This window comes from Pelodiscus sinensis, unplaced genomic scaffold (genome assembly GCF_049634645.1).
Source record: "Pelodiscus sinensis isolate JC-2024 unplaced genomic scaffold, ASM4963464v1 ctg116, whole genome shotgun sequence".
NCBI classification, from domain to species: domain Eukaryota; kingdom Metazoa; phylum Chordata; order Testudines; family Trionychidae; genus Pelodiscus; species Pelodiscus sinensis.
The window spans coordinates 1,761-276,167 of record NW_027465819.1 but is presented as its reverse complement, the minus strand read 5'-3'; the positions used below and the strand labels follow the sequence as shown (position 1 = coordinate 276,167).

At 59.6% G+C, this 274,407-nt stretch overlaps 3 protein-coding genes and 7 long non-coding RNA genes across 28 annotated transcripts in view; 9 read left to right on the top strand and 1 right to left on the bottom strand.

The window, feature by feature from the left end:
• Positions 1 to 30,733, top strand: part of SH2B1 (SH2B adaptor protein 1) — a 65,129-nt gene extending 34,396 nt beyond the window's left edge. The window contains 5 exon segments of the mRNA XM_075914534.1: positions 18,258 to 18,464; positions 19,601 to 19,818; positions 19,906 to 20,077; positions 30,359 to 30,455; positions 30,573 to 30,733. Coding sequence (XP_075770649.1) covers positions 18,258 to 18,464; positions 19,601 to 19,818; positions 19,906 to 20,077; positions 30,359 to 30,455; positions 30,573 to 30,591 — 713 coding nt within the window. The 3' untranslated portion in view covers positions 30,592 to 30,733.
• Positions 30,734 to 47,358: 16,625 nt separating this feature from the next.
• ATP2A1 (ATPase sarcoplasmic/endoplasmic reticulum Ca2+ transporting 1) lies at positions 47,359 to 173,662 on the top strand. 2 transcript variants are annotated; one of them, XM_075914533.1, is made up of 23 exons: positions 47,359 to 47,659; positions 51,634 to 51,651; positions 55,551 to 55,633; positions 102,672 to 102,776; positions 107,719 to 107,857; positions 108,923 to 109,003; positions 109,298 to 109,383; positions 115,775 to 116,072; positions 116,275 to 116,441; positions 116,512 to 116,600; positions 127,263 to 127,365; positions 135,387 to 135,518; positions 135,850 to 135,975; positions 146,364 to 146,582; positions 155,537 to 155,872; positions 156,077 to 156,297; positions 160,602 to 160,804; positions 160,881 to 160,966; positions 164,358 to 164,491; positions 164,572 to 164,689; positions 171,579 to 171,696; positions 172,486 to 172,527; positions 173,182 to 173,662. In XM_075914533.1, the coding sequence occupies exons 1-22, from the start codon at positions 47,542 to 47,544 to the stop codon at positions 172,488 to 172,490; spliced, it is 2,985 nt and encodes a 994-aa protein (XP_075770648.1). In that variant the 5' UTR covers positions 47,359 to 47,541; the 3' UTR covers positions 172,491 to 172,527; positions 173,182 to 173,662. The 2 variants fall into 2 exon arrangements, with proteins under 2 accessions (XP_075770648.1, XP_075770647.1); XM_075914532.1 differs by lacking the exon at positions 172,486 to 172,527.
• On the bottom strand, positions 165,235 to 170,560 carry LOC142823498 (uncharacterized). Its single transcript, XR_012898709.1, has 2 exons — positions 170,382 to 170,560; positions 165,235 to 166,720 (listed from the first exon to the last, which is right to left on the bottom strand). It is a non-coding gene; the product is annotated as an uncharacterized LOC142823498 (long non-coding RNA).
• Positions 173,663 to 176,990: 3,328 nt separating the features above from the next.
• Positions 176,991 to 195,879, top strand: LOC142823499 (uncharacterized). Its single transcript, XR_012898710.1, has 3 exons — positions 176,991 to 179,892; positions 194,730 to 194,848; positions 195,160 to 195,879. It is a non-coding gene; the product is annotated as an uncharacterized LOC142823499 (long non-coding RNA).
• A 23-nt stretch (positions 195,880 to 195,902) lies between these two features.
• LOC142823497 (uncharacterized) lies at positions 195,903 to 209,815 on the top strand. Of its 2 annotated transcripts, none has more exons than XR_012898708.1 (13): positions 195,903 to 196,010; positions 196,318 to 197,149; positions 197,461 to 198,307; positions 198,616 to 199,447; positions 199,759 to 200,605; positions 200,917 to 201,748; positions 202,060 to 202,910; positions 203,218 to 204,049; positions 204,361 to 205,211; positions 205,519 to 206,350; positions 206,662 to 207,505; positions 207,817 to 208,648; positions 208,960 to 209,815. It is a non-coding gene; the product is annotated as an uncharacterized LOC142823497 (long non-coding RNA). The 2 variants fall into 2 exon arrangements; XR_012898707.1 differs by having other exon boundaries at positions 199,759 to 200,609.
• A 372-nt stretch (positions 209,816 to 210,187) lies between these two features.
• LOC142823495 (uncharacterized) lies at positions 210,188 to 214,813 on the top strand. The gene is made up of 5 exons (XR_012898705.1): positions 210,188 to 210,946; positions 211,258 to 212,108; positions 212,416 to 213,247; positions 213,559 to 214,405; positions 214,717 to 214,813. It is a non-coding gene; the product is annotated as an uncharacterized LOC142823495 (long non-coding RNA).
• Positions 214,812 to 219,049, top strand: LOC142823496 (uncharacterized). The gene is made up of 4 exons (XR_012898706.1): positions 214,812 to 215,548; positions 215,860 to 216,703; positions 217,015 to 217,846; positions 218,158 to 219,049. It is a non-coding gene; the product is annotated as an uncharacterized LOC142823496 (long non-coding RNA).
• Positions 219,050 to 219,200: 151 nt separating this feature from the next.
• LOC142823492 (uncharacterized) lies at positions 219,201 to 230,039 on the top strand. Of its 4 annotated transcripts, none has more exons than XM_075914530.1 (4): positions 219,202 to 220,133; positions 222,757 to 223,588; positions 223,900 to 225,184; positions 225,653 to 230,039. In XM_075914530.1, the coding sequence occupies exon 4, from the start codon at positions 227,152 to 227,154 to the stop codon at positions 229,675 to 229,677; it is 2,526 nt and encodes an 841-aa protein (XP_075770645.1). In that variant the 5' UTR covers positions 219,202 to 220,133; positions 222,757 to 223,588; positions 223,900 to 225,184; positions 225,653 to 227,151; the 3' UTR covers positions 229,678 to 230,039. The 4 variants fall into 4 exon arrangements, 3 of the variants coding, with proteins under 3 accessions (XP_075770646.1, XP_075770645.1, XP_075770642.1); XR_012898689.1 differs by having other exon boundaries at positions 219,205 to 220,133; positions 229,530 to 229,665; XM_075914527.1 differs by having other exon boundaries at positions 223,900 to 230,039.
• Positions 230,040 to 231,139: 1,100 nt separating this feature from the next.
• LOC142823493 (uncharacterized) lies at positions 231,140 to 240,574 on the top strand. Its single transcript, XR_012898690.1, has 4 exons — positions 231,140 to 234,562; positions 237,599 to 237,859; positions 238,261 to 239,156; positions 239,682 to 240,574. It is a non-coding gene; the product is annotated as an uncharacterized LOC142823493 (long non-coding RNA).
• Positions 240,575 to 250,379: 9,805 nt separating this feature from the next.
• Positions 250,380 to 256,405, top strand: LOC142823494 (uncharacterized). 14 transcript variants are annotated; one of them, XR_012898693.1, is made up of 8 exons: positions 250,380 to 250,500; positions 250,615 to 250,809; positions 251,607 to 251,723; positions 251,877 to 252,021; positions 252,243 to 253,933; positions 254,025 to 254,128; positions 254,299 to 255,300; positions 255,490 to 256,405. It is a non-coding gene; the product is annotated as an uncharacterized LOC142823494 (long non-coding RNA). The 14 variants fall into 14 exon arrangements; XR_012898698.1 differs by lacking the exons at positions 250,380 to 250,500; positions 250,615 to 250,809; positions 251,607 to 251,723 and having other exon boundaries at positions 251,747 to 252,021; positions 254,299 to 254,831; positions 254,921 to 255,019; positions 255,191 to 255,300; XR_012898692.1 differs by lacking the exons at positions 250,380 to 250,500; positions 250,615 to 250,809 and having other exon boundaries at positions 250,970 to 251,723.
• The last annotated feature ends 18,002 nt before the right edge of the window (positions 256,406 to 274,407 follow it).

Genomic DNA, 274,407 nt, shown 5'->3' with positions numbered 1-274,407 from the left:
GACTGCTACCCCATAGCTGGTCCCCCCCAGCCCTGTCCATTTCCACCCTGCTAGGACTGCTACCCCATAGCTGATCCCCCCCTGCCCTGTCCATTTCCACCCTGCTAGGACTGCTACCCCATAGCTGGCCCCCCCCTGCCCTTTCCATTTCCACCCTGCTAGGACTGCTACCCCATAGCTGGTCCTTCCCTGCCCTTTCCATTTCCACCCTGCTAGGACTGCTACCCCATAGCTGGTCCCCCCCTGCCCTGTCCATTTCCACCCAGCTAGGACTGCTACCCCATAGCTGGTCCCCCCCTGCCCTGTCCATTTCCACCCTGCTAGGACTGCTACCCCATAGCTGGCCCCCCTGCCCTGTCCATTTCCACCCTGCTAGGACTGCTACCCCATAGCTGGTCCCCCCCTGCCCTGTCCATTTCCACCCTGCTAGGACTGCTACCCCATAGCTGGCCCCCCTGCCCTGTCCATTTCCACCCTGCTAGGACTGCTACCCCATAGCTGGTCCCCCCCTGCCCTGTCCATTTCCACCCTGCTAGGACTGCTACCCCATAGCTGGTCCGCCCCAGCCCTGTCCATTTCCACCCTGCTAGGACTGCTACCCCATAGCTGGTCCACCCCAGCCCTGTCCATTTCCACCCTGCTAGGACTGCTACCCCATAGCTGGTCCCCCCCTGCCCTGTCCATTTCCACCCTGCTAGGACTGCTACCCCATAGCTGGCCCCCCCCTGCCCTTTCCATTTCCACCCTGCTAGGACTGCTACCCCATAGCTGGTCCGCCCCAGCCCTGTCCATTTCCACCCTGCTAGGACTGCTACCCCATAGCTGGTCCTCCCCTGCCCTGTCCATTTCCACCCTGCTAGGACTGCTACCCCATAGCTGGCCCCCCTGCCCTGTCCATTTCCACCCTGCTAGGACTGCTACCCCATAGCTGGTCCCCCCAGCCCTGTCCATTTCCACCCTGCTAGGACTGCTACCCCATAGCTGGTCCCCCCCTGCCCTGTCCATTTCCACCCTGCTAGGACTGCTACCCCATAGCTGGTCCCCCCCTGCCCTGTCCATTTCCACCCTGCTAGGACTGCTACCCCATAGCTGGTCCCCCCCAGCCCTGTCCATTTCCACCCTGCTAGGACTGCTACCCCAAAGCTGGTCCTCCCCTGCCCTGTCCATTTCCACCCTGCTAGGACTGCTACCCCATAGCTGGCCCCCCTGCCCTGTCCATTTCCACCCTGCTAGGACTGCTACCCCATAGCTGGTCCCCCCAGCCCTGTCCATTTCCACCCTGCTAGGACTGCTACCCCATAGCTGGCCCCCCTGCCCTGTCCATTTCCACCCTGCTAGGACTGCTACCCCATAGCTGGTCCCCCCCTGCCCTGTCCATTTACACCCTGCTAGGACTGCTACCCCATAGCTGGTCCCCCCCAGCCCTGTCCATTTCCACCCTGCTAGGACTGCTACCCCATAGCTGGTCCCCCCCTGCCCTGTCCATTTCCACCCTGCTAGGACTGCTACCCCATAGCTGGCCCCCCTGCCCTGTCCATTTCCACCCTGCTAGGACTGCTACCCCATAGCTGGCCCCCCTGCCCTGTCCATTTCCACCCTGCTAGGACTGCTACCCCATAGCTGGTCCCCCCCTGCCCTGTCCATTTCCACCCTGCTAGGACTGCTACCCCATAGCTGGTCCCCCCAGCCCTGTCCATTTCCACCGTGCTAGGACTGCTACCCCATAGCTGGTCCCCCCCTGCCCTGTCCATTTCCACCCTGCTAGGACTGCTACCCCATAGCTGGTCCCCCCAGCCCTGTCCATTTCCACCGTGCTAGGACTGCTACCCCATAGCTGGTCCCCCCCTGCCCTGTCCATTTCCACCCTGCTAGGACTGCTACCCCATAGCTGGTCCCCCCCAGCCCTGTCCATTTACACCCTGCTAGGACTGCTACCCCATAGCTGGTCCCCCCCTGCCCTGTCCATTTCCACCCTGCTAGGACTGCTACCCCATAGCTGGTCCCCCCCTGCCCTGTCCATTTACACCCTGCTAGGACTGCTACCCCATAGCTGGTCCCCCCCAGCCCTGTCCATTTCCACCCTGCTAGGACTGCTACCCCATAGCTGGTCCTCCCCAGCCCTGTCCATTTCCACCCTGCTAGGACTGCTACCCCATAGCTGGTCCTCCCCTGCCCTGTCCATTTCCACCCTGCTAGGACTGCTACCCCATAGCTGGTCCCCCCAGCCCTGTCCATTTCCACCCTGCTAGGACTGCTACCCCATAGCTGGTCCCCCCAGCCCTGTCCATTTCCATCCTGCTAGGACTGCTACCCCATAGCTGGCCCCCCTGCCCTGTCCATTTCCACCCTGCTAGGACTGCTACCCCATAGCTGGTCCCCCCCAGCCCTGTCCATTTCCACCCTGCTAGGACTGCTACCCCATAGCTGGTCCCCCCCAGCCCTGTCCATTTCCACCCTGCTAGGACTGCTACCCCATAGCTGGTCCCCCCCAGCCCTGTCCATTTCCACCCTGCTAGGACTGCTACCCCATAGCTGGTCCCCCTGCCCTGTCCATTTCCACCCTGCTAGGACTGCTACCCCATAGCTGGTCCTCCCCTGCCCTGTCCATTTCCATCCTGCTAGGACTGCTACCCCATAGCTGGTCCCCCCCTGCCCTGTCCATTTCCACCCAGCTAGGACTGCTACCCCATAGCTGGTCCCCCTGCCCTGTCCATTTCCATCCTGCTAGGACTGCTACCCCATAGCTGGTCCCCCCCTGCCCTGTCCATTTCCACCCAGCTAGGACTGCTACCCCATAGCTGGTCCCCCTGCCCTGTCCATTTCCATCCTGCTAGGACTGCTACCCCATAGCTGGTCCTCCCCTGCCCTGTCCATTTCCATCCTGCTAGGACTGCTACCCCATAGCTGGTCCCCCCCTGCCCTGTCCATTTCCACCCTGCTAGGACTGCTACCCCATAGCTGGTCCCCCTGCCCTGTCCATTTCCACCCTGCTAGGACTGCTACCCCATAGCTGATCCCCCTGCCCTGTCCATTTCCACCCTGCTAGGACTGCTACCCCATAGCTGGTCCTCCCCTGCCCTGTCCATTTCCACCCTGCTAGGACTGCTACCCCATAGCTGGTCCCCCCCAGCCCTGTCCATTTCCACCCTGCTAGGACTGCTACCCCATAGCTGGTCCCCCCCTGCCCTGTCCATTTCCACCCTGCTAGGACTGCTACCCCATAGCTGGTCCCCCCCAGCCCTGTCCATTTCCACCCTGCTAGGACTGCTTCCCCATAGCTGGTCCCCCCCTGCCCTGTCCATTTCCACCCTGCTAGGACTGCTACCCCATAGCTGGTCCTCCCCTGCCCTTTCCATTTCCACCCTGCTAGGACTGCTACCCCATAGCTGGTCCCCCCTGCCCTGTCCATTTCCACCCTGCTAGGACTGCTACCCCATAGCTGGTCCTCCCCTGCCCTGTCCATTTCCACCCTGCTAGGACTGCTACCCCATAGCTGGTCCCCCCCAGCCCTGTCCATTTCCACCCTGCTAGGACTGCTACCCCATAGCTGGTCCCCCCCAGCCCTGTCCATTTCCACCCTGCTAGGACTGCTACCCCATAGCTGGCCCCCCTGCCCTGTCCATTTCCACCCTGCTAGGACTGCTACCCCATAGCTGGTCCCCCCCAGCCCTGTCCATTTCCACCCTGCTAGGACTGCTACCCCATAGCTGGTCCCCCCCTGCCCTGTCCATTTCCACCCTGCTAGGACTGCTACCCCATAGCTGGTCCCCCCCTGCCCTGTCCATTTCCACCCTGCTAGGACTGCTACCCCATAGCTGGTCCCCCCAGCCCTGTCCATTTCCACCGTGCTAGGACTGCTACTCCATAGCTGGTCCCCCCCTGCCCTGTCCATTTCCACCCTGCTAGGACTGCTACCCCATAGCTGGTCCCCCCCTGCCCTGTCCATTTACACCCTGCTAGGACTGCTACCCCATAGCTGGTCCTCCCCAGCCCTGTCCATTTCCACCCTGCTAGGACTGCTACCCCATAGCTGGTCCCCCCCAGCCCTGTCCATTTCCACCCTGCTAGGACTGCTACCCCATAGCTGGTCCTCCCCAGCCCTGTCCATTTCCACCCTGCTAGGACTGCTACCCCATAGCTGGTCCTCCCCTGCCCTGTCCATTTCCACCCTGCTAGGACTGCTACCCCATAGCTGGTCCCCCCAGCCCTGTCCATTTCCACCCTGCTAGGACTGCTACCCCATAGCTGGTCCCCCCAGCCCTGTCCATTTCCATCCTGCTAGGACTGCTACCCCATAGCTGGCCCCCCTGCCCTGTCCATTTCCACCCTGCTAGGACTGCTACCCCATAGCTGGTCCCCCCCAGCCCTGTCCATTTCCACCCTGCTAGGACTGCTACCCCATAGCTGGTCCCCCCCAGCCCTGTCCATTTCCACCCTGCTAGGACTGCTACCCCATAGCTGGTCCCCCCCAGCCCTGTCCATTTCCACCCTGCTAGGACTGCTACCCCATAGCTGGTCCCCCTGCCCTGTCCATTTCCACCCTGCTAGGACTGCTACCCCATAGCTGGTCCTCCCCTGCCCTGTCCATTTCCATCCTGCTAGGACTGCTACCCCATAGCTGGTCCCCCCCTGCCCTGTCCATTTCCACCCTGCTAGGACTGCTACCCCATAGCTGGTCCCCCTGCCCTGTCCATTTCCACCCTGCTAGGACTGCTACCCCATAGCTGATCCCCCTGCCCTGTCCATTTCCACCCTGCTAGGACTGCTACCCCATAGCTGGCCCCCCTGCCCTGTCCATTTCCACCCTGCTAGGACTGCTACCCCATAGCTGGTCCCCCCCAGCCCTGTCCATTTCCACCCTGCTAGGACTGCTACCCCATAGCTGGTCCTCCCCTGCCCTGTCCATTTCCACCCTGCTAGGACTGCTACCCCATAGCTGGTCCCCCCCAGCCCTGTCCATTTCCACCCTGCTAGGACTGCTACCCCATAGCTGGTCCCCCCCAGCCCTGTCCATTTCCATCCTGCTAGGACTGCTACCCCATAGCTGGTCCTCCCCTGCCCTGTCCATTTCCACCCTGCTAGGACTGCTACCCCATAGCTGGTCCCCCCCTGCCCTGTCCATTTCCACCCAGCTAGGACTGCTACCCCATAGCTGGTCCCCCCCAGCCCTGTCCATTTCCACCCTGCTAGGACTGCTTCCCCATAGCTGGTCCCCCCCTGCCCTGTCCATTTCCACCCTGCTAGGACTGCTACCCCATAGCTGGTCCTCCCCTGCCCTTTCCATTTCCACCCTGCTAGGACTGCTACCCCATAGCTGGTCCCCCCTGCCCTGTCCATTTCCACCCTGCTAGGACTGCTACCCCATAGCTGGTCCTCCCCTGCCCTGTCCATTTCCACCCTGCTAGGACTGCTACCCCATAGCTGGTCCTCCCCTGCCCTGTCCATTTCCACCCTGCTAGGACTGCTACCCCATAGCTGGTCCCCCCCAGCCCTGTCCATTTCCACCCTGCTAGGACTGCTACCCCATAGCTGGTCCCCCCCAGCCCTGTCCATTTCCACCCTGCTAGGACTGCTACCCCATAGCTGGCCCCCCTGCCCTGTCCATTTCCACCCTGCTAGGACTGCTACCCCATAGCTGGTCCCCCCCAGCCCTGTCCATTTCCACCCTGCTAGGACTGCTACCCCATAGCTGGTCCCCCCCTGCCCTGTCCATTTCCACCCTGCTAGGACTGCTACCCCATAGCTGGTCCTCCTGCCCTGTCCATTTCCACCCTGCTAGGACTGCTACCCCATAGCTGGTCCCCCCCTGCCCTGTCCATTTCCACCCTGCTAGGACTGCTACCCCATAGCTGGCCCCCCCCTGCCCTGTCCATTTCCACCCTGCTAGGACTGCTACCCCATAGCTGGTCCCCCCCTGCCCTGTCCATTTCCACCCTGCTAGGACTGCTACCCCATAGCTGGTCCCCCCCTGCCCTGTCCATTTCCACCCTGCTAGGACTGCTACCCCATAGCTGGTCCTCCTGCCCTGTCCATTTCCACCCTGCTAGGACTGCTACCCCATAGCTGGTCCCCCCCTGCCCTGTCCATTTCCACCCTGCTAGGACTGCTACCCCATAGCTGGTCCCCCTGCCCTGTCCATTTCCACCCTGCTAGGACTGCTACCCCATAGCTGGTCCACCCCTGCCCTGTCCATTTCCATCCTGCTAGGACTGCTACCCCATAGCTGGTCCCCCCCAGCCCTGTCCATTTCCACCCTGCTAGGACTGCTACCCCATAGCTGGTCCCCCCAGCCCTGTCCATTTCCATCCTGCTAGGACTGCTACCCCATAGCTGGTCCCCCCCAGCCCTGTCCATTTCCACCCTGCTAGGACTGCTACCCCATAGCTGGTCCTCCTGCCCTGTCCATTTCCACCCTGCTAGGACTGCTACCCCATAGCTGGTCCTCCTGCCCTGTCCATTTCCACCCTGCTAGGACTGCTACCCCATAGCTGGTCCTCCCCTGCCCTGTCCATTTCCACCCTGCTAGGACTGCTACCCCATAGCTGGTCCTCCCCAGCCCTGTCCATTTCCACCCTGCTAGGACTGCTACCCCATAGCTGGTCCTCCTGCCCTGTCCATTTCCATCCTGCTAGGACTGCTACCCCATAGCTGGTCCCCCCCAGCCCTGTCCATTTCCACCCTGCTAGGACTGCTACCCCATAGCTGGTCCCCCACTGCCCTGTCCATTTCCACCCTGCTAGGACTGCTACCCCATAGCTGGTCCTCCTGCCCTGTCCATTTCCACCCTGCTAGGAATGCTACCCCATAGCTGGTCCCCCCCTGCCCTGTCCATTTCCACCCTGCTAGGACTGCTACCCCATAGCTGGTCCCCCCCTGCCCTGTCCATTTCCACCCTGCTAGGACTGCTACCCCATAGCTGGTCCTCCTGCCCTGTCCATTTCCACCCTGCTAGGACTGCTACCCCATAGCTGGTCCTCCCCAGCCCTGTCCATTTCCACCCTGGTAGGACTGCTACCCCATAGCTGGTCCTCCTGCCCTGTCCATTTCCATCCTGCTAGGACTGCTACCCCATAGCTGGTCCCCCCCAGCCCTGTCCATTTCCACCCTGCTAGGACTGCTACCCCATAGCTGGTCCCCCCCTGCCCTGTCCATTTCCACCCTGCTAGGACTGCTACCCCATAGCTGGTCCTCCTGCCCTGTCCATTTCCATCCTGCTAGGACTGCTACCCCATAGCTGGTCCACCCCTGCCCTGTCCATTTCCATCCTGCTAGGACTGCTACCCCATAGCTGGTCCCCCCCAGCCCTGTCCATTTCCACCCTGCTAGGACTGCTACCCCATAACTGGTCCCCCCAGCCCTGTCCATTTCCATCCTGCTAGGACTGCTACCCCATAGCTGGTCCCCCCCAGCCCTGTCCATTTCCACCCTGCTAGGACTGCTACCCCATAGCTGGTCCTCCTGCCCTGTCCATTTCCACCCTGCTAGGACTGCTACCCCATAGCTGGTCCTCCTGCCCTGTCCATTTCCACCCTGCTAGGACTGCTACCCCATAGCTGGTCCTCCCCTGCCCTGTCCATTTCCACCCTGCTAGGACTGCTACCCCATAGCTGGTCCCCCCCTGCCCTGTCCATTTCCACCCTGCTAGGACTGCTACCCCATAGCTGGTCCCCCCCTGCCCTGTCCATTTCCACCCTGCTAGGACTGCTACCCCATAGCTGGTCCCCCCCTGCCCTGTCCATTTCCACCCTGCTAGGACTGCTACCCCATAGCTGGTCCTCCCCTGCCCTGTCCATTTCCACCCTGCTAGGACTGCTACCCCATAGCTGGTCCCCCCCAGCCCTTTCCATTTCCACCCTGCTAGGACTGCTACCCCATAGCTGGTCCCCCCCTGCCCTGTCCATTTCCACCCAGCTAGGACTGCTACCCCATAGCTGGTCCCCCCCAGCCCTTTCCATTTCCACCCTGCTAGGACTGCTACCCCATAGCTGGTCCCCCCCTGCCCTGTCCATTTCCACCCTGCTAGGACTGCTACCCCATAGCTGGTCCCCCCCAGCCCTGTCCATTTCCACCCTGCTAGGACTGCTACCCCATAGCTGGTCCCCCCAGCCCTGTCCATTTCCACCCTGCTAGGACTGCTACCCCATAGCTGGTCCTCCCCTGCCCTGTCCATTTCCACCCAGCTAGGACTGCTACTCCGTAGCTGGCCCCCCCCAGCCCTGTCCATTTCCATCCTGCTAGGACTGCTACCCCATAGCTGGCCCCCCTGCCCTGTCCATTTCCACCCTGCTAGGACTGCTACCCCATAGCTGGTCCCCCCCAGCCCTGTCCATTTCCACCCTGCTAGGACTGCTACCCCATAGCTGGTCCTCCCCAGCCCTGTCCATTTCCACCCTGCTAGGACTGCTACCCCATAGCTGGTCCACCCCAGCCCTGTCCATTTCCACCCTGCTAGGACTGCTACCCCATAGCTGGTCCACCCCAGCCCTGTCCATTTCCACCCTGCTAGGACTGCTACCCCATAGCTGGTCCTCCCCTGCCCTGTCCATTTCCACCCTGCTAGGACTGCTACCCCATAGCTGGTCCTCCCCTGCCCTGTCCATTTCCACCCAGCTAGGACTGCTACCCCATAGCTGGTCCCCCCCAGCCCTGTCCATTTCCACCCTGCTAGGACTGCTACCCCATAGCTGGTCCTCCCCTGCCCTGTCCATTTCCACCCTGCTAGGACTGCTACCCCATAGCTGGTCCTCCTGCCCTGTCCATTTCCACCCTGCTAGGACTGCTACTCCATAGCTGGCCCCCCTGCCCTGTCCATTTCCACCCTGCTAGGACTGCTACCCCATAGCTGGTCCCCCCCTGCCCTTTCCATTTCCACTCTGCTAGGACTGCTACCCCATAGCTGGTCCTCCCCAGCCCTGTCCATTTCCACCCAGCTAGGACTGCTACCCCATAGCTGGTCCTCCCCTGCCCTGTCCATTTCCACCCTGCTAGGACTGCTACCCCATAGCTGGTCCCCCCCAGCCCTGTCCATTTCCACCCTGCTAGGACTGCTACCCCATAGCTGGTCCCCCCCAGCCCTGTCCATTTCCACCCTGCTAGGACTGCTACCCCATAGCTGGTCCACCCCAGCCCTGTCCATTTCCACCCTGCTAGGACTGCTACCCCATAGCTGGTCCTCCCCTGCCCTGTCCATTTCCACCCAGCTAGGACTGCTACCCCATAGCTGGTCCCCCCCAGCCCTGTCCATTTCCACCCTGCTAGGACTGCTACCCCATAGCTGGTCCTCCCCTGCCCTGTCCATTTCCACCCTGCTAGGACTGCTACCCCATAGCTGGTCCTCCTGCCCTGTCCATTTCCACCCTGCTAGGACTGCTACTCCATAGCTGGCCCCCCTGCCCTGTCCATTTCCACCCTGCTAGGACTGCTACCCCATAGCTGGTCCCCCCCTGCCCTTTCCATTTCCACTCTGCTAGGACTGCTACCCCATAGCTGGTCCTCCCCAGCCCTGTCCATTTCCACCCAGCTAGGACTGCTACCCCATAGCTGGTCCTCCCCTGCCCTGTCCATTTCCACCCTGCTAGGACTGCTACCCCATAGCTGGTCCACCCCAGCCCTGTCCATTTACACCCTGCTAGGACTGCTACCCCATAGCTGGTCCTCCCCTGCCCTGTCCATTTCCACCCTGCTAGGACTGCTACCCCATAGCTGGTCCTCCCCTGCCCTGTCCATTTCCACCCTGCTAGGACTGCTACCCCATAGCTGGTCCTCCCCTGCCCTGTCCATTTCCACCCAGCTAGGACTGCTACCCCATAGCTGGTCCCCCCCAGCCCTGTCCATTTCCACCCTGCTAGGACTGCTACCCCATAGCTGGTCCTCCCCTGCCCTGTCCATTTCCACCCAGCTAGGACTGCTACCCCATAGCTGGTCCCCCCCTGCCCTGTCCATTTCCACCCTGCTAGGACTGCTACCCCATAGCTGGTCTTCCCCTGCCCTGTCCATTTCCACCCAGCTAGGACTGCTACCCCATAGCTGGTCCCCCCCTGCCCTGTCCATTTCCACCCTGCTAGGACTGCTACCCCATAGCTGGTCTTCCCCTGCCCTGTCCATTTCCACCCTGCTAGGACTGCTACCCCATAGCTGGTCCCCCCCTGCCCTGTCCATTTCCACCCTGCTAGGACTGCTACCCCATAGCTGGACCCCCCTGCCCTGTCCATTTCCACCCTGCTAGGACTGCTACCCCATAGCTGGTCCTCCCCTGCCCTGTCCATTTCCACCCTGCTAGGACTGCTACCCCATAGCTGGTCCTCCTGCCCTGTCCATTTCCACCCTGCTAGGACTGCTACCCCATAGCTGGTCCCCCTGCCCTGTCCATTTCCACCCTGCTAGGACTGCTACCCCATAGCTGGTCCTCCCCTGCCCTGTCCATTTCCACCCTGCTAGGACTGCTACCCCATAGCTGGTCCTCCTGCCCTGTCCATTTCCACCCTGCTAGGACTGCTACCCCATAGCTGGTCCTCCTGCCCTGTCCATTTCCACCCTGCTAGGACTGCTACCCCATAGCTGGTCCTCCTGCCCTGTCCATTTCTACCCTGCTAGGACTGCTACCCCATAGCTGGTCCTCCTGCCCTGTCCATTTCCACCCAGCTAGGACTGCTACCCCATAGCTGGTCCCCCCCTGCCCTGTCCATTTCCACCCTGCTAGGACTGCTACCCCATAGCTGGTCCCCCCCTGCCCTGTCCATTTCCACCCTGCTAGGACTGCTACCCCATAGCTGGTCCCCCCAGCCCTGTCCATTTCCACCGTGCTAGGACTGCTACTCCATAGCTGGTCCCCCCCTGCCCTGTCCATTTCCACCCTGCTAGGACTGCTACCCCATAGCTGGTCCCCCCCTGCCCTGTCCATTTACACCCTGCTAGGACTGCTACCCCATAGCTGGTCCCCCCCAGCCCTGTCCATTTCCACCCTGCTAGGACTGCTACCCCATAGCTGGTCCTCCCCAGCCCTGTCCATTTCCACCCTGCTAGGACTGCTACCCCATAGCTGGTCCTCCCCTGCCCTGTCCATTTCCACCCTGCTAGGACTGCTACCCCATAGCTGGTCCCCCCAGCCCTGTCCATTTCCACCCTGCTAGGACTGCTACCCCATAGCTGGTCCCCCCAGCCCTGTCCATTTCCATCCTGCTAGGACTGCTACCCCATAGCTGGCCCCCCTGCCCTGTCCATTTCCACCCTGCTAGGACTGCTACCCCATAGCTGGTCCCCCCCAGCCCTGTCCATTTCCACCCTGCTAGGACTGCTACCCCATAGCTGGTCCCCCCCAGCCCTGTCCATTTCCACCCTGCTAGGACTGCTACCCCATAGCTGGTCCCCCCCAGCCCTGTCCATTTCCACCCTGCTAGGACTGCTACCCCATAGCTGGTCCCCCTGCCCTGTCCATTTCCACCCTGCTAGGACTGCTACCCCATAGCTGGTCCTCCCCTGCCCTGTCCATTTCCATCCTGCTAGGACTGCTACCCCATAGCTGGTCCCCCCCTGCCCTGTCCATTTCCACCCTGCTAGGACTGCTACCCCATAGCTGGTCCCCCTGCCCTGTCCATTTCCACCCTGCTAGGACTGCTACCCCATAGCTGATCCCCCTGCCCTGTCCATTTCCACCCTGCTAGGACTGCTACCCCATAGCTGGCCCCCCTGCCCTGTCCATTTCCACCCTGCTAGGACTGCTACCCCATAGCTGGTCCCCCCCAGCCCTGTCCATTTCCACCCTGCTAGGACTGCTACCCCATAGCTGGTCCTCCCCTGCCCTGTCCATTTCCACCCTGCTAGGACTGCTACCCCATAGCTGGTCCCCCCCAGCCCTGTCCATTTCCACCCTGCTAGGACTGCTACCCCATAGCTGGTCCCCCCCTGCCCTGTCCATTTCCACCCAGCTAGGACTGCTACCCCATAGCTGGTCCCCCCCAGCCCTGTCCATTTCCACCCTGCTAGGACTGCTTCCCCATAGCTGGTCCCCCCCTGCCCTGTCCATTTCCACCCTGCTAGGACTGCTACCCCATAGCTGGTCCTCCCCTGCCCTTTCCATTTCCACCCTGCTAGGACTGCTACCCCATAGCTGGTCCCCCCTGCCCTGTCCATTTCCACCCTGCTAGGACTGCTACCCCATAGCTGGTCCTCCCCTGCCCTGTCCATTTCCACCCTGCTAGGACTGCTACCCCATAGCTGGTCCTCCCCTGCCCTGTCCATTTCCACCCTGCTAGGACTGCTACCCCATAGCTGGTCCCCCCCAGCCCTGTCCATTTCCACCCTGCTAGGACTGCTACCCCATAGCTGGTCCCCCCCAGCCCTGTCCATTTCCACCCTGCTAGGACTGCTACCCCATAGCTGGCCCCCCTGCCCTGTCCATTTCCACCCTGCTAGGACTGCTACCCCATAGCTGGTCCCCCCCAGCCCTGTCCATTTCCACCCTGCTAGGACTGCTACCCCATAGCTGGTCCCCCCCTGCCCTGTCCATTTCCACCCTGCTAGGACTGCTACCCCATAGCTGGTCCTCCTGCCCTGTCCATTTCCACCCTGCTAGGACTGCTACCCCATAGCTGGTCCCCCCCTGCCCTGTCCATTTCCACCCTGCTAGGACTGCTACCCCATAGCTGGCCCCCCCCTGCCCTGTCCATTTCCACCCTGCTAGGACTGCTACCCCATAGCTGGTCCCCCCCTGCCCTGTCCATTTCCACCCTGCTAGGACTGCTACCCCATAGCTGGTCCCCCCCTGCCCTGTCCATTTCCACCCTGCTAGGACTGCTACCCCATAGCTGGTCCTCCTGCCCTGTCCATTTCCACCCTGCTAGGACTGCTACCCCATAGCTGGTCCCCCCCTGCCCTGTCCATTTCCACCCTGCTAGGACTGCTACCCCATAGCTGGTCCCCCTGCCCTGTCCATTTCCACCCTGCTAGGACTGCTACCCCATAGCTGGTCCACCCCTGCCCTGTCCATTTCCATCCTGCTAGGACTGCTACCCCATAGCTGGTCCCCCCCAGCCCTGTCCATTTCCACCCTGCTAGGACTGCTACCCCATAGCTGGTCCCCCCAGCCCTGTCCATTTCCATCCTGCTAGGACTGCTACCCCATAGCTGGTCCCCCCCAGCCCTGTCCATTTCCACCCTGCTAGGACTGCTACCCCATAGCTGGTCCTCCTGCCCTGTCCATTTCCACCCTGCTAGGACTGCTACCCCATAGCTGGTCCTCCTGCCCTGTCCATTTCCACCCTGCTAGGACTGCTACCCCATAGCTGGTCCTCCCCTGCCCTGTCCATTTCCACCCTGCTAGGACTGCTACCCCATAGCTGGTCCTCCCCAGCCCTGTCCATTTCCACCCTGCTAGGACTGCTACCCCATAGCTGGTCCTCCTGCCCTGTCCATTTCCATCCTGCTAGGACTGCTACCCCATAGCTGGTCCCCCCCAGCCCTGTCCATTTCCACCCTGCTAGGACTGCTACCCCATAGCTGGTCCCCCACTGCCCTGTCCATTTCCACCCTGCTAGGACTGCTACCCCATAGCTGGTCCTCCTGCCCTGTCCATTTCCACCCTGCTAGGAATGCTACCCCATAGCTGGTCCCCCCCTGCCCTGTCCATTTCCACCCTGCTAGGACTGCTACCCCATAGCTGGTCCCCCCCTGCCCTGTCCATTTCCACCCTGCTAGGACTGCTACCCCATAGCTGGTCCTCCTGCCCTGTCCATTTCCACCCTGCTAGGACTGCTACCCCATAGCTGGTCCTCCCCAGCCCTGTCCATTTCCACCCTGGTAGGACTGCTACCCCATAGCTGGTCCTCCTGCCCTGTCCATTTCCATCCTGCTAGGACTGCTACCCCATAGCTGGTCCCCCCCAGCCCTGTCCATTTCCACCCTGCTAGGACTGCTACCCCATAGCTGGTCCCCCCCTGCCCTGTCCATTTCCACCCTGCTAGGACTGCTACCCCATAGCTGGTCCTCCTGCCCTGTCCATTTCCATCCTGCTAGGACTGCTACCCCATAGCTGGTCCACCCCTGCCCTGTCCATTTCCATCCTGCTAGGACTGCTACCCCATAGCTGGTCCCCCCCAGCCCTGTCCATTTCCACCCTGCTAGGACTGCTACCCCATAACTGGTCCCCCCAGCCCTGTCCATTTCCATCCTGCTAGGACTGCTACCCCATAGCTGGTCCCCCCCAGCCCTGTCCATTTCCACCCTGCTAGGACTGCTACCCCATAGCTGGTCCTCCTGCCCTGTCCATTTCCACCCTGCTAGGACTGCTACCCCATAGCTGGTCCTCCTGCCCTGTCCATTTCCACCCTGCTAGGACTGCTACCCTATAGCTGGTCCTCCCCTGCCCTGTCCATTTCCACCCTGCTAGGACTGCTACCCCATAGCTGGTCCCCCCCTGCCCTGTCCATTTCCACCCTGCTAGGACTGCTACCCCATAGCTGGTCCCCCCCTGCCCTGTCCATTTCCACCCTGCTAGGACTGCTACCCCATAGCTGGTCCCCCCCTGCCCTGTCCATTTCCACCCTGCTAGGACTGCTACCCCATAGCTGGTCCTCCCCTGCCCTGTCCATTTCCACCCTGCTAGGACTGCTACCCCATAGCTGGTCCCCCCCAGCCCTTTCCATTTCCACCCTGCTAGGACTGCTACCCCATAGCTGGTCCCCCCCTGCCCTGTCCATTTCCACCCAGCTAGGACTGCTACCCCATAGCTGGTCCCCCCCAGCCCTTTCCATTTCCACCCTGCTAGGACTGCTACCCCATAGCTGGTCCCCCCCTGCCCTGTCCATTTCCACCCTGCTAGGACTGCTACCCCATAGCTGGTCCCCCCCAGCCCTGTCCATTTCCACCCTGCTAGGACTGCTACCCCATAGCTGGTCCCCCCAGCCCTGTCCATTTCCACCCTGCTAGGACTGCTACCCCATAGCTGGTCCTCCCCTGCCCTGTCCATTTCCACCCAGCTAGGACTGCTACCCCATAGCTGGTCCTCCCCTGCCCTGTCCATTTCCACCCTGCTAGGACTGCTACCCCATAGCTGGTCCTCCCCTGCCCTGTCCATTTCCACCCAGCTAGGACTGCTACCCCATAGCTGGTCCTCCCCTGCCCTGTCCATTTCCACCCTGCTAGGACTGCTACCCCATAGCTGGTCCTCCTGCCCTGTCCATTTCCACCCTGCTAGGACTGCTACCCCATAGCTGGTCCCCCCCAGCCCTGTCCATTTCCACCCTGCTAGGACTGCTACCCCATAGCTGGTCCTCCCCAGCCCTGTCCATTTCCACCCTGCTAGGACTGCTACCCCATAGCTGGTCCACCCCAGCCCTGTCCATTTCCACCCTGCTAGGACTGCTACCCCATAGCTGGTCCACCCCAGCCCTGTCCATTTCCACCCTGCTAGGACTGCTACCCCATAGCTGGTCCTCCCCTGCCCTGTCCATTTCCACCCTGCTAGGACTGCTACCCCATAGCTGGTCCTCCCCTGCCCTGTCCATTTCCACCCAGCTAGGACTGCTACCCCATAGCTGGTCCCCCCCAGCCCTGTCCATTTCCACCCTGCTAGGACTGCTACCCCATAGCTGGTCCTCCCCTGCCCTGTCCATTTCCACCCTGCTAGGACTGCTACCCCATAGCTGGTCCTCCTGCCCTGTCCATTTCCACCCTGCTAGGACTGCTACTCCATAGCTGGCCCCCCTGCCCTGTCCATTTCCACCCTGCTAGGACTGCTACCCCATAGCTGGTCCCCCCCTGCCCTTTCCATTTCCACTCTGCTAGGACTGCTACCCCATAGCTGGTCCTCCCCAGCCCTGTCCATTTCCACCCAGCTAGGACTGCTACCCCATAGCTGGTCCTCCCCTGCCCTGTCCATTTCCACCCTGCTAGGACTGCTACCCCATAGCTGGTCCCCCCCAGCCCTGTCCATTTCCACCCTGCTAGGACTGCTACCCCATAGCTGGTCCCCCCCAGCCCTGTCCATTTCCACCCTGCTAGGACTGCTACCCCATAGCTGGTCCACCCCAGCCCTGTCCATTTCCACCCTGCTAGGACTGCTACCCCATAGCTGGTCCTCCCCTGCCCTGTCCATTTCCACCCAGCTAGGACTGCTACCCCATAGCTGGTCCCCCCCAGCCCTGTCCATTTCCACCCTGCTAGGACTGCTACCCCATAGCTGGTCCTCCCCTGCCCTGTCCATTTCCACCCTGCTAGGACTGCTACCCCATAGCTGGTCCTCCTGCCCTGTCCATTTCCACCCTGCTAGGACTGCTACTCCATAGCTGGCCCCCCTGCCCTGTCCATTTCCACCCTGCTAGGACTGCTACCCCATAGCTGGTCCCCCCCTGCCCTTTCCATTTCCACTCTGCTAGGACTGCTACCCCATAGCTGGTCCTCCCCAGCCCTGTCCATTTCCACCCAGCTAGGACTGCTACCCCATAGCTGGTCCTCCCCTGCCCTGTCCATTTCCACCCTGCTAGGACTGCTACCCCATAGCTGGTCCACCCCAGCCCTGTCCATTTACACCCTGCTAGGACTGCTACCCCATAGCTGGTCCTCCCCTGCCCTGTCCATTTCCACCCTGCTAGGACTGCTACCCCATAGCTGGTCCTCCCCTGCCCTGTCCATTTCCACCCTGCTAGGACTGCTACCCCATAGCTGGTCCTCCCCTGCCCTGTCCATTTCCACCCAGCTAGGACTGCTACCCCATAGCTGGTCCCCCCCAGCCCTGTCCATTTCCACCCTGCTAGGACTGCTACCCCATAGCTGGTCCTCCCCTGCCCTGTCCATTTCCACCCAGCTAGGACTGCTACCCCATAGCTGGTCCCCCCCTGCCCTGTCCATTTCCACCCTGCTAGGACTGCTACCCCATAGCTGGTCTTCCCCTGCCCTGTCCATTTCCACCCAGCTAGGACTGCTACCCCATAGCTGGTCCCCCCCTGCCCTGTCCATTTCCACCCTGCTAGGACTGCTACCCCATAGCTGGTCTTCCCCTGCCCTGTCCATTTCCACCCTGCTAGGACTGCTACCCCATAGCTGGTCCCCCCCTGCCCTGTCCATTTCCACCCTGCTAGGACTGCTACCCCATAGCTGGACCCCCCTGCCCTGTCCATTTCCACCCTGCTAGGACTGCTACCCCATAGCTGGTCCTCCCCTGCCCTGTCCATTTCCACCCTGCTAGGACTGCTACCCCATAGCTGGTCCTCCTGCCCTGTCCATTTCCACCCTGCTAGGACTGCTACCCCATAGCTGGTCCCCCTGCCCTGTCCATTTCCACCCTGCTAGGACTGCTACCCCATAGCTGGTCCTCCCCTGCCCTGTCCATTTCCACCCTGCTAGGACTGCTACCCCATAGCTGGTCCTCCTGCCCTGTCCATTTCCACCCTGCTAGGACTGCTACCCCATAGCTGGTCCTCCTGCCCTGTCCATTTCCACCCTGCTAGGACTGCTACCCCATAGCTGGTCCTCCTGCCCTGTCCATTTCTACCCTGCTAGGACTGCTACCCCATAGCTGGTCCTCCTGCCCTGTCCATTTCCACCCAGCTAGGACTGCTACCCCATAGCTGGTCCTCCTGCCCTGTCCATTTCCACCCTGCTAGGACTGCTACCCCATAGCTGGTCCCCCCCTGCCCTGTCCATTTCCACCCTGCTAGGACTGCTACCCCATAGCTGGTCCCCCCCTGCCCTGTCCATTTCCACCCTGCTAGGACTGCTACCCCATAGCTGGTCCTCCTGCCCTGTCCATTTCCACCCTGCTAGGACTGCTACCCCATAGCTGGTCTTCCCCTGCCCTGTCCATTTCCACCCAGCTAGGACTGCTACCCCATAGCTGGTCCACCCCAGCCCTGTTTCCCTTCGTCCCCATCAGAACCAACATTTGATAGTCAGATCTCTAACCCTTCTTCTACCCCGTACCGCATTCAAGCCCCACTGCTTCTGCCCCCTACCTCCCCAGCGTGGCTTGTTCCTCTTACCAGCACCCTAGGATCCCCCCATCCAGCCCAGGAGTAGGTCTTCTTCGGCAGACCCCCAACCCTTCCTTTGCCTTGCCTCTCAGCTCCCCACCCTACGCCCCCGTAGCAACAGCCTGGGCTACAGCGCTGGGGGCTCCCTTGGTTTGCTGCCCCACCCTGGGCTCTGTAGGGGTGCGCTGGAGGGAGTTGTGTAGCTCAGCGGAACAGCCTGCCACTGGATCCCGCTGCTCCCAGGAACAGGGGTTCGCCACGCGCTCTGAGATGGGTAACGTCCTGTGCCCCCAGGTGCGTATGGGGGTCTGTCCGAGCACCTCTCGGCCTCCATCTCCCCCAGCTCCGTCTGCATTGCTGCTTCCCACTTCAACTCCATGGAGCTGCTGCCCCCCGAACTGCCTCCCCGGGTCCCCATTGATGAGGCAGCGGAGCGGCTGCAGAGTCCCTACCCCCCCAGCCTGCTGCACACCCCCTTCCCTGACACTCCTGATGCCACAGGTATGGGCGAGGCTCGCAGCGGGCAGGTGGGGGAGGGGCCAGGCTCATGGAGGGTGGGTGGGAGGGGGGAGGCTGGCGGAGGGTGGGTGGGTGGAGGGAGGGGGGTGGGTGGGGTTTGGAGCGAAGCTCATGGAGGGCGGGTGGGGGGAGGGGAGAGGCTGGCATAGGATGGGTGGGGGAGGGGCGAGGCTCATGGAGGGCAGGTGGGAGGGGGAGGCGAGGCTGGCGGAGGGTGGATGGGGGAGGGGCGAGGCTCATGGAGGGTGGGCGGGAGGGGGGAGGCGAGGCTGGTGGAGGATGGGTGGGGGAGGCGAGGCTGGCGGAGGGCAGGCGGGAGGGGGGAGAGGGGAGGCTGGCGGAGGGTGGGCAGGTGGGGGGAGGGTGGGTGGCGGAGGGGCGAGGCTCATGGAGGGCGGGAGGGGGGAGGCTGGCAGAGGGTGGGTGGGGGAGGAGCGAAGCTCATGGAGGGCGGGTGGGAGGAGGGATGAGGCTGGCGGAGGGCGGGCGGGTGGGGGGAGGGACGAGGCTGGCGGAGGGCGAGCGGGAGGGGGGAGGCGAGGCTGGCGGAGGGCGGGTGAGGGGGGAGGCAAGGCACTGTGTAAGGTGAAATTGAGCAGGTGCTGTAGGTGGGAGTGGGGGGGCGGGAGGGTGGGAGTGTGTGGTTGGTGTGCCGGGGATACCAGGTTGTAGGGAAGTGCACTGGGTCGGAAGGGAGGGGTGGGGGCTGAGAGCGGAGCAGGTTGGGGGTACAGCTGGGGAGCTGGGGGAAGGGGTTGGGGGGCTGAGAGGGGAGCAGTTCGGGGGGAGGGGTTGGGGGCAGAGGGGAGAGGTTTAGGAGGCCGAGGTGGAAGGCGTTGGGGAGGCAGAAGGGATGGGTTGGGGGGCAGCACATGCTGGGGAGCTGGGGGAAGAGTGCAGAGGGAAGCGGTTTGGGGGGCAGGACACGCTGGGGGAAGAGGGTCAAGGAGGCAGAGGGGAGCAGGTGGGGGGGGGCAGGCCGGGCTGGGGGAAGGGGCCGAGAGGGGAGCAGGTGGGGGGGGCAGGCCGGGCTGGGGGAAGGGGCCGAGAGGGGAGCCAGGCGGCTTCCATGGCCAAGTCTGACCCCCGTGCTCTGCGTCACCCCCTTCTCCCCTCAGGCTCGTTCCTGTTCCAGGGGGAGCCAGACCCCGGGGGGGGGGACCCCGAGCACCCCCTCTCGGAGTATCCCTGGTTCCACGGCACCTTGTCCCGGCTCAAGGCTGCCCAGCTGGTCCTGGCCGGCGGCCCCAGCAGCCACGGTGTCTTCCTGGTGCGGCAGAGCGAGACGCGGCGCGGCGAGTACGTGCTGACCTTCAATTTCCAGGGCAAGGCCAAGGTAAGGTGCCAGCCTGCGGCCGCTCCCGCAACTGAGCCGGGTGCGAAGCCTGGACTCACCTGCCTGTCCTGTCCCCTCCCCTGCCAGCACCTCCGCCTCTCGCTGAACGAGGACGGGCAGTGCCGGGTGCAGCACCTCTGGTTCCAGACCATCTTCGACATGCTGGAGCACTTCCGCGTGCACCCCATCCCGCTGGAGTCGGGCGGCTCCAGCGACGTCACCCTGGTTAGCTACGTGGTGGCCTCGCAGCGGCTGCACGGTGAGAAGCGCCCGGCTCCGTCCCTCGCGCACAGCTCATCCATACCTGGCTGGAGGAGGCGTGGCTGGAGGCTGCGCGGCGGTTCGGGGGGGGCGGGGAGGCTGGCTGGCCCCTCTTTGTCTCTCTGTCTGTCTGCGTGGTGCCATCCAGCTGACCCACTGCCGGGGCCTGTTCTGGGAGCTGAGCACGGCGCCAGCGCACTGGGGGTGGGAGGGGCCTGTGCCGGGAGCTCAGCACGGCGCCAGCGCACTGGGGAGTGGGGGGGGCCTGTGCCGGGAGATCAGCACGGCGACAGCGCACTGGGTAGCCAGGGCCTGTGCCCGGAGCTGAGCACGGCGCCAGCGCACTGGGGGAGTGGCCAGGGCCAGTGCCAGTGCCGGGAGCTCAGCACGGCGCCAGCGCGCTGGGTGGGGAGGGCCAGTGCCGGGAGTTCAGCACGGAGCCAGCGCGCTGGGTGGGGAGGGCCAGTGCCGGGAGTTCAGCACGGTGCCAGCGCACTGGGGGAGTGGCCGTGGCCAGTTCCGGGAGCTCAGCACGGCGCCAGCGCACTGGGGGTGGGGGGGGCCAGTGCCGGGAGCTCAGCACGGCGCCAGCGCACTGGGGGAGTGGCCGTGGCCAGTTCCGGGAGCTCAGCACGGCGCCAGCGCACTGGGGGTGGGGGGGGCCAGTGCCGGGAGCTCAGCACGGCGCCAGCGCACTGGGGGAGTGGCCGTGGCCAGTTCCGGGAGCTCAGCACGGCGCCAGCGCACTGGGGGAGTGGCCGTGGCCAGTGCCGGGAGCTCAGCACGGCGCCAGCGCACTCGGGGAGTGGCCAGGGCCAGTGCCGGGAGCTCAGCACGACGCCAGCGCACTGGGGGGTGGGGGGGGGGCCAGTGCCGGGAGCTCAGCACGGTGCCAGCGCACTGGGGGGTGGGGGGGGGCCAGTGCCGGGAGCTCAGCACGGCGCCAGCGCGCTGGGTGGGGAGGGCCAGTGCCGGGAGCTCAGCACGGCGCCAGCGCACTGGGGGAGTGGCCGTGGCCAGTGCCGGGAGCTCAGCACGGCGCCAGCGCACTGGGGGAGTGGCCAGGGCCAGTGCCGGGAGCTCAGCACGGCGCCAGCGCACTGGGGGAGTGGCCGTGGCCAGTGCCGGGAGCTGAGCACGGCGCCAGCGCACTGGGGGGTGGGGGGGGCCTGTGCCGGGAGCTCAGCACGGCGCCAGCGCACTGGGGGAGTGGCCGTGGCCAGTGCCGGCAGCTGAGCACGGCGCCAGCGCACTGGGGGGTGGGGGAGGCCAGTGCCGGGAGCTCAGCACGGCGCCAGCGCACTGGGGGGTGGGGGGGACCCGTGCCAGGAGCTCAGCACGGCGACAGCGCACTGGGTGGGGAGGGCCTGTGCCGGCAGCTCAGCACGGCGCCAGCGCACTGGGGGGTGGCCGGGGCCAGTGCCGGGAGCTCAGCACGGTGCCAGCGCACTGGGGGAGTGGCCAGGGCCAGTGCCGGGAGCTCAGCACGGCGCCAGCGCACTGGGGGAGTGGCCGGGGCCAGTGCCGGGAGCTCAGCACGGCGCCAGCGCACTGGGGGAGTGGCCGGGGCCAGTGCCGGGAGCTCAGCACGGTGCCAGCGCACTGGGGGAGTGGCCGGGGCCAGTTCCGGGAGCTCAGCACGGTGCCAGCGCACTGGGGGAGTGGCCGGGGCCAGTGCCGGGAGCTCAGCACGGCGCCAGCGCACTGGGGGAGTGGCCGGGGCCAGTGCCGGGAGCTCAGCACGGTGCCAGCGCACTGGGGGAGTGGCCGGGGCCAGTGCCGGGAGCTCAGCACGGCGCCAGCGCACTGGGGGAGTGGCCGGGGCCAGTTCCGGGAGCTCAGCACGGCGCCAGCGCACTGGGGGAGTGGCCGGGGCCAGTGCCGGGAGCTCAGCACGGCGCCAGCGCACTGGGGGAGTGGCCGGGGCCAGTGCCGGGAGCTCAGCACGGCGCCAGCGCACTGGGGGAGTGGCCGGGGCCAGTGCCGGGAGCTCAGCACGGCGCCAGCGCACTGGGGGGTGGGGGGGGCCAGTGCCGGGAGCTCAGCACGGTGCCAGCGCACTGGGGGAGTGGCCGGGGCCAGTGCCGGGAGCTCAGCACGGTGCCAGCGCACTGGGTGGGGAGGGCCTGTGCCGGCAGCTCAGCACGGCGCCAGCGCACTGGGGGAGTGGCCGGGGCCAGTGCCGGGAGCTCAGCACGGCGCCAGCGCACTGGGGGAGTGGCCGGGGCCAGTGCCGGGAGCTCAGCACGACGCCAGCGCACTGGGGGAGTGGCCGGGGCCAGTGCCGGGAGCTCAGCACGGTGCCAGCGCACTGGGGGAGTGGCCGGGGCCAGTGCCGGGAGCTCAGCACGGCGCCAGCGCACTAGGGGTGGGGGGGGCCAGTGCCGGGAGCTCAGCACGGTGCCAGCGCACTGGGGGAGTGGCCGGGGCCAGTGCCGGGAGCTCAGCACGGTGCCAGCGCACTGGGGGACTGGCCGGGGCCTGTGCCGGGAGCTCAGCACGACGCCAGCGCACTGGGGGGTGGCCGTGGCCAGTGCCGGGAGCTCAGCACGGCGCCAGCGCACTGGGGGAGTGGCCGGGGCCAGTGCCGGGAGCTCAGCACGGTGCCAGCGCACTGGGGGAGTGGCCAGGGCCAGTGCCGGGAGCTCAGCACGACGCCAGCGCACTGGGGGAGTGGCCGGGGCCAGTGCCGGGAGCTCAGCACGGCGCCAGCGCACTGGGGAGTGGCCGGGGCCAGTGCCGGGAGCTCAGCACGGCGCCAGCGCACTGGGGGAGTGGCCAGGGCCAGTGCCGGGAGCTCAGCACGGCGCCAGCGCACTGGGGGAGTGGCCGGGGCCAGTGCCGGGAGCTCAGCACGACGCCAGCGCACTGGGGGAGTGGCCGGGGCCTGTGCCGGGAGCTCAGCACGGCGCCAGCGCACTGGGTGGCCAGGGGGTGGGGGGGAGAGAGGCAGGCGTGTCCAGTAGGATGGGGGGGAGAGAGGCAGGCGTGTCCAGTGGGATGGGGGGGAGAGAGGCAGGCGTGTCCAGTAGGATGGGGGGGAGAGAGGCAGGCGTGTCCAGTGGGATGGGGGGGAGAGAGGCAGGCGTGTCCAGTAGGATGGGGGGGAGAGAGGCAGGCGTGTCCAGTGGGATGGGGGGGAGAGAGGCAGGCGTGTCCAGTAGGATGGGGGGGAGAGAGGCAGGCGTGTCCAGTGGGATGGGGGGGAGAGAGGCAGGCGTGTCCAGTAGGATGGGGGGGAGAGAGGCAGGCATGTCCAGTGGGATGGGGGGGAGAGAGGCAGGCGTGTCCAGTGGGATGGGGGGGAGAGAGGCAGGCGTGTCCAGTGGGGTGGGGGGGAGAGAGGCAGGCGTGTCCAGTGGGATGGGGGGGAGAGAGGCAGGCGTGTCCAGTGGGATGGGGGGGAGAGAGGCAGGCGTGTCCAGTAGGATGGGGGGGAGAGAGGCAGGCGTGTCCAGTGGGATGGGGGGGGAGAGAGGCAGGCGTGTCCAGTGGGATGGGGGGGAGAGAGGCAGGCGTGTCCAGTGGGGCGTGTCTAGTGGGGTGGGGGAAGACGAGGCACAGGTCGGGGTAGGGGCATGGTGCATGCCTGGCTCAGCGGGGGCAGATGGGCGCAGTGTCTGTGGGGCTCAGCAGCAGCGGGGGGAGCGCAGTGTGTGTGGGGTGCAAGAGCAGCGGGGGGCACAGTGTCTGGGGTGCAGTGGCAGCGGGGGGCACAGTGTCTGGGGTGCAGTGGCAGCGGGGGGGGCGCAGTGTCTGTGGAGTCCAGGGGCAGTGAGGGGGTGCAGTGTCTGTGGGGCGCAGTGGCAGCGAGGGGGTGCAGTGTCTGTGGGGTGCAGGGGCGGCAGGGGGCGCAGTGTCTGTGGGGCGCAGTGCATGTCTGGCTCGGGCGGGGGGGCAGAGTGTCTGTGGGGCTCGGGCAGTGCGGGGGCGCAGTGTCTGTGGGGCGCAGTGCATGTCTGGCTAAGGAGGTGGGGGGGCTAAGTGGTGGCGGGGGGCAGAGTGTCTGTGGGGCTCAGGGGCAGTGCAGGGGCGCAGTGTCTGCGGGGCTCAGGGGCAGTGCGGGGGTGCAGTGTCTGCGGGGCGCAGTGCATGTCTGGCTAAGGAGGTGGGGGGGCTAAGTGGTGGCGAGGGGGCAGAGTGTCTGTGGGGCTCAGGGGCAGTGCGGGGGCGCAGTGTCTGCGGGGCGCAGTGCATGTCTGGCTAGGGGCGGTGGGGGGGGCTAAGTGGTGGCGGGGGGGCAGAGTGTCTGTGGGGCTCAGGGGCAGTGCGGGGGCGCAGTGTCTGTGGGGCTCAGGGGCAGTGCGGGGGCGCAGTGTCTGCGGGGCTCAGACGCAGTGCGGGGGCGTAGTGTCTGCGGGGCGCAGTGCATGTCTGGCTAGGGGCGGTGGGGGGCAGAGTGTCTGAGGGGCTCAGGGGCAGTGCGGGGGCGCAGTGTCTGTGGGGCTCAGGGGCAGTGCAGGAGCGCAGTGTCTGTGGGGCTTGGGCAGTGCAGGGGCGCAGTGTCTGCGGGGCTCAGGGGCAGTGCGGGGGCGTAGTGTCTGCGGGGCGCAGTGCATGTCTGGCTAGGGACGGTGGGGGGCAGAGTGTCTGTGGGGCTCAGGGGCAGTGTGGGGGCGCAATGTCTGCGGGGATCAGGGGCAGTGCGGGGGCACAGGGGCAGTGCGGGGGCCAGAGTGTCTGTGGGACTCAGGGGCAGTGTGGGGGCGCAGTGTCTGCGGGGCGCAGTGCATGTCTGGCTAGGAGTGGTGGGGGGGCAGAGTGTCTGTGGGGCTCGGGCAGTGCGGGGGCGCAGTGTCTGTGGGGAGCAGGGGCAGTGCGGGGGCTCAGTATCTGCGGGGCGCAGTGCATGTCTGGCTAGGGGCGGTGGGGGGGGATAAGTGGTGGCGGGGGGCAGAGTGTCTGTGGGGCTCAGGGGCAGTGCGGGGGCGCAGTGTCTGTGGAGCTCAGGGGCAGTGTGGGGACGCAGTGTCTGCGGGGCACAGTGCATGTCTGGCTAGGGGCGGTGGGGGGGGCTAAGTGGTGTCGGGGAGGCAGAGTGTCTGTGGGGAGCAGGGGCAGTGTGGGGGCGCAGTATGTGCGGGGCGCAGTGCTTGTCTGGCTAGGAGCGGTGGGGGGGCAGAGTGTCTGTGGGGCTCAGGGGCAGTGTGGGGGCGCAGTGTGTGCGGGGCGCAGTGCATGTCTGGCTAGGAGCGGTGTGGGGGCAGAGTGTCTGTGGGGCTCGGGCAGTACGGGGGCGCAGTGTCTGCGGGGCTCAGGGGCAGTGCGGGGGCGCAGTGTCTGCGGGGCTCAGGGGCAGTGCGGGGGCGCAGTGTCTGCGGGGCGCAGTGCATGTCTGGCTAGGGGCGGTGGGGGGGCTAAGTGGTGGGGGGGGCAGAGTGTCTGTGGGGAGCGGGGCAGTGCGGGGGCGCAGTGTCTGCGGGGCGCAGTGCATGTCTGGCATGGGGCGGTGGGGGGGGCTAAGTGGTGGCGGGGGGGCAGAGTATCTGTGGGGAGCAGAGGCAGTGTGGGGGCGCAGTGTGTGTAGGGCGCAGTGCATGTCTGGCTAGGGGCGGTGGGGGGGCAGAGTGTCTGTGGGGCTCAGGGGCAGTGCGGGGGCAGAGTGTCTGTGGGGCTCAGGGGCAGTGTGGGGGCGCAGTGTCTGCGGGGCTCAGGGGCAGTGCGGGGGGCAGAGTGTCTGTGGGGCTCAGGGGCAGTGCGGGGGGCAGAGTGTCTGCGGGGCTCAGGGGCAGTGCGGGGGGCAGAGTGTCTGTGGGGCTCAGGGGCAGTGCGGGGGGCAGAGTGTCTGTGGGGCTCAGGGGCAGTGCGGGGGCGCAGTATCTGCGGGGCTCAGGAGCAGTGCGGGGGCGCAGTGTCTGCCGGGCTCAGGGGCAGTGCGGGGGTGCAGTGTCTGTGGGGCTCAGGGGCAGTGAGGGGGCAGAGTGTCTGTGGGGCTCAGGGGCAGTGCGGGGGCGCAGTGTCTGCGGGGCTCAGGGGCAGTGCGGGGGCGCAGTGTCTGCGGGGCGCAGTGCATGTCTGGCTAAGGAGGTGGGGGGGCTAAGTGGTGGGGGGAGCAGAGTGTCTGTGAGGCTCAGTGGCAGTGCGGGGGCGCAGTGTCTGCGGGGCGCAGTGCATGTCTGGCTAGGGGCGGTGGGGGGGGCTAAGTGGTGGCGGGGGGGGCAGAGTGTCTGGGGCTCGGGCAGTGCGGGGGCGCAGTGTCTGTGGGGCTCAGGGGCAGTGCGGGGGCGCAGTGTCTGTGGGTCTCAGGGGCAGTGCGGGGGGGCGCAGTGTCTGTGGGGCTCAGGGGCAGTGCAGGGGGGCGCAGTGTCTGTGGGGTTCGGGGCAGTGCGGGGGCGCAGTGTCTGCGGGGCTCGGGCAGTGCGGAGGGCAGAGTGTCTGTGGGGCTCAGGGGCAGTGCGGGGGCGCAGTGTCTGCGGGGCTCAGGGGCAGTGCGGGGGGCAGAGTGTCTGTGGGGCTCAGGGGCAGTGCGGGGGCGCAGTATCTGCGGGGCTCAGGGGCAGTGCGGGGGCGCAGTGTCTGCGGGGCTCAGGGGCAGTGCGGGGGCGCAGTGTCTGCGGGGCTCAGGGGCAGTACGGGGGCGCAGTGTCTGCGGGGCTCAGGGGCAGTGCGGGGGGCAGAGTGTCTGTGGGGCTCAGGGGCAGTGCGGGGGCAGAGTGTCTGTGGGGCTCAGGGGCAGTGCGGGGGGCGCAGTGTCTGCGGGGCTCAGGGGCAGTGCGGGGGGCAGAGTGTCTGCGGGGCTCAGGGGCAGTGCGGGGGGCAGAGTGTCTGTGGGGCTCAGGGGCAGTGCGGGGGGCAGAGTGTCTGTGGGGCTCAGGGGCAGTGCGGGGGCGCAGTATCTGCGGGGCTCAGGAGCAGTGCGGGGGCGCAGTGTCTGCCGAGCTCAGGGGCAGTGCGGGGGTGCAGTGTCTGTGGGGCTCAGGGGCAGTGCGGGGGCGCAGTGTCTGCGGGGCGCAGTGCATGTCTGGCTAAGGAGGTGGGGGGGCTAAGTGGTGGGGGGGGCAGAGTGTCTGTGAGGCTCAGTGGCAGTGCGGGGGCGCAGTGTCTGCGGGGCGCAGTGCATGTCTGGCTAGGGGCGGTGGGGGGGGCTAAGTGGTGGCAGGGGGGCAGAGTGTCTGGGGCTCAGGGGCAGTGCGGGGGCGCAGTGTCTGTGGGGCTCAGGGGCAGTGCGGGGGGCGCAGTGTCTGTGGGTCTCAGGGGCAGTGCGGGGGGGGCGCAGTGTCTGTGGGGCTCAGGGGCAGTGCGGGGGGGCGCAGTGTCTGTGGGGCTCGGGGTAGTGCGGGGACGCAGTGTCTGCGGGGCTCAGGGGCAGTGCGGGGGGCAGAGTGTCTGTGGGGCTCAGGGGCAGTGCGGGGGCGCAGTGTCTGCGGGGCTCAGGGGCAGTGCGGGGGCGCAGTGTCTGCGGGGCTCAGGGGCAGTGCGGGGGCGCAGTGTCTGTGGAGCTCAGGGGCAGTGCGGGGGCGCAGTGTCTGCGGGGCGCAGTGCATGTCTGGCTAAGGAGGTGGGGGGGCTAAGTGGTGGGGGGGGCAGAGTGTCTGTGGGGCTCAGGGGCAGTGCGGGGGCGCAGTGTCTGTGGGGCTCAGGGGCAGTGCGGGGGCGCAGTGTCTGCGGCGCTCAGGGGCAGTGCGGGGGCGCAGTGTCTGCGGGGCTCAGGGGCAGTGCGGGGGGCAGAGTGTCTGTGGGGCTCAGGGGCAGTGCGGGGGGCAGAGTGTCTGTGGGGCTCAGGGGCAGTGCGGGGGCGCAGTATCTGCGGGGCTCAGGGGCAGTGCGGGGGCGCAGTGTCTGCGGGGCTCAGGGGCAGTGCGGGGGCGCAGTGTCTGTGGGGCTCAGGGGCAGTGCGGGGGCGCAGTGTCTGCGGGGCGCAGTGCATGTCTGGCTAAGGAGGTGGGGGGGCTAAGTGCTGGGGGGGGCAGAGTGTCTGTGGGGCTCGGGCAGTGCGGGGGCGCAGTGTCTGCGGGGCGCAGTGCATGTCTGGCTAGGGGCGGTGGGGGGGGCTAAGTGGTGGCGGGGGGCAGAGTGTCTGTGGGGCTCAGCGGCAGTGCGGGGGCGCAGTGTCTGTGGGGGTCAGGGGCAGTGCGGGGGGGCGCAGTGTCTGCGGGGCTCGGGGCAGTGCGGGGGCGCAGTGTCTGCGGGGCTCGGGGCAGTGCGGGGGCGCAGTGTCTGCGGGGCTCAGGGGCAGTGCGGGAGGGCGCAGTGTCTGCGGGGCTCAGGGGCAGTGCGGGAGGGCGCAGTGTCTCTGGGGTTCGGGGCAGTGTGGGGGCGCAGTGTCTGCGGGGCTCAGGGGCAGTGCGGGGGGCAGAGTGTCTGCGGGGCTCAGGGGCAGTGCGGGGGGCAGAGTGTCTGTGGGACTCAGGGGCAGTGCGGGGGGCGCAGTGTCTGCGGGGCTCAAGGGCAGTGCGGGGGGGCGCAGTGTCTGCGGGGCTCGGGGCAGTGCGGGGGCGCAGTGTCTGCGGGGCTCGGGGCAGTGCGGGGGCGCAGTGTCTGTGGGGGTCAGGGGCAGTGCGGGGGGCGCAGTGTCTGTGGGGCTCAGGGGCAGTGCGGGGGCGCAGTGTCTGCGGGGCTCAAGGGCAGTGCGGGGGGGCGCAGTGTCTGCGGGGCTCGGGGCAGTGCGGGGGCGCAGTGTCTGCGGGGCTCGGGGCAGTGCGGGGGCGCAGTGTCTGTGGGGCTCAGGGGCAGTGCGGGGGGGCGCAGTGTCTGTGGGGCTCGGGGCAGTGCGGGGGCGCAGTGTCTGCGGGGCTGAGGGGCAGTGCGGGGGGCAGAGTGTCTGTGGGGCTCAAGGGCAGTGCGGGGGGGCGCAGTGTCTGCGGGGCTCGGGGCAGTGCGGGGGCGCAGTGTCTGCGGGGCTCGGGGCAGTGCGGGGGCGCAGTGTCTGTGGGGCTCAGGGGCAGTGCGGGGGGCAGAGTGTCTGTGGGACTCAGGGGCAGTGCGGGGGCGCAGTGTCTGCGGGGCTCAGGGGCAGTGCGGGGGGCAGAGTGTCTGCGGGGCTTAGGGGCAGTGCGGGGGGCGCAGTGTCTGTGGGCGTCAGGGGCAGTGCGGGGGGCGCAGTGTCTGCGGGGCTCAGGGGCAGTGCGGGGGGCAGAGTGTCTGCGGGGCTTAGGGGCAGTGCGGGGGCGCAGTATCTGCGGGGCTCAGGGGCAGTGCAGGGGGGCGCAGTGTCTGTGGGGCTCGGGGCAGTGCGGGGGCGCAGTGTCTGCGGGGCTCAGGGGCAGTGCGGGGGGCAGAGTGTCTGTGGGGCTCAGGGGCAGTGCGGGGGGCAGAGTGTCTGTGGGGCTCAGGGGCAGTGCGGGGGGCGCAGTATCTGCGGGGCTCAGGGGCAGTGCGGGGGCGCAGTGTCTGCGGGGCTCAGGGGCAGTGCGGGGGCGCAGTGTCTGTGGGGCTCGGGGCAGTGCGGGGGCGCAGTGTCTGCGGGGCTCGGGGCAGTGCGGGGGGCGCAGTGTCTGGGGCTCAGGGGCAGTGCGGGGGGGCGCAGTGTCTGGGGCTCGGGGCAGTGCGGGGGCGCAGTGTCTGCGGGGCTCAGGGGCAGTGCGGGGGGCAGAGTGTCTGCGGGGCTCAGGGGCAGTGCGGGGGGCAGAGTGTCTGTGGGGCTCAGGGGCAGTGCGGGGGCGCAGTGTCTGCGGGGCTCAGGGGCAGTGCGGGGGGCAGAGTGTCTGCGGGGCTTAGGGGCAGTGCGGGGGGGCGCAGTGTCTGTGGGCGTCAGGGGCAGTGCGGGGGGCGCAGTGTCTGCGGGGCTCAGGGGCAGTGCGGGGGGCGCAGTGTCTGCGGGGCTTAGGGGCAGTGCGGGGGGGCGCAGTGTCTGTGGGGGTCAGGGGCAGTGCGGGGGGCGCAGTGTCTGCGGGGCTCAGGGGCAGTGCGGGGGGCAGAGTGTCTGCGGGGCTTAGGGGCAGTGCGGGGGGCGCAGTGTCTGTGGGGCTCGGGGCAGTGCGGGGGCACAGTGTCTGCGGGGCTCAGGGGCAGTGCGGGGGCGCAGCGTCTGCTGGTCGCAGTGCATGTCTGGCTAGGGGCGGTGGGGGGGGCTAAGAGGTGGGGGGGGGGCCCAATGTCTCTGGGGCTCAGCGCGGGTGGGGGGGGCGCCGTGTCTGGGGGGCTCAGCTGGGGCTGGAGGGGTTACATCAGTTGGGGGAGGTGGGCGTCCCAGCCCTCTCTGGCAGCCGTCCTGTCCCGTGTCTGTCCGTCCATGCTGTGTCTGTCCCCCAGGCCAGGCGGCTGTCCCGTCTGTCCCCCATCTCCGTCTGTCTGTCCCCGTATCTGACGGGCGTCTCTGTCTCCCCCGTCCCCCCTGCAGGCAGGGACAGGGCGGGCAGCCGAGCCGCCGCCTGTGAGCCGACCCAGCACCGCCCTGACTCGCCCGGCCTGGTCTCCATCGGCGCGAATGACTGTTTGTAAGTGGCTCCGGGGGAGTGAGTGTGTCTGCTCCGGGCCCATCTCGCCATCCATGGGGGGGCGGGGGCCGCCACGGCACCAGGTAACTCCGGACCCCTCTTCTCTTGTCTCCACAGAGCCGAGCACCTCCCGTAGCCTGCCCTCCCCACCCCCCTCCAGGCACGCAGCTCCGGAGGGGGGGGGCCCACAGCCCCCCTGGCTCGTGCCTGACGCTCCAGCCCCTGGCGGCCCCTCCCGGCCGGAGGAGGAGGAGGAAGAGGAGGACGGGGCGGGCAGCGCAGGGGATCCGGAAGACGGGCCCACGGGGAGGGGCCTGCAGCTCCAGGCTGAGGAGCTAGACAGGGGCACGGGACACGCCCGGGCAGTCAGCAACCAGTACTCCTTTGTCTGAGCCCCCTCGAGGGCAAACAGCCCCCCGAGCGCCCCAGGGCCCGCGGCACGGGATCCCCGCCCCCCAAGCGCCCCAGGGCCCGCGGCACGGGATCCCCAGCCCCCCGAGCGCCCCAGGGCCCGCAGCACGGAATCCCCAACCCCCGAGCGCCCCAGGGCCCGCGGCACGGGATCCCCCGCCCCCCGAACGCCCCAGGGCCCGCGGCACGGGATCCCCAGCCCCCCGAGCGCCCCAGGGCCCGCGGCACGGGATCCCCGCCCCCCAAGCGCCCCAGGGCCCGCGGCACGGGATCCCCAGCCCCCCGAGCGCCCCAGGGCCCGCGGCACGGGATCCCTGCCCCCCGAACGCCCCAGGGCCCGCGGCACGGGATCCCCAGCCCCCCGAGCGCCCCAGGGCCCGCGGCACGGGATCCCCAGCCCCCCGAACGCCCCAGGGCCCGCGGCACAGGATCCCCGCCCCCCGAACGCCCCAGGGCGCCCCAGGGCCCGCGGCACGGGATCCCCGCCCCCCGAACGCCCCAGGGCCCGCGGCACGGGATCCCCAGCCCCCCGAACGCCCCAGGGCCCGCGGCACGGGATCCCCAGCCCCCGAACGCCCCAGGGCCCGCGGCACGGGATCCCCAGCCCCCCGAACGCCCCAGGGCCCGCGGCACGGGATCCCCGCCCCCCGAACGCCCCAGGGCCCGCGGCACGGGATCCCCAGCCCCCCGAACGCCCCAGGGCCCGCGGCACGGGATCCCCAGCCCCCCGAACGCCCCAGGGCCCGCGGCACGGGATCCCCGCCCCCCGAGCGCCCCAGAGCCCGCGGCACGGGATCCCCGCCCCCCGAGCGCCCCAGGGCCCGCGGCACGGGATCCCCGCCCCCCGAGCGCCCCAGGGCCCGCGGCACGGGATCCCCGCCCCCCGAACGCCCCAGGGCCCGCGGCACGGGATCCCCGCCCCCCAAACGCCCCAGGGCCCGCGGCACGGGATCCCCGCCCCCCGAACGCCCCAGGGCCCGCGGCACGGGATCCCCAGCCCCCCGAACGCCCCAGGGCCCGCGGCACGGGATCCCCGCCCCCCGAACGCCCCAGGGCGCCCCAGGGCCCGCGGCACGGGATCCCTGCCCCCCGAACGCCCCAGGGCGCCCCAGGGCCCGCGGCACGGGATCCCCGCCCCCCGAACGCCCCAGGGCGCCCCAGGGCCCGCGGCACGGGATCCCCGCCCCCCGAACGCCCCAGGGCCCGCGGCACGGGATCCCCGCCCCCCGAACGCCCCAGGGCCCGCGGCACGGGATCCCCGCCCCCCGAACGCCCCAGGGCCCGCGGCACGGGATCCCCGCCCCCCGAACGCCCCAGGGCCCGCGGCACGGGATCCCTGCCCCCCGAACGCCCCAGGGCCCGCGGCACGGGATCCCCAGCCCCCCGAACGCCCCAGGGCCCGCGGCACGGGATCCCCGCCCCCCGAACGCCCCAGGGCGCCCCAGGGCCCGCGGCACGGGATCCCCGCCCCCCGAACGCCCCAGGGCGCCCCAGGGCCCGCGGCACGGGATCCCCGCCCCCCGAACGCCCCAGGGCCCGCGGCACGGGATCCCCGCCCCCCGAACGCCCCAGGGCCCGCGGCACGGGATCCCCGCCCCCCGAGCGCCCCAGGGCCCGCGGCACGGGATCCCCAGCCCCCCGAGCGCCCCAGGGACCGCGGCACGGGATCCCCGCCCCCCGAACGCCCCAGGGCCCGCGGCACGGGATCCCCGCCCCTCGAACGCCCCAGGGCCCGCGGCACGGGATCCCCAGCCCCCCCGAACGCCCCAGGGCCCGCGGCACGGGATCCCCAGCCCCCCGAACGCCCCAGGGCCCGCGGCACGGGATCCCCGCCCCCCGAACGCCCCAGGGCCCGCGGCACGGGATCCCCAGCCCCCCGAGCGCCCCAGGGCCCGCGGCACGGGATCCCCAGCCCCCCGAGCGCCCCAGGGCCCGCGGCACGGGATCCCCAGCCCCCCGAGCGCCCCAGGGCCCGCGGCACGGGATCCCCCGCCCCCCGAGCGCCCCAGGGGCCCGCGGCACGGGATCCCCAGCCCCCCGAACGCCCCAGGGCCCGCGGCACGGGATCCCCCGCCCCCCGAACGCCCCAGGGCCCGCGGCACGGGATCCCCCGCCCCCCGAACGCCCCAGGGCCCGCGGCACGGGATCCCCAGCCCCCCGAACGCCCCAGGGCCCGCGGCACGGGATCCCCAGCCTCCCGAACGCCCCAGGGCCCGCGGCACGGGATCCCCAGCCTCCCGAACGCCCCAGGGCCCGCGGCACGGGATCCCCAGCCCCCCGAACGCCCCAGGGCCCCGCGGCACGGGATCCCCCGCCCCCCGAACGCCCCAGGGCCCGCGGCACGGGATCCCCCGCCCCCCGAACGCCCCAGGGCCCGCGGCACGGGATCCCCCGCCCCCCGAACGCCCCAGGGCCCGCGGCACGGGATCCCCCGCCCCCCCGAACGCCCCAGGGCCCGCGGCACGGGATCCCCAGCTTCCCGAGCACCCCAGCATCCACGGCACGGGATCCCCAGCATCCACGGCACGGGATCCCCAGCCCCCCGAGCGCCCCAGGGCCTGCCCCACGGTATCCCACCTCCCTGAGCACCCCAGAGCCCACGGCACGGGATCCCCAGCCCCCCCACAGGATCCCCAGCCCTCCGAGCGCCCCCGGGCCCGCCCCACAGGATCCTCAGCCCCCCACACGGGATCCCTGGCCCCCGAGCGCTCCCGGGCCCACCCCACGGGATCTGTGGCCCCCCCATGGGATCCCCACCTCCCGGAGCACCCCAGGGCCCACCACACGGGATCCCCAGCGCCCCAGGGCCCATGGCACGGGATCCCCAGTCCTCTACACGGGATCCCCACCTCCCAGAGCGCCCCAGGGCCCACCACACGGGATCCCCAGCGCCCCAGGGCCCATGGCACGGGATCCCCAGTCCTCTACACGGGATCCCCACCTCCCAGAGCACCCCAGGGCCCACCACACGGGATCCCCAGTCCTCTACACGGGATCCCCACCTCCCGGAGCACCCCAGGGCCCACCACACGGGATCCCCAGCGCCCCAGGGCCCATGGCACGGGATCCCCAGTCCTCTACACGGGATCCCCACCTCCCAGAGCACCCCAGGGCCCACCACACGGGATCCCCAGCGCCCCAGGGCCCATGGCACGGGATCCCCAGTCCTCTACACGGGATCCCCACCTCCCAGAGCGCCCCAGGGCCCACCACACGGGATCCCCAGCGCCCCAGGGCCCGCGGCACGGGATCCCCAGTCCTCTACACGGGATCCCCACCTCCCAGAGCGCCCCAGGGCCCATGGCACGGGATCCCCAGTCCTCTACACGGGATCCCCACCTCCCAGAGCGCCCCAGGGCCCACCACACGGGATCCCCAGCGCCCAGGGCCCATGGCACGGATCCCCAGTCCTCTACACGGGATCCCCACCTCCGGAGCACCCCAGGGCCCACCACACGGGATCCCCAGCGCCCCAGGGCCCACGGCACGGGATCCCCACCTCCCAGAGCGCCCCAGGGCCCACCACACGGGATCCCCAGTCCTCTACACGGGATCCCCACCTCCCAGAGCGCCCCAGGGCCCATGGCACGGGATCCCCATCCCCCCCGAGTGCCCCAGAGCCCGGGACATGGGATCCCCAGGGCCCGCGGCAGGAGGCCAGCTCCCTTGCTCCCAGTTTTCCAGCCCCAACTTTGTGTGGTGATTGAGCCTCCTCCTGCCCCCAGCCTGGCCTTGGGGTTCAGAGCCCAGTAGGGCCTGAAGGGACGTTGCGCCCCTGGGAGAGGGGCTGGCACTGACACTACAGGGCAGGACTCCGGGGGCCCTCAGCGGCAAGGGGCTCGTCCCTGCCCCGTGGCTCCGCAGGCTGCCACTGAATGTATCCTCATGCGTCCCCCAGAGTGACCTCTGATCCCAGGGGGCTCAGCCCCTTCTGGCCCCTCTGCTCCCACCCCACAGCAGCATATTTATAGCCTCCCGGAGCCAGGCCCGGCCCCGCGTCTGACTGGCCGCACCTCACGGACCCCGTCGATTAAAGAGATGTTCTGTCTGTCTGTCCCTCTGTGCCCCGCCCCCCGCAGAGCCCTTCTGCCCATCTCTCTCTACGGGGCGCCCTGGCCCGCCGGCGGGGGAGCCTAAAGGGACACGCCAGGCACCCTCGTGACAGCAGGGCCCTGGGACCTACACACCTCCAGGGCAGAGGCCCCATCACCTCGCTGGTGGCGGCAGCACAGGCAAGGGGGAGCCCCCAGTCCCCTGGCCAGAGCTCTGCCCCCCCCCCCCCCCCCCCCCCCCCGCTTGGCCCCACAGCCTGGCTGGCAGCCGGATGACCCCTGCCTGGCCAGAGGGGGCTGATGGGTCCCCCCAGGAGCCTGCTCTGAGTCCAGTTTAAAAAGGGCCTGGCCTGCCTGGGAGCTGTCAGCCACCAGGGGGCGCTGCAGGTCTCTGCTTCCAGGGGGATCTCCCGGCCCAGCTGCTCCACCTCTCTGGAGGGGAGTTTGGGAGCCAGGAGCAGATGCACCAGCACCCTGGCAGACTGGAGACTGGGGGGGGGAGTGGGGGCACCAGCAGGGCGGGGCTGGGCGGCGGGGAGTGGGGGCACCAGCAGGGCGGGGCTGGGCGGCGGGAGTGGGGGCACCAGCAGGGCGGGGCGGGGGCGGAGTGGGGGCACCAGCAGGGCGGGGCTGGGCGGCGGGAGTGGGGGCACCAGCAGGGCGGGGGCTGGGCGGCGGGAGTGGGGGCACCAGCAGGGCGGGGCGGGGGCGGAGTGGGGGCACCAGCAGGGTGGGGCTGGGCGGCGGGAGTGGGGGCATCAGCAGGGCGGGGCGGGAGTGGGGGCACCAGCAGGGCGAGGCGGGAGTGGGGGCACCAGCAGGGCGGGGCTGGGCGGCGGGAGTGGGGGCACCAGCAGGGCGGGGTCTGGGCGGCGGGAGTGGGGGCACCAGCAGGGCGGGGCGGGGGCGGAGTGGGGGCACCAGCAGGGCGGGGCTGGGCGGCGGGAGTGGGGGCACCAGCAGGGCGGGGCTGGGCGGCGGGAGTGGGGGCACCAGCAGGGCGGGGGGGGGGGCGGAGTGGGGGCACCAGCAGGGCGGGGCTGGGCGGCGGGAGTGGGGGCACCAGCAGGGCGGGGCGGGGGCGGAGTGGGGGCACCAGCAGGGTGGGGCTGGGCGGCGGGAGTGGGGGCATCAGCAGGGCGAGGCGGGAGTGGGGGCACCAGCAGGGCGGGGCTGGGCGGCGGGAGTGGGGGGCACCAGCAGGGCGGGGCTGGGCGGCGGGAGTGGGGGCATCAGCAGGGCGGGGCGGGAGTGGGGGGCACCAGCAGGGCGGGGCGGGGGGAGGAGTGGGGGCACCAGCAGGGCAGGGCGGGAGGCGGGAGTGGGGGCACCAGCAGGGCGGGGCGGGAGGCGGGAGTGGGGGCACCAGCAGGGCAGGGCGGGAGTGGGGGGCACCAGCGGGGCGGGGCGGGGGGAGGAGTGGGGGCACCAGCAGGGCGGGGGGGAGTGGGGGGCACCAGCAGGGCAGGGCGGGAGTGGGGGGCACGGGCGGGGCGGGGGGAGGAGTGGGGGCACCAGCAGGGCGGGGGGGAGTGGGGGGCACCAGCAGGGCAGGGCGGGAGTGGGGGGCACCAGCGGGGGCGGGGCGGGGGGAGGAGTGGGGGCACCAGCAGGGCGGGGGGGGAGTGGGGGGCACCAGCAGGGCAGGGCGGGAGTGGGGGGCACGGGCGGGGCGGGGGGAGGAGTGGGGGCACCAGCAGGGCGGGGGGGAGTGGGGGGCACCAGCAGGGCAGGGCGGGGGGGGAGTGGGGGGCACCAGCAGGGCAGGGCGGGAGTGGGGGGCACCAGCGGGGCGGGGCGGGGGGGAGGAGTGGGGGCACCAGCAGGGCGAGGGGGAGTGGGGGGCACCAGCAGGGCAGGGCGGGGGGGAGTGGGGGGGCACCAGCAGGGCAGGGCTGGAAAGGGGGTCGAGGAGCATTAGCAGAGCTTGTGGAGCCCTTGCTAGGCTCCTGTACCGCAGGCACCAGCTGCCCTTGTTCTCTGGGCCTGTGGCTGGAGATGGGAGGCGGAGGCAGCTGGCGTTGTGGGGCTGGGCTGGATGTCCTGAGGGGCCCCTTTGCCTTGCTCGGGCCAGTGCCAGTAGGCTGGCCCAGAGCTCACGGGTCCTGGTCCCCTGGCCAGGTGCAGATTGCTGGGGCCCTGGGCTCCGTCCCCCCTCCCACCCATGGCTGCTGGAGAGCCTGAGCCAAAGCCACTGGGCCCTCTGTCAGGGTGTGTGGGGCAGCCAGCTCCCGCCCCTCCCCGGTGGGTGCGCGGCTGCACTGGCTTGTGCCGGCGGAGATGGACGGGGCCAGCTGGGCGGTGGCGGCAGCAGGGAGTCCTAGGACCGTGCTGGGGGGGGGGCTGGCCTGCCTCTGTGGCACTGGGGCCCCTGGCCTCGTGAGTGTCCCCAATGGCAGCAGCTGTGTGGCCCCCAGAGAGCCTCCGGCGGGGCTGAGCATTCAGCGTGAGCGATGCCCACTGATCCGCCTTGGCCCAGAGGGCGCGGGGCTGGCGCTCGAATGGTGTCCCCAGGAAAAGGGACCCTGGTGAAAATGGCCCTGCCCCACGGGTCAGTGGCACGGACCCAGAGCCCGCTCCACGTACTTGCCTTGCCGTAGGGCCTCAGGGCTGCGGGCCTAGGGCAGGAGCTGGGCACCAGGGGCTGGACAAATACAGCAGCTGCTTGGGGTGGCTTTGAAAGCAAAGAAACGTTTTGAGCAATGAGATGCGTTTCTGGCCTCCCCGAGAGCATAGGGCCCTGCCCGCTGCTGGGCCCGCGTGGCCTCAGAGCCTTCCTCTGGGCTGGAGCGAGGCAGCCGCTTGCAGGCCAGAGCCTTGGCAGTGGGCACAGTGCGCAGGCTGTAAAGGGTGGGGCTGTGCCCGAGAGGTGCCCCGGGGCATGGAGCCTGCGCACTGGGGTGGCGCCGAGGCCGCGGGCCCTATGACAGTTCCTGGACTCTTCACGGCAGGCAGAAGGGCACGGGGAAGGAGCTCCCCACCTTGGCACCTGCCCTTCCCTCAGTCAGGCTGAGGCTAGAAGGCTCCTGGGGTTTGCTTCTGCGGGAAGCCCTGGGCCTTGTGGGACCCGCTGGCTCGGCATGGCCTGGGCAGGAGCACTCTGCGGAGCCAGGCGGCACCAGGCTGCGGCTCACATGCGGCTCTGCTGGCACGTGCTGCCCCCAGCACCGCTGGGTAACTCATGCTCACGCCCGTAGTGTGGCGCTGCGGGGGCGGAGTGAGGGAACCGGGCCCATGACAGCTCTGGGGCTGCTGCGTGGCACAGGGGATGTGAAGGGGGGAGGTTGGTCCAGGGCTGGCGTAGCCCAGAGGACAGAACGTGAACAGCTGGCAGCCCAGTGATGCCAAGGAGGTGCCCAAGTATTACTGTGGGCTCAGCAGCCTGGTACCCTGAGAACCATCACAGGCCACGGGGTTCACAGGGGCTGGTGCCCCTACTCACAGGCCACAGGGCTCACAGGCCAGTGCCTCATTCAGAGGCCACGGGGCTCACAGGGGCCGGTGCCCCATACTCAGGCCACGGGGCTTACAGGGGCCGGTGCCCCATACTCAGGCCACGGGGCTCACAGGGGCCGGTGCCCCATACTCAGGCCACGGGGCTCACAGGGGCCGGTGCCCCTACTCACAGGCCACAGGGCTCACAGGCCAGTGCTTCATTCAGAGGCCACGGGGCTCACAGGGGCCGGTGCCCCATACTCAGGCCACGGGGCTCACAGGGGCCGGTGCCCCTACTCACAGGCCACAGGGCTAACAGGCCAGTGCTTCATTCAGAGGCCACGGGGCTCACAGGGGCCGGTGCCCCATACTCAGGCCACGGGGCTCACAGGGGCCGGTGCCCCATACTCAGGCCACGGGGCTCACAGGGGCCGGTGCCCCTACTCACAGGCCACAGGGCTCACAGGCCAGTGCTTCATTCAGAGGCCACGGGGCTCACAGGGGCCGGTGCCCCATACTCAGGCCACGGGGCTCACAGGGGCCGGTGCCCCTACTCACAGGCCACAGGGCTAACAGGCCAGTGCTTCATTCAGAGGCCACGGGGCTCACAGGGGCCGGTGCCCCATACTCAGGCCACGGGGCTCACAGGGGCCGGTGCCCCTACTCACAGGCCACAGGGCTCACAGGCCAGTGCCTCATTCGGAGGCCACAGGGCTCACAGGGGCCGGTGCTCCATACTCAGGCCACGGGGCTTACAGGGGCCGGTGCCCCATACTCAGGCCACGGGGCTCACAGGGGCCGGTGCCCCTACTCACAGGCCACAGGGCTCACAGGCCAGTGCCTCATTCAGAGGCCACAGGGCTCACAGGGGCCGGTGCCCCATACTCAGGCCACGGGGCTCACAGGGGCCGGTGCCCCTACTCACAGGCCACAGGGCTCACAGGCCAGTGCTTCATTCAGAGGCCACGGGGCTCACAGGGGCCGGTGCCCCATACTCAGGCCACGGGGCTCACAGGGGCCGGTGCCCCTACTCACAGGCCACAGGGCTCACAGGCCAGTGCCTCATTCAGAGGCCACAGGGCTCACAGGCCAGTGCCTCATTCAGAGGCCACAGGGCTCACAGGGGCCGGTGCCCCATACTCAGGCCACGGGGCTCACAGGCCAGTACCTCATTCAGAGGCCATGGGACTCACAGGGTCCGTGTCCTATAGGCAAGACATGGGCTGGACCTGGCTCTGTGGCTGAGGCTGACCATATGGGGTCCCAGCAGAGAGGCAGGGCTGGGCCCATGTGAAATGGGACGAGGGCGGGGTGATGCCCGGGGCCATTCCCAGGAACATGGGGAGGGGTTGGAGGTATCATGGCCTGGGGGGTCATCCCACAGGGGGCAGAACCAGGGGCTGCTCCCCAGGGCAGTACTGGTGGCTTCGGCGGCATCCTTAATCCAGGGGCAGCAGCTGCTCCCTCTCCCCGGGCTGGGCTGTTTATTTTCAGCGCACGGAGCCCGCGGGTCCCTTATAGGGTATCAGAGCAGCCGGCAGCTCCTTGAAGACGAATTGGGAGGGGAGGACCCAAGGTCCCTTAGCAGCCCCTGCTCTCACCCTTGTGCCAGGCACAGCACCAGTCATACTGACACACTGCTCACAGGCACCAGCCGTGCCAGCCTCACTGTGAGAACTCACTAGTGCCACCGACATGCTGCTCACAGGCACCAGCAGTGCCAGCCTCACCATGTGAACTCACCAGTGACACGGGCACACTGCTCACAGGCACCACCACTGCCAGCCCCACTGTGAGTGTGAACTCACCAGTGACACGGGCACACTGCTCACAGGCACCACCACTGCCAGCCCCACTGTGGGCGTGAATTCACTAGTGACATGGACATGCTCACGGACACCAGCCCCACCATGGGTGTGAACTCACCAGTGACACGGAGATGGCAGGGATGGGGGAACACAACGTAGCCTCCTTTGCACCCTGCCAGGCCTGTCCTCAGGCACAGACACAATGGGGGAAGCCCAACCCCCCCATACATCCAGCCGCCCATGCTCCCAGTCCCCCACACCCAGTGCCCAAAGTATCTGCCCTCCTATCCCCCTCCCCTATGCACCCAGCTCCCCCACCCTAGTACACTCAGCTCCCCCTCTCCCCCACAATCACACACCGGGACCAGCTCCCACTGCCTGCAGCAGGTGCTGGACCCTCACTCTGCTCCCTGGAGCCTGCTCCTCCAGTGCCCTTCCCCCTCAGGGAATCCCCTGCTGTCCTCCCCTGGGACTGCCTGGCCAGCAGCCTCCCATGGGGGGGAGGCAAGGGACAGAGCAGGGCAGCTGCCAGTGTAAGAGTGAGAGCAAGTGTGGGGGAGCCGCCGGATGCCAGGGTCCCAGGGCGGCTCTGGAAGGGACTGAGCCCTAGACCTCTGTGGTCAGCCCCTTGCCTCAGTTTCCTCCTCCTCAGCCCTGCCCCCCCAGCATTAGACACCCCACCCAGCTGTCTGCGCCTCTCTCCAGCACTTGGCTCCACAGCGGCGGAGGGGGGAGAGGCCCCTGGCATCCAGAGGGCTTAGAGTTCCGTGCCAGCATGTGAGAGACTCAGCTGCAGGGGGCTGCCCCCCAGTCCTGCAGAGCTGGGATCCTGACACCTCCCGCCCTTCCCTGGGGTGTCTGAACCCTGACACCCTGCACCATCCCCAGCTCCCCCCAGCCCTGCCCCTGGGGGCGCTGACGCGGCCAAACAGCAAAGGTTGTGTGGGTAACCAGAGCCGGGGCAAGCGGCAGCTGCTGCTCTTATGACACCCTGCGTCCAGCCCTGGGGAGGGGCGTGCAGGCCTGTGGCTCAGGCTCTCTGCAGACTCCGGCAGCAGCGTGGCCTGGCTCCCATTAACAGCAGCTCCCCAGGCTCTGTGCAATCGGCCCACGCAAGCTTGACTCTGGAGTCCGGCAGGGTGAGCCCAGCCGGCCCCCGCTTCCCAATGAGGCCAGCGCTGGGCACTGCTGTTTCTGGGCGTGCACAGGAGCCTCGCAGGGGCCCAGACGCGAGTGCCTCACGAGGGCGGCAGATTAAAGTTCCCATCAACTCCTCTGCGAGCTGGGGTGCCCGGGTTCTAGCTGGGCTCTGGGCAGGGAGTGGGGTCTAGTGGTTGGAGCGGGGGGGGGGGACACCCGGGTTCTAGCTGGGCTCTGGGCAGGGAGTGGGGTCTAGTGGTTGGAGTGGGGGGGGGACACCCGGGTTCTAGCTGGGCTCTGGGCAGGGAGTGGGGTCTAGTGGTTGGAGCGGGGGGGGGGGGACACCCGGGTTCTAGCTGGGCTCTGGGCAGGGAGTGGGGTCTAGTGGTTGGAGTGGGGGGGGGGACACCCGGGTTCTAGCTGGGCTCTGGGCAGGGAGTGGGGTCTAGTGGTTGGAGCGGGGGGGGGGACACCCGGGTTCTAGCTGGGCTCTGGGCAGGGAGTGGGGTCTAGTGGTTGGAGCGGGGGGGGGGACACCCGGGTTCTAGCTGGGCTCTGGGCAGGGAGTGGGGTCTAGTGGTTGGAGCGGGGGGGGGGACACCCGGGTTCTAGCTGGGCTCTGGGCAGGGAGTGGGGTCTAGTGGTTGGAGTGGGGGGGGGGGACACCCGGGTTCTAGCTGGGCTCTGGGCAGGGAGTGGGGTCTAGTGGTTGGAGCGGGGGGGGGGGACACCCGGGTTCTAGCTGGGCTCTGGGCAGGGAGTGGGGTCTAGTGGTTGGAGCGGGGGGGGCTGGGACACCCGGGTTCTAGCTGGGCTCTGGGCAGGGAGTGGGGTCTAGTGGTTGGAGAGGGGGGGGGGGACACCCGGGTTCTAGCTGGGCTCTGGGCAGGGAGTGGGGTCTAGTGGTTGGAGCGGGGGGGGCTGGGACACCCGGGTTCTAGCTGGGCTCTGGGCAGGGAGTGGGGTCTAGTGGTTGGAGCGGGGGGAGGGGGACACCCGGGTTCTAGCTGGGCTCTGGGCAGGGAGTGGGGTCTAGTGGTTGGAGCGGGGGGGGGGCTGAGACACCCGGGTTCTAGCTGGGCTCTGGGCAGGGAGTGGGGTCTAGTGGTTGGAGCGGGGGGGGGGCTGAGACACCCGGGTTCTAGCTGGGCTCTGGGCAGGGAGTGGGGTCTAGTGGTTGGAGCGGGGGGGGGACACCCGGGTTCTAGCTGGGCTCTGGGCAGGGAGTGGGGTCTAGTGGTTGGAGCGGGGGGGGGACACCCGGGTTCTAGCTGGGCTCTGGGCAGGGAGTGGGGTCTAGTGGTTGGAGCGGGGGGGGGGGACACCCGGGTTCTAGCTGGGCTCTGGGCAGGGAGTGGGGTCTAGTGGTTGGAGCGGGGGGGGGGACACCCGGGTTCTAGCTGGGCTCTGGGCAGGGAGTGGGGTCTAGTGGTTGGAGCAGGGGGGGCTGGGACACCCGGGTTCTAGCCGGGCAGGGGCTGAGGCCTGCAGCAGCTGTCCAGCTCCGCCGATGAGGACACAGGTCTCTGGCGGGAATCGGCCGCCCCAGCCCTCCTGCAGTAGAAGCTGTAAATTAACTTTCCTGCCAACACTCCATCAATCAGGCTCCATCATCGCTCCCTCCGCTGGGGCCAGGCAGAGCCTGGGCTGGGATTGCAGCTCGGCTTGGCTGGGGGCAATCAGGGCTGGGATCCGCAATGGTGGGGGAGCGGGGGCTCTAAGGGTCGTGCGGCTCACTGGCTGCCCAGGCATCAAGTTGCTGCTGGCAAAGGACCATGGGGGCCCCAGGAACATCCCTCAAAACCGCCCCCCAGGGGTTGAGAACAGCACCATTAACAACCAGGGGGCCCACGGATCAGACCCAGCTTGTGCCCTCGTTCCTGCTGCCAGGTCCCATCCCATGGCAGCTCCACGGGGGGGGGGGGGGGGGGCGCAGCTAGCTATGGATCATGTTTCTGCTGCCGGCTGCCCCCCACCAGCCTCCTCCACTCAGCCTCCAGCTCTTGCCCCCAGGCCCCTTCTCTCCACCCCATCCCCTCATGCCCTGCTGGGCCCCACCCTCTGCCATCTGCCCTGGTTCCCACCCCATCCACACCCTCTTCTGCCTCTCCACCGCCTGCTCCCGGCACCTCCAGTCCTGCCAGACCCTAACGGTGGAGGGGAGATGCAACGTGCCCCGAAGCCAGGGCCCCAGCCTGACCCAGCAGGACCAGAGCGCCTGGTCCCCAGCATGGCCTGAGTGGAAAGTCCCTGGCAAGATGGGCCAGAAATAGTGTTTGCCTGGGTCCAGCCATGGCCAGCTTGGTGCCACGCCCAGGAGGAGTGGGGAGAGCCACCGACAGACTGACAATCCCCCTGCTCAGGGATTCAGTCCCCAGTGACCATGCTCAGTCGGCCACAGGTACCCCCGGCTCACACCGCTCTCAGCCCTGCACGTGACAGCCCTTCCCTTGGATGGGTCCATCTAAACCGGTCACTGGCTGGTGCCGTGGGCCTGTCTCGTTGGGTGGGGGGAGGCGTGTGAGGGGATCCAGGCAGACAGTGGGGAGGGGGGTGGATCTAGCTAGGGGGCTGGCTGGTGCTGTGGGTGGGAGAGGCCTGTGCAGGGATCCAGGCAGACAGCGGGGGGTAGGAGGGTGGATCTAGTTGGGGAGCTGGCTGGTGCTGTGGGTAGGGGGGGCCTGTGCGGGGATCCAGGCAGACAGCTGGGGGGGGGATGGATCTAGCTGGGGGGCTGGCTGGTGCCGTGGGCCCGGCTCGCTGGGTGGGGGATCTAGGCAGACGGGGGGCTGGATGTAGCTGGGGGGCTGGCTGGTGCCGTGGGCCCGGCTCGCTGGGTGGGGGATCCAGGCAGACGGGGGGGGGGGTGGATTTAGCTGGGGGGCTGGCTGGTGCTGTGGGTGGGGGAGGCCTGTGCAGGGATCCAGGCAGACAGCGGGGGGGGGGGGGGGGTGGATCTAGTTGGGGGGCTGGCTGGTGCTGTGGGTGGGGGAGGCCTGTGCGGGGATCCAGGCAGACAGCTGCGGGGGGTGCAACTAGCTGGGGGGCTGGCTGGTGCTGTGGGTGGGGGAGGCCTGTGCAGGGATCCTGTCAGACGGGGGGGGGGGGATCTAGTTGGGGGGCTGGCTGGTGCTGTGGGTGGGGGAGGCCTGTGCAGGGATCCAGGCAGACATCTGGGGGGGTCTAGATGGGGAGCTGGCTGGTGCTGTGGGTGGGTGGGGGGCTGTGCAGGGATCCAGGCATACTGCTGGGGGGGGTGGATCTAGCTGGGGGGCTGGCTGGTGCTGTGGTTGGGGGGAGGCCTGTGCAGGGATCCAGGCAGACAGCGGGGGGTAGGAGGGTGGATCTAGCTGGGGGGCTGGCTGGTGCTGTGGTTGGGGGGAGGCCTGTGCAGGGATCCAGGCAGACAGCTGGGGGTAGGAGGGTGGATCTAGCTGGGGGGCTAGCTGGTGCTGTGGGTGGGGGAGGCCTGTGCAGGGATCCAGGCAGACAGCTGGGGGCGGCGGTGGATCTAGCTGGGGGGCTGGCTGGTGCCATTGGTCCGACTCACTGGGTGGCGGATTCAGGCAGTTGGGGGGGTGGATCTAGCTGGGGGGCTGGCTGGTGCCGTGGGCCCGGTTCGCTGGGCGAGGGATCCTGGCAGACGGGAGGGGGGGGGATCTAGCTGGGGGGCTGGCTGGTGCTGTGGTTGGGGGGAGGCCTGTGCAGGGATCCAGGCAGACAGCGGGGGGTAGGAGGGTGGATCTAGCTGGGGGGCTAGCTGGTGCTGTGGGTGGGGGAGGCCTGTGCAGGGATCCAGGCAGACAGCTGGGGGCGGCGGTGGATCTAGCTGGGGGGCTGGCTGGTGCCATTGGTCCGACTCACTGGGTGGCGGATTCAGGCAGTTGGGGGGGTGGATCTAGCTGGGGGGCTGGCTGGTGCCGTGGGCCCGGTTCGCTGGGCGAGGGATCCTGGCAGACGGGAGGGGGGGGGATCTAGCTGGGGGGCTGGCTGGTGCTGTGGGTGGGGGAGGCCTGTGCAGGGATCCAGGCAGACAGCGGGGGGTAGGAGGGTGGATCTAGTTGGGGAGCTGGCTGGTGCTGTGGGTAGGGGGGGCCTGTGCGGGGATCCAGGCAGACAGCTGGGGGGGCAGGGATCTAGCTGGGGGGCTGGCTGGTGCCGTGGGCCCGGCTCGCTGGGTGGGGGATCCAGGCAGAAACGGGGGGGGGGTTGGATCTAGCTGGGGGGCTGGCTGGTGCCATGGGCCCGGCTCGCTGAGTGGGGGATCCTGGCAGACGGGGGGGGTGGATGTAGCTGGGGGGCTGGCTGGTGCTGTGGGCCCGGCTCGCTGGGTGGGGGATCCAGGCAGACGGGGCGGGGCTGGATCTAGCTGGGGAGCTGGCTGGTGCTGTGGGCCCGGCTCGCTGGGTGGGGGATCCAGGCAGACAGGGGGGGCTGGATCTAGCTGGGGGGCTGGCTGGTGCTGTGGGTGGGAGAGGCCTGTGCAGGGATCCAGGCAGACAGCTGGGGGGGGGCGGTGGATTTAGTTGGGGGGCTGGCTGGTGCTGTGGGTAGGGGGAGGACTGTACAGGGATCCAGGCAGATACTGGGGAGGAGGGTGGATCTAATTGGGAGGCTGGCTGGTACTATGGGTGGGGGGAGGCCTGTGCAGGGATCCAGGCAGACAGCGGGGGGGGGGGGGGTTCTAGCTGGGGGGCTGGCTGGTGCTGTGGGCCCGGCTCACTGGGTGGGGGATCCTGGCAGACAGCTGGGGGGTAGATGTAGCTGGGGGGCTGGCTCTTGCCGTGGGCCCGGCTCGCTGGGTGGGGGATCCAGGCAGGGGGGGGGTGGATCTAGCTGGGGGGCTGGCCAGTGCCGTGGGCCCGGCTCGCTGGGTGGGGGATCCAGGCAGTTGGGGGGGGGGTGTGGATCTAGCTGGGGGGCTGGCCGGTGCCATGGGCCTGGCTCACTGGGGGGGGGATCCAGGCAGACAGCTGGGGGGTGGATCTAGCTGGGGGTCTGGCTGGTGCCGTGGGCCCGGCTTGCTGGGTGGGGGATCCAGGCGGGGGGGGGGTGGATCTAGCTGGGGGGCTAGCCAGTGTCATGGGCCCGGCTCGCTGGGTGGGGGATCCAGGCAGTTGGGGGGGGGTGTGGATCTAGCTGGGGGGCTGGCCGGTGCCGTGGGCCCGGCTCGCTGGGTGGGGGATCCAGGCAGACAGCTGGGGGGTGGATCTAGCCGGGGGGCTGGCCGGTGCCATGGGCCCAGCTCGCTGGGTGGGGGATCCAGGCAGTTGGGGGGGGTGTGGATCTAGCCGGGGGGCTGGCTGGTGCCGTGGGCCCGGCTTGCTGGGTGGGGGATCCAGGCAGTTGGGGGGGGGTGTGGATCTAGCCGGGGGGCTGGCCGGTGCCGTGGGCCCGGCTCGCTGGGTGGGGGATCCAGGCAGACAGCTGGGGGGTGGATCTAGCCGGGGGGCTGGCCGATGCCGTGGGCCCGGCTCGCTGGGTGGGGGATCCAGGCGTGGGGGGTGGATCTAGCTGGGGGGCTAGCCAGTGTCATGGGCCCGGCTCGCTGGGTGGGGGATCCAGGCAGACAGCTGGGGGGTGGATCTAGCCGGGGGGCTGGCCGGTGCCATGGGCCCGGCTCGCTGGGTGGGGGATCCTGGCAGACAGCCGGCGGGTTTAGCTAGGGCCGGGTCTCAGCTGGTGGGGGATGTGGGGGGACGGGTCCTGGGCGAGGCCCGGGGTGAACGTGAGTCCGAGGGGCACCGCGCTGCCCGTGTCCCTTATGGCCAAGCGACAGAAATAACCCCCCCGGAGCCGAGGGGCAGGCCGGGGGATGTTTCTTGCAAGGAGCTGGTGGCCGTTGAGTGACACCTCGGTGTGCAGCCGCCTGAGCTGCTCTCCGAAGTCACCTCGCAGCCTTCCTCCGGCTGCCTCAAGTCAGCAAAAATACCTCCCTGTGCAGAATGCCATATGTGTGCCGGCGCCTGCCGTGATGTCAGGGGAGCTGCCCAATGGGAGCACAGGGACGGGGCCCGGGAGTCTGCCCTGCGGGCGCCCTCATAAGGACCAGGGCCGGCCCCGGCCCCACCGAGGCAGTGTGTAGCGGGCCGGGTCGGGCGGGCTCCCTGTGGGATACAGGCGGCCAGGAGGGCCATGCGCTGCTGAGAGCCAGGGGCACGAGGCGGGAGGCGCTGAGACAGCGACTGAGCAGGGAGGCCGAGCCAGAGGGACGGGGCGCACAGCGCGGGTGGGGCAGCCATGGAGAACGCCCACGCAAAGACCGTGGAGGAGTGCCTGGCCTACTTCGGCGTGAGCGAGCACAGCGGCCTGACGCCTGAGCAAGTGAAGAAGAACCTGGACAAATACGGCCCCAATGGTACGTGCGGGCAGCACCCCAGCCGCGAGGGGAATGAGACGGGGCCGGTGGAGAGGGAGGCTGGGGAGCCAGAAAGAGGCAGGTGCAGGGCGGAACTGGCCCAGGTGTCCGCGGAGGCTGGACACACTGTGGCAGGATGGAATGGAAGACACAGAGAGGCTGGGGAGCCAGAAAGAGGCAGGTGCAGGGCGGAACTGGCCCAGGTGTCCGCGGAGGCTGGACACACTGTGGCAGGGATGGAATGGAAGACACAGAGAGGCTGGCAGAAGCCGCCGGGCCTTGGGAAGGACGGAGAGAGAGAGGAGAGCCAGGTGCCAGGCAGGACTCAGCAGGGCTCCTGGAGCTGTCTACTGCAGCCCGAGGAGCCATGTGTAGACTAGGAGAGCCGCACATGGATGAGTGAAGCTTCATATAGGCCCAGGTAGCTTTGTATGTACTGGGGGCCTGCATATAGGCCCAGAGAGCTGCGTATAGACCAGGGGACGCATATCCCCAGAGAGATGCATATAGACCAGGAGCTGTGTATAGACCAAAGGAGCCATGTATAGGATGGGGGAGCCGTGTATGGACCAAGAGAGCCACTTTTAGGCCTGGGTAACCACATATAGACCAGAGGAACAGCCTCTAGGCCAGGGAAGTTGCATGTATACCAGGGAGCTACATATCACAGCCCATGGAGCCTCTTCTGGACCAAGGGAGCGGCATGTAGACCAGGGGAGCAGCGTATATCAGCCTGGGTGCTGCTCATAGACCAGAGGAGCTGTGTGTAGGCCGGGAGTGGCGTATAGACCCGGGGAGCAGCGTATCTCAGCCTGGGTGCTGCATATAGACCAGTGGAGCGGCGTATAGACCCGGGGAGCGGTGTATCTCAGCCTGGGTGCTGCATATAGACCAGAAGATCCGTGTGTAGACCAGCAGAGCGGCATGTAGACCTGGGGAGCAACGTATCTCAGCCTGGGGTGTTGCATATAGACCAGTGGAGCGGCGTATAGACCCGTGGAGCGGCGTATCTCAGCCTGGGTGCTGCATATAGACCAGTGGAGCGGTGTATAGACCAGGGAAGCAGCGTATATCAGCCTGGGGTGCTGCATATAGACCAGTGGAGCGGCGTATAGACCCGGGGAGCGGCGTATCTCAGCCTGGGTGCTGCATATAGACCAGTGAGCGGCGTATAGACCAGGGGAGCGGCGTATCTCAGCCTGGGTGCTGCATATAGACCAGGGGAGTCGTGTGTAGGCCGGGGGAGCAGTGTATAGACCAGGGGAGCAGCGTATATCAGCCTGGGGTGCTGCATATAGACCAGTGGAGCGGTGTATAGACCCGGAGAGCGGTGTATCTCAGCCTGGGTGCTGCATATAGACCAGTGAGCGGCATATAGACCCGGGGAGCGGTGTATCTCAGCTGGGTGTTGCATATAGACATGGGGAGCGGCGTATAGACCCGGGGAGCAACGTGTAGACCAGGGGAGTGGCGTATATCAGCCTGGGTGCTGCATATAGACCAGAGGAGCCGCGTGTAGGCCGGGGAGCGGCGTATAGACCAGGGGAGCGGCGTATAGACCAGGGGAGTGGCATATCTCAGCCTGAGTGCTGCGTATAGACCAGAGGAGCCATGTGTAGACCAGCAGAGCGGCGTGTAGACCTGGGCAGCGGCGTATCTCAGCCTGGGGTGCTGCGTATAGACCAGGGGAGCGGCGTATCTCAGCCTGGTGTGCTGCGTATAGACCAGGGGAGCCGTGTGTAGGCCGGGGGAGCGGCGTATAGACCAGGGGAGTGGCATATCTCAGCCTGGGTGCTGCGTGTAGGCCAGGGGAGCAGTGTATAGACCAGGGGAGCGGCGTATCTCAGCCTGGGGTGCTGCGTATACACCAGAGGAGCGGCGTATAGACCCGGGGAGCGGCGTATCTCAGCCTGGGGTGCTGCGTATAGACTAGGGAGCCATGTGTAGGCCGGGGGAGCGGCGTATAGACCAGGGGAGCGGCGTATCTCAGCTGGGGTGCTGCGTATAGACCAGGGGAGCCATGTGTAGGCCGGGGGAGCAGCGTATAGACCAGGGAGCGGCGTATCTCAGCCTGGGGTGCTGCATATACACCAGAGGAGCGGCGTATAGACCCGGGAGCAGCGTATCTCAGCCTGGGTGCTGCGTATAGACCAGGGGAGCGGCGTATAGACCAGGGGAGCGGTGTATCTCAGCCTGGGGTGCTGCGTATAGACCAGGGGAGCCATGTGTAGGCCGGGGGAGCGGCGTAATAGACCAGGGGAGCGGCGTATCTCAGCCTGGGTGCTGCGTATAGACCAGGGGAGCCATGTGTAGGCTGGGGGAGCAGTGTATAGACCAGGGGAGCGGCGTATCTCAGCCTGGGGTGCTGCGTATAGACCAGGGGAGCCGTGTGTAGGCCGAGGGAGCAGCGTATAGACCCGGGGAGCAGAGTATCTCAGCCTGGGGTGCTGCGTATAGACCAGGGGAGCGGTGTATAGACCCGGGGAGAAGTGTATCTCAGCCTGGGGTGCTGTGTATAGACCAGGGGAGCGGCGTATAGACCAGGGGAGCCATGTGTAGGCCGAGGGAGCAGCGTATAGACCCGGGGAGCAGCGTATCTCAGCCTGGGGTGCTGCGTATAGACCAGGGGAGCGGCGTATAGACCAGGGGAGCCGTGTGTAGACCGGGGAGCGCGTACCGGAGTCAGGATGGGAACTTATCTCAGAGCGACCAAAGATGCAGACACAGGCAAGGCCCAGCCATCCTGGGGACGAGACAGCTGCCCTTGGCTAAGAATACCTGCCTGTAATTCCCTTGGGAACGGATTAGACACCAGAGCTGCTATGTGGGACGGGGGCATCCTTCCCTCTGCCGGCACAGGGTTAATGGGGAGCAGTTAATGCCGGCGGGCAGAATGGCCGGTACCGGGCCTGGATGTGTGGGAGGAAGTGACGGGTGGCACAAACCTACCCGCAGTGCAGGGTCCCTCCTAGCCCCCCCCACCCATCCTTCCCTTGCCTGCTGGGTTTGGTGCTTGGGCACGAGTACTGGAATGTGACTGGGTACATGTGAGCCAGGGCACAGACATGGTTGTCTCTGGGCATGTGCACGTATGTGTCAGGCATGTCAATGTGTGTGCAGGTGGGTTCACGTGTGTGCAGGTGTATTTGTATGTATGCGAAGGGGGTGTTTATGTGTGGGGTGTGAGTGTTCTTGTGTGTGCAGGTGTGTTTGTGTGTGGTTGTGGGGAAGTGTTTGTGTGTGTTCGTGTGTCTGCGTGTGGGGTTGTGTGTGTGTTTGTGTATTTGTGTGGGTATGTTCACATGTGTGCAGGTGTTTGTGTGTGGGGTGTTTGTGAGTATGTGCGGGTATGTTTGTGTTTTTGTGTGCGTGTGTTTGTGGGGGGGTGTCTGTGTGCGTGCGGCAGTGTGCATATGTGTGTGTGCATGTGCGGGTGTGTTTCTGTGCACGCAGGTGTGTTTGTATGTGTGTGCGGGTGTGTTTGTGCTTGTGGATGTGTGCTTGTGTGTGCGCGCGAGTGTGTGCTAAGGTATTTATGTGGGTGTGTTTGTGCATGTATGTGTGCGCGGGGGTGTGTTTGTGCGTGTAGGTGTGTGTGGGCGCGTTCACATGTGAGCAGGCGTGTCCATGGTGTGTGAGGGCATGTTTCCGTGTGAGGGCACACGTGCACCCCATTCTATGCGTGTCTGTGCAGCCCCAGTGCTCGGTACCGTGTCTCGGCAGCCCCGCGCCCCCCGGTCCACTCCAGATACCTGCTGGGAGCCCCACATTGCTCCCCGAGCCCCTTCCCCGGGTGTGCCCCCCGCAGGCTGTGCGCCCCACTCGGCCCTGGCCTGGGCGCTGCCCCCGGGAATGGCTGCAGCCAGTGCTCCCACTTGGGGTGGCATCTCCCCTTGGCCTGCCGGGGGTCTCCACTCGCGCCCGCTGCCGCACTAATCAGCCTCTTCTTTTCTTCCCTGCCGCCTCCACGACAGAGCTCCCGGCCGAGGAAGGTGAGTCTGAGCCGCAGAACCTCCCGCCTGCACTCCTGCAGCCAGCCCCAGCCCCTCCCTGACTCAGACCCCTTAGCCAGCCCCTTCTGCGCTAGCCCCTGCCCCCAGGCCCACGGCCCCTCCGCTAGCCCCCTGCCCCCAGGGCCCAGAGCCCCTCCGCTAGCCCCCTGCCCCCAGGCCCACGGCCCCTCTGCTACCCCCCTGTCCCCCGGCCCACGGCCCCTCCGCTACCCCCCTGTCCCCAGGGCCCAGAGCCCCTCCGCTAGCCCCCTGCCCCCAGGGCCCAGAGCCCCTCCGCTAGCCCCTGCCCCCAGGGCCCACGGCCCCTCCGCTAGCCCCCTGCCCCCAGGGCCCAGAGCCCCTCTGCTAGCCCCTGCCCCCAGGCCCACGGCCCCTCCGCTAGCCCCTGCCCCCAGGCCCACGGCCCCTCCGCTAGCCCCCTGTCCCCAGGGCCCAGAGCCCCTCTGCTAGCCCCCTGCCCCCCGGGCCCACGGCCCCTCCGCTACCCCCCTGTCCCCAGGGCCCAGAGCCCCTCCGCTAGCCCCCTGCCCCCAGGGCCCAGACCCCTCGGCTAGCCCCCTGCCCCCAGGCCCACGGCCCCTCCGCTAGCCCCCTGCCCCCAGGCCCACGGCCCCTCCGCTACCCCCCTGTCCCCAGGGCCCAGAGCCCCTCCGCTAGCCCCCTGCCCCCAGGGCCCAGAGCCCCTCCGCTAGCCCCCTGCCCCCAGGGCCCAGAGCCCCTCCGCTACCCCCCTGTCCCCAGGGCCCAGAGCCCCTCTGCTAGCCCCTGCCCCCAGGCCCACGGCCCCTCCGCTAGCCCCTACCCCCAGGCCCATGGCCCCTCCGCTAGCCCCTGCCCCCAGGGCCCAGAGCCCCTCCGCTAGCCCCTGCCCCCAGGGCCCCTTCTGCGCTAGCCCCTGCCCCCAGGCCCACGGCCCCTCCGCTAGCCCCTGCCCCCAGGGCCCCTTCTGCGCTAGCCCCTGCCCCCAGGCCCACGGCCCCTCCGCTAGCCCCCTGCCCCCAGGGCCCAGAGCCCCTCCGCAACCCCCCTGCCCCCAGGGCCCAGAGCCCCTCCGCTAGCCCCCTGCCCCCAGGCCCACGGCCCCTCCGCTACCCCCCTGTCCCCAGGGCCCAGAGCCCCTCTGCTAGCCCCTGCCCCCAGGCCCACGGCCCCTCCGCTAGCCCCTGCCCCCAGGGCCCAGAGCCCCTCCACTAGCCCCTGCCCCCAGGCCCACGGCCCCGTCCGCTAGCCCCTGCCCCCAGGCCCACGGCCCCTCCGCTAGCCCCAGCCCCCTCCCTGACTCAGACCCCTTAGCCAGCCCCTTCTGCGCTAGCCCCTACCCCCAGGCCCACGGCCCCTCCGCTAGCCCCTGCCCCCAGGGCCCAGAGCCCATCCGCTAGCCCCTGCCCCCAGGGCCCAGAGCCCCTCCGCTAGCCCCTGCCCCCAGGGCCCACGGCCCCTCCGCTAGCCCCCTGCCCCCAGGACCCACGGCCCCTCCGCTAGCCCCTGCCCCCAGGGCCCAGAGCCCCTCCACTAGCCCCCTGCCCCCAGGGCCCATGGCCCCTCTGCTAGCCCCTGCCCCCAGGGCCCACGGCCCCTCCGCTAGCCCCCTGTCCCCAGGGCCCACGGCCCCTCCGCTAGCCCCCTGCCCCCAGGGCCCACGGCCCCTCCGCTAGCCCCCTGTCCCCAGGGCCCACGGCCCCTCCGCTAGCCCCCTGCCCCCAGGGCCCACGGCCCCTCCGCTAGCCCCTGCCCCCAGGGCCCACGGCCCCTCCGCTAGCCCCCTGTCCCCAGGGCCCACGGCCCCTCTGCTAGCCCCCTGCCCCCAGGGCCCAGAGCCCCTCCGCTAGCCCCCTGCCCCCAGGGCCCAGAGCCCCTCGACTAGCCCCCTGCCCCCAGGGCCCACGGCCCCTCCGCTAGCCCCCTGCCCCCAGGGCCCAGAGCCCCTCCGCTAGTCCCCTGCCCCCAGGGCCCAGGGCCCCTCCGCTAGCCCGTGCCCCCAGGGCCCAGAGCCCCTCCGCTAGCCCCCTGCCCCCAGGGCCCAGAGCCCCTCCACTAGCCCCTGCTCCCAGGGCCCATGGCCCCTCCGCTAGCCCCCTGTCCCCAGGGCCCAGAGCCCCTCCACTAGCCCCTGCTCCAGGGCCCATGGCCCCTCCGCTAGCCCCCTGTCCCCAGGGCCCACGGCCCCTCCGCTAGCCCTGCCCCCAGGGCCCACGGCCCCTCCGCTAGCCCCCTGCCCCCAGGGCCCACGGCCCCTCCGCTAGCCCCCTGCCCCCAGGGCCTAGAGCCCCTCCGCTAGCCCCCTGCCCCCAGGGCCCAGAGCCCCTCCGCTAGTCCCCTGCCCCCAGGGCCCACGGCCCCTCCGCTAGCCCGTGCCCCCAGGGCCCAGAGCCCCTCCGCTAGCCCCTGCCCCCAGGGCCCAGAGCCCCTCCACTAGCCCCGTGCTCCCAGGGCCCAGAGCCCCTCCACTAGCCCCCTGCTCCCAGGGCCCATGGCCCCTCCGCTAGCCCCCTGTCCCCAGGGCCCACGGCCCCTCCGCTAGCCCCTGCCCCCAGGGCCCAGAGCCCCTCCGCTAGCCCCCTGCCCCCAGGGCCCAGAGCCCCTCCACTAGCCCCCTGCCCCCAGGCCCACGGCCCCTCCGCTAGCCCCCTGCCCCCAGGGCCCAGAGCCCCTCCGCTAGCCCCTGCCCCCAGGGCCCAGAGCCCCTCCGCTAGCCCCCTGCCCCCAGGGCCCACGGCCCCTCCGCTAGCCCCCTGTCCCCAGGGCCCACGGCCCCTCCGCTAGCCCCCTGTCCCCAGGGCCCAGAGCCCCTCCGCTAGCCCCCTGCTCCCAGGGCCCACGGCCCCTCCGCTAGCCCCCTGTCCCCAGGGCCCACGGCCCCTCCGCTAGCCCCTGCCCCCAGGGCCCAGAGCCCCTCCGCTAGCCCCCTGCCCCCAGGGCCCAGAGCCCCTCCACTAGCCCCTGCCCCCAGGGCCCAGAGCCCCTCCGCTAGCCCCCTGCCCCCAGGGCCCAGAGCCCCTCCACTAGCCCCTGCCCCCAGGGCCCAGAGCCCCTCCGCTAGCCCCCTGCTCCCAGGGCCCACGGCCCCTCCGCTAGCCCCCTGTCCCCAGGGCCCACGGCCCCTCCGCTAGCCCCTGCCCCCAGGGCCCACGGCCCCTCCGCTAGCCCCCTGCCCCCAGGGCCCAGAGCCCCTCCGCTAGCCCCTGCCCCCAGGGCCCACGGTCCCTCCGCTAGCCCCCTGCCCCCATGGCCCAGAGCCCCTCCGCTAGCCCCTGCCCCCAGGGCCCACGGCCCCTCCGCTTGCCCCCAGGGCCCACGGCCCCTCCGCTAGCCCCCTGTCCCCAGGGCCCAGAGCCCCTCCGCTAGCCCCTGCCCCCAGGGCCCACGGCCCCTCCGCTAGCCCCCTGCCCCCAGGGCCCACGGCCCCTCCGCTAGCCCCTGTCCCCAGGGCCCACGGCCCCTCCGCTAGCCCCCTGCCCCCAGGGCCCACGGCCCCTCCGCTAGCCCCTGCCCCCAGGGCCCAGAGCCCCTCCGCTAGCCCCTGCCCCCAGGGCCCACGGCCCCTCCGCTAGCCCCCTGCCCCCAGGGCCCACGGCCCCTCCGCTAGCCCCTGCCCCCAGGGCCCACGGCCCCTCCGCTAGCCCCCTGCCCCCAGGGCCCAGAGCCCCTCCGCTAGCCCCTGCCTCCGGGCCCACGGCCCCTCCATTAGGCCCCTGTCTCCAGGGATTCGGGGGCTATCATATCCTGACAGACCCTTCCATAGATGGGTGACTCCAGGACAGGCCCGGGGGGCCCGTGCCTCAGTTTCCCTGTCTCTGCCCCCCTATCCCCTGCCAAGGAAAGTAGGGGTGGGATGCGTGGGCTGAGCCTCCTGCCCCTGACTCTGCCCATCTCCCCAGGAAAGTCCCTTTGGGAGCTGGTCGTAGAACAGTTTGAGGACCTGCTGGTGCGAATCCTGCTGCTGGCGGCCTGCATCTCCTTCGTGAGTGATGGGGGGGCTGGGGGGCTGCATCTCCTTCGTGAGTGATGGGGGGGCTGGGGGGCTGCATCTCCTTCGTGAGTGATGGGGGGGGCTGGGGGGCTGCATCTCCTTCGTGAGTGATGGGGGGGCTGGGGGGCTGCATCTCCTTCGTGAGTGATGGGGGGGCTGGGGGGCTGCATCTCCTTCGTGAGTGATCGGGGGGCTGAGGGGGCTGCATCTCCTTCGTGAGTGATGGAGGGGCTGGGGGGCTGCATCTCCTTCGTGAGTGATGGGGGGGCTGGGGGGCTGCATCTCCTTCGTGAGTGATGGGGGGGCTGGGGGGCTGCATCTCCTTTGTGAGTGATGGGAGGGCTGGGGGGGCTGCATCTCCTTCGTGAGTGATGGGGGGGTTGGGGGGCTGCATCTCCTTCGTGAGTGATGGGGGGGCTGGGGGGCTGCATCTCCTTCGTGAGTGATGGGGGGCTGGGGGGCTGCATCTCCTTCGTGAGTGATGGGGGGGCTGGGGGGCTGCATCTCCTTCGTGAGTGATGGGGGGGCCTGGGGGGCTGCATCTCCTTCGTGAGTGATGGGAGGGGCTGGGGGGCTGCATCTCCTTCGTGAGTGATGGGGGGGCCTGGGGGGGCTGCATCTCCTTCGTGAGTGATGGGGGGGCTGGGGGGGCTGCATCTCCTTCGTGAGTGATGGGGGGGCTGCATCTCCTTCGTGAGTGATGGGGGGCAGGGGGGGCTGCATCTCCTTCGTGAGTGATGGGGGGGCTGGGGGGGCTGCATCTCCTTCGTGAGTGATGGGGGGCTGGGGGGCTGCATCTCCTTCGTGAGTGATGGGGGGGCTGGGGGGCTGCATCTCCTTCGTGAGTGATGGGGGGGCTGGGGGGCTGCATCTCCTTCGTGAGTGATGGGGGGCTGGGGGGGCTGCATCTCCTTCCTGAGTGATGGGGGAGGGGCTGGGGGGGCTGCATCTCCTTCGTGAGTGGTGGGGGGGCTGGGGGGGCTGCATCGCCTTTGTGAGTGATGGGGGGCTGGGGGGGCTGCATCTCCTTCCTGAGTGATGGGGGAGGGGCTGGGGGGGCTGCATCTCCTTCGTGAGTGGTGGGGGGACTGGGGGGGCTGCATCGCCTTTGTGAGTGATGGGGGGCTTGGGGGGCTGCATCTCCTTCGTGAGTGGGGGGGCTGGGGGGGCTGCATCGCCTTTGTGAGTGGGGGGGCTGGGGGGCTGCATCTCCTTTGTGAGTGGGGGGTCTGGGGGGCTGCATCTCTGTTGTGAGTCAGGGGCTGGGGGGCTGCATCTCCTTTGTGAGTGGGGGGTGCTGGGGGGCTGCATCTCCTTTGTGAGTGGGGGGTGCTGGGGGGCTGCATCTCCTTTGTGAGTGGGGGGTCTGGGGGGCTGCATCTCTGTTGTGAGTCAGGGGCTGGGGGGCTGCATCTCCTTTGTGAGTGGGGGGGGCTGGGGGGCTGCATTTCCTTCGTGAGTGATGGGGCTGGGGGGCTGCATCTCCTTCGTGAGTGGGGGGGCTGGGGGGGCTGCATCTCCTTTGTGAGTGGGGGGTCTGGGGGGCTGCATCTCCTTTGTGAGTGATGGGGCTGGAGGGCTGGATCTCCATTGTGAGTGGGGCGGCTGCATCTCCATCGTGGGTGACAGGGCTGGGGGACTGTGCCTCAGTTTCCCCCTGTGAGTGGGGATAGGTACCCAGGGCGGGGGGAGTATGGCTTACTCCTATGTACCAAGCACTGGGATGTGCCAGGGACAGGTGTCCCTGGGGGGTCAGGTCCCCGCCCGGCTCTGTGGGGGCCACATGCTGTGCCTCTTTGGCAGGCTGCGGGGGGCTCAGGGCCCTCAGGCCAGGAGGGCAGCAGGCTCTGGGAGTCGTCTTGTGTTGCCCTTCACCACGACCTTTCTGTGCAGAGCCCAGGCCCAGGCCCGCACGGAATTCAGTCTTGAAGGATTCGGTGTCGGCACCGAGGAGGCAGCGTTTCAAGTGTCAGCAGCTGGGCCAGGGCTGGGGCTGGGGCTGGGGCTGGGGCTGGGGAGAGGCGGCGGCCAGGGCCAGGGCTGGGGCTGGGGGTAGGAGGGAGCCAGGACTAGGACTGGGGGGGGGGGAGAGGAAGCTGGGAGGAGGGAGTCAGGGCGGGGGCTGGAGGGAGGAGGGAGCTGGGAGGAGGGAGCTGGGGCTGGGGGTGAGGAGGGAGCCGGGAGGAGGGAGCCAGGGCGGGTGGGGGGAGGAGGGAGCCGGGAGGAAGGAGCCAGGGCGGGTGGGGGGAGGAGGGAGCCGGGAGGAGGGAGCCAGGGCGCGTGGGGGGAGGAGGGAGCCGGGAGGAGGGAGCCAGGGCGGGTGAGGGGAGGAGGGAGCCGGGAGGAGGGAGCCAGGGCAGGTGGGGGGAGGAGGGAGCTGGGAGGAGGGAGCCAGGGCAGGTGGGGGGAGGAGGGAGCTGGGAGGAGGGAGGAAGAGGGAGCCGGGAGGAGGAGGGAGCTGGGAGGAGGGAGCCAGGGCGGGTGGGGGGAGGAGGGAGCTGGGAGGAGGGAGCCAGGGCAGGTGGGGGGAGGAGGGAGCTGGGAGGAGGGAGGAAGAGGGAGCCGGGAGGAGGAGGGAGCTGGGAGGAGGGAGCCAGGGCAGGTGGGGGGAGGAGGGAGCTGGGAGGAGGGAGCCAGGGCAGGTGGGGGGAGGAGGGAGCTGGGAGGAAGGAGGAAGAGGGAGCCGGGAGGAGGAGGGAGCTGGGAGGAGGGAGCCAGGGCGGGTGGGGTGAGGAGGGAGCCGGGAGGAGGGAGCCAGGGCGGGTGGGGGGAGGAGGGAGCCAGGAGGAGGGAGCCAGGGCGGGTGGGGGGAGGAGGAGGGAGCCGGGGGGAGGAGGGAGCCGGGAGGAAGGAGCCAGGGCGGGTGGGGGGAGGAGGGAGCCGGGAGGAGGGAGCCAGGGCGGGTGGGGGGAGGAGGGAGCCGGGAGGAGGGAGCCAGGGCGGGTGGGGGGAGGAGGGAGCCGGGAGGAGGGAGCCAGGGCGCGTGGGGGGAGGAGGGAGCCGGGAGGAGGGAGCCAGGGCGGGTGAGGGGAGGAGGGAGCCGGGAGGAGGGAGCCAGGGCAGGTGGGGGGAGGAGGGAGCTGGGAGGAGGGAGCCAGGGCAGGTGGGGGGAGGAGGGAGCTGGGAGGAGGGAGGAAGAGGGAGCCGGGAGGAGGAGGGAGCTGGGAGGAGGGAGCCAGGGCAGGTGGGGGGAGGATGGAGCTGGGAGGAGGGAGGAGGAGGGAGCCGGGAGGAGGAGGGAGCTGGGAGGAGGGAGCCAGGGCGGGTGGGGGGAGGAGGGAGCCGGGAGGAGGGAGCTGGGGCTGGGGGTGAGGAGGGAGCCGGGAGGAGGGAGCCAGGGTGGGTGGGGGGAGGAGGGAGCCAGGAGGAGGGAGGAGGAGGGAGCTGGGAGGAGGGAGCCAGGGCGGGTGGGGGGAGGAGGGAGCTGGGAGGAGGGAGCCAGGGCGGGTGGGGGGAGGAGGGAGCCGGGAGGAGGGAGCCAGGGTGGGTGGGGGGAGGAGGGAGCCGGGAGGAGTGAGCCAGGGCGGGTGGGGGGAGGAGGGAGCTGGGAGGAGGGAGCTGGGGCTGGGGGTGAGGAGGGAGCCGGGAGGAGGGAGCCAGGGCGGGTGGGGGGAGGAGGGAGCCAGGAGGAGGGAGCCAGGGCGGGTGGGGGGAGGAGGAGGGAGCCGGGGGGAGGAGGGAGCTGGGAGGAGGGAGCCAGGGCGGGTGGGGGGAGGAGGGAGCCGGGAGGAGGGAGCCAGGGTGGGTGGGGGGAGGAGGGAGCTGGGAGGAGGGAGCTGGGGCTGGGGGTGAGGAGGGAGCCGGGAGGAGGGAGCCAGGGTGGGTGGGGGGAGGAGGGAGCCAGGAGGAGGGAGCCAGGGCGGGTGGGGGGAGGAGGGAGCCGGGAGGAGGGAGCCAGGGCGGGTGGGGGGAGGAGGGAGCTGGGAGGAGGGAGCTGGGGCTGGTGGGGGGAGGAGGGAGCCGGGAGGAGGGAGCCAGGGTGGGTGGGGGGAGGAGGGAGCTGGGAGGAGGGAGCTGGGGCTGGGGGTGAGGAGGGAGCCGGGAGGAGGGAGCCAGGGCGGGTGGGGGGAGGAGGAGGGAGCTGGGAGGAGGGAGCCAGGGCGGGTGGGGGGAGGAGGGAGCCGGGAGGAGGGAGCCAGGGCGGGTGGGGGGAGGAGGGAGCCAGGAGGAGGGAGCCGGGAGGAGGGAGCCAGGGTGGGTGGGGGGAGGAGGGAGCTGGGAGGAGGGAGCTGGGGCTGGGGGTGAGGAGGGAGCCGGGAGGAGGGAGCCAGGAGGAGGGAGCCAGGGCGGGTGGGGGGAGGAGGAGGGAGCTGGGAGGAGGAGGGAGCCGGGAGGAGGGAGCCAGGGCGGGTGGGGGGAGGAGGAGGGAGCTGGGAGGAGGGAGCCAGGGCGGGTGGGGGGAGGAGGGAGCCGGGAGGAGGGAGCCAGGGCGGGTGGGGGGAGGAGGGAGCCGGGAGGAGGGAGCCAGGGTGGGTGGGGGGAGGAGGGAGCTGGGAGGAGGGAGCTGGGGCTGGGGGTGAGGAGGGAGCCGGGAGGAGGGAGCCAGGGCGGGTGGGGGGAGGAGGAGGGAGCCGGGGGGAGGAGGGAGCCGGGAGGAAGGAGCCAGGGCGGGTGGGGGGAGGAGGGAGCCGGGAGGAGGGAGCCAGGGCGGGTGGGGGGAGGAGGGAGCCGGGCTGGAGCTGGGGCTGGGGGGAGGACAGAGGTCCCGGAGGCGCTGTGTGGCAGGTGTTAAGGACAGGAGACCCTGCCTGGGCAGGCAGTGGAACGGGAGGAAACTCTCCCCCAGGTCACGTGGCTCCTCCGGCCTCCCCCCACCTCCGCTGGGCCTTGCCACGTGCAGGAGGGGAGACAGCTGGGCCTGGCCTTTGCGTGAGTGGGGCCTGCAAGCTGATCCGTATCTCACTGGGCCCTGAATGAAACCGGAGCCGGCCCCGTCCCTCTTGTGTAACTGGGGGCGGGTGTGCTGGGTGAGTGCAAGGCTGGCCCTGCCTCCGCATCGCCATGCGTTGTGCGGAGCGTGTCGGGCCGGGCGTGCTTTGCTGGGGGGAGGGGTGGGTGCGGCTGGCCGTGTGCATGCAGGGCTGAGGTCTGGCTGTCCCCGAGTCAGAGTGGCAGTAAAGCTGCAGCTGGCCACGCTGCTTGTGACAGGCAGGGGATTGGCCAGCAAGGACGCTCTTTGGGGTCAGAGGGACGGATGAGCATGTACAGGAGGGTAGGCATGTCGATACAAGGGGTGTGGCACCATTGTGCCAGCAGCAAGCCCCTCTAGGTGCGGTGCCACTCAGCACAACCCCGCATGAAGCCCACGCCCCGCTGGAGTGCACGGCTCTCCCAGAGCCGCTCCAGTCACACGGGAAGGCCCCAGCCAGTTCCCTGAGCTCCAAGCCTTGCACTGCAGGGACAGACCATTTCTTGGGCACTGCCACGTCGTTGCTTGGGTCCCCACGTTGTCAGTGGAGAGAGCACACAGCCTGAGATGTAGGTCCTGTCCCTTTGCTCACCCGCAAACACAAACACTAGAGTAGATAACATGGGTTGTACAGGATTAGAACTGGCGGGTGTAGCTCTGGAGAAAGGGAAGGAAGTCTCTAGCTCTCTGGCTCTGGCTGTGTGTAGCTATGGAAGAAGGGAAGGGGTGTGTGTGGCTCTCTGGCCATGATGGGGGAAGGTTGTAGCACTGTGGGTGTGTGCGTCTCTGGAGGAGGGAAATGGGGGCTGTAGTTCTCTGGCTGTAGGATGGGAAAGGTGTAGTCCTGTGGAGGAGTGGAAGGGGGCTGTGTGGCTCTCTGGCCAAGGGGTGGGAGGGGTGTAGCAGTGTGTCACAGAGCGTGGGGGAGTCCCCGGGCCCTGCCCCCCAACCCGCAGCCAGAGGGGACTCTCAGGCAGCAGGTAGAACTGAAGGTTTATTGGTTCCCAGGGACACAGTGTAGCCCAAACTTCTTGTTACAGGAGCCAGGAGTAGTCAGTACAGCCCAGCCTGAGGACAGGGGGGCCTCTGGGCCCCTGCTCCAGCCCCCCCAAGCCAGCTAGGCTCCCCCCTCCCCAAGACAGTCGAAAAACTAACTCACATAACCAGCAACTGCTCACAACTAGGGTTGCCAGGTGTCCGGTATTGACACGGACAGTCCAGTATTTTCACCTCCTGTCTGGTAAAAAAATTCAGAAAATACCCGACACCTGAAATGGCCGGTATTTTCTGATTTTTTTTTCCTGCCAAGAGGCAAAAATACCAGACACTTGGCAACCTGACCACACTCTGCAACGGGGCCCAGCCCTCGCCTCCCCCGTTACCTGGTTCCGCAGGGAAGCTGCTTTCTGGCTTTAATCAAGGAAACAAGATGGCTGCCAGCAAAAAGCCTAAAGACTTTTCTTAAAGGGGCCATGCTGTTGTAACACTGTTTTATTTTATTTTTTTTTTTTTTGCTTAACTCTCAGGTCCTTTTTTTTTTCTCAACAACTTTGGTCTCCCCCTTTTTTTTTCTCAACAGAATTTTTTCCCTGGTGTTTCTTTTTGGGGAGGGAGGGTGTTCGGTATTTTTGGTTAAACCATCCCTACTCACAGTCCCCCAGGCCGCCCCACCTCCTGCTTTGTCCTGCTCACAGGCCCAAGATGCTATCTGCTGTCCCCTGGCCCCCAGGCTGTGAGTGACTGGACATACTTCCCCAGGGAGTCCTGCCCAGTGCTGCAGGGCCGAGGGAAACAGGCACGCACACAGTCACTGCAGTGGAAGCACAGGGCAGTAGAATCACATACCACACCACAAACCAGAGTTAACAAAGGGACTACAAAAGTGAACACAGGCCCCACTGGATCACACACTGGGTGTGTGCAGCTCTGGAGGAGAGTATGGGGGCTGTGTCTCTCCGGCTGTGGGGTGCGAGGGGTGTAGCTTGGGAGGGTATAGCTGTGGAGGAGGGGGAGGGGGCTGTGGCTCTCTGGCCGTGGTGTGGGAGGGGTGTAGCTGTGAGGTGTGTGTAGCTCTGGAGGAAGGAAACGGGCTGTGGCTCTCTGGCTGTGGGGTGGGAGGGGTGTAGCTTGGGGGGGTAGCTGTGGAGGAGGGGGAGGGGGCTGTGGCTCTCTGGCTGTGGCGTGGGAGGGGTGTAGCTGTGGGGTGTGTGTAGCTCTGGAGAAGGGGAAGAAAGCTGTGGCTCTCTGGCTGTGGGGTGGGAGGGGTGTAGCTGTGGGGTGTGTGTAGCTCTGGAGGAGAGGAAGAGGGCTGCTCTCTGGCTGTGGGATTGGAGGAGTGTAGCTGTGGGGTGTGTGTAGCTGAGGAGGAGGGGAAGGGGGCTGTGGCTCTCTGGCTGTGGCGTGGGAGGGGTGTAGCTGTGGGGTGTGTGTAGCTCTGGAGGAGAGGAAGAGGGCTGCTCTCTGGCCGTGGGATTGGAGGAGTGTAGCTGTGGGGTGTGTGTAGCTGTGGAGGAGGGGAAGGGGGCTGTGGCTCTCTGGCTGTGGCGTGGGAGGGGTGTAGTTGTGGGGTGTGTGTAGCTCTGGAGGAAGGAAACGGGCTGTGGCTCTCTGGCTGTGGGGTGGGAGGGGTGTAGCTCTGGAGGTGGGGAAGAGGGCTGTGGGGTGTAGCTCTGAAATGTGTGTAGCTCTGGAGGAGGGGAAGAGGGCTGTGGCTCTCTGGCTGTGGCGTGGGAGGGGTGTAGCTGTGGGGTGTGTGTAGCTCTGGAGGAGAGGAAGAGGGCTGTGGCTCCTGGCCGTGGGATGGGAGGGGTGTAGCTGTGGGGTGTGTGTAGCTCTGGAGAAGGGGAAGAGGGCTGTGGCTCCCTGGCTGTGGGATTGAAGAGGTGTAGGTGTGGGGTGTGTGTAGCTCTGGAGGAGCGGAAGGGGGCTGTGGCTCTCTGGCTGTGGTGTGGGAGGGGTGTAGCTGTGGGGTGTGTGTAGCGCTGGAGGAGGGGAAGAGAGCTGTGGCTCTCTGGCTGTGGGGTGGGAGGGGTGTAGCTTGGGGGGGGTGTAGCTGTGGAGGAGTGGAAGGGGGCTGTGGCTCTCTGGCTGTGGGATGGGAGGGGTGTAGCTTGGGGCGAGGTGTAGCTGTGGAGGAGGGAAAGGGGGCTGTGGCTCTCTGGCTGTGGGATTGGAGGGGTGTAGCTGAGGCGTGTGTGTAGCTCTGGAGGAGGGGAAGGGGGCTGTGGCTCTCTGGCTGTGGGGTGGGAGTGGTGTAGCTGTGGGGTGTGTGTAGCTCTGGAGGAGGGGAAGAGGGCTGTGGCTCTCTGGCTGTGGGATTGGAGGGGTGTAGCTGAGGGGTGTGTGTAGCTCTGGAGGAGGGGAAGGGGGCTGTGGCTCTCTGGCTGTGGGATTGGAGGGGTGTAGCTGTGGGGTGTGTGTAGCTCTGGAGGAGGGGAAGGGGGCTGTGGCTCTCTGGCTGTGGGGTGTGAGGGGTGTAGCTGTGGGGTGTGTGTATCTGGAGGAGGGGAAGAGGGCTGTGGCTCTCTGGCTGTGGGATTGGAGGGGTGTAGCTGAGGGGTGTGTGTAGCTCTGGAGGAGGGGAAGGGGGCTGTGGCTCTCTGGCTGTGGGATTGGAGGGGTGTAGCTGTGGGGTGTGTGTAGCTCTGGAGGAGGGGAAGAGGGCTGTGGCTTTCTGGCTGTGGGATTGGAGGGGTGTAGCTGTGGGGTGTGTGTAGCTCTGGAGGAGGGGAAGGGGGCTGTGGCTCTCTGGCTGTGTCGTGGGAGGGGTGTAGCTGTGGGGTGTGTGTAGCTCTGGAGGAAGGAAAGGGGCTGTGGCTCTCTGGCTGTGGGATTGGAGGGGTGTAGCTGAGAGGTGTGTGTATCTGGAGGAGGGGAAGGGGGCTGTGGCTCTCTGGCTGTGTCGTGGGAGGGGTGTAGCTGTGGGGTGTGTGTAGCTCTGGAGGAAGGAAAGGGGCTGTGGCTCTCTGGCTGTGGGATTGGAGGGGTGTAGCTGAGGGGTGTGTGTATCTGGAGGAGGTGAAGGGGCTGTGGCTCTCTGGCTGTGGGATTGGAGGGGTGTAGCTGAGGGGTGTGTGTATCTGGAGGAGGGAAAGGGGGCTGTCCTCTCTGGCTGTGTCGTGGGAGGGGTGTAGCTGTGGGGTGTGTGTAGCTCGGGAGGAAGGAAAGGGGCTGTGGCTCTCTGGCTGTGGGATTGGAGGGGTGTAGCTGAGGGGTGTGTGTATCTGGAGGAGGGGAAGGGGGCTGTGGCTCTCTGGCTGTGTCGTGGGAGGGGTGTAGCTGTGGGGTGTGTGTAGCTCTGGAGGAAGGAAAGGGGGCTGTGGCTCTCTGGCTGTGGGATTGGAGGGGTGTAGCTGAGGGGTGTGTGTATCTGGAGGAGGGGAAGGGGGCTGTGGCTCTCTGGCTGTGGGATTGGAGGGGTGTAGCTGAGGGGTGTGTGTATCTGGAGGAGGGGAAGGGGGCTGTGGCTCTCTGGCTGTGGGATTGGAGGGTTGTAGCTGTGGGGTGTGTGTATCTGGAGGAGGGGAAGGGGGCTGTGGCTCTCTGGCTGTGGGATTGGAGGGGTGTAGCTGAGGGGTGTGTGTATCTGGAGGAGGGGAAGGGGTCTGTGGCTCTCTGGCTGTGGGATTGGAGGGGTGTAGCTGAGGGGTGTGTGTATCTGGAGGAGGGGAAGGGGCTGTGGCTCCCTGGCTGTGGGATTGGAGGGGTGTAGCTGAGGGGTGTGTGTATCTGGAGGAGGGGAAGGGGGCTGTGGCTCTCTGGCTGTGGGATTGGAGGGGTGTAGCTGAGGGGTGTGTGTATCTGGAGGAGGGGAAGGGGGCTGTGGCTCTCTGGCTGTGGGATTGGAGGGGTGTAGCTGAGGCGTGTGTGTAGCTCTGGAGGAGGGGAAGGGGGCTGTGGCTCTCTGGCTGTGGGATTGGAGGGGTGTAGCTGAGGGGTGTGTGTATCTGGAGGAGGGGAAGGGGGCTGTGGCTCTCTGGCTGTGGGATTGGAGGGGTGTAGCTGAGGGGTGTGTGTATCTGGAGGAGGGGAAGGGGACTGTGGCTCTCTGGCTGTGGGATTGGAGGGGTGTAGCTGAGGGGTGTGTGTATCTGGAGGAGGGGAAGGGGCTGTGGCTCTCTGGCTGTGGGATTGGAGGGGTGTAGCTGAGGGGTGTGTGTATCTGGAGGAGGGGAAGGGGCTGTGGCTCTCTGGCTGTGGGATTGGAGGGGTGTAGCTGAGGGGTGTGTGTATCTGGAGGAGGGGAAGGGGCTGTGGCTCTCTGGCTGTGGGATTGGAGGGGTGTAGCTGAGGGGTGTGTGTATCTGGAGGAGGGGAAGGGGCTGTGGCTCTCTGGCTGTGGGATTGGAGGAGTGTAGCTGGGACGTGTGTGTATCTGGAGGAGGGGAAGGGGCTGTGGCTCTCTGGCTGTGGGATTGGAGGGGTGTAGCTGTGGGGTGTGTGTAGCTCTGGAGGAAGGAAAGGGGCTGTGGCTCTCTGGCTGTGGGATTGGAGGGGTGTAGCTGTGGGGTGTGTGTAGCTCTGGAGGAGGGGAAGGGGGCTGTGGCTCTCTGGCTGTGGGATTGGAGGGGTGTAGCTGAGGGGTGTGTGTATCTGGAGGAGGGGAAGGGGCTGTGGCTCTCTGGCTGTGGGATTGGAGGGGTGTAGCTGAGGGGTGTGTGTATCTGGAGGAGGGGAAGGGGCTGTGGCTCTCTGGCTGTGGGATTGGAGGGGTGTAGCTGAGGGGTGTGTGTATCTGGAGGAGGGGAAGGGGCTGTGGCTCTCTGGCTGTGGGATTGGAGGGGTGTAGCTGAGGGGTGTGTGTATCTGGAGGAGGGGAAGGGGCTGTGGCTCTCTGGCTGTGGGATTGGAGGAGTGTAGCTGGGACGTGTGTGTATCTGGAGGAGGGGAAGGGGCTGTGGCTCTCTGGCTGTGGGATTGGAGGGGTGTAGCTGTGGGGTGTGTGTAGCTCTGGAGGAAGGAAAGGGGCTGTGGCTCTCTGGCTGTGGGATTGGAGGGGTGTAGCTGTGGGGTGTGTGTAGCTCTGGAGGAGGGGAAGGGGGCTGTGGCTCTCTGGCTGTGGGATTGGAGGGGTGTAGCTGAGGGGTGTGTGTATCTGGAGGAGGGGAAGGGGCTGTGGCTCTCTGGCTGTGGGATTGGAGGGGTGTAGCCGAGGGGTGTGTGTATCTGGAGGAGGGGAAGGGGCTGTGGCTCTCTGGCTGTGGGATTGGAGGGGTGTAGCTGAGGGGTGTGTGTATCTGGAGGAGGGGAAGGGGGCTGTGGCTCTCTGGCTGTGGGGATTGGAGGGGTGTAGCTGAGGGGTGTGTGTAGCTCTGGAGGAGGGGAAGGGGGCTGTGGCTCTCTGGCTGTGGGATTGGAGGGGTGTAGCTGTGGGGTGTGTGTATCTGGAGGAGGGGAAGGGGGCTGTGGCTCTCTGGCTGTGTCGTGGGAGGGGTGTAGCTGTGGGGTGTGTGTAGCTCTGGAGGAGGGGAAGAGGGCTGTGGCTCTCTGGCTGTGGGATTGGAGGGGTGTAGCTGAGGGGTGTGTGTAGCTCTGGAGGAGGGGAAGGGGGCCGTGGCTCTCTTGCTGTGGGATTGGAGGGGTGTAGCTGTGGGGTGTGTGTATCTGGAGGAGGGGAAGAGGGCTGTGGCTCTATGGCTGTGGGATTGGAGGGGTGTAGCTGTGGGGTGTGTGTAGCTCTGGAGGAGGGGAAGAGGGCTGTGGCTCTCTGGCTGTGGGATTGGAGGGGTGTAGCTGAGGCGTGTGTGTAGCTCTGGAGGAGGGGAAGGGGGCTGTGGCTCTCTGGCTGTGTCGTGGGAGGGGTGTAGCTGTGGGGTGTGTGTAGCTCTGGAGGAGGGGAAGAGGGCTGTGGCTCTCTGGCTGTGGGATTGGAGGGGTGTAGCTGAGGGGTGTGTGTAGCTCTGGAGGAGGGGAAGGGGGCTGTGGCTCTCTTGCTGTGGGATTGGAGGGGTGTAGCTGTGGGGTGTGTGTATCTGGAGGAGGGGAAGAGGGCTGTGGCTCTATGGCTGTGGGATTGGAGGGGTGTAGCTGTGGGGTGTGTGTAGCTCTGGAGGAGGGGAAGAGGGCTGTGGCTTTTTGGCTGTGGGATTGGAGGGGTGTAGCTGTGGGGTGTGTGTAGCTCTGGAGGAGGGGAAGGGGGCTGTGGCTCTCTGGCTGTGTCATGGGAGGGGTGTAGCTGTGGGGTGTGTGTAGCTCTGGAGGAAGGAAAGGGGCTGTGGCTCTCTGGCTGTGGGATTGGAGGGGTGTAGCTGAGGGGTGTGTGTATCTGGAGGAGGGGAAGGGGGCTGTGGCTCTCTGGCTGTGTCGTGGGAGGGGTGTAGCTGTGGGGTGTGTGTAGCTCTGGAGGAAGGAAAGGGGCTGTGGCTCTCTGGCTGTGGGATTGGAGGGGTGTAGTTGAGGGGTGTGTGTATCTGGAGGAGGGGAAGGGGGCTGTGGCTCTCTGGCTGTGGGATTGGAGGGGTGTAGCTGAGGGGTGTGTGTATCTGGAGGAGGTGAAGGGGCTGTGGCTCTCTGGCTGTGGGATTGGAGGGGTGTAGCTGAGGGGTGTGTGTATCTGGAGGAGGGAAAGGGGGCTGTCCTCTCTGGCTGTGTCGTGGGAGGGGTGTAGCTGTGGGGTGTGTGTAGCTCTGGAGGAAGGAAAGGGGCTGTGGCTCTCTGGCTGTGGGATTGGAGGGGTGTAGCTGAGGGGTGTGTGTATCTGGAGGAGGGGAAGGGGGCTGTGGCTCTCTGGCTGTGTCGTGGGAGGGGTGTAGCTGTGGGGTGTGTGTAGCTCTGGAGGAGGGGAAGGGGGCTGTGGCTCTCTGGCTGTGGGATTGGAGGGGTGTAGCTGAGGGGTGTGTGTATCTGGAGGAGGGGAAGAGGGCTGTGGCTCTCTGGCTGTGGGATTGGAGGGGTGTAGCTGAGGGGTGTGTGTATCTGGAGGAGGGGAAGGGGCTGTGGCTCCCTGGCTGTGGGATTGGAGGGGTGTAGCTGAGGGGTGTGTGTATCTGGAGGAGGGGAAGGGGCTGTGGCTCTCTGGCTGTGGGATTGGACGGGTGTAGCTGAGGGGTGTGTGTATCTGGAGGAGGGGAAGGGGGCTGTGGCTCGCTGGCTGTGGGATTGGAGGGGTGTAGCTGAGGGGTGTGTGTATCTGGAGGAGGGGAAGGGGTCTGTGGCTCTCTGGCTGTGGGATTGGAGGGGTGTAGCTGTGGGGTGTGTGTATCTGGAGGAGGGGAAGGGGGCTGTGGCTCTCTGGCTGTGGGATTGGAGGGGTGTAGCTGAGGGGTGTGTGTATCTGGAGAAGGGGAAGAGGGCTGTGGCTCTCTGGCTGTGGGATTGGAGGGGTGTAGCTGCGGGGTGTGTGTATCTGGAGGAGGGGAAGGGGGCTGTGCCTCTCTGGCTGTGGGATTGGAGGGGTGTAGCTGAGGGGTGTGTGTATCTGGAGGAGGGGAAGGGGGCTGTGGCTCTCTGGCTGTGTCGTCGGAGGGGTGTAGCTGTGGGGTGTGTGTAGCTCTGGAGGAGGGGAAGGGGGCTGTGGCTCTCTGGCTGTGGGATTGGAGGGGTGTAGCTGAGGGGTGTGTGTATCTGGAGGAGGGGAAGGGGGCTGTGGCTCTCTGGCTGTGGGATTGGAGGGGTGTAGCTGAGGGGTGTGTGTATCTGGAGGAGGGGAAGGGGGCTGTGGCTCTCTGGCTGTGGGATTGGAGGGGTGTAGCTGAGGGGTGTGTGTATCTGGAGGAGGGGAAGGGGCTGTGGCTCTCTTGCTGTGGGATTGGAGGGGTGTAGCTGAGAGGTGTGTGTATCTGGAGGAGGGGAAGGGGGCTGTGGCTCTCTGGCTGTGGGATTGGAGGGGTGTAGCTGAGGGGGGTGTGTATCTGGCGGAGGGGAAGGGGCTGTGGCTCTCTGGCTGTGGGATTGGAGGGGTGTAGCTGAGGGGTGTGTATATCTGGAGGAGGGGAAGGGGCTGTGGCTCTCTGGCTGTGGGATTGGAGGGGTGTAGCTGAGGGGTGTGTGTATCTGGAGGAGGGGAAGGGGGCTGTGGCTCTCTGGCTGTGGGATTGGAGGGGGTGTAGCTGTGGGGTGTGTGTATCTGGAGGAGGGGAAGGGGGCTGTGGCTCTCTGGCTGTGGGATTGGAGGGGTGTAGCTGAGGGGTGTGTGTATCTGGAGGAGGGGAAGGGGCTGTGGCTCGCTGGCTGTGGGATTGGAGGGGTGTAGCTGAGGGGTGTGTGTATCTGGAGGAGGGGAAGGGGCTGTGGCTCTCTGGCTGTGGGATTGGAGGGGTGTAGCTGAGGGGTGTGTGTATCTGGAGGAGGGGAAGGGGCTGTGGCTCTCTGGCTGTGGGATTGGAGGAGTGTAGCTGGGACGTGTGTGTATCTGGAGGAGGGGAAGGGGCTGTGGCTCTCTGGCTGTGGGATTGGAGGGGTGTAGCTGTGGGGTGTGTGTAGCTCTGGAGGAAGGAAAGGGGCTGTGGCTCTCTGGCTGTGGGATTGGAGGGGTGTAGCTGTGGGGTGTGTGTAGCTCTGGAGGAGGGGAAGGGGGCTGTGGCTCTCTGGCTGTGGGATTGGAGGGGTGTAGCTGAGGGGTGTGTGTATCTGGAGGAGGGGAAGGGGGCTCTGGCTCTCTGGCTGTGGGATTGGAGGGGTGTAGCTGAGGGGTGTATGTATCTGGAGGAGGGGAAGGGGGCTGTGGCTCTCTGGCTGTGGGATTGGAGGGGTGTAGCTGAGGGGTGTATGTATCTGGAGGTGGGGAAGGGGCTGTGGCTCTCTGGCTGTGGGATTGGAGGGGTGTAGCTGAGGGGTGTGTGTATCTGGAGGAGGGGAAGGGGCTGTGGCTCTCTGGCTGTGGGATTGGAGGGGTGTAGCTGAGGGGTGTGTGTATCTGGAGGAGGGGAAGGGGCTGAGGCTCTCTGGCTGTGGGATTGGAGGGGTGTAGCTGAGGGGTGTGTGTATCTGGAGGAGGGGAAGGGGGCTGTGGCTCTCTGGCTGTGGGATTGGAGGGGTGTAGCCGAGGGGTGTGTGTATCTGGAGGAGGGGAAGGGGCTGTGGCTCTCTGGCTGTGGGATTGGAGGGGTGTAGCTGAGGGGTGTGTGTATCTGGAGGAGGGGAAGGGGGCTGTGTCTCTCTGGCTGTGGGGATTGGAGGGGTGTAGCTGAGGGGTGTGTGTATCTGGAGGAGGGGAAGGGGGCTGTGGCTCTCTGGCTGTGGGATTGGAGGGGTGTAGCTGAGGGGTGTGTGTATCTGGAGGAGGGGAAGGGGCTGTGGCTCCCTGGCTGTGGGATTGGAGGGGTGTAGCTGAGGGGTGTGTGTATCTGGAGGAGGGGAAGGGGCTGTGGCTCTCTGGCTGTGGGATTGGAGGGGTGTAGCTGAGGGGTGTGTGTATCTGGAGGAGGGGAAGGGGGCTGTGGCTCGCTGGCTGTGGGATTGGAGGGGTGTAGCTGTGGGGTGTGTGTATCTGGAGGAGGGGAAGGGGGCTGTGGCTCTCTGGCTCTGGGATTGGAGGGGTGTAGCTGAGGGGTGTGTGTATCTGGAGGAGGGGAAGAGGGCTGTGGCTCTCTGGCTGTGGGATTGGAGGGGTGTAGCTGCGGGGTGTGTGTATCTGGAGGAGGGGAAGGGGGCTGTGCCTCTCTGGCTGTGGGATTGGAGGGGTGTAGCTGAGGGGTGTGTGTATCTGGAGGAGGGGAAGGGGGCTGTGGCTCTCTGGCTGTGGGATTGGAGGGGTGTAGCTGAGGGGTGTGTGTATCTGGAGGAGGGGAAGGGGGCTCATAGACTCATAGACTTTAAGGTCAGAAGGGACCATTATGATCATCTAGTCTGACCCCCTGCACAGTGCAGGCCACAGAATCTCGCCCACCCCTCTTAGAATAATCCTCTCACCTATGTCTCAGATATTGAAGCCTTCCAATACTTTGAAGGCCCCAACATGCAGAGAGTCCTTCAGCTGTGATCTGTGCCCAATGCTACAGAGGAAGGCGAAAAACCTCCAGGGCCTCTGCCAATCTACCCTGGAGGAAAATTCCTTCCTGACCCCAAATATGGCGATCAGCTAAACCCTGAGCATGTGGGCAAGACGCACCAGCCAGACACCCAGAAAGTTCCCTATAGCAACTCCTATCATCCCTCCATTGACCTATTTCCAACTGGAAATGAATGGTCAATTAGTTACCAAGATCATGTTATTTCATCCAACCATCCCCTTATCATAGAATCAGAACTGGAAGAGACCTCAGAAGGTCGTCAAGTCCAGCCCTCCGCTCTAGGCAGGACCAATCCCATCTAAATCAACCCGGCCAGGGCTTTGTCAAGCCGAGACTTAAACACCTCTAGGGATGGAGACTCCACTACTTCCCTAGGTAACCCATTCCAATGCTTCACTACCCTCCTAGTAAAATAGTTTTTCCTAATATCCAATCTGGACCTCTCCCACCACAACTTGAGACCATTGCTCCTTGTTCTGCCATCTGTCACTACTGAGAACAGCCTCTCTCCATCCTCTTTGGAACCTCCCTTCAGGAAGTTGAAGGCTGCTATCAAGTCCCCCCTCACTCTTCGCTTCTGCAGACTAAACAGACCCAAGTCCCTCAGCCTCTCCTCGTAGGTCATATGCTCCAGACCCCTAATCATTTTGGTTGCCCTCCGCTGGACCCTCTCCAATGCGTCCGCATCCTTTTTGTAGTGGGGGGCCCAGAACTGGACACAGTACTCCAGATGTGGCCTCACCAAAGCCGAATAAAGGGGAATAATGACATCTCTGGATCTGCTGGCAATGCTCCTCTTAATGCATCCTAATATGCCATTAGCTTTCTTGGCTACAAGGGCACACTGTTGACTCATATCTAGCTTCTCATCCACTGTAACCCCCAGGTCCTTTTCTGCAGAACTACTACTTAACTGGTTGGTCCCCAGCCTGTAACTATGCTTGGGATTCTTCCGTCCCAAGTGCAGGACTCTACACTTGTCTTTGTTGAATCTCATGAGATTTCTAGTGGCCCAATCCTCCAATTTGTCCAAGTCACTCTGGACCCTATCTCTGCCCTTAAGCGTATCTACCTCTCCCCCTAGCTTAGTGTCATCTGCAAACTTGCTGAGGGTGCAATCTATCCCCTCATCCAGGTCATTAATAAAGATATTGAACAAAACCGGTCCTAGAACCGAACCTTGGGGCACTCCACTAGAAACCGACCTCCATCCTGACATCGAACCGTTGATCACTACCCGCTGGGCCCGGCCTTCTAGCCATCTTTCTATCCATCTTACCGTCCATTTATCCAATCCGCATTCCCTTAACTTGCTGGCAAGAATATTGTGGGAGACCGTATCAAAAGCCTTGCTAAAGTCAAGGTATATAACATCCACTGACTTTCCCATGTCCACTGAGCCAGTTACCTCATCATAGAAGCTAATCAGATTGGTCAAGCACGACTTGCCCTTTGTGAATCCATGCTGACTATTCCTGATCACTTTCCTCTCATTCAAGTGTCTCAAAATGGACTCCTTTATGATCCCTTCCATGATTTTTCCAGGAACCGAGGTAAGACTGACCGGCCTATAGTTCCCTGGATCGTCCTTCTTCCCTTTTTTGAAGATGGGCACTACATTTGCCTTTTTCCAATCATCTGGGATTTCGCCCGATCTCCACGACTTTTCAAAGATAATGGCCAAAGGCTCCTCAATGACATTTGCCAACTCCTTCAGTACCCTTGGGTGCATTAAGTCTGGACCCATGGATTTGTGTACGTTTAGTTTTTCTAAATAGTTCCTAACCTGTTCTTTACCCACCAAGGGCTGTCCATCTTCTTCCCATCTTGCGTCGCTTAGCACAGAAGTCCAGGAGCCGACCTTGTCCGTGAATACAGAGGCAAAGAAAGCATTGAGTACTTCAGCTTTCCCCACATCCTCTGTCACTAGGTTACCTCCTTCATCCATTAGGGACTGCACACCCTCTCTGATCACCTTCTTCTTGTTGACATGCCTGTAGAAACCTTTCTTGTTATCCTTCACATCCTTAGCCAGTCGCAACTCCATTTGCGCTTTCGCCTTCCTGATAACCCCCCGGCATTCTCGAACTATACATTTAAGCTCCTCCCTAGTCATTTGTCCAAGTTTCCACTTTCTGTAAGCTTCCTTTTTGTGCTTAAGTACACCAAGGATTTCCCCTGTAAGCCAATCCGGTCTCCTACCAGGTTTGCCTCTCTTGCTACGTGTCGGGATGGTTTCTTTTTGTGCCTTCAATAAGGCTTCTTTAAAATACTGCCAGCTGTCCTGGACTCCTTTCCCCTTCATGTTAACATCCCAGGGGATTCTTTCCATCAGATCTCTGAGGGAGTCAAAATCTGCTTTTTTGAAGTCCAAGGTGTGTATTTTACTACTCTCTTTCCTTCCTTTGGTCAGGATCCTGAAATCTACCATCTCATGATCACTGCTTCCCAGGTTGTCACCCACCTCTACGTCCCCTATTAGTTCCTCCCTGTTTGTGAGGAGAAGGTCAAGCTGTGCACGGCCCCTGGTCGGATCCTTCAGCACTTGTACCAAGAAGTTATCCCCAACATTCTCCAAAAACTTCCTGGATTGCCTGTGTACTGCCGTATTGGTTTCCCAACAGATGTCAGGGTGATTAAAGTCCCCCATGAGAACCAGGGCCTGCGATCTGGAAGCTTCGCTCATTTGTTCGAAGAAAGCCTCATCTACCTGGCTCTCTGGCTGTGGGATTGGAGGGGTGTAGCTGAGGGGTGTATGTATCTGGAGGAGGGGAAGGGGGCTGTGGCTCTCTGGCTGTGGGATTGGAGGGGTGTAGCTGGGGGGTGTATGTATCTGGAGGTGGGGAAGGGGCTGTGGCTCTCTGGCTGTGGGATTGGAGGGGTGTAGCTGAGGGGTGTGTGTATCTGGAGGAGGGGAAGGGGCTGTGGCTCTCTGGCTGTGGGATTGGAGGGGTGTAGCTGAGGGGTGTGTGTATCTGGAGGAGGGGAAGGGGCTGAGGCTCTCTGGCTGTGGGATTGGAGGGGTGTAGCTGAGGGGTGTGTGTATCTGGAGGAGGGGAAGGGGGCTGTGGCTCTCTGGCTGTGGGATTGGAGGGGTGTAGCCGAGGGGTGTGTGTATCTGGAGGAGGGGAAGGGGCTGTGGCTCTCTGGCTGTGGGATTGGAGGGGTGTAGCTGAGGGGTGTGTGTATCTGGAGGAGGGGAAGGGGGCTGTGGCTCGCTGGCTGTGGGATTGGAGGGGTGTAGCTGTGGGGTGTGTGTATCTGGAGGAGGGGAAGGGGGCTGTGGCTCTCTGGCTGTGGGATTGGAGGGGTGTAGCTGAGGGGTGTGTGTATCTGGAGGAGGGGAAGAGGGCTGTGGCTCTCTGGCTGTGGGATTGGAGGGGTGTAGCTGCGGGGTGTGTGTATCTGGAGGAGGGGAAGGGGGCTGTGCCTCTCTGGCTGTGGGATTGGAGGGGTGTAGCTGAGGGGTGTGTGTATCTGGAGGAGGGGAAGGGGGCTGTGGCTCTCTGGCTGTGTCGTGGGAGGGGTGTAGCTGTGGGGTGTGTGTAGCTCTGGAGGAGAGGAAGGGGGCTGTGGCTCTCTGGGTGTGGGATTGGAGGGGTGTAGCTGAGGGGTGTGTGTATCTGGAGGAGGGGAAGGGGGCTGTGGCTCTCTGGCTGTGGGATTGGAGGGGTGTAGCTGAGGGGTGTGTGTATCTGGAGGAGGGGAAGGGGGCTGTGGCTCTCTGGCTGTGGGATTGGAGGGGTGTAGCTGAGGGGTGTGTGTATCTGGAGGAGGGGAAGGGGCTGTGGCTCTCTTGCTGTGGGATTGGAGGGGTGTAGCTGAGAGGTGTGTGTATCTGGAGGAGGGGAAGGGGGCTGTGGCTCTCTGGCTGTGGGATTGGAGGGGTGTAGCTGAGGGGTGTGTGTATCTGGCGGAGGGGAAGGGGCTGTGGCTCTCTGGCTGTGGGATTGGAGGGGTGTAGCTGAGGGGTGTGTATATCTGGAGGAGGGGAAGGGGCTGTGGCTCTCTGGCTGTGGGATTGGAGGGGTGTAGCTGAGGGGTGTGTGTATCTGGAGGTGGGGAAGGGGGCTGTGGCTCTCTGGCTGTGGGATTGGAGGGGGTGTAGCTGTGGGGTGTGTGTATCTGGAGGAGGGGAAGGGGGCTGTGGCTCTCTGGCTGTGGGATTGGAGGGGTGTAGCTGAGGGGTGTGTGTATCTGGAGGAGGGGAAGGGGCTGTGGCTCGCTGGCTGTGGGATTGGAGGGGTGTAGCTGAGGGGTGTGTGTATCTGGAGGAGGGGAAGGGGCTGTGGCTCTCTGGCTGTGGGATTGGAGGGGTGTAGCTGAGGGGTGTGTGTATCTGGAGGAGGGGAAGGGGCTGTGGCTCTCTGGCTGTGGGATTGGAGGGGTGTAGCTGAGGGGTGTGTGTATCTGGAGGAGGGGAAGGGGCTGTGGCTCTCTGGCTGTGGGATTGGAGGAGTGTAGCTGGGACGTGTGTGTATCTGGAGGAGGGGAAGGGGCTGTGGCTCTCTGGCTGTGGGATTGGAGGGGTGTAGCTGTGGGGTGTGTGTAGCTCTGGAGGAAGGAAAGGGGCTGTGGCTCTCTGGCTGTGGGATTGGAGGGGTGTAGCTGTGGGGTGTGTGTAGCTCTGGAGGAGGGGAAGGGGGCTGTGGCTCTCTGGCTGTGGGATTGGAGGGGTGTAGCTGAGGGGTGTGTGTATCTGGAGGAGGGGAAGGGGGCTCTGGCTCTCTGGCTGTGGGATTGGAGGGGTGTAGCTGAGGGGTGTATGTATCTGGAGGAGGGGAAGGGGGCTGTGGCTCTCTGGCTGTGGGATTGGAGGGGTGTAGCTGAGGGGTGTATGTATCTGGAGGTGGGGAAGGGGCTGTGGCTCTCTGGCTGTGGGATTGGAGGGGTGTAGCTGAGGGGTGTGTGTATCTGGAGGAGGGGAAGGGGCTGTGGCTCTCTGGCTGTGGGATTGGAGGGGTGTAGCTGAGGGGTGTGTGTATCTGGAGGAGGGGAAGGGGCTGAGGCTCTCTGGCTGTGGGATTGGAGGGGTGTAGCTGAGGGGTGTGTGTATCTGGAGGAGGGGAAGGGGCTGTGGCTCTCTGGCTGTGGGATTGGAGGGGTGTAGCCGAGGGGTGTGTGTATCTGGAGGAGGGGAAGGGGCTGTGGCTCTCTGGCTGTGGGATTGGAGGGGTGTAGCTGAGGGGTGTGTGTATCTGGAGGAGGGGAAGGGGGCTGTGTCTCTCTGGCTGTGGGGATTGGAGGGGTGTAGCTGAGGGGTGTGTGTATCTGGAGGAGGGGAAGGGGGCTGTGGCTCTCTGGCTGTGGGATTGGAGGGGTGTAGCTGAGGGGTGTGTGTATCTGGAGGAGGGGAAGGGGGCTGTAACCAGAAGCTACATTTAATGGGGATCAGGGGCTGCAGTTGCAGTTTACTTTCTCCTGCCTCCCCTCTAGCCACGTGGGGCAGGGATGGGGGCAGGGATTGTCTCCCCCATGGTGCCCGGGTGAAAGGGCTGCAGGGGAAAGCTGGGTCTCTGGTGCTGCCTGATGCACCCGGCCCAGCCCTTGTGAAGTGCTGGTGGCTCCAGGATGCTTAGGTGCAGCTGGGCCATGATCCGAGCCGGGCCTGGACTTGGCTGGAGCAGAACCACAGCAGCAAATGCAGACAGGGCTGCCAGGTGTCCTGTTTTCTACTGGACAGTCCGGTGTTTGCGCCCTCTGGCCGGTCGAAACGTTCAGACGATACCGGACACGTGCAACGTGCAATGTCGGTATTTTCTGAATTCCCGGCTGGGCACTGGACAGGAGACGGGTGGAGTGGGGGAGCGACTGGGAGGAGGGGCCCTGTGGTCGCGTGCAAAAGCCTGGGGGGGGGCGGGGGCTGGGTAGGGGCTAGGACTCCCAGCCACTCCCCCCACCCAGGTTCTGCGCACAACCAGAGGCTCCCGGCGCCAATCGCCGCCCCGCCTCCTAACTGGGAGCCTCTGGTTGGTGCAGAGGTCGGAGGGGGGGGAGCAGCTCCCAGCCCAGCCCCGCCCTGCCCCCGCCCCTGCCCAGCTTCTACTAGCAACTAGAGGGAGCGCCTGCCGGGGGCGCAGCCTGTTGGACTCCAGCTGCGGCCAGTGACTGCACCCCCCCGCCAGCTCTGCTTCCCATCCCCCTTCCTCCGGCCCCCCCTTACTCCTGGCCAGCCTCCCCCGCCAGCCCTGCCCCCCTTCCTTCCGGTCAGCCCCGTGGCCCCTGACCCCCCTATCAACCCCGCCTCCTGACCCCCTTCCTCCCGGCAAGCCCTGTCCCCTGCCCCACCCACGATCAAGTATGTCCCATATTTTTTGGGGGGGGTCTACCTGGTAACCCTAGTTGCCAGATGGTTTAACAAAAAATACCAAACACCCCTCTTCCCCGCCCCCCCCTCCCCCCCCCCCCCGGCGCAGAAAAAACTCCAGGGAAAAAATTCTGGTGAGGGGAAAAAAACCGGGGGGGAAACCAAAGTTGTTGAGCAAAAAAAATAACCCTGAACCCCGAGAGTTAAGGAAAAATTAAAACAGCATGGCCCCTTTAAGAAAAGTCTTTAGGCCTTTTGCCGGTGGCCATGTTGTTTCCTTGATCAGAGCCAGAAGGCAGCTTCCCTGCGGAACCAGGTAAGTGGTGGGCGGGAGGTCCAGGTTGCTGCGTGTGGTAGGGTGGCCAGTGCTTTCACCTCCTGGCAGGGAAAAAACCAGAAAATACCAGACCCCTGGCAACTCTACCTGCAGAACATGACGGAGCGGCCAGCAGAGCCTGGGCGCTGGCTTCCCCCGCCCTGGCTCTTGGTTCTGCTGCCCGGCGCAGGCTGGGGCTCGGCAGTGCCCGTCTCGAGCTCACTGCGGGCGGGGAAGACTGTGACGTAGTGGGGGTACCTGGCTGGTTTCTATGCTGCTGGCTCTGGGGGAACCCCCACTGGCTGCCGTGGGCACCACGACCCAGCAAAACAGGATGAGTCACTATGCAAACCAGTGGCCAGACACCCCCCATGGAGAGGAACAAAGGAAGGTGGAATGCTGCCTTGGCTGGGGGGCAGGGCTGGAAGTTAGGGAGTTGGTTGCTGGCTGTCGGAGGGCATGGAGGAGAGCCTAGGAGAAGGGGCTGGAGTTTAGGGGCCCAGTCTCCCCCATCTCAAGGGGGGCCTGAGGCATCCTAGCCCAGTTCCTGTGACCAGATTACATCTGTGCTGCGCTGTGCTGGAGGAGCAATAAACCACCCTCAATTCCACTGGCTGGTGCAGTCTGTTTGTGCCATTTCGGGGTGCAGGAGACGGGGAACCCCCAACGCGCCGTCACACTGGTGTCAGGAGCGGGATGCACTGCACCCCGTGGATGAAGCTCCCAGCGGCAAGCGACAAGGCGCAGTAGAAGCAAGAGCCCTGGAGCCAGGCGTGCTGGAGACAGAGCGAAGCGGTTCCTGGGAATCGTGGGGCGCTGCAGCACTAGACTGGTGAGTCTGCACCGAGGGGCCCAGCGGGCAGATGGCCTACGCCCGACTCTTGAAGGCAGAGCTGGTGGGGCTGTGCAGAGAGAGGGGCTTGCCTGTGCAGAAAGCAACCAAGGCCCAGCTGATTACCCAGCTGGAAGAGAATGACCAGCCACGGGGCCAGGATCTTGTCCCCAGGGGAAGCAGCCAGACCCCCCCTGAGAATGTGTCAGGCTCAGAGAGGGGGAGGAGCGCTGGGACCCAACGGAGAGATGAGACAGCGTCTCCCGGGAGGCCTGCAAGCCATAGCCCATCTAGGGCAGGGGCCAGCCCAGCGGAGCTGCGGCGGCTGGAGATCCAGCTGCGGATCAGGGAATTGGAAGTAGAGGACCGAGAGAGGGAGCGCCAGGACCGAGAGAAGGAGCGCCAGGACCGAGAGAGGCAGCGACAGCATGAGCTGGCCATGGCAGAGCAGAGAACCGGCGGGGCACCGGCTGCGCCAAGTGCGGATGAGCCCCAAGGTCCCAGGACTGCCAGACGCTTGGAGAGGCTCGTGGTGGCCCAATTGAAGGACATGGGTGACATAGACGGGTTCCTCAGTGCCTTTGAGAGGGCCTGTGGACTGCAACGGGTCCCCCCGGCTGACTGGCTGCAGGAGCTCGTCCCCGCACTGAACCAGGAGGCGGCCGGAGTGCTCAGTCAGCTGGAGAACCTACAGCCAGGGGATTACAACCGAGTCAAGGAGGCCCTGCTGCACAAGTTCGGGCTGACCCCCGAGATGTACAGGAAGAAGTTCCGGGGGGTACAGAAAGGGCCACGGGAGACCTATGTGGACCTGGCCTCCCGCCTGGCGCAATACTGCCGCAAGTGGGTGTCTGGAGTCGGAGCCCAGACCGCAGAGGAGCTGCTCAAGCTGGTCATGATGGAGCAGTTCTATGAAGCGTGCCCACCCAAACTGAGGCTGTGGCTCAAGGACCGGAGACCAGAGAACCCCCAGGAGGCCGGGAGACTGGCGGACGAGTTCACGGAGAGCCGGTCCGGGTGTGAACGGGAGTCCCGGAGAGAGAGGGAACCGCGCAGAGACCGGATCTCGGCTGAGCGACGGAGGGAGTCAACTACGGGGCGAGACCAAGGAACAGGTCGTCTGCGCCCCAGAGAACCAGCCAGGGCCTGGACAGAGACAGCCCAAAGCCTAACTTGCCATCGCTGGGGGCAAAAAGGCCACAAGAGGGCTCAGTGCACCAGGTCCCAGGACCGGGGACTGTCCAGGGTTAACTGGCTGGGGCTGGGGGAAGGGCAGGCTGCCCCAGAGGCAGGGGCTGGCAGGCAAACCTCAGCTCAGAGAGAGGGGAAGGATGCTCAGTGCACCTCCCCTGGGAGGTCTGATTCTCAGGAGGCGGATTTCTCCGTGTACCGGGTGGGGGCAGGACGGCCCCTGCGGAGCGAGTGCCTCATACCCCTGGAGGTGGATGGTAGGAAGGTGACAGGCTTCTGGGACACCGGGGCGGAGGTGACTCTGGCCCGATCCGACATAGTGGCCCCGGAGCGGATACTACCCCACGCGCAGCTGACCCTGAAGGGCATAGACGGGTCCCCGTTTAAGGTGCCTGTAGCCAGGGTGCATCTGAAATGGGGGGCGAAGGAAGGCCTCAAGGAAGTGGGGGTGCACCCGCACTTGCCCACCGAGGTGCTGATGGGGAATGACCTAGAGGAGTGGCCCCATGAATCCCAGCGGGCTCTAGTCACTACCCGGAGCCAGAGCCAGCGGGGGGCTGACATCGTGGGTCCAGGGAAGGACTCCTGGCAGCGTCCTCAGGGTCCCATCCCAGTGGACACGGGGTCCAGCCAGGCTGGGACTCCGGACCTAGGCAGAGGTGGGGGACAGGTCCCGATCCCTGCCTCAGCAGCTGAATTCCAGGCTGAGGTGCAGGCAGACCCCTCCTTGCAGAGGCTGAGGGACCAGGCTGGCCTCCATGCAGCTCAGCCCCGGGGGAGAGGGGGCCAGGAGAGATTCCTGCGGGAGCGTGGGCTCCTGTTCCGTGAGTGGCTCCCCCCCAGGAAGGCGAGGGCATGGGGGGTCCAGCGGCAGCTGGTCGTCCCCCGAAAGTATCGCCTCAAGCTGCTGTATTTGGCCCACGATGTCCCCGTTGGGGGCCACCGGGGGATCCGGAGCACCCGGCTGAAGCTGCTCCAGCACTTCTATTGGCCGGGAATCTTTACAGCTGTGCAGCGGTACTGCCGGTCCTGTGACTCCTGCCAGAGGGGCGGAAAGGCCCAAGACAGGAGGAAAGCGGCTTGGGGGTCTCTACCCCAGATAGACCCTCTGGGCTTGCTGAGAGAGTTATGGGAGGGGAAGACCTCCCTGGATGGAGCTTCGGGGGTGGAAGCCGCCCTGGTTGTCCAGAGAAGGCTCGCTGGGCTCATGGCCCCGGCCCGAGAGACCCTGGCGAGAGATCAAGGCCAGCGGAAGGGTGGGTGTGACCCCCGAGGACAGGCCTGTGCCAGTCGCCCTGGAGCGGGGCGGCAAGTGGACAGAGGGAAGCCAGCTCATGTGGGGCCTCGCCACGGCCGGCCTGAGTCAAGGGGAGCACCCATGTCCCCAGGGCGGGTTCCCACGCAGAGGACCCGAACTTCCCTAGGTCACGAGCGGAGTGACCCTGCTCAGTTCGCTCTCGGAGGGGGGAGAACTGTGACGTAGTGGGGGTACCTGGCTGGTTTCTATGCTGCTGGCTCTGGGGGAACCCCCACTGGCTGCCGTGGGCACCACGACCCAGCAAAACAGGATGAGTCACTATGCAAACCAGTGGCCAGACACCCCCCATGGAGAGGAACAAAGGAAGGTGGAATGCTGCCTTGGCTGGGGGGCAGGGCTGGAAGTTAGGGAGTTGGTTGCTGGCTGTCGGAGGGCATGGAGGAGAGCCTAGGAGAAGGGGCTGGAGTTTAGGGGCCCAGTCTCCCCCATCTCAAGGGGGGCCTGAGGCATCCTAGCCCAGTTCCTGTGACCAGATTACATCTGTGCTGCGCTGTGCTGGAGGAGCAATAAACCACCCTCAATTCCACTGGCTGGTGCAGTCTGTTTGTGCCATTTCGGGGTGCAGGAGACGGGGAACCCCCAACGCGCCGTCACAAAGACGCTCAGGCGATGGCTGCAGCTGGGCAGGAGGAGCAGGCCCCTGTGACGCTGGCAGACGCGGGGCTGCTCAGGCTGGGCGGGGGGCTGCTGCCCCAGGCGTGGACAGCCCAGCCCGGTCGGGGTGGGTCCAAGCAAGCGTAGCTGAGCTAAAGCGCAAGCCCCGGGATCTTTCCCTGCGTCCAGAGACAGACACGAGTGGCGACCCCACCCCCATGGCTCGAGTGTGCGGACCGCTGGCCCAGGCTGCCCCGCTCACCTGCCCAGAGCTAGCTCCCCCTTGCCTGAGGGTCTGTCCTTGGGGCGGGTGGTGTAGAAGCTGTAGAAGCCATTTTATGTTTAGCTAGAAGCCATCTTGTAGAACAGCTTTTTGCCTTTGCACGTAGGCCAGAGTGAACTTTCTATCACCCCATGTGCCAGGCCAAGACAGAGGTGCTATTGGGATGTGTTAATTGGGCTGGTTTAGATAGGAGATGTACTCTCTCAATGGATGATTTCTGTAATTGGATGCCCTGCTGTCAGGCTGTTTGGTCAAGGGTATAAAGATACTAGGATTGATTGGATTAGCAGCCTTACTGGGCCCGGCTCTGCTGGGACCACGCTTGGCTCACCTTGCTTTACTGATCGATAAAGCTGTCTGTTTGTTAGCTGCCTAAACAGAGAGGAGCTTCCACAGTGGCCAGGCAGGGCCCTCAGGCTGCTCCATACACAAGCTGCTTCTCCTGTCAATGCTGGGGCTTTTCCCCAGATGTCTTTTCAGGCACTTCTGGCCTTTGGCATGTGCAGATGCAAGCGGCCGGCCAAGGGGGGCCCGCGAGTTGGCAGGGCAGCCTCCTTTCCCACCTAGCAAGGCACTGCAGCTCACGTTTGCTCACTCAGATGTTCAGGAGGCTGGCAAGTCCCTTCGGTGCGTGCCGTAGGGCGGGGTGATGTTTATACACTCGCCCCCGGACAGCACCACCCCTCCAGTCTCCTCCTTTCTCAGCAGTGCATGGACAAGAAGAGACTGGCTCTCTCGCTCACCTCCCCAGGGGGCAATAGGGTGTTTGGAAGGAACAGCCGTTGCAAGGCGAAGCAGACGGTATCATGGCTGCAATGCATGTATCACGGGTGTTCCTCAGGAAAGAATTGGGAACACTGGCCTGGCCAGTTCATGGCATGTGGTAGCTGAGCCATCTAAGTAGCCTCTGGAATGGAACCATGGTTAAAGCTGCGCCTCCCCCCACAACTCTCAGATGGTGCCCCTTGCAGTAGCACTGTGGTGAAGCACTGTGGGGGTGTGTAGCTCTACAGGAGGGGAAGGAGGGACGTTGCTATCTGGCGATGGGTTGAGAACGGTGTACACTGGGCGCCTGTAGCTCTGGTGGAGAGGAATGGGTGCTGTATCGGTCTGGCCATGGAGTGGGACTGGGGTAGTGTTGTCTGTGCATGTAGCTCTGGTGCAGGGGAATGGGGGCTGTAACTCTCTGGCCACGGGAAGAGGAAGGGGGGCTATGGCTCTCTGGCCATGGAATGGGAAAGGTGTAGTACTGGGTGTGTGTGTCTCTCTGTGGGGTAAGGAAAAAGGGGCTGTAGCTGTCTATCGAAAGGTTGGGAGGCTATAGCACTGTGAATATATGTAGCACTGGTGGAGGGGAATGGGAGCTTTATCTCAGGAAAGCTGGGCCGTAGATGTCTCATTGTGATGTGGGAAGCATGTAGCACTTAGTGTAGTGTAGTTCTGGAGAAAGGGAAGGGGGGCTATAATTCTCTGGTCATGCGTTGGGAAGGGTGTAGCCCTGTGAATATGTGTAGCTCTGGAGGACGGAAAGGGAGGCCGTAGCTGTCTACCGTACGGTGCGAAGTGTGAAGGACTTGGGTGTGTTTAGCCTTAGAAGAAGGGAAGGGGGCTGTGGCTCTGACCGTGGGATTGGGCGGGGGGATGTAGCTCTGGGGTGTTTGTAGCACTGGAGGAGGGGAAAGGGGGCTGTGTGTCTCTGGCTGTGAGATGGGAGGAGTGTGAGATGGGAGGAGTGTAACTCTCGGAGGTATGAAGCTCTGGAGGTGGGGAAGGGGGCTGTGGGTCTCTGGCGGTGGGATAGAAGAGGTGTAGCTCTGAGGGAGTGTGTAGCTTGGGAGGAGGGGGGGTGTAGCTCTGGAAGAGGGAAAGGGGGCTGTCTCTCTCTGCCCATATGATGGGAGGGGTGTAGCTCTGTGGTGTGTGCAGCTCTGGAAGTGGAGAAGGGGACTGTGGCTTTCCAGCCTTGGTGTGGGATGGGTAGAGCTCTGGGCTGTGTGTAGCTCTGGAGGAGTGGAAGGGGGCTGTCTCTCTCTGGCCATGGGATGGAAGGGTGTAGCTCTGCATTGTGTGTAGCTCAGGAGGAGGGGAAGGCGGTTGTGTAGCTCTGGTGGGGGGTGTAGTTCTAGAGTAGGGAGAGGGGGCATTGGCTCTCTGGTTGTGGGGTTGGAGGGGTGTAGCTCTGGTTGGGGTGTAGCTTTGGACATGGGGAAGGGGGCTGTGGCTTGCTGGCCTCGGGATCGGAAGGGTGTCACTCCGGGTGGGGTGTAGCTCTGGAGGAAGGAAAGGGGGCTGTGGCTTGCTGGCCGTGGCAGAGAAGTGCTATAGCTCTGGGGGTATGTCTACACTACCCCGCTAGTTCGAACTAGCGGGGTAATGTAGGCATACCGAACGTGCAAATGAAGCCCGGGATTTGAATTTCCCAGGCTTCATTTGCATAAGCCGGCCGGCGCCATTTTTAAATGCCAGCTTGTTTGAACCCCGTGCCGCGTGGCTACACGCGTTCCACGAGGCGTACAGATAGTTCGGAATGGCTTGCTAGTTCGAACTATCTAGCCCGTGCTGCGTGTAGCCACGCGGCACGGGGTTCAAACAAGCCAGCATTTAAAAATGGCGCCGGCCGGCTTATGCAAATGAAGCCCGGGAAATTCAAATCCCGGGCTTCATTTGCACGTTCGGTATGCATACATTACCCCGCTAGTTCGAACTAAGGTGGTAGTGTAGACATACCCTGGGGTACGTGCAGGTCTGGAGGAAGAGAAGGGGGCTGTGTCTCTCTGGCCGTGGGGTTGGAGAGGTGTAGATCTGAGGGGGAGGTGTAGCTTTGGAGGAGTGGAAGAGGGCTGTGTTTCTCTGGCCATGGGATGGGAGGGGGTAGTCCTGGGATGTGTGTGGCTCTGGAGGAGGGGAAGGGGGACTTGGCCTGCATGTTGTGAGTGTGAAGTGGTATAGCTCTGGGGTGTGTGCAGGTGTGACGGCGCATCGAGGACCCCCCGATCCTGCACCCCCGTAGCAGCCAGAACAGTCCTCCAGTAGAATAAAGAGGGTTTATTGCTCCTCCAGGATACAGCACAGACGTGATGTGGCTGCAGGAGTCAGGGCCAGGATGCCTCAGACCCCTTGGGTTAGGGGGGTCCATCACCCCCTCAGCACCCAACTTAGTCTGTTCCCTTCATGTTTCCCCGCCAGGAACTGCCCAGCTCTCCGGCCCTGCCCCCAGCCGGGTGTTGGTCTCCACCTCCCTCCCTTTGTCTCTCACCCGGGAAGAGTTTTGATAACTGCTCAGGCCATGTGGGTGAGTCAATGGGAATCCCACATCACAGCGCTGGGGACCCCAGGTTACAGAGCAGACAGCCCCCCCCCCAGTCACATCTCCCCCCCTCCGAGAGCAAACTGAGCAGGGGAAGTTGGGCCCCTGCCAGGTAAAGCTGCAGCGGTGACATTGGCGCTCCCCTTGGCTCGGGCCGGCCACGGTGCTGCCCTGCAGGAGCCGGCTCCCCCTGTTCAGTTCCTGGATGACTTTGGGGGGGCCGGAGCGGGTCCACTCTCTGCGGTCGTACCAGCCCTTCGGCTCTGCCCAGGTCTCTCTGGCCGGGCCCATGAGCCCAGCGAGTCTTTCCCGGGAAGCCAGGACGTTCCCTGCCTCCGACGCGCCATCCGGGGAGGCCTCCCCCTCCCACAACTCTCTCAGCAAGCCCAGGGGGTCCTCTGGCTCAGTCGGGGAGAGCCTGGCAGACCCTCGGGGCGCCTCCCTGTGCAGACAGCAGGGGGGCAGGGACTCGTCCCAGTCCTGCGGGTGCCGGTGCATAAAGGCCTCCAGCATCTGCACCAGGGTCCCTTGGCACCTTCCCACCAGCCCGCTGGACTGGGAGCCATCCGTCGAGCCCCGTGGTTCTCCCACAAGCACCGGAGCGGGGCCGACATGCAGTTGGACCTACTTGGGTAACCCCACCCTTCTGAAAATGGCCAGCAGTGCGTCTGCCTCGCTAGAGGCGGAGCCCCGGCCCCGGGGCAGTTGGTAGCCAAATCCACTGCCACTAGGATGTAGTTTTGCCCCGTTGGGTTGCCGGGCTGACAGGCCCCACTATCTCTATCGCTGCCTTCCAGAACCGCTCCTCTATGATGGGCAGGGGCCTCAAAGCAGCTTTCTTCCCATCTTGGGCCTTCCCCACTGTGACGTAGTGGGGGGGAACTTGCTGGTTTCTATGGGTCTGTGGTAACCCCCCTGGCTGCCGCCGGTACCACAGCCCAGAAGGACAGGGAGGGGTCATTATGCAAAGGGATCTCTCAACCTGTCCGACCAGCTACCCCCATGGGGAGGAACAAAGGAAGGGGGATGCTGCCCTGGCTGGGGGCAGGGCTGGAGGAGAGTGAGTTAGTTTCTGTCTGGGAGCATGGAGGAAGCAGCCTCAGCAACAGGCTGGGGGGTTTAGAAGCCGACCCCCCCCCCATATCAAAGGGGGCTGAGGCATCCTAGGCCTGCCCTGTAACCTGGTGACATCTGGGCTGTATCCTGGAGAAGCAATAAACCACCTCTGTTCTACCGGCTGGTAGAGTCTGTTCGTGCCATTTCGGGGGTACAGGAGACGGGAAAACCCCAACGCGTCATCACACCCACCCTCTGGCAGGAGTCACAGGACCGGCAGGACCGCTCCATGGCCACAAATACCCCAGGCCAGTAGAAGTTTTGGAGCAGCCTCAATTGGATGCGCCAGATACCCCGGTGCCCCGCTAATGGGACATCATGGGCCAGATACGGCAGCTTGTGGCGTACTTTGGGGAACCACCAGCTACCACTGGAGCCCCCATATCCCCACCTTCCATGAGGGAGGATTGCCAGCCCCTCGCTGGATCTGGCTACAGACCAGGGCCCTGTGGGGTCTGTCTGGCCATTTCTCTAGGTCATTCCATTCAGCACCTCCGTGGGCAGGTACCGGTGCAACGCCACTTCCTTGGGGCCCTCCTTGGCTCACCATTTCAGATGCACCCGAGCACCTTAAACGGGTCCCGTCCATGCCCCTCAGGGTCAGCTGAGTGTTACGTACCATGTGGTCTGGGGCTACGACCTCGGGCCGGGCCAGTGTCACCTCTGCCCCGTGTCCCAGTAGCCCGTCACCTCCCTGCCATCCACCTGCAGGGGCACGAGGCTCTTGCTACGCAGGGGCCGCCCGGCCCCACCCGGTACACGGAGAAATCCACCTCCCGAGGGTCAGCTCTCCCAGGGAAGTTGGCCTGAGCTGCCTTCCCCCCCACTCTGAGCTGAGGTTTACCTGCAGGCTCCTGCCTCTGGGGCGACCTGCCCTTCCTCCAGCCCCAGCCAGTTAACCCTGGAAAGTCTCTGTCCCAGTGCCTGGTGCACTGAGCCCTCTTGTGGCCTCTTTGCCCGCAGCGATGTCAGGTTAGTTCCGGCAGGACCCTTAGGGCCAGCTCTGCCCGGGCCCTGGCTGTCTCTCTGGGGGGCAGCTGACTGATCCCTGTCTCCTAGGCTCAACCGGTAGGTGATTCTCTCCACTGTTGAGCTGAGAACCAGTCTCTGTGTGACTCCCTTTCCTTCCAGGACTCCCGTTCACACCCAGACCAGCTGTGTATGAACTCGTCCATGGGGTCCCCTGGCCTCCGGACCTTGAGCCACAGCCTCAGGCTGGGTGTGCACATTTCAAAGAACTGTTCCAGCATCTTCAGCTTACGCAGGTCCTGTGCGGTCTGGGCCCCGACTCTGCACACCCGCTTGTGGCAGGATTGCGCCAGGCGGGAGGCCATATCTACATAGGCCTCCCGTGGCCCCTTCTGCACCCCCCCGGAACGTCTGCCTGCTTGTCTCAGGGGTCAGCCCGAACTGGTGCAGCAGGGCCTGTTTGACCCATTTGTAATCACCCGGATGCAGATTCTCCAGCTGGTTGACTTCCTGATCCAGCAAGGGGGGAGCTGGTCCGCTGGGGGATCCGGTGCAGCTCATAGGCCCGCTCAGAGGCACTAAGGAACCCATCCATGTCCCCCACGTTCTTACATTGGATAGCACGAGCTTTTCAAAGCATCTAGCTGCCCTGGGCCCCCTGGGGTCCTCCCCGCTCACTGCAGCCAGGGCCCCTCGGCTTCTGCACTCCGCTATAGCCAGCTCATGCTGCTGCTGCCTCTCTCGGTCCTGTACCGCCAATTCCTTCATCCACAGCTCGATCTCCAGCCGCCGCAGCTCTGCCGGGATGGACCCCGCCATGGATGAACCGCTGCTGGCGGAGCGTGGCCTGGTGGCCACCACGTCTGTCTGGTGGACTCCACCCCCTCCGGTCTGAGGGCCTGAGACGCTCTCAGGGGGTGTCTGGCTGTTCCCCACTGGACCAGGATCCAGGCCCCTGGACGGGTCATTCTCTTCCAGCTGGGTAATCAGCTGGGCTTTGGTTGCTTTCCTCATGGGCAGGCCCCTCCCTCTGCACAAGGTCTGCCTTCAGGAGTGGGGTGCAGGCCATCGCCCTGCCGGTCCCCAGGGTGCAGAGTCACTGACCAAGTGCTGCAGCGCCCCACGGCTCCCAGGAATCACTTTGCTCTGCCTCCAGCCCGCCTGGATCTTGCAAGCCCCTTTCTTCTACTGCTCCCTGTCACCCGCAGCCGGAAGCTCTATCCGCGGGGTGCAGCGCATCCCACCTCTGACACCACTGTGACGGCGCGTCGGGGACCTCCCTGATCCTGCACCCCCATAGCAGCCAGAACAGACTCCGCCAGCCAGTAGAACGGGGGGGGGGTGGGATTATTGTTTCCCCAGGATACAGCCCAGCACAGACGTGATGTGGCTACAGGAGTCGGGGCCAGGATGCCTCAGACCCCTTGGGTTAGGGGGTCCATTGCCCCCTCAGCGTAGTCTGTTCCCTTCACGTTTCCCCGCCAGGACCTGCCTCGCCTCTCTTCCTTTGTCTCTCCCCCTGGGAAGAGTTTTGATAAGTGCTCAAGCTGGGCAAAGGTGTCTGGGCCAATCCACATGTGGGTGAGTCAGTGGGAATCACAAAGCGCAGCGCGGGGGACCCCGGATTACAGAGCAGACAGCCCCCCACTACGTCACAGCAGGTCTGAAAGAGTGGAAGAGAGCTGTGTCTCTGGCCATGGGATGGGAGGGGTGTAGCTCTGGGGTGTGTGCAGCTCTGGAGGAGGGGAAGGGGTCTGTGGCTGTGGGGTGGGAGGGGTGTAGCTCTGGGGTGTGTGCAGCTCTGGAGAAGGGGAAGGGGTCTGTGGCTGTGGGATAGGAGGGGTGTAGCTCTGGGGTGTGTGTAGCTCTGGAGGAGGGGAAAGGGTCTGTGGCTGTGGGATGGGAGGGGTGTAGCTCTGGAGTGTGTGCAGCTCTGGAGAAGGGGAAGGGGTCTGTGGCTGTGGGATGGGAGGGGTGTAGCTCTGGGGTGTGTGAAGCTCTGGAAGAGGGGAAGGGGTCTGTGGCTATGGGATGGGAGGGATGTAGCACTGCAGTGTGTGTAGCTCTGGAGAAGGGGAAGGAGTCTGTGGCTGTGGGGTGGAAGTGGTGTAGCTCTAGGGTGTGTGTAGCTATGGAGAAGGGGAAGGGGTCTGTGGCCGTGGGATGGGAGGGGTGTAGCTCTGCAGTGTGTGTAGCTCTGGAGAAGGGGAAGGAGTCTGTGGCTGTGGGGTGGAAGTGGTGTAGCTCTAGGGTGTGTGTAGCTATGGAGAATGGGAAGGGGTCTGTGGATGTGGGATGGGAGGGGTGTAGCTCTGGAGAAGGGGAAGGGGGTCTGTGGCCGTGGGGATGAGGGGTGTAGCTCTGGGGTGTGTGCAGCTCTGGAGGAGGAGAAGGGGTCTGTGGCCATAGGGTTGAGGGGTGTAGCTCTGGGGTGTGTGTAGCTCTGTAGGAGGGGAAGGGGTCTGTGGCCGTGGAATGGGAGGGGTGTAGCCCTGGGGTGTGTGTAACTCTGGAGGAGGGGAAGGGGTCTGTGGCTGTGGGATGGGAGGGGTGTAGCTCTGGGGTGTGTGCAGCTCTGGAGAAGGGGAAGGGGTCTGTGGCTGTGGGATGGGAGGGGTGTAGCTCTGCAGTGTGTGTAGCTCTGGAGAAGGGGAAGGGGTCTGTGGCTGTGGGGTGGGAGGGGTGTCGCTCTGCAGTGTGTGTAGCTCTGGAGAAGGGGAAGGGGGTCTGTGGCCGTGGGATTGAGGGGTGTAGCTCTGGGGTGTGTGCAGCTCTGGAGGAGGGGAAGGGGGCTGTGGGATGGGAGGAGTATATCTCTGGGGTGTGTGCAGCTCTGGAGGAGGGGAAGGGGGCTGTGGGATGGGAGGAGTGTAGCTCTGGGGTGTTTGCAGCTCTGGAGGAGGGGAAGGTGGTCTGTGGCCGTAGGGTTGAGGGGTGTAGCTCTGAGGTGTGTGCAGCTCTGGAGGAGGGGAAGTGGTCTGTGGCTGTGGGATGGGAGGGGTATAGGTCTGCGGTGTTTGCAGCTCTGGAGGAGGGGAAGGGGTCTGTGGCCGTAGAGTGGAGGGGTGTAGCTCTGGGGTGTGTGTAGCTCTGGAGGAGGGCAAGGGGTCTGTGGCTGTGGGATGGGAGGGGTGTAGCTCTGGGGTGTGTGTAGCTCTGGAGGAGGGGAAGGGGTCTGTGGCTGTGGGATGGGAGGGGTGTAGCTCTGGGGTGTGTGTAGCTCTGGAGTGTTTGCAGCTCTGGAGGAGGGGAAGGAGTCTGTGGCTGTGGGATGGAAGTGGTGTAGCTCTGGGGTGTGTGCAGCTCTGGAGGAGGGGAAGGGGTCTGTGGCTGTGGGGTGGGAGGGGTGTAGCTCTGCAGTGTGTGTAGCTCTGGAGAAGGGGAAGGAGTCTGTGCCTGTGGGGTGGAAGTGGTGTAGCTCTGGGGTGTGTGTAGCTATGGAGAAGGGGAAGGGGTCTGTGGCCGTGGGATGGGAGGGGTGTAACTCTGCATTGTGTGTAGCTCCGAAGAAGGGGAAGGGGTCTGTGGCTGTGGGATGGGAGGGGAGTAGGTCTGGGGTGTTTGCAGCTCTGGAGGAGGGGAAGGGGTCTGTGGCCGTGGGGTTAAGAGGTGTAGCTCTGGAGTGTGTGTAGCTCAGGAGGAGGGGAAGGGGTCTGTGCCTGTGGGATGGGAGGGGTGTAGCTCTGCAGTGTGTGCAGCTCTGGAGGAGGGGAAGGGGTCTGTGGCCGTGGAGTTGAGGGGTGTAGCTCTGGAGTGTGTGCAGCTCTGGAGGAGGGGAAGTGGTCTGTGGCTGTGGGGTGGGAGTGGTGTAGCTCTGGGGTGTGTGCAGCTCTGGAGGAGGGGAAGGGGTCTGTGGCTGTGGGATGGGAGGGGTGTAGTTCTGGGGTGTGTGTAGCTCTGTAGGAGGGGATGGGGTCTGTGGCTGTGGGATGGGAGGGGTGTAGCTCTGCAGTGTGTGTAGCTCTAGAGAAGGGGAAGGGGTCTGTGGCTGTGAGGTGGGAGGGGTGTAGCTCTGGGGTGTGTGCAGCTCTGGAGGAGGGGAAGGGGTCTGTGGCTGTGGGGAGAGAGGGGTGTAGCTCTGGGGTGTTTGCAGCTCTGGAGGAGGGGAAGGGGTCTGTGGCCGTGGGGTGGAGGGGTGTAGCTCTGGGGTGTGTGTAGCTCTGGAGGAGGGGAAGGGGTCTGTGGGATGGGAGGGGTGTAGCTCTGGGGTGTGTGTAGCTCTGGAGGAGGGGAAGGAGTCTGTGGCTGTGGGATGGGAGGGGTGTAGCTCTGGGGTGTGTGCAGCTCTGGAGAAGGGGAAGGGGTCTGTGGCTGTGGGGTGGGAGGGGTGTAGCTCTGCAGTATGTGTAGCTCTGGAGAAGGGGAAGGGGCCTGTGGCTGTGGGATGGGTGGGGTGTAGCTCTGCAGTGTGTGTAGCTCTGGAGAAGGGGAAGGGGTCTGTGGCTGTGGGATGGGAGGGATGTAGCTCTGGAGTGTGTGTAGCTCTGGAGAAGGGGAAGGGGGTCTGTGGCCGTGGGATTGAGGGGTGCAGCTCTGGGGTGTGTGCAGCTCTGGAGGAGGGGAAGGGGGCTGTGGGATGGGAGGGGTGTAGCTCTGGGGTGTTTGCAGCTCTGGAGGAGGGGAAGGTGGTCTGTGGCCATAGGGTTGAGGGGTGTAGCTCTGAGGTGTGTGCAGCTCTGGAGGAGGGGAAGTGGTCTGTGGCTGTGGAATGGGAGGGGTGTAGGTCTGGGGTGTTTGCAGCTCTGGAGGAGGGGAAGGGGACTGTGGCCGTGGGGTGGAGGAGTGTAGCTCTGGGGTGTGTGTAGCTCTGGAGGAGGGCAAGGGGTCTGTGGCTGTGGGATGGGAGGGGTGTAGCTCTGGGGTGTGTGTAGCTCTGGAGTGTTTGCAGCTCTGGAGGAGGGGAAGGAGTCTGTGGCTGTGGGATGGAAGTGGTGTAGCTCTGGGGTGTGTGCAGCTCTGGAGGAGGGGAAGGGGTCTGTGGCTGTGGGATGGGAGGGGTGTAGCTCTGCAGTGTGTGTAGCTCTGGAGAAGGGGAAGGAGTCTGTGGCTGTGGGGTGTGCCTGGTGTAGCTCTGGGGTGTGTGCAGCTCTGGAGAAGTGGAAGGTGTCTGTGGCTGTGGGATGGAAGTGGTGTAGCTCTGGGGTGTGTGTAGCTATGGAGAAGGGGAAGGGGTCTGTGGCCGTGGGATGGGAGGGGTGTAGCTCTGCATTGTGTGTAGCTCCGAAGAAGGGGAAGAGGTCTGTGGCTGTGGGATGGGAGGGGTGTAGCTCTGGGGTGTTTGCAGCTCTGGAGGAGGGGAAGGTGGTCTGTGGCCATAGGGTTGAGGGGTGTAGCTCTGAGGTGTGTGCAGCTCTGGAGGAGGGGAAGTGGTCTGTGGCTGTGGGATGGGAGGGGTGTAGGTCTGGGGTGTTTGCAGCTCTGGAGGAGGAGAAGGGGTCTGTGGCAGTGGGGTTAAGAGGTGTAGCTCTGGGGTGTGTGTAGCTCTGGAGGACGGGAAGGGGTCTGTGGCTGTGGGATGGGAGGGGTGTAGCTCTGCAGTGTGTGCAGCTCTGGAGGAGGGGAAGGGGTCTGTGGCCGTGGGGTTGAGGGGTGTAGCACTGGAGTGTGTGCAGCTCTGGAGGAGGGGAAGTGGTCTGTGGCTGTGGGGTCGGAGTGGTGTAGCTCTGGGGTGTGTGCAGCTCTGGAGGAGGGGAAGGGGTCTGTGGCTGTGGGATGGGAGGGGTGTAGCTCTGGGGTGTGTGTAGCTCTGTAGGAGGGGATGGGGTCTGTGGCTGTGGGATGGAAGGGGTGTAGCTCTGCAGTGTGTGTAGCTCTGGAGAAGGGGAAGGGGTCTGTGGCTGTGAGGTGGGAGGGGTGTAGCTCTGGGGTGTGTGCAGCTGTGGGGGAGGGGAAGGGGTCTGTGGCTGTGGGGAGGGAGGGGTGTAGCTCTGGGGTGTGTGCAGCTATGGAGGAGGGGAAGGGGTCTGTGGTTGTGGGATGGGAGGGGTGTAGCTCTGGGCTGTGTGCAGCTCTGGAGGAGCGGAAGGGGTCTGTGGCTGTGGGGAGGGAGGTGTGTAGCTCTGGGGTGTGTGCAGCTCTGGAGGACGGGAAGGGGTCTGTGGTTGTGGGATGGGAGGGGTGTAGCTCTGCAGTGTGTGTAGCTCTGGAGAAGGGGAAGGGGTCTGTGGCTGTGGGGTTGGAGGGGTGTAGCTCTGCAGTCTGTGTAGCTCTGGAGCAGGGGAAGGGCTCTGTGGCTGTGGGTTGGGAGTGGTGGAGCTCTGGGGTGTGTGCAGCTCTTGAGGAGGGGAAGGGAGCTGTGGCTCTCTGGCCATGGAGTTGAGGGGGTGTAGCTCTTGCGTGTGTGCAGCTCTGGAGGAGGGGAAGGGGTCTGTGGCTGTGGGATAGGAGGGGTGTAGCTCTGCAGTGTGTGTAGCTCTGGAAGAGGGGAAGGGGTCTGTGGCTGTGGGATGGGAGGGGTGTAGCTCTGGGGTGTGTGCAGCTCTGGAGGAGGGGAAGGGGTCTGTGGCTGTGGGGTGGGAGTGGTGTAGCTCTGCAGTGTGTGTAGTTCTGGAGAAGGGGAAGGAGTCTCTAGCTGTGGGGTGGGAGTGGTTTAGCTCTGCAGTGTGTGTAGCTCTGGAGTAGGGGAAGGGGTCTGTGGCTGTGGGGAGGGAGGGGTGTAGCTCTGCAGTCTGTGCAGCTCTGGAGGAGGGGAAGGGGTCTGTGGCTGTGGGGTGGGAGGGGTGTAGCTCTGGGGTGTGTGCAGCTCTGGAGGAGGGGAAGGGGTCTGTGGCTGTGGGGTGGGAGTGGTGTAGCTCTGCAGTGTGTGTAGCTCTGGAGTAGGGAAAGGGGTCTGTGGCTGTGGGGAGGGAGGGGTGTAGCTCTGCAGTGTGTGTAGCTGTGGAGGAGGGGAAGGGGTCTGTGGCTGTGCGATGGGAGGGGTGTAGCTCTGGGGTGTGTGTAGCTCTGGGGTGTGTGTAGCTCTGGAGGAGGGGAAGGGGTCTGTGGCTGTGGGATGGGAGGGGTGTAGCTCTGGAGTGTGTGTAGCTCTGGAGGAGGGGAAGGGGTCTGTGGCTGTGCGATGGGAGGGGTGTAGCTCTGGGGTGTGTGCAGCTCTGGAGGAGGGGAAGGGGTCTGTGGCTGTGGGGTGGGAGTGGTGTAGCTCTGCAGTGTGTGTAGCTCTGGAGAAGGGGAAGGGGTCTCTGGCTGTGGGGTGGGAGTGGTGTAGCTCTGCAGTGTTTGTAGCTCTGGAGAAGGGGAAGGGGTCTGTTGCTGTGGGGTGGGAGTGGTGTAGCTCTGCAGTGTGTGTAGCTCTGGAGAAGGGGAAGGGGTCTCTGGCTGTGGGGTGGGAGTGGTGTAGCTCTGGGGTGTGTGCAGCTCTGGAGGAGGGGAAGGGGTCTGTGGCTGTGGGGTGGGAGGGGTGTAGCTCTGCAGTGTGTGTAGCTCTGGAGGATGGGAAGGGGTCTATGGCTGTGGGGTGGGAGTGGTGTAGCTCTGCAGTGTGTGTACCTCTGGAGAAGGGGAAGGGGCCTGTGGCTGTGGGGTGGGAGTGGTGTAGCTCTGCAGTGTGTGTAGCTCTGGAGAAGGGGAAGGGGTCTGTGGCTGTGGGGTGGGAGGGGTGTTGCTCTGGGGTGTGTGTAGCTCTGGAGGAGGGGAAGGGGTCTGTGGCTGTGGGATGGGAGGGGTGTAGCTCTGGAGAAGGGGAAGGGGTCTGTGGCTGTGGGGTGGGAGGGGTGTTGCTCTGGGGTGTGTGTAGCTCTGGAGAAGGGGAAGGGGTCTGTGGCTGTGGGGTGGGCGTGGTGTAGCTCTGGAGAAGGGGAAGGGGTCTGTGGCTGTGGGGTGGGAGGGGTGTTGCTCTGGGGTGTGTGTAGCTCTGGAGGAGGGGAAGGGGTCTGTGGCTGTGGGGTGGGAGTGGTGTAGCTCTGCAGTGTGTGTAGCTCTGGAGAAGGGGAAGGGGTCTGTGGCTGTGGGGTGGGAGTGGTGTAGCTCTGGAGAAGGGGAAGGGGTCTGTGGCTGTGGGGTGGGAGGGGTGTTGCTCTGGGGTGTGTGTAGCTCTGGAGGAGGGGAAGGGGTCTGTGGCTGTGGGATGGGAGGGGTGTTGCTCTGGGGTGTGTGTAGCTCTGGAGAAGGGGAAGGGGTCTGTGGCTGTGGGGTGGGAGTGGTGTAGCTCTGCAGTGTGTGTAGCTCTGGAGAAGGGGAAGGGGTCTTTGGCTGTGGGGTGGGAGTGGTGTAGCTCTGGAGAAGGGGAAGGGGTCTGTGGCTGTGGGGTGGGAGGGGTGTTGCTCTGGGGTGTGTGTAGCTCTGGAGGAGGGGAAGGGGTCTGTGGCTGTGGGATGGGAGGGGTGTTGCTCTGGGGTGTGTGTAGCTCTGGAGAAGGGGAAGGGGTCTGTGGCTGTGGGGTGGGAGTGGTGTTGCTCTGGGGTGTGTGTAGCTCTGGAGAAGGGGAAGGGGTCTGTGGCTGTGGGGTGGGAGTGGTGTAGCTCTGGAGGAGGGGAAGGGAGCTGTCGCTCTCTGGCCGTGGGGTTGAGGGGTGTAGCTCTGGGTTGTGTGCAGCTATGGAAGAGGGGAGGGGCATGCGGCGTAGTGGGGGGGTGTCTGCTCTGAATCCCGGGGTCCCCCTGCACTGTGAGGTGTGATTCCCATTGACTTGCCCAATGTTGTGCTGCAGCGTCAGTACCTTGCTGGTTACTATGCTTGGGCGCTGGGCGGTGGGGACCCCGCTGGCCGAGTCTGTAGCAGGGCCCAGCAAGAGGGACCTCAGGACAGTGGCCAAACCGGTTCTACGTGTTAAGGGAGGAGAGCGGGCAAAGGGCGTGTGCTGGGGGAAGGGTCAGTCTGGGGCTGGAATCATGAAGGAAGCAGTCTAAGGAGGGGCTGGAATCTAGGGGCCCAGGGACCCCCTGTAAGGGATTGACCCCCGGAGGGGCTTATGTCCGCCCCTCAGTCACCAAAACGTTGTCTGCCACTGTACGCAACTCGCTCCGTGCGTGCCCCACGGCGGTTGGGGGAAGGGGGTCCGGGCCCGCCCTCGCTCCGGACCCCAGCCCAGGGCCCTAAGGTAAGGGAGAAGACTCCCCACCTAGCAGGGGGGGTCGAGCCCCCTAAACTCCCCTGCTCTCAGGGTCCGCGTCCCTGCCCTGGGCCACTTCTTCCCCCGGAACCCATAGGTTCACCTGGGTGTTCCCTCGGCCCCCACCCAGGGCCTCCAACACCCGCTTACGTTCGCTGGCCTTTGCGGGGAGAGCCTCTCCTCTGTGCCCTCCCCTCTTGTCTGGCTCCCGGCTGCTTTTGAATCAGCCGCCGGTCGCAGGCAGATGACGTCAGGGCCCTCGTCCGCCTGCGGTCCCTCCCAGGGGCGGGCGTCATGTGACGTCCCCCTGACGTCACTCCGCCCCCGTCCCCTTCCGGCGTTATTTGCCGGCCCCGGCTCGTCACCCGGCCGGGGTGCCGGCTCCCCCGTTCCTGCTCCGCCCTCGGCGGTCTGTACCGCCCCGGGGGGTGAGCCCCCCCGCCGTGTCTGCGGCGTCCCGGCGGCTTCTCTCGCCCCCGCCCGCCCCGGCTCGTTCCCCGGCCGGGGCGCCGGCTCCCTTGCGCTGGAGCCGCGGGCGGCGGGCTGTGCCGTCCCGGGGGTTGAGTCCTCCCCCCCTCTCCGCGGCACGCCGGCGGCTCCCGGGAGGGGCGGGGCTACCCCGCCACACCCCCCCTCAAGGGATCTGAGGCATCCTGGCCCCGACTCCTGTAGACACATCGGCTACGTCTACACTGGCAGGATTTTCCAGAAATGCTTTTAATGGAGAAGTTTTTCCGTTAAAGCATTTGCGGAAAAGCGCGTCTAGATTGGCAGGACGCTTTTCTGCAAAAGCACTTTTTACGGAAAAGCGTCCGTGCCAATCTAGACGCAGTTTTGCGCAAGAAAGCCCCGCCCACCATTTTCGCCATCGGGGCGTTTTTGTGCAAAACAATACCTTGTTGTCTGCACTGGCCCTCTTGCACAAAAGCATTTGCGCGAGAGGGCTTTTGCCCGACCGGGAGCAGCATAGCCTTTCCGCAAGAAGCACTGATTTCAGACAGTAGGAAGTCAGTGTTCGTGCAGAAATTCAAGCGGCCAGTGTAGACAGCTGGCAAGTTTTTCCGTAAAAGCAGTTGCTTTTGCGGAAAAACTTGCCAGTCTAGATGCAGCCATCATGTCTGTGCTGGGCTGTATCCAGGAGAAGCAATAAACCCCGTCTACTCTATCGGCTGACAGAGTCTGTTCTTGCTGCTGCAGGGATGGGGGTACCCCGACTGCGTCATCACAGGGGGTTGTGGCTCTCTGGTTGTGGTGTTGGAGGGGGTGTAGGTCTGTGTTGTGTGTACGTCTGGAGGAGGGGAAGGGGGCTGTGGCTGTGTGATGGGATTGGGGGATAGTGCTGGGGTGTGCACAGCTGTGGAGGATGGCAAGCAGGCTGTGCCTTACTGGCCATTGAATGGGAGGAGTGTTGCTCTGGGCAGTGTCTCTCTGACTGTGGGATGGGAGAGGTGTAGCTCTGGAGGAAGGGAAGGGGGCTGTGTCTCTGACCCTTCAGTTGGAGGGGTGTAGCTCTGGAGGAGGGGAAGGGGGCATTGACTCTCTGGCCATGGTTTTGGAGGTGTGCAGCTCTGCTGTATGTGTAGCTCTGGAAGTGGACAAGGGGGCTATGACTCTCTGGCCATGGTTTGGGAGGGGTGTTGCTCTGGGGTGTGTGTAGCTCTTGAGAAGGGGATGGAGGCTGTGGCTTTTTGGCCGTGGGGTGTGTGATGATGAGTCGGGAAGCCCCCGGCCCTGCACTCCCATACGCGGCCAGTTGAGTAGAAGGTTTTTGTTGCTTCTCAGAGATACAGCATAGTGTAGGATCAGTGCTGACACAGAAGCCAGGACAGGAGCCTTATTCCTCTTTGGGGGAAGGGGTTTCCCTCATCCTCATTCCCCTAGCCCAGCCGACACTAACCCAACTCCGCTGGCCCTACCTCCTAGCCTGGGGACAGTCCCCGCCTCTCTTCCTTTGTCCCTTTCTCTGGGAACAGGGTTGTTACCTGCTCCAGCTGGGACTTAGATGTCTACAGCCAAAACACAAGTTGGGTGAGTCATTGGGAATCATACATCACACAATACAGCCGTCAGGAACTCTGGGTTACAAAGTAGACAGCACCCGACTACGTCACAGGGTGGGAGGTTGTAGCTCTGGGATGGGAGCAGATCTGAAAGAGGGGGAAGGGGATGTGGCTCTCTGTCCGTGGGATTGGAGGGGTGTAGTTCTGGGGTGTGTGTAGCTATGGAAGAGGGGAATGGGTGTGGCGCTCTAGCTGTGATGTGGGAGGTTGTAGCCCTATGATGTGTGTTGCTCTGGAAGAGGAAAAGGGGGCTGTAGCTCTCAGTCCGTGGGATGGGAGGGGTGTAGCTCTGAAAGAGGAGAAGGGGATTGTGGCTCTCTGGCTGAGGGTTTCAATGGGTGTAGCTCTGGGGTGTGCGTAGCTATGGAAGAGGGAAAGGGGGCTGTGGCTCTCAGTCCGTGGGATGGGAGGGGTGTAGCACTGAAAGAGGAGAAGGGGATTGTAGCTCTCTGGCTGAGGGTTTCAATGGGTGTAGCTCTGGAGTGTGCGTAGCTATGGAAGAGGGGAAGGGTGTGGCTATTTACCCTGGGATGGGTGCAGTTCTGAAAGACGGGAAGGGAGCTGTGACTCTCTGGCCGTGGGATGGGAGGGGTGTAATTCTGGGTGGGGTGTAGCTCTCGAGGAGGGAAAGGGGGCATTGGCTCTCTGGCCATGGGGTTGGATGGGTGTAGCTCTGCGGTATGTGTAGCTCTAGAAGAGGGGAAGGAGGCTGTTTCTGGCCATGGGGTGGAGAAGGTATAGCTATGGAAGAGGGGAACAGTGCCGTGGCTCTCTGACCATGGGTTAGGAGAGGTGTAGTTCTGGGGTGTGTGTAGCTCTGGAGGAGATGATGGAGGCTGTGGCTCTCTTGCTGTGGGATGGGAGGGTTGTAACTCTGGGGTGTGTTTAGGTCTGGAGGAGTGGAAGGGGGTTGTCTCTCTCTGGCCATTGAGTGGGAGGGGTGTAACTCTGGGATGTGTGTAGCTCTGGAGGAGGTGAAGAGGGCTGTGGCGCCGCCTTTAAATCCCCGTTAGCGCGGACTCCACGCGGCACGGAGTAGGTAGTTCAAATTAGTCTTCATAGAATCATAGAATCATAGGACTGGAAGGGACCTCGAGAGGTCATCGAGTCCAGCCCCCCGCCCTCAAGGCAGGATCAAGCTCCGTCTACACCATCCCTGACAGATGTCTATCTAACCTGTTCTTAAATATCTCCAGAGAGGGAGATTCCACCACCTCCCTTGGCAATTTATTCCAATATTTGACCACCCTGACAGTTAGGAATTTTTTCCTAATGTCCAATCTAAACCTCCCCTGCTGCACTTTAAGCCCATTACTCCTTGGCCTGTCCTCAGAAACCAAGAGGAACAAATTTTCGCCTTCCTCCTTGTGACACCCTTTTAGATATTTAAAAACCGCTATCATGTCCCCCCTTAATCTTCTTTTTTCCAAACTAAACAAGCCCAGTTCATGAAGCCTGGCTTCATAGGTCATGTTCTCTAGACCTTTAATCATTCTTGTCGCTTGGAATGAGGTGTACCGGTAGTTCGAATTAGAAAACCTAATATGAACTACTTACTCCGTGCCGCATGTAGCCGCAGGCACAGAGTCTGCACTAACGGGGATTTAAAAATGGTGGCGCCCGGCAAGATGCAAATGAAACCCGGGATATTTAAATCCCGGGCTTCATTTGCAACTTTGAATGACTACAAAGTTGAACTAGGGTGGTAGTGTAGACATACCCGAGGAGGGGAAGGGGGCTGTGGCTCTCTGGCCGTGGGGTGGGAGGGTGTAGGTCTGGAGGACGGGAAGGGGGCTGTGGCTCTCTGGCTGTGGGGTGGGAGGGTGTAGCTCTGGAGGAGGGGAAGGAGACTGTGGCTCTCTGGCCGTGGGGTGGGAGGGTGTAGGTCTGGAGTAGGGGAAGGGGACTGTGGGGGGGGGAGGGTGCAGCTCTGGAGGAGGGGAAGGGGGCTGTGGCTCTCTGGCCGTGGGGTGGGAGGGTGTAGGTCTGGAGGAGGGGAAGGGGGCTGTGGCTCTCTGGCCGTGGGGTGGGAGGGTGTAGCTCTGGAGGAGGGGAAGGGGGCCGTGGGGTGGGAGGGTGTAACTCTGGAGGAGGGGAAGGGGGCTGTGGCTCTCTGGCCATGGGGGGTGTAGGTCTGGAGGAGGGGAAGGGGGCTGTGGCTCTCTGGCCGTGGGGTGGGAGGGTGCAGCTCTGGAGGAGGGGAAGGGGGTCACGGGGTGGGAGGGTGTAACTCCGGAGGCGGGGAATGGGGCTGTGGCTCTCTGGCCGTGGGGTGGGAGGGTGCAGCTCTGGAGGAGGGGAAGGGGGCCGTGGGGTGGGAGGGTGTAACTCTGGAGGAGGCGAAGGGGGCTGTGGCTCTCTGGCTGTGGGGTGGGAAGGTGCAGCTCTGGAGGAGGGGAAAGGGGCCGTGGAGTGGGAGGGTGTAGGTCTGGAGGAGGGGAAGGGGGCTGTGGCTCTCTGGCCGTGGGGTGGGAGGGTGCAGCTCTGGAGGAGGGGAAGGGGGCCGTGGAGTGGGAGGGTGTAGGTCTGGAGGAGAAGAAGGGGACTGTGGCTCTCTGGCCATGGGATGGGAGGGTGTAGGTCTGGAGGAGAAGAAGGGGGCTGTGTAGCTCTGGGGGAGGGGAAGGAGACTGTGGCTCTCTGTCCGTGGGATGGGAGGGTGTAACTCTGGAGGAGGAGAAGGGGGCTGTGGCTCTCTGGCCGTGGGGTGGGAGGGTGCAGCTCTGGAGGAGGGGAAGGGGGCCGTGGGGTGGGAGGGTGTAACTCTGGAGGAGGGGAAGGGGGCTGTGGCTCTCTGGCCGTGGGGTGGGAGGGTGCAGCTCTGGAGGAGGGGAAGGGGGCCGTGGGGTGGGAGGCTGCAGCTCTGGAGGAGGCGAAGGGGGCTGTGGCTCTCTGGCCGTGGGGTGGGAGGGTGCAGCTCTGGAGGAGGGGAAGGGGGCCGTGGAGTGGGAGGGTGTAGGTCTGGAGGAGAAGAAGGGGACTGTGGCTCTCTGGCCATGGGATGGGAGGGTGTAGGTCTGGAGGAGAAGAAGGGGGCTGTGTAGCTCTGGGGGAGGGGAAGGAGACTGTGGCTCTCTGTCCGTGGGATGGGAGGGTGCAGCTCTGGAGGAGGGGAAGGGGGCCGTGGGGTGGGAGGCTGCAGCTCTGGAGGAGGCGAAGGGGGCTGTGGCTCTCTGGCCGTGGGGTGGGAGGGTGCAGCTCTGGAGGAGGGGAAGGGGGCCGTGGGGTGGGAGGGTGTAACTCTGGAGGAGGGGAAGGGGGCTGTGGCTCTCTGGCCGTGGGGTGGGAGGGTGCAGCTCTGGAGGAGGGGAAGGGGGCCGTGGGGTGGGAGGCTGCAGCTCTGGAGGAGGCGAAGGGGGCTGTGGCTCTCTGGCCGTGGGGTGGGAGGGTGCAGCTCTGGAGGAGGGGAAGGGGGCCGTGGGGTGGGAGGGTGTAACTCTGGAGGAGGAGAAGGGGGCTGTGGCTTTCTGGCCGTGGGGTGGGAGGGTGCAGCTCTGGAGGAGGGGAAGGGGGCCGTGGGGTGGGAGGGTGTAACTCTGGAGGAGGAGAAGGGGGCTGTGGCTCTCTGGCCGTGGGGTGGGAGGGTGCAGCTCTGGAGGAGGGGAAGGGGGCCGTGGGGTGGGAGGGTGCAGCTCTGGAGGAGGCGAAGGGGGCTGTGGCTCTCTGCCCGTGGGGTGGGAGGGTGTGGCTCCAGGGTGTATGCAGCTCCGGAGGAAGGGCAGCGGGCAGAGGGAGAGCTCTAGAGATCTCTGCCCATGGGGTCCCTGGTGCTGTGCCCGGGAAGCGCTGCAACTCGAAGGAGCCTGATCCTGGCTGTGCGTCTGCCCCCAAGGTGCTGGCCTGGTTTGAGGAAGGCGAGGAGACGGTCACGGCCTTTGTGGAGCCCTTTGTCATTCTCCTGATCCTGATTGCCAACGCCATCGTCGGGGTGTGGCAGGTCAGTCGGGCGAGCCCCCTGTGCGCGGCGCGGGGCCAGGGCTGCCAGGCGTCCGGCATTGTACCGGACAGTCCGGTATTTGCGCTCTGTCCGGTAAAAACAGTCAGACGGTACTGGACACGTGCAGTGTGCAATGTCCGGTATTCTCTGATTTTTCCGGCTGCGCACCAGATGGAAACCTGGCGTGGGTGGGGGGTGGAGGGGCGGCTGGGAGTCCAAGCTGGGGGGCGGGGCCGCGATTGCCGCCAGGAGCCCGCAGTCGGTTGAGTATGAGGAGGGGGGGAAGCCTCCTCCTTGCTCACGTGTCGCCGGGAGCCTGCGCGGGACAGGCAGCGAGTGCCCGGGTCATTCCCACTCCCTGCCAGCCCATTTGCTCACCCCTCCCCCTTCCCGGCTGGCCAGTTCTCCCCCACTTCCCCTCCTGATCTTCCCCGGCCAGACCCCTGCACCTCCCCAGCTCTGATTCTCGCCGGCCTGTTCCTCTTCCTGATCTCCCCCGACCACTGCCACTGCTCCCCCCCACCAGCTCTGCTTCCCACCCCCCCTTCCTCCTGGCCAGCGCCGCTGCTCCCCCCCACCAGCTCTGCTTCCCACCCCCCCTTCCTCCTGGCCAGCGCCGCTGCTTCCCCCCACCAGCTCTGCTTCCCACCCCCCCTTCCTCCCGGCCAGCGCCGCTGCTCCCCCCCACCAGCTCTGCTTCCCACCCCCCCTTCCTCCTGGCCAGCGCCGCTGCTCCCCCCCACCAGCTCTGCTTCCCACCCCCCCTTCCTCCTGGCCAGCGCCGCTGCTCCCCCCCACCAGCTCTGCTTCCCACCCCCCCTTCCTCCTGGCCAGCGCCGCTGCTCCCCCCCACCAGCTCTGCTTCCCACCCACCCCTTCCTCCTGGCCAGCGCCGCTGCTTCCCCCCACCAGCTCTGCTTCCCACCCCCCCTTCCTCCTGGCCAGCGCTGCTGCTCCCCCCCCCAGCTCTGCTTCCCACCCCCCCTTCCTCCTGGCCAGCGCCGCTGCTCCCCCCCACCAGCTCTGCTTCCCACCCCCCCTTCCTCCCGGCCAGCTCTGCTTCCCCCCCCCACCAGCTCTGCTTCCCACCCCCCCTTCCTCCTGACCAGCGCCGCTGCTTCCCCCCCACCAGCTCTGCTTCCCACCCCCCCTTCTTCCCGGCCAGCGCCGCTGCTCCCCCCCACCAGCTCTGCTTCCCACCCCCCCTTCCTTCTGGCCAGCGCCGCTGCTCCCCCCCACCAGCTCTGCTTCCCACCCCCCCTTCTTCCCGGCCAGCGCCGCTGCTTCCCCTCACCAGCTCTGCTTCCCACCCCCCCTTCCTCCTGGCCAGCGCCGCTGCTCCCCCCCCCACCAGCTCTGCTTCCCACCCCCCCTTCTTCCCGGCCAGCGCCGCTGCTCCCCCCCACCAGCTCTGCTTCCCACCCCCCCTTCTTCCCGGCCAGCGCCGCTGCTTCCCCCCCACCAGCTCTGCTTCCCACCCCCCCTTCCTCCTGGCCAGCGCCGCTGCTTCCCCCCACCAGCTCTGCTTCCCACCCCCCCTTCCTCCTGGCCAGCGCCACTGCTTCCCCCCACCAGCTCTGCTTCCCACCCCCCCTTCCTCCTGGCCAGCGCCGCTGCTTCCCCCCACCAGCTCTGCTTCCCACCCCCCCTTCCTCCTGGCCAGCGCCGCTGCTCCCCCCCACCAGCTCTGCTTCCCACCCCCCCTTCCTCCTGGCCAGCGCCGCTGCTCCCCCCCACCAGCTCTGCTTCCCACCCCCCCTTCCTCCTGGCCAGCGCCGCTGCTCCCCCCCACCAGCTCTGCTTCCCACCCCCCCTTCCTCCCGGCCAGCGCCGCTGCTCCTCCCCACCAGCTCTGCTTCCCACCCCCCCTTCCTCCCGGCCAGCGCCGCTGCTTCCCCCCACCAGCTCTGCTTCCCACCCCCCCTTCTTCCAGGCCAGCGCCGCTGCTTCCCCCCACCAGCTCTGCTTCCCACCCCCCCTTCCTCCTGGCCAGCGCCACTGCTTCCCCCCCACCAGCTCTGCTTCCCACCCCCCCTTCCTCCTGGCCAGCGCCGCTGCTCCCCCCCACCAGCTCTGCTTCCCACCCCCCCTTCTTCCAGGCCAGCGCCGCTGCTTCCCCCCACCAGCTCTGCTTCCCACCCCCCCTTCCTCCTGGCCAGCGCCGCTGCTTCCCCCCCACCAGCTCTGCTTCCCACCCCCCCTTCCTTCTGGCCAGCGCCGCTGCTCCCCCCCACCAGCTCTGCTTCCCACCCCCCCTTCCTCCTGGCCAGCGCCGCTGCTTCCCCTCACCAGCTCTGCTTCCCACCCCCCCTTCCTCCTGGCCAGCGCCGCTGCTTCCCCTCACCAGCTCTGCTTCCCACCCCCCCTTCCTTCTGGCCAGCGCCGCTGCTCCCCCCCACCAGCTCTGCTTCCCACCCCCCCTTCCTCCCGGCCAGCGCCGCTGCTCCTCCCCACCAGCTCTGCTTCCCACCCCCCCTTCCTCCCGGCCAGCGCCGCTGCTTCCCCCCACCAGCTCTGCTTCCCACCCCCCCTTCTTCCAGGCCAGCGCCGCTGCTTCCCCCCACCAGCTCTGCTTCCCACCCCCCCTTCCTCCTGGCCAGCGCCACTGCTTCCCCCCCACCAGCTCTGCTTCCCACCCCCCCTTCCTCCTGGCCAGCGCCGCTGCTCCCCCCCACCAGCTCTGCTTCCCACCCCCCCTTCTTCCAGGCCAGCGCCGCTGCTTCCCCCCACCAGCTCTGCTTCCCACCCCCCCTTCCTCCTGGCCAGCGCCGCTGCTTCCCCCCCACCAGCTCTGCTTCCCACCCCCCCTTCCTTCTGGCCAGCGCCGCTGCTCCCCCCCACCAGCTCTGCTTCCCACCCCCCCTTCCTCCTGGCCAGCGCCGCTGCTTCCCCTCACCAGCTCTGCTTCCCACCCCCCCTTCCTCCTGGCCAGCGCCGCTGCTCCCCCCCCACCAGCTCTGCTTCCCACCCCCCCTTCTTCCCGGCCAGCGCTGCTGCTCCCCCCCACCAGCTCTGCTTCCCACCCCCCCTTCCTCCTGGCCAGCGCCACTGCTTCCCCCCCCCCAGCTCTGCTTCCCACCCCCCCTTCCTCCTGGCCAGCGCCGCTGCTCCCCCCCACCAGCTCTGCTTCCCACCCCCCCTTCCTCCTGGCCAGCGCCGCTGCTTCCCCCCACCAGCTCTGCTTCCCACCCCCCCCTTCCTCCTGGCCAGCGCCGCTGCTTCCCCCCCACCAGCTCTGCTTCCCACCCCCCCTTCCTCCTGGCCAGCGCTGCTGCTCCCCCCCACCAGCTCTGCTTCCCACCCCCCCTTCCTCCTGGCCAGCGCCGCTGCTTCCCCCCACCAGCTCTGCTTCCCACCCCCCCTTCTTCCCGGCCAGCGCCGCTGCTCCCCCCCACCAGCTCTGCTTCCCACCCCCCCTTCCTCCTGGCCAGCGCCGCTGCTTCTCCCCACCAGCTCTGCTTCCCACCCCCCCTTCTTCCCGGCCAGCGCCGCTGCTCCCCCCCACCAGCTCTGCTTCCCACCCCCCCTTCCTCCTGGCCTGCGCCGCTGCTTCCCCCCACCAGCTCTGCTTCCCACCCCCCCTTCCTCCTGGCCAGCACCGCTGCTTCCCCCCACCAGCTCTGCTTCCCACCCCCCCTTCCTCCCGGCCAGTGCCGCTGCTCCCCCCCACCAGCTCTGCTTCCCACCCCCGCTTCCTCCCGGCCAGCGCCGCTGCTCCCCCCCACCAGCTCTGCTTCCCACCCCCCCTTCCTCCTGGCCAGCGCCGCTGCTTCCCCCCACCAGCTCTGCTTCCCACCCCCCCTTCCTCCTGGCCAGCACCGCTGCTTCCCCTCACCAGCTCTGCTTCCCACCCCCCCTTCCTCCTGGCCAGCGCTGCTGCTGCCTCCCACCAGCTCTGCTTCCCACCCCCGCTTCCTCCTGGCCAGCGCCGCTGCTTCCCCCCACCAGCTCTGCTTCCCACCCCCCCAGCTCTGCTTCCCATCCCCCCTTCCTCCTGGCCAGCTCTGCTGCCCTCCCCCCCTTCTTCCCGGCCAGCCTCACAGCCGACCCCCCCCAGCTGTGCGTCCCGCCCTCCCTTCCTCCTGCCCCCCTTCCTCCCGGCCAGCCTCATGGCCACCGACCCCCCCCAGCTCTGCCTCCTGCCCCCATCGTCAGGGTGTGGCAGGTCAGTCGGGCGAGCCCCCTGTGCCAGCCCTGCCATCCTCCCAGCCAGTTCTCCTCCCCTGATATCCTGCAGCCAGCCCCGTTCTGCCCGACCCCCTCCCCCATGACCAGCCATGCTTCCCATTGGGCCCCCCATCTTTCCCGGCCAGCACCGTTGCCCCCCCATTAGCTGTTTCCAGGCCCCCCCTTCCAGGCCAGCACTGCTCCCCTCCCAGCTGGTCCTTCTCCCCTCCTCCGCCCATGAAGCGAGTCTGATTTTGTCTGTCTGTTTTTAATGACTACCTGGTAATCCCTAGCAGTGACCCTACCCTTGTGATTACCACAGAGATTTAAACTGAGAAGAAACTTGCCCCCCCTCGGCTCCCAACACCCCAGCCCCAGCCCCGGGTTCTGCAAGGCTGCTGGCACAAAATGGTCTTGAAGTTTGTTTCTTTTTGGTCAACAACTTTGGTCCCCTCCCCCCCCTTTTTTCCTTCAACAGAATTTTTTCTCAGTGTTTTTTTTTGGGGGGGGGGGGTTAGTATTTTTGTTTCAACCATCTGGCAACCCTGCATGGGGCTGGCTGCGAGGCTGCTGGCATGTCTCGGGGGACAGGGCAAGAGACTTCGGCCAGCTCGCTGACGCCAACGTCTCGGCCTGGGGGGGCTGGGTCTTGGAAGCAGGCCTCACGTCCCACCCCAGAGTGGCTGGCCTAGCCGCCGCGAGGGCCTGGGCCTGGGCTTGGTGCCTGTGAGGACCCTGGTGCTGCAGGCTGGGTGATCGTGGGCTGCCCCGGCAGGAGAGGAACGCCGAGAACGCCATCGAGGCCCTGAAGGAGTATGAGCCCGAGATGGGCAAGGTGTACCGCACGGACAGGAAGTCTGTGCAGAGGATCAAGGCCCGGGAAATGGTCCCCGGAGACATCGCCGAGGTGGCTGGTGAGTGCCTGGCCCAGCGCACCGGAGCAGGGAGGGCCCAGCCCTGCTTCCAGCAGCCCTGTGCGCGGAGGGGGGCCCGCCAATCCTGCTGTTGCCAGGAGTACCCACAATGCCCTAGGAGGATAGCCAAGGCTTGCTGGGCCCCCCCATCCCCAGCTCTGGGCCTTGTTTACCACCTGGCCCCGGCCTGCCCTGACCCCAGGCTCCTCCCCGTGCTGGAGTGTGTGTGCAGGAACAGACAGTCCCGACTGAAAGTGGAGCCGCGCGGAATCCCCTTCGCACTGCACTTGTTCAGTGACAGGTGTTCCCGCGTCTGGGCTGCAGCCAACGTGTCCATCATGCTGCCCCCAGCCTTGGGGGGGAGACCCTGTGTTCCCCACACCAGCCCCCTCTCTGCAGGCGGGAGTGACCTTCTCTGCCCCCACCCAGCGCCCCCCAGCAGCGCTGACCTCACCATCTCCTTGGCAGCCCCTGGGCGAGGGGGGGCTAGGCGCCCGGCACTCCTTCTAAGGGCAGCGCCAAGCGGCGGACAGCAGGAATGTGATGAGCCAGGGTTGCGAGGACATGGCCTGCAGGACATAGAGGGCGGTGGGGGGGGGACACGACACTGAGCTGGCAGGAGGGCTCCAGCGCAGGGGGAGCTAGGGTTACACTGTGGGGGTCTGAACCCCGGCTGGGGCAGCGGGACTGGTGCACAGGGAAAACTGACTCAGTATTTCCTCTCCTTGTCTCCCCCTGCCCCTCCGGCTGCAGGGCTCCCTCCCTCCCCACCTTCGCCTGGTGCAGCATGCGGTTGTGTCTGCACCCGGCTGCTGCTCCAACACCCCCACCCTGGCCCTGGGGCTGCTGGAGTCCAGTGCCTTGTATCTTGGGGTGAGCTGAGGGGGTGCTTGGACAACAGGACCAAAGTCACACCGCCCACTTGCCCCGGTTGTGGTTGTTCGCAGCACCCCCTGCAGCCCTGGTGAGAGGGGAGTGGGTCCAGGGTCTGCCCCCCTGACAGTAGTGGGGAAACCTCCTTCCCCATGTCTGTTGATCACAGCATGTCTGTCCCTCTCCCTGCAGTGGGTGACAAGGTGCCGGCTGACATCCGCATCATCTCCATCAAATCCACCACCCTGCGTGTGGACCAGTCCATCCTGACAGGTACCAGGCCTGGGGGGGCTGGGCTGAGGGCAAAGAACTGGGGGGGGGGGGCAGAACTGCAGGGCAGACATAAGAAATTCAAGCTTGCAGTTGTGAGTCTGTGGGGGGGAGGGGTGTGCCTGTGGCGTGGGTACCTGTCACTCTGCAGTGGCTGTGTCTGTGGCCATGGGTGAGCGAGTGGGCCTCAGTGGGATGGAAGGCAGCATCTCTCTGTTCCTGTTCGGCCCCTTTGGGTGCCCCTCTGTCCATGTGCTGGGGACTCCTGGTGCCTCATCTCTCTGCTCCTCCTGCCAGGTGAGTCGGTCTCTGTTATCAAGCACACGGACCCTGTGCCGGACCCTCGTGCTGTGAACCAGGACAAGAAGAACATGCTCTTCTCGGTGAGTGGCACAGACGGGCCAGGCCTGCCCCCCCAAGTCGCCCACCAGGCGTGTGCACGCTCAACTCCATACGGTCCCTGTGGGGAATCCTCTTCAGTGCAACAGCCCTTCTTGGGGGTCTAATCCCTCTGCCTCCTGGACCCGCACCTGTCTGAGCCTCCTGCTCGCCTGTCTCTCACTGTGGGTGCCTCAGGGAGTCCCCTCGCTCTGGCCCCCTGATGCCCAGCCTGCACTGATTCAGGGGAGTTACTGAACGCCTGACCCCCCAGCCCAGGCAGCTCTCTGGGCCCTCGGGCAGGGCCAGTCACAGCACAGCTGGGTCTGTCCCCATCCCCGGGGCATCTCGCACTGTCCTGTATCCCCCGTATTGCCTCCTCCCTCGGCCCCTCCTCTGTCCTTGCCTCCTGCAAGGAGGTTCACAGGATCTGTTGAGAGAGGCTTTCTTTCTCCACAGATCCCCCCTAGACTGCCACTTTTTGCCGACAAAGTGCTGAGTCGGCAGAACGCAGTGGCCATTTTTATGCAAATTAGGCACGGGATATTTAAATCCCTGCCTCATTTGCAATGTTGACCTGCCTAATCTGCATCCCTCTGCCGACAGAGGGACGCAGTCTAGACATACCCTAGGGGCCTCCCTCTCCAGCCCATTGTCCTCCCAACTCGTTGCTGGGACCCCCTAACCCTCCCAACCCTCCTGCTGCTGGGACCCCCAACTCCAGGCCATTGCCCGGGGTCACACTGCAGCACACAGGGAACCAGTTCCACACGCCAAGCGCAAAGAACACAGCTAAACCTATCCACTTTGTCACGTGCCCGTCTGGCATCCTGTCCAGAGAGCTACCCCTGGTCACCGCACCCTGCACCCCGGCCAGAGAGCTACCCCCGGTTACCGCACCCTGCAACCCGGCCAGAGAGCTACCCCCGGTTACCGCACCCTGCAACCCGGCCAGAGAGCTACCCCCGGTCACCGCACCCTGCAACCCGGCCAGAGAGCTACCCCTGGTCACCGCACCCCGTCCAGAGAGCTACCCCCAGTCACCGCACCCCGGCCAGAGAGTTACCCCCGGTCACTGCACCCTGCACCCCGGCCAGAGAGCTACCCACAGTCACTGCACCCCGTCCAGAGAGCTACCCCTGGTCACCGCACCCCGGCCAGAGAGCTACCCCTGGTCACCGCACCCCGGCCAGAGAGCTACCCCCGGTCACTGCACCCTGCACCCCGGCCAGAGAGCTACCCCCGGTCACCGCACCCTGCACCCCGGCCAGAGAGCTAACCCCAGTCACTGCACCCCAGCCAGAGAGCTACCCCCGGTCACCCCACCCTTCACCCCGGCCAGAGAGCTACCCCCGGTCACCGCACCCCGGCCAGAGAGTTACCCCCGGTCACTGCACCCTGCACCCCGGCCAGAGAGCTACCCACAGTCACTGCACCCCGTCCAGAGAGCTACCCCTGGTCACCGCACCCCGGCCAGAGAGCTACCCCCGGTCACTGCACCCTGCACCCCGGCCAGAGAGCTACCCCTGGTCACCGCACCCTGCACCCCGGCCAGAGAGCTAACCCCAGTCACTGCACCCCAGCCAGAGAGCTACCCCCGGTCACCCCACCCTTCACCCCGGCCAGAGAGCTACCCCCGGTCACCGCACCCCGGCCAGAGAGTTACCCCCGGTCACTGCACCCTGCACCCCGGCCAGAGAGCTACCCACAGTCACTGCACCCCGTCCAGAGAGCTACCCCCGGTCACTGCACCCTGCACCCCGGCCAGAGAGCTACCCCCGGTCACCGCACCCTGCACCCCGGCCAGAGAGCTAACCCCAGTCACTGCACCCCAGCCAGAGAGCTATCCCCGGTCACCCCACCCTGCACCCCGGCCAGAGAGCTACCCCCGGTTACCGCACCCTGCAACCCGGCCAGAGAGCTACCCCCGGTCACCGCACCCTGCAACCCGGCCAGAGAGCTACCCCCGGTCACCGCACCCTGCAACCCGGCCAGAGAGCTACCCCCGGTCACCGCACCCTGCAACCCGGCCAGAGAGCTACCTACAGTCACCGCACCCTGAACTCCGGCCAGAGAACTAACCCCAGTCACTGCACCCCAGCCAGAGAGCTATCCCCGGTCACCCCACCCTGCACCCCGGCCAGAGAGCTACCCCCGGTTACCGCACCCTGCACCCCTGCCAGAGAGCTACCCGCAGTCACCGCACCCTGCACCCCAGCCAGAGAGCTACCCCCGGTCACCCCATCCTGCACCCCGGCCAGAGAGCTACCCCCGGTCACCCCACCCTGCACCCCGGCCAGAGAGTTACCCCCGGTCACTGCACCCTGCACCCCGGCCAGAGAGCTACCCACAGTCACTGCACCCCGTCCAGAGAGCTACCCCTGGTCACCGCACCCCGGCCAGAGAGCTACCCCTGGTCACCGCACCCCGGCCAGAGAGCTACCCCCGGTCACTGCACCCTGCACCCCGGCCAGAGAGCTACCCCCGGTCACCGCACCCTGCACCCCGGCCAGAGAGCTAACCCCAGTCACTGCACCCCAGCCAGAGAGCTATCCCCGGTCACCCCACCCTGCACCCCGGCCAGAGAGCTACCCCCGGTTACCGCACCCTGCAACCCGGCCAGAGAGCTACCCCCGGTCACCGCACCCTGCAACCCGGCCAGAGAGCTACCCCCGGTTACCGCACCCTGCAACCCGGCCAGAGAGCTACCCCCGGTCACCGCACCCTGCAACCGGGCCAGAGAGCTACCCCCGGTCACCGCACCCTGCAACCCGGCCAGAGAGCTACCCCCGGTCACCGCACCCTGCAACCCGGCCAGAGAGCTACCTACAGTCACCGCACCCTGAACCCCGGCCAGAGAACTAACCCCAGTCACTGCACCCCTGCCAGAGAGCTACCCCCAGCCAGCTCACCCTGCACCCTGGCCAGAGAGCTACCCCCGGTCACCCCATCCTGCACCCCTGCCAGAGAGCTACCCGCAGTCACCGCACTCTGCACCCCAGCCAGAGAGCTACCCCCGGTCACCCCATCCTGCACCCCGGCCAGAGAGCTACCCCCGGTCACCCCACCCTGCACCCCGGCCAGAGAGTTACCCCCGGTCACTGCACCCTGCACCCCGGCCAGAGAGCTACCCACAGTCACCGCACCCCGGCCAGAGAGCTACCCCTGGTCACCGCACCCCGGCCAGAGAGCTACCCCCGGTCACTGCACCCTGCACCCCGGCCAGAGAGCTACCCCCGGTCACCGCACCCTGCACCCCGGCCAGAGAGCTAACCCCAGTCACTGCACCCCAGCCAGAGAGCTACCCCCGGTCACCCCACCCTTCACCCCGGCCAGAGAGCTACCCCCGGTCACCGCACCCCGGCCAGAGAGTTACCCCCGGTCACTGCACCCTGCACCCCGGCCAGAGAGCTACCCACAGTCACTGCACCCCGTCCAGAGAGCTACCCCTGGTCACCGCACCCCGGCCAGAGAGCTACCCCTGGTCACCGCACCCCGGCCAGAGAGCTACCCCTGGTCACCGCACCCCGGCCAGAGAGCTACCCCCGGTCACCGCACCCTGCACCCCGGCCAGAGAGCTAACCCCAGTCACTGCACCCCGGCCAGAGAGCTACCCCCGGTTACCGCACCCTGCAACCCGGCCAGAGAGCTACCCCCAGTCACCGCACCCTGCAACCCGGCCAGAGAGCTACCCCCGGTTACCGCACCCTGCAACCCGGCCAGAGAGCTACCCCCGGTCACCGCACCCTGCAACCGGGCCAGAGAGCTACCCCCGGTCACCGCACCCTGCAACCCGGCCAGAGAGCTACCCCCGGTCACCGCACCCTGCAACCCGGCCAGAGAGCTACCTACAGTCACCGCACCCTGAACCCCGGCCAGAGAACTAACCCCAGTCACTGCACCCCTGCCAGAGAGCTACCCCCAGCCAGCTCACCCTGCACCCTGGCCAGAGAGCTACCCCCGGTCACCCCATCCTGCACCCCTGCCAGAGAGCTACCCGCAGTCACCGCACCCTGCACCCCAGCCAGAGAGCTACCCCCGGTCACCCCACCCTGCACCCCGGCCAGAGAGCTACCCCCGGTCACCCCATCCTGCAGCCCGGCCAGAGGGCTACCCCCGGTCACCGCACCCTGCACCCCGGCCAGAGAGCTACCCCTGGTCACTACACCCCGGTCAGAGAGCTAACCCCAGTCACTGCACCCTGGCCAGAGAGCTAACCCCAGGCACCCCACCCTGCACCCCAGCCAGAGAGCTAACCCCAGGTACTCCGCCCTGCACTCCAGCCAGAGAGCTACCCCCGGTCACTAGACCCCAACCAGAGAGGTACCCCCAGTCACTCTGCCCTGCACCCCGGCCAGAGAGCTACCCCAGTCACCCCACAGTTGGCCAGAGAATCTGTCAGGGTCTGTCTACACTACAGAGTTAGTTCGAACTAACGGATGTTAGTTCGAACTAACTTTAATAGGCGCTACACTAGCGCTCCGCTAGTTCGAATTTAAATCGAACTAGCGGAGCGCTTAGTTCGAACTAGGTAAACCTCATTTTACGAGGATTAAGCCTAGTTCGAACTAGCTAGTTCGAATTAAGGGCTGTGAAGACCCTTAATTCGAACTAGTGGGAGGCTAAGGCTTCCCAGGTTTCCCTGGTGGCCACTCTGGCCAACACCAGGGAAACTCTATGCCCCCCTCCTGGCCCTGGACCCCTTAAAGGGGCACGGGGTGGCTACGGTGCCCGTGCCAGGTGCAAGCCTGCCAGCACCCAGCCAGCAGACCCTGCACCTGGCACGGATCGAGCCACCCACCCGATGCCCCCCAGCCCTCCCCCTCTTCCCGGGACCAGGCTGGCGGCTCCCGGGAGCTTGCCCGGGACCGCAAGAGGCAGGCACCCGCCTGGGCTAGTGCGGACATCGTGGACCTTGTCCACGATCTCTGCACTAGGCACAGGAAAGTGGCTGGCTTGGGCAGGAGAGCTGCCAGCCTGGCCACCCAGGAGCAGGTGTGCATGAAAATCAAGGGGGTCTACTGAGACCCCCGACCCTGAGCTTACAATGGCCGTCCTGGGTCAGACCAAAGGTCCATCTAGCCCAGTAGCCTGTCTGCCGACAGCGGCCAACCCTAGGGACCCTGGAGGGGATGGACCGAAGACAGTGACCAAGCCATTTGTCTCATGCCATCCCTCTCCAGCCTTCCACAAACTTTGGGCAGGGACACCACTCCTACCCCCTGGCTAATACTACTCCATGGACCCAACCTCCATGACTTGATCTCACTTCCCTTTAAACTCTGTTCCAGTTCTAGCCTTCACAGCCTCCTGCAGCAAGGAGTTCCACAGGTTGACTCTTTGCTTTGTGAAGAACAACTTTCTCTTACTAGTTTGAAGCCTGCTACCCATTCCTTTCCTTTGGTGTCCTCTAGTCCTTCTTTATGGGAACTAATGAAGAACTTTTCTATATGCACCGTCTCCACCCAACTCCTGCTTTTAGAGACCTCTATCCTGTCCCCCCTCCGTCTCCTCTTTTCTAAGCTGAGAAGTCCCAGTCTCTGTAGCCTCTCTTCATATGGGACCTGTTCCCAACCCCTGATCGTTGTAGTTGCCCTCCCCTCTCCCACCCTCTCTCTTCCCCTCTCCCACCTCCTTTTCCCAGTCTCCCCCAGTTTTGTTCAATAAAGACAGATTCCATTTTTGAACACAATTGTCCTTTATTTTGTACATCAAGAAAAGGGGCTAGGGAAGGGTAAGTGGAAGGAGGTGAGGGAGGAATGGGGCACGAGCCCCCGATGGGGAGGACTGGGCTGGCTCTGTGGGCTTCTGGGAGTGGAAGCTCTCCTGCAGCCCCCCAATTGCCCCCTCTCCCCAGATGGCAGCCTGCGGCAAGTGCAGCCGGGCTGATGGCCGAGTGGTGTGATGTGCCCAGTGTGGGTACTCCAGGCACTCCAAGCCAGGACTGCTTTGCAAGCGGGGCACCCCTGAGAACTGTCTGTCCGGGGTGGGGGTCGGGTCCCTTTAAGCACAGCCCTCGGCTAGCCAGAGACAGCATCTCCACGCTCTAAGTCCTCCTCTGATGCCCTGCCGGCACTGCTTCCGGCCATCCTTAAGCCCTGTTCAGGGTCCACTTAATGTGGACATGCTAGTTCGAATTAGCAAAACGCTAATTCGAACTAGTTTTTAGTTCTAGACGCGTTAGTTCGAATTAACTAATTCGAACTAAGTTAGTTCGAATTAGCGCTGTAGTGTAGACATACCCTTAGCCTCAGACTAGAGAGCTGTCATGGGGGCAACAGTGTGATCAGGGCTGCTGGCCAGACTAATTTGCAACGCTCCCATTCTGAGCTGCATAGGTCACTCCCGTGGCCAGTGCCGGTAACCCTCTCCCCTTCTTGCTGCCTCTCCCGACAGGGCACCAACGTGGCGGCCGGCAAGGCTGTGGGCATTGTCATTGCCACGGGGGTGGGCACAGAGATCGGGAAGATCCGAGATGAGATGGCAGCCACGGAGCAGGAGAAGACGCCTCTGCAGCAGAAGCTGGACGAGTTCGGAGAGCAGCTCTCCAAGGTCATCTCACTCATCTGCGTAGCCGTCTGGCTCATCAACATTGGCCACTTCAACGACCCCATCCATGGTGGCTCCTGGATCCGTGGCGCCATCTACTACTTCAAGATCGCCGTGGCCTTGGCCGTGGCCGCCATTCCCGAAGGTCAGTCAGCACGGAACGGGGCCCAGGAGCCCAGTCTTCAGCCCCATGCCAGGGCTGCATGCATGCGCTGCAACACGGGGCCCGTGGCAGGGAGCTCCTTGGGGCTGGTTCGCTGTGCTGGCTTTTGGGGGGGGCTCATTGTCCCTCCCTGCATGGAGACAGGCTAGGCACTAACATCGACTGAGCCCCTTCCCCTCCCCAGGTCTCCCCGCCGTCATCACCACCTGCCTGGCCCTGGGCACACGCCGCATGGCCAAGAAGAACGCCATCGTGCGCAGCCTGCCCTCCGTGGAGACACTGGGCTGCACCTCCGTCATCTGCTCCGACAAGACCGGCACCCTCACCACCAACCAGATGTCCGTGTGCAAGGTAAGAGGCGGCCCTGGCCAGAGGCTCCACCCACAGCTCCAGGACTAGCCTGACCCCCCTCTCTCGACAGATGTTCGTCGTCGAGAAGGTGGAGGGAGATGTCTGCTCCCTGAACGACTTCGCCATCACTGGCTCCACCTACGCCCCCGAGGGAGAAGTGTGAGTGACCCTGCTACCCCGACACTCCCCATCACTTCCCTCACCCACCATCCCCCGGTACCCTGATCTCCCCCACAACGGACACCCCCCCGTCCCGTCCCTCACTCAGCATGTTCCAGTACCCTGATCGCCCCCTTCATTGACAACCTCCATCCCCCGTACCCCAATCGCCCCCAGCACGGACACCCTCTCATCCCGTCACCCACCTGGCATCCCCCGGTACCCGATCGCCCCCTTCGCTGGCAACCTCCATCCGCCGTACCCCAATCGCCCCCAGCACCGACACCCCCGCATCCCGTCACCCACCCGGCATCCCCTGGTACCCGATCGCCCCCTTCATTGACAACCTGCATCCCCCGTATCCCAATCGCCCCCAGCACGGACACCCCCGCATCCCGTCACCCACCCGGAATCCCCTGGTACCCGATCGCCCCCTTCATTGACAACCGCCATCCCCCGTACCCCAATCGCCCCCAGCACGGACACCCCCGCATCCCGTCACCCACCCGGAATCCCCTGGTACCCGATCGCCCCCTTCATTGACAACCGCCATCCCCCGTACCCCAATCGCCCCCAGCACGGACACCCCCGCATCCCGTCACCCACCCGGAATCCCCCAGTACCCGATCGCCCCCTTCATTGACAACCGCCATCCCCCGTACCCCAATCGCCCCCAGCACGGACACCCCCGCATCCCGTCACCCACCCGGAATCCCCTGGTACCCGATCGCCCCCTTCATTGACAACCGCCATCCCCCGTACCCCAATCGCCCCCAGCACGGACACCCCCGCATCCCGTCACCCACCCGGCATCCCCCGGTACCCGATCGCCCCCTTCGCTGGCAACCTCCATCCGCCGTACCCCAATCGCCCCCAGCACCGACACCCCCGCATCCCGTCACCCACCCGGCATCCCCTGGTACCCGATCGCCCCCTTCATTGACAACCTCCATCCCCCGTACCCCAATCGCCCCCAGCACCGACACCCCCGCATCCCGTCACCCACCCGGAATCCCCTGGTACCCGATCGCCCCCTTCATTGACAACCTCCATCCCCCGTACCCCAATCGCCCCCAGCACGGACACCCCCGCATCCCGTCACCCACCCGGCATCCCCCGGTACCCGATCGCCCCCTTCGCTGGCAACCTCCATCCGCCGTACCCCAATCGCCCCCAGCACCGACACCCCCGCATCCCGTCACCCACCCGGCATCCCCTGGTACCCGATCGCCCCCTTCATTGACAACCTGCATCCCCCGTATCCCAATCGCCCCCAGCACCGACACCCCCGCATCCTGTCACCCACCCGGAATCCCCCAGTACCCGATCGCCCCCTTCATTGACAACCGCCATCCCCCGTACCCCAATCGCCCCCAGCACGGACACCCCCGGATCCCGTCACCCACCCGGAATCCCCTGGTACCCGATCGCCCCCTTCATTGACAACCGCCATCCCCCGTACCCCAATCGCCCCCAGCACGGACACCCCCGCATCCCGTCACCCACCCGGAATCCCCCAGTACCCGATCGCCCCCTTCATTGACAACCGCCATCCCCCGTACCCCAATCGCCCCCAGCACGGACACCCCCGCATCCCGTCACCCACCCGGAATCCCCCAGTACCCAATTGCCCCCTTCGCTGGCAACCTCCATCCCCCGTACTCCAATCGCCCCCAGCACGGACACCCCCGCATCCCGTCACCCACCCGGCATCCCCTGGTACCCCATCGCCCCCTTCGCTGGCAACCTCCATCCCCCGTACTCCAATCGCCCCCAGCACGGACACCCCCGCATCCCGTCACCCACCCGGAATCCCCCAGTACCCGATCGCCCCCTTCATTGACACCCGCCATCCCCCATACCCCAATCGCCCCCAGCACGGACATCCCCGCATCCCGTCACCCACCCGGCATCCCCCAGTACCCAATTGCCCCCTTCGCTGGCAACCTCCATCCCCTGCACTCCAATCGCCCCCAGCACGGACACCCCCGCATCCCGTCACCCACCCGGAATCCCCCAGTACCCAATTGCCCCCTTCGCTGGCAACCTCCATCCCCCGTACTCCAATCGCCCCCAGCACGGACACCCCCGCATCCCGTCACCCACCCGGCATCCCCTGGTACCCCATCGCCCCCTTCGCTGGCAACCTCCATCCCCCGTACTCCAATCGCCCCCAGCACGGACACCCCCCGCATCCCGTCACCCACCCGGAATCCCCCAGTACCCGATCGCCCCCTTCATTGACACCCGCCATCCCCCATACCCCAATCGCCCCCAGCACGGACATCCCCGCATCCCGTCACCCACCCGGCATCCCCCAGTACCCAATTGCCCCCTTCGCTGGCAACCTCCATCCCCCGTACTCCAATCGCCCCCAGCACGGACACCCCCGCATCCCGTCACCCACCCGGCATCCCCTGGTACCCCATCGCCCCCTTCGCTGGCAACCTCCATCCCCCGTACTCCAATCGCCCCCAGCACAGACACCCCCGCATCCCGTCACCCGCCCGGCATCCCCCGGTACCCTATCGCCCCCTTCATTGACAACCTGAATCCCCCGTACTTCAATCGCCCCCAGCACGGATACCCCCGCATCCTGTCGCCCACCTGGCATCCCCCGGTACCCGATCGCCCCCTTCATTGACAACCACCATCCCCCGTACCTCAATCACCCCCAGCACGGACACCTCCGCACCCCGTCGCCCACCTGGCATCCCCTGGTACCCGATCGCCCCCTTCATTGACAACCTCCATCCCCCGTACTCCAATCGCCCCCAGCACGGACACCCTCGCTTCCCGTCACCCACCCGGCATCCCCCGGTACCCGATCGCCCCCTTCATTGACAACCTCCAACACCCGTACCCCAATCGCACTCAGCACGGACACCCCCGCATCCCGTCACCCACCCGGTATCCCCCGGTACCCGATCGCCCCCTTCATTGACAACCTGCATCCCCCGTACTCCAATCGCCCCCAGCACGGACACCCCCGCATCCCGTCACCCACCCGGCATCCCCCAGTACCCAATTGCCCCCTTCGCTGGCAACCTCCATCCCCCGTACTCCAATCGCCCCCAGCACGGACACTCTCTGCATCCCATCACCCACCCGGCATCCCCCAGTACCCGATCGCCCCCTTCGCTGGCAACCTCCATCCCCTGTACCTCAATCGCCCCCAGCACGGACAACCCCGCATCCCGTCACCCACCCGGCATCCCCCAGTACCCGATCGCCCCCTTCATTGACAACCTTCATCCCCTGTACTCCAATCGCCCCCAGCACGGACACCCCCGCATCCCGTCGCGCACCAGGCATCCCCCAGTACCCGATCGCCCCCTTCATTGACAACCTGCATCCCCCGTACCCCAATCGCCCCCAGCACGGACACCCCCGCATCCCGTCACCCACCCGGCATACCCCGGTACCCGATCGCCCCTTTCATTGACAACCTCCATCCCCCGTACCTCAATCGCCCCCAGCACGGACACCCCCGCATCCCGTCACCCGCCCGGCATCCCCCAGTACTCGATCGCCCCCTTCATTGACAACCGCCATCCCCCATACCTCAAGCCCCCCCAGCACGGATACCCCCCACATCCCATCGCCCATTCGGCATCCCCCAGTGCCCCGATCACCCCTCCCTACTTACACCGCCCCGTCCCATCTCTCTTCCAACATCCCCCAGTGCTCTGATTGCCCCAACCACTGACACCCCCGTCCCCTGTTGCTCCCAACCCTCCATCCCCTATTCCCCTCGACCCCCAGCCACTGATAGTGTGACGGCGCGTTGGGGTTTCCCGTCTCCTGCAGCCCCGTAATGGCACGAACATCAGCCAGTAGAATAGAAGGAGTTTATTGCCTCTCCAGGATACAGCACAGCACAGATGTAATCTGGTTACAGGAACTGGGGCTAAGAGGCCTCAGTGCCCCCCTTTGCGATGGGGGGGTGGCTGGGCCCTACAATCCCAGCCTACTCCCCAGCTCCTTCCCTAGGCTGTCTCCTCCATGCTCCCAGACAGAAAATAACTCACTCTCCTCCAGCCCTGCCCCCCAGCCAGGGCAGCATCCACATTCCTTTGTTTCTCTCCATGGGGGGTAGCTGGTCAGACAGGTTGAGAGACCTTCTTTGCATAATGACCACTCTCTGTGGTACCGGCAGCAGCCAGTGGGGTTACCACAGAGCCAGCATAGAAAGCAGCCCAATACCCCCACTATGTCACACCCCCGTCCCCTGTCGCTCCCAACCCTCCATCCCCTATTCCCTCGAGCCCCCCAACCACTGACACCCCCATCCCCTGTCGCTCCCAACCCTCCATCCTCTATTCCCCTCCACCCCCCAACCACTGACACCCCCGTCCCCTGTCGCTCCCAACCCTCCATCCCCTATTCCCTCGACCCCCCCAACCACTGACACCCCGTCCCCTGTCGCTCCCAACCCTCCATCCTCTATTCCCCTCCACCCCCCAACCACTGACACCCCCGTCCCCTGTCGCTCCCAACCCTCCATCCCCTATTCCCTCGACCCCCCCAACCACTGACACCCCGTCCCCTGTCGCTCCCAACCCTCCATCCTCTATTCCCCTCCACCCTCCAACCACTGACACCCTCGTCCCCTGTCGCTCCCAACCCTCCATCCCCTATTCGCCTCCACCCCCCAAACACTGACACCCTCATCCCCTGTCGCTCCAACCCTCCATCCCCCATTCTCCTCCACCCCCCAACCACTGACACCCTCGTCCCCTGTCGCTCCAACCCTCCATCCCCCATTCTCCTCCACCCCCCAACCACTGACACCCCGTCCCCTGTCGCTCCCAACCCTCCATCCCCTATTCCCCTCCACCCCCCAAACACTGACACCCCGTCCCCTGTCGCTCCAACCCTCCATCCCCCATTCTCCTCCACCCCCCAACCACTGACACCCCGTCCCCTGTCGCTCCCAACCCTCCAACCCCTATTCCCCTCCACCCCCCAAACACTGACACCCTCATCCCCTGTCGCTCCAACCCTCCATCCCCCATTCTCCTCCACCCCCCAACCACTGACACCCCGTCCCCTGTCGCTCCCATCCCTCCATCCCCTATTCCCCTCCACCCCCCAACCACTGACACCCCCGTCCCCTGTCGCTCCCAACCCTCCATCCTCTATTCCCTTGACCCCCCCAACCACTGACACCCCCGTCCCCTGTCGCTCCCAACCCTCCATCCTCTATTCCCCTCCACCTCCCAACCACTGACACCCTCATCCCCTGTCGCTCCAACCCTCCATCCCCCATTCTCCTCCACCCCCCAACCACTGACACCCCGTCCCCTGTCGCTCCCATCCCTCCATCCCCTATTCCCTCGACCCCCCAACCACTGACACCCCCGTCCTCTGTCGCTCCAACCCTCCATCCCCTATTCCCCTCCACCCTCCAACCACTGACACCCTCGTCCCCTGTCGCTCCCAACCCTCCATCCCCTATTCCCTCGACCCCCCCAACCACTGACACCCCCATCCCCTGTCGCTCCCAACCCTCCATCCTCTATTCCCCTCCACCCTCCAACCACTGACACCCCCGTCCCCTGTCGCTCCCAACCCTCCATCCCCTATTCCCCTCCACCCTCCAACCACTGACACCCCCGTCCCCTGTCGCTCCCAACCCTCCATCCCCTATTCCCCTCCACCCCCCAACCACTGACACCCCGTCCCCTGTCGCTCCCAACCCTCCATCCCCCATTCTCCTCCACCCCCCAACCACTGACACCCCGTCCCCTGTCGCTCCCAACCCTCCATCCCCTATTCCCCTCCACCCCCCAACCACTGACACCCCGTCCCCTGTCGCTCCCATCCCTCCATCCCCTATTCCCCTCCACCCCCCAACCACTGACACCCCGTCCCCTGTTGCTCCCATCCCTCCATCCCCTATTCCCCTCCACCCTCCAACCACTGACACCCTCGTCCCCTGTCGCTCCCAACCCTCCATCCCCTATTCCCTTGACCCCCCCAACCACTGACACCCTCGTCCCCTGTCGCTCCCAACCCTCCATCCTCTATTCCCCTCCACCCTCCAACCACTGACACCCCGTCCCCTGTCGCTCCCATCCCTCCATCCCCTATTCCCCTCCACCCTCCAACCACTGACACCCTCGTCCCCTGTCGCTCCAACCCTCCATCCCCCATTCTCCTCCACCCCCCAACCACTGACACCCTCGTCCCCTGTCGCTCCAACCCTCCATCCCCCATTCTCCTCCACCCTCCAACCACTGACACCCCGTCCCCTGTCGCTCCCAACCCTCCATCCCCTATTCCCCTCCACCCCCCAACCACTGACACCCCGTCCCCTGTCGCTCCAACCCTCCATCCCCTATTCCCCTCCACCCCCCAACCACTGACACCCCGTCCCCTGTCGCTCCCATCCCTCCATCCCCTATTCCCCTCCACCCTCCAACCACTGACACCCCCGTCCCCTGTCGCTCCCAACCCTCCATCCTCTATTCCCCTCCACCCCCCAACCACTGACACCCCGTCCCCTGTCGCTCCAACCCTCCATCCCCTATTCCCCTCCACCTCCCAACCACTGACACCCCGTCCCCTGTCGCTCCCATCCCTCCATCCCCTATTCCCCTCCACCTCCCAACCACTGACACCCCGTCCCCTGTCGCTCCCATCCCTCCATCCCCTATTCCCCTCCACCTCCCAACCACTGACACCCCGTCCCCTGTCGCTCCCAACCCTCCATCCCCCATTCTCCCCCATCCCCCAACCACTGACACCCCGTCCCCTGTTGCTCCCATCCCTCCATCCCCTATTCCCCTCCACCCCCCAACCACTGACACCCCCATCTCCTGTCGCTCCCAACCCTCCAACCCCTATTCCCCTCCACCCTCCAACCACTGACACCCCGTCCCCTGTCGCTCCCAACCCTCCATTCCCTATTCCCCTCCACCCCCCAACCACTGACACCCCGTCCCCTGTCGCTCCCAACCCTCCATCCCCTATTCCCTCGACCCCCCCAACCACTGACACCCCCGTCCCCTGTCGCTCCCAACCCTCCATCCTCTATTCCCCTCCACCCCCCAACCACTGACACCCCCGTCCCCTGTCGCTCCCAACCCTCCATTCCCTATTCCCCTCCACCCCCCAACCACTGACACCCCGTCCCCTGTCGCTCCCAACCCTCCATCCCCTATTCCCTCGACCCCCCCCAACCACTGACACCCCCGTCCCCTGTCGCTCCCAACCCTCCATCCTCTATTCCCCTCCACCCCCCAACCACTGACACCCCGTCCCCTGTCGCTCCCAACCCTCCATCCCCTATTCCCCTCCACCCCCCAGCCACTGACACCCCGTCCCCTGTTGCTCCCAACCCTCCATCCTCTATTCCCCTCCACCCCCCAACCACTGACACCCCGTCCCCTGTTGCTCCCAACCCTCCATCCCCTATTCCCCTCCACCCCCCAACCACTGACACCCTCATCCCCTGTCGCTCCCAACCCTCCATCCCCCATTCTCCTCCACCCCCCAACCACTGACACCCCGTCCCCTGTCGCTCCCATCCCTCCATCCCCTATTCCCCTCCACCCCCCAACCACTGACACCCTCGTCCCCTGTCGCTCCCAACCCTCCATCCCCTATTCCCTCGACCCCCCCAACCACTGACACCCCGTCCCCTGTCGCTCCAACCCTCCATCCCCCATTCTCCTCCACCCCCCAACCACTGACACCCCGTCCCCTGTCGCTCCCATCCCTCCATCCCCTATTCCCCTCCACCCTCCAACCACTGACACCCTCGTCCCCTGTCGCTCCAACCCTCCATCCCCCATTCTCCTCCACCCCCCAACCACTGACACCCTCGTCCCCTGTCGCTCCCAACCCTCCATCCCCTATTCCCCTCCACCCCCCAACCACTGACACCCCGTCCCCTGTCGCTCCCAACCCTCCATCCCTATTCCCCTCCACCCTCCAACCACTGACACCCCCGTCCCCTGTCGCTCCCAACCCTCCATCCCCTATTCCCCTCCACCCCCCAACCACTGACACCCCGTCCCCTGTCGCTCCAACCCTCCATCCCCCATTCTCCTCCACCCCCCAACCACTGACACCCCGTCCCCTGTCGCTCCCATCCCTCCATCCCCTATTCCCCTCCACCCCCCAACCACTGACACCCTCGTCCCCTGTCGCTCCCAACCCTCCATCCCCTATTCCCCTCCACCCCCCAACCACTGACACCCCGTCCCCTGTCGCTCCCAACCCTCCATCCCCTATTCCCCTCCACCCCCCAACCACTGACACCCCGTCCCCTGTCGCTCCAACCCTCCATCCCCCATTCTCCTCCACCCCCCAACCACTGACACCCCGTCCCCTGTCGCTCCCATCCCTCCATCCCCTATTCCCCTCCACCCCCCAACCACTGACACCCTCGTCCCCTGTCGCTCCCAACCCTCCATCCCCTATTCCCCTCCACCCCCCAAACACTGACACACCTGTCCCCTGTCGCTCCCAACCCTCCATCCCCTATTCCCCTCCACCCCCCAACCACTGACACCCCCGTCCCCTGTCGCTCCCAACCCTCCATCCCCTATTCCCCTCCACCCCCCAACCACTGACACCCCGTCCCCTGTCGCTCCCATCCCTCCATCCCCTATTCCCCTCCACCCTCCAACCACTGACACCCCCGTCCTCTGTCGCTCCAACCCTCCATCCCCCATTCTCCTCCACCCCCCAAACACTGACACCCCGTCCCCTGTTGCTCCCATCCCTCCATCCCCTATTCCCCTCCACCCTCCAACCACTGACACCCTCGTCCCGTCGCTCCAACCCTCCATCCCCCATTCTCCTCCACCCCCCAACCACTGACACCCCGTCCCCTGTCGCTCCCATCCCTCCATCCCCTATTCCCCTCCACCCCCCAACCACTGACACCCTCGTCCCGTCGCTCCAACCCTCCATCCCCCATTCTCCTCCACCCCCCAACCACTGACACCCCGTCCCCTGTCGCTCCCAACCCTCCAACCCCTATTCCCCTCGACTCCCCAGCCACTGACACCCCCGTCCCCTGTCGCTCCAACCCTCCATCCCCCATTCTCCTCCACCCCCCAACCACTGACACCCCCATCTCCTGTCGCTCCCAACCCTCCATCCCCTATTCCCCTCGACCTCCCAGCCACTGACACACCCGTCCCCTGTCGCTTCCAACCCTCCATCCCCTATTCCCCTCGACCCCCCAGCCAGTGACACCCCCGTCCCGTGTCGCTCCCAACCCTCCATCCCCTATTCCCTCGACCCCCCCCAACCACTGACATCCCCGTCCCCTGTTGCTCCCAACCCTCCATCCCCCTATTCCCCTCGACCTCCCAACCACTGACACCCCCGTCCCCTGTCGCTCCCAACCCTCCATCCCCTATTCCCCTCGACCCCCCAGCCAGTGACACCCCCGTCCCGTGTCGCTCCCAACCCTCCATCCCCTATTCCCTCGACCCCCCCAACCACTGACATCCCCGTCCCCTGTTGCTCCCAACCCTCCATCCCCCTATTCCCCTCGACCTCCCAACCACTGACACCCCCGTCCCCTGTCGCTCCCAACCCTCCGTCCCCCTATTTCTCTCCACCCCCCAACCACTGACACCCCCGTCCCCTGTCGCTCCCAACCCTCCATACCTATTCCCCTCGAACCCCCAACCACTGACACCCCGTCCACTGTCGCTCCCAACCCTCCATCCCCCTATTCCCTCGACCCCCCCAACCACTGACACCCCCGTCCCCTGTCGCTCCCAACTCTCCATCCCCCTATTCTCCTTGACCCCCCCAGCCACTGACACCCCCGTTCCCTGTCGCTCCCAACCCTCCATCCCCTATTCCCCTCGACCCCCCCAGCCACTGACACCCCCATCCCCTGTCGCTCCCAACCCTCCATCCCCCTATTCCCCTTGACCCCCCCAACCACTGACACCCCCGTCCCCTGTCGCTCCCAATCCTCCATCCCTATTCCCCTCGACCCCCCAACCACTGACACCCCCGTCCCCTGTCACTCCCAACCCTTCATCCCCCTAATCCCCTTGACCTCCCAACCACTGACACCCCTGTCCCCTGTCGCTCCCAATCCTCCATCCCCCTATTCCCCTCGACCCCCCAACCACTGACACCCCCGTCACCTGTCACTCCCAACCCTCCATCCCCCTAATCCCCTTGACCTCCCAACCACTGACACCCCTGTCCCCTGTCGCTCCCAATCCTCCATCCCCCTATTCCCCTCGACCCCCCAACCACTGACACCCCTGTCACCTGTCACTCCCAACCCTCCATCCCCCTAATCCCCTTGACTCCCAACCACTGACACCCCTGTCCCCTGTCGCTCCCAACCCTCCATCCCCCTATTCCGCTCGGCTCCCCCCAGCTACTGACACCCCTGTCCCCTGTTGCTCCCAACCCTCCATCCCCCTATTCCCCTCAACCCCCCCCAGCCACTGACACCTCTGTCCTGTCGCTCCCAACCCTCCATCCCCCTATTCCCCTCGACACCCCCCAACCACTGACACACCTGTCCCCTATCGCTCCCAACCCTCCATCCCCCTATTCCCCTCGACCCCCCCAGCCACTGACACCCCCGTCCCCTGTCGCTCCGCACACACAGTCATGCCCTCTCCACATCTTAACTCCTCACTGTGGGTCCCTGTGTCTCTGCAGGCTGAAGAACGAGAAGCATGTGAAAGCCGGGCAATACGATGGGCTGGTGGAACTTGCCACTATCTGTGCCCTTTGCAATGACTCCTCCCTGGATTACAATGAGGTGAACGCCCCACGTCTGGCCTGGTCTCCCTGCACCCCGTATTCCCTCTTCGACCTGGGTCCTCTTGCACCCCCATTGCACCCCCTTCCTGGGTCCCCCTGCACCTCTATTTCTCCTGCCTGTGTCCCCCTGCACCCTATCCCTCCTACTTCCTGGGGCACCTTGCACCCTCCCATTCCTTTTCCTCCACCTGGGCGCACTCATCCTGAACCAGGGCTGGATTTAGGGGCAGGCAGCCTAGGCGAGTGCACCAGGCACTGGGTTTGGGGCAGGATGCTCGGAAGGAAAAAGGAAGGCAGAGGTGTTTTGCTCACTTGCTCACATTGCTGGAGTAGCCACTGAAGAAGGTTTTGGGCAAGTGGCAGGATTAAAAGAGCCAGGGGTAGGGCTGTTAAAGGTGAATCAGTTCACTCGTAAAACCATCACTCTTAACTGGGGCTTGCAGGCAGGGGGGCCGCTCCAGCTCAGCTGGGCTGACATGCTCGCCCATTAATTTGTTACCTGGTTACCCAATTAAATGGGATTTTACATCATACTTTGTATGACCTTAGTATGCTGCTAAGAGTGCGGGGAGCTACCAGGCCCTGCATCCCCACCCGCAGCCAGGCGGCAGGTTAGAAGAGAAGGGTTATTGGGTCCCAGGGACAAAGCATAGCCCAGACTCGTTACAGGCACCAGGAGCAGCCAGTACAGCCCAGCCTGGGGACAGGGGGGCCCAGAGCCCCAGCTCGGGGTCCCTGCCCCAGCCCCCCAGGCCAGCTAGGCTCCCTCCTCCCCCAGCCAGCCAAAAACTAACTCACGCACCCAGGCAGATCCACCTCCTGCTTTGTTCAGCTTCTCGGGCCAAGGGTCACCGGCCTGAATCCTCCCCCCAGCTCGGGTGCCAGGCCAGCCTGGGCCCTCCCCCAGCGCCCCCAGGAGTGCTTGCCAGAGACCCCGGTCCCCTGGGCCCTCCCCCAGCGCCCCCAGGAGTGCTCGCCAGAGACCCTGGTCCCCTGGGCCCTCCCCCAGCGCCCCCAGGAGTGCTCGCCAGAGACCTTGGTCCCCTGGGCCCTCCCCCAGCGCCCCCAGGAGTGCTCGCCAGAGACCCCGGCCTGGGCCCTCCCCCAGCGCCCCCAGGAGTGTTCGCCAGAGACCCCGGCCCCCCTGGGCCCTCCCCCAGCGCCCCCAGGAGTGCTCACCAGAGACCACGGCCCCCCCCCCCGGGCCCTCCCCTAGCGCCCCCAGGAGTGCTCGCCAGAGACCCCGGCCTGGGCCCTCCCCCAGCGCCCCCAGGAGTGTTCGCCAGAGACCCCGGCCCCCCTGGGCCCTCCCCCAGCGCCCCCAGGAGTGCTCGCCAGAGACCACGCCCCCCCCCCCCCCGGGCCCTCCCCCAGCGCCCCCAGGAGTGCTCGCCAGAGACCCCGGCCTGGGCCATCCCCCAGCGCCCCCAGGAGTGCTCGCAAGAGACCCCGGCCCCCCCGGGCCATCCCCCAGTGCCCCCAGGAGTGCTCGCCAGAGAGCCCGGCCTGGGCCCTCCCCCAGCGCCCCCAGGAGTGCTCGCAAGAGACCCCGGCCCCCCCGGGCCATCCCCCAGTGCCCCCAGGAGTGCTCGCCAGAGAGCCCGGCCTGGGCCATCCCCCAGCGCCGCCAGGAGTGCTCGCCAGAAACCCTGGCCCCGCTGGGCCCCTCACACTCATAGAGTCGCTGCAGAGCAGCACGGGACAGTAGGAATCGCACACACGCACACAACAAAGCCAACAGTGAATGCAACAACAGCATGAACACAGGGGACTACAAGAGTCACAGGGGGTAGGTTTGGGGGTTCTGCTCACGTAGCCAGTTAGGCACAGCATTTCGAAACACATTCTGTCAAGGATCACTGACGAGAGACTGACACCACTTGTCCCTTTGCCCCTGGCCAGTCTTTGGATCTGGCTGGCAGTGTGCTGGAGTTTGGGACGAAAGGACTAAGGTTAACACTCTGTAATGATGGCCCACTCAGCGGAGGCACGCAGTTCAGATTCTCGCTGTTGGCATGTGTGACGGCGCGTTGGGGGTCCCCCGTCTCCTGCACCCCGAAATGGCACAAACAGACCGCACCAGCCGGTGGAGTAGAGGAAGTTTATTGCCTCTCCAGGATACAGCACAGCACAGATGGAATCTGGTCACAGAGCTGGGCTAGGATGCCTCAGGCCCCCTTGAGTTGGGGGGAGACTGGGCCCCTAAACTCCAGCTCCTCTCCCTAGGCTGTCTCCTCCATGCTCCCAGACAGCCAGCCACCAACTAACTAACTTCCAGCCCTGCCCCCCAGCCAGGGCAGCATTCCACCTTCCTTTGTTCCTCTCCATGGGGGGTGTCTGGCCACTGGTTTGCATAGTGACTCATCCTGTTTGGCTGGGTCCTGGTACCCACGGCAGCCAGTGGGGCCACCCCAGAGCCAGCAGCATAGAAACCAGCCAGGTACCCCCACTACGTCACAGCATGTCTCAGTTATTAAAATTAAAACTGTAGAGGAAACCATTTTTCTTTGCTCTTGTGCGGCCCTACATTTGCCTGGTGCTGCTCAGGTCCTTAACTCACATCGCTTTTGTTTTTCTCCTGTTCTGGGTCTAGAGCGGAGAGGTTCAATATGCATGCTCCTGTCCCTGGCTGCTGTCTGTTTCTCCATCCCTGCCCCCTGCTGGCCCAATGGAGTTAGAGCTGTCCTGGTCCCCATCTCTGCTCCCTTGCTGCTCCCTGTGGTCATTCTACAGCAGGGGTGGGCAATAATTTTTGAAGGGGAGCCACTTCCCAAATTTCTGAAGTGGCCCTGGTAGGGGCGGGGCGGGACCCTTCCCATGCTCCCCCCCACCCCAGACCCCAACTGACCTGGGAATGGGGGAGCACGTGAAGTCTTTGCCTCTCTGCCCCCCAGTCCCTAGAGAGAACTGCCAGCTGTTCCCTTTAGGTGCCGTGTACCCTGGTGGTGGGAGGAGACTTCGTGTGCTCCCCTGCTTGGGGACATGGGAGCCAGTGAAGTCTCTTGCCTCTGACCCAATCTGCAAGGGGCGTGCAGTGTTCTGAGCAGCTGGCAATTCCCTCTGCTGCCGTATAGCTCTGCCAGAGGAGGAGACCTGGCGCACTCCCCCATCCCCAGGTCTCATCGGCCTGGGGATGGGGGAGCAGCAGGGCAGCCGTGGGCTGGATCAACCTGCTTGGCAGGCCGGATCCAGCCCATGGAGGCTCTCCTGCCACTCCTGTTCTACAGTATAAATGACCCTCCTACCAGACCCCTCACCCCTTCCATTTTATTGGAAACAGCCGCATTCCAGGCACAGCCCACTGGCCTGGCACAGCCTGACCCTGACTTTGCTTTAAGTTGTGATAAGAGGAAGTGGTGCCCTAGCTCTTCTCGTTTAGGGAGAGTTCTAGAACAAATGGACTCTCAGACAGCTGGACAGAGACATGCACAAACTCTCCCAAGATGAATACATAAAGCGCTTGCATGCGTCAATAGCATCTTACATGACAGGGATCCATCAGAAAGGGTATGGCCAACAGCAGAGGGAAACAAACATGATTAGGAGCCTGGGCACATGACATATGAGGAGAGACTAAGGGGACGGGGCTTGTTTGGTCTGCAGAAGAGAAGAGTGAGGGGGGATTTGATAGCAGCCTTCAGTTTCCTGAAGGGAGGTTCCAAAGAGGATAGAGAGAGACTGTTCTCAGTAATGACGGATGGCAGAACAAGGAGCAATGGGCTCAAGTTGCAGTGGGGGAGCTTTAGGTTGGGTATTGAGAGAGACTATTTTACTAGGAGCACGTCCACACAGTGGGGCTAAAGCTGAAATAAGCTGCACAGCCTGAGCTATGTCAATTGCATAGATTAAGTCAAAATAGCTTATTTTGGCTTTTGGCACGGTCTACACAGCAGGCAGTTCGAGAATGAGCACTCTTCCTCCGACTTCCCTTACTCCTCGTAAAATGAGGGTTACAGGAGACACAGTAAGAAGTCCTCCAGTTCGACATTATGTCAAAATAACTGCTTGTAGTGTAGACGTGAACTATGTTATTTTGGAATAACGTCAGTTATTCTAAAACAGCGGTTCTCAAAGTTTTTGGGCTCCGGAGCCCTTTACATGCGTAAAAATGTATGTGGTGCCCCAGCGATCCACTGACTGTGTGTGTTGTACCTATTGATGTTTCCAGTTTGTTAATCTCGTGGAGCCCTGGGGCTCCATGGAGCACAGTTTGAGAAACACTGTTCTAAAATAATGCTGCTGTGTAGACATAGCCTAGGTGGCGGGGAAGCACTGGGCTGGGTTCCATAGGGAGGCGGTGGAGTCTCCATCCCTAGAGCTGTTTCAGTCCCAGCTGGACCAAGCCCTGGCTGGGTTGATTGAGTCGGGGTTGGTCCTGCCTTGGGCAGGGGGCTGGACGCGATGACTCCTGAGGCCCCTTCTAACCCTCATCTGGGCTGCTAACTCAATACCAAATAAGCTATTCACAAAAGCAACGAGGAGTCCTGTGGCACCTTAGAGACTAACTGAAGTGTAGGAGCATAAGCTTTCGTGGGCAAAGACCCACTTCGTCAGATGCATGTAGTGGAAATTTCCAGAGGCAGGAATAAATATGCAGGCCAGGATCAGGCTGGAGATGACAAGGTGGATCCAATCAAGGAAGATGAGGCCCACTTCTAGCAGCTGATCTGGAGGTGTGAATTCCAAGGGAACAGAAGCTGCTTTTGTAGTTAGCGAGCCATTCACAGTCTTTGTTTAATCCAGAGTTGATTGTGTCAAACTTGAAGATGAACTGTAGCTCAGCAGTTTCTCTTTGAAGTCTGCTCCTGAAGTTTTTTTGCTGCAGGATGGCTACTTTTAGATCTGCAATTGTGTGTCCAGGAAGATTGAAGTGTTCCTCTACAGGTTTTTGTATGTTGCCATTCCTAATGTTGCCTAACGTAGTGAATACAAGCAGAGAGAGGGTAAGTTTAGAAGATAGGATACACAAAGAACAAGTTAAAAATCACGTAGGAAAGTTAGATGTCAGCAAGTCACCAGGTCCTGATGAAATGCATCCCAGGATACTCAAGGAGCTGATAGAGGAGGTATCTGAGCCTTTAGCTATGATCTTTGAAAAATCATGGCAGACAGGGGAAATTCCAGAAGACTGGAAAAGGGCAAATATTGTGCCCATCTATAAAAAGGGGAATAAGAACAACCCAGGAAACTACAGACCGGTCAGTTTAACGTCTGTCCCAGGGAAGATAATGGAGCAGGTAATTAAGGAAATCATATGCAAACACTTGGAAGGTAATAAAGTGATAGGGAATAGCCAGCATGGGTTTGTGAAGAACAAGTCATGCCAAACTAATCTGATAGCTTTCTTTGATAAGATAACAAGCCTTGTGGATAAGGGAGAAGCGGTGGATGTCATATACCTAGACTTTAGTAAGGCATTTGATACGGTCTCGCATGATATTCTTATTGATAAACTAGGCAAATATAACTTAGATAGGGCCACGATAAGGTGGGTGCATAATTGGCTGGATAACCGTAGTCAGAGAGTTGTTGTTAACGGTTCTAAATCCTGCTGGAAAGGGATAACAAGTGGAGTTCCTCAAGGGTCTGTTTTGGGACCCGTACTGTTCAATATCTTCATCAATGATGTAGATATTGGGATAGAGAGTACGCTTATTAAGTTTGCAGATGATACCAAACTGGGTGGGGTTGCAACTTCTTTGGAGGATAGGGACATAATTCAAAATGACCTTAGCAAGTTAGAGAAATGGTCAGAGGTAAACAGGATGAGGTTTAATAAGGAGAAATGCAAAGTGCTCCACTTAGGAAGGAACAATCAGTTCCATACATACAAGATGGGAAGCGACTGTCTAGGAAGGAGCATGGTGGAAAGGGATCTAGGGGTCATAGTGGACCACAAGTTGAATATGAGCCAACAGTGTGATGCTGTTGCAAAAAAAGCAAATATGATTCTAGGTTGTATCAACAGGTGTGTTGTAAGCAAAACTCGTGAAGTCATTCTGCCGCTCTACTCTGCACTAGTTAGGCCTCAGCTGGAGTACTGTGTCCAGTTCTGGGCGCCACATTTCAAGAAAGATGTGGAGAAATTGGAAAGGGTCCAGAGAAGAGCGACAAGAATGATTAAAGGTTTAGAGAACATGACCTATGAAGCCAGGCTTCATGAACTGGGCTTGTTTAGTTTGGAAAAAAGAAGATTAAGGGGGGACATGATAGCGGTTTTCAAATATCTAAAAGGGTGTCACAAGGAGGAAGGAGAAAATTTGTTCCTCTTGGTTTCTGAGGACAGGACAAGGAGTAATGGGCTTAAAGTGCAGCAGGGGAGGTTTAGATTGGACATTAGGAAAAAATTCCTAACTGTCAGGGTGGTCAAATATTGGAATAAATTGCCAAGGGAGGTGGTGGAATCTCCCTCTCTGGAGATATTTAAGAACAGGTTAGATAGACATCTGTCAGGGATGGTGTAGACGGAGCTTGATCCTGCCTTGAGGGCGGGGGGCTGGACTCGATGACCTCTCGAGGTCCCTTCCAGTCCTATTATTCTATGATTCTATGATTCTATGATTCTAATATCAGATTTGTGTCCATTGATTCTTTTACGTAGGGACTGTTCTGTTTGGCCGATGTATATAGCAGTGGGGCATTGTTGGCACATGATGGCATATATTACATTGGTGGATGTGCAGGAGAATGTACCAGTGACAGTATGGCTGATCTGGTTAGGTCCTGTGATGGTGTTGCTGGTGTATATATGTGGGCAGAGTTGGCACCGAGGTTTGTTGCAAGGATTGGTTCCTGAGTTCGAGTTATTATGGTGCGGTGTGTAGTTGCTGGTGAGAATATGCTTCAGGTTGGCGGGTTGGCTCTGTCAATCTGTCTCCTCACTTCCTCGTGTGGGTATCGCAGTTTACAGAATGCTTGTTGAAGATCTTGTAGGTGTAGGTCTCTGTCTGAGGGGTTGGAGCATATGCGGTTGTACCTCAGTGCTTGGCTGTAAACAATGGATCGTGTGGTGTGTCCGGGATGGAAACTGGAGGCATGCAGGTAAGTATAGCGGTCGGTAGGTTTTCGGTATAGGGTGGTATTGATATGACCGTCACTTATTTGTATCGTGGTGTCCAGGTCTTTGCCCACGAAAGCTCATGCTCCTACACTTCAGTGAGTCTCTAAGGTGCCACAGGACTCCTCGTCGCTTTTGCAGATTCAGACTAACACGGCTCCCCCTCTGATACTTGAAGCTATTCACAAGTGTATCCAATGTGCTTGCCTGAGTTCCATTTGGTCCCTGCTGCCCACTTCCTAGCCTGCATGGCTCCTGCATGCCCATCCCACGGCCTGGTGGGGATTTCGTCCACTCTTGGAGTCCTGTGTTTACTCTGGAGTTGTGCTGTGTGGTCCCTACTGCCCTGGGCACTGCAACGGGGTCTGGAGGAGGAGGAGGACTCACTGCAGAAGTGTCTTCGGCCTCTCACACCTGAGGACCAGGCCTACGAGATAAGAGAGACAAAGGATAGGAGGTGCCAGGGCTGGATTAAGGGGGGGCTAGCTGGACAGCTGCCTGGGGTGCCAACCTATGGGGGTGCCTGATGGCAGCTGTAAGGGGGGCCGGGGGGCAGGGCCGCACATGCGCTGGGGGGACGGAACCGCACATGCATCGCGCGCCCACTGCCCGGGGCTCAGGAATGGCTCCAGCCGGCCCTAGGAGGGGCTGACACAAGGCTGGTGACGAGGGCCTGGGGGATGGGTCAGTCTCGGCTGGGCTAGGATGAGAAAAGGGGCTTAGAGCAGGAAAGGGGGGTGAAGGGCCCGGGACCCCTTCTCCCTGAGAGGAATAATACTGGCTGCTCTTGTTCCCTGTGCTAACATCGACCCTAAGACACGCTGGTCCCTGTAACCCAATAAACCTGATCTAGCTGCCGGCTGAGAGTCACGTCTGCTGCGGTTGGCGTGCAGGGTCGGGGACGCCCCGACGCTCCGTGACACTGGCTACCCCATGCCCTGACCTGCTGCATGTGCTTCCAGGCCAAGGGTGCCTATGAAAAGGTGGGGGAAGCCACAGAGACAGCGCTGACCTGCCTGGTGGAGAAGATGAATGTTTTCAACACAGATGTGCGGAGCCTCTCCAAGGTGGAACGTGCCAACGCCTGCAACTCTGTAAGTGTTCATCCATGCGCACCCACGTGCCCTTGCCCTGCCTCCGCCCCACTATGCCAGTGCTTGCAACTCTGCATATTTGCCCCCTGCTACCCATGCCCATCCAGTCTGTGACCAGCCCTGCCTGGGCCAGCAAGAGATGTGTGGTCCTGGATCCCGGGACTCACACTCTCCTGTGTTGCTCTCATTGGCCTTCCCAAGCTGGCGGATTAGTGCCTTGCTGAGACGCTGTCCCTGCGCACCCTGGGCCGGGAGCAGGCGCTGTCTTGGGCTCCATAGCTGGGCTCCTTGGGTTCGCACTCACCTCTTGGTCCCCTTGCCCTCACCCCAGGTCATTAAGCAGCTGATGAAGAAGGAGTTCACTCTGGAGTTCTCCCGCGACAGGAAGTCCATGTCCGTGTACTGCTCCCCTGCCAAGGCCGCCCGCACAGCGGTGGGCAACAAGATGTTTATCAAGGTCAGTGCCAGGATTGTAGCCCTCTCCGTCCCTCTGTCCCCGCTGCGCTCCGTCCCCCTCTCCGTCCCTCTGTCCCCGCTGCGCCCCGTCCCCCTCTCCGTCCCTCTGTCCCCGCTGCGCTCCGTCCCCCTCTCCGTCCCTCTGTCCCCGCTGCGCCCCGTCCCCCTCTCCGTCCCTCTGTCCCCGCTGCGCTCCGTCCCCCTCTCCGTCCCTCTGTCCCCGCTGCGCTCCGTCCCCCTCTCCGTCCCTCTGTCCCCGCTGCGCCCCGTCCCCCTCTCCGTCCCTCTGTCCCCGCTGCGCTCCGTCCCCCTCTCCGTCCCTCTGTCCCCGCTGCGCCCCGTCCCCCTCTCCGTCCCTCTGTCCCCGCTGTGCTCCGTCCCCCTCTCCGTCCCTCTGTCCCCGCTGCGCCCCGTCCCCCTCTCCGTCCCTCTGTCCCCGCTGCGCCCTGTCCCCCTCTCCGTCCCTCTGTCCTCGCTGTGCCCTGTCCCCCTCTCCGTCCCTCTGTCCCCGCTGCGCTCCGTCCCCCTCTCCGTCCCTCTGTCCCCGCTGCGCCCCGTCCCCCTCTCCGTCCCTCTGTCCCCGCTGCGCCCTGTCCCCCTCTCCGTCCCTCTGTCCCCGCTGCGCCCTTTCCCCCTCTCCGTCCCTCTGTCCCTGCTGTGCCCTGTCCCACTCTCCGTCCCTCTGTCCCCGCTGTGCCCTGTCCCCCTCTCCGTCCCTCTGTCCCCGCTGCGCCCTGTCCCCCTCCACGTCCCTCTGTCCTCGCTGCGCCCTGTCCCCCTCCACGCGCCTATGTCCTCGCTGCACCCTGTCCCCCTCTCCGTCCCTCTGTCCCCGCTGCGCCCTGTCCCCCTCCACGTCCCTCTGTCCTCGCTGCGCCCTGTCCCCCTCCACGCGCCTCTGTCCTGGCTGCGCCCTGTCCCCCTCTCCGTCCCTCTGTCCCCACAGCGCCATGTCCCCCTCCACGCGCCTCCGTCCCCGCTGTGCCCTGTCCCCCTCCATGCGCCTCTGTCCTCGCTGCACCCTGTCCCCCTCTCCGTCCCTCTGTCCCTGCTGCGCCCTATCCCCGCTCCACGCGCCTCTGTCCTCGCTGCGCCCTGTCCCCCTCTCCGTCCCTCTGTCCCCGCTGCGCCCTGTCCCCCTCTCCTTCCCTCTGTCCCTGCTGCGCCCTATCCCCCCTCCACGCGCCTCTGTCCCTGCTGCACCCTGTCCCCCTCTCCGTCCCTCTGTCCCCGCTGCGCCCTGTCCCCCTCTCCGTCCCTCTGTCCCTGCTGCGCCCTATCCCCCCTCCACGCGCCTATGTCCCCACTGCGCTCTGTCCCCCTCTCCGTCCCTCTGTCCCCGCTGCGCCCTGTCCCCCTCGCCGTCCCTCTGTCCCCGCTGCGCCCTGTCCCCCTCTCCGTCCCTCTGTCCCCGCTGCGCCCTGTCCCCCTCCATGTCCCTCTGTCCCCGCTGCGCCCTGTCCCCCTGCACGTCCCTCTGTCCTCGCTGCGCCCTGTCCCCCTCCACGCGCCTCTGTCCTCGCTGCGCCCTGTCCCCCTCTCCGTCCCTCTGTCCCCGCTGCGCCCTGTCCCCCTCTCCGTCCCTCTGTCCCCGCTGCGCCCTGTCCCCCTCCATGTCCCTCTGTCCCCGCTGCGCCCTGTCCCCCTGCACGTCCCTCTGTCCTCGCTGCGCCCTGTCCCCCTCCACGCGCCTCTGTCCTCGCTGCGCCCTGTCCCCCTCTCCGTCCCTCTGTCCCCACAGCGCCATGTCCCCCTCCACGCGCCTGCGTCCCCGCTGTGCCCTGTCCCCCTCCATGCGCCTCTGTCCTCGCTGCACCCTGTCCCCCTCTCCGTCCCTCTGTCCCCGCTGCGCCCTGTCCCCCTCCATGTCCCTCTGTCCTCGCTGCGTCCTGTCCCCCTCCACGCGCCTCTGTCCTCGCTGCGCCCTGTCCCCCTCTCCGTCCCTCTGTCCCCACAGCGCCATGTCCCCCTCCACGCGCCTCCGTCCCCGCTGTGCCCTGTCCCCCTCCATGCGCCTCTGTCCTCGCTGCACCCTGTCCCCCTCTCCGTCCCTCTGTCCCTGCTGCGCCCTATCCCCGCTCCACGCGCCTCTGTCCTCGCTGCGCCCTGTCCCCCTCTCCGTCCCTCTGTCCCCGCTGCGCCCTGTCCCCCTCTCCTTCCCTCTGTCCCTGCTGCGCCCTATCCCCCCTCCACGTGCCTCTGTCCCTGCTGCACCCTGTCCCCCTCTCCGTCCCTCTGTCCCTGCTGCGCCCTATCCCCCCTCCACGCGCCTATGTCCCCACTGCGCTCTGTCCCCCTCTCCGTCCCTCTGTCCCCGCTGCGCCCTGTCCCCCTCGCCGTCCCTCTGTCCCCGCTGCGCCCTGTCCCCCTCTCCGTCCCTCTGTCCCCACTGCGCCCTATCCCCCTCCACGCGCCTATGTCCCCGCTGCGCCCTGTCCCCCTCTCCGTCCCTCTGTCCCCGCTGCGCCCTGTCCCCCTCCATGTCCCTCTGTCCCCGCTGCGCCCTGTCCCCCTCCACGTCCCTCTGTCCTCGCTGCGCCCTGTCCCCCTCCACGCGCCTCTGTCCTCGCTGCGCCCTGTCCCCCTCTCCGTCCCTCTGTCCCTGCTGCGCCCTATCCCCCCTCCACGCGCCTATGTCCCCACTGCGCTCTGTCCCCCTCGCCGTCCCTCTGTCCCCGCTGCGCCCTGTCCCCCTCTCCGTCCCTCTGTCCCTGCTGCGCCCTATCCCCCCTCCACGCGCCTATGTCCCCACTGCGCTCTGTCCCCCTCTCCGTCCCTCTGTCCCCGCTGCGCCCTGTCCCCCTCGCCGTCCCTCTGTCCCCGCTGCGCCCTGTCCCCCTCTCCGTCCCTCTGTCCCCACAGCGCCATGTCCCCCTCCACGCGCCTCCGTCCCCGCTTTGCCCTGTCCCCCTCCATGCGCCTCTGTCCTCGCTGCACCCTGTCCCCCTCTCCGTCCCTCTGTCCCTGCTGCGCCCTATCCCCGCTCCACGCGCCTCTGTCCTCGCTGCGCCCTGTCCCCCTCTCCGTCCCTCTGTCCCCGCTGCGCCCTGTCCCCCTCTCCTTCCCTCTGTCCCTGCTGCGCCCTATCCCCCCTCCACGCGCCTCTGTCCCTGCTGCACCCTGTCCCCCTCTCTGTCCCTCTGTCCCCGCTGCGCCCTGTCCCCCTCTCCGTCCCTCTGTCCCTGCTGCGCCCTATCCCCCCTCCACGCGCCTATGTCCCCACTGCGCTCTGTCCCCCTCTCCGTCCCTCTGTCCCCGCTGCGCCCTGTCCCCCTCGCCGTCCCTCTGTCCCCGCTGCGCCCTGTCCCCCTCTCCGTCCCTCTGTCCCCGCTGCGCCCTGTCCCCCTCCATGTCCCTCTGTCCCCGCTGCGCCCTGTCCCCCTGCACGTCCCTCTGTCCTCGCTGCGCCCTGTCCCCCTCCACGCGCCTCTGTCCTCGCTGCGCCCTGTCCCCCTCTCCGTCCCTCTGTCCCCGCTGCGCCCTGTCCCCCTCCATGTCCCTCTGTCCCCGCTGCGCCCTGTCCCCCTGCACGTCCCTCTGTCCTCGCTGCGCCCTGTCCCCCTCCACGCGCCTCTGTCCTCGCTGCGCCCTGTCCCCCTCTCCGTCCCTCTGTCCCCACAGCGCCATGTCCCCCTCCACGCGCCTGCGTCCCCGCTGTGCCCTGTCCCCCTCCATGCGCCTCTGTCCTCGCTGCACCCTGTCCCCCTCTCCGTCCCTCTGTCCCCGCTGCGCCCTGTCCCCCTCCACGTCCCTCTGTCCTCGCTGCGTCCTGTCCCCCTCCACGCGCCTCTGTCCTCGCTGCGCCCTGTCCCCCTCTCCGTCCCTCTGTCCCCACAGCGCCATGTCCCCCTCCACGCGCCTCCGTCCCCGCTGTGCCCTGTCCCCCTCCATGCGCCTCTGTCCTCGCTGCACCCTGTCCCCCTCTCCGTCCCTCTGTCCCTGCTGCGCCCTATCCCCGCTCCACGCGCCTCTGTCCTCGCTGCGCCCTGTCCCCCTCTCCGTCCCTCTGTCCCCGCTGCGCCCTGTCCCCCTCTCCTTCCCTCTGTCCCTGCTGCGCCCTATCCCCCCTCCACGTGCCTCTGTCCCTGCTGCACCCTGTCCCCCTCTCCGTCCCTCTGTCCCTGCTGCGCCCTATCCCCCCTCCACGCGCCTATGTCCCCACTGCGCTCTGTCCCCCTCTCCGTCCCTCTGTCCCCGCTGCGCCCTGTCCCCCTCGCCGTCCCTCTGTCCCCGCTGCGCCCTGTCCCCCTCTCCGTCCCTCTGTCCCCGCTGCGCCCTATCCCCCTCCACGCGCCTATGTCCCCGCTGCGCCCTGTCCCCCTCTCCGTCCCTCTGTCCCCGCTGCGCCCTGTCCCCCTCCATGTCCCTCTGTCCCCACTGCGCCCTGTCCCCCTCCACGTCCCTCTGTCCTCGCTGCGCCCTGTCCCCCTCCACGCGCCTCTGTCCTCGCTGCGCCCTGTCCCCCTCTCCGTCCCTCTGTCCCTGCTGCGCCCTATCCCCCCTCCACGCGCCTATGTCCCCACTGCGCTCTGTCCCCCTCGCCGTCCCTCTGTCCCCGCTGCGCCCTGTCCCCCTCGCCGTCCCTCTGTCCCCGCTGCGCCCTGTCCCCCTCGCCGTCCCTCTGTCCCCGCTGCGCCCTGTCCCCCTCGCCGTCCCTCTGTCCCTGCTGCGCCCTGTCCCCCTCGCCGTCCCTCTGTCCCCGCTGCGCCCTATCCCCCTCCACGCGCCTATGTCCCCGCTGCGCCCTGTCCCCCTCTCCGTCCCTCTGTCCCCGCTGCGCCCTGTCCCCCTCTCCGTCCCTCTGTCCCCGCTGCGCTCTGTCCCCCTCCATGTCCCTCTGTCCCTGCTGCGCCCTGTCCCCCTCTCCGTCCCTCTGTCCCCGCTGCGCCCTGTCCCCCTCCATGTCCCTCTGTCCCCGCTGCGCCCTGTCCCCCTCTCCGTCCCTCTGTCCCTGCTGCGCCCTGTCCCCCTCCACGTCCCTCTGTCCCTGCTGCGCCCTGTCCCCCTCCACGTCCCTCTGTCCCTGCTGTGCCCTGTCCCCCTCTCCGTCCCTCTGTCCCTGCTGCGCCCTATCCCCCTCCACGCGCCTCTGTCCTCGCTGCACCCTGTCCCCCTCTCTGTCCCTCTGTCCTCGCTGCACCCTGTCCCCCGTCCGTCCCTCTGTCCCCGCTGTGCCCTGTGCCCCTCCACGCGCCTCTGTCCTCACGGCACCCTGTCCCCCTCGCCGTCCCTCTGTCCCCGCTGCGCCCTGTCCCCCCTCCACGTGCCTCTGTCCCCACTGCGCCCTGTCCCGCTCTCCGTCCCTCTGTCCCCGCTGCGCCCTGTCCCCCTCTCCGTCCCTCTGTCCCTGCTGCGCCCTATCCCCCTCCACAAGCCTCTGTCCTCGCTGCGCCCTGTCCCCCTCTCTGTCCCTCTGTCCTCGCTGCACCCTGTCCCCCTGTCCGTCTCTCTGTCCCCGCTGTGCCCTGTGCCCCTCCACGCGCCTCTGTCCTCACGGCACCCTGTCCCCCTCGCCGTCCCTCTGTCCCCGCTGTGTCCTGTCCCCCCTCCACGTGCCTCTGTCCCCACTGCGCCCTGTCCCGCTCTCCGTCCCTCTGTCCCTGCTGCGCCCTGTCCCCCTCTCCGTCCCTCTGTCCCCGCTGCGCCCTGTCCCCCTCTCTGTCCCTCTGTCTCTGCTGCGCCCTATCCCCCTCCACGCGCCTCTGTCCTTGCTGCACCCTGTCCCCCTCTCCATCCCTCTGTCCCCGCTGCGCCCTGTCCCCCTCTCCGTCCCTCTGTCCCCGTGTGACGGCGCGTTGGGGGTTCCCCGTCTCCTGCACCCCGAAATGGCACAAACAGACTGCACCAGCCAGTGGAATTGAGGGTGGTTTATTGCTCCTCCAGCACAGCGCAGCACAGATGTAATCTGGTTACAGGAACTGGGGCTAAGAGGCCTCAGTGCCCCCCCTTTTAGATAGGGGAGTCCCAGCCCCCTCCCCAGCTCCTTATACCCTGCCTTCCAGCGAGGAACTAACCCAGCCTCCTCCAGCCCTGCCCCCCAAGCCAGGGCAGCATTCCACCTTCCTTTGTTCCTCTCCATGGGGGGTGTCTGGCCACTGGTTCAACCAGTTTGGCCTTACCTCTGCCTAGTGAGGCTTTCCCTGCTGAGTCTTGCTCCAGACAGCAGGGGTCACCACATCCCAGCAAGTACCCCCACTACGTCACAGTTCTCCCCCCTCCGAGAGCGAACTGAGCAGGGTCACTCCGCTCGTGACCTGGGGAAGTTCGGGCCCCTCGCTACGGGACAGCGCGTCGGCGATGATGTTGGCGCTCCCCTTGACGTGGATCACTTCCATGTCGTAGTCCTGCAGGAGCAGGCTCCACCGCAGCAGCTTGGCGTTCGTCCCTTTCATCTGGTGTAGCCAGGTCAGGGGGCAGTGGTCGGTGAACACCGTGAAACGCCGGCCAAACAGGTACGGCTGCAGCTTTTGCAGGGCCCACACCATGGCCAGGCATTCCCTCTCTACGGTCGCGTAGCTCCGCTCCCGGGGCAGCAGCTTCCTGCTCAGGTACACGATGGGGTGACGTTCCCCTTTCTCGTCCGCCTGCATCAGCACCGCCCCCAGCCCAGTGTCCGAGGCGTCCGTAAACACGATAAAGGGCTTGTCGAAGTCTGGGTTTACCAGCACTGGGGCCTTGGCCAGGGCTCCCTTCAGTGCACAGAGAGCCCTCTGGCACTGCTCCGTCCAGACCACCCTGTCTGGCCTCCCCTTCCTGCACAGCTCCGTGATCGGGGCAGCGATGGAGCTGAAGTTGGGCACAAACCTCCGGTAGTACCCCGCCATCCCAATGAAAGCCTGGACCTGCTTCTTGGTCTGGGGCACAGGCCAGTCCCGGATGGCCTCCACTTTGGCCGGCTCTGGCTTCAAGCAGCCACTCCCCACCTTTTGGCCCAGGTAGGACACTTCGGCCATTCCAACCTTGCACTTCCCAGCCTTTACGGTCAGCCCAGCCTCCCTCAGCCGATCCAGTACCTGGCTGACCTGGGCCACGTGGTCCTCCCAGGACTGGCTGAAGACGCAGATGTCATCGATGTACGCTACGGCACAGTTCTCCATTCCCCGCAGCAGCTGGTCCACCAGGCGCTGGAAGGTGGCCGGCGCCCCTTTGAGGCCAAAGGGCAGGACCAGGAACTCATAGAGGCCCAGTGGCGTGATGAAAGCCGATTTCAGTCTGGCCTCCTGGTCTAGCGGCACCTGCCAGTAGCCCTTGGTGAGGTCCAGGGTGGTGAGGTAGTGAGCTCCCCCCAGCTTGTCCAGGAGCTCGTCGGGCCTTGGCATTGGGTAGGCGTCGGACACCGTGATGGCGTTGAGCTTCCGGTAGTCCACGCAGAACCGGATCGACCCGTCCTTCTTGGGAACCAGCACCACGGGAGAGGCCCAGGGGCTGGAGGATGGCTGGATCACCCCAAGGGCCAACATGTCCTGGACCTCTCTCTCCAGGTCCTGGGCTGTTTTCCCTGTGACCCTGAATGGGGAGCAGCGCACCGGGGGGTGAGTGCCCGTCTGCACCCGGTGGACAGCCAGGTTGGTGAGACCCGGCTTGTTGGAGAACAGCTGCTGGTGGGAGCGCAGCACCTCCCCGATCTCGGCCTGCTGGGCTGGGGTGAGCTGGTCCGAGAGGGAAATTGACTCCAGCGAAGAGTCCTCTCCGGTCCCAGGGAACAGGCCCACCAGGGGATCCTCCCCCTGCTCCTCCCAGGGCTTACACACGGCCAGCACCAAGTTCTCCCTGTCCCAGTATGGCTTCATCATGTTAACATGATATACCCGCTGGCCGCGCGTCCGGCCCGTCAGCTCCACCACGTAGTTCACCTCGTTCAGCTGCTTAACCACCTTGAAGGGGCCATCCCAGGCGGCTTGCAGCTTGTTCTTCCGCACGGGGATCAGGACCATCACCTCAGGACCGGCTCTCCATGAACTCATCCGCCAGTCTCCCGGCCTCCTGGGGGTTCTCTGGTCTCCGGTCCTTGAGCCACAGCCTCAGTTTGGGTGGGCACGCTTCATAGAGCTGCTCCATCATGACCAGCTTGAGCAGCTCCTCTGCGGTCTGGGCTCCGACTCCAGACACCCACTTGCGGCAGTATTGCGCCAGGCGGGAGGCCAGGTCCACATAGGTTTCCCGTGGCCCTTTCTGTACCCCCCGGAACTTCTTCCTGTACATCACGGGGGTCAGCCCGAACTTGTGCAGCAGGGCCTCCTTGACTCGGTTGTAATCCCCGGGCTGTAGGTCCTCCAGCTGACTGAGCACTCCGGCCGCCTCCTGGTTCAGTGCGGGGACGAGCTCCTGTAGCCAGTCAGCTGGGGGGACCTGTTGCAGCCCACAGGCCCTCTCAAAGGAGCTGAGGAACCCGTCTATGTCGCCCACGTCCTTCAATTGGGCCACCGTGAGCCTCTCCAAGCGCCTGGCATCCCCGGGACCCTGGGGCCCATCCACTCTTGGTGCAGCCGGGGCCCCGCAGGTTCTCCGCTCTGCCATGGCCAGCTCATGCTGTCGCTGCCTCTCTCGATCTTGGCGCTCCTTCTCTCGGTCCTGTACTTCCAATTCCTTCATCCGCAGCTGGATCTCCAGCCGCCGCAGCTCCGCTGGGCTGGCCCCTGCCCTAGATGGGCTACGGCTTGCAGGCCTCCCGGGAGATGCTGTCTCATCTCTCTGTTGGGTTCCAGCGCTCCTCCCCCTCTCTGAGCCTGACACACTCTCAGGGGGGGTCTGGCTGCTTCCCCTGGGGACAAGATCCTGGCCCTGTGGCTGGTCATTATCTTCCAGCTGGGTAATCAGTTGGGCCTTGGTTGCTTTCCGCACAGGCAAGCCCCTCTCTCTGCACAGCCCCACCAGCTCTGCCTTCAAGAGTTGGGCGTAGGCCATCTGCCCGCTGGTCCCCTTGGTGCAGACTCACCAGTCTAGTGCTGCAGCGCCCCACGATTCCCCGGAACCGCTTCGCTCTGCCTCAAGCATGCCTGGCTCCAGGGCTCTTGCTTCTACGGCGCCTTGTCGCTTGCCGCTGGGAGCTTCATCCACGGGGTGCAGTGCATCCCACTCCTGACACCAGTGTGACGGCGCGTTGGGGGTTCCCCGTCTCCTGCACCCCGAAATGGCACAAACAGACTGCACCAGCCAGTGGAATTGAGGGTGGTTTATTGCTCCTCCAGCACAGCGCAGCACAGATGTAATCTGGTTACAGGAACTGGGGCTAAGAGGCCTCAGTGCCCCCCCTTTTAGATAGGGGAGTCCCAGCCCCCTCCCCAGCTCCTTATACCCTGCCTTCCACTACGTCACACCCCGCTGCGCCCTGTCCCCCTCCACGTCCCTCTGTCCCCGCTGCGCCCTGTCCCCCTCCATGTCCCTCTGTCCCCGCTGCGCCCTGTCCCCCTCTCCGTCCCTGCTGCGCCCTGTCCCCCTCCATGCGCCTCTGTCCCTGCTGTGTCCTGTCCCCCTCCCCTTCCCTCTCTGTCCTCACTGTGCCCTGCTCCCCCCTCCCCTTCCCTCTCTGTCCTCGCCGCGCCCTACTCCTCCCTCCCCTTCCCTGTGTCCCCGCTGTGCCCTGTCCCCCTCTTCTTCCCTCTCTCCCCACTGTGCCCTGTGCCTCTGTGACAACGCGTCGGGGTTCCCCTGACTCCCACATTCCCGTAATGGCATGAACGGACACCACCAACCAGTAGGATCGAGGGAGTTTATTGCTTCTCCAAGGATGCAGCACAGCACAGATGTAATCTAGTTCCAGGGCAGGCCTAGGATGCCTCAGCCCCCCTTGTGATGGGGGAGACTGGGCCCCTAAATCCCAGCTCCTTGCTTAGGCTGCCTCCTCTGTGATTCCAGACAAACTAAAACTCTCTTCCAGCCCTGCCCCCCAGCCAGTGGTTGGACCCCGCCTTCCTCCTTTTGTCTCTCTCCCTGGGAGGCGACTGGTCAGAGAGGTTGTGAGACCCTAGCCTAGTGACTCATCCGCTGTCCTGCTACAAACAGCGGCCAGTGGAGGTCACCCACAGCCCACTGCCTAAGCCCAGCAACTAGCAAGGCACCCCCACTACGCCACACCCTCCCTCCCCGTCCCTCTCTGTCCCCACTGCACTGTGTCCCTCCCTCCCCATCCCTCTGTCTCCTGCCATGGCCAGCACCTGGGAGGGACCTGCATCACTTGCAGCCAGATGTGGGCCTGCAGGACAGACTGGGAGCCCCACGTTGCTGGCAGGCACCCAGCTGGGAACATGTGCATGTCTACCTGCATCGTCCCACTTTACACGGCCTGCTTCCCCTTTCGCTGCTCTTCGTCCATCTCTTGTTTGTGCTGCTGTCTCTGTGTTTGCTCCGCCACTCTCGCTCCATCCGCCTCTCCTGCTCTTGCTCCCACAGGGCGCTCCTGAGGGCGTGATCGACCGCTGCAACTACGTCCGGGTGGGCACCACCCGTGTCCCCCTCACGCCCCTGGTGAAAGACAAGATCATGAGCGTCATCAAGGAGTGGGGAACAGGGCGCGACACACTGCGCTGCTTGGCCCTGGCCACTCGCGACACCCCCCCCAAGAGAGAGGACATGAACCTGGAGGACTCCACCAAGTTTGTCGACTATGAGGTCAGGTTCAGGAGAGTTAGTGGGGGCGGTGGCTGTGGGCTCAGGAGGGATGGTGGGGTCGGGGGCTGAGTGGTCGGGCGGCTCATGGGGGCAGTGGCTGAGGGGCTGGGGATTGGCGGGGGCAGTGGCTGAGGGGTCAGGAGGGATGGTGGGGTCGGGGGCTGAGTGGTCGGGCGGCTCATGGGGGCAGTGGCTGAGGGGCTGGGGATTGGCGGGGGCGGTGGCTGAGGGCTCAGGAGGGATGGTGGGGTCGGGGGCTGAGTGGTCGGGCGGCTCATGGGGGCAGTGGCTGAGGGGCTGGGGATTGGCGGGGGCGGTGGCTGTGGGCTCAGGAGGGATGGTGGGGTCGGGGGCTGAGTGGTCGGGCGACTCATGGGGGCAGTGGCTGAGGGGCTGGGGATTGGCGGGGGCGGTGGCTGAGGGGTCAGGAGGGATGGTGGGGTCGGGGGCTGAGTGGTCGGGCGACTCATGGGGGCAGTGGCTGAGGGGCTGGGGATTGGTGGGGGCGGTGGCTGTGGGCTCAGGAGGGATGGTGGGGTCGGGGGCTGAGTGGTCGGGCGGCTCATGGGGGCAGTGGCTGAGGGGCTGGGGATTGGCGGGGGCGGTGGCTGTGGGCTCAGGAGGGATGGTGGGGTCGGGGGCTGAGTGGTCGGGCGACTCATGGGGGCAGTGGCTGAGGGGCTGGGGATTGGCGGGGGCGGTGGCTGAGGGGTCAGGAGGGATGGTGGGGTCGGGGGCTGAGTGGTCGGGCGACTCATGGGGGCAGTGGCTGAGGGGCTGGGGATTGGCGGGGGCGGTGGCTGTGGGCTCAGGAGGGATGGTGGGGTCGGGGGCTGAGTGGTCGGGCGGCTCATGGGGGCAGTGGCTGAGGGGCTGGGGATTGGCGGGGGTGGCAGCTGAGGGGTCAGGAGTGGGCGGGGGCAGTGGCTGAGGGGCTGGGGATTGGTGCGGCGGCGGCTGAGGGGTCAGGAGGGATGGTGGGGGCAGTGGCTGAGTGGTCGGGCGGCTCATGGGGGCAGTGGCTGAGGGGCTGGGGATTGGCGGGGGCGGCGGCTGAGGGGTTGGGGGTCTTTGGTGGGCGGTGGCTGAGGGGTCAGGAGTGGGCGGGGGCGGCGGCTGAGGGGTCGGGGGTTGGTGGGGGCGGCGTCTGAGGGGTCAGGAGTGGGCGGGGGCGGCGGCTGAGGGGTCGGGGGTTGGCGGGGGCGGCGGCTGAGGGGTCAGGAGTGGGCGGGGGCGGCGGCTGAGGGGTCGGGGGTTGGTGGGGGCGGCGGCTGAGGGGTCGGGGGTTGGTGGGGGCGGCGGCTGAGGGGTCGGGGGTTGGCGGGGGCGGCGGCTGAGGGGTCGGGGGTTGGCGGGGGCGGCGGCTGAGGGGTCAGGAGTGGGCGGGGGCGGCGGCTGAGGGGTCGGGGGTTGGTGGGGGCGGTGGCTGTGGGGTCAGGAGTGGGCGGGGGCGGCGGCTGAGGAGTCGGGGGTCTTTGGTGGGTGGTGGCTGAGGGGTCGGGGGTTGGTGGGGGCGGCGGCTGAGGGGTCGGAGGTTCATGGGGGGCGGCGGCTGAGGGATCGGGGGTCTTTGGTGGGTGGGGGCTCAGGGGTCGGGGGTTGGCAGGGGCGGCAGCTGAGGGGTCAGGGGTTGGCGGGGGCGGCGGCTGAGGGGTCGGGGGTCTTTGGTGGGTGGTGGCTGAGGGGTCGGGGGTTGGTGGGGGCGGCGGCTGAGGGGTCGGAGGTTCATGGGGGGCGGCGGCTGAGGGATCGGGGGTCTTTGGTGGGTGGGGGCTCAGGGGTCGGGGGTTGGCGGGGGCGGCAGCTGAGGGGTCAGGGGTTGGCGGGGGCGGCGGCTGAGGGGTCGGGGGTCTTTGGTGGGTGGTGGCTGAGGGGTCGGGGGTTGGTGGGGGCGGCGGCTGAGGGGTCGGAGGTTCATGGGGGGCGGCGGCTGAGGGGTCGGGGGTCTTTGGTGGGTGGGGGCTCAGGGGTCAGGGGTTGGCGGGGGCGGCGGCTGAGGGGTCAGGAGTGGGCGGGGGCGGCGGCTGAGGGGTCGGGGGTTGGTGGGGGTGACGGCTCAGGGGCCGGGAGTGGGCGGGGGCGGCGGCTGAGGGGTCGGGGGTTGGTGGGGGCGGCGGCTGAGGGGTCGGGAGTGGGCGGGGGTGGCGGCTGAGGGGTCGGGGGTTGGCGGGGGCGGCGGCTGAGGGGTCGGGAGTGGGCGGGGGCGGCGGCTGAGGGGTCGGGGGTTGGTGGGGGCAGCGGCTGAGGGGTCAGGAGTGGGCGGGGGCGGCGGCTGAGGGGTCAGGAGTGGGCGGGGGCGGCGGCTGAGGGGTCGGGGGTCTTTGGTGGGTGGTGGCTGAGGGGTCGGGGGTTGGTGGGGGCGGCGGCTGAGGGGTCGGAGGTTCATGGGGGGCGGCGGCTGAGGGGTCGGGGGTCTTTGGTGGGTGGTGGCTCGGGTCAGGAGTTGGCGGGGGCGGCAGCTGAGGGGTCGGGGGTTGGCGGGGGCGGCGGCTGAGGAGTCGGGGATTCATGGGGGCAGCAGCTGAGGGGTTGTGGAGCTCATGGGGGCGGCGGCTGAGGGGTCGGGGGTTGGTAGCGGTGGCTGCTGAGGGGTCGGGGATCTTTGGGGGGCAGCGGCTGAGGGGTCGGGAGTCTTTGGGTGGTGGCTGAGGGGTCGGGGGTTGGTGGGGGCGGTGGCTGAGGGTTTGGGGGTCTTTGGTGGGTGGTGGCTGAGGGGTCAGGAGTTGGTGGGGGCGGGGGCGGCAGCTGAGGGGCCGGGGGCTCGTGGGGGCAGTGGCTGAGGGGTCGGGGGTTGGTAGCGGCAGCTGCTGAGGGGTCGGGGATCTTTGGTGGGCAGCGGCTGAGGGGTTGGGGGCTCGTGGGGGCAGCGGCTGAGGGGTTGTGGAGCTCGTGGGGGCAGCAGCTGAGGGGTCGGGGGTTGGCGGGGGCATCGGCTGAGGGGTTGTGGAGCTTGTGGGGGCGGTGGCTGAGGGGTCCGGGGTTGGTGGGGGCTGCGGCTGAGGGGTCAGGAATCTTTGGGGGGCAGCAGCTGAGGGGTCGGGGGTTGGCGGGGGCAGCGGCTGAGGGGCCAGCGGCTGAGGGGTCGGGGGTTCATGGGGGGTGGCGGCTGAATGGTTGTGGAGCTCGTGGGGGCGGCGGCTGAGGGGTCGGGGTTGGCAGAGGCGATGGCTGAGGGGTCGGGCAGTTGGTGGGGGCAGTGGTTGAGGAGTCCGGGGACTGGTGAGGGCGACGGCTGAGGCGTTGGGGGTTGTTGAGGGGTTGGGAGTTGGTGGGGGCGACGGCTGAGGGGTCAGGGCAGTTGGTGCGGGTGGCAGTTGAGGGGTCTGGGGCCTCATGAGAGCAGCAGCTGAGGTGTCGGGGCAGTTGGTGGGGGCAGTGGTTGAGGAGTCCGGGGACTGGTGAGGGCGACGGCTGAGGGGTCGGGGCAGTTGGTGGGGGAAGTGGTTGAAGAGTCTGGGGACTGGTAGGGGCGGTGGCTGAGGGGTTGGGAGTTGGTGGGGCGACGGCTGAGGGGTCGGGGGCAGTTGGTGGGGCGACGGCTGAGGGGTCGGGGCAGTTGGTGGGGGTGGCAGCTGAGGGGTCGGGGGCTCATGGAGGTGGCGGCTGAGGGGTCAGAAGTTGGTGAGGCAGTGGTTGAAGAGTCTGGGGACTGGTGGGGGCGGCGGCTGAGGGGTTGGGAGTTGGTGGGGCGACGGCTGAGGGGTCAGGGGCAGTTGGTGAGGGCGGCGGCTGAGGGTTTGGGGGCTGTTGGGGGTGGCGGCTGAGGGGTTGGGGGCAGCATCTGAGGCTATGTCTAGACTACAAGCCTCTTTCGAAAGAGAGCATTGTGACAGCGCATCGGGGATCCCACGATCCTGCACCCCGATAGCAGCAAGAACAGACTCTGCCAGCCAGTAGAACGGAGGGGGGGGGCGGTTTATTGCTTCTCCGGGACACAGCCCAGCACATACGTGATGTGACTACAGGAGTCGGGGCCAGGATGCCTCAGACCCCTTGGGATGGGGTGCCTAGGCTCCCAAACTCCCAGCCCTCTGCTTAGGCTGCTCCCTTCATGGTTTCCCCCAGCTGAAGCTGACCCTTCCCCCGAACACTCAGGCTGTGTCTACATTGGCAAAATCTTGCCGCCTGTCTACACTGGCCGCGAGTATTTGTGCAAGAACACGGACGTTCTACTATATGAAATCCGTGCTTCTTGCGCAAATGCTCTGACGCTCCCGCTCAGGGATAAGTCCTCTTGCGCAAGAGACCAGTGTAGATAGGTAACATCAATTTCTTGCACAAGAAAGCCTGATGGCTAAAATGAGCGTCTACACTGGCACGGATGCTTTTGCACAAAGGCACATGCCAGTATAGACGCTCTCTTACTCAAACACTCTGATGCAAAAACTCTTGCATTTAGAGTATTTGCGCTAAATCTTGCCAGTCTAGATGTAGCCTCGCTTCCTTTGTTCAGTCCCTGCCCTCAACAGGTAGGACCAGTTGGGTCTTTGTGACCTCAGGTGGCCCCCTCTTCCTGGGCAGTGCTTACGGACACAGGCCAGTAGGGGTCACCCACAGCCCACACACAACAACCAGTGAATGCCTGTCCACTACGGCCCATCTCCCCCCTGCGAGAGCGAACTGAGCGGGGGGAAGTTCGGGTCCCCCCCATGGGACAGCGCATCTGCGATGATGATGGCGTTCCCCTTGACGTGGGTCACTTCCATGTCGTCATCCTGCAGGAGCAGGCTCCACCTCAGCAGCTTGGCCTTCGTCCCTTTCATCTGGTGCAGCCAGGTCAAGGGGCAGTGGTCGGTTACACCATGAAATGCCGGCCAGACAGGTACGGCTGCAGCTTTTGAAGGGCCAGATATTCCTTCTCTATGGCCATGTAGCTCCGCTCCCAGGGCAGCAGCTTCCTGGTCTGGTACATGATGGGGTGTCGCTCCCCCTTCTCGTCCACCTGCATCAGCACCGCCCCCAGCCCAGTATCCGAGGCATTGGTAAACAAAATAAAGGGCTTGTCAAAGTCTGGATTGACCAGCACTGGGACCTTGACCAGGGCCTCCTTCAGTGCACAGAGAGCCCCCTGGAACTGCTCCGTCCAGACCACCCTGTCTGGAGCTGAAGTTGGGCACAAACCTCCCGGATGGCCTCCACCTTGGCCGGTTCTGGCTTTAAGCAGCCGCTCCCCACCTTATGGCCCAGGTAGGACACTTCAGCCAACCCAACCTTGCACTTCGCAGCCTTTACAGGCAGGCCAGCCCCCCGCAGCTGGTCCAGCACCTGGCTGACCTGGGCCACGTGGTCCTTCCAGGTCTGGCTGAAGACACAAATATCATCAATGTACACCAGGGCAAAGCTCTCCATCCCCCGCAGCAGCTGGTCCACCAGGCGCTGGAAGGTCATCAGTGCCCCTTTGAGGCCAAAGGACAGGACCAGGAACTCCTAGAGCCCCAGCGGGGTGATGAATGCTGATTTCAGCCTGGCCTCTGGGTCCAACAGCACCTGCCAGTAGCCCTTGGTGAGGTCCAGGGTGGTGAGGTAGCGAGCTCCCCCCAGCTTGTCCAGGAGTTCGTCAGGCCTAGGCATGGGGGCGGGCATTGGATATGGTGATGGCGTTGAGCTTCCCATAGTCCACACAGAACTGGATCGACCCATCCTTCTTGGGGACCAGAACTACTGGAGAGGCCCAGGGGCTGGATCCCCCCTAGCGCCAGCATGTCCCGGACCTCTCTCTCCAGGCCCTGGGCCGTCTTCCCCGTGACTCTGAACGGGGAGCAGCACACCAGGGAGTGGGTGCCCATCTGTACCTGGTGGACACCAGCTGCTGGCGGGAGCCCAGCACCTCTAAGACCTCGGCCTGCTGGGCCGGGGTGAGCTGGTCCGAGAGGGAAATTGACTCCAGTGAAGAGTCTGCTCCAGTTCCAGGGAACAGCCCCACCAGGGGATCCTCCTCCTGTTCCGCCCAGGGCCCGCACACGGCCAGCACTAGGTTCTCTCGGCCCCAGTACGGCTTCATGGTGTTAACGTGATTCACCCACTGGCTGCGCGTCCGGCCCATCAGCTCCACCACGTAGTCACCTCGTTCAGCTGCTTGGTGACCTTGAAGGGTCTGTCCCAGCCTGCCTGCAGCTTGTTCTTCTGCACAGGGATTAGGACCATCACCTGGTCCCTGGTAGCATAGGTGCGGGCCCGTGCGTTGTGGTTGTACCAGACCTTCTGCTTCCCCTGGGCCCTGCTCAGGTTCTCTCTGGCCAGGCCCACGAGCTCAGTGAGTCTTTCCCGGAAAGCCAGGACGTATTCCATCACCGACTCACCCTTTTCTCTGAACAGGTCCAGGGGGGTCCCCTCACCTGCCTCCCGTATAATAGCTTGAACGGGGAGAACCCTGGGAACTCCTGGGGCACCTCCTTGTATGCAAACAGCAGGTGGGGTAGGTACTTGTCCCAGTCCTGTGGGTGCTGATGCATAAAGGTCCTTAGCATCTGCTTCAGAGTCCCGTTGAACCTCTCCACTTACCCGCTGGTCTGGGGGTGATATGCTGAGGCCCAGGTGAGCTGGACCCCACACTTCTCCCACAAGCACTGGAGTGGGGTCGACATGAAGTTGGATCCCTGGTCCACGAGGACCTCCTTGGAGAACCGCAGGGACAGCAGTGCATCTGCCACCATGTTTGCCTCGATAGAAGGTAGAAGCACGGCCTTGGGGTAGCGGGTGGCAAAATCCACCACCACCAGGATGTATTTTTTCCCTGTCCGGGTCGCCCTGCTGAAGGGTCCCATAATATCCATCGCCACCTTCAGGAAAGGCTGCTCTATACAGGGTAGGGGCCTCAAAGCAGCTTTCCTCCTATCTTGGGCCTTCCCCACCCTCTGGCAGGGGTCTCAGGACCGGCAATACCGCTGCACAGCGGCAAATATCCTCGGCCAGTAGAAGTTTTGGAGCAGCCGCAGCCGGGTGCGCCAGATCCCCTGGCGTCCCGAGAAGGGGATGTCATGGGCCAGGTACAGCAGCTTGCGGTGATACTTTTGGGGCACCACCAGCTGCCACTGGAGCCCCCACCCCCTCACCTTCCCTGGGGGAAGCCATTCCCGGTACAGGAATCCCCGCTCCCACAGGAACCTCTCCTGGCAATCTCCTCCTAGGGGCTGAGCTGTGCCCACGTCGGCCCAATCCCTCAGGGTCTGCAAGGAGGGATCTGCCTGCACTTCAGACTGTAATTCAGCAGCTGGGCCAGAGACAGGGACTTGTTCCCTGCCACTGCCTGGATCCAGAGTCCCAGCTCGGCTGGGCTCCGTGTCTGCTGGGATGGGGCCTTGAGCCCCCTTCAGGGAGCCCTCCCCTGGGTCAGGGTCACCAGTCTGTCTCTGGCTACGAGTGGTGACAAGGGCCCTTTGGGGTCCATCTGGCCACGCCTCTAGGTCCCACCCCCCCATCAGCACCTCCATGTGTAAGTGCTGGTGCACCCCCACTTCCTTGGGGCCCTTCTTAGCACCCAATTTCCGATGCACCCGGGCTACGGGCATCTTAAACGGGGTCCTGTCTATGCTCCTTCAAGGTCAGCTGAGTGTTGGGCACCGGACGGTCTGGTGCTACTATCTTGGGCTGGACCAGCTTCACCTCCACCCCTGTGTCCCAGAAACCCATCACTTTCCTGCCATCCACCTGCAGGGTCACGAGGCGCTCGCTCCGCAGGGGCCGCCCTGCCCCCAACCGGTTCACGGAGACACCTGCCTCTGGAGTGTCAGGTTTCTGGGAGGGGTTGGCCGGAGCTGCCTTCCTCCTGCTTTGAGTTGAGGTTTGCCTACAGGCCCCTGCCTCTGGGGCGGCCTGCCCTTCTCCCAGCTTCAGCCACTTAACCCTGAAAAGTCTGAAGTTGTGGGACCTGTCCTGGTGCCTGGTGCACTGAGCCTTCTTGTGGCCTCTTTTTCCACAGCGATGGCAAGTTAGGACCTGCGGGCCCCTTCAGGCCGGCTCCACCCGGGCCCTGGCTGTCTCTCTGGGGGGCAGATGGCTGGGCCCTTTCTCTTGGGCTCACCCCGAAGATGATTTCCTCCATTGCTCAGCCAAGAACTGGTCCCTGCCTGATTCCCTTTCTCTCTGGGATGCCCGTTCACACCTGGACCAGCTGTCCGTGGACTCATCCGCCAGCCTTCCGGTTTCCTGGGGGCCCTCTGGCTTCCGGTCTCTGAGCCACAGCCTCAGGTTGGGCGGGCACGTTTCATGAAACTGTTCCAGCATCATCAGCTTAAGCAGGTCCTCTGCGGTCTGGGCTCCGACTCCAGACACCCACTTGCGGCAGGATTGCGCCAGGCGGGAGGCCAGATCCTCATAGGTCTTCCTTGGCTCCTTTTGCACCCCCAGAACTTCTTCCTGTTCGTCTTGGGGGTCAGCCTGAACTTGTGCAGCAGGCCTCTTTGACCTGTTTGTAATAACCCGGCTGTAGATTCTGCAGCTGGTTGAGCACCTGCGGCCTCCTGATCCAGCAAGGGGGGAGCAACAGCTGAGGGGTCAGGGACTGGTGGGGGTGGCGACTGAGGGGTCAGGAGTTGGTGGGGGCGGCAGCTGAAGGGTCGGGGGATGGCAGGGGTGGCAGCTGAGGAGTCTGGGGGCTTGTGGGATGGCGACTGAGAGGTCAGGAGTTGGTGGGAGCGGCGGCTGAGGAGTTGGGGTGTTGGTGGGGGTGGCAGCTGAAGAGTTGGGGACTGGTGGGGGTGGCAGCTGACGGATCTAGGGGCTGGTGGTGGGTGGCGACTGAGGGGCTGGGGGGAGGGCAGCAGCTGGGGGTCAGAGAAGGGTTTGGCTGGTGTAGTGGTTGGTGGGTCGGGAAAGAGATTGTTTGTTGCAGTGGCTGGTGGGGCCTGGCTGGGGGATGGGTCGTAGGTGGGCTTGGGGGCTGGCTGAGGGTTGCAGGCTCTTCAGAGTGCGGCTGGGGGTTGCTATGGGCCCAACATGTTCTATGGTCCCCACAGGTGGACCTGACCTTCGTGGGCTGCGTGGGGATGCTGGACCCACCCCGGAAAGAGGTGATGGGATCTATCCAGCTGTGCCGTGATGCTGGCATCCGTGTCATCATGATCACGGGGGACAACAAGGGCACAGCCATTGCCATCTGCCGCCGCATCGGGATCTTCAGTGAGGACGAGGAGGTGCTGGGCAAGGCCTACACGGGCCGCGAGTTCGACGACCTGCCCCCCGCCGAGCAGCGTGAGGCCTGCAAGCGGGCCTGCTGCTTCGCCCGTGTGGAGCCTACCCACAAGTCCAAGATCGTGGAGTTCCTGCAGTCCTTCGACGAGATCACGGCCATGGTGAGTGGGGGCGAGCGGGGGAAGGGAGAGGGGCCAGAGGCTGAGACTGTGCGCATGGGGGCACCTGGCAGGGGCCACTGTGGGCAGACAGGGCACTGGGCTAGATGGACCTTGAGTCGGACCCAGTGTGGCTGCTCTGATGTTTTTATGGCCTGTGGTGTTTGGGGATCCCGGGCTCTGTGACTCACCCTGCCCCTCCCCCAGACAGGCGATGGGGTGAATGATGCCCCGGCACTGAAGAAGGCTGAGATCGGCATCGCCATGGGCTCGGGAACAGCCGTAGCCAAGACGGCCTCCGAGATGGTCCTGGCTGACGACAACTTCTCCACTATTGTGGCGGCTGTGGAGGAGGGTAGGGCCATATACAACAACATGAAGCAATTCATCCGCTACCTCATTTCCTCCAATGTGGGCGAGGTCGTCTGGTGAGTGCACGGTTCTCGCACACTGCTCCCCTATCCCATCAGCTCCCCTGGCCGCACCAGTGTCACAAGGGAGCGCTGTGATCCGGTTGACCAAGCCGCATCACGCTACCCATTTGGTTCAGCATTCACAGAACAAAAGAGTCTTTCCCAGTATCTTAAACATCCCTTTAACAAGTTGTATTGCACTTGTGACGGCGAGTCGGGGTTCCCCCGATCCTGCACCCCCGTAGCAGCCAGAACAGTCTCCACCAGCCAGTAGTATAGAGGGAGTTTATTGATTGTCCAGAATACAGCCAGCATAGACGTGTTGTGGGGGGGCCAGGACACCCAGCGTATGTCTACACTACCACCCTAGTTCGAACTAGGGTGGTTAATGTAGGCTACCGGAGTTGCAAATGAAGCCCGGGATTTGAATTTCCCGGGCTTCATTTGCATATTGCCGGGCGCCGCCATTTTTAAATGTCCACTAGTTCAGACTCCGTGCCCGCGGCTACACGCGGCACAAACTAGGTAGTTCGGATTAGGCTTCCTATTCCGAACTACCAGTACACCTCGTTCCACGTTCCACGAGGAGTAACGGTAGTTCGGAATAGGAAGCCTAATCCGAACTACCTAGTCCGTGCCGCGTGTAGCCGCGGGCACAGAGTCCGAACTAGCGAACATTTAAAAATGGCGGCGCCCGGCAATATGCAAATGAAGCCCGGGAAATTCAAATCCCGGGCTTCATTTGCAACTCCAGTTGCCTACATTAACCACCCTAGTTCGAACTAGGGTGGTAGTGTAGACATACCCCCAGAGCCCTTAGGGCGGGTGCCTGAGGCCCTGGTCTCCAAGCCCCCTCCCTAGGCGTCTCCATCATTTTTCCAGCCTCAGACCCACTCTTCCTCCCCCCACGTCCTTCCTTTGTTCCCACCTCCCCCCTGCCCCCGCCCCCAGTCAGAACCGGTCAGGGGTGTGTCTAGCCCCCCACTGGGCTGTGCTCACAGAGAGGGCCAGTGGGGGACAGCCCAAGCCTAGCGCCCAGCCAGATGCCCCCTACATCGCAGCCTTCAATTCAGGAGCAGTTTTAAAAGCTCTCTCTCTCTCTCTCTCTCTCTCTCTCTCTCTCTCTCTCTCTCTCTCTCTCTCTCTCTCTCTCTATATATATATATATATATATATATATATATTTAGTACTAAGCAATTAAAACAGCATTAAAAGACATTAAAGGCATCACAAGCATTCAAAGGCATTAAAAGCAACATTTAAATGGAATAACTAACAAGCTACATCTAATCCTTGACCCAGTTTAGCAGTCTAATTCTTAATCCAGTTTAACACACACACACTCACACTCACCCCTGAGTAATGTCGGTTAATTTGGTTGAGGCGGAAGTCCGACGTGCACATCACCCCAATATGCTGAATCGATGGACTCCAACTTATGGGGCAAAATGGTGTGGTATATACCCCTCGGCAGGGGCCATCCACTGGTTGCACACAGTCCAGGTGGGGTGATGTCCATTAGTGACACCCCCTTCTCCTTACTGGTGTGTCCACGACTAATCCAGAAATGTCCAGTTTTTGCACCACTTGTCTCACCGTGACTGAGAAACAATGGTCTGTCCTTGGTTAGACCCTTCCCTTGTTACTTTTTCTTATCTGGCAATGCTGGGACCGCTGCCTCCGCATGCATAGACAGTTCTTTATCTCTCAGTTCTTTTTCTTGAATTTGTAAACAAGTCCATAATCCTCCAGGGTTTTGCCTGGACCAAACAAGTCCATAGAATCATAGAATAATAGGACTGGAAGGGACCTCGAGAGGTCATCGAGTCCAGCCCCCCGCCCTCAAGGCAGGACCAAGCTCCGTCTACACCATCCCTGACAGATGTCTATCTAACCTGTTCTTAAATATCTCCAGAGAGGGAGATTCCACCACCTCCCTTGGCAATTTATTCCAATATTTGACCACCCTGACAGTTAGGAATTTTTTCCTAATGTCCAATCTAAACCTCCCCTGCTGCACTTTAAGCCAATTACTCCTTGTCCTGTCCTCAGAAACCAAGAGGAACAAATTTTCTCCTTCCTCCCTTCTCCTGTCACAACCCTTTTAGATATTTGAAAACCGCTATCATGTCCCCCCTTAATCTTCTTTTTTCCAAACTAAACAAGCCCAGTTCATGAAGTCTGGCTTCATAGGTCATGTTCTCTAGACCTTTAATCATTCTTGTCGCTCTTCTCTGTACCCTTTCCAATTTCTCCACATCTTTCTTGAAATGTGGCGCCCAGAACTGGACACAGTACTCCAACTGAGGCCTAACTAGTGCAGAGTAGAGCGGCAGAATGACTTCACGAGTTTTGCTTACAACACACCTGTTGATACAACCTAGAATCATATTTGCTTTTTTTGCAACAGCATCACACTGTTGACTCATATTCAACTTGTGGTCCACTATGACCCCTAGATCCCTTTCTGCCATGCTCCATAATAGTCTCTTCAGCTCCCTTGCTATGGATTCACTCATACGGACCATTCAACTACCCATGATTTGTGACACTGGCCTCAGTCCTCCATCCCCCCAGGCTGTGCTGGCCTCAGTCCTCCATCCTCTCTGGTCATGCCGGCCTCAGTTCTCTATCCTCCTCCCCAGCCACGCCAGCCTTGCTGGTCCATTCTTCTCCCCGGCCCTGCTGGCCTCGGTCCTCCAGCCCTCCCAGCCCCGTCGGCCTTGGTTCTCCATCTCCCCAGCCGCGCCAGCCTCGGTCCTCCATCCTCCCCGGCCACACTGGCCTCAGTCCTACATCCCCCCAGCCGCGCCGGCCTCGGTCCTCCATCCTCCCTGGCCACACTGGCCTCAGTCCTACATCCCCCCCAACCGCACCGGCCTTGGTCCTCCATCCTCTCTGGTCGTGCCAGCCTCAGTTCTCCATCCTCCTCCCCGGCCACACCAGCCTTGGTCCTCCATCTCCCCAGCTGCGCTGGCCTTGTGTAACGAAACAAGTATTTTCTGTAGTTTGTGTTGAGTCCCATGTGGGCCTCAGTTTCCCCTGTATTGTGCATGCTTGGGGATAACTTCACTTTCGGCAGAGTAGAATGTGCCTCACCTCACTGAGGGTATGTCTACACTACCACCCAAGTTCGAAGTAGGGTGGTTAATGTAGTCTATCGAAGTTGCAAATGAAGCCCGGGGTTTAAATATCCTGGGCTTCATTTGCATCTTGCCGGGCGCCACCATTTTTAAATCCCTGGTAGTTCGGACTCCGTGCCCGCAGCTACACGCGGCACGGAGTAGGTAGTTCGAATTAGGCTTTCTAATTCGAACTACCGTTACACCTCGTTCCACGAGGCGTACAGATAGTTCGGAATAGGAAGCCTAGTCCGAACTATTTAGTTCATGCTGCGTGTAGCCGCGGGCACGGAGTCCGCACTAGCGGACATTTAAAAATGGCGGCGCCCGGCAACATGCAAATGAAGCCTGGGAAAATCAAATCCCGGTCTTCATTTGCAAGTTCGTCTGACGACATTAACCACCCTAGTTCGAACTAGGGTGGTAGTGTAGACATACCCTCAGTGAGAAGTTGTAGGGTAATAGTGTCCCTCCCTGTGCTGGAGGCTCAGCAGAGACCCAGCGGCTTGCTGGGCTGGGGGCTGAGATGGGGACGGGTGGTTGAGGGTTGGCGCTTTCCCCTGGAGCCTGTCACACAGGTCAGATGGAGAGACAGACAGACAGGCTAATGTGAGGGGTTTCCCCCCCAGCCCGGCAGGGCTCTGGGCAGAATTGAATGTTTGGGGCTGTAATCTACACCCCTTGGCCTAGCCGAAGGGCTCCCTGTGCCAGCTGTCCAACACACTGAACTGCTTGCCGGCTCTGGGCATGTTCCTGCGGTGCTAGGCACAGGGCACCGTCCCGGCAGCCCAGATGCCCCTGTGCCAGGGTCCGGGGGGGGCAGCCTGGGCGCGTCTCTGCCAGGGTCCAGTGGGGGCAGCCTGGGTGTGTCTCTGCTGGGGCCCTGCCGGGGCAGCCCCGTGCATCTCTGCTGGGGTCCGGGCAGGGCAGCCTGGTGCATCTCTGCCGGGGTCCGGGGGCGTCTCTGCCGGGGTCTGGCTCAGTGGGACTTGTCCGGCAGAGCACAAGGGAAGCAGGAAGCTCTAGCTCAGAGCTTCAGTCCAAGGAAGCGGTGAAGCCAGGAAGGGGAAGACCCCAGGGGCCTCCTAGAGACGCCACAGAGCTGGGGGCTCAGCCCTCTTCTGGGAATCCCTGGCTCTGCCGAACGCACCAGCCTTCCCCCGTCTGGGTTTCTGACTCACCCTCTCTCCCTACAGCATCTTCCTCACAGCCGCCTTGGGCCTTCCGGAAGCCCTAATTCCTGTGCAGCTGCTGTGGGTGAACCTGGTGACTGACGGGCTCCCAGCCACTGCCCTGGGCTTCAACCCTCCCGACCTGGACATCATGGACAAGCCCCCCCGCAGCCCCAAGGAGCCCCTCATCAGTGGCTGGCTCTTCTTCCGCTACATGGCCATTGGCGGTAAATCCCCCGTTCTCCCCCAAAGCCCCAGGCCTTCGGCCACGCACTCACGCCTCCCCCTCTGCTCTGCCCACAGGCTACGTCGGCGCTGCCACCGTGGGCGCTGCGGCTTGGTGGTTCCTCTATGCAGAGGATGGTCCCGCTGTCTCCTATCACCAGCTGGTGAGAGCGGGGGGGTGGGGTGTTCAGCTGAGCATTCTCCCCAACAGTCAGGCAGTGCTGCCTCCTGGGCAGTGCAAGGGGGCCCATGCTGCGGGGACTGGGGTGGGGCTCAGCCAGGTGCCCTCCCTTGTGTGTGTGTGTGTGTACGCGCGCGCAAAACTGCTCCCCGGTGGGGGGGGTGTGTGTAACTGCTCCCTGGTGGGGGGGGGGGGTGTGTAACTGCTCCCCGGTGGGGGGGGTGTGTGTAACTGCTCCCCGGTGGGGGGGGGTGTGTAACTGCTCCCCGGTGGGGGGGGGGGTGTAACTGCTCCCCGGTGTGCTCGTCATTCCACTGACACCAGCCTTACTCTCTGGGGCTCTCCACCATCCTGACTTGCTGGGCCAGATCCTCTGGTCTCTCCCTCAGACAAGGCCCAGAGCTGGGAGCCCATCCCCTGAAGAGCAAGGCAGACACTGAACTACTGCAGTACGAGGGCTGGCACCCAGGGTACCAACCCCCCAGATAAATCCATCTTTCTCTGTGTCAGTCTGGCACAGTGAAAGCTCATTCAGGCAACCGCCTTTACCAGTGAAAGTGGCCCACACACTGTTCGCTCCCCCCAGGTAACAATTATTTACACTGGCCTGATGGCAAACAAAAGTGTTTGTATTAAGTACAAACAGTAGGAGTTAAGGCGTTGAAAGTGGAAAGAGGCAGAGCAAGGTAAGTGACTCAATGAAAATGAAAGCAAATGCACAGCTAGTGCTGATACAGTAAAACGTAATGCAAACGTGGAAGCTGTTCTTACGTCAGGCAAGCCAAAGATGATCTTTTCCTCCGACTTGAGTCTCCAGTTCTCTTTGCATCCTAGTGTGCTAGGCCACTCTCCAGACCAGCCAAAGCCAAAGCCCGAGAACTTCCCCTGGCTTAAATAGTCTTTCCCCACAGGGCGGGATCTTTTGTTCGCCACTCCCCCCTTCCATTGAAAATTACTGGTCAAACTGGAATCCCAGTGTCAGGAGGTAGAGTCACATGTCTTCCTAGGACCAATCACTGCTTGGACTTACAGGACAAACAGGGCTGTTCTCAAGTCCTTTAAGCTTCAGAGGGGTAGCGGAGTTAGTCTGTGACTGGAAAAACGTAGAAAACAACAAATGGTCCTGCAGCACCTTAGAGACTAACAGGGAACATGGTAGATGGGAACATGATATTTCGTGGGCACAGCCCATTTAGCACCTTTACTCTACTTACGTTACATTGGCAACACCTCCATCATATGGACCCACGGGAAAGAGACCCTTGAAGAATTCGACTGGGAGTTCAGCAACTTCTGCCCCACCATCAACCTCAGCCTGGATCAGTCACACAGGAGAGCCACGTCCTTGACATCACAGTACAATTACATGACAGACATATTTCCACCACCTTATACTGGAAATCTACCAACCGCTACGTTTACCTACATGTAAGACACGTTTCTCAATCTATTGTTTACAGCCAAGCCTTAAATTACAACCAGATTTGCTCCAATCCCACAGACAGAGACAAACACCTACAGGGTCTATATAGAGCATCCTTACAACTGAAATACCCAGCCGGAGAAGTGAAAAACAGATCGATAGAGCCAGCAGAGTACCCAGACATGAACTACTTCAAGACAGGCCCGGAAGAGAAAACAACAGAATTCCACTTATCACCTACAGCCCACAACTTCAGCCCTTCCAATGCATTATCTACAACTTATCATGGAACATGACCCCTCACTCTCAGAGGCCTTGGGGGAAGGGTAGTCCTCACCTACAGAGAATCCCTAACCTCTAACAAATTCTTTCCAGTAACCATGCAGCATACCTCCATCATAATCATCTAGGAACCCACCTCTGCAATCAGCCCCGGTGCCAACTCTGCCCACACATCTACACCATCGATTTCATCACTGGATCCAACTACATCAGTCACCAAATCAGAGGCTCATTTAACTGCACATCCTCTAACATGATCTATGCCATCAAATGTCAACAGTGCCCCTCTGCCATGGATATCGGCCAATCTGGACAGTCCCTATGGGAAAGAATTAATGGATACAAATCAGGTATCTGAAAAGGCAACACACAGAAACCTGTTGGAGAACACTTAACCTACCCAGGCACTCATTAATGCAGTGGTCACCAGCCTGCAGATCGGGATCTACCACTAGATCTTGGAGCCTCTGACAAGTGATCTTGTCTGGTTTGGCCAGGAAGCTCTCAAGCACTGGCACTTCAGTTGCCCCTCCACCCACTGTCAGTTGTTCCTGCCCTCTGCCTTGCAGCTGCCCCCCTGGGAGCCTCCTGCTTGCTGTGCAGGGTGTGGGAGGGAGAAGGAGAAAGGGGGGGTGATGTCAGGGTGTCCCTCCTCTCCCCATCACTTCTTTACCCTTTCTCCACACAGATAGAAGGGGATGGAGGAGTTTGACAATGCAAATCGCTGTCATTCTCTCTCACACACACACACACTGACTGTCCTTCCTTCTCATCTCCTGACCCAACACACATGTGGGGTTGTTGTTACTGCTTGCCCCTGCAGCCCGAGAGAGGCAGAACACATGCTGTCCACACGCGGTCCTTCCCTGCAGACACCACTCCTGCAGCTCCCGTTGATCAGTGATGGGGAACCGTGGCCAGCAGAAGCTGTGGGCTCAGAGCCGGTAGATGAGGGGCAGCACATGGCACCATGGAGCCACTGCTGGTACATGCCAGCTGCTTTCAGGAGTGGTGCAAAGCCAGGGCAGGAGTGAGCCGCCTTAGCTCCACTGCTCCATCACCCGGATGTCATCTCAGTTAAACGGTGCCCAGCCAGAGCCTGCTTCCTGAACCCCTGTCCCAGCCCTGAACCTAGGGCTGCCAGATGGTTTAACCAAAAATACCGAAAGCCCTCCATGCAAAAAAAACCAACAAAAAACCCACTGTTGAGAAAAAAAGTGTGTGGGTGGGTGTGGGGGGGACCAAAGTTATTGAGGGGAAAAAAAAGGACCCTGACAGTTATTAAGCAAAAAAACCAGCATGGCCCCTTTAAGGCCTTTGGGGTTTTTTGCTGGTGGCCATCTTGTTTTCTTACTGTGCAGGAGGAGAGCTCCCCTGCAAACCAGGTAAGTGGAGAAGAAGGGAGATTCACACAAGAATGAGCCGTGCACCAGGCGAGGCTCTGCAGATCCAGCAGAGCACGACACTAACACTGAGGGTGACACGTAGTATTTTGCCCAAAGCGCTTCTGAGATACAAGCCAATTCCATGTAGGATTGGGGGAAGCATCACAGTGTGTGTGTGGGGGGGGGGGGACGGAGGGGGGCATTCTGTGAGAAGCCGTGTGGGGGAGCAGCTTGGCTGGCACAACTGAGCTGGCTGCATTTGGACTTACCTCTTTCCCTCCCAGTCCCATTTCATGCAGTGCACAGAGCACAATGAGGACTTTGAGGGGCTGGACTGCGAGGTGTTTGAGTCGCCAGTGCCCATGACCATGGCCCTGTCTGTGCTGGTCACCATCGAGATGTGCAACGCCCTCAACAGGCAAGGATCCCTCCCTCCCTCCCTCCCTTCCTACCCCCGGCCCAGCCTCCAGCTCACTCTCTGCTGCTCTCTCCACACAGCCTGTCTGAGAACCAGTCCCTGGTGCGCATGCCCCCCTGGGTGAACATCTGGCTGCTGGGCTCCATCTGCCTTTCCATGTCCCTGCACTTCGTCATCCTCTACGTTGACCCCCTGCCTGTAAGTGCAGCCCTGCCATGTGGTTTGATTTCTTTTTAGATCCAAGGGAATCCAGGACACGCCAGGCCTACTTAACCACTTTCCCATTTAGTGTAAGCGCTAAGCAGGTCACACAGTTGTTTGTGTGACAAGCCTTAGAAACAATTCCTATACAATTGAAAGAATGTAAGGGTTACATTGTAAAGCAATGAGTACAGTGCAAAGCCATGCAAAAGCAATTCATAGAAGATTATTACAATACAATAATTAGCCTAGTTCACTTACACGTCCCCCGTATGCTACCTACAGTGATGGTTCCTTCTCTTCCGATGCCAGGGAACACCACGCCCGGGGTCGCCAGTGCGGAGGGGTCCATTATGTCGAAGCAAATGCCTCACTTAGTTTACGCGGCTAAACAGACAGTTTTATTGGCCAATAAAAGCAAAGTGAGCCAAACGTGGTTTCAGCAAAGCCGGGTTCAGTAAGGCTGCTTAATACAATCAATCCTAGTATTTTATACCCTTAACCAAACAAGTCTGACGTTAGGGCAAGAAATCAAAGAGAACTTCAAAGAGGAATTATTATTAGCATAGAAAGAAACAGGTTAAAAGGGAGTTCGAGCTTCAGCTCAAAATAGTTTAACAACACATTCCAACAGCGCATTCCTTTGGTTTTTCCCCACCTCGGTGAAGGCCAGTTTACTTCCTTGTGCAGACACAAGAAACTGAAATGGCTTTTTGTTATACAGAATGGCTTTTAGCTAAATATGAAATAGCTTCTACAATCTCCCCCCTTTTAGCCTTTTAAAGGCTAACCATTAAACCGTTTTACATCTTTATTTTTATTAAAGCCTTTATATCCTTTTTTTGTTTCTCTTTTTGCTTATTATATTTTAACATCATTACTTCCACATTCCCTTTAGTGAGGGTCTGTCCCTTGTTTTTTAGAATACAAGAAATACAGCATTTGATTAGCAAGAAACAAAAATAAGCACAAAAGAATATAGCCAATACTAAAACTACACCTTGCAAAATCCAAGTTCCCACATGTCCAAACCAGCCTTCTAACCAATTCCAGAGGGTCCAGTCTTTCCCCTGCCTTAAGCGTTTTACAGTTTTTTTTAATCTCTGAGTCATCTTTCTTTACTTCTTTGCTGGTGTCAGAAATATACCCACAGCATTTTTTTCTTACTAAGGCACAAACCCCGCCCTTACTAGCTAGGACATAGTCTAGGGCCATCGGTTTGGGCTTTTTTTTCTCACCCTGGCTCCTGAACCATTACATGTTCAGCAGTACTTTTTAATTGGGGTTAAGGCTAGGTGGATATACCCTGGGTTAGTAAACCTTTTTTTTTTCTTGCCGAGTTTTATTTGGCTTAGTTCACTAAACAGTGTGCCATATTTGAGTGTTGTTTAGTGGGACTGGAATTATTGGGATGCCTCCTTCTGAATGTACAGGACTGTGAGCACATATTTAGCAACCTGTGGAATTAAATTCTTGGGAAACTTGGTTCATTAAAAGCATAAACACATTTAAACCATATAGATTATAACTACTAGGTATTAAAAACAAGATTAAGCATAAGCTTAACATGAATTGTTTGTCCAGCCTTATGCTGGCTGTTTTTTAGGACTTCGTAAATTGCTTCACCTATCGCTGGCAGGTCCTTCTGGGCCGCAGCTGGTACCTTGGCCTCAGTTTTTTAGGATCATTTGCTTCAGGGCTTGGATTGCCGGTACCAAGCCTGCGCTGATTTTCGTTTACTTCTGGACCTGGGTTTTTGGTACCAGGTCTGCGGTGCTCCTTATTGGGGCCAACTTCTGTAGGGGCCAGGACGGGTTTGCAGTGGGATGCGTGAATCCAGGTGGGCAATCCTTCGCACTTTACAGCAGTATGGGTGGTCAGAAGGACTTGGTAGGGACCCTTCCACCTGGGTTCCAGGGCAGTCTTTCGCTGGTGAACTTTCACGCAAACCCAGTTTCCTGGATGTAGTTTATGGCACGGCTTAGTTGGAGCCTCCTGGAAGGCGTCCTTAACCTGTGAATGATAAGACTGTACACACATAAGTTCCTGTCAATACTTGACTATGCTTCCTTTAATAAGTGTGGCATCAGCCAGGTTAATGTCTGGGCTGCTTTACAGTCTTATAGGTTGGCCACATGCAATTTCATGTGGACTGAGTTCAGTTTTTTTATTAGGAGTGGCTTTTATGCTTATTAGGGCAATCGGAAGTGCTACTATTTATGTTAAGCCAGAGATTTTACATATTTTAGCAAGTTTGTTTTTTAAAATTCTGTTTTATTTTTTTACTGCTTTTGCGCTTTTCAGGTGTTGTGCACAGTGCAGTGCTTGTCTGGTAGAGTAGTACTTTTCCAGTTTTTTTTAAACAATTTTCCCAGTAAAGTGGGTACCTTTATCACTGGAGATTACAAGGTGTATTCCCCATGATGGGATGTAATGATTTAGAAGTTTTTTAGCTACTGTGATGTTATTATGTTTTCTGCAGGGATAAGCTTCTACCTATCTCAAAAACAAGCAAACAATAACCAGTACATTATTTAAAAGATTGACATTTAAGCAATTGAATAAAGTCCATTTGTAAATTTTGAAATGGTCCTAAAGGCGGAGGTCTGGTTGCCGGAACTGTCTTTACAGGTTTACCTACGTTGTGGGCTTGGCAGACAGGGCAAGCCAGACAGTAATCTTTGGCTGCTTGGGAGAATTTGGGAGCAAACTAATTTTGTTTTGAGGATTGCTACCATTCCCCCTTTTGCCAACGTGCGACAATCCAGGGAGCACGGGGGCAAGGTGAGGTAGCAAGGAGGGCAACGTGCGACAATCCAGGGAGCACTGGGGCAACAATGTGGCCATCAGAGCTGCACCACAAGTGATCTGGGTGCAAGGTGCACCCTGCCAGTCTCTACTCCTGCTTTTCTGATTCTGGGGCTTGGTTTCGCAGGCGGGCCAGTTCTGAAAGAGACGGCGTAGGAGCTGGCGATGGTAGGAGAGAAGGGAAAAACAGCAGGTAGAGGAGCAGATTCCGCTACATTCCAGACAGTACAAACTGCATAGCTTGCTACTAAAACTTTACTAGAATTATAAAGGCAAGAACCATTTATATAAAGCACAATGTCAAGATTATTCAAGGGACTTAAATTATTCTTTCATTAGAACAACAATATTGTACACACAACGTTTGAAATACATATATCACAATCAAGACACACACAAGACAAATCTAGACAACACAACACAAACTTATTATGTCATGACACAGAACCATGGTTTTTTTTTTTAGTTAATTTTCAGATGATATTAGCACTTCTTGATGATCTGAAAGACAAAGAAAACATTTCTACCCACATTGGGGTGGTGAATTATATTTTAGAACACTTTTTCTTTACAGATTTTTGCTACTTTTTGATCAGCCTGCTGTTACCCAATTGTATGCTTTTATTTTGAACACTAGCTTCAGAGGGTTTGAGTAAATTACTTTATTATTTAATTATTAAGTTAAAGGTGGCATGCCTCAGTTTCCCTTTTGTACTGCAGACCAGGCTTTTTTTACTGCCACAGAAACTCTTAGAACAAGGTGCTTGCTAGTTACTATTTCAGCAAGCAAAAAGGTTTTCCTTTCCTGAAAAGAATCACATGCAATGTTACAGACTTACTTATGGGGGACAGTGCTCCCCCCCCTTCCAGAACAGACAGGCAGTTTGCAGACACACACAACCTTGGATCTGAAAGCAAGCTATCAGCTATCAGCTCAGCCTTGAACAGAAACACTGTGAAGTTTCTGGGCTTGGATTTTTTTTAAACAATAATTAGGTTCCTTGGAAGACACATTTAACCCTTAGGGTGCAGGTTTTACAAATTTACAATGTATAGATTCTATTCTTTTATGCCGTTAACCAATTAAGTTTCAGTAGAATTCCTTATTTTCTCTTTAATAGATTTAACAAAGTGTTTGTAGCCAAATGTTTAACTTGACGGTTTCATTGCTAAGATGATTAAAAGAGGCTGCAAGAAACAAGGAGTCATTTCTTAAAGCAGGTTTTTTTTTTTTTTTTTTTTTTTCCCTCCCCCTTAGGATTTGGAGGAACACTTTCCTTAAACTGTTAAACTTATTTTAAAGTTTGTGTTTTGCTTTGGATCGGGCAAGTTTGTTACAGGAGCCCATGTTTTCAAAGGGAAGAGCTAATTCCTTTCAGTTATTTTTCATGTTTCCTCTCTACCTGTGTATGCGTTATAAAGAGGGATAGAGGGGCGATGTTGTGCCAGATTTTCCCCCTAAGCTTGGTTGATATGGGTGTGCCAACTGAGAATTTTATTTTCTTTTTTTTTTTTTTCCCACTTCTTGTGCATTATTTTGGCACAGAGGCACTGCAGCAACTTTTAAGTTACCTATCTTACTGCAGGGAGGATTTTTGCTTTTCTGAGCTTCACTTTCATCCCTCAAGGCTTTAATTTTTCTTCTTTTCAAATTTGTTAAATGCTTACAGGTCCTTGGACCATTATGCATGTACAAGTAGTATACAGGGGTGCCTTTTGGCAGAGTGGGGGGTGTTTAGACTAACCCCCACCTAAACTAACTTTACACACTCCAAAGAAAGAGTCTGCCGGGTCTAGAGTGTCAGACCTTAGCAGCTTATGAAATAAGGGGAGTCGTCACTCCCTCACATATCCGCTGAGTCTTGAGGTTCAGCTGACCCCCCCCCCCTTGCGTTCAGAGCTCCCTCGTGGGAGAGCCCTGGTGCAGCTGGGATCAGCTCAAGTCTCAGACCTATACAGCGGCATTTATTCTTCACTCATTACATTCATACTCATTTTCCACACACAATTTTTTTTCTCCTTTTTCACATTTTTCCTACAGTTTCCACATTTAGATGCATCTTTATTTATTGTCCAGTTCCCATGGGTTTCTATTAAGTGACGCTGCCCTAAGACACCCGGCACTTAATATCAGACTTCATTAGGATCCTATACCAGAAGGCACTTAACATAAAGGCACTGGAATTCCTGTAGACTGACCTACCCCCATTTCCTGCGCGCGCTTAATTCTGTAAGACACCGAACCAAAGTCCGCCTGCTTACACCATATTCTGCAAGTCACCGAATCAGGATCCGCCTGCTCGCTCTGCGAGTCACCGAATCAGGATCCGCCTGCTCGCTCTGCGAGTCACCGAATCAGAATTCGCCTGCTTGCTCTGCAAGTCACCGAAACAGGATTCGCCTGCTTGCTCTGCGAGTCACTGAATCAGGATCCGCCTGCTCGCTCTGCGAGTCACCGAATCAAGAATTCACCTGCTCGCACTGGTCCCCTTTTTGTTGCGAGGCACTGGACTCAAGGTCCACCTGCCTCGCAGGGGTTTCCGGCACCTGCCCCAGCCCGGCAGAACACCACGTCCTGGCGCCTGGAGACAGCCTGGCGGAATGGGGTACTATGGCCTGGGGTTAGCCTCAGAGGTCAGTACTACGCCCACAAATAACAGAGAGAGACAACAAAGCTTCCCTACAGTTCCGTGTGCCGAGAGAGAGTAATGGCACCACACCAGCTTTTGGCGTCCGAACACAGAGGGTCCAGCGCATGGCTGCCTCACTAGAGACACCGGTGTGCCCTTTTGGAACTGTGACACATAAGACAGGCCTGACAGACACAGACAGACAAAAATGTTAGCCGCTTCACAAAATTGAATTTCGTAGCTCCCCTTACCCCGATGGCCGGCCGTCACTCCAAATCTCAAGCCCTCACCAGGAGATTTCGTAACAGGTATCCCCTTTACCTTCTCTTGAGCGCTCTGAGAGGTTTGGAAGTGGAGTGCCGGTCCGTCCATATGGGCAAGTGGCGCGTTAGGAATCTCGGTGGAACCTCCAAATTGTCGAAGCAAACGCCTCACTTAGTTTACGCGGTTAAACAGACAGTTTTATTGGCCAATAAAAGCAAAGTGAGCCAAACGTGGTTTCAGCAAAGCCGGGTTCAGTAAGGCTGCTTAATACAATCAATCCTAGTATTTTATACCCTTAACCAAACAAGTCTGACGTCAGGGCAAGAAATCAAAGAGAACTTCAAAGAGGAATTATTATCAGCATAGAAAGAAACAGGTTAAAAGGGAGTTCGAGCTTCAGCTCAAAATAGTTTATTAACACATTCCAACAGCGCATTCCTTTGGTTTTTCCCCACCTCGGTGAAGGCCAGTTTACTTCCTTGTGCAGACACAAGAAACTGAAATGGCTTTTTGTTATACAGAATGGCTTTTAGCTAAATATAAAATAGCTTCTACAATTACTTCTAGTTACATCAAGAGCAGGCTCTGAGAGTCAATACTCTCATTCCCTCCCACAAATGATCTTTTCTGTTCCTATATTTATACTCGACATGGTCGTTCTAGTGATTGCCACCAATCAACTGCATATTATGGAAGATGCCTATTATGCCAATATTTAGGGTATATTTTGCTATGCCAAAATATTGCAAAAGCGCCATGTCTGGAATTTTTTTCGTATAAAAAATGGGAAGTACTAGTACCAGGTTTTTTCTGGTCGTCTTGGCCTGGTCTCGCTGTACTTTGCAAGTTCTGTATGATTGTGCACACACCCCTGACTCTCAAAGCTCCTTTGGCCTGGCCTGCATGCGTACGTGCACCAGACTTGAGACAGGCCTGGGTTTGCTTTGTTAGACATCCGCACTGTGGACAAGGCCTGACAAGGCAGATGTTGCTCTGGTATAGGGAGGGTGTCCAGGCTCCCCTACAAACCCATCCAAGGGGGCTGGGCAATCCCCCAAGCCCTGCTCCCAGAGGCTGTGGAATCTCCCCGAGACTCCAGGCCTGCTCTGTAGAGACGCTTCCCCACACTCGTGTGCCCCTGCCTTGTTCTCCCCATGACCCCCCTTTGCTGCCCCCATCCCCAGATGATCTTCAAACTGACACCGCTGGACCTGCATCACTGGTTGGTGGTGCTGAAGATCTCCTTCCCCGTCATCCTCCTGGACGAGGTGCTGAAATTTGTTGCCCGGGACTACCTGGAGGGTAAGAGCACTTCCCTGCCAGGGGAAGGCCTGGCTAGGCTGGGCCAGCTGCAGCCTCCCAGCAGGAGTCGGTAGCTGGAGCTGTGACACGAATTTGTGCAGATGCCAGTCCCATGCAATGGGGCACAGTGCAGGGATCCGTCCTGAGCTCCCACGGGCACCAGGGTGCCAGTCCCATCGCTGTCTTCCAGCCCCTACTAATAACCATGCACCATCAACACCACCTGCCATGTAACACACCCATCTGGGCAGCTCGAACGGGCACAGAGCCAGCCATTGACTGCCCTGGGGGCCACGGTTCCTGAGGTTTAGCCCAGCTCTGGGAGGGGAGTGGGATCTAGTGGTTAGAATGGTGGGCAGAGAGCCAGGACTCCAGGAGTCTATCCCAGCTCTGGGAGGGGAGTGGGGTCTAGTGGTTAGAGCAGTGGGCAGATAGCCAGGATTCCTGAGGTCTATCCCAACTCTGGGAGGGAAGTGGGGTCTAGTGGTTAGAGCAGCAGGACCAGAGTTGTTTTTTATCCCATCTGCTACCTGATGCAGTCCTTGTCCTTTACCGACTGGGCATTTCCATGTCCTCTGTCGCCAAGGGGCTGGGCCAGACTGCTGTTGAGACTCTCCCACCCCCACCTGGCTCTGTGCTGTTCTGCAGTGGGTTTGAGCCCCACACCCTGGATGGGTTTCACCTTCCATCTAATCTTGCCATCCCATATGCAGGTCTGGACTAACCCTCTCTCCTGCACAGCTTCCACCCCATCTCTGTTAACTGGTTCTATTATCCTTTCCCCTGTAGCGTAACCTCCTTTCCCTCCAGCTCCTTGAGCCTGAGTCTCAGGTATCCCATGATCCTTTCCTGCATGCCTTGCCTGTCCCACTCTGTCTGTCTGTCCCCTGGGGGCATGTGTAATCTCATTGCTTTGCCAGCAGCTCCTGGCTGGGCTCTTGCTGTGGTTTGACATGTGGGGTCTGGGGCAGGGCCGTGTCTCCCAGTGCCGCTCTGTGGCTGGGCCGGGTACTCCACCCTCCTACCCCTGCTGTGCCTCTGCATTCCCCTCCACTCGCCCCATGGCTGTGGGGGCCCAACGGGATGGGGGTTGCTCTGACACTGTCATACGAGCTGCTGCGCTGGGGGGCTCTGCCACAGACCATCACCCCCGGCTGCCACCAAAGGCACCAGTGGCTGCTGCTGCTTTCCCCCAGCTGCTGCTCTGCCAGGGCAAAGAGGGCTCCCACTGTGGGGAGGGCAGGGCCTGGAGGCGGCAGCTCAGAGCCGACCACACGACGGCTGGATGCCCAGGGAAGTGGATGCGGTCCCCCCACCCCCTTTGTGCCTCCCGTGGGCATTAGCGCCAGTTGAGTGGAGACGCCTCTGTGAAGGGGTGGGCACGAGCCAACTGGCCGCTCCCACTGGGCCCTTTCTGCTTGGGGGGCCAGGGCTGGGCACCCCCAGACACCCACCCTGCCTCATGCCTCCCCTCTCTCCCTGCAGCGGGTTCAGAAGACCCAAAGAGGAGGAAGAAGTGACACCTATGGCCGCTAGAGAAACTGCATCTTCACCCCTCCAGCGAAGAACCCCTCGGTGCCCCCTCTTATTTAACAGCTGCTCTCCTCCCCCAAAGGCACGGCCCTCCTGCTCCTCCCCCACTGGGAGGGGTTTCCTTTGGAGGTTTGCCTGCTGCCTTTGGAGAATAGGGGGAGGCTGCCGCCCCTCCTCCCGGCCTTCTGGCTACAATTCGAGCTGCTGCTCTCTCTGAGCACCCCTGCCCCTCCTGTCTCCTTGCTGGCACCCAGCCTGCTGGCATGTCACCAGCTCACACCTGCGACTCCGTGCGCAGCGGGCAGAGGGGGGCGAGATGCCCAAGGTAACTGAACAGACAAAAGCCTTTTGTCGGCCAAGGTGTAGCGCCCCGAGGAGGAAACGAAGAGACCGTTCTAGCTGCTTATTTATTGACATTAAACGATAAACTCCATCATGCTGCCTCGTCCTTCGCCTGCTGGGAGCGGTGGGGTGGGGCAGGCTGTCAGTCTGAGGAGTAGGCTGGGTGGGAAAGGTCAGTGGCTGGAAGGAGCATTGCTCCTGCCCTGGCCCCAGAGCCCATCAGCTGCAGACTCTGCCTTTGATGCCCACTCTGTAACCTCCCTGGCTCCAGCTGGGGTTGGCTTGTGAGCGTGATTCCTCCACCCTGCTGGAGCCATAGGGTGCTAACTGAAGTGCTCAGCCTGGGCTCCAGATGAATACTGGGTGTGGTGACCATATTTTCCAAACCAAAATTAGGGACACATTAGCCACGTCCCCTGCCACAAGAAGTCCCAGCCCTGGAGGTAGTACTCCCAGGGTCAAGATGAACACATGACCAGAAGTAAAGGGTGTCATGTGACCCCTCTAAGAACTCCTCCCGCTGTCCTCTACCAATAGGGATGAGTTTGGCCCCCACAGAACCCCCCCATGCAACTATCCTCCAATTGCATTAACCCAACTTGCATTGCATTCACTTGGGGAGAGACAGGGGGAAGATTTTCCTCCCAGGAGTGGAGTGAGGTGTGTCCTGGGCACCAGTGCTGAGTCCATGTGCACTTGTTGGGATGTGCCACCGCGGCACCCAAGTTATTAATAAATATCTTATAAACCTCTCCCTTTTCCCTCTGCTGCCATGTCGCCTCCCCTCCCCTCACCCATCTGGTCCCCTGGTGCCCACTGCCCCCAGCCTCCCACACTCCTCTGCTGTTCTGTCCAGCCCTCCTGGGACCAGCCCCCTCCCCTGCATCAGTCCTTCTGGTCCCCTGGTGCCTACTGCCCCCAACCTCCCACACTCCTCTGCTGTTCTGTTCAGCCCTCCTGGGATCAGCCCCCTCCCCTGCATCAGTCCTTCCGGTCCCCTGGTGCCTACTGCCCCCAACCTCCCACACTCCTCTGCTGTTCTGTTCAGCCCTCCTGGGACCAGCCCCCTCCCCTGCATCAGTCCTTCTGGTCCCCTGGTGCCTACTGCCCCCAGCCTCCCACACTCCTCTGCTGTTCTGTTCAGCCCTCCTGGGACCAGCCCCCTCCCCTGCATCAGTCCTTCTGGTCCCCTGGTGCCTACTGCCCCCAACCTCCCACACTCCTCTGCTGTTCTGTTCAGCCCTCCTGGGACCAGCCCCCTCCCCTGCATCAGTCCTTCTGGTCCCCTGGTGCCTACTGCCCCCAACCTCCCACACTCCTCTGCTGTTCCATTCAGCCCTCCTGGGACCAGCCCCCTCTCCTGCCTTAGTCCTTCCGGTCCCCTGGTGCCTACTGCCCCCAACCTCCCACACTCCTCTGCTGTTCCGTTCAGCCCTCCTGGGAACAGCCCCCTCCCCTGCATCAGTCCTTCCGGTCCCCTGGTGCCTACTGCCCCCAACCTCCCACACTCCTCTGCTGTTCTGTCCAGCCCTCCTGGGACCAGCCCCCTCCCCTGCATCAGTCCTTCCGGTCCTCTGGTGCCTACTGCCCCCAACCTCCCACACTCCTCTGCTGTTCTGTTCAGCCCTCCTGGGATCAGCCCCCTCTCCTGCATCAGTCCTTCTGGTCCCCTGGTGCCTACTGCCCCCAACCTCCCACACTCCTCTGCTGTTCTGTCCAGCCCTCCTGGGAACAGCCCCCTCCCCTGCATCAGTCCTTCTGGTCCCCTGGTGCCCACTGCCCCCACCCTCCCACACTCCTCTGCTGTTCTGTCCAGCCCTCCTGGGACCAGCCCCCTCCCCTGCATCAGTCCTTCTGGTCCCCTGGTGCCTACTGCCCCCAACCTCCCACACTCCTCTGCTGTTCTGTTCAGCCCTCCTGGGACCAGCCCCCTCCCCTGCATCAGTCCTTCTGGTCCCCTGGTGCCTACTGCCCCCAACCTCCCACACTCCTCTGCTGTTCTGTTCAGCCCTCCTGGGACCAGCCCCCTCTCCTGCATCAGTCCTTCTGGTCCCCTGGTGCCTACTGCCCCCAACCTCCCACACTCCTCTGCTGTTCTGTTCAGCCCTCCTGGGACCAGCCCCCTCCCCTGCATCAGTCCTTCTGGTCCCCTGGTGCCTACTGCCCCCAGCCTCCCACACTCCTCTGCTGTTCTGTTCAGCCCTCCTGGGACCAGCCCCCTCTCCTGCATCAGTCCTTCTCGTCCCTCTGTGCCCACTCCTCCTCTAGCCCCCCTCTGATCATCTGTAGCTGTCCCTCCCCATCCCCTCTCCTAACACCTCTTCTACTCACCTGCTCTGCCTCTCCCTGCTGCCCATCCCTTCCCGCCACAGATCTACCCTTCTGCTTCACCCCACAATGCCCTTGTACCTGCACCTTCCTTCTACCCCTACACCTTGCTGGTGCCTCCTCCTTCCCTCACTGCCTCCTTGCCCTCCTTCTCCTTGGTGCCCACCCTCTCACCACCCACTGCCCTTGTTCTCCTCATGCCCCTGTGCGCCCATATATACAACTTGCTCCATACCCTGCCTTCCTCATGCCCACCCCTCCTTTCAACCCCTCTTCTGCTGGCACCCACTGCTTCTCTCTCCTCTGCCATCCTCTTGCCTCCATTGTCCCTGCCTTCTCCCACCTGCACTGACACCTTCCCCCCGCCCTTTTCCCCCTGGCATTTGTCTCTCCTCCACCCTGCCCCTTGGTGCCATCCCCTTCGTCTCCTGCCCTGTCCCCCTCCCCTCAGCACAAGCCCCTTTCTCTTCTCACCCTCCCTTCCCCTTAGTTCTCCCCATGCTCCTTCCCTCACCTGCCTTCGATGTGGAAAGCAGTTTGCAGGGTTGAAACTGGGCTGTGATGCTCTTTTTATTACCACAGTCCCAGCCCCATCTGTTCCCGGGGTGGGACCAAATGCTGGGACTGGTGCAGAGGCCACCAGTGGTGCTATTTTTAGTACCTCAGTACCCGTGGGCTGCTTGGCTCCAGCTGGAGTCAAGCGGCAGGTGCATGAGACCTGCTCCAGTGAGGCTTCCCTGGCTGGAACGCACCTTGTGGGGCTGCTGCTTGACTCCAGCTGGAGCTGGGGCCACCCGCAGGGACCTGGTCCATGGTACTAAAATATAGCACCGTGGGCAGCCTCTGCTGCCGTCCCAGCACTGGCCACCCCCAAACATACCCTGCCCTGCAGCGCCCCAGCCGGGCTCTGCATGGGTCCTGCTGGGACTCCAAGGCAGCCCAGAGGAGGTGGAGGTGGTGCTGCTGGATCAGGACCCCATGTGGCAGAGGCAGTCCCATGGAGGGGAGGGAGGGGTTGGGAGAGGGAAGGGGGGGGCCGCACACCACTGGTAGCTGGCCTGGATACCTTACACACTCTGCTGGGGGGAGGAGGCTGTGTGCTGCATGAGGAGCAATGACATGGCACAGTGTTTCTTCCCACAAGCCGGTGTCCCCATCAAGTAATGACATGTCTGATGGGGCTTTCCGGGACATTTCACTACTTGATGAGGCACCGGGACAGAGATTTAAATTTGGGGCGGCTGTGGAAAACTCAGGACATATGGTCAGCATAATACTGGGTGCTTCACTGAATCGCCCTGACTACCTTTTAAACTTGGGTGCTGTTCCCATAGAAAAGCAAGTGAGAGCTAGGAACTGAGTTAATGCTGGAACAGAGAGCTGGGGAAACCAGAGCGTAGTACTGTGTGTGTGCGTAGTGTGGCAGCCTGAGAGCAGATGGCTGCCGAGGCCTGATCTTAGTCAGTGTGTGGGAGGAAGGTGGGCGCCAGCCCACCCACATCTAAAGGACCCTCTCCCCCAGCCTATGGGGAGGGTCCACAGAGTCCAGATAACCAACCAATTACCTGGGACAAAGTGAAAACAGAAACGGGTGTGAGGGTCAAAGGGCTAAAACAAGGGACCCAGATGGGGACACTAAGCAAAGAACCCTGGACAGCGCCCACTACCCCTTGAAGGTTTTGAGAGAGCCAGCGGACGCCGCCCAGTGGAACTCTGCCCGGATATGTGAGCGGATGCAGGAATGGAAATAGGCTTCATAGTCACAGTCCCCTCCCCCAGCCAACCTCTGCTCCCTGGTTTAGTAAATTGCCAGGAGGAGGTCCCATGTCTTTGTGGGCCATGGATGGGATGTGTGTAAATTAACAGGTGAGGGGAGAAGTGCAGCCAGAACCTCAACAAGAGGTTCTGGAAGAGCTGAAAGAGGGGCTGTAGACCTGTGCCAGAGTCTCCCTTATGCCACAGAAGGGGCAAGTGTCGGGAAGGGGGGGTGAACCGTGCCAAGTACACTCCCCGTGCTCACAGCTCATTGCAGGAGGAAGAATGGTAGTGCGAATTAGGAGCTTTAATTCGACCTACCTAGTCCATGTCGCGTGTAACCGCGGGCAGGTAGTTCGAACTACGGGACATTTAAAAATGGCGATGCCCGGGAACATGCAAATAAAGCCCGGGATATTTAAATCCCAGGCTTCATTTGCAAGTTTGAATGCCTACATTAGCCACCCTAGTTTGAACTAGGGTGGCAGTGTAGACATACCCATAGAGACAGGCCCACCGGGGCTCCCCACCCTCTATTGGTGGTAGGAGGTCCTGCCACTTGGTGTCTGGGTGGGACACGAGGGTGGGGACGTGCAGCGTGTGAAGTACGAGTATGTACAGGTGAATGTTTGGAAGGGGACTGACTGCAACGCGTGAAGCTGGCTCAGGTGATGAGGGGGAGGTGGTCGGGAAGGTACGTGGGGCTGGGGAGGCCAGGGGGTAGAGTGCACCCTCTCACAGGACTCCGTTTAGGTACACCCAAGCACCAAGCAGTGGGCAGCAAAGCGTCCTTCACCTGCGCTGACTGTCAGGAGTTCGTTCCAGAGAACCCTGCAAGCATCGGTGTCAGTCCGATCCGGGGAGAACAGAGAGGCATAGAAGGCACGAGCCCTCTCACGCATCTCTACTGGATCCGTGAGGGGGGTGCCATCCTCCGCCAGAAGGCAGACAATGTGATTTTAGCCTCCCCCTTTTTCTCCAGGGTTGAGTTAAAGCAGTGGAAGTACTCTGCTACCAGCACCCAAAGCCACAGCCAGCTGACAGTTCTGGGGATGCAATTCCAACCCAGGGTCACCCATCCAGAACACACCATACGATCCATCGTCTATAGCCAAGCCCTTCGATACAACCGCATCTGCTCTAATCCCACTGACAGAGACCAGAAACTTCAGGATCTCTACCAAGCATTTATAAACCTCCACTACCCACCCGGAGAAATAAAAATGCAAATTGAAAGAGCCAGACGAATACCTAGAAACCAACTACTTCAAGACAGACCCAAGAAAACCAACAATAGAACACCACTTGTCATCACCTACAGCTCCCAACTTAAACCTGTCCAACACATTATCAATAAACTACAGCCTATACTGGAACAGGATACTAAACTGGACATACCACACTAATACCGACTCTGGTATCTTCCCTTGCAACAAACCCCGTTGCCAGCTTTGTCCACATATTCACTCTGCTGATACCATTATTGGACCCAACCAAGTGAGTTATAAGATCAAGAACACATATTCCTGCGCATCCAGAAATATAATTTATGCAATTATGTGCCAAAAGTGTCCGTCTGCTACGTACATTGGACAAACGTCTCAGACACTTCGCCAAAGGATCAATGCCCACAAAACAGATATCAGACAGGATCACAAAGAAAAACAGTTTCTTGCCATTTCAACCAGAAAGGACATTGTCTCAACGACTTAATTACCTGCATCCTGCTTCAAGAGCCTTTTAAGACTGCACTTGAAAGAGAATCCTCTGAACAGTTATTCATGCTAAAATTCGACACTTTACACCTGAGTCTGAACAAAGGATCTAGTTATCTTACCCATTACAAAGATAGCTTCCCCAATTATCACCGCTAATATCATTAGTTCACAGACATTTACCTTACCCTTGCTCTAGACATATCTAAGTATAACTTTCAGAGCACAAACTTATTTACGCCCTGAGCTCCATTTCTCCATGCTGCTTGTAATGATTAGAACTGGGAGCACTGGCTGTGGGGAATCTGGACGCACAGGAAACAGGAAGGAGGGGGGAGGAGATGGGCCAGGCCTGAGTGAGATCTACAGAGGGAGCAGCAGCAGCTTTGTAAAGAGGTTTCACCTTTGGTAAATAAAGGCCTGTTGAAGTTTGTTACTACCTTGCTTGCATGATACAACATTTTGGTGACAAGGACGGATCTTCTGCCTCTGAACCCACCTGCACCCTTTCTGCAAAGCCCAGGTGAGCTCCAATTGTTTTTACTGCCTGGATCCATATGTTTGAGACTTATCTGCTTGCAATCGGTGCTACAGCGATTTCTGAAGTAAGAAAGCATGCTCTGCTAGTCCACTGCCTTGGAGCAGAAGATCAGCATATATTTTACACTTTTCCCCTTGCAGATGATAAATATGAGACTGCACTCATTGCATTAAAGAACTTTTTTGTGCCAAAAGTGAATGTAGTAGCTACTCGCTATAGATTTCACCAGTGTGAGCAGAAACCAGGGGAGACTATAATGCAGTATGTTGCTTCTGAGGAGTCTGATTGTAACTTGTGACTTTGGGAATATGGCAGATGAGATGATTAGAGACCAGCTCATTGAGAAAACATCCATGCTTCGTGTAAGAGAACACTTGCTTCTAGAACCACAACTCACACTGGAAAAAGCAATAACCATTGCTACCCAGATTGTCAGCTATAGCAGAAGCCAAAATAATGAGCATGGATACAGGAGGCCCAGTCCAGGCTGTGACTCCTTTGCAGAAAAGTCCACTATTGCTGCAGACAGACAATCACAAGGGGAAAACTAATGAAAAACCACAGAATCAGCAAATTCAAAGCACAGCAAAAGCATGCTTTCGCTGTGGCTCCCCACAATACCTTGCAATCTACACAAGATGTCCTGCCAAAGAAGCTCAGTGCAATCACTGCAAAAAGATTGGGCATTTTGCTAAGATATGCCACAGTAGCCGGTCCAATCAACAGGTGCATGCAGTTACAATACCAGATGTTACTGTGCTGAGTGTGGACAAAGTCACTACTGCACATATTCCAGAACAGATAAGGTGCACTGTAAATGTTTCTGCCACATCTTCAGGCAAATCACATCCTATTCAGCTAATGTTGGACACTGGTTCAGCAATATCTATACTACCTGATTCCATCAATTTGCATTACTTTAAAGATGTGCCTCTTACTGAACCCAAACTGCACTTGGTGTGCTATTTGAAAAACCAAATTCCAGTACATGGCTGCCTGTCAGCAACAGTGACTTTTGGTGAGTGCTGTGTAACTGCAGAGTTCTACATTGTCCACAAAAGCACTTCTGTCCTTGGCAGAGATTTATTGGCTGCTTTAAACCTCAGGGTAGTTAATGGACGATTTGATCTTCCTCAGCAAAGCATTCTTGCAGTACACACACCAGTTTCAGCTGGGACCCAAGACCAGGTTGAGGAGAAACTTGGCTGTGCTTATGGGTTTGTGCATAAAGTTAAAATGCAACATAATGTGATGCCTGTACGACAGAAGTTACAGCGCTTACCATTTTCAGTCAGGGAAGCTGTTTCAGAGGAACTTAAAAAACTTGTTCAAAAAGACATTATTGAAGATGGAATGGGTTTCACCTATAGTAGTGACACAAGAAGGATGGAGGCATTCGCCTTTGTGTGGACGTAAGAGAGCCAAATAAAGCTATTGTGATTGACAGCCACACTCTTCCTCACATTAAAGAAGTATTTGCAGAACTCCATGGAGCAAAGATGTTTTCTGCTTTTGATTTGCAGAGCGCATACCACCAGGTTATAGTTCATGAAGATAGCAGAGACCTCACAGCATTTATTACACATGAGGGACTATTTTGTTTTAAACGGGTTCCATACGGTCTTGCATCTGCCCCAAGTGCCTTCCAAAAAATGATGTAATTGATTCTGAAGAAACAACATGGAGTTCAGTGATATCTGGATGATATTATCGTGTTTGGAAATACTTCTGAGGAGCATGACAATAATCTGCAATTTGTACTAAACTGCATCAGCACAGCAGGCCTCAAGCTCAATATGTCTAAATGCAAATGTAGACAAACAGAACTCTCCTTTCTGGGGCATACAATTTCACCAGCTGGACTAAAACCTGATCCAGACCATATCCTAGCAGTTTCAAATGCTCCTCCTCCAACAGATTTGCAAACCTTATGTTCCTTCTTGGGTCTAACCTCCTGGAATGCAAAATTCATTCCCAATTATGTTTCTGTCATTGAACCATTACAAGAATTACTACGGAGAAGTTCAACCTTGGTATGGACAACGGATGCACAAGCTAGTTTGGAAACTGTGCAAGACTTGATTGTACATAGTCCAATACTTGCACTATTCAGTCCTGCATTGCCCACCACTATGTAGCACTTTAAAGACTAACAAGATGGTTTATTAGGTGATGAGCTTTCGTGGGCCAGACCCACTTCCTCAGATCAATATGTGGAAGAAAATCGGCACAACCATATATACCAAAGTGACACAATCAAAAAAATGAACGCATATGAAATTGACAAATCAAATTTTAGAACAGAGTGGGGGAAGGTTAGTGTCTGAGAGGTAATGACATTGGGGGTGATAATTGGGGAAGATATCTTTGTAATGGGTGAGATAATTAGAGTCTTTGTTTAAACCCATGCATAAAGGGTCAAATTTAAGGATGAATAGCAATTCTGAAGCTTCTTGTTGAAGTCTGGAGTTAAAGTCTCTTTGAAGCAATATGCATGTTTTAAGGTCATTGAGGGAATGGTCAGTCTGGCTGAAATGGCAAGCAACCACTTTCTCTCTGTGAGGGAGTCTGATGTCTCTTTTGTGGGCATTGATTCTTTGGCAAAGTGTCTGAGAAGTTTGTCCAATGTACATAGCAGACGGACACTTTCGGCACACGATAGCATAGATTATATTTCTGGATGAACAGGAATATGTGTTCTTGATCTTATAATAGGCATGGTTAGGTCCAATAATGGTATCAGCAGAGTGAATATGTGGACAAAGCTGGCACCAGGGTTTGTTGCAAGGGAAAGTTCCAGGGTTGGTATTAGTGTGGTATGTCCTGTGGTTGTTGGTAAGAATCATCCTGAGGTTAGGTGGTTGTCTATAGGAGACTATGGGTCTGTCTCCCAGAGCCTCTCGGAGTGTAGAATCCTGTTCCAGTGTAGGTTGTAGTGTATTGATAATGCGTTGGACGGGTTTAAGTTGGGGGCTATAGATGATAAGTGGTGTTCTATTGTTGGTTTTCCTGGGCTTGTCTTGAAGTAGATGGTTTCTGGGTATTCGTCTGGCTCTTTCAATTTGTTTTTTTATTTCTCTGGGTGGGTAATGACATTAGGGGTGATAATTGGGGAAGCTATCTTTGTAATAGGTGAGATAATTAGAGTCTTTGTTTAAACTCATACATAAAGGCTACGTCTAGACTGGCATGATTTTCTGCAAATGCTTTTAACAGAAAAGTTTTCTGTTAAAAGCATTTGTGGAAAAGAGCGTCTAGATTGGCACGGACGCTTTGCCGCAAAAGCACTTTTTGCGGAAAAGCATCTGCACCAATCTAGACGCGCTTTTGCGCAAGAAAGCTCCGATCACCATTTTCACGATCGGGGCTTTTTTGCGCAAAACAAATCTGAGCTGTCAACACAAACGGGAGCAGCATAGTATTTCCACGAGAAGCACCGATTTCTTACATGAGATCGTCAGTGTTCTTGCGGAAATTCAAGCGGCCAGTGTAGACAGCTGGCAAGTTTTTCTGCAAAAGCAGCTGCTTTTGCTGAAAAACTTGCCAGTCTAGACACAGCCAAAGTGTCAAATTTAAGCATGAATAACAATTCTGAAGCTTCTCTTTGAAGTCTGGAGTTAAAGTCTCTTTGAAGCACTCCACTTCTGGATGGAAAGTCTTAAGAGGAAACCCTGCCCTGGACCTGGAGTTGAGGGTGGGTATGGGGGGGCCAGGGTGAAACCCTCTGAACCAGAGGTGGGGCATCCAGGCAGCCAAATGTGAGGTGGAGAACCTTCATCTATCAGAATGGGCTTCCCCTCCTCGTTTGCAGAACTGCGCAGCTAAACTGTTAGAAGCCAAATCTGACTGGCATGCATGTGTGTCAGAAACTGCCATGGGGAGCCAATTGTGACGGCAGCTGTTTGTGACGTCACACCAGCCCTGCCCCCGGGACTATGGAATCGTCGAATAGCCGGTGAGAATTCACCAGTCCATTGACTGCTCCGTGAACTGACATTGAAAATCCCCGCCTCAGCCCCGCCCCCTCCAGCTCTGCTTTCCCTGGCCGGCACCTGTGCCTCAGTTTCCTCCTCTGCATCAACTCCCTCCCACCGCCCCGAGCACTCGCCGCTCCCCCTTTCCTGGATCTGGCACCTGTCGTCCCCCCCCCCCCCCACTCCCTTCTGGTCCCGAGCAGGATCCAGGCTGCGCTTCAGCCCGACGGGCAACACCTGCTCCCCCAGGCCACCCCCGCCTAGCCATGGCTGCACCCCGAGAGGTGCGCCATGGCCAGGCACTCCTGCCTGGCTCCAGCCAGGCGGGCTTAGGAGTGGGAGAGAGGATAGAGGGAGCCGCAGTGGCCTGTGGGAGATGGAGGCCGGCACAACTACATTTCCCAGCAGCCACTGCGGGGTCAGGAGCACGTGAGAGGTGCACAGTGGCCAGTGCAGGGTGCGGTGCGTCCTGATTGGGTGGGGGAGGCTTTGGGTAAACTGCCATTTGGTAAGCAAGGCGGAAATGGAAGTGGGTGCAAGAGGAAGTGGCGATGCTGTGCCAGATGTTTCCTGGGAGTTGTAGTTTCCTGGGAGTGTGCTACCTTCGCGGGGAGTTTCTTCCTGGCAAGTCCCGGACAGAGCCCGCCCCATGGCAGCCTGGGCCCCTCAGTGCCCCTGTCTGCCACCGCCCCAGAGGCAGCAGCACGGCAGAGGCAATACGTGGGGTGGGGGTGCACAATGATGCAGGAACCGACAGAGCCAGGTTTGTCCATGAGCGTGGGGTCCCTCAGGCAGTGGGCTGGGGGATTGGGTTGGGGCAGAGGATCCGGAGATAAATAAGGGCACGTGGGGGTGAGAGGAGGAGAGGAGAGGAGAGGAGAGGAAGGAACCAGCCAACCAACCAAATGGATGAGGAGCGGAAAAGAGGCACAGAGGAGAAAGAGACGGGGGGTGGGGGGCGAGGAGCCTGCAGGGGGGAGGGTGTTAAGGACTGCTAACACCATGAAGGAACCCCAGGAGGGCAAGGAGTCTGGTGAGAAGGGGGAAGGAAGTGACCCAGGGCAGTGAGGGTGGGGGGGGCCACACAAATTAATTTAGCATTTTAGGGGGGGGTGGTATCACAAATGTTGAGAACCCCTGCTGTAATCCATGTTCCAGCAATCCCTTACATAAAAATGTGATGTTAAACTCATGTATGTTTTACCCTAGAAATACACAAACCTTTTAATTTTGAAATAAATCTAAATGCCTAGTGTTCTGTTCATATTCTTTTGAGCAGGTGTTGCAGTTTATTCATATTTAACAGCTTATGGTTTAATTTATCAGCACTTATCAGCTCAGAGGTATTGCTCACTGCTTGCCGGTTAGGGGCTAAGCTCACCACACCAGATTTAGTGGTTTTCTCTAGGAATGTCAATGTACAGTCGACTACGCGATTAACCAATAACCCTAAGGCTGTGTCTACACTGGCAAGTTATTCCGGAAAATCGGCCACTTTTCTGGAAAAACTTGCCAGCTGTCTACACTGGCCGCTTGAATTCCGGAAAAGCACTGACGATCTAATGTAAAATCATCAGTGCTTTTCCGGAAAAACTATGCTGCTCCCGTTAGGGCAAAAGTCTTTTTCCGGAAAACTGTTCCGGAAAAGGGCCAGTGTAGACAGCACAGTAGTGTTTTCCGCAAAAAAGCCCCGAGCGCGAAAATGACGATCGGGGCTTTTTTGCGGAAAAGCGTGTCTAGATTGGCCACGGACGCTTTTCCGGAAAAAGTGCTTTTCCGGAAAAGCGTTGTGGAAGAAAACATTGTCCTTACTCTGAGTTTGTAAGCAACAAGTAGCCAGAGGCAGTTTTATTACGAGCTGCAGCAAGGGAAAAACTGGTTCGGGCAAGGGGGGGGAACCCCCCCCCCCGAGGCAGATCTTCGAATACAAGCAATTATGAAGCAGTTTATATACTGTCTATTAGATATAATAACAATAACAATTAGTCTCCTTCCCATTACAAACACCAATGGCTAACAGTTATCTAGTTCCACCCAGATGCTCCTTATCTCAAGGTCCCTACCAGAGTCAGCATTCTATCCTTATCTCCGTATGGAGGCGAGAGGCAAAGGCAGCGTCTAATTACAGATCTCGCGTTGTCAGGCCACAGACTTAGCCTGACTCTTGCTCTCTTGTTAACAAGACCAAGATGGCTGCACACAAATTCCCTTATTATGCCAATCTAGACGTGCTTTTCCGAAAATGCTTTTAACAGAAAACTTTTCCGTTAAAAGCATTTCTGGAAAATCATGCCAGTGTAGACGTAGCCTAAATGTATTGGTTAATCCTGTCGATTTCACGCATTCTCCCCTCTCACCCACTGCCTCTATCAGAGGCAGCAAGGAGGGAGGAGGCGTGAGCTGATGCCTGTGGGAAGCCAGCTTTTAAGTCAGCTTGTCACAAGAGGGTGCGGTTGTACAGTTGATCAGGCTGCACTACAAGGCACATTGGGTCAGCTTCACAGAACAAAAAACCCACAGTAGCTCAAATATACCTTTAACAAGTTTTATTGCAAGCAATTCAGGAGCAATTTTAAAAGCGATATATCTGTCTAGTAATTAGCAATTAAAAGGCAGGTTAAAAGCTAAGGTTTTTTTGAATAGTTAACAGTCTAAATCTAATCTCTAACCCAATTTAGCAGCCTAATTCTTAATCCAGTTTAACACACACGCTCTCATACACACATCCCACTTGCCCTCTGGGGCTGGCCAAACCCAGGTAATGTTGGTAAATTTGGTTGAGGCGAAAGTCCGACACACACGTCACCCCAATATGCCGAATCGATGGACTCAAAGGGTGTATCTAAACTACATGGCTCCATCGATGGAGCCATGTAGATTAGGCTGATCGGCAAAGGGAAATGAAGCCGCGATTTAAATAATCACGGCTTCATTTAAATTTAAATGGCTGCCGCGCTGAGCCGACAAACAGCTGATTAGCTGTTTGTCGGCTCAGCGCGCTAGTCTGGATGCTCCCGGGCTGACATGAAAGCCTTTTATCAACCTCCCCGTTATGCCTCGTAGGATGAGGTTTACCAGAGAGGTCAACAAAGGGCTTTCACGTCGGCGCGGGAGCGTCCAGACTAGCGCGCTAAGCCAACAAACAGCTGATCAGCTGTTTGTCAGCTCAGTGCAGCAGCCATTTAAATTTAAATGAAGCCGCGATTATTTAAATTGCGGCTTCATTTCCCTTTGCCAAACAAACAAATCTACATGGCTCCGTCATGGTGTGGTATATATCCCCTCGGCAGGGGCCAGTCAAATGGAACAATGTCCACTGGTTGCACACAGCCTGGGTGGGGTGATGTCATACCCTCTGTGACGGCGCGTTGGGGTTCCCCCGTCTTCTGCACCCCGAAATGGCACAAACAGACTGCACCAGCCAGGGGAATAGAGGAAGTTCATTGCCTCTCCAGGATACAGCACAGCACAGATGTAGTCTGGTCACAGATCTGGGCTAGGATGCCTCAGGCCCCCTTGAGATGGGGGAGACTGGGCCCCTAAACTCCAGCCCCTTCCCTTAGGCTCTCCTCCATGCTCTCAGACAGCCAGCAACCCACTAACTAACTTCCAGCCCTGCCTCCCAGCCAGGGCAGCATTCCACCTTCCTTTGTTCCTCTCCATGGGGGGGTGTCTGGCCACTGGTTTGCATAGTGACTCATCCTGTTTTGCTGGGTCGTGGTACCCACGGCAGCCAGTGGGGGTTACCCCAGAGCCAGCAGCATAGAAACCAGCCAGGTACCCCCACTACGTCACACCCTCCTTCTTGCTAGTGTGACCACAACCCATCTTGAGGCGCCCTGCTCGCATCACCCAGTTCTGCTTGCCTCGCCACAAGTGATAAACAATAGAATGTCCTTGACTAGGTCTCTCCCCTGTTATTCCTTCTTTTCTGGAACGTTGCCTCCTTCTGTACCGTTTTGTTTCCTCAGCAGACACGGTCTTTTCTTTCACACAGTCCTTTCTCTCGAAGTTGTAAACAAGTCCATAATCCTCCAGGGCACTGACTCGAACCTTAGTATGGCCTCTCTTCAGCTCACGTACTGTTATTTGTCATGCCAAACATTCACCCGAGCCATGATTCGTGACAAGCGCCCCGCAAGCATTGGATCGGCCTGTTCCCCCACCTCTGTGCTGCTGCCTCTGATACAGAGGAAGCAGTATAGTAGGAGGAGGCAGGTGGGAGCTGATATGCATGAGCACTGTGTGTGGTGGCTTCATGGACCCACCTGTCAATCCCCTTGCTGCCTCTTCTAGAGGCAAGAGAGGTCAGGCAGGAGCTGGTGCTGGCTTGGCAGAGCTGCCTGCCTGTCCACGCTGCTGCCTGTATCAGCTCCTGTCCACAGGGGGGCCAAGGTCCCTGCGGGCAGAGGCTGATCCGGCAAGCAGCCTGTGTCTGCCAGCAGTTTGGATGCCTGGTGGACAGGAGCTGCTGCCATCCTGCGCTGTTGCCTTTGTATCAGAGGCAGCCATGTGGGGCTGCAGGCAGCTGGGCTGCATAGGAAGCTGGTTTTGAAACTAGCTGCCCTTGTGGACCAACCCCGCCTGCCACCCCACAGTGAGGCAGCAGCACAGAGTGGCCAGGGGGCTCCCTGGAATGGAGCCGGAGCGCACTGGCTGCTGCCCCTGCCCTCGGGGACTGTGTAATAGTTGTGTAACTGCTAATAGTCGATGCAGTTACATGAGGATTCAATTACCCGATAGCTAACATCCCTAAGACAAGAGAAGTCCTGTGGCACCTTACGATTTATTGGAACATCGGCTTTCGTGGGCAACGACCCACTTCGTCAGAGGCATGTAGTGGAAACTCCAGAGGAATCTGCCATTTGGAAGTACTCCTTCCCTCCCCCCCCGCCTTTGCTGAATCTATTTCATAGAGGCAGCAAGGTGGGGGGGGATTGACTAGTCGACATTACTATCTGATAAGCCAGTCCCCGAGTTGCGAACGGTTGACTTAGGACCGTTCACAGTTACGAGCAAAGCTGTCATAAACGGCGGACCCCGCGTTACGAACGCGATCTGTGCTTATGAGCAGCGCGGTCGCGTGTAACTCTATGGGGTCCGACTTACGAATGAACCGAGTTACGACCAATTGCTTGGTCTGTAACTGGTTCATTAGTCAGGAAGAGGCTGTAGTTGACTAGTCTTCAACATCCTTAGCATGGAGATCGACTAGAAAACATTGCCGGGCAGAGTGTCAGTGCAGTGACTCCAACAGTAGCATGTGGATACAGACGCAAACCTGCCCCTTGCTCTAGGGGCCAAGCAAGCAGGGCCATGCACATGCCTGTAGTGCTGGGGACTCCAGACCCAGGCCTGGCCTGAGAAGTGTGCAGAGAGGGGGTGTGACAGTCAGACAGGGCCATGGCAGTGCGTTCCTGCATGTGAGCATTTGGCAAGGTGTGTGGCTTTTGCACGGGCATGTGTGCGTGACGTGTTCCAGTCAGATGGATACTCGGGTCCCACTCCTGGAGAGCAACACCCCTCCTGTCTCGAGCCGGAGCCTGCAATGGCCCAGACAGTCTGAGAGGGCCAGAGGGAAGAGCCAGGCGGGACAGGGACTTGGGCTCAGGGCCCCACCCGTGACTGCAGTGGGAGCTGGCAGACACTGAGATGGACACACGCCCTCTCAGGGGGTCTCTCATTTTGACAGTCACACATGGGAACCCCACTCGGTCTCCCATGATGCACTGATGCGGGCAGGGGGATTGTAACTCCTGTGGCGTGTTCTGGCATGAGGCAGGAGCTGTGCGTCTCACATCCCTGGCAGGGCAACAAACAGCAGTCACGTGGGTGCTGTGAGCTCTCACAATGTAGCGTCCTGCCAACATGTGTGGCGCGGTGGACACCTGTCCCACGGACTGGAAGTGACGTTTGCTCAGTCCACAGCCTGACAGCAACCGACTGGGAACCGTGACCGGAAGGTGCCCAGGTACGAGCGCTCAGCTGGTGCCAGGTCAGCGAGTGGTAGGCAGGAGACACGGGGCCAGGCGGGACGGGTTCAGACACGGGGTGCCTGGCTGGGACAGCGACTGGGGTTGGAGGTTTCCTGCGGCGGTGCAGCCAGCGTAGCCCACCAGCTCCCGTGGTACGTGGGGCAGAGGAAGGACAGCAGAGTGAGGCTGGAACCGCTCCAACAAGGCACCATTCTGCTTATGGTTGCCAGGTGTCCGGTTTTGAACTGGACGGTCCAGGGTTTCAGCTTTTTCTTCGGGAAACAAATTGAGAAAATATAAATGTCCGCGAAAGCGGCAAGGACTTCTGTGCCACAGGGCTCCTCGCTGCTTTTGCAGATTCAGACTAACGCGGCTACTCCTCTGATAAATGTCTGGTATTTTCTAAATCAGATGGAATGCAGATTGTGATGTCATGTCAGGCGTGTCTGGTATTTTCTAAATCAGATGGAATGCAGATTGTGATGTCATGTCAGGCGTGTCTGGTATTTTCTAAATCAGATGGAATGCAGATTGTGATGTCATGTCAGGCGTGCCTGGTATTTTTGGTGAAACCATCTGGCAACCCTAGCTCTGCTCCTTGCTTGGCCGGGGTTGTCCTGACGTCACAGGGAGCGTGTTCCCCAGGAAATCCGGGCAGTGCAGCGGCTTCCGGTCCGCGCCACCCGGCCCCAAGGGAGCGGCGGCGGGAGGCAGCAGGGAGGTCAGAGCGTGACGCTGCCCCGCCCGGATCTCAGCCCTTGGGCGCCCCAGTGTGCACCCCGCCTGGCCGGGCCGCTCCCCTGTAGCTCCGCCCCCAGCGCTGAGCCCCGCCCGGCCGGGCCGCTCCCCTGTAGCTCCGCCCCCAGCGCTGAGCCCCGCCCGGCCGGTCCGCTCCCCTGTAGCTCCGCCCCCAGCGCTGAGCCCCGCCCGGCCGGGCCGCTCCCCTGTAGCTCCGCCCCCAGCGCTGAGCCCCGCCCGGCCGGGCCGCTCCCCTGTAGCTCCGCCCCCAGCGCTGAGCCCCGCCCGGCCGGGCCGCTCCCCTGTAGCTCCGCCCCCAGCGCTGAGCCCCGCCCGGCCGGGCCGCTCCCCTGTAGCTCCGCCCCCAGCGCTGAGCCCGCTGCCTCGTGGCCGGGCTGGGTGTGAAGCTGCCGCTGCCCGCTACGAACAGCAGCGCGCTGCTAGTGACGTCATTGCCCTGGCGCGGTGCATGCAAATGATGGAAGGGGGGGGGGGTACATTCTATCGGCTCCCATCAGGCTGGAACACTGAGTGGTCCAGCGAGTGACACGTGGGTTCCAGGGTTTGTCGTGCACAAACGGGTCCCAGGCTCCGTCATTAATGGCAGGGGCGGGGCCTGGTCTGGGGGCGGGGCCACTGACTGGCAGGAACTCAGCTGGGACACAGAAGTGAGCAGCAGGAAACTCCTCAGGGTCTCCGGAAAACCCTCGTGTGGCCCCTCTCGGCTTGTGAACGGGACACAGCAGAGGAAGCCACCCCCCCCCAACCCGCCTCACGCTGCTCCTCTGCACTTTATAAGGCAACAGCAGCATCAGCCTGTCCCCATACAAGCCGGCTGGGAAATTTGGTGTTGGGGGGAGCAGACTGCATGGGGCGGGGAGGAGTTTGGTGGGAGGAGAGCAGACTGCACGGGGTGGGGAGGAGTTTGGGGGTGGGGGGAGCAGACTGCAGGGGGCGGGGAGGAGTTTGGTGGGGGGGAGCAGACTGCACGGGGCGGGGAGGAGTTTGGTGGGGGGGGGAGCAGACTGCATGGGGCGGGGAGGAGTTTGGTGGGGGGGAGCAGACTGCATGGGGCGGGGAGGAGTTTGGTGGGAGGGGAGCAGACTGCATGGGGCGGGGAGGAGTTTGGTGGGAGGGGAGCAGACTGCACGGGGCGGGGAGGAGTTTGGTGGTGGAGGGAGCAGACTGCAGGGAGCGGGGAGGAGTTTGGTGGTGGGGGGAGCAGACTGCAGGGGGCGGGGAGGAGTTTGGTGGTGGGGGGAGCAGACTGCATGGGGCGGGGAGGAGTTTGGTGGTGGGGGGAGCAGACTGCATGGGGCGGGGAGGAGTTTGGTGGGAGGGGAGCAGACTGCATGGGGCGGGGAGGAGTTTGGTGGGAGGGGAGCAGACTGCACGGGGCGGGGAGGAGTTTGGTGGGAGGGGAACAGACTGCACGGGGCGGGGAGGAGTTTGGTGGTGGAGGGAGCAGACTGCAGGGAGCGGGGAGGAGTTTGGTGGTGGGGGGAGCAGACTGCATGGGGCGGGGAGGAGTTTGGTGGGGGGGAACAGACTGCATGAGGCGGGGAGGAGTTTGGTGGGGGGGGAGTAGACTGCATGAGGCGGGGAGGAGTTTGGTGGTGGAGGGAGCAGACTGCAGGGAGCGGGGAGGAGTTTGGTGGTGGGGGGAGCAGACTGCATGGGGCGGGGAGGAGTTTGGTGGGGGGGAACAGACTGCATGAGGCGGGGAGGAGTTTGGTGGGGGGGGAGCAGACTGCACGGGGCGGGGAGGAGTTTGGTGGTGGGGGGAGCAGACTGCACGGGGCGGGGAGGAGTTTGGTGGTGGGGGGAGCAGACTGCACGGGGCGGGGAGGAGTTTGGTGGTGGGGGGAGCAGACTGCACGGGGCAGGGAGGAGTTTGGTGGTGGGAGCAGACTGCACGGGGCAGGGAGGAGTTTGGTGGGGGGAGGAGCAGACTGCACGGGGCGGGGAGGAGTTTGGTGGGGGGGAGCAGACTGCACGGGGCGGGGAGGAGTTTGGTGGGAGGGGAGCAGACTGCACGGGGCGGGGAGGAGTTTGGTGGTGGGGGGAGCAGACTGCAGGGGGCGGGGAGGAGTTTGGTGGTGGGGGGAGCAGACTGCAGGGGGCGGGGAGGAGTTTGGTGGTGGGGGGAGCAGACTGCATGGGGCGGGGAGGAGTTTGGTGGGGGGGGAGCAGACTGCATGGGGCGGGGAGGAGTTTGGTGGGAGGGGAGCAGACTGCACGGGGCGGGGAGGAGTTTGGTGGTGGAGGGAGCAGACTGCAGGGGGCGGGGAGGAGTTTGGTGGTGGGGGGAGCAGACTGCATGGGGCGGGGAGGAGTTTGGTGGGGGGGAGCAGACTGCATGAGGCGGGGAGGAGTTTGGTGGTGGGGGGAGCAGACTGCATGGGGCAGGGAGGAGTTTGGTGGTGGGGGGAGCAGACTGCACGGGGCAGGGAGGAGTTTGGTGGGGGGGGAGCAGACTGCACGGGGCGGGGAGGAGTTTGGTGGGGGGAGGAGCAGACTGCACGGGGCGGGGAGGAGTTTGGTGGGAGGGGAGCAGACTGCATGGGGCGGGGAGGAGTTTGGTGGGAGGGGAGCAGACTGCATGGGGCGGGGAGGAGTTTGGTGGTGGGGGGAGCAGACTGCACGGGGCAGGGAGGAGTTTGGTGGTGGGGGGAGCAGACTGCACGGGGCGTGGAGGAGTGTGGGGGGGATCAGACTGCACGGGGCGGGGAGGAGTTTGGTGCAGGGGGAGCAGACTGCACGGGGCGGGGAGGAGTTTGGCGGGAGCAGACTGCATGGGGCGGAGAGGAGTTTGGGGGGGGAGCAGACTGCATGGGGCGGAGAGGAGTTTGGTGGGGGGGAGCAGACTGCATGGGGCGGGGAGGAGTTTGGTGGGAGGGGAGCAGACTGCACGGGGCGGGGAGGAGTTTGGTGGTGGGGGGAGCTCCAGGCTTGGCAGTGTCGGGATACTAAGCAAGTCACAGGCTTGTGGATGTGCAAATGCAGGAATTTGGGTTGGGGTATGTGAAGGGCTCAGGGCAGGGGGTTCCAGTGTTTGATAGGCTCAGATCTAGGGTCTGGGGAAGGGGGAGTGCAGGAGTGGTTGTGGCCAGATGGGGGCTTGGCCCCAATTGGGGGTTTGTTGGCCAAACTTCATTTTTAAATAAAATACTATGTTAAACACAAAAAGTTTCTGCATTGTCTTTATTTATGAGAATGGCAGGGAACCTGCCTTGAGTCAGGGGTCACTGACCCATAGAAAACTCCTTTGGGAGCAGGGGACACAATACTGGGGAGGGGTGCTAGTGGGTTCTGGGACAGGGAACAGGGTGCCAGTGGGGGCAGGGAAGAGGGGGCAGAGTGCCAGGACAGGTTTCTGCAGCAGGGCACTGGGTGCTGGGGGGGGGCAGGTTTCTGTAGTGGGGAAGGCGGGGGGACAGGTTTCTGCAGTAGGAGACGGCGCCAGAGGGAACTGGTTTCTGCAGGGGGAGGCAGGGTGCAGGGGGACAAGTTTCTGCAGAGGGGGGAAGGGTTATACAGTGGAGTGGGGGGGCAAGGGAGAGGGAACAGGGGGCAGGGGACAGGTTTGGGGCAGAGGAGAGGGAACAAGGTTGGGGACAGGGAGTTCCCTACACCAGCCACGGAGGGAAGCCTCCGACCTGCGCTCCCTCCGGACTGACGGCAGGGCAGCTGGGCTGGAGTGAAGAGAAGTGGCTGCCTGGAGAGCTGGTCATGGCGCTCAGCCAGGGTGCACCAAGCTCCACGTGGGCAGGCGCAGAGGAGAAGCCGCCGATCAGCTGGAGCGCGGGGCAGCGTCTTTCTGCTGAAAGCCACAGTCAGCTGGCTGGGGTGTTTCAGGCCTCCAGACCTCCCAGCTCCCACCATTCCTTGCAGCTACTCACCTGTGTTGTTGCTCGGTGAGTAGCTGCTCTCAAATGAGGAAATCTAATGTAAATGTACTGCTCACGCACGCAGTTCAGAAAGGGCTCAAGAGCTACTCTTAGAGCCTCAACATCTACCGGTAGATCGTGATCTATTGGTTGGTGACCATGGGGCTAAAGGCAAGAATTCCCACAGCCACAGTCGTTGGTGAGTGAGAGCTCACGCTGGGCTTTTTCTGCCGCCCTTTCAGGGAAATCAGTGTGGGGCTGTGGGCGAAGAAGAAAGAGTCCGAGATGGACTTGAGCTGCCTGGACGTGATTCTCGGAACACGTGAAGGGTCCTCAGCGTTCGGCCTTCCCATGGCTCTGTGTGAGTAAGAGATGCGTGCTTTGAAATCTTCAAGCGTCCTGGCAGTAGGTTACTTCTGAGGCAGAGAGCTTCCTGCTGGTGCACGGAGCCTGGTGGCTTGGGGACTGGTGAAGGGGCAGTAAGCGGTTCAACAGAGCGTGGATAGAGATTGAAGGCCTCCTTTCTCTCCGCGTTCGGGTAGTGGCAACGGCAGGGGATGGCCGATGGCGGGAGGCTGCGGTGCGATGGTGGGAGGAGAAGCGATGCCGCGTCCTTGTGGACTGAAACGCTAAGTTCTTTGGTTGGTTTTCCCCCTCTGCTGTGTTCGGTAGCGAGCGATAAGAAGTCAACCCTCCCGGTGTCCTCCCGTCTGGGGATGGAACGGAAACGAGAACAGCGAGCTCGGGAGCTTGGTCAAAGCGGGCAAGAACCGTCCGGCTGGGAGCGGAGCAGCCATCGCTAACACGGAGATAAGTATCGGGTCTGGAAATCTCTCGGCATACGGCACACTCGGGTCTAGGAAGGGAAGTCACGTTTGCTTCGACAGCGAGTCCGAGTGGAGATTCCCGAGGTGCTTCCTTGGTAGTGGGAGAAACAGGGCTCCCGTTTGTCAGGGCTCCCGTTTGTCAGGGGTGCTGGTTTCTCTGGAACACGGTGTCCTTCTCAGCAGACGCTTGACTCGAGGAGGAAGACGCAAGGTGGTAAGGTTTCTGGCTGCCTCTCATGTGTTTCTCTCTTGTTGCTCTCTCGTATTGGCCAATACGTTCTGTCTGTGTCTTTTGTCCTTGCTCTGGTTTTGCCGTGTCCTTGTACAGCACACTTGCAGGCATTCCAGGTGAGCATCGCCAAGGGTTAAGGGCTTAGAAGCCTACGGGAATTCTGCAGGTATGCCAGTCGCGCAAGGGAGAGCGGTGGTGCGTCATGGCTGACTGACTCAGTGTTCTTGTAGAGGGCCCGATACATAGGCGAGAGGAGGGAAAGGGCTAAAGGATAGAATTCCCACAGCCACAGTCCTTAGTGAGTGAGAGCTCACGCTGGGCTTTTTCTGCCGCCCTTGCAGCGGAATCAGTGCGGGGCCGTGGGCGGAGAAGAAACCGTCCGAGATGGACTTGAGCTGCCTGGACGTGATTCTCGGAACCAGTGAAGGGTCCTCAGCGTTCGGCCTTCCCATGGCTCTGTGTGGGTAAGAGATGCGTGCTTTGAAATCTTCAAGCGTCCTGGCAGTAGGTTTCTTCTGAGGCAGAGAGCTTCCTGCTGGTGCACGGAGCCTGGTGGCTTGGGGACTGGTGAAGGGGCGGTAGGCGATTCAATAGAGCGTGGATAGAGATTCAAGGCCTCCTTTTTCTCCGCGTTCCTGTAGTGGCAACGGGAGGAGGTGGCCGATGGCGGGAGGCTGCGGTGCGATGGTGGGAGAGGAAGCGATGCCACGTCCTTGTGGACTGAAACGCTAAGTTGTTTTTTTGTTTTTCCCCCTCTGCTGTGTTCGGTAGCGAGCGATAAGAAGTCAACCGTCCCGGTGTCCTCCCGTCTGGGGATGGAACGGAAACGAGAACAGCGAGCTCGGGAGCTTGTTCGAAGCGAGGCGAGAACCGTCGGGCTGGGAGCGGAGCTGCCATCGCTGACACGGAGATAAGTGTCGGGTCTGGAAATCTCTCGGCTTACGGCCCACTCGGGTCTAGGAAGGGAAGTCACGTTTGCTTAGACAGCGAGTCCGAGCGGAGGTTCCCGAGGTGCTTCCTTGGTAGTGGGAGAAACAGGGCTCCCGTTTGTCAGGGGTGCTGGTTTCTCTGGAACACGGTGTCCTTCTCAGCAGACCCTTGGCTCGAGGAGGAAGACGCAAGGTGGTAAGGTTTCTGGCTGCCTCTCATGTGTTTCTCTCTTGTTGCTCTCTCGTATTGGCCAATACGTTCTGTCTGTGTCTTTTGTCCTTGCTCTGGTTTTGCCGTGTCCTTGTACAGCACACTTGCAGGCATTCCAGGTGAGCATCGCCAAGGGTTAAGGGCTTAGGAGCCTACGGGAATTCTGCAGGTATGCCAGTCGCGCAAGGGAGAGCGGTGGTGCGTCATGGCTGACTGACTCAGTGTTCTTGTAGAGGGCCCGATACATAGGCGAGAGGAGGGAAAGGGCTAAAGGATAGAATTCCCACAGCCACAGTCCTTAGTGAGTGAGAGCTCACGCTGGGCTTTTTCTGCCGCCCTTGCAGAGGAATCAGTGCGGGGCCGTGGGCGGAGAAGAAACCGTCCGAGATGGACTTGAACTGCCTGGACGTGATTCTCGGAACACGTGAAGGGTCCTCAGCGTTCGGCCTTCCCATGGCACTGTGTGAGTAAGAGATGCGTGCTTTGAAATCTTCAAGCGTCCTGGCAGTAGGTTTCTTCTGAGGCAGCGAGCTTCCTGCTGGTGCACGGAGCCTGGTGGCTTGGGGACTGGTGAAAGGGCAGCAGGCGGTTCAACAGAGCTTGGATAGAGATTCAAGGCCTCCTTTCTCTCCGCGTTCCTGTAGTGGCAACGGCAGGGGATGGCCGATGGCGGGAGGCTGCGGTGCGATGGTGGGAGGAGAAGCAATGCCGCGTCCTTGTGGACTGAAACGCTAAGTTGTTTGGTTGGTTTTCCCCCTCTGCTGTGTTCGGTAGCGAGCGATAAGAAGTCAACCATCCCGATGTCCTCCCATCTGGGGATGGAACGGAAACGAGAACAGCGAGCTCTGGAGCTTGTTCGAAGCGAGGCGAGAACCGTCCGGCTGGGAGCGGAGCAGCCATCGCTTACCGGGAGATAAGTGTCGGGTCTGGAAATCTCTTGGCTTACGGCCCACTCGGGTCTAGGAAGGGAAGTCACGTTTGCTTAGACAGCGAGTCCGAGCGGAGGTTCCCGAGGTGCTTCCTTGGTAGTGGGAGAAACAGGGCTCCCGTTTGTCAGGGGTGCTGGTTTCTCTGGAACACGGTGTCCTTCTCAGCAGACGCTTGGACTCGAGGAGGAAGACGCAAGGTGGTAAGGTTTCTGGCTGCCTCTCATGTGTTTCTCTCTTGTTGCTCTCTCGTATTGGCCAATACGTTCTGTCTGTCTGTTTGAGTCTGTGTCTTTTGTCCTTGCTATGGTTTTGCCGTGTCCTTGTACAGCACACTTGCAGGCATTCCAGGTGAGCATCGCCAAGGGCTAAGGGCTCAGGAGCCAACGGGAATTCTGCAGGTATGCCAGTCATGCAAGGGAGAGCGGTGGTGCGTCATGGCTGACTGACTCAGTGTTCTTGTAGAGGGCCCGATACATAGGCGAGAGGAGGGAAAGGGCTAAAGGATAGAATTCCCACAGCCACAGTCCTTAGTGAGTGAGTGCTCACGCTGGGCTTTTTCTGCCGCCCTTGCAGAGGAATCAGTGCGGGGCCGTGGGCGGAGAAGAAACCGTCCGAGATGGACTTGAGCTGCCTGGACGTTATTCTCGGAACACGTGAAGGGTCCTCAGCGTTCGGCCTTCCCATGGCTCTGTGTGAGTAAGAGATGCGTGCTTTGAAATCTTCAAGCGTCCTGGCAGTAGGTTTCTTCTGAGGCAGCGAGCTTCCTGCTGTTGAACGGAACCTGGTGGCTTTGGGACTGGTGAAAGGGCAGTAGGCGGTTCAACAGAGCGTGCATAGAGATTCAAGGTCTCCTTTTTCTCTGCGTTCCTATAGTGGCAACGGCAGGGGATGGCCGATGGCGGGAGGCTGCGGTGCGATGGTGGGAGGAGAAGCAATGCCGCGTCCTTGTGGACTGAAACGCTATGTTTGGTTGGTTTTCCCCCTCTGCTGTGTTCGGTAGCGAGCGATAAGAAGTCAACCATCCCGATGTCCTCCCATCTGGGGATGGAACGGAAACGAGAACAGCGAGCTCGGGAGCTTGTTCGAAGCGAGGCGAGAACCGTCTGGCTGGTAGCGGAGCTGCCATCGCAGACACAGAGATAAGTATCGGGTCTGCAAATCTCTCGGCTTACGGCCCACTCGGGTCTAGGAAGGGAAGTCACGTTTGCTTAGACAGCGAGTCCGAGCGGAGGTTCCCGAGGTGCTTCCTTGGTAGTGGGAGAAACAGGGCTCCCGTTTGTCAGGGGTGCTGGTTTCTCTGGAACACGGTGTCCTTCTCAGCAGACGCTTGGCTCGAGGAGGAAGACGCAAGGTGGTAAGGTTTCTGGCTGCCTCTCATGTGTTTCTCTCTTGTTGCTCTCTCGTATTGGCCAATACGTTCTGTCTGTGTCTTTTGTCCTTGCTCTGGTTTTGCCGTGTCCTTGTACAGCACACTTGCAGGCATTCCAGGTGAGCATCGCCAAGGGTTAAGGGCTTAGGAGCCTACGGGAATTCTGCAGGTATGCCAGTCGCGCAAGGGAGAGCGGTGGTGCGTCATGGCTGACTGACTCAGTGTTCTTGTAGAGGGCCCGATACATAGGCGAGAGGAGGGAAAGGGCTAAAGGATAGAATTCCCACAGCCACAGTCCTTAGTGAGTGAGAGCTCACGCTGGGCTTTTTCTGCCGCCCTTGCAGAGGAATCAGTGCGGGGCCGTGGGCGGAGAAGAAACCGTCCGAGATGGACTTGAACTGCCTGGACGTGATTCTCGGAACACGTGAAGGGTCCTCAGCGTTCGGCCTTCCCATGGCACTGTGTGAGTAAGAGATGCGTGCTTTGAAATCTTCAAGCGTCCTGGAAGTAGGTTTCTTCTGAGGCAGCGAGCTTCCTGCTGGTGCACGGAGCCTGGTGGCTTGGGGACTGGTGAAAGGGCAGCAGGCGGTTCAACAGAGCTTGGATAGAGATTCAAGGCCTCCTTTCTCTCCGCGTTCCTGTAGTGGCAACGGCAGGGGATGGCCGATGGCGGGAGGCTGCGGTGCGATGGTGGGAGGAGAAGCAATGCCGCGTCCTTGTGGACTGAAACGCTAAGTTGTTTGGTTGGTTTTCCCCCTCTGCTGTGTTCGGTAGCGAGCGATAAGAAGTCAACCATCCCGATGTCCTCCCATCTGGGGATGGAACGGAAATGAGAACAGCGAGCTCTGGAGCTTGTTCGAAGCGAGGCGAGAACCGTCCGGCTGGCAGCGGAGCTGCCATCGCTGACACGGAGATAAGTATCGGGTCTGGAAATCTCTCGGCTTACGGCCCACTCGGGTCTAGGAAGGGAAGTCACGTTTGCTTAGACAGCGAGTCCGAGCGGAGGTTCCCGAGGTGCTTCCTTGGTAGTGGGAGAAACAGGGCTCCCGTTTGTCAGGGGTGCTGGTTTCTCTGGAACACGGTGTCCTTCTCAGCAGACGCTTGGACTCGAGGAGGAAGACGCAAGGTGGTAAGGTTTCTGGCTGCCTCTCATGTGTTTCTCTCTTGTTGCTCTCTCGTATTGGCCAATACGTTCTGTCTGTCTGTTTGTGTCTGTGTCTTTTGTCCTTGCTCTGGTTTTGCCGTGTCTTTGTACAGCACACTTGCAGGCATTCCAGGTGAGCATCGCCAAGGGCTAAGGGCTCAGGAGCCAACGGGAATTCTGCAGGTACGCCAGTCGTGCAAGGGAGAGCGGTGGTGCGTCATGGCTGACTGACTCAGTGTTCTTGTAGAGGGCCCGATACATAGGCGAGAGGGGGGAAAGGGCTAAAGGATAGAATTCCCACAGCCACAGTCCTTAGTGAGTGAGAGCTCACGCTGGGCTTTTTCTGCCGCCCTTGCAGAGGAATCAGTGCGGGGCCGTGGGCGGAGAAGAAACCGTCCGAGATGGACTTGAGCTGCCTGGACGTTATTCTCGGAACCAGTGAAGGGTCCTCAGCGTTCGGCCTTCCCATGGCTCTGTGTGGGTAAGAGATGCGTGCTTTGAAATCTTCAAGCGTCCTGGCAGTAGGTTTCTTCTGAGGCAGAGAGCTTCCTGCTGGTGCACGGAGCCTGGTGGCTTGGGGACTGGTGAAGGGGCAGTAGGCGATTCAATGGAGCGTGGATAGAGATTCAAGGCCTCCTTTTTCTCCGCGTTCCTGTAGTGGCAACGGGAGGAGGTGGCCGATGGCGGGAGGCTGCGGTGCGATGGTGGGAGAGGAAGCGATGCCACGTCCTTCCGGACTGAAACGCTAAGTTGTTTTTTTGTTTTTCCCCCTCTGCTGTGTTCGGTAGCGAGCGATAAGAAGTCAACCGTCCCGGTGTCCTCCCGTCTGGGGATGGAACGGAAACGAGAACAGCGAGCTCGGGAGCTTGTTCGAAGCGAGGCGAGAACCGTCGGGCTGGGAGCGGAGCTGCCATCGCTGACACGGAGATAAGTGTCGGGTCTGGAAATCTCTCGGCTTACGGCCCACTCGGGTCTAGGAAGGGAAGTCACGTTTGCTTAGACAGCGAGTCCGAGCGGAGGTTCCCGAGGTGCTTCCTTGGTAGTGGGAGAAACAGGGCTCCCGTTTGTCAGGGGTGCTGGTTTCTCTGGAACACGGTGTCCTTCTCAGCAGACGCTTGGCTCGAGGAGGAAGACGCAAGGTGGTAAGGTTTCTGGCTGCCTCTCATGTGTTTCTCTCTTGTTGCTCTCTCGTATTGGCCAATACGTTCTGTCTGTGTCTTTTGTCCTTGCTCTGGTTTTGCCGTGTCCTTGTACAGCACACTTGCAGGCATTCCAGGTGAGCATCGCCAAGGGTTAAGGGCTTAGGAGCCTACGGGAATTCTGCAGGTATGCCAGTCGCGCAAGGGAGAGCGGTGGTGCGTCATGGCTGACTGACTCAGTGTTCTTGTAGAGGGCCCGATACATAGGCGAGAGGAGGGAAAGGGCTAAAGGATAGAATTCCCACAGCCACAGTCCTTAGTGAGTGAGAGCTCACGCTGGGCTTTTTCTGCCGCCCTTGCAGAGGAATCAGTGCGGGGCCGTGGGCGGAGAAGAAACCGTCCGAGATGGACTTGAACTGCCTGGACGTGATTCTCGGAACACGTGAAGGGTCCTCAGCGTTCGGCCTTCCCATGGCACTGTGTGAGTAAGAGATGCGTGCTTTGAAATCTTCAAGCGTCCTGGAAGTAGGTTTCTTCTGAGGCAGCGAGCTTCCTGCTGGTGCACGGAGCCTGGTGGCTTGGGGACTGGTGAAAGGGCAGCAGGCGGTTCAACAGAGCTTGGATAGAGATTCAAGGCCTCCTTTCTCTCCGCGTTCCTGTAGTGGCAACGGCAGGGGATGGCCGATGGCGGGAGGCTGCGGTGCGATGGTGGGAGGAGAAGCAATGCCGCGTCCTTGTGGACTGAAACGCTAAGTTGTTTGGTTGGTTTTCCCCCTCTGCTGTGTTCGGTAGCGAGCGATAAGAAGTCAACCATCCCGATGTCCTCCCATCTGGGGATGGAACGGAAATGAGAACAGCGAGCTCTGGAGCTTGTTCGAAGCGAGGCGAGAACCGTCCGGCTGGCAGCGGAGCTGCCATCGCTGACACGGAGATAAGTATCGGGTCTGGAAATCTCTCGGCTTACGGCCCACTCGGGTCTAGGAAGGGAAGTCACGTTTGCTTAGACAGCGAGTCCGAGCGGAGGTTCCCGAGGTGCTTCCTTGGTAGTGGGAGAAACAGGGCTCCCGTTTGTCAGGGGTGCTGGTTTCTCTGGAACACGGTGTCCTTCTCAGCAGACGCTTGGACTCGAGGAGGAAGACGCAAGGTGGTAAGGTTTCTGGCTGCCTCTCATGTGTTTCTCTCTTGTTGCTCTCTCGTATTGGCCAATACGTTCTGTCTGTCTGTTTGTGTCTGTGTCTTTTGTCCTTGCTCTGGTTTTGCCGTGTCTTTGTACAGCACACTTGCAGGCATTCCAGGTGAGCATCGCCAAGGGCTAAGGGCTCAGGAGCCAACGGGAATTCTGCAGGTACGCCAGTCGTGCAAGGGAGAGCGGTGGTGCGTCATGGCTGACTGACTCAGTGTTCTTGTAGAGGGCCCGATACATAGGCGAGAGGGGGGAAAGGGCTAAAGGATAGAATTCCCACAGCCACAGTCCTTAGTGAGTGAGAGCTCACGCTGGGCTTTTTCTGCCGCCCTTGCAGAGGAATCAGTGCGGGGCCGTGGGCGGAGAAGAAACCGTCCGAGATGGACTTGAGCTGCCTGGACGTTATTCTCGGAACCAGTGAAGGGTCCTCAGCGTTCGGCCTTCCCATGGCTCTGTGTGGGTAAGAGATGCGTGCTTTGAAATCTTCAAGCGTCCTGGCAGTAGGTTTCTTCTGAGGCAGAGAGCTTCCTGCTGGTGCACGGAGCCTGGTGGCTTGGGGACTGGTGAAGGGGCAGTAGGCGATTCAATGGAGCGTGGATAGAGATTCAAGGCCTCCTTTTTCTCCGCGTTCCTGTAGTGGCAACGGGAGGAGGTGGCCGATGGTGGGAGGCTGCGGTGCGATGGTGGGAGAGGAAGCGATGCCACGTCCTTCCGGACTGAAACGCTAAGTTGTTTTTTTGTTTTTCCCCCTCTGCTGTGTTCGGTAGCGAGCGATAAGAAGTCAACCGTCCCGGTGTCCTCCCGTCTGGGGATGGAACGGAAACGAGAACAGCGAGCTCGGGGGCTTGTTCGAAGCGAGGCGAGAACCGTCGGGCTGGGAGCGGAGCTGCCATCGCTGACACGGAGATAAGTGTCGGGTATGGAAATCTCTCGGCTTACGGCCCACTCGGGTCTAGGAAGGGAAGTCACGTTTGCTTAGACAGCGAGTCCGAGCGGAGGTTCCCGAGGTGCTTCCTTGGTAGTGGGAGAAACAGGGCTCCCGTTTGTCAGGGGTGCTGGTTTCTCTGGAACACGGTGTCCTTCTCAGCAGACGCTTGGCTCGAGGAGGAAGACGCAAGGTGGTAAGGTTTCTGGCTGCCTCTCATGTGTTTCTCTCTTGTTGCTCTCTCGTATTGGCCAATACGTTCTGTCTGTGTCTTTTGTCCTTGCTCTGGTTTTGCCGTGTCCTTGTACAGCACACTTGCAGGCATTCCAGGTGAGCATCGCCAAGGGTTAAGGGCTTAGGAGCCTACGGGAATTCTGCAGGTATGCCAGTCGCGCAAGGGAGAGCGGTGGTGCGTCATGGCTGACTGACTCAGTGTTCTTGTAGAGGGCCCGATACATAGGCGAGAGGAGGGAAAGGGCTAAAGGATAGAATTCCCACAGCCACAGTCCTTAGTGAGTGAGAGCTCACGCTGGGCTTTTTCTGCCGCCCTTGCAGAGGAATCAGTGCGGGGCCGTGGGCGGAGAAGAAACCGTCCGAGATGGACTTGAACTGCCTGGACGTGATTCTCGGAACACGTGAAGGGTCCTCAGCGTTCGGCCTTCCCATGGCACTGTGTGAGTAAGAGATGCGTGCTTTGAAATCTTCAAGCGTCCTGGAAGTAGGTTTCTTCTGAGGCAGCGAGCTTCCTGCTGGTGCACGGAGCCTGGTGGCTTGGGGACTGGTGAAAGGGCAGCAGGTGGTTCAACAGAGCTTGGATAGAGATTCAAGGCCTCCTTTCTCTCCGCGTTCCTGTAGTGGCAACGGCAGGGGATGGCCGATGGCGGGAGGCTGCGGTGCGATGGTGGGAGGAGAAGCAATGCCGCGTCCTTGTGGACTGAAACGCTAAGTTGTTTGGTTGGTTTTCCCCCTCTGCTGTGTTCGGTAGCGAGCGATAAGAAGTCAACCATCCCGATGTCCTCCCATCTGGGGATGGAACGGAAATGAGAACAGCGAGCTCTGGAGCTTGTTCGAAGCGAGGCGAGAACCGTCCGGCTGGCAGCGGAGCTGCCATCGCTGACACGGAGATAAGTATCGGGTCTGGAAATCTCTCGGCTTACGGCCCACTCGGGTCTAGGAAGGGAAGTCACGTTTGCTTAGACAGCGAGTCCGAGCGGAGGTTCCCGAGGTGCTTCCTTGGTAGTGGGAGAAACAGGGCTCCCGTTTGTCAGGGGTGCTGGTTTCTCTGGAACACGGTGTCCTTCTCAGCAGACGCTTGGACTCGAGGAGGAAGACGCAAGGTGGTAAGGTTTCTGGCTGCCTCTCATGTGTTTCTCTCTTGTTGCTCTCTCGTATTGGCCAATACGTTCTGTCTGTCTGTTTGTGTCTGTGTCTTTTGTCCTTGCTCTGGTTTTGCCGTGTCTTTGTACAGCACACTTGCAGGCATTCCAGGTGAGCATCGCCAAGGGCTAAGGGCTCAGGAGCCAACGGGAATTCTGCAGGTACGCCAGTCGTGCAAGGGAGAGCGGTGGTGCGTCATGGCTGACTGACTCAGTGTTCTTGTAGAGGGCCCGATACATAGGCGAGAGGGGGGAAAGGGCTAAAGGATAGAATTCCCACAGCCACAGTCCTTAGTGAGTGAGAGCTCACGCTGGGCTTTTTCTGCCGCCCTTGCAGAGGAATCAGTGCGGGGCCGTGGGCGGAGAAGAAACCGTCCGAGATGGACTTGAGCTGCCTGGACGTTATTCTCGGAACCAGTGAAGGGTCCTCAGCGTTCGGCCTTCCCATGGCTCTGTGTGGGTAAGAGATGCGTGCTTTGAAATCTTCAAGCGTCCTGGCAGTAGGTTTCTTCTGAGGCAGAGAGCTTCCTGCTGGTGCACGGAGCCTGGTGGCTTGGGGACTGGTGAAGGGGCAGTAGGCGATTCAATGGAGCGTGGATAGAGATTCAAGGCCTCCTTTTTCTCCGCGTTCCTGTAGTGGCAACGGGAGGAGGTGGCCGATGGTGGGAGGCTGCGGTGCGATGGTGGGAGAGGAAGCGATGCCACGTCCTTCCGGACTGAAACGCTAAGTTGTTTTTTTGTTTTTCCCCCTCTGCTGTGTTCGGTAGCGAGCGATAAGAAGTCAACCGTCCCGGTGTCCTCCCGTCTGGGGATGGAACGGAAACGAGAACAGCGAGCTCGGGGGCTTGTTCGAAGCGAGGCGAGAACCGTCGGGCTGGGAGCGGAGCTGCCATCGCTGACACGGAGATAAGTGTCGGGTATGGAAATCTCTCGGCTTACGGCCCACTCGGGTCTAGGAAGGGAAGTCACGTTTGCTTAGACAGCGAGTCCGAGCGGAGGTTCCCGAGGTGCTTCCTTGGTAGTGGGAGAAACAGGGCTCCCGTTTGTCAGGGGTGCTGGTTTCTCTGGAACACGGTGTCCTTCTCAGCAGACGCTTGGCTCGAGGAGGAAGACGCAAGGTGGTAAGGTTTCTGGCTGCCTCTCATGTGTTTCTCTCTTGTTGCTCTCTCGTATTGGCCAATACGTTCTGTCTGTGTCTTTTGTCCTTGCTCTGGTTTTGCCGTGTCCTTGTACAGCACACTTGCAGGCATTCCAGGTGAGCATCGCCAAGGGTTAAGGGCTTAGGAGCCTACGGGAATTCTGCAGGTATGCCAGTCGCGCAAGGGAGAGCGGTGGTGCGTCATGGCTGACTGACTCAGTGTTCTTGTAGAGGGCCCGATACATAGGCGAGAGGAGGGAAAGGGCTAAAGGATAGAATTCCCACAGCCACAGTCCTTAGTGAGTGAGAGCTCACGCTGGGCTTTTTCTGCCGCCCTTGCAGAGGAATCAGTGCGGGGCCGTGGGCGGAGAAGAAACCGTCCGAGATGGACTTGAACTGCCTGGACGTGATTCTCGGAACACGTGAAGGGTCCTCAGCGTTCGGCCTTCCCATGGCACTGTGTGAGTAAGAGATGCGTGCTTTGAAATCTTCAAGCGTCCTGGAAGTAGGTTTCTTCTGAGGCAGCGAGCTTCCTGCTGGTGCACGGAGCCTGGTGGCTTGGGGACTGGTGAAAGGGCAGCAGGTGGTTCAACAGAGCTTGGATAGAGATTCAAGGCCTCCTTTCTCTCCGCGTTCCTGTAGTGGCAACGGCAGGGGATGGCCGATGGCGGGAGGCTGCGGTGCGATGGTGGGAGGAGAAGCAATGCCGCGTCCTTGTGGACTGAAACGCTAAGTTGTTTTTTTGTTTTTCCCCCTCTGCTGTGTTCGGTAGCGAGCGATAAGAAGTCAACCATCCCGATGTCCTCCCATCTGGGGATGGAACGGAAACGAGAACAGCGAGCTCGGGAGCTTGGTCGAAGCGAGGCGAGAACCGTCCGGCTGGGAGCGGAGCTGCCATCGCTGACACGGAGATAAGTATCGGGTCTGGAAATCTCTCGGCTTACGGCCCACTCGGGTCTAGGAAGGGAAGTCACGTTTGCTTAGACATGGAGTCCGAGCGGAGGTTCCCGAGGTGCTTCCTTGGTGGTGGGAGAAACAGGGCTCCCGTTTGTCAGGGGTGCTGGTTTCTCTGGAACACGGTGTCCTTCTCAGCAGACGCTTGACTCGAGGAGGAAGACGCAAGGTGGTAAGGTTTCTGGCTGCCTCTCGTGTTTCTCTCTTGTTGCTCTCTCGTATTGGCCAATACGTTCTGTCTGTCTGTTTGTGTCTGTGTCTTTTGTCCTTGCTCTGGTTTTGCCGTGTCCTTGTACAGCACACTTGCAGGCATTCCAGGTGAGCATCGCCAAGGGCTAAGGGCTCAGAAGCCAACGGGAATTCTGCAGGTATGCCAGTCGCGCAAGGGAGAGCGGTGGTGCGTCATGGCTGACTGACTCAGTGTTCTTGTAGAGGGCCCGATACATAGGCGAGAGGAGGGAAAGGGCTAAAGGATAGAATTCCCACAGCCACAGTCCTTAGTGAGTGAGAGCTCACGCTGGGCTTTTTCTGCCGCCCTTGCAGAGGAATCAGTGCGGGGCCGTGGGCGGAGAAGAAACCGTCCGAGATGGACTTGAGCTGCCTGGACGTTATTCTCGGAACACGTGAAGGGTCCTCAGCGTTCGGCCTTCCCATGGCTCTGTGTGAGTAAGAGATGCGTGCTTTGAAATCTTCAAGCGTCCTGGCAGTAGGTTTCTTCTGAGGCAGCGAGCTTCCTGCTGTTCAACGGAACCTGGTGGCTTTGGGACTGGTGAAAGGGCAGTAGGCGGTTCAACAGAGCGTGCATAGAGATTCAAGGCCTCCTTTTTCTCCGCGTTCCTGTAGTGGCAACGGGAGGAGGTGGCCGATGGCGGGAGGCTGCTGTGCGATGGTGGGAGAGGAAGCGATGCCACGTCCTTCCGGACTGAAACGCTAAGTTGTTTTTTTGTTTTTCCCCCTCTGCTGTGTTCGGTAGCGAGCGATAAGAAGTCAACCGTCCCGGTGTCCTCCCGTCTGGGGATGGAACGGAAACGAGAACAGCGAGCTCGGGAGCTTGTTCAAAGCGAGGCGAGAACCGTCGGGCTGGGAGCGGAGCTGCCATCGCTGACACGGAGATAAGTGTCGGGTCTGGAAATCTCTCGGCTTACGGCCCACTCGGGTCTAGGAAGGGAAGTCACGTTTGCTTAGACAGCGAGTCCGAGCGGAGGTTCCCGAGGTGCTTCCTTGGTAGTGGGAGAAACAGGGCTCCCGTTTGTCAGGGGTGCTGGTTTCTCTGGAACACGGTGTCCTTCTCAGCAGACCCTTGGCTCGAGGAGGAAGACGCAAGGTGGTAAGGTTTCTGGCTGCCTCTCATGTGTTTCTCTCTTGTTGCTCTCTCGTATTGGCCAATACGTTCTGTCTGTGTCTTTTGTCCTTGCTCTGGTTTTGCCGTGTCCTTGTACAGCACACTTGCAGGCATTCCAGGTGAGCATCGCCAAGGGTTAAGGGCTTAGGAGCCTACGGGAATTCTGCAGGTATGCCAGTCGCGCAAGGGAGAGCGGTGGTGCGTCATGGCTGACTGACTCAGTGTTCTTGTAGAGGGCCCGATACATAGGCGAGAGGAGGGAAAGGGCTAAAGGATAGAATTCCCACAGCCACAGTCCTTAGTGAGTGAGAGCTCACGCTGGGCTTTTTCTGCCGCCCTTGCAGAGGAATCAGTGCGGGGCCGTGGGCGGAGAAGAAACCGTCCGAGATGGACTTGAACTGCCTGGACGTGATTCTCGGAACACGTGAAGGGTCCTCAGCGTTCGGCCTTCCCATGGCACTGTGTGAGTAAGAGATGCGTGCTTTGAAATCTTCAAGCGTCCTGGAAGTAGGTTTCTTCTGAGGCAGCGAGCTTCCTGCTGGTGCACGGAGCCTGGTGGCTTGGGGACTGGTGAAAGGGCAGCAGGCGGTTCAACAGAGCTTGGATAGAGATTCAAGGCCTCCTTTCTCTCCGCGTTCCTGTAGTGGCAACGGCAGGGGATGGCCGATGGCGGGAGGCTGCGGTGCGATGGTGGGAGGAGAAGCAATGCCGCGTCCTTGTGGACTGAAACGCTAAGTTGTTTGGTTGGTTTTCCCCCTCTGCTGTGTTCGGTAGCGAGCGATAAGAAGTCAACCATCCCGATGTCCTCCCATCTGGGGATGGAACGGAAATGAGAACAGCGAGCTCTGGAGCTTGTTCGAAGCGAGGCGAGAACCGTCCGGCTGGCAGCGGAGCTGCCATCGCTGACACGGAGATAAGTATCGGGTCTGGAAATCTCTCGGCTTACGGCCCACTCGGGTCTAGGAAGGGAAGTCACGTTTGCTTAGACAGCGAGTCCGAGCGGAGGTTCCCGAGGTGCTTCCTTGGTAGTGGGAGAAACAGGGCTCCCGTTTGTCAGGGGTGCTGGTTTCTCTGGAACACGGTGTCCTTCTCAGCAGACGCTTGACTCGAGGAGGAAGACGCAAGGTGGTAAGGTTTCTGGCTGCCTCTCGTGTTTCTCTCTTGTTGCTCTCTCGTATTGGCCAATACGTTCTGTCTGTCTGTTTGTGTCTGTGTCTTTTGTCCTTGCTCTGGTTTTGCCGTGTCCTTGTACAGCACACTTGCAGGCATTCCAGGTGAGCATCGCCAAGGGCTAAGGGCTCAGAAGCCAACGGGAATTCTGCAGGTATGCCAGTCGCGCAAGGGAGAGCGGTGGTGCGTCATGGCTGACTGACTCAGTGTTCTTGTAGAGGGCCCGATACATAGGCGAGAGGAGGGAAAGGGCTAAAGGATAGAATTCCCACAGCCACAGTCCTTAGTGAGTGAGAGCTCACGCTGGGCTTTTTCTGCCGCCCTTGCAGAGGAATCAGTGCGGGGCCGTGGGCGGAGAAGAAACCGTCCGAGATGGACTTGAGCTGCCTGGACGTTATTCTCGGAACACGTGAAGGGTCCTCAGCGTTCGGCCTTCCCATGGCTCTGTGTGAGTAAGAGATGCGTGCTTTGAAATCTTCAAGCGTCCTGGCAGTAGGTTTCTTCTGAGGCAGCGAGCTTCCTGCTGTTCAACGGAACCTGGTGGCTTTGGGACTGGTGAAAGGGCAGTAGGCGGTTCAACAGAGCGTGCATAGAGATTCAAGGCCTCCTTTTTCTCCGCGTTCCTGTAGTGGCAACGGGAGGAGGTGGCCGATGGCGGGAGGCTGCTGTGCGATGGTGGGAGAGGAAGCGATGCCACGTCCTTCCGGACTGAAACGCTAAGTTGTTTTTTTGTTTTTCCCCCTCTGCTGTGTTCGGTAGCGAGCGATAAGAAGTCAACCGTCCCGGTGTCCTCCCATCTGGGGATGGAACGGAAACGAGAACAGCGAGCTCGGGAGCTTGTTCAAAGCGAGGCGAGAACCGTCGGGCTGGGAGCGGAGCTGCCATCGCTGACACGGAGATAAGTGTCGGGTCTGGAAATCTCTCGGCTTACGGCCCACTCGGGTCTAGGAAGGGAAGTCACGTTTGCTTAGACAGCGAGTCCGAGCGGAGGTTCCCGAGGTGCTTCCTTGGTAGTGGGAGAAACAGGGCTCCCGTTTGTCAGGGGTGCTGGTTTCTCTGGAACACGGTGTCCTTCTCAGCAGACCCTTGGCTCGAGGAGGAAGACGCAAGGTGGTAAGGTTTCTGGCTGCCTCTCATGTGTTTCTCTCTTGTTGCTCTCTCGTATTGGCCAATACGTTCTGTCTGTGTCTTTTGTCCTTGCTCTGGTTTTGCCGTGTCCTTGTACAGCACACTTGCAGGCATTCCAGGTGAGCATCGCCAAGGGTTAAGGGCTTAGGAGCCTACGGGAATTCTGCAGGTATGCCAGTCGCGCAAGGGAGAGCGGTGGTGCGTCATGGCTGACTGACTCAGTGTTCTTGTAGAGGGCCCGATACATAGGCGAGAGGAGGGAAAGGGCTAAAGGATAGAATTCCCACAGCCACAGTCCTTAGTGAGTGAGAGCTCACGCTGGGCTTTTTCTGCCGCCCTTGCAGAGGAATCAGTGCGGGGCCGTGGGCGGAGAAGAAACCGTCCGAGATGGACTTGAACTGCCTGGACGTGATTCTCGGAACACGTGAAGGGTCCTCAGCGTTCGGCCTTCCCATGGCACTGTGTGAGTAAGAGATGCGTGCTTTGAAATCTTCAAGCGTCCTGGAAGTAGGTTTCTTCTGAGGCAGCGAGCTTCCTGCTGGTGCACGGAGCCTGGTGGCTTGGGGACTGGTGAAAGGGCAGCAGGCGGTTCAACAGAGCTTGGATAGAGATTCAAGGCCTCCTTTCTCTCCGCGTTCCTGTAGTGGCAACGGCAGGGGATGGCCGATGGCGGGAGGCTGCGGTGCGATGGTGGGAGGAGAAGCAATGCCGCGTCCTTGTGGACTGAAACGCTAAGTTGTTTGGTTGGTTTACCCCCTCTGCTGTGTTCGGTAGCGAGCGATAAGAAGTCAACCATCCCGATGTCCTCCCATCTGGGGATGGAACGGAAATGAGAACAGCGAGCTCTGGAGCTTGTTCGAAGCGAGGCGAGAACCGTCCGGCTGGCAGCGGAGCTGCCATCGCTGACACGGAGATAAGTATCGGGTCTGGAAATCTCTCGGCTTACGGCCCACTCGGGTCTAGGAAGGGAAGTCACGTTTGCTTAGACAGCGAGTCCGAGCGGAGGTTCCCGAGGTGCTTCCTTGGTAGTGGGAGAAACAGGGCTCCCGTTTGTCAGGGGTGCTGGTTTCTCTGGAACACGGTGTCCTTCTCAGCAGACGCTTGGACTCGAGGAGGAAGACGCAAGGTGGTAAGGTTTCTGGCTGCCTCTCATGTGTTTCTCTCTTGTTGCTCTCTCGTATTGGCCAATACGTTCTGTCTGTCTGTTTGTGTCTGTGTCTTTTGTCCTTGCTCTGGTTTTGCCGTGTCTTTGTACAGCACACTTGCAGGCATTCCAGGTGAGCATCGCCAAGGGCTAAGGGCTCAGGAGCCAACGGGAATTCTGCAGGTACGCCAGTCGTGCAAGGGAGAGCGGTGGTGCGTCATGGCTGACTGACTCAGTGTTCTTGTAGAGGGCCCGATACATAGGCGAGAGGGGGGAAAGGGCTAAAGGATAGAATTCCCACAGCCACAGTCCTTAGTGAGTGAGAGCTCACGCTGGGCTTTTTCTGCCGCCCTTGCAGAGGAATCAGTGCGGGGCCGTGGGCGGAGAAGAAACCGTCCGAGATGGACTTGAGCTGCCTGGACGTTATTCTCGGAACCAGTGAAGGGTCCTCAGCGTTCGGCCTTCCCATGGCTCTGTGTGGGTAAGAGATGCGTGCTTTGAAATCTTCAAGCGTCCTGGCAGTAGGTTTCTTCTGAGGCAGAGAGCTTCCTGCTGGTGCACGGAGCCTGGTGGCTTGGGGACTGGTGAAGGGGCAGTAGGCGATTCAATGGAGCGTGGATAGAGATTCAAGGCCTCCTTTTTCTCCGCGTTCCTGTAGTGGCAACGGGAGGAGGTGGCCGATGGCGGGAGGCTGCGGTGCGATGGTGGGAGAGGAAGCGATGCCACGTCCTTCCGGACTGAAACGCTAAGTTGTTTTTTTGTTTTTCCCCCTCTGCTGTGTTCGGTAGCGAGCGATAAGAAGTCAACCGTCCCGGTGTCCTCCCGTCTGGGGATGGAACGGAAACGAGAACAGCGAGCTCGGGAGCTTGTTCGAAGCGAGGCGAGAACCGTCGGGCTGGGAGCGGAGCTGCCATCGCTGACACGGAGATAAGTGTCGGGTCTGGAAATCTCTCGGCTTACGGCCCACTCGGGTCTAGGAAGGGAAGTCACGTTTGCTTAGACAGCGAGTCCGAGCGGAGGTTCCCGAGGTGCTTCCTTGGTAGTGGGAGAAACAGGGCTCCCGTTTGTCAGGGGTGCTGGTTTCTCTGGAACACGGTGTCCTTCTCAGCAGACGCTTGGCTCGAGGAGGAAGACGCAAGGTGGTAAGGTTTCTGGCTGCCTCTCATGTGTTTCTCTCTTGTTGCTCTCTCGTATTGGCCAATACGTTCTGTCTGTGTCTTTTGTCCTTGCTCTGGTTTTGCCGTGTCCTTGTACAGCACACTTGCAGGCATTCCAGGTGAGCATCGCCAAGGGTTAAGGGCTTAGGAGCCTACGGGAATTCTGCAGGTATGCCAGTCGCGCAAGGGAGAGCGGTGGTGCGTCATGGCTGACTGACTCAGTGTTCTTGTAGAGGGCCCGATACATAGGCGAGAGGAGGGAAAGGGCTAAAGGATAGAATTCCCACAGCCACAGTCCTTAGTGAGTGAGAGCTCACGCTGGGCTTTTTCTGCCGCCCTTGCAGAGGAATCAGTGCGGGGCCGTGGGCGGAGAAGAAACCGTCCGAGATGGACTTGAACTGCCTGGACGTGATTCTCGGAACACGTGAAGGGTCCTCAGCGTTCGGCCTTCCCATGGCACTGTGTGAGTAAGAGATGCGTGCTTTGAAATCTTCAAGCGTCCTGGAAGTAGGTTTCTTCTGAGGCAGCGAGCTTCCTGCTGGTGCACGGAGCCTGGTGGCTTGGGGACTGGTGAAAGGGCAGCAGGCGGTTCAACAGAGCTTGGATAGAGATTCAAGGCCTCCTTTCTCTCCGCGTTCCTGTAGTGGCAACGGCAGGGGATGGCCGATGGCGGGAGGCTGCGGTGCGATGGTGGGAGGAGAAGCAATGCCGCGTCCTTGTGGACTGAAACGCTAAGTTGTTTGGTTGGTTTTCCCCCTCTGCTGTGTTCGGTAGCGAGCGATAAGAAGTCAACCATCCCGATGTCCTCCCATCTGGGGATGGAACGGAAACGAGAACAGCGAGCTCTGGAGCTTGTTCGAAGCGAGGCGAGAACCGTCCGGCTGGCAGCGGAGCTGCCATCGCTGACACGGAGATAAGTATCGGGTCTGGAAATCTCTCGGCTTACGGCCCACTCGGGTCTAGGAAGGGAAGTCACGTTTGCTTAGACAGCGAGTCCGAGCGGAGGTTCCCGAGGTGCTTCCTTGGTAGTGGGAGAAACAGGGCTCCCGTTTGTCAGGGGTGCTGGTTTCTCTGGAACACGGTGTCCTTCTCAGCAGACGCTTGGACTCGAGGAGGAAGACGCAAGGTGGTAAGGTTTCTGGCTGCCTCTCATGTGTTTCTCTCTTGTTGCTCTCTCGTATTGGCCAATACGTTCTGTCTGTCTGTTTGTGTCTGTGTCTTTTGTCCTTGCTCTGGTTTTGCCGTGTCTTTGTACAGCACACTTGCAGGCATTCCAGGTGAGCATCGCCAAGGGCTAAGGGCTCAGGAGCCAACGGGAATTCTGCAGGTACGCCAGTCGCGCAAGGGAGAGCGGTGGTGCGTCATGGCTGACTGACTCAGTGTTCTTGTAGAGGGCCCGATACATAGGCGAGAGGAGGGAAAGGGCTAAAGGATAGAATTCCCACAGCCACAGTCCTTAGTGAGTGAGAGCTCACGCTGGGCTTTTTCTGCCGCCCTTGCAGAGGAATCAGTGCGGGGCCGTGGGCGGAGAAGAAACCGTCCGAGATGGACTTGAGCTGCCTGGACGTTATTCTCGGAACACGTGAAGGGTCCTCAGCGTTCGGCCTTCCCATGGCTCTGTGTGAGTAAGAGATGCGTGCTTTGAAATCTTCAAGCGTCCTGGCAGTAGGTTTCTTCTGAGGCAGCGAGCTTCCTGCTGTTCAACGGAACCTGGTGGCTTTGGGACTGGTGAAAGGGCAGTAGGCGGTTCAACAGAGCGTGCATAGAGATTCAAGGCCTCCTTTTTCTCCGCGTTCCTGTAGTGGCAACGGGAGGAGGTGGCCGATGGCGGGAGGCTGCTGTGCGATGGTGGGAGAGGAAGCGATGCCACGTCCTTCCGGACTGAAACGCTAAGTTGTTTTTTTGTTTTTCCCCCTCTGCTGTGTTCGGTAGCGAGCGATAAGAAGTCAACCGTCCCGGTGTCCTCCCGTCTGGGGATGGAACGGAAACGAGAACAGCGAGCTCGGGAGCTTGTTCAAAGCGAGGCGAGAACCGTCGGGCTGGGAGCGGAGCTGCCATCGCTGACACGGAGATAAGTGTCGGGTCTGGAAATCTCTCGGCTTACGGCCCACTCGGGTCTAGGAAGGGAAGTCACGTTTGCTTAGACAGCGAGTCCGAGCGGAGGTTCCCGAGGTGCTTCCTTGGTAGTGGGAGAAACAGGGCTCCCGTTTGTCAGGGGTGCTGGTTTCTCTGGAACACGGTGTCCTTCTCAGCAGACCCTTGGCTCGAGGAGGAAGACGCAAGGTGGTAAGGTTTCTGGCTGCCTCTCATGTGTTTCTCTCTTGTTGCTCTCTCGTATTGGCCAATACGTTCTGTCTGTATCTTTTGTCCTTGCTCTGGTTTTGCCGTGTCCTTGTACAGCACACTTGCAGGCATTCCAGGTGAGCATCGCCAAGGGTTAAGGGCTTAGGAGCCTACGGGAATTCTGCAGGTATGCCAGTCGCGCAAGGGAGAGCGGTGGTGCGTCATGGCTGACTGACTCAGTGTTCTTGTAGAGGGCCCGATACATAGGCGAGAGGAGGGAAAGGGCTAAAGGATAGAATTCCCACAGCCACAGTCCTTAGTGAGTGAGAGCTCACGCTGGGCTTTTTCTGCCGCCCTTGCAGAGGAATCAGTGCGGGGCCGTGGGCGGAGAAGAAACCGTCCGAGATGGACTTGAACTGCCTGGACGTGATTCTCGGAACACGTGAAGGGTCCTCAGCGTTCGGCCTTCCCATGGCACTGTGTGAGTAAGAGATGCGTGCTTTGAAATCTTCAAGCGTCCTGGAAGTAGGTTTCTTCTGAGGCAGCGAGCTTCCTGCTGGTGCACGGAGCCTGGTGGCTTGGGGACTGGTGAAAGGGCAGCAGGCGGTTCAACAGAGCTTGGATAGAGATTCAAGGCCTCCTTTCTCTCCGCGTTCCTGTAGTGGCAACGGCAGGGGATGGCCGATGGCGGGAGGCTGCGGTGCGATGGTGGGAGGAGAAGCAATGCCGCGTCCTTGTGGACTGAAACGCTAAGTTGTTTGGTTGGTTTTCCCCCTCTGCTGTGTTCGGTAGCGAGCGATAAGAAGTCAACCATCCCGATGTCCTCCCATCTGGGGATGGAACGGAAATGAGAACAGCGAGCTCTGGAGCTTGTTCGAAGCGAGGCGAGAACCGTCCGGCTGGGAGCGGAGCTGCCATCGCTGACACGGAGATAAGTATCGGGTCTGGAAATCTCTCGGCTTACGGCCCACTCGGGTCTAGGAAGGGAAGTCACGTTTGCTTAGACATGGAGTCCGAGCGGAGGTTCCCGAGGTGCTTCCTTGGTGGTGGGAGAAAGAGGGCTCCCGTTTGTCAGGGGTGCTGGTTTCTCTGGAACACGGTGTCCTTCTCAGCAGACGCTTGACTCGAGGAGGAAGACGCAAGGTGGTAAGGTTTCTGGCTGCCTCTCGTGTTTCTCTCTTGTTGCTCTCTCGTATTGGCCAATACGTTCTGTCTGTCTGTTTGTGTCTGTGTCTTTTGTCCTTGCTCTGGTTTTGCCGTGTCCTTGTACAGCACACTTGCAGGCATTCCAGGTGAGCATCGCCAAGGGCTAAGGGCTCAGGAGCCTACGGGAATTCTGCAGGTATGCCAGTCGCGCAAGGGAGAGCGGTGGTGCGTCATGGCTGACTGACTCAGTGTTCTTGTAGAGGGCCCGATACATAGGCGAGAGGAGGGAAAGGGCTAAAGGATAGAATTCCCACAGCCACAGTCCTTAGTGAGTGAGAGCTCACGCTGGGCTTTTTCTGCCGCCCTTGCAGAGGAATCAGTGCGGGGCCGTGGGCGGAGAAGAAACCGTCCGAGATGGACTTGAGCTGCCTGGACGTTATTCTCGGAACACGTGAAGGGTCCTCAGCGTTCGGCCTTCCCATGGCTCTGTGTGAGTAAGAGATGCGTGCTTTGAAATCTTCAAGCGTCCTGGCAGTAGGTTTCTTCTGAGGCAGCGAGCTTCCTGCTGTTCAACGGAACCTGGTGGCTTTGGGACTGGTGAAAGGGCAGTAGGCGGTTCAACAGAGCGTGCATAGAGATTCAAGGCCTCCTTTTTCTCCGCGTTCCTGTAGTGGCAACGGGAGGAGGTGGCCGATGGCGGGAGGCTGCGGTGCGATGGTGGGAGAGGAAGCGATGCCACGTCCTTCCGGACTGAAACGCTAAGTTGTTTTTTTGTTTTTCCCCCTCTGCTGTGTTCGGTAGCGAGCGATAAGAAGTCAACCGTCCCGGTGTCCTCCCGTCTGGGGATGGAACGGAAACGAGAACAGCGAGCTCGGGAGCTTGTTCGAAGCGAGGCGAGAACCGTCGGGCTGGGAGCGGAGCTGCCATCGCTGACACGGAGATAAGTGTCGGGTCTGGAAATCTCTCGGCTTACGGCCCACTCGGGTCTAGGAAGGGAAGTCACGTTTGCTTAGACAGCGAGTCCGAGCGGAGGTTCCCGAGGTGCTTCCTTGGTAGTGGGAGAAACAGGGCTCCCGTTTGTCAGGGGTGCTGGTTTCTCTGGAACACGGTGTCCTTCTCAGCAGACGCTTGGCTCGAGGAGGAAGACGCAAGGTGGTAAGGTTTCTGGCTGCCTCTCATGTGTTTCTCTCTTGTTGCTCTCTCGTATTGGCCAATACGTTCTGTCTGTGTCTTTTGTCCTTGCTCTGGTTTTGCCGTGTCCTTGTACAGCACACTTGCAGGCATTCCAGGTGAGCATCGCCAAGGGTTAAGGGCTTAGGAGCCTACGGGAATTCTGCAGGTATGCCAGTCGCGCAAGGGAGAGCGGTGGTGCGTCATGGCTGACTGACTCAGTGTTCTTGTAGAGGGCCCGATACATAGGCGAGAGGAGGGAAAGGGCTAAAGGATAGAATTCCCACAGCCACAGTCCTTAGTGAGTGAGTGCTCACGCTGGGCTTTTTCTGCCGCCCTTGCAGAGGAATCAGTGCGGGGCCGTGGGCGGAGAAGAAACCGTCCGAGATGGACTTGAGCTGCCTGGACGTTATTCTCGGAACACGTGAAGGGTCCTCAGCGTTCGGCCTTCCCATGGCTCTGTGTGAGTAAGAGATGCGTGCTTTGAAATCTTCAAGCGTCCTGCCAGTAGGTTTCTTCTGAGGCAGAGAGCTTCCTGCTGGTGCACGGAGCCTGGTGGCTTGGGGACTGGTGAAGGGGCAGTAGGCGATTCAACGGAGCGTGGATAGAGATTCAAGGCCTCCTTTTTCTCCGCGTTCCTGTAGTGGCAACGGGAGGAGGTGGCCGATGGCGGGAGGCTGTGGTGCGATGGTGGGAGAGGAAGCGATGCCACGTCCTTCCGGACTGAAACGCTAAGTTGTTTTTTTGTTTTTCCCCCTCTGCTGTGTTCGGTAGCGAGCGATAAGAAGTCAACCGTCCCGGTGTCCTCCCGTCTGGGGATGGAACGGAAACGAGAACAGCGAGCTCGGGAGCTTGTTCGAAGCGAGGCGAGAACCGTCGGGCTGGGAGCGGAGCTGCCATCGCTGACACGGAGATAAGTGTCGGGTCTGGAAATCTCTCGGCTTACGGCCCACTCGGGTCTAGGAAGGGAAGTCACGTTTGCTTAGACAGCGAGTCCGAGCGGAGGTTCCCGAGGTGCTTCCTTGGTAGTGGGAGAAACAGGGCTCCCGTTTGTCAGGGGTGCTGGTTTCTCTGGAACACGGTGTCCTTCTCAGCAGACGCTTGGACTCGAGGAGGAAGACGCAAGGTGGTAAGGTTTCTGGCTGCCTCTCATGTGTTTCTCTCTTGTTGCTCTCTCGTATTGGCCAATACGTTCTGTCTGTGTCTTTTGTCCTTGCTCTGGTTTTGCCGTGTCTTTGTACAGCACACTTGCAGGCATTCCAGGTGAGCATCGCCAAGGGCTAAGGGCTCAGGAGCCAACGGGAATTCTGCAGGTACGCCAGTCATGCAAGGGAGAGCGGTGGTGCGTCATGGCTGACTGACTCAGTGTTCTTGTAGAGGGCCCGATACATAGGCGAGAGGGGGGAAAGGGCTAAAGGATAGAATTCCCACAGCCACAGTCCTTAGTGAGTGAGAGCTCACGCTGGGCTTTTTCTGCCGCCCTTGCAGAGGAATCAGTGCGGGGCCGTGGGCGGAGAAGAAACCGTCCGAGATGGACTTGAGCTGCCTGGACGTTATTCTCGGAACCAGTGAAGGGTCCTCAGCGTTCGGCCTTCCCATGGCTCTGTGTGGGTAAGAGATGCGTGCTTTGAAATCTTCAAGCGTCCTGGCAGTAGGTTTCTTCTGAGGCAGAGAGCTTCCTGCTGGTGCACGGAGCCTGGTGGCTTGGGGACTGGTGAAAGGGCAGCAGGCGGTTCAACAGAGCTTGGATAGAGATTCAAGGCCTCCTTTCTCTCCGCGTTCCTGTAGTGGCAACGGCAGGGGATGGCCGATGGCGGGAGGCTGCGGTGCGATGGTGGGAGGAGAAGCACTGCCGCGTCCTTGTGGACTGAAACGCTAAGTTGTTTGGTTGGTTTTCCCCCTCTGCTGTGTTCGGTAGCGAGCGATAAGAAGTCAACCATCCCGATGTCCTCCCATCTGGGGATGGAACGGAAACGAGAACAGCGAGCTCGGGAGCTTGTTCGAAGCGAGGCGAGAATCGTCGGGCTTGGAGCGGAGCTGCCATCGCTGACACGGAGATAAGTGTCGGGTCTGGAAATCTCTCGGCTTACGGCCCACTCGGGTCTAGGAAGGGAAGTCACGTTTGCTTAGACAGCGAGTCCGAGCGGAGGTTCCCGAGGTGCTTCCTTGGTAGTGGGAGAAACAGGGCTCCCGTTTGTCAGGGGTGCTGGTTTCTCTGGAACACGGTGTCCTTCTCAGCAGACCCTTGGCTCGAGGAGGAAGACGCAAGGTGGTAAGGTTTCTGGCTGCCTCTCATGTGTTTCTCTCTTGTTGCTCTCTCGTATTGGCCAATACGTTCTGTCTGTGTCTTTTGTCCTTGCTCTGGTTTTGCCGTGTCCTTGTACAGCACACTTGCAGGCATTCCAGGTGAGCATCGCCAAGGGTTAAGGGCTTAGGAGCCTACGGGAATTCTGCAGGTATGCCAGTCGCGCAAGGGAGAGCGGTGGTGCGTCATGGCTGACTGACTCAGTGTTCTTGTAGAGGGCCCGATACATAGGCGAGAGGAGGGAAAGGGCTAAAGGATAGAATTCCCACAGCCACAGTCCTTAGTGAGTGAGAGCTCACGCTGGGCTTTTTCTGCCGCCCTTGCAGAGGAATCAGTGCGGGGCCGTGGGCGGAGAAGAAACCGTCCGAGATGGACTTGAACTGCCTGGACGTGATTCTCGGAACACGTGAAGGGTCCTCAGCGTTCGGCCTTCCCATGGCACTGTGTGAGTAAGAGATGCGTGCTTTGAAATCTTCAAGCGTCCTGGCAGTAGGTTTCTTCTGAGGCAGCGAGCTTCCTGCTGGTGCACGGAGCCTGGTGGCTTGGGGACTGGTGAAAGGGCAGCAGGCGGTTCAACAGAGCTTGGATAGAGATTCAAGGCCTCCTTTCTCTCCGCGTTCCTGTAGTGGCAACGGCAGGGGATGGCCGATGGCGGGAGGCTGCGGTGCGATGGTGGGAGGAGAAGCAATGCCGCGTCCTTGTGGACTGAAACGCTAAGTTGTTTGGTTGGTTTTCCCCCTCTGCTGTGTTCGGTAGCGAGCGATAAGAAGTCAACCATCCCGATGTCCTCCCATCTGGGGATGGAACGGAAACGAGAACAGCGAGCTCTGGAGCTTGTTCGAAGCGAGGCGAGAACCGTCCGGCTGGCAGCGGAGCTGCCATCGCTGACACGGAGATAAGTATCGGGTCTGGAAATCTCTCGGCTTACGGCCCATTCGGGTCTAGGAAGGGAAGTCACGTTTGCTTAGACAGCGAGTCCGAGCGGAGGTTCCCGAGGTGCTTCCTTGGTAGTGGGAGAAACAGGGCTCCCATTTGTCAGGGGTGCTGGTTTCTCTGGAACACGGTGTCCTTCTCAGCAGACGCTTGGACTCGAGGAGGAAGACGCAAGGTGGTAAGGTTTCTGGCTGCCTCTCATGTGTTTCTCTCTTGTTGCTCTCTCGTATTGGCCAATACGTTCTGTCTGTCTGTTTGAGTCTGTGTCTTTTGTCCTTGCTATGGTTTTGCCGTGTCCTTGTACAGCACACTTGCAGGCATTCCAGGTGAGCATCGCCAAGGGCTAAGGGCTCAGGAGCCAACGGGAATTCTGCAGGTATGCCAGTCATGCAAGGGAGAGCGGTGGTGCGTCATGGCTGACTGACTCAGTGTTCTTGTAGAGGGCCCGATACATAGGCGAGAGGAGGGAAAGGGCTAAAGGATAGAATTCCCACAGCCACAGTCCTTAGTGAGTGAGTGCTCACGCTGGGCTTTTTCTGCCGCCCTTGCAGAGGAATCAGTGCGGGGCCGTGGGCGGAGAAGAAACCGTCCGAGATGGACTTGAGCTGCCTGGACGTTATTCTCGGAACACGTGAAGGGTCCTCAGCGTTCGGCCTTCCCATGGCTCTGTGTGAGTAAGAGATGCGTGCTTTGAAATCTTCAAGCGTCCTGGCAGTAGGTTTCTTCTGAGGCAGCGAGCTTCCTGCTGTTGAACGGAACCTGGTGGCTTTGGGACTGGTGAAAGGGCAGTAGGCGGTTCAACAGAGCGTGCATAGAGATTCAAGGTCTCCTTTTTCTCTGCGTTCCTATAGTGGCAACGGCAGGGGATGGCCGATGGTGGGAGGCTGCGGTGCGATGGTGGGAGGAGAAGCAATGCCGCGTCCTTGTGGACTGAAACGCTATGTTTGGTTGGTTTTCCCCCTCTGCTGTGTTCGGTAGCGAGCGATAAGAAGTCAACCATCCCGATGTCCTCCCATCTGGGGATGGAACGGAAACGAGAACAGCGAGCTCGGGAGCTTGTTCGAAGCGAGGCGAGAACCGTCTGGCTGGGAGCGGAGCTGCCATCGCAGACACAGAGATAAGTATCGGGTCTGGAAATCTCTCGGCTTACGGCCCACTCGGGTCTAGGAAGGGAAGTCACGTTTGCTTAGACAGCGAGTCCGAGCGGAGGTTCCCGAGGTGCTTCCTTGGTAGTGGGAGAAACAGGGCTCCCGTTTGTCAGGGGTGCTGGTTTCTCTGGAACACGGTGTCCTTCTCAGCAGACGCTTGGCTCGAGGAGGAAGACGCAAGGTGGTAAGGTTTCTGGCTGCCTCTCATGTGTTTCTCTCTTGTTGCTCTCTCGTATTGGCCAATACGTTCTGTCTGTCTGTTTGTGTCTGTGTCTTTTGTCCTTGCTATGGTTTTGCCGTGTCCTTGTACAGCACACTTGCAGGCATTCCAGGTGAGCATCGCCAAGGGCTAAGGGCTCAGGAGCCAACGGGAATTCTGCAGGTACGCCAGTCATGCAAGGGAGAGCGGTGGTGCGTCATGGCTGACTGACTCAGTGTTCTTGTAGAGGGCCCGATACATAGGCGAGAGGGGGGAAAGGGCTAAAGGATAGAATTCCCACAGCCACAGTCCTTAGTGAGTGAGAGCTCACGCTGGGCTTTTTCTGCCGCCCTTGCAGAGGAATCAGTGCGGGGCCGTGGGCGGAGAAGAAACCGTCCGAGATGGACTTGAGCTGCCTGGACGTTATTCTCGGAACCAGTGAAGGGTCCTCAGCATTCGGCCTTCCCATGGCTCTGTGTGGGTAAGAGATGCGTGCTTTGAAATCTTCAAGCGTCCTGGCAGTAGGTTTCTTCTGAGGCAGAGAGCTTCCTGCTGGTGCACGGAGCCTGGTGGCTTGGGGACTGGTGAAGGGGCAGTAGGCGATTCAACGGAGCGTGGATAGAGATTCAAGGCCTCCTTTTTCTCCGCGTTCCTGTAGTGGCAACGGGAGGAGGTGGCCGATGGCGGGAGGCTGCGGTGCGATGGTGGGAGAGGAAGCGATGCCACGTCCTTCCGGACTGAAACGCTAAGTTGTTTTTTTGTTTTTCCCCCTCTGCTGTGTTCGGTAGCGAGCGATAAGAAGTCAACCGTCCCGGTGTCCTCCCGTCTGGGGATGGAACGGAAACGAGAACAGCGAGCTCGGGAGCTTGTTCGAAGCGAGGCGAGAACCGTCGGGCTGGGAGCGGAGCTGCCATCGCTGACACGGAGATAAGTGTCGGGTCTGGAAATCTCTCGGCTTACGGCCCACTCGGGTCTAGGAAGGGAAGTCACGTTTGCTTAGACAGCGAGTCCGAGCGGAGGTTCCCGAGGTGCTTCCTTGGTAGTGGGAGAAACAGGGCTCCCGTTTGTCAGGGGTGCTGGTTTCTCTGGAACACGGTGTCCTTCTCAGCAGACGCTTGGCTCGAGGAGGAAGACGCAAGGTGGTAAGGTTTCTGGCTGCCTCTCATGTGTTTCTCTCTTGTTGCTCTCTCGTATTGGCCAATACGTTCTGTCTGTGTCTTTTGTCCTTGCTCTGGTTTTGCCGTGTCCTTGTACAGCACACTTGCAGGCATTCCAGGTGAGCATCGCCAAGGGTTAAGGGCTTAGGAGCCTACGGGAATTCTGCAGGTATGCCAGTCGCGCAAGGGAGAGCGGTGGTGCGTCATGGCTGACTGACTCAGTGTTCTTGTAGAGGGCCCGATACATAGGCGAGAGGAGGGAAAGGGCTAAAGGATAGAATTCCCACAGCCACAGTCCTTAGTGAGTGAGAGCTCACGCTGGGCTTTTTCTGCCGCCCTTGCAGAGGAATCAGTGCGGGGCCGTGGGCGGAGAAGAAACCGTCCGAGATGGACTTGAGCTGCCTGGACGTGATTCTCGGAACACGTGAAGGGTCCTCAGCGTTCGGCCTTCCCATGGCTCTGTGTGAGTAAGAGATGCGTGCTTTGAAATCTTCAAGCGTCCTGGCAGTAGGTTTCTTCTGAGGCAGCGAGCTTCCTGCTGGTGCACGGAGCCTGGTGGCTTGGGGACTGGTGAAAGGGCAGTAGGCGGTTCAACAGAGCTTGGATAGAGATTCAAGGCTTCCTTTCTCTCCGCGTTCCTGTAGTGGCAATGGCAGGGGATGGCCACTGGTGGGAGGCTGCGGTGCGATGGTGGGAGGAGAAGCGATGCCGCGTCCTTGTGGACTGAAACGCTAAGTTGTTTGGTTGGTTTTCCCCCTCTGCTGTGTTCGGTAGCGAGCGATAAGAAGCCAACGCTCCCGGTGTCCTCCGGTTTGGGGATGGAACGGAAACGAGAACAGCGAGCTCGGGAGCTTGGTCGAAGCGAGGCGAGAACCGTCCGGCTGGGAGCGGAGCAGCCATCGCTGACACGGAGATAAGTATCGGGTCTGGAAATCTCTCGGCTTATGGCCCACGCGGGTCTAGGAAGGGAAGTCACATTTGCTTAGACAGCGAGTCCGAGCGGAGGTTCCACTCCCACAGTACTTTTCAACATCCCCCTCACACAACCTGCACCCCCACCAGTGCTCTTCCCTAGCCCATACTCCCTATTCCTGGTGTCCCTCAGTTTCCCTTCTTCTCTCCACAGACTCAGAGCAACCTGCACCCCTAGAGCATCCCTCCAATCATGGGGCCCATCAGCCCCTCTTTTTCCTCCCTAGAACACTCCCCCATCCTGCAGTCTATCCCTATCCCTACCTTTCCCCCATCTATAGGACCCTTAACCCCCGTTTCTTTCCTTCCCAACCCACAGTCCCTCCCCCCACACTCCCATCCCGCCTGCCATGTGACCCGCATCACTACCTTCACCCCAGTCCTCCTTCCACATGTAAGGACTCCCTCAACCACTCTCCTCTTCCTCCTCAATAACCCCCCATCCCATGCCATCCCACACTGCAGACCCTTCCAGTCCATCCTCCCATCCATTGGGTCCCAGCCCCCTTCTCTTCCTTTCTACACCCACATCCTATGGCAACCTGCACTCCTAACGCTGCCCTTCCTCCATCCATGCCTACACCCATACACAGTATGCGTGCTTTATTTTGTTTTGATAAACAACAGCAATCTCTCAACTGTAAAAGCTAGATTTTAATAAACAAATTTAGTTTGTGTAATTTCTAACAGCAGGAGGTTAGCGGGAGAAGTTGTGTGTATGTTACTCCTCATTGAGGGAATGGGCAAACGTATGAGCTTGCATTGTAGTGATTTCTCTCCCGCGTCAGATAATATTATTTTGGGTGTACTTTCCAGAGGGTAACTGCAATTGAGTGCTGGGCGAGTTCCTAGCTAAGCCTTACCGTAGAGAGCTGTTTGCAGACTCTGTGTTTCTACACTTGGTGCGTCCCTGCCTGCGTGGGCTCCCAGAGGCCAGAGAGCCTAAGTCAGCAAAACAGGGAGAGGCAGCCAAGGCTAGTGGAGCAAGTAGTCTGAGTGAAATCCCAGCACATCCGGTGGCATCCCAGAAGGAGGACCAAACCCATCAGAAGCTGGGCCTTTGAGAAAAGGTCTTTCCATGTACTGGGTAAGCTTGGAGACCTTTCAAGGCGTACCTGCTCCCGGCAGTGCACTTACTGCGTTACAGAAATGTTAACAGTGACACTCGGTGAATGGGATGTTAGCGTATAGTCGTGTATACGATTAACTGATAAGCCTGGGCTTATCAGTTAATCCTGACAGCTACACACGCTTCCCTCCCCCTTGCTGTCTCTAATACAGAGTTAGCAAGGGCTGGGGGGAGGTGAGAGGCTGTGCGCGTGGGGAGCTGGTGTCACGTTGCTGGATCTTGAGGGGAGCAGCCAGATCACTGATGCACCCATAGGTGGGGGTGTTGGCCCCAAAAATGATATAGAAGGGGGCCATGTGGGGTATTGAATGAGAGCTTGTTTGCTGATCTTGTGTACGCTATTTATGTGAGTGTATAATGTCTGTGAGAGTAGATAGGAATCTGTAATCTGTGTGGAAGCTGAATATTTCTCTGAATGTGGTTAAGCATTGCTATGGACAGGCTGAGTAGCGAAGCCCTGTGGGACAATGGCACTTGATGGCTCAAGGACACACCTAAAGCAGGAGGGCGGAGACCCAAGAGCTGCCAGCAGAGAGAGGCTGAGGACCAGGTGACCGGCTGAGACCAGAAGAGGCCAGGAAGGGGGTATAAAGAGGCCATGTGGTCGATGCCATTTTGGTTCTCAGCTCAGCACTTCATCCCAGAGGCAGCAGTGCAGGGATCGAAGAGCCCGGAAGACCTGTGAACCCATCCTGATCTTAGGATGTGCAATAAGAACTTTTAAACCAGCAGCTGCAACATCCCTGCTAGAGCCTGCATCGAGGACTGGGAGATTCGGTGCATGTAATGTACTGTACTTTAATAACCTTACTCTCATGCTTTTCTTTCTTATGTTAATAAACCTTTAGTTGTTAGATGCTAAAGGATTGACCCAGCGTGATTTGTGGGTAAGGTCCAAAGGATAAATTGGCCAGAGACCTGTGGCTGGTTTCTTGGAACCGGACAGAACTTGTTCGGGGTAGGTGGGATTGGGTGCTAGGACCCCCCACCTGTGTATAGGCCCGGGGCCATCTGGGGCACGGATATTACTGGAGTGTCGGAGGGGTTTTGCTCATGAGGCTTCAGGCAGGCTGCTGAAGCGCTCTGTGGGACTGGTTTGTGGCCTGTGTGGAGAGGTCACCAGTCGGGGGGCTGTAAGGAGCCCTGGATTTGAGCAATTCGCCCTGAGCGGACGCCCTCAGCTGTGCCCAGACACGGCCCAGTCCGTCACAGTAGCGTAGTCGGCAGGATCCACAGATCTTGGTCAATTGAGCTTTGGGATCAGGACCCCACGCTGTCTAAATTTGATTTTTAGTACTGAGAGTTTGGTTCGGTAAAGGGCAGCCGAAATGAGTCCGTGCCAGTATGAGAGCCTACATAGAGAGGCTCTGAAGGAGTTGTGCTCGGGGAGAGGCATTGCCTTTAGGAAAAGGGCCTCTAAACTAGATCTGGTAGGCTATGTCTAGACTGCAGGCTTCTTTCGAAAGAGGCTCTTTCGAAAGCATCTTTCAAAAGAGCCTCTTTCGAAAGATCGCGTCTAGATTGCAGGCGGATCTTTTGAAAGAGAAATCCGCTTTTTCGAAAGAGAGCACCCAGCGAGTCTGGATGCTCTCTTTCGAAGACGGCCTCTTTACATTGAAGAACGCCTTCCTTCGAAAGAGGAACTTTCGAAGGAAGGCGTTCTTCCTCGTGAAACGAGGTTTACCGCCATCGAAAGAAAAGCCGCGTTCTTTTGAAATAATTTCGAAAGAACGCGGCTTGAGTCTGGACGCAGGGGAAGTTTTTTCGGGAAAAGGCTACTTTTCCCGAAAAAAACCCTGAGTCTGGACACGGCCGTAGTGTTGTTACTAACCAGAGATGTGGATGAAAAGGAGCAGAAGCGAGCCAAGGAATCTGCTGAAAGAAGGCGGAAGGCAGATGAAGAAATTGCTAAGAGAAAGCAGGAGATGGATCGGGAACTTGAGAGGAGAAAAGCAGAACATGCAGAGAGAATGGCAGAGCATGCAAAGAAGATGGCCCTAGCCAAGGAGGAAAATGCTAGACTTGACCTCCAGCTTAAGAGACTAAAAGAACAAGAGAGACTGTATTCTCCTGAAGGTTCGATGTGTAACTCTGTGGGTATGCGGTGTGCTTATGATATGGCAGATGTATTTTGCCCAGCTGATGTGATGACCCAACCCAAAAGCATATGTGAATGCAAACCTTGTGTGTTACCTGTAGCTAACAGGGAGGTTTGGGAAGGAGGTGCATGTGGGAATGGAAAGTTTCCTGGAGCTGGTCAGTCTCCCTGTAACCAAGGGGAAAGTGTCTCTACATGTGTGCCTGTGGCAGATGGCTGTGTGTCTGTGCAGGGGGGCAGTAAGCCTGGGGGTGAGGGCCCGTCTGATGCCTCAGAGGTGAGGCTGGAATCAGAACCAGGGCAGGAAGAGCCCAGAAATCAGGGAAATGTTTCTCTGGAGCAGCCTGGAGTGGCTGGCCAGAGTGAAGTTTTAGTTGAGGAGTTGGTGGCTGGTGAGGTTGGTGGAATTGAAACTGCACAAGCTGAAATTGAGTTGTGTGAAGAAGCACAGTGTGTGCAAGCTGGCAATTTGGCTGGTGGAAGTAGCAGTGGGGCAGTAAAGGAAGCTGTCTCAGAGTCTAGCTGCAGGCCTGAAATTAGCCAGGGGTGTTGGGACAAGGGAGAAACTGTCTCTGGTTGTCTGTTCGTGTGTGGGGAAGAGTTTCTTCCTTTGTCTGAGGAAGGTGCCCCACAGCCTGTGAAGGCTGAGAGCAGTGTTGTTGTCCCAGAGGTGGGTCTGGATATGGCTAAGGCCCAGGAAGGGGGTGGCCCAAGGTTTGTGTCTGCTGGGGAGAGGGATGAGGTGACTCAGGTAGAGTCAGTCAGTGTTTTGCCAGAACCCCAGAGACCAGACAGTGGTGACCCCGATGTTGTGCCTGATGCTGCTGTGTTGCTGGAAGAGGGGGGAGCGACTCTGTGGGACCAGGGAGACCCCTTAGCCCGGGCACAAGGAGAGAATGAAGGACTGTTAACTCTGGAGCCTAATGATGGTGTGGAAGTTTACAGCCATCTAGAGAGCTGCAAAGGGGGAGAAGGTGCCTCTGACCCTGTATCTCGTGAGTCTGTCTGTGTGCCTGAGAGGGGATTGTTTGTGAATCCACCAGAGGGGCTGGAGATAACTCAGGGAGTAAGGGAATTGCAGGAGGAGTTGGTTGTGGCTCAGCAGGGCAAGGCTGCTGCAGAGCCAGGGAAGGGTGAACTGCTGCTTAAGGAAGCTCATAGGGAGGAGAGTCCTGGCAGTGTTTGTAGCAAGCAGTTTGCTGTGACTGAGGGAGGTGACAGGGCCTTGCTGGGAGAAGGCATTCAGGAGAAAGCTCTGCCTGTAAAAGGCAGCAGCTTCTTGTGTGAGGCACTTGTTTTGGTGCCTGGCGGACAGAATTTGTCTGTTAGCACTGACTCCACTGACTTGGGTTTAGGGAAACCCAGCGTGGATGGTGGTGGAGAGGTCTCAGAGGGACTGAGGGTTGTTCCAGATGAGGCAGGAGCAGCCAGAGAATTGGAGCAGGCTGATAACCCAGTGACCGTGTGTGACCAGCTTGCTGGGAAGTCAGTGTGTGTGGGACAGGATTGTTCCCAGGTGAAGGAGGAGAGTGGGAACTTAGTGTCTCAGATTCAGGAGAAGGGCTGGGTAGCTAAGTATGCAGAGCAGAACAGCTGTGTGGTCACTCTCCCTAGGATGCAGGAGATGGCAGTTATGCTCCCATCTCTGGACACGGTGGACACTCATAGTCTGTCAGGGAGGTTGATATCTGGTTCTATGTGGAAACAGAGGTTAGAGAGGGACAGAGGAGAGACTTGGGAGTCTACAGCTCACTGCTGTTACCCCACTGAGTGGGGGAAGGGGGAGAATTCCAGGGCCATTGTGAGCCAGGGAGTCACACCCAGCCAGCCCTTTGTCTTGGGCAGGCCAGAGGTTTCAGGCCTGGAGCCCAGAGGACAAGGGGGAGGGGCAGGACTTGCTTTGGTCAAGAAGATTTGCAGTTTAACCCTGAAGGGCCAAAACTGCAATGGTGTGGGGCCAGAGAAGGGGCCTGACGGAGAATGTCAATATGCACCTGATGTAGGATTGTTCTTGTTACTGATGTTAATTCTGGTAACCAATGTATTATTGTGGCAGAGAGTTGTAAAGGTATACAATGTGCATGATCTTATGGAAACACTTTGTAACTTGTCAGGAAATGTGCCCGGTGACAGACTGTACATAAAAGGACATTGTGATGTTATTTCATGCTTAACACTTGTAACTGGTCTTGGAACTTTTTACAGGACAAAAAGGGTTCCAGCCAGAAGGTCCTATGTGAGAAGGGAAACTGAGGCATGTCATACCTCGGTGTTTTCGTACCTCGGTACCTTCGGTGGTCTGGACTGTCAGTGTCAGCGTCGTCTGGTCAGGGTTGTCCTGGCGCGCTCCTGACAGGACCTCTACTCCGTTGTTAAACTTTCGGCTGCGTGCGTAACAATCGGTACTCCCTTTATCTAGAGTGTTAGACCCCGTGCACTTGGGTCAACACAAGAGATCTCTGAGAGGCCCCGGAAATGACAGATGCAGGCAAGGTTTGAAATCAATCGAGCAGGTTTATTGTCAAATGCGAAGCTCTACCAGCTGGTAACAGAGATCAGTACAATGTTACACCACTGGGCACTATGGCCCGCATTGACAAGGTACCAACACCGGGCAGGCCTATTGCCATACAGGCAGTCCCCGGGTTACGTACAAGATAGGGACTGTAGGTTTGTTCTTAAGTTGAATCTGTATGTAAGTCGGAACTGGCGTCCAGATTCAGACACTGCTGAAACTGACCGCCAGTTCTGACTTACATACAGAATCAACTTAAGAACCCCAGGCGTCCCCAAGTCAGCTGCTGCTGAAACTGATCAGCAGCTGATTCCAGGAAGCCCGGGGCAGAGCAACTCTGCCTGGGGCTTCCTGTAGTCAGCGCTGGTCAGTTTCAGCAGAAGCTGACTTGGGGACGCCTGGGGCAGAGCAGCTGGGGTGCTACTGGACCAACCCAGCAGCACCCCATCTGCTCTGCCCCAGACGATCTGATTCAGCCGCTGCTGAAACTGACCAGCAGCGGCTGAATCAGGACCTGGGGCAGAGCAGCTGGGGTGCTGCCGGGTTGGTCCAGTAGTGCCCACGGGCGCTGCAGGACCAATCGGCAGCGCCCCAGCTGCTCTGCCCCAGAGTCCAAAACAAAAGCCTGGTCTGCTGGGGGGGGGGGGGGAGCACACTAGCTGCGCCCCCCCCCCCCCAGCAGACCAGGGACACGGGGAGCAGAGCCGCAGCGGCAGCGGGGTGCCGCGCCTCTGAGGCTTTGCCAGAGCAAAGCCTCAGAGGCGCGGGGAACCGCCGCTGCTGTCGCTCCAGTCTGGATGCCTGTGGTCTGCTGGGGACGGTCCCCAGCAGACCACAGGCACCCGGACTGAAGCCGCAGCCGCGGGGGGTCCCGCGCCTCTGAGGCTTTGCCAGAGCAAAGCCTCAGAGGCGCGGGGAACCGCCGCTGCTGCCGCTTTGACTGAAGCGGCAGCAGCGGCGGTTCCCCGCGCCTCTGAGGCTTTGCTCTGGCAAAGCCTCAGAGGCGCGGGACCCCCCTGCGGCTGCGGCTTCAGACCGGGTGCCTGTGGTCTGCTGGGGACCGTCCGCAGCAGACCACAGGCACCGGTCTCATGCGGCAGCAGCGGGGGTTCCCGCGCTTCTGAGGCTTTGCTCTGGCAAAGCCTCGGAAGCGCGGGAACCTGCCCGCTGCTGCCGCTTGGGTCCCGGTGCCTGTGGTCTGCTGGGGACGGTCCCCAGCAGACCACAGGCACCGGCACCCAAGTGGCAGCAGCAGCGGTTCCCGCGCTTCCGAGGCTTTGCCAGAGCAAAGCCTCAGAAGCGCGGGAACCCGCCCGGTGCCCCTGGTCTGCTGGAGACGGTCTCCAGCAGACCAGGGGCACCGGAGCAGCTTACGAACGGGGCTTTCTCGCCCCAACTTCCGGGGCGAGAAAGCTCCGTTCGTAAGTGCGGATCCGACATAAGTCGGATCCGCGTAAGTCGGGGACTGCCTGTATAACAGATATTAACAGCAGTTAGTCAAAATTAAGCTACTGTGCACTCTGTAAGTTTAGGCAATGACACCTGCCGTTCAGGCACCTAGTGCACCCCCCCAGGTCGGCCGGAGAGCACCCTCTGCGGTGTCCTTTTATAGACAGGTACAAACAACTTACATCATTTCTTTACGTACCAGGTTACCACCCTCTGTTGCTTAGTTACCACCCCTCACCTTATGGAAGGGGGGCTTACTTACTATCCTTCATGCTGTCAATCTCGACCTGGTCCTGAACCTAGGTCGATATGTACATTAGTTTTTTGGGAGTTTTTGTACCAAGACATTTCTTCTTAAGATGTTCCAATACTCCCCTTTGGCTCACAGTCTGTACCCAGTACCTTCCTGTGTCCTTCCATGCTCGACCTAACTTACACAATCACACAATTTATCAATAGGGCCTCTTTCTTGGCTCCTGTTACTGAACCAAAGTTTTGCTCACTAGATTGCAGGCCTGTTGCTGTTTTCATGTTATAGGCCTCTATTTAGGCCTGCTGACTCCATGTTACTGACCTCAACTTACTACATTCCCCCACTTTTTGTCCTTTTATGGGGAGGATGTTTACCCATCGTCCCGGAAAAGCATAATGCATGAACTGAAGGTGACCCAGTGGGCTAAACACTGTCATGTGGACACCTTTGTCGTACTGTTCACACGCTCATGCCCCATCTGTCCCTTAGTCTGCACATTCCCTCGTACGACTGATGGACAGATTTTATTTTCCAATTCTTTTCAGTCCCTTATGGTGGGCCTGGGAATGTTAGACCCAGGACCGTACTGAGGAATGCAGGTTTTTTGATTGAGTTTTAACAGGCTTTTCAAATAATTAATATGGAAATGGTGTATCTTTTGTAGAGTACTTAGGCATATTTGCTCAGTGCACCTATGTATATATGGCATAACCTTATAGCCATTTGTAACTTGGTATTGTGATTTGGCTCGTGTGGTACTGCTGATAGCCATACACTTCAATTAGGGCATATATAATTACCATTTGTACTATTATTAATAGTAGACTGAGTGTTTTTTAGTGATTTTAAATACTGGGATAGACATTGTTAGAGTGTGTCCCACAAGATTATATATAAGAAGCAAAACAGAAATTTGGAGTAGTGACATTATAAATGAGGCCTTTTATAATAAATGTTTTGTACTCCAATACTACCCAGTACTGTCCATTCATGTTATACATCAGCTTTACTGCCGGTGGTCACCCTCTGCAATAGACTTTGCTAGGCAAGAACCAGGAATGGCTAGTGTCTCTGTTCCATTGGTCGCAGTGCTCTGTGACACACCAGTCAGTTGTTTTTTATGGATTCTGTCTTCCAGACAACTTACTGAATGGACAGTAACCAGTTTATTAATTATTGCTGTGTTAGGATTCGGGATTGGTCCCAGACACTGAACAAAATTGTTTGGAATAATATGTGCCTCGGTTTAGGTTTAATGTCACTGATCCAAATCATTACGAGTAATAACAGGGATTTGTTTTTTAACTCAAGTTGTAGTTTTATACACTTAATTTTCTTTTGTGATTCTCTCTCTCTCCTTTTTTTTTAAACCCTTTTTTATAATTGCTCCTATTTGGCTAAACAATTTTTCACCTATTATGGCTAAACAATTTAGCAATGCTATGCACATTGTAAATGGTGTACAGCAAACATACAATAATAATACAGTGATATAGCAACAATAGTGGTACAGCAAACAACAATTGGTTTTACATAATAGCTAAGTTTAAATGAACTAACAATGATTTCTAGCTGATTGCCAACTTAATTGTCCATATATGGGACATTGAGGTGAACAGTCTTTTATTTATAAAGTACTTCATTTTTCTTCTCTTTTCTTGATGCTTAGGCATTTCTTCACTGCGTGCTGCTATCTTTTAGTGTTTTTGTGCTGTGATATCGTCTAGTGTTTTTGATCTGTAGGATAAACCTTAAACTTCAGTTAGTTGACATAATACAAGTTTTTCTTTACATCTGTCTTGTTTTTAGTAACTTAAATTTAATAAACAGGTTAGTCAAGTTTGTTTATAATAGGGATCAAGTCTTTTATAATACAACTAAACTTTTGCAATTGTTGTACAGATATTTATTTTCACTGGAGGTTTATTACCAATTTTGTCTTCCAAATATAATGCTTAACTGCTAAAATAGATACTTACAATGTTCCATGAGATGGTGTATTGCTTTTCCATCAAAGTGTTTAACAATGTTACCAAGTTTATAGAGTTAATTTCCTTGTGATACCAATTCCACTTTTGTAAACTGTTTAAAAGCACAAAAGTTAACAACTATTTTCCTTTAATATTCTATAATTACCATATTCTATAATTACACAATTGCTTTTGTCCTTAAGTCCGAGCAGTGGGTAGTAGGGAGTGGCCTCAAAGGAATAGGAAAGCAGAGGCCCTGGTCTTTTGTCTGGGTGTCATGTTACTGGATTTTAAGGGGAGCAGCCAGATCACTGATGCACCAATTGGGGGGAGGTGTTTGCCCCAAAGTCTATACAAAGGGGGCCATGCGAGATGTCAAATGAAAGCTCATGTTTTACTGATTCTGTATATGCTACTCATGTACTTGTATGATATCTGTATGTGGAGTTATGAATATGGAGTCTGTGCTGATATTGGCCTGCACTGCCTGTTGTAAAGGAGGATTGTCCGTTGAATGAGTATGCTAATTAGCACTGGTCCAGGGACAATGGCTCTCAAGGTGCCCAATACACACCTGAGGACTGTGTCGGGGAACATGCAACCCAGCCAGGGCAAAATAGCTGCTGACATATGAAACAGAGCTAAGTCACTCGACCATGTGACCTGCTCCACTTGGAAGGTACCAGGGAGATATACAAGTGCCATGAGGCGGACTCCATCTTGTCTTCAATTCTGCTACTGATCCTAGATGCAGCCTTGCAAGGAACAGAAAGCTGACCCATCCTGACATAGGATGAACACCAGAGACCTTTAAGATAGCAGTTATAACATCTCTGCTGAGAGCCTGCATCGAGAACTCGGTGACTGGTGCATGTAATGTATTCTCCTTAACAACCTTACTCTCATGCTTTTCTTTCTTCTATTAATAAACCTTTAGATTTCAGATTCTAAAGGATTGGCCCGGCGTGATCTTGTGAGTAAGATCCAGAGTGTAAACTGACCGGGGATTTGTGGCTGGTTCTTTGGGACCGGAAAGACCCGTTCGGGGAAGGTGAGATTGGGTTCTACAACCCCCTCACCTGTGTGCAGGCCCGGGGCTAATTGTGGCACAGGGAGAGCTGGGGTGTCTGAGGGGTTTTGCTCGTGAGGCTTCTGGCTGGCCAGATTGGCAGCTAAAGCACTCAGTGTGACTGGTTTATGGCCTATTTGGGAAAGGCTTCCAGTCTGGGGCTGTAAGGAGCCCCGAGTTTTGAGCAATTCGCCCTGAGCGGATGCCCTCAGCTGTGCCAAGACCCGGCCCGGTCTGTCACAGCCACCTTCCCAGCTCACGTCAGCCTTCACCCTACCTTCTCCCCATTCATCTTTCAACACATAAGGACCCCTCTGACCCACCCTCCTCTTCCTCCCTAACGGCCCCCAGCCCAACACGCTCTTGATCCTTCCAGTCCACCCGTCCATCCAGTGGATCCCTCAACCCCTCCTTTCTCTTCCTTTTAACACCCCCAGCCCATGGCAATGTGCACTCCTAACCCTGCCCTTTCTCCACCCATAAGGCCAAGGGCACCATTGTTTGAGGGGGGTAGGTGCCCTTGGTCCTATGGGTGTAGAATTGGGTAGAGAAATGGGGTAGGAGGGCAGTAGCCCCCCTCCTGAGTTTGAAACCCTGGATTTCATACATGAGGTGTGCTTAAAGCCCATGTCCTAACTCCAGAGGCAGTTCTTAAATGCAACAGAGTTTGAGCTGATGCGGCTTTGCCTTTGGGGCATGGACTTTATTATGCTTAAATCACCCTGCCCCTCTCGTTCTTTATAACAAATGGACGGACATTCAAGCAGTTGAAGTATTGTTAGATCCTCATAAAAACATTGCTGGGTACTCCCCTTAAAAGATGGGGGGGGAACCCACTCTGGCACAACAAATGCAGGAGCAGGGGCCCGCAAAAGTACCCCAAAACCTGATCTCTCCAGGCTTTGGTACAAAAACTTCCCCCCAAAATCCTAAAACCCAAATTTTAGGGAATATCCACTGCCATCACCCAAGTAGTCCAAGAAAACTAGGGATGAGATCACTTGGGAAACCTCCTCCCTAAAACCTCAGGGGTACCTCAAGCTCTTTTTCCCCTCAGAGCTTGAAAAAGAAAAGAGAAAAACAAGCTGCAGTCTGTGCTAGCTGACTCCCAGGCAGACAGACAGAGAGCTTACAGATAAAACTAGGACACCAAAATAAACCTATAGCAGGTTAATTAGAAAAGAAAACAAACTTTTTATTATCAAAACAATACTACCGTTGCAAGTATAGTTAAGGTAGCTAGATGGTAAGGGCCAGCAATTTGTATACTCAGAGGCTGTGTCTATACTGGCCACTTATTCCGGAAAATCAGCCGCTTTTCCAGAATAACTTGCCAGCTGTCTACACTGGCCGCTTGCTTTTCCAGAAAAGCACTGACGATCTCATGTAAGATTGTCAGTGTTCTTGCGGAAAACTATGCTGCTCCCGTTCGGGCAAAAGTCCTTTTGCGCAAAACTTTTGCGCAAAAGGGCCAGTATAGACAGCTCAGCTTTGTTTTCCGCAAAAAAGCCCCGATCGCAAAAATGGCGATCAGGGCTTTTTTGCGGAAAAGCACGTCTAGATTGGCATGGATGCTTTTCCGCAAAAAGTGCTTTTGTGGAAAAGCATCCGTGCCAATCTAGACGCTCTTTTCCAAAAATGGTTTTAATGGAAAACTTTTCCGTTAAAACCATTTCCGAAAAATCATGCCAGTCTAGATGTAGCCAGAGACAATTCTGTGAGTTAGAAAACTTCATTACAAAAGAGAAAAAAAAACCACTTTTAACATCAATTTGAAATTCCCAAACCATAAAACAATTAAAAACCTGATAGATTAATTAAACTTTGCCCTACTTACATATTGTGAAAAGACTTTTCTTAGAGAGAGCGAGACAGCCTCGCAGCTCCCTGTTACCTGGAAGAACCCACTCTGCCTCAGACAGAGGAGGAAAAAGTTAAAAATTCCTTTGTTCCCAGTTTGAAATCCCTACCTGCATTGTTATTGGCTGACCAAATATCTGGCTAGGATAACCCCTTAACCATGAGGACTGACCAGCAGCCTGGTGGCTATGATGGGGAGAGTAGGAATGAGTGTTATGCTTTTGGGATCTGCATTTGGACCACTGCTATTAAACGTCTCACAAATGTTCTTGAAAAAGGAGAGACTAAAGGGATAAATAGTGACTAAATCAAAGTCGATAGGCACTTCCCCATTCCTCCTTTGAAAAGTACAAGAGCCCAGCAGGGACTCTTGTGCATTTCAAAGTAATGGAGCTTGGGTTCAGCTGGGGACTCTGAGTCCCCCACTGACCCCAGGCTCCATGCCATGCTGCATGCCATGAGGAGCCCCAGGTCATGCCGTGTGGAACCTGGGGCCAGCTGGGGAAATGCCACGCAGAGCTGGGGATCAGCTGGGGAGTTCTCAGCTGACCCCGGGGTCCATGGCTGCCACTTTAAATGCGTGGAGGTGGCTTTTCAAAGGGGCAGCTGCCGCACAGCTGATCCCCAGCTCAGCCATGCAGTGCTGCCACTTTGAAGTACTCCTTCCCCCCGCCTCCGCTTTCTATCTCAGAGAGGCAGCAAGGTGTGGGGAATCGACTAGCTGACTAGTCAACAGACAACTATCCCATAAGCATTTGCTTATGGGGATAGACTTGTCTTTAACATCCCTAATCCAAAGCTGGTAGGAATGAGTTAAAAAGGGGTCTCACAAAACTGGACGTTTGGGCAACACAAGGGCATATGAATCCGTGTTAGCCAACACAACAGAAAAAAGAGAGGAAGCTGCATGTGAGGTGTGTTTGCATTCTTACTGGCTTGGACTCGAGTGAATGGAAGATGAGCGGATCTCTTGGCATAATCCTGATGTCAGCAGGGAGCTACAGCCAAGTGACCCGTCGGTGTTCAGTCTGTGTCTTGTAGCGGAACAGCCATGTTGTAGAAAGGGTTGGAGAGGGAGGCAGGTACTGGACGGTCTCATGCAGCTGTAGCATTTTTGGCAGTGATACTTCTTCCATGGGTTATTTGCTGTTCTTGCAGAGGCCTGCTGTAGGCAATCGGAGCCACTCTGGAGATCCAGCTAGATGAGGGGCATCTGCCTGAAGTGAGTCTGAGTCACCTGTTGTTCCTATTGACAGTGGAGCTGAGGAGGTCTCTCATGACGCTGTAGGAGCTGGTGTATGTTTTGTGAAATTATCTTCAGCCAGTGTCTGTGCAGCGAGGTGCCTCCTTCCGTGCAGAGAGATGCTTGTGATTTCCATGGGACAGATCCTGGGGAAGGCAGAGCTCTGCCCGTGGCTGGTAATTGTCTGGGATTGTCCTTTCCTCTCCGTAAGTAGCTGCACGTGGGTCGCTGCCCTTCAAATACAGCGATGTGGAGGGAGGGACGACAAACTACAGAGCATCTGTCCGTGTAATCACTGGACATCATCACATTGTTCTCCAGTTGCTTGCTCAATCATCACGTCCCTCAGAGGACCAGAGTATTCTGGGTAGGGTGTGGGTATAGTGGACTGAGGGTGTGGTGAAGTGGAGATGGTCATAGTTTCTTATAAATTATGAGCATTTTAGGACCTGGATAGTCCGGAGAGGAATAAAGAAGGGGTCTCCAGTGACCAGCAGTTAGGTGATGCACATGTTTGTCTGTGTTTTGCCCACTAGTGGTGGTCGAGTTTACAAGTCTCCTCTCATTCTCTTTTCAGTTCTCAGTGGCATTGGATTCATGAAAGAATGGCTGACTTGTGCCAGAGACTAAAGCCTTGAGCCCATCACTAGGGCTGGAAGCCAGCTAGCGCAATGCAGACTAAGAGCAAATGGAAATTTGCAGTTTTCCCTCAGTACTTAGTTAGGCAGTTATACCTTGAATCTTTTAAAGTTATTTTGAATAATGTCTACGCTGCACACTTATGTCAGAATAAGCTAACTACTTTGAAATAGAACATCCAAACTACAGGGAAGCCTTGAAATTAGTCTGAGTCAGGCTCCCCTAATGTTGACGTACTACATTGATTTAGAGTCTCAGGAAGCACCGGGGATTAATTACTTTGAATGACTCTGGGGAGTAGTTATTTCTAAATAAGAACAGCTGAGCATATATACTGAAGACATTTCAAAATAACAATTTCTACATGAGGGTTATTCCTCATCACAAACAGGAGTCATTAGCCTGTTATTTCATAACTCCTAACTGCCTAGCGTAAAAATGCCGCAACAGAGCAACAGTGACACTCGATGGCCACTTTTGGCAATGCATGCACAATTCTGTAATGCAGCAACTCTGACACTCGGGGTGTGTCTAGACTACAGGGATTGTTCGAAAAATCTGTACCTGCGTCTAGATGGCCGCTGCGTTCTGTCGACAGTAAATCAACAGAATGCAGCGGTTTTGTTGACAGCAGTAAATCTCATTTTACGTTTTATGAGGAATAACATTATTTTTGACGGAGATCTGTCAAAAAAAGGGAAGTGTGGACGCGGGGAAGATTTTTTGTCGAAAATAAAGGCCTCCGGGTAGAAGCCCTGGTGGACACTCCTGCCAGACCTTTCATCTCTATTGTTCCTGCCCAGACAACTTTGGGCACCGGGGAGGGAGCATCAGGTGAGTGCTGTGAGGGTCCAACACACACAGGGCAGGGGAGGCGGGAGCAAAGCGGATGGTGCAGTACTGTGACATGTCATGCTGTTCACATCCTGGGAGGAGGGGGGCACACACACGACTGACCTCAGGGAGGGCCGTCCTACCCCTGCACCCGCATGGCTGCGAGGAACCACCTGCTCCTACAGACACTGATGCCAGGTACAGGCAGGGGTTTGGGACCCTGGGAATTGCCACACAGCTTCAGGCTTCTTAGCAACCTGTGGGAACCCCAACTGTGGCCTGGCACTTGTCTGTGCTGCTTGGCCAAGGGGTGGGGGGAGGGGGGCAGGATGGTGGCCTGCACACTGTCTGGGCTTCAGAGAGGCCGTGGCTGCTGCTCAGGGCATACCACTCCTTGCTGAGACCACATGAGCATCCGCTGATCCTAGAGGACAGGCACTGACTGCTGAGGAGGGCATGCTGTCTCTCAGGGAAAGTGTGAGCATGCATGACTGATGACTTTTCCCTCTTGTCCTCCACATCCAGCCCAGCTGTCCAGGAGGGTGGGGGGGGGGGGCACACCTCTCCCACCTCCCAGACGGCTGCAGGGAACCCATCGGCACTGGCGCACGTATTTGGACCTGGTGCACCAGCACATCTCGGCCCTGCCAGGGATGCAGGAGACATGTAATCAGAGGATGCAGGCAGAGACAGAGCGGCACAGTCGCTTACTGGACGAGTTTGTGCAGCAGCTGTGGGAGAAAAATCAAATAACTCCAATTGTGTCTAAGGAGGGACTGTGCAGGAAATCAAAACTCTCTAACAGAAAACTGCTGTAAGGGTTAAAAGTTTTCCAGGCCTCTCTCCCTGTAACAGAGAGAAATCATCTTAAATCTAGTCAAGACCCTTACAATGCCTATCTCAACTTCACGGAGACTCCTAGTCTGTCACAAATTGTCATGTAAACTCTTATCTTTGTCACAGTTTGCCTTGTAGACTCCTCACTCAGGTTCTCATGTGCCTTTGTTCTGTAAAACTTACTTCCAGCACACCTGGTGTGAACAGAAATGTCTTAGAGTACTTCTGCTGAGACTTTGATATGTTAAAGAAAACAATCAACAACTAAACTGTTTGAACATACTGTATAAAGGATCCCGGAAACTCTCTCTCAGGGCTGCTGCTGCTCTCACTCTGGTAGCTGTCAGCCTGCATGCATAATAAAATTTTCCTTTTGGATTTCTCTCCTGCCTCACTGCTTTGACCTCCAGCCTCGGACCCTTCTGGGGACTCTGTACCCCCGGGGAGCGAGATTTCCCCAACACAGTGCACTGCTGTTTGCACTGCTATCCGGGAGGCCACGGCCTTCCCCGGTCCTGTGTCTGTTCCTGCTCCTCCTGCTCAGCCTGCCCTCCCCCTCCACCAGCTCTCCCACCCCTCCCCTCACCCCCCTGCCCCCCCTTCACCTGCTGCCATCCCAGACTCAGGTACAGCCGCACCTCCTGCCCAGCCCCAGCCTGCACGCGCAGCCATCTCCAAGCAGGCCTCCGCAGCCAAGGTGGCAGGGGCTCGTCATCCAGGTGGCACCCTCAGCCTTGAGCCTCCCTCCTCCCTTCCAGGTTGACATCCCCCTTCCCACCTTTGAGAGTCAGTAAGGGAAGCACTTTACTTTGTTAACAAACAATTTATTTTTGGGACTGGTTTGTGGCCTGTTTGGGAAGGTCACCAGTCTGGGGACTGTAAGGAGCCCCTAGTTTGAGCAATTTGCCCAGAGCGGACGCCGTCAGCTGTGCCCAGACCCGGCCCGGTCTGTCACAACCTGTCTCTGTTCTCAGTGTGAATGTGGGGCTGGGAGGGGCTTTGGACGGGGGGGGGGGGGAAGGCACTGGAGGCATGGGGCAATCCCACATTTGGAAGGCCCTGGGGAAACTCATTGGGCTCCTTGGGAAAATCACTCCCTCAGGGCTTCCCGAATGCGCAATCCCAGCTGGAGGGCTTGCCGGATGGCAGCTGTCCGGGGCTGCTCAAAGTGCCTCCCCTCCACAGCAGCCCGTGTCCCCCACGCTGGGAGGAAGGCCGCCTCTTTTCTCTCCACTAGGTTGTGCAGCACACAGCATTCAGCAACCACATCGGGGATGTTGTGTTCCCCCATGTCCAGCCGAGCGAGAAGGCATATAAACCTGCCCTTCAAACGGCCAAAGGCGCACTCCACCTCCAAGCGAGCCCGATTCAGGCGAGAGTTAAAGAGGTCCCTGCTCGCATCCAGGTGTCCAGTGAATGGCTTCATGAGCCAGGTCATAAGGGGGTTCGCCGTGTCAGCCACAATGCACGTAGGTATCTGAACATCCCCGACTGCATAGTTTCACTCCAGAAAGAATGACCCAGCCTGCAGGCTGCGGTACAGGTATGAGTTCCGGAAGATGCGGGCATCACGTGCCCGGCCTGACCACCCGACGCAAATGTCTGTGAATTCTCCCCAACACAGTGAAAAGCAGAAAAAAACCCTGAACCTGAAAATAAACTGCTGTGGTGTCCGAGGAAGCAGGGCAACCAGAGCAAGCACTGCAGCAGCTTTGCTTTCCCTCCAGGAGGTAGGCAAGCCAGAAGCAGGAGCAGAGCAATGGCTGTCTGGGGGATCCCTTTAAGCACGCATCTCTGCTAAGGGCATGCAGCAACACCTGGAAATAAAGGCTGCCCCCATGCCCTGCCAGAAGCACTTCTGGGTGCCTTTTTTTTTTTTTTTTTGAAAGAGCATCTGGCAGTCTGGATGCTCTTTTTCGAAAAAGCTGATAGCATGATGCGGAGCAAAAAAATCAATCTAGAAGCTTTTTCAACAGAGGCTTTTTCGAAAAATACTTTAGAAAAGGCCTCTGTTGAAAAAGGCATGTAGTTTAGACGCACCGTCGGCGGCCATTTGCTGATAGACAGGCACAAATCTCTAAGGGTGTGTCTCCACTACAAAGTTAATTTGAACAAACAGCCATTAGTTGGAATTAACTTTAATAGCGGGTATACATACAAACCGCTAGTTCGAATTTAAATCGAACTAGCAGAACGCTTAATTTGAACTAGGCGTTACTCCTTGTAGAGTGAGGTTTACCTAGTTCGAATTAAGTAGTTCGAATTAAGGGCTGTGTAGCCACTTAATTCGAACTAGTTGGAGGCTAGCCCTTCCCAGGTTGCCCTGGTGGCCACTCTGGGCCAAACCAGGGAAACTTTTCTGCCCCCCTCCCGGCCCCGGAGCCCTTAAAGGGTCACGGTCTGGCTACAGTGCTTGTGCCAGTTGCAAGCCTGCCAGCACCCAGCCAGCAGACCCTGCACCTGGCACGGCATGAGCCAGCCACCGGCTGCCACCCAGCCCTCTGCCTCTTCCCAGGACTAGGCCAATGGCTCCCAGGAGCCTGCCCGGGGCTGCAAGAGGCGGGCGCCCGCCTGGTCTAGAGTGGAGATCGTGGACCTCATCAAGGTTCGGGGGGAGGCCTCCAACATCCACGATCTCCACACTAGGCACAGGAATATGGCCATCTAGGGCAGGATAGCTGCCCGCCTGGCCACCAAAGGTCACATGTGAGCCCATGAGCAGGTTTTCATGAAAATCAAGTTGGTCCAGTGAGATTCCCGGCCCTGAGCCGTGAGCTTAGAACATAAGAACGGCCGTACTGGGTCAGATCAAAGGTCCATCTAGCCAAGTAGCCTGTCTGCCGACAGGGGACAACACCAAGTACCTGGAGGGGATGGACCTAAGACAATGACCAAGCGATTTGTCTCGTGCCATCCATCTCCAGCCTTCCACAAACAGAGGCCAGGGACACCGTTCCTACTCCATGGACCCAACCTCCCTGAATTTATCTAACTTCTCGTTAAACTCTGTTATAGTATTAGCCTTCACAGCCTCCTGTGGCAAGGAGTTCCACAGGTTGACTATGTGCTGTGAGAAGAAGAACTTTCGCTTATTAGTTTTAAGCCTGCTGTCCATTCATTTCATTTGGTGTCCTCTAGTCCTTCTATTATGAGAACTAATGAAGAACTTTTCTTTATTCACCCTCTCCATACCAGTCATGATTTTATAGACCTCTATCATATCCCCCTCAATCTCCTCTTTTCTAAGCTGAAAAGTCCCAGTCTCTTTAGCCTCTCTTCATATGGGACCTGTTCCAAACCCCTAATCATTGTAGTTGCCCTTTTCTGAACCCTTTTTTGAAGTGAGGAGACCACATCTGTACACAGTACTGAAGATATGGCGTACCATAGTTTTATACTTCCCCTTCTCCTCCTTCCCCTGGCTTCCCCCTTCCAGCTCCCTCCTCCCAGGTTTCCACCTCCCCTCTCCCACCACCTTTTCCCAGTCTCCCCAGAGGTTAATCCCCACCCCTCAGTTTTCAAAAATAGAAACTCTCTTTATTTAACAACACACGTGTCACTTATTTTTTACATCAGGAAGGGGGCTAGGGAAGGGTAAGTGGAAGGAGGTTAGGGAGGAATGGGGCATGAGCCCCCGATGGGGAGGACTGGGGTGGCTCTGCGGGCTCCTCGGGGTGGAAGCTCTCCTGCAGGGCCTCCTGGATCCTGACAGCCTCCCAATTGATCCCCTTGGATGGCAGCCTGCGGCAAGTGCAGCCGGGCTGATTGCCAAGTGCTGTGATGTGCTGAGTGTGGGCACTCCAAGACAGGACTGCTTTGCTGTCCCTCATCGAGGTAGACAAGCAAGTGGGGAACCCTGAGAACTGTCTGGCCGGGGTGGGGGTCGGGTTCCTTTAAGCACAACCCTCGGCTAGCCGGAGGCAGCAGCTCCACACTCTAAGTCCTAACCTGATGCCCTGCAGGCACTGGTTCTGGCCAGCCTTAACTTCGGTTCAGGGTCCACTCAATGTGGATACGCTATTTCGAATTAGCAAAATGCTAATTCGAATTAGTTTTTAGGTCTAGATGCACTAATTCGAATTATCTTAGTTTGAATTAACTAATTCGAATTAAGTTAGTTCCAATTAGTGCTGCAGTGTAGACATACCCTAAGCACTTAGCCTCAAGCAGCAGCTCCCAGAAGTAATTGCTGACCCGAAGCCCTGCCTGAAGTGGTTCTGAGTGGCCTTAAATGCAATTCTGTATCCAATCAGTGTGGAGATTTAGTTTGAAATAGCTATCTGAGACCCTTTCACCTGGCAGGGCAGGCTCGTGGGCCCATCCCACCCACCCTGGGAGCGGCCAAACAGCCAACATAGACCCCCCAGGGATGGAGCTGGCTCCCACATTAGGAAGGCAGGAGAAGGGACCCACTGAAGGCAGGGAGACAGAGTGGGATCTCCAGTGAACTCAGGGATAGGGCAGGGATTTGTCTGGGGAGCACAGAATGGTGGGCTTGATCCCACCCCCCTCTGCCCACACCGTCAGTGGCCGGGCAGACAACACCATGTGCCCCAGGGATGGGCCTAGGTCCTGTGTTAGAGAAGCGGGATAAGGGACCCTCTGAAGGTAGCAAAGTGACACCCCCCCCTCCCCTGGTACAGCCATTTCTCGGGTGCTTCTCCTTTCCCTGGAGGGACAGCAAAGCCTTAGCTCTGACTCCTCCGGTTGCCCTTGCGGACACCTCAGCTTGCCAGTCGTGGAGCTAGAGCTGCTTCTGGGCACTCGACGGCCCTTAGCTATCGTGCTGCGGTTTCTACAGGCTGCCCTCCTGGCCATGCAGGAATGCAACCACCAGCTGATTGTCCGGGAGCGCAGCTCTTCCAGCTGCACCACACTGTGCACCGCCACTTCTTGCGCTGGAGACTAGTTCTGACTGGCTCGACATGGAGCTCTGGGATGACCAACAGCGGCTCCAGAATTTCTGTACGAGGAAGAAGACCTTCCTGGAGCTGTGTTCCTGGCTCTCCCCTGCCCTCACACGACGGGACACGCATGCGACCCATATTCCCCTCTGCAGACGCGGGTCACCATTGCCGTGTGGAAGGTCACCACGCTGGACAGCTACCGATGTGTTGAACCAGTTTCGTGTGGAAAAGTCGACCGTCAGGGCCCACGTCATGCAGGCGTGGCGCTCTCCAGCTAAGGTCCCGGAAGGACTGTGTGAAGTGCTGGAATGGGGAACCCTAGGGAAAGGGTGGTTGGGGGTGGTGGAGAAGCCCCTTTCCAAGGCAATTTTTCAGTCCCACCCTCACAGAGCCCTGCCAGGGATAGGCTACGTAGGGGGTGGCTCCTGATATGTGTGAGCAGGGAAGGGGTGGGCTGAGGGACCTGCACAGGGCTCAGGCACCCCAGTGATTCTCTGTTTGTTGGTCTCCTGCTACAGGAGGTGCGGTGTGATGGTGTGTCGGGGAGCCCCCGACCCTGCACCCCCATCCCCAGCCAGATGTGTGTCTCGGCCAGTCAGTAGAGTAAAAGGGTTTATTTCTTCTGAGCGACACAGCATAGCATAGGAGCGATGTTAACACAGGAGCGAGGGCAGACAGCCTTAGTCCTCTCGAGGGGAAGGGGCTTTACCCCCTTTCTTGGTCTAAAACATCCTCACTCCACCTAGCCCAGCGGAGACTAACTCAACTCCCAGGCCCTACCCCCCAGCCTGATGGCTGACCCCGCCTCTCTTCTTTTGTCTCACCCTCTGGGAACAGCCTTGTTATCTGCTCAGGCTGAGACTTAGGTGTCTGGGGCCAATACACATGAGGAGTGACTCATTGGGAATCGCACATAACAACACAGCCAGGAGGGAACACCGGGTTACAAAGTAGACAGCACCTGCACTATGTCACATGCGGGTCATCGACACCATCCAGCTGCTCAGGGTCATCCACCTCAGCAACACGGAACCGTGTGGCGGTGATATTATTGACGGCACCCACATCCCTGCCCAAGCGACGACTACGCCAACTACCAGGCATCTATGTATATAAACCACGAGGTTACTTCTCCATGATCCCACAGGCCCTCTCAACCACCATGGGCAGTTTACTGACATTTTCTTAGGCTGGTCGAGGAAGGCACGTGACGCTCACATCTTATGCGACTCCAGAGTCTTCCAGAAGCTGGAGGCAGGCAGTTTATTCCCTGACCTCATCATCAGGGTGGGGGATGTGTACATGCAACTGTGCATTGTGGGGGATGTGACCTACACGCTGTTGCCCTGGCTCACGAAGCTTTACACCGGACACCTTGACCCTAGCAAGGAATGCTTCAATTCCCGACTTGGCTGGGCCTACCCTGTAGTGGAGGGTGCCTTTGGGTGTCTCAAGGTGAGGTAAATATATGGAGCTATACCTATTTATAGCTCCATATATTTATTTATATTAATCTCATAGACCTGGAAGGGACCTTGATAGGTCATTGAATCCAGTCCCCTGCCCTCGTGGCAGGACCAAATACCATCCCTGACAGATTTGCCCCAAATCCCTAAATGGCGTCCTCAAGGATTGAATTCACAATCCTGGGTTTAGCAGATCAATGCTCAAACCACTGAGCTATTCCTCCCCGCATAGGTTGAGATGTCTTGTCACACGGCTGGACGTTGGGCCAGTGTTCTGTGCTCTACAATATTTGTGATCCGAAGGGGAAGGTGTTCCTCCTGGGCAGATGGCGGGGGGGGGGGGGGGGGGAGGGGGAAGGGGGAGCAAAGGCAGGCCAGGTCAGCAGGCCCTTTGAACAGCTGTGCACAGCTGCCATCCAGCAGGCTCATCAGGTGGGGGTGCACATCCAGGAGGCCCTGAGGGTAAGTTTCTTACAAGGACCCCAGTGACACACTCCCCAGGACCTCCCCACTAGGGGCCTGTGCCTTGCCCCTCTTTGCCTTTCCTCTCTTAATCCTCCCCCCCTCCCCTGCAGAGACAATAAAACTGACATTGTTTTTTGGAAACAATAAACTGGGTGTGTTTTTTATTTGGGGTCAAAGTGACTGGAGAGGGGCTGGGGAAAGAATCTGGGAGAGGAAAGTGGGTGGAGGGAGAATCTTTGAGGGTGAAGGAGGGGTAAAGAGAGTCTCAGAGTTCTACAGAGTACTTGAAATAAGATACTCAATTTGTATAGCTCAAATTGAGTATCTTATCTCAATGCTATTTCAAAATGGCTTTTGGCATCACGTAGACAGCACCAAATGATGAAATATTTCAAAATAAAGTGCTCTAAGAAAACGTCCCTTTCGCCTCATAGAATGATATTTACAGGGACTTTGGAATAATGAATCCAAAAAAAACAAGTTTGCTGTGAAGATGAGGGATTGATATTTTGGGATTCTTGGGTATATGGAAATAGCATTGCAGTGTAGCTGTAATGTTTGGCTATGTTCACACTGGGGAATTAACCCCCAAAATATCTTATTTCAAATATATTTTCAAATACTTTTTTTCAAAATAGTGTGTTCCCACAACAGGGAAGCATCAAAATTTGTGAGAGGTAGGCTCCCTTAGTAAGGCCATGCTACTTTGAGTCAAAGTATGTCTACACTACACACTTATTTTGGCAGGTTTTATTCTGAAATAGCATATTCTAAAACATCTATTTTGAAATAGCATTTCCCCATTACAGAGAAGCCTTGTAATTACTCTGAGGCAGGCTTCCCTAAAGTGGATGTGCTACCTTGATTTAAAGCCCTAGGAAACACTAGAGCATAATTACTTTAATAGCCCTAGGAAGGAGCTATTTGTAAATAGCGACAGTGGAGCACACACAATATTGCTATTTAGAAATAGCAATTTCAACAATGGCATTATTCTGGAACAATAAACTCTCATTTCACAAAAAATAAGAAGCCTGTTATTCTGAAATACGTTCAAAATAACGGGCTTCCCCTCTGGATGCTCACGTTACCACTTTTCTAAAGTGATGTCTTATAGACGTGCTGTTAGTTACTCCCCAGTGCTTCCTGGGACTCCATTTTGAGTGACTGTGGGGAGTACTTACTTTGTTATACAGCACAAGCCTTACATGTAACTTGACATGGATTCAGTGTATATGCTCAGGTGATCTTATTTCCCAATAAAAAAGATCATTTCAAACAGGAAATAATATTGGGGTAGAAATGCCCCATTCCGAAATAACTGCCCTTAGCAGAACAACAGTGCCACTCGGTGGTCATTGCAGGTAATGCACGTGTAATTCTGCAGCGCCTCCACAGTGCCACTCGGAGGTCATTGCAGGTAATGCACGTATAATTCTGCAGCGCCTCCACAGTGACACTCGGTGGTCATTGCCGGTAATGCACGTATAATTCTGCAGCGCCTCCACAGTGCCACTCGGAGGTCATTGCAGGTAATGCACGTATAATTCCGTAGCGCCTCCACAGTGACACTCGGTGGTCATTGCCGGTAATGCACGTATAATTCTGCAGCGCCTCCACAGTGACACTCGGTGGTCATTGCCGGTAATGCACGTATAATTCTGTAGCGCCTCCACAGTGACACTCGGTGGTCATCGGCGGTAATGCACGTATCATTCTGTAGCGCCTCCACAGTGACACTCGGTGGTCATTGCAGGTAATGCACGTATAATTCTGCAGCGCCTCCACAGTGACACTCGGTGGTCATTGCAGGTAATGCACGTATATGGCTCCTAGGTAATTGCTACCTTTGTCCTTTACCAGTGGTGCTGGGTGTGTGTGTGTGTGTGTGTGTGTGTGTGTGTGTTCGCGCGCACATGCATGCGTGCGTGCGTGGAGGGCTGGGTTGCCTTTAGAACTGAGCACTCTCCTAGCAGCTGCTGCTCCATACTTGGCCACCCATGTTCTAATTTGTGTCAGGATTGAGGTCTAAGACCTTTGTGTATGAAAATTAAGTATTGGGGGAGGCAGTGGGGTCTAGAGGAGATGGGGGGAGGGAGCCTGAAAGGAAGCGTTGGCCAGTGCTGAACCTCACATCATCAGAGTACAAGTTCTCACAGGTTGCCATTTGCCCATCATATTGGCTCTGGGGGGCATGGTGGGTTTCTTGTTTGTATCAGGTGGCCTGGCACTATAACAGGGAACGACCCCCCCCCCTTTCATCTTGAGAATGAGGCAGTGTGTATCCTCTCTGGCACCAGCCAAGTGATGTTTCCTACACTCTGCATATACTCCAGTTCAAACACCCTCTTCACTACATCTAAAGTAGCTATTTCAGCACCCAGTAGCTATGTATGCCCTGAGAACCCCCCCCTTTCTGGGGGCAAGGTTTTCCTTTTAGGAACCTGAAATAGGGTGACTGTAGCCTCACCTGGTCACAGAGTTTGAGTCTGTGGAGATTAGTATTTGTTAGGAGAACAGATGATAAATGCTTCAGCATGAGGTGCTCTTGCTGCTGCTAATGTAGAAATGAAGTAAAGGGAGTCTGTGGCCTATGAGTCTGCATTTATACCTTCCTTTGGCCTTCAAGGCATGCTGGGATATTGAGGGGCGGAGCTTATGGTAGCATTTAAGCTGGGCATCTAGGCCTAGGGAGTCATTCAGCTTTGGGTTGCTTTGAGGAGGTGTAGCTAGGTACTCCTACGATCATGGTGAGTGTTGATTTTGGGTAATGCTGGGCTGTATTTTTGGTTAAAGTACCATTCTTCTGTTCTCATTTTTGTATTGTGATTTAATTGCATTTTATGTTATTTGTAGTGTATTTAATGCATGCGGGAAGATGATACGGGGAATTGTTTCCGATAGCCATTCTGCAAAACACACATCATTAGCATCGATAGGATTTCTATAGTGTCTGCTGCAGAAGCATAGCAGTTTTCTGGCTGGATTAGGCAGGGGCTGCTCTGAGACTACTGTAATGTGTAATGCAAGTTCTCTCTGCTAACTTCAGCTATATTTTTTCCTTTTCTTTCACGTTCAGTCATCTAAAGCCCCATGAGTACAATGAATCAATCAGGTTTGCAGTTGGGTTTTATTTGCATTTGCAAGTATCATCCAATTTTGTACGGATCGGTGTTGTCATTTTCAAGACGCGTGAATATTTTTATGCATTTTTCTCGTAGCACCGTAGGTCCATGAGTCCTCGACTACCAAGGGGAACGAGACATCGAGAGGGGAAACGCCCGTCAAATCGTCCTAGTTAAGTATCTGCCAAAGGGTTTGATGACGAGAAGCGTTCCTGTGGTCGCATCTTCTCGTTTTTGTACAGAAGCTCTCTAAACGGTGACCGTTGCTAACGGGAGTAGGATAGGCATGCGGGTGGAAGGTCACTGTACGAAGGGACTGTGCATTTCCTCTGGAGGAAAGGGTGTTTCTGGGCCAGTGACCCATCTGTAGCTAGAGATGCTCCACTCTCAGTTTCCTGTCTGTTACACTGCACTGGGCTTGCATAATCGGTCACTGCTACTTTTTTCTTTCATCCTGTTCTGGGTGTCGGTTTTCTGCAGAGCACGAGAGCATCTTAGTTAATGATGGGCTACTGTGGCAGCAAGAGAGGGAGGACGAGCAGGAGTATGTAGAAGCGTAGCGATTTTCCGTGTCCTCAAAAGCGATTGAGGGGGAGGGGGTGTGGCAGCGGGGCACGGGGAGTCTACTTTGTAAAAGAAATGTCTTTTGTTAATGAAGCAGTAGGCGGTTGAAGTTTGCTCATGGGCAAGAATGGTACTGGATGTGGATGCCGGTCGTCACGTTCCACGGAGGATCGTGACCATTTGTTCATTCGTCCGGGAAGACGTCACCGACCGAGGGATGACGATGTACGAGAGTGATGGTCTGTAGACAAAGGAAAAGAAGACCTCGAGAGCAGGAGGGGACATCAAAGTTAAGTGTCTTTCCGAGAGTCGAACGGTCAGAAGGATTTGTGAGGCTGAGGTTCATTGTTTAGGAACGGAAGTCCTGTCACACGTGGCTATTGTCAAGAGGGATGGGAGCGGGGGGGGGTCATTATACAGAGGAAGTGAGTATTTCTCCTGAGAGAGCGATGCGCATGTTGTAGTAAAAATTAAGTGTGCTTCTTCCCCTCCATTGCTTAAGCTCGAAACAGCACGTATCATTTAGCTGATTGTGCATGTCTTAGAAGCTGCTAAACTTTCTGCCAGGGAACTGAGTAAACTTGCAGTGACCAATCACGCTGACCAGAAGGAATGTGAAATCTATAAAAGTTTCAGCTCAGGCAATGCTCAAAGTCGACCTTGCTTTGAGCACCGAGCTACTCGGCCCAACTTGTTTGCAAACAATAAAATAGAGTTGGACCCAGCCTGAAAGCGTGACTGTCTTGAGCCAAATTGAACTAGCCTGCAGGGGACGAAACTAGCAATTTATGCAAGAATGTCACTAGAGATGCACTGGGTTTGCACAAGCGATCACCACTATCTCTGTCTTTGGTTCTATATGCAGTTGTGGTTTTCTGAGGCAGATGCGAGCATCCTAGCTAGCGAGAGGCCCCAGCGGGGTGGGAAATGTGGAGGGCTACGTTCAGGAAGCGAGTTGCATCTTTGTCATAGATACACATGCGTCAGGGGTCTTTTGGGCTTTTGGTTATTTTAGCAAACGGAGAGCAATAACATAGTATCGTCGCTTTTAGCGATAATGTGGAATTTGTTGTTGACATGCCACAGGAGGATTCGAGTACAGAGCCGAGGGAGCGAGGCATGGCAAGTCCATCCTGTTCAGTCGTCGCGGTTTGAAGCAACGGAGACGCAAGCGGAAGTGGCATAACCGGTGGCGTCCGTGAGGTAAGTGTTAAGTTAGAGCTTTGAGTGCAGCCTTGACCAAGGCAACGTGGCCTTTGCTGTGTTAGGTGCGGCGGGCTAATTGCGAAAGGGTCCTCGGCTAATTACATAAGTTAACTCGGATGCTGTTTTTCCATGCCCGTTGTCGCTTGTAAGGTGGCATGCTGTCGTCTGGTCATCAGTGTGGTCGTCGTCCTGTACAATCGAACGTGTTGAGTTTTGTCACTTTCTTCGAATGGATCGTAGATGTGCGATATAGGTGTGGAGATTCGTCGGTATTATTGGAAGCATGGGAATAACGGTGAGGAGGGCTGTGTGGAACGTGCGTGGGGGGGATCATTGTGATACTAGCGTGGTGAGGGGTCTCGTGACATGCGATTCTCAATTTAGTTATTTAAGGGTTTGTGGGGGAATGGGACAGAGTCATGTCGAAATAGATGTCATTTCCATAAATGTAACTGGCTTACAATAGTCTTTAGCGCACAGGCCGTTTGTCACGTTCAATTTTTGTCATTGTTGTAGGTTCTGCCTCCAGAAGATATCTAATTTGGAAAACCAGCGATGCAGTTGGCGAGCGGGGGAATTTTTCCCTCACGGCAGTGGATTTGATTTCACATTTGCAAGTTAAGTACGGCCATTGATCGGGATGTTTGTTTGTTTGTTGTGCGTGCTCTGTGTTTCACTTGGGGAAACATGGTTCACTGGGCGCACGTCACTGGGAAAAATCACGTGTGTTTTTTGGAAGCGAAGGTCTGCATTTGTTGTACGTGCCTTAACTGTGAGAATTGTTTTCCATTTCCATAGGAAGCGTTCACCGTCGGTGCGATGTGAAGACTTCGCCATGACCGGAGAAGAGTTTGGTGTGTCTTTGCCGGTTTGGAAGATGAAGAGTTTGCATAGGATTCGCTTTCAGATTTGCAAGTTAAGTACGGTTCTGATCAGGGGTTTTGTTTTTCGTGTGTGCTCTGTGTTTTGCTTGGGAAATGTGGTTCACCGGGTGCATGTCACTGGGGAAATTCACCTGTGATATGTTGCACATATGCGTGTTTTGGAAGCTGAGGTAGTTTGCGTTTTGTGTGTGCCTTAATGCTGAGAATTGTGTTTAATTTCCATAGGAAGCGTTCCGTGTTCGTGCCCTCTGAAGATTTCTCTGTGAGCGAAGAAGAGTTTGACTTGTCTTTGCCGGTTTGGAAGATTTGGTTTTAGATTCTTAAGTTAAGTACGGTCCCGATCAGGGGTTTTGGTTTTTGTGCGCGCTCTGCATTTCACTTGGGAAATGTGGTTCAGTGGGTGCATGTCACTGGGGAAATTCACATACATAACGTAGCACGTGTGTGTTTTGGAAGCGAAGGTTTGCGTTTGTATGTGCCTTAACTGTGAGAATTGTTTTTCATTTCAATAGGAAGTGTTCTCCATTGTCACGATCTGAAGATTTGTCTGTGAGCGGAGAAGAGTTCTGCGTGATTTTGCCATTTTTGAAGATGTAGAGTTTACATAGGATTTGATTTCACATTTTCAAGTTAAGTACGGTTCTCGATCAGCGGTTGGATTTTGTTGTGCGTGCTCTGAGTTTCAGTTGAGCAATGTGGTTCAGCGGGTGCATGTCACTTGGGGAAATTCAGCTGCGGTATATTGCACATATGCGTGTTTTCCAAGCCGAGGTAGTTTGTGTTTGTCGTGTGTGCCTTAACCGTGAGAATTGTTTTTCATTTCCATAGGAAGCGTTCCCTGTTGGTGTGCTCTAAAGATTTCTCTGTAAGCGGAGAAGAGTTTGGCTTGTCTTTGCCAGCTTGGAAGATTTGGTTTCAGATTCTTAAGTTAAGTACGGTCCCGATCAGGGGTTTTGGTTTTTGTGCGCGCTCTGCATTTCACTTGGGAAATGTGGTTCACCGGGTGCATGTCACTGGGAAAATTCACATATATGACGTAGCACGTGTGTGTTTGTTGTATGTGCCTTAAGTGTGAGAATTGTTTTTGCTTTCAATAGGAAGCGTTGTCCATTGTTACGATGTGAAGATTTCTCCGTGAGCGGAGAAGAGTTCCGTGTGATTTTTGCCATTTTTGAAGCTGTAGAGTTTACATAGGATTTGATTTCACATTCTCAAGTTAAGTACGGTTCTTGATCAGCGGTTGGATTTTGTCGTGCGTGGTCTGAGTTTCAGTTGAGCAATGTGGTTCAGCGGGTGCATGTCACTTGGGGAAATTCAGCTGCGGTATGTTGCACATATGTGTGTTTTCGAAGCTGAGATAGTTTGCGTTTGTTGTGTGTGCCTTAACCGTGAGAATTGTTTTTCGTTTCCATAGGAAGTGTTCCCTGGCTGTGTGATTTGAAGATTTTTGCCATGACCGGAGAACAGTTTGGCGTGTCTTTGCTGGTTTGGAAGATGAAGAGATTGCATAGGATTCAAGTTAAGTACGGTCCCGATCAGGGGTTTTGTTTTTTGTGCGCGCTCTGCATTTCACTTGGGAAATGTGGTTCACCGGGTGCATGTCACTGGGAACATTCACATACATAACGTAGCATGTGTGTGTTTGTTGTATGTGCCTTAACTGTGAGAATTGTTTTTCCTTTCAATAGGAAGTGTTCTCCATTGTTACGATCTGAAGATTTCTCTGTGAGCGGAGAAGAGTTCTGTGTGATTTTTGCCATTTTTGAAGCAGTAGAGTTTACATAGGATTCGATTTCACATTCTCAAGTTAAGTACGGTTCTCGATCAGCGGTTGGATTTTGTCGTGCGTGCTCTGAGTTTCACTTGAGCAATGTGGTTCAGTGGGTGCATGTCACTGGGGAAATTCACATACATAACGTAGCACGTGTGTGTTTTGGAAGCGAAGGTTTGCGTTTGTATGTGCCTTAACTGTGAGAATTGTTTTTCATTTCAATAGGAAGTGTTCTCCATTGTCACGATCTGAAGATTTGTCTGTGAGCGGAGAAGAGTTCCGTGTGATTTTGCCATTTTTGAAGATGTAGAGTTTACATAGGATTTGATTTCACATTCTCAAGTTAAGTACGGTTCTCGATCAGTGGTTGGATTTTGTTGTGCGTGCTCTGAGTTTCAGTTGAGCAATGTGGTTCAGTGGGTGCATGTCACTTGGGGAAATTCAGCTGCGGTATGTTGCACATATGCGTGTTTTTGAAGGTGAGGTAGTTTGCGTTTGTTGTGTGTGCCTTAACCGTGAATTGTTTTTCATTTCCATAGGAAGCGTTCCCTGTTGGTGTGCTCTAAAGATTTCTCTGTAAGCGGAGAAGAGTTTGGCTTGTCTTTGCCAGTTTGGAAGATTTGCTTTCAGATTCTCAAGTTAAGTATGGTCCTCGATCAGGGCTTTTGTTGTGTTGTTGTATTTCACTGGGTGCATGTCGCTGGGGAAGTTTACCTGTGCTAGATTGTATAGAGCCCTTTTGCAAGCTGAGGTGGTTTGTGTTTTGTTGTACAGGCCTTAACTGTAAGAATTGTTTTTCATTTCTATAGGAAGCATTCTCCATCGGTACCATCTGGAGATTTGTCTGTTATCAGAGAGGAGTTTGGTGTGTCTTTGCTGGTTTTGAAGATGTAGAGTTTGCATCGGATTTGCTTTCAGAGTTAAGTATGGTTCTGATCAGGGGTTGTGTGAGCTGTGCATTTTGCTCGGGAAAATGTATTTCACCGGGTGCATGTCACTGGGGGAAATTCACTCGCACTACACCGTATATGTGTGTTTTTTGGAAGCGGAAGCGGCTCGAGTTTGTCGTATGGGCATTAACCGTGACAATTGTTTTGTCTTTCTGTAGGAAGTCTTCCTCTTTGGTGTGATCTGAACATTTCTACGTGGCTGGAGAAGAATTTGGCGTGCCTTTGTTTGGAAGATGTGGAGTTTGTGTATTTCTCGCTTTGTGATTTGCAGTGTTCTCTTGTCTTGATGGCTAGTACCAAAGTTCTGAGTTGGCATTGTTAATATTTTCACAGTCCCAATTGGTAGATATGTCAAGTTCATGTACCAAAAATTCAAAATTAATGAAGTTGGTGGTTATTGTGTGTATTCTAGCCATCAAAGTAACGAGAGGGCACTGTAATGTGCTGTATGTGTTTTTGTTTTGGAGTGTTTTATTATTTGATGTATTGTCATGCATTTGATGTATTGGAGTGCTGTATCATTTGATGTATTGTCATGCATTTGATGTATTGTAAGTGCTGTATTTCTAAGAGTGTAATGTGTAGTTTGAGTCTTGGTGAGATGACTCATTTTGTCATCCAAGTCATAAAGTGCATCATCACTGCAGTGATGATAAACCCTGATGCAGTGCAGTCAAACAGCCGCAAGGCTGACTTTTTTTTTAAACTGTCAGCCTTCCGGCTGTTTCGCTGCACTGCATCAGGGTTGGGACTGTCCCGGACAGTCTTTGACTTAACTTTTTTGACAAGACGGTGCTAAGGAGGAACCATGCTGGCCGTTTGCCAGGCGACACGTGGTCAACTCTGGATCACAAAGGCTAGAGATGTGGGCCAAGATATTGTAGAGGAGAGGTTTTGATATGAGAAGGTATTGCTTGCAGTGTATGTTCACCATGTCATGTAAGACTCTGAAAATGGAACATTATTATTGTTCATGTCATAGGACTTGTCCAGTACTGGTCACAGTCCAAATGTGTAAGCTGTTGCTGTAAAAGGAAGCCATTTTGTTGCCAAATAAACTTGATGTGAAATCCTCTTGTGGTGTCATTCTCTGTAGCCTGGAAAGACCTGAGCCTGGGTTTGGGCTTTTGGGTTTGGGCTTTTGGGTTTGGGCTTTTGGGTTTGGGCTTTTGGGTTTGGGCTTTTGGGTTTGGGCTTTTGGGTTTGGGCTTTTGGGTTTGGGCTTTTGGGTTTGGGCTTTAGGGTTTGGGCTTTAGGGTTTGGGCTTTAGGGTTTGGGCTTTAGGGTTTGGGCTTTAGGGTTTGGGCTTTAGGGTTTGGGCTTTAGGGTTTGGGCTTTAGGGTTTGGGCTTTAGGGTTTGGGCTTTAGGGTTTGGGCTTTAGGGTTTGGGCTTTAGGGTTTGGGCTTTAGGGTTTGGGCTTTAGGGTTTGGGCTTTAGGGTTTGGGCTTTAGGGTTTGGGCTTTAGGGTTTGGGCTTTAGGGTTTGGGCTTAGGGTTTGGGCTTAGGGTTTGGGCTTAGGGTTTGGGCTAGGGTTAGGGTTAGGGTTAGGGTTAGGGTTAGGGTTAGGGTTAGGGTTAGGGTTAGGGTTAGGGTTAGGGTTAGGGTTAGGGTTAGGGTTAGGGTTAGGGTTAGGGTTAGGGTTAGGGTTAGGGTTAGGGTTAGGGTTAGGGTTAGGGTTAGGGTTAGGGTTAGGGTTAGGGTTAGGGTTAGGGTTAGGGTTAGGGTTAGGGTTAGGGTTAGGGTTAGGGTTAGGGTTAGGGTTAGGGTTAGGGTTAGGGTTAGGGTTAGGGTTAGGGTTAGGGTTAGGGTTAGGGTTAGGGTTAGGGTTAGGGTTAGGGTTAGGGTTAGGGTTAGGGTTAGGGTTAGGGTTAGGGTTAGGGTTAGGGTTAGGGTTAGGGTTAGGGTTAGGGTTAGGGTTAGGGTTAGGGTTAGGGTTAGGGTTAGGGTTAGGGTTAGGGTTAGGGTTAGGGTTAGGGTTAGGGTTAGGGTTAGGGTTAGGGTTAGGGTTAGGGTTAGGGTTAGGGTTAGGGTTAGGGTTAGGGTTAGGGTTAGGGTTAGGGTTAGGGTTAGGGTTAGGGTTAGGGTTAGGGTTAGGGTTAGGGTTAGGGTTAGGGTTAGGGTTAGGGTTAGGGTTAGGGTTAGGGTTAGGGTTAGGGTTAGGGTTAGGGTTAGGGTTAGGGTTAGGGTTAGGGTTAGGGTTAGGGTTAGGGTTAGGGTTAGGGTTAGGGTTAGGGTTAGGGTTAGGGTTAGGGTTAGGGTTAGGGTTAGGGTTAGGGTTAGGGTTAGGGTTAGGGTTAGGGTTAGGGTTAGGGTTAGGGTTAGGGTTAGGGTTAGGGTTAGGGTTAGGGTTAGGGTTAGGGTTAGGGTTAGGGTTAGGGTTAGGGTTAGGGTTAGGGTTAGGGTTAGGGTTAGGGTTAGGGTTAGGGTTAGGGTTAGGGTTAGGGTTAGGGTTAGGGTTAGGGTTAGGGTTAGGGTTAGGGTTAGGGTTAGGGTTAGGGTTAGGGTTAGGGTTAGGGTTAGGGTTAGGGTTAGGGTTAGGGTTAGGGTTAGGGTTAGGGTTAGGGTTAGGGTTAGGGTTAGGGTTAGGGTTAGGGTTAGGGTTAGGGTTAGGGTTAGGGTTAGGGTTAGGGTTAGGGTTAGGGTTAGGGTTAGGGTTAGGGTTAGGGTTAGGGTTAGGGTTAGGGTTAGGGTTAGGGTTAGGGTTAGGGTTAGGGTTAGGGTTAGGGTTAGGGTTAGGGTTAGGGTTAGGGTTAGGGTTAGGGTTAGGGTTAGGGTTAGGGTTAGGGTTAGGGTTAGGGTTAGGGTTAGGGTTAGGGTTAGGGTTAGGGTTAGGGTTAGGGTTAGGGTTAGGGTTAGGGTTAGGGTTAGGGTTAGGGTTAGGGTTAGGGTTAGGGTTAGGGTTAGGGTTAGGGTTAGGGTTAGGGTTAGGGTTAGGGTTAGGGTTAGGGTTAGGGTTAGGGTTAGGGTTAGGGTTAGGGTTAGGGTTAGGGTTAGGGTTAGGGTTAGGGTTAGGGTTAGGGTTAGGGTTAGGGTTAGGGTTAGGGTTAGGGTTAGGGTTAGGGTTAGGGTTAGGGTTAGGGTTAGGGTTAGGGTTAGGGTTAGGGTTAGGGTTAGGGTTAGGGTTAGGGTTAGGGTTAGGGTTAGGGTTAGGGTTAGGGTTAGGGTTAGGGTTAGGGTTAGGGTTAGGGTTAGGGTTAGGGTTAGGGTTAGGGTTAGGGTTAGGGTTAGGGTTAGGGTTAGGGTTAGGGTTAGGGTTAGGGTTAGGGTTAGGGTTAGGGTTAGGGTTAGGGTTAGGGTTAGGGTTAGGGTTAGGGTTAGGGTTAGGGTTAGGGTTAGGGTTAGGGTTAGGGTTAGGGTTAGGGTTAGGGTTAGGGTTAGGGTTAGGGTTAGGGTTAGGGTTAGGGTTAGGGTTAGGGTTAGGGTTAGGGTTAGGGTTAGGGTTAGGGTTAGGGTTAGGGTTAGGGTTAGGGTTAGGGTTAGGGTTAGGGTTAGGGTTAGGGTTAGGGTTAGGGTTAGGGTTAGGGTTAGGGTTAGGGTTAGGGTTAGGGTTAGGGTTAGGGTTAGGGTTAGGGTTAGGGTTAGGGTTAGGGTTAGGGTTAGGGTTAGGGTTAGGGTTAGGGTTAGGGTTAGGGTTAGGGTTAGGGTTAGGGTTAGGGTTAGGGTTAGGGTTAGGGTTAGGGTTAGGGTTAGGGTTAGGGTTAGGGTTAGGGTTAGGGTTAGGGTTAGGGTTAGGGTTAGGGTTAGGGTTAGGGTTAGGGTTAGGGTTAGGGTTAGGGTTAGGGTTAGGGTTAGGGTTAGGGTTAGGGTTAGGGTTAGGGTTAGGGTTAGGGTTAGGGTTAGGGTTAGGGTTAGGGTTAGGGTTAGGGTTAGGGTTAGGGTTAGGGTTAGGGTTAGGGTTAGGGTTAGGGTTAGGGTTAGGGTTAGGGTTAGGGTTAGGGTTAGGGTTAGGGTTAGGGTTAGGGTTAGGGTTAGGGTTAGGGTTAGGGTTAGGGTTAGGGTTAGGGTTAGGGTTAGGGTTAGGGTTAGGGTTAGGGTTAGGGTTAGGGTTAGGGTTAGGGTTAGGGTTAGGGTTAGGGTTAGGGTTAGGGTTAGGGTTAGGGTTAGGGTTAGGGTTAGGGTTAGGGTTAGGGTTAGGGTTAGGGTTAGGGTTAGGGTTAGGGTTAGGGTTAGGGTTAGGGTTAGGGTTAGGGTTAGGGTTAGGGTTAGGGTTAGGGTTAGGGTTAGGGTTAGGGTTAGGGTTAGGGTTAGGGTTAGGGTTAGGGTTAGGGTTAGGGTTAGGGTTAGGGTTAGGGTTAGGGTTAGGGTTAGGGTTAGGGTTAGGGTTAGGGTTAGGGTTAGGGTTAGGGTTAGGGTTAGGGTTAGGGTTAGGGTTAGGGTTAGGGTTAGGGTTAGGGTTAGGGTTAGGGTTAGGGTTAGGGTTAGGGTTAGGGTTAGGGTTAGGGTTAGGGTTAGGGTTAGGGTTAGGGTTAGGGTTAGGGTTAGGGTTAGGGTTAGGGTTAGGGTTAGGGTTAGGGTTAGGGTTAGGGTTAGGGTTAGGGTTAGGGTTAGGGTTAGGGTTAGGGTTAGGGTTAGGGTTAGGGTTAGGGTTAGGGTTAGGGTTAGGGTTAGGGTTAGGGTTAGGGTTAGGGTTAGGGTTAGGGTTAGGGTTAGGGTTAGGGTTAGGGTTAGGGTTAGGGTTAGGGTTAGGGTTAGGGTTAGGGTTAGGGTTAGGGTTAGGGTTAGGGTTAGGGTTAGGGTTAGGGTTAGGGTTAGGGTTAGGGTTAGGGTTAGGGTTAGGGTTAGGGTTAGGGTTAGGGTTAGGGTTAGGGTTAGGGTTAGGGTTAGGGTTAGGGTTAGGGTTAGGGTTAGGGTTAGGGTTAGGGTTAGGGTTAGGGTTAGGGTTAGGGTTAGGGTTAGGGTTAGGGTTAGGGTTAGGGTTAGGGTTAGGGTTAGGGTTAGGGTTAGGGTTAGGGTTAGGGTTAGGGTTAGGGTTAGGGTTAGGGTTAGGGTTAGGGTTAGGGTTAGGGTTAGGGTTAGGGTTAGGGTTAGGGTTAGGGTTAGGGTTAGGGTTAGGGTTAGGGTTAGGGTTAGGGTTAGGGTTAGGGTTAGGGTTAGGGTTAGGGTTAGGGTTAGGGTTAGGGTTAGGGTTAGGGTTAGGGTTAGGGTTAGGGTTAGGGTTAGGGTTAGGGTTAGGGTTAGGGTTAGGGTTAGGGTTAGGGTTAGGGTTAGGGTTAGGGTTAGGGTTAGGGTTAGGGTTAGGGTTAGGGTTAGGGTTAGGGTTAGGGTTAGGGTTAGGGTTAGGGTTAGGGTTAGGGTTAGGGTTAGGGTTAGGGTTAGGGTTAGGGTTAGGGTTAGGGTTAGGGTTAGGGTTAGGGTTAGGGTTAGGGTTAGGGTTAGGGTTAGGGTTAGGGTTAGGGTTAGGGTTAGGGTTAGGGTTAGGGTTAGGGTTAGGGTTAGGGTTAGGGTTAGGGTTAGGGTTAGGGTTAGGGTTAGGGTTAGGGTTAGGGTTAGGGTTAGGGTTAGGGTTAGGGTTAGGGTTAGGGTTAGGGTTAGGGTTAGGGTTAGGGTTAGGGTTAGGGTTAGGGTTAGGGTTAGGGTTAGGGTTAGGGTTAGGGTTAGGGTTAGGGTTAGGGTTAGGGTTAGGGTTAGGGTTAGGGTTAGGGTTAGGGTTAGGGTTAGGGTTAGGGTTAGGGTTAGGGTTAGGGTTAGGGTTAGGGTTAGGGTTAGGGTTAGGGTTAGGGTTAGGGTTAGGGTTAGGGTTAGGGTTAGGGTTAGGGTTAGGGTTAGGGTTAGGGTTAGGGTTAGGGTTAGGGTTAGGGTTAGGGTTAGGGTTAGGGTTAGGGTTAGGGTTAGGGTTAGGGTTAGGGTTAGGGTTAGGGTTAGGGTTAGGGTTAGGGTTAGGGTTAGGGTTAGGGTTAGGGTTAGGGTTAGGGTTAGGGTTAGGGTTAGGGTTAGGGTTAGGGTTAGGGTTAGGGTTAGGGTTAGGGTTAGGGTTAGGGTTAGGGTTAGGGTTAGGGTTAGGGTTAGGGTTAGGGTTAGGGTTAGGGTTAGGGTTAGGGTTAGGGTTAGGGTTAGGGTTAGGGTTAGGGTTAGGGTTAGGGTTAGGGTTAGGGTTAGGGTTAGGGTTAGGGTTAGGGTTAGGGTTAGGGTTAGGGTTAGGGTTAGGGTTAGGGTTAGGGTTAGGGTTAGGGTTAGGGTTAGGGTTAGGGTTAGGGTTAGGGTTAGGGTTAGGGTTAGGGTTAGGGTTAGGGTTAGGGTTAGGGTTAGGGTTAGGGTTAGGGTTAGGGTTAGGGTTAGGGTTAGGGTTAGGGTTAGGGTTAGGGTTAGGGTTAGGGTTAGGGTTAGGGTTAGGGTTAGGGTTAGGGTTAGGGTTAGGGTTAGGGTTAGGGTTAGGGTTAGGGTTAGGGTTAGGGTTAGGGTTAGGGTTAGGGTTAGGGTTAGGGTTAGGGTTAGGGTTAGGGTTAGGGTTAGGGTTAGGGTTAGGGTTAGGGTTAGGGTTAGGGTTAGGGTTAGGGTTAGGGTTAGGGTTAGGGTTAGGGTTAGGGTTAGGGTTAGGGTTAGGGTTAGGGTTAGGGTTAGGGTTAGGGTTAGGGTTAGGGTTAGGGTTAGGGTTAGGGTTAGGGTTAGGGTTAGGGTTAGGGTTAGGGTTAGGGTTAGGGTTAGGGTTAGGGTTAGGGTTAGGGTTAGGGTTAGGGTTAGGGTTAGGGTTAGGGTTAGGGTTAGGGTTAGGGTTAGGGTTAGGGTTAGGGTTAGGGTTAGGGTTAGGGTTAGGGTTAGGGTTAGGGTTAGGGTTAGGGTTAGGGTTAGGGTTAGGGTTAGGGTTAGGGTTAGGGTTAGGGTTAGGGTTAGGGTTAGGGTTAGGGTTAGGGTTAGGGTTAGGGTTAGGGTTAGGGTTAGGGTTAGGGTTAGGGTTAGGGTTAGGGTTAGGGTTAGGGTTAGGGTTAGGGTTAGGGTTAGGGTTAGGGTTAGGGTTAGGGTTAGGGTTAGGGTTAGGGTTAGGGTTAGGGTTAGGGTTAGGGTTAGGGTTAGGGTTAGGGTTAGGGTTAGGGTTAGGGTTAGGGTTAGGGTTAGGGTTAGGGTTAGGGTTAGGGTTAGGGTTAGGGTTAGGGTTAGGGTTAGGGTTAGGGTTAGGGTTAGGGTTAGGGTTAGGGTTAGGGTTAGGGTTAGGGTTAGGGTTAGGGTTAGGGTTAGGGTTAGGGTTAGGGTTAGGGTTAGGGTTAGGGTTAGGGTTAGGGTTAGGGTTAGGGTTAGGGTTAGGGTTAGGGTTAGGGTTAGGGTTAGGGTTAGGGTTAGGGTTAGGGTTAGGGTTAGGGTTAGGGTTAGGGTTAGGGTTAGGGTTAGGGTTAGGGTTAGGGTTAGGGTTAGGGTTAGGGTTAGGGTTAGGGTTAGGGTTAGGGTTAGGGTTAGGGTTAGGGTTAGGGTTAGGGTTAGGGTTAGGGTTAGGGTTAGGGTTAGGGTTAGGGTTAGGGTTAGGGTTAGGGTTAGGGTTAGGGTTAGGGTTAGGGTTAGGGTTAGGGTTAGGGTTAGGGTTAGGGTTAGGGTTAGGGTTAGGGTTAGGGTTAGGGTTAGGGTTAGGGTTAGGGTTAGGGTTAGGGTTAGGGTTAGGGTTAGGGTTAGGGTTAGGGTTAGGGTTAGGGTTAGGGTTAGGGTTAGGGTTAGGGTTAGGGTTAGGGTTAGGGTTAGGGTTAGGGTTAGGGTTAGGGTTAGGGTTAGGGTTAGGGTTAGGGTTAGGGTTAGGGTTAGGGTTAGGGTTAGGGTTAGGGTTAGGGTTAGGGTTAGGGTTAGGGTTAGGGTTAGGGTTAGGGTTAGGGTTAGGGTTAGGGTTAGGGTTAGGGTTAGGGTTAGGGTTAGGGTTAGGGTTAGGGTTAGGGTTAGGGTTAGGGTTAGGGTTAGGGTTAGGGTTAGGGTTAGGGTTAGGGTTAGGGTTAGGGTTAGGGTTAGGGTTAGGGTTAGGGTTAGGGTTAGGGTTAGGGTTAGGGTTAGGGTTAGGGTTAGGGTTAGGGTTAGGGTTAGGGTTAGGGTTAGGGTTAGGGTTAGGGTTAGGGTTAGGGTTAGGGTTAGGGTTAGGGTTAGGGTTAGGGTTAGGGTTAGGGTTAGGGTTAGGGTTAGGGTTAGGGTTAGGGTTAGGGTTAGGGTTAGGGTTAGGGTTAGGGTTAGGGTTAGGGTTAGGGTTAGGGTTAGGGTTAGGGTTAGGGTTAGGGTTAGGGTTAGGGTTAGGGTTAGGGTTAGGGTTAGGGTTAGGGTTAGGGTTAGGGTTAGGGTTAGGGTTAGGGTTAGGGTTAGGGTTAGGGTTAGGGTTAGGGTTAGGGTTAGGGTTAGGGTTAGGGTTAGGGTTAGGGTTAGGGTTAGGGTTAGGGTTAGGGTTAGGGTTAGGGTTAGGGTTAGGGTTAGGGTTAGGGTTAGGGTTAGGGTTAGGGTTAGGGTTAGGGTTAGGGTTAGGGTTAGGGTTAGGGTTAGGGTTAGGGTTAGGGTTAGGGTTAGGGTTAGGGTTAGGGTTAGGGTTAGGGTTAGGGTTAGGGTTAGGGTTAGGGTTAGGGTTAGGGTTAGGGTTAGGGTTAGGGTTAGGGTTAGGGTTAGGGTTAGGGTTAGGGTTAGGGTTAGGGTTAGGGTTAGGGTTAGGGTTAGGGTTAGGGTTAGGGTTAGGGTTAGGGTTAGGGTTAGGGTTAGGGTTAGGGTTAGGGTTAGGGTTAGGGTTAGGGTTAGGGTTAGGGTTAGGGTTAGGGTTAGGGTTAGGGTTAGGGTTAGGGTTAGGGTTAGGGTTAGGGTTAGGGTTAGGGTTAGGGTTAGGGTTAGGGTTAGGGTTAGGGTTAGGGTTAGGGTTAGGGTTAGGGTTAGGGTTAGGGTTAGGGTTAGGGTTAGGGTTAGGGTTAGGGTTAGGGTTAGGGTTAGGGTTAGGGTTAGGGTTAGGGTTAGGGTTAGGGTTAGGGTTAGGGTTAGGGTTAGGGTTAGGGTTAGGGTTAGGGTTAGGGTTAGGGTTAGGGTTAGGGTTAGGGTTAGGGTTAGGGTTAGGGTTAGGGTTAGGGTTAGGGTTAGGGTTAGGGTTAGGGTTAGGGTTAGGGTTAGGGTTAGGGTTAGGGTTAGGGTTAGGGTTAGGGTTAGGGTTAGGGTTAGGGTTAGGGTTAGGGTTAGGGTTAGGGTTAGGGTTAGGGTTAGGGTTAGGGTTAGGGTTAGGGTTAGGGTTAGGGTTAGGGTTAGGGTTAGGGTTAGGGTTAGGGTTAGGGTTAGGGTTAGGGTTAGGGTTAGGGTTAGGGTTAGGGTTAGGGTTAGGGTTAGGGTTAGGGTTAGGGTTAGGGTTAGGGTTAGGGTTAGGGTTAGGGTTAGGGTTAGGGTTAGGGTTAGGGTTAGGGTTAGGGTTAGGGTTAGGGTTAGGGTTAGGGTTAGGGTTAGGGTTAGGGTTAGGGTTAGGGTTAGGGTTAGGGTTAGGGTTAGGGTTAGGGTTAGGGTTAGGGTTAGGGTTAGGGTTAGGGTTAGGGTTAGGGTTAGGGTTAGGGTTAGGGTTAGGGTTAGGGTTAGGGTTAGGGTTAGGGTTAGGGTTAGGGTTAGGGTTAGGGTTAGGGTTAGGGTTAGGGTTAGGGTTAGGGTTAGGGTTAGGGTTAGGGTTAGGGTTAGGGTTAGGGTTAGGGTTAGGGTTAGGGTTAGGGTTAGGGTTAGGGTTAGGGTTAGGGTTAGGGTTAGGGTTAGGGTTAGGGTTAGGGTTAGGGTTAGGGTTAGGGTTAGGGTTAGGGTTAGGGTTAGGGTTAGGGTTAGGGTTAGGGTTAGGGTTAGGGTTAGGGTTAGGGTTAGGGTTAGGGTTAGGGTTAGGGTTAGGGTTAGGGTTAGGGTTAGGGTTAGGGTTAGGGTTAGGGTTAGGGTTAGGGTTAGGGTTAGGGTTAGGGTTAGGGTTAGGGTTAGGGTTAGGGTTAGGGTTAGGGTTAGGGTTAGGGTTAGGGTTAGGGTTAGGGTTAGGGTTAGGGTTAGGGTTAGGGTTAGGGTTAGGGTTAGGGTTAGGGTTAGGGTTAGGGTTAGGGTTAGGGTTAGGGTTAGGGTTAGGGTTAGGGTTAGGGTTAGGGTTAGGGTTAGGGTTAGGGTTAGGGTTAGGGTTAGGGTTAGGGTTAGGGTTAGGGTTAGGGTTAGGGTTAGGGTTAGGGTTAGGGTTAGGGTTAGGGTTAGGGTTAGGGTTAGGGTTAGGGTTAGGGTTAGGGTTAGGGTTAGGGTTAGGGTTAGGGTTAGGGTTAGGGTTAGGGTTAGGGTTAGGGTTAGGGTTAGGGTTAGGGTTAGGGTTAGGGTTAGGGTTAGGGTTAGGGTTAGGGTTAGGGTTAGGGTTAGGGTTAGGGTTAGGGTTAGGGTTAGGGTTAGGGTTAGGGTTAGGGTTAGGGTTAGGGTTAGGGTTAGGGTTAGGGTTAGGGTTAGGGTTAGGGTTAGGGTTAGGGTTAGGGTTAGGGTTAGGGTTAGGGTTAGGGTTAGGGTTAGGGTTAGGGTTAGGGTTAGGGTTAGGGTTAGGGTTAGGGTTAGGGTTAGGGTTAGGGTTAGGGTTAGGGTTAGGGTTAGGGTTAGGGTTAGGGTTAGGGTTAGGGTTAGGGTTAGGGTTAGGGTTAGGGTTAGGGTTAGGGTTAGGGTTAGGGTTAGGGTTAGGGTTAGGGTTAGGGTTAGGGTTAGGGTTAGGGTTAGGGTTAGGGTTAGGGTTAGGGTTAGGGTTAGGGTTAGGGTTAGGGTTAGGGTTAGGGTTAGGGTTAGGGTTAGGGTTAGGGTTAGGGTTAGGGTTAGGGTTAGGGTTAGGGTTAGGGTTAGGGTTAGGGTTAGGGTTAGGGTTAGGGTTAGGGTTAGGGTTAGGGTTAGGGTTAGGGTTAGGGTTAGGGTTAGGGTTAGGGTTAGGGTTAGGGTTAGGGTTAGGGTTAGGGTTAGGGTTAGGGTTAGGGTTAGGGTTAGGGTTAGGGTTAGGGTTAGGGTTAGGGTTAGGGTTAGGGTTAGGGTTAGGGTTAGGGTTAGGGTTAGGGTTAGGGTTAGGGTTAGGGTTAGGGTTAGGGTTAGGGTTAGGGTTAGGGTTAGGGTTAGGGTTAGGGTTAGGGTTAGGGTTAGGGTTAGGGTTAGGGTTAGGGTTAGGGTTAGGGTTAGGGTTAGGGTTAGGGTTAGGGTTAGGGTTAGGGTTAGGGTTAGGGTTAGGGTTAGGGTTAGGGTTAGGGTTAGGGTTAGGGTTAGGGTTAGGGTTAGGGTTAGGGTTAGGGTTAGGGTTAGGGTTAGGGTTAGGGTTAGGGTTAGGGTTAGGGTTAGGGTTAGGGTTAGGGTTAGGGTTAGGGTTAGGGTTAGGGTTAGGGTTAGGGTTAGGGTTAGGGTTAGGGTTAGGGTTAGGGTTAGGGTTAGGGTTAGGGTTAGGGTTAGGGTTAGGGTTAGGGTTAGGGTTAGGGTTAGGGTTAGGGTTAGGGTTAGGGTTAGGGTTAGGGTTAGGGTTAGGGTTAGGGTTAGGGTTAGGGTTAGGGTTAGGGTTAGGGTTAGGGTTAGGGTTAGGGTTAGGGTTAGGGTTAGGGTTAGGGTTAGGGTTAGGGTTAGGGTTAGGGTTAGGGTTAGGGTTAGGGTTAGGGTTAGGGTTAGGGTTAGGGTTAGGGTTAGGGTTAGGGTTAGGGTTAGGGTTAGGGTTAGGGTTAGGGTTAGGGTTAGGGTTAGGGTTAGGGTTAGGGTTAGGGTTAGGGTTAGGGTTAGGGTTAGGGTTAGGGTTAGGGTTAGGGTTAGGGTTAGGGTTAGGGTTAGGGTTAGGGTTAGGGTTAGGGTTAGGGTTAGGGTTAGGGTTAGGGTTAGGGTTAGAGGTTAGGGTTAGGGTTAGGGTTAGGGTTAGGGTTAGGGTTAGGGTTAGGGTTAGGGTTAGGGTTAGGGTTAGGGTTAGGGTTAGGGTTAGGGTTAGGGTTAGGGTTAGGGTTAGGGTTAGGGTTAGGGTTAGGGTTAGGGTTAGGGTTAGGGTTAGGGTTAGGGTTAGGGTTAGGGTTAGGGTTAGGGTTAGGGTTAGGGTTAGGGTTAGGGTTAGGGTTAGGGTTAGGGTTAGGGTTAGGGTTAGGGTTAGGGTTAGGGTTAGGGTTAGGGTTAGGGTTAGGGTTAGGGTTAGGGTTAGGGTTAGGGTTAGGGTTAGGGTTAGGGTTAGGGTTAGGGTTAGGGTTAGGGTTAGGGTTAGGGTTAGGGTTAGGGTTAGGGTTAGGGTTAGGGTTAGGGTTAGGGTTAGGGTTAGGGTTAGGGTTAGGGTTAGGGTTAGGGTTAGGGTTAGGGTTAGGGTTAGGGTTAGGGTTAGGGTTAGGGTTAGGGTTAGGGTTAGGGTTAGGGTTAGGGTTAGGGTTAGGGTTAGGGTTAGGGTTAGGGTTAGGGTTAGGGTTAGGGTTAGGGTTAGGGTTAGGGTTAGGGTTAGGGTTAGGGTTAGGGTTAGGGTTAGGGTTAGGGTTAGGGTTAGGGTTAGGGTTAGGGTTAGGGTTAGGGTTAGGGTTAGGGTTAGGGTTAGGGTTAGGGTTAGGGTTAGGGTTAGGGTTAGGGTTAGGGTTAGGGTTAGGGTTAGGGTTAGGGTTAGGGTTAGGGTTAGGGTTAGGGTTAGGGTTAGGGTTAGGGTTAGGGTTAGGGTTAGGGTTAGGGTTAGGGTTAGGGTTAGGGTTAGGGTTAGGGTTAGGGTTAGGGTTAGGGTTAGGGTTAGGGTTAGGGTTAGGGTTAGGGTTAGGGTTAGGGTTAGGGTTAGGGTTAGGGTTAGGGTTAGGGTTAGGGTTAGGGTTAGGGTTAGGGTTAGGGTTAGGGTTAGGGTTAGGGTTAGGGTTAGGGTTAGGGTTAGGGTTAGGGTTAGGGTTAGGGTTAGGGTTAGGGTTAGGGTTAGGGTTAGGGTTAGGGTTAGGGTTAGGGTTAGGGTTAGGGTTAGGGTTAGGGTTAGGGTTAGGGTTAGGGTTAGGGTTAGGGTTAGGGTTAGGGTTAGGGTTAGGGTTAGGGTTAGGGTTAGGGTTAGGGTTAGGGTTAGGGTTAGGGTTAGGGTTAGGGTTAGGGTTAGGGTTAGGGTTAGGGTTAGGGTTAGGGTTAGGGTTAGGGTTAGGGTTAGGGTTAGGGTTAGGGTTAGGGTTAGGGTTAGGGTTAGGGTTAGGGTTAGGGTTAGGGTTAGGGTTAGGGTTAGGGTTAGGGTTAGGGTTAGGGTTAGGGTTAGGGTTAGGGTTAGGGTTAGGGTTAGGGTTAGGGTTAGGGTTAGGGTTAGGGTTAGGGTTAGGGTTAGGGTTAGGGTTAGGGTTAGGGTTAGGGTTAGGGTTAGGGTTAGGGTTAGGGTTAGGGTTAGGGTTAGGGTTAGGGTTAGGGTTAGGGTTAGGGTTAGGGTTAGGGTTAGGGTTAGGGTTAGGGTTAGGGTTAGGGTTAGGGTTAGGGTTAGGGTTAGGGTTAGGGTTAGGGTTAGGGTTAGGGTTAGGGTTAGGGTTAGGGTTAGGGTTAGGGTTAGGGTTAGGGTTAGGGTTAGGGTTAGGGTTAGGGTTAGGGTTAGGGTTAGGGTTAGGGTTAGGGTTAGGGTTAGGGTTAGGGTTAGGGTTAGGGTTAGGGTTAGGGTTAGGGTTAGGGTTAGGGTTAGGGTTAGGGTTAGGGTTAGGGTTAGGGTTAGGGTTAGGGTTAGGGTTAGGGTTAGGGTTAGGGTTAGGGTTAGGGTTAGGGTTAGGGTTAGGGTTAGGGTTAGGGTTAGGGTTAGGGTTAGGGTTAGGGTTAGGGTTAGGGTTAGGGTTAGGGTTAGGGTTAGGGTTAGGGTTAGGGTTAGGGTTAGGGTTAGGGTTAGGGTTAGGGTTAGGGTTAGGGTTAGGGTTAGGGTTAGGGTTAGGGTTAGGGTTAGGGTTAGGGTTAGGGTTAGGGTTAGGGTTAGGGTTAGGGTTAGGGTTAGGGTTAGGGTTAGGGTTAGGGTTAGGGTTAGGGTTAGGGTTAGGGTTAGGGTTAGGGTTAGGGTTAGGGTTAGGGTTAGGGTTAGGGTTAGGGTTAGGGTTAGGGTTAGGGTTAGGGTTAGGGTTAGGGTTAGGGTTAGGGTTAGGGTTAGGGTTAGGGTTAGGGTTAGGGTTAGGGTTAGGGTTAGGGTTAGGGTTAGGGTTAGGGTTAGGGTTAGGGTTAGGGTTAGGGTTAGGGTTAGGGTTAGGGTTAGGGTTAGGGTTAGGGTTAGGGTTAGGGTTAGGGTTAGGGTTAGGGTTAGGGTTAGGGTTAGGGTTAGGGTTAGGGTTAGGGTTAGGGTTAGGGTTAGGGTTAGGGTTAGGGTTAGGGTTAGGGTTAGGGTTAGGGTTAGGGTTAGGGTTAGGGTTAGGGTTAGGGTTAGGGTTAGGGTTAGGGTTAGGGTTAGGGTTAGGGTTAGGGTTAGGGTTAGGGTTAGGGTTAGGGTTAGGGTTAGGGTTAGGGTTAGGGTTAGGGTTAGGGTTAGGGTTAGGGTTAGGGTTAGGGTTAGGGTTAGGGTTAGGGTTAGGGTTAGGGTTAGGGTTAGGGTTAGGGTTAGGGTTAGGGTTAGGGTTAGGGTTAGGGTTAGGGTTAGGGTTAGGGTTAGGGTTAGGGTTAGGGTTAGGGTTAGGGTTAGGGTTAGGGTTAGGGTTAGGGTTAGGGTTAGGGTTAGGGTTAGGGTTAGGGTTAGGGTTAGGGTTAGGGTTAGGGTTAGGGTTAGGGTTAGGGTTAGGGTTAGGGTTAGGGTTAGGGTTAGGGTTAGGGTTAGGGTTAGGGTTAGGGTTAGGGTTAGGGTTAGGGTTAGGGTTAGGGTTAGGGTTAGGGTTAGGGTTAGGGTTAGGGTTAGGGTTAGGGTTAGGGTTAGGGTTAGGGTTAGGGTTAGGGTTAGGGTTAGGGTTAGGGTTAGGGTTAGGGTTAGGGTTAGGGTTAGGGTTAGGGTTAGGGTTAGGGTTAGGGTTAGGGTTAGGGTTAGGGTTAGGGTTAGGGTTAGGGTTAGGGTTAGGGTTAGGGTTAGGGTTAGGGTTAGGGTTAGGGTTAGGGTTAGGGTTAGGGTTAGGGTTAGGGTTAGGGTTAGGGTTAGGGTTAGGGTTAGGGTTAGGGTTAGGGTTAGGGTTAGGGTTAGGGTTAGGGTTAGGGTTAGGGTTAGGGTTAGGGTTAGGGTTAGGGTTAGGGTTAGGGTTAGGGTTAGGGTTAGGGTTAGGGTTAGGGTTAGGGTTAGGGTTAGGGTTAGGGTTAGGGTTAGGGTTAGGGTTAGGGTTAGGGTTAGGGTTAGGGTTAGGGTTAGGGTTAGGGTTAGGGTTAGGGTTAGGGTTAGGGTTAGGGTTAGGGTTAGGGTTAGGGTTAGGGTTAGGGTTAGGGTTAGGGTTAGGGTTAGGGTTAGGGTTAGGGTTAGGGTTAGGGTTAGGGTTAGGGTTAGGGTTAGGGTTAGGGTTAGGGTTAGGGTTAGGGTTAGGGTTAGGGTTAGGGTTAGGGTTAGGGTTAGGGTTAGGGTTAGGGTTAGGGTTAGGGTTAGGGTTAGGGTTAGGGTTAGGGTTAGGGTTAGGGTTAGGGTTAGGGTTAGGGTTAGGGTTAGGGTTAGGGTTAGGGTTAGGGTTAGGGTTAGGGTTAGGGTTAGGGTTAGGGTTAGGGTTAGGGTTAGGGTTAGGGTTAGGGTTAGGGTTAGGGTTAGGGTTAGGGTTAGGGTTAGGGTTAGGGTTAGGGTTAGGGTTAGGGTTAGGGTTAGGGTTAGGGTTAGGGTTAGGGTTAGGGTTAGGGTTAGGGTTAGGGTTAGGGTTAGGGTTAGGGTTAGGGTTAGGGTTAGGGTTAGGGTTAGGGTTAGGGTTAGGGTTAGGGTTAGGGTTAGGGTTAGGGTTAGGGTTAGGGTTAGGGTTAGGGTTAGGGTTAGGGTTAGGGTTAGGGTTAGGGTTAGGGTTAGGGTTAGGGTTAGGGTTAGGGTTAGGGTTAGGGTTAGGGTTAGGGTTAGGGTTAGGGTTAGGGTTAGGGTTAGGGTTAGGGTTAGGGTTAGGGTTAGGGTTAGGGTTAGGGTTAGGGTTAGGGTTAGGGTTAGGGTTAGGGTTAGGGTTAGGGTTAGGGTTAGGGTTAGGGTTAGGGTTAGGGTTAGGGTTAGGGTTAGGGTTAGGGTTAGGGTTAGGGTTAGGGTTAGGGTTAGGGTTAGGGTTAGGGTTAGGGTTAGGGTTAGGGTTAGGGTTAGGGTTAGGGTTAGGGTTAGGGTTAGGGTTAGGGTTAGGGTTAGGGTTAGGGTTAGGGTTAGGGTTAGGGTTAGGGTTAGGGTTAGGGTTAGGGTTAGGGTTAGGGTTAGGGTTAGGGTTAGGGTTAGGGTTAGGGTTAGGGTTAGGGTTAGGGTTAGGGTTAGGGTTAGGGTTAGGGTTAGGGTTAGGGTTAGGGTTAGGGTTAGGGTTAGGGTTAGGGTTAGGGTTAGGGTTAGGGTTAGGGTTAGGGTTAGGGTTAGGGTTAGGGTTAGGGTTAGGGTTAGGGTTAGGGTTAGGGTTAGGGTTAGGGTTAGGGTTAGGGTTAGGGTTAGGGTTAGGGTTAGGGTTAGGGTTAGGGTTAGGGTTAGGGTTAGGGTTAGGGTTAGGGTTAGGGTTAGGGTTAGGGTTAGGGTTAGGGTTAGGGTTAGGGTTAGGGTTAGGGTTAGGGTTAGGGTTAGGGTTAGGGTTAGGGTTAGGGTTAGGGTTAGGGTTAGGGTTAGGGTTAGGGTTAGGGTTAGGGTTAGGGTTAGGGTTAGGGTTAGGGTTAGGGTTAGGGTTAGGGTTAGGGTTAGGGTTAGGGTTAGGGTTAGGGTTAGGGTTAGGGTTAGGGTTAGGGTTAGGGTTAGGGTTAGGGTTAGGGTTAGGGTTAGGGTTAGGGTTAGGGTTAGGGTTAGGGTTAGGGTTAGGGTTAGGGTTAGGGTTAGGGTTAGGGTTAGGGTTAGGGTTAGGGTTAGGGTTAGGGTTAGGGTTAGGGTTAGGGTTAGGGTTAGGGTTAGGGTTAGGGTTAGGGTTAGGGTTAGGGTTAGGGTTAGGGTTAGGGTTAGGGTTAGGGTTAGGGTTAGGGTTAGGGTTAGGGTTAGGGTTAGGGTTAGGGTTAGGGTTAGGGTTAGGGTTAGGGTTAGGGTTAGGGTTAGGGTTAGGGTTAGGGTTAGGGTTAGGGTTAGGGTTAGGGTTAGGGTTAGGGTTAGGGTTAGGGTTAGGGTTAGGGTTAGGGTTAGGGTTAGGGTTAGGGTTAGGGTTAGGGTTAGGGTTAGGGTTAGGGTTAGGGTTAGGGTTAGGGTTAGGGTTAGGGTTAGGGTTAGGGTTAGGGTTAGGGTTAGGGTTAGGGTTAGGGTTAGGGTTAGGGTTAGGGTTAGGGTTAGGGTTAGGGTTAGGGTTAGGGTTAGGGTTAGGGTTAGGGTTAGGGTTAGGGTTAGGGTTAGGGTTAGGGTTAGGGTTAGGGTTAGGGTTAGGGTTAGGGTTAGGGTTAGGGTTAGGGTTAGGGTTAGGGTTAGGGTTAGGGTTAGGGTTAGGGTTAGGGTTAGGGTTAGGGTTAGGGTTAGGGTTAGGGTTAGGGTTAGGGTTAGGGTTAGGGTTAGGGTTAGGGTTAGGGTTAGGGTTAGGGTTAGGGTTAGGGTTAGGGTTAGGGTTAGGGTTAGGGTTAGGGTTAGGGTTAGGGTTAGGGTTAGGGTTAGGGTTAGGGTTAGGGTTAGGGTTAGGGTTAGGGTTAGGGTTAGGGTTAGGGTTAGGGTTAGGGTTAGGGTTAGGGTTAGGGTTAGGGTTAGGGTTAGGGTTAGGGTTAGGGTTAGGGTTAGGGTTAGGGTTAGGGTTAGGGTTAGGGTTAGGGTTAGGGTTAGGGTTAGGGTTAGGGTTAGGGTTAGGGTTAGGGTTAGGGTTAGGGTTAGGGTTAGGGTTAGGGTTAGGGTTAGGGTTAGGGTTAGGGTTAGGGTTAGGGTTAGGGTTAGGGTTAGGGTTAGGGTTAGGGTTAGGGTTAGGGTTAGGGTTAGGGTTAGGGTTAGGGTTAGGGTTAGGGTTAGGGTTAGGGTTAGGGTTAGGGTTAGGGTTAGGGTTAGGGTTAGGGTTAGGGTTAGGGTTAGGGTTAGGGTTAGGGTTAGGGTTAGGGTTAGGGTTAGGGTTAGGGTTAGGGTTAGGGTTAGGGTTAGGGTTAGGGTTAGGGTTAGGGTTAGGGTTAGGGTTAGGGTTAGGGTTAGGGTTAGGGTTAGGGTTAGGGTTAGGGTTAGGGTTAGGGTTAGGGTTAGGGTTAGGGTTAGGGTTAGGGTTAGGGTTAGGGTTAGGGTTAGGGTTAGGGTTAGGGTTAGGGTTAGGGTTAGGGTTAGGGTTAGGGTTAGGGTTAGGGTTAGGGTTAGGGTTAGGGTTAGGGTTAGGGTTAGGGTTAGGGTTAGGGTTAGGGTTAGGGTTAGGGTTAGGGTTAGGGTTAGGGTTAGGGTTAGGGTTAGGGTTAGGGTTAGGGTTAGGGTTAGGGTTAGGGTTAGGGTTAGGGTTAGGGTTAGGGTTAGGGTTAGGGTTAGGGTTAGGGTTAGGGTTAGGGTTAGGGTTAGGGTTAGGGTTAGGGTTAGGGTTAGGGTTAGGGTTAGGGTTAGGGTTAGGGTTAGGGTTAGGGTTAGGGTTAGGGTTAGGGTTAGGGTTAGGGTTAGGGTTAGGGTTAGGGTTAGGGTTAGGGTTAGGGTTAGGGTTAGGGTTAGGGTTAGGGTTAGGGTTAGGGTTAGGGTTAGGGTTAGGGTTAGGGTTAGGGTTAGGGTTAGGGTTAGGGTTAGGGTTAGGGTTAGGGTTAGGGTTAGGGTTAGGGTTAGGGTTAGGGTTAGGGTTAGGGTTAGGGTTAGGGTTAGGGTTAGGGTTAGGGTTAGGGTTAGGGTTAGGGTTAGGGTTAGGGTTAGGGTTAGGGTTAGGGTTAGGGTTAGGGTTAGGGTTAGGGTTAGGGTTAGGGTTAGGGTTAGGGTTAGGGTTAGGGTTAGGGTTAGGGTTAGGGTTAGGGTTAGGGTTAGGGTTAGGGTTAGGGTTAGGGTTAGGGTTAGGGTTAGGGTTAGGGTTAGGGTTAGGGTTAGGGTTAGGGTTAGGGTTAGGGTTAGGGTTAGGGTTAGGGTTAGGGTTAGGGTTAGGGTTAGGGTTAGGGTTAGGGTTAGGGTTAGGGTTAGGGTTAGGGTTAGGGTTAGGGTTAGGGTTAGGGTTAGGGTTAGGGTTAGGGTTAGGGTTAGGGTTAGGGTTAGGGTTAGGGTTAGGGTTAGGGTTAGGGTTAGGGTTAGGGTTAGGGTTAG

Excerpts from the sequence above, each read along its gene's own strand:
- LOC142823492 (XM_075914531.1), top strand. The coding sequence starts at position 227,152 with ATGGATCGGGAACTTGAGAGGAGAAAAGCAGAACATGCAGAGAGAATG.
- ATP2A1 (XM_075914532.1), top strand. The coding sequence starts at position 47,542 with ATGGAGAACGCCCACGCAAAGACCGTGGAGGAGTGCCTGGCCTACTTC. Across the intron at positions 116,073-116,274 it reads CGTGGCCGCCATTCCCGAAG|GTCTCCCCGCCGTCATCACC; the intron begins GTCAGTCAGCAC and ends TCCCCTCCCCAG. Across the intron at positions 164,690-171,578 it reads TCTACGTTGACCCCCTGCCT|ATGATCTTCAAACTGACACC; the intron begins GTAAGTGCAGCC and ends CCCCATCCCCAG.